The sequence below is a fragment of the Mytilus trossulus genome, unplaced genomic scaffold, assembly GCF_036588685.1.
Source record: "Mytilus trossulus isolate FHL-02 unplaced genomic scaffold, PNRI_Mtr1.1.1.hap1 h1tg000244l__unscaffolded, whole genome shotgun sequence".
NCBI lineage: Eukaryota > Metazoa > Mollusca > Bivalvia > Mytilida > Mytilidae > Mytilus > Mytilus trossulus.
Window position 1 is genome coordinate 3,793,663 of NW_026963317.1, and position 288,358 is coordinate 4,082,020.

The 288,358-nt window shown below is 32.0% G+C and overlaps 4 protein-coding genes and 1 long non-coding RNA gene across 10 annotated transcripts; 1 reads left to right on the forward strand and 4 right to left on the reverse strand.

Moving 5' to 3' along the window:
* Nucleotides 1–447: 447 nt before the first annotated feature.
* Nucleotides 448–27,537, reverse strand: LOC134701524 (monocarboxylate transporter 12-like). The gene is made up of 6 exons (XM_063562673.1): nucleotides 27,163–27,537; nucleotides 26,360–26,503; nucleotides 23,739–24,506; nucleotides 22,654–22,704; nucleotides 1,967–2,036; nucleotides 448–1,150 (listed from the first exon to the last, which is right to left on the reverse strand). The coding sequence occupies exons 1-6, from the start codon at nucleotides 27,347–27,349 to the stop codon at nucleotides 448–450; spliced, it is 1,923 nt and encodes a 640-aa protein (XP_063418743.1). The 5' UTR covers nucleotides 27,350–27,537.
* Nucleotides 27,538–36,796: 9,259 nt separating this feature from the next.
* Nucleotides 36,797–214,970, reverse strand: LOC134701421 (microfibril-associated glycoprotein 4-like). Of its 4 annotated transcripts, XM_063562571.1 has the most exons (9): nucleotides 46,748–46,870; nucleotides 46,300–46,374; nucleotides 45,125–45,196; nucleotides 43,784–43,834; nucleotides 42,222–42,278; nucleotides 41,438–41,538; nucleotides 40,643–40,739; nucleotides 39,942–40,106; nucleotides 36,797–37,063 (listed from the first exon to the last, which is right to left on the reverse strand). In XM_063562571.1, exons 1-9 carry the CDS (start codon nucleotides 46,851–46,853, stop codon nucleotides 36,810–36,812), a joined length of 978 nt encoding a protein of 325 aa, XP_063418641.1. In that variant the 5' UTR covers nucleotides 46,854–46,870; the 3' UTR covers nucleotides 36,797–36,809. The 4 variants fall into 4 exon arrangements, with proteins under 4 accessions (XP_063418641.1, XP_063418638.1, XP_063418640.1 ...); XM_063562568.1 differs by lacking the exons at nucleotides 39,942–40,106; nucleotides 40,643–40,739; nucleotides 41,438–41,538; ... (3 more) ...; nucleotides 46,300–46,374; nucleotides 46,748–46,870 and adding exons at nucleotides 200,071–200,235; nucleotides 200,357–200,453; nucleotides 209,996–210,096; nucleotides 210,817–210,864; nucleotides 214,191–214,964; XM_063562569.1 differs by lacking the exons at nucleotides 36,797–37,063; nucleotides 39,942–40,106; nucleotides 40,643–40,739; ... (4 more) ...; nucleotides 46,300–46,374; nucleotides 46,748–46,870 and adding exons at nucleotides 189,126–190,286; nucleotides 200,071–200,235; nucleotides 200,357–200,453; ... (1 more) ...; nucleotides 210,817–210,864; nucleotides 214,191–214,952.
* Nucleotides 61,781–66,198, forward strand: LOC134701400 (uncharacterized). 2 transcript variants are annotated; one of them, XR_010104108.1, is made up of 5 exons: nucleotides 61,781–62,362; nucleotides 63,112–63,180; nucleotides 63,947–64,111; nucleotides 64,861–64,929; nucleotides 65,696–66,198. It is a non-coding gene; the product is annotated as an uncharacterized LOC134701400 (long non-coding RNA). The 2 variants fall into 2 exon arrangements; XR_010104109.1 differs by lacking the exon at nucleotides 61,781–62,362 and adding an exon at nucleotides 62,535–62,592.
* LOC134701497 (monocarboxylate transporter 12-like) lies at nucleotides 135,685–141,843 on the reverse strand. Its single transcript, XM_063562650.1, has 5 exons — nucleotides 141,220–141,843; nucleotides 140,416–140,559; nucleotides 138,047–138,814; nucleotides 137,227–137,277; nucleotides 135,685–135,827 (listed from the first exon to the last, which is right to left on the reverse strand). The coding sequence occupies exons 1-5, from the start codon at nucleotides 141,404–141,406 to the stop codon at nucleotides 135,685–135,687; spliced, it is 1,293 nt and encodes a 430-aa protein (XP_063418720.1). The 5' UTR covers nucleotides 141,407–141,843.
* On the reverse strand, nucleotides 172,508–180,100 carry LOC134701416 (monocarboxylate transporter 12-like). Of its 2 annotated transcripts, none has more exons than XM_063562564.1 (5): nucleotides 179,453–180,100; nucleotides 178,653–178,796; nucleotides 176,028–176,795; nucleotides 175,219–175,269; nucleotides 172,508–173,046 (listed from the first exon to the last, which is right to left on the reverse strand). In XM_063562564.1, exons 1-5 carry the CDS (start codon nucleotides 179,637–179,639, stop codon nucleotides 172,904–172,906), a joined length of 1,293 nt encoding a protein of 430 aa, XP_063418634.1. In that variant the 5' UTR covers nucleotides 179,640–180,100; the 3' UTR covers nucleotides 172,508–172,903. The 2 variants fall into 2 exon arrangements, 1 of the variants encoding a protein (XP_063418634.1); XR_010104114.1 differs by having other exon boundaries at nucleotides 172,931–173,046; nucleotides 175,118–175,269.
* Nucleotides 214,971–288,358: the final 73,388 nt, after the last annotated feature.

Genomic DNA, 288,358 nt, shown 5'->3' on the forward strand with positions numbered 1-288,358 from the left:
CTGGGGTCACTTTGCATACGGAAAATATGTCGGGGGAATTGCTTGCTGGAAGCAAGCAATTAAAATAAATATGAATAAATTAAAGAATTTTCTTAAGAAAAAAGTAGATGTACATATTAAGTTTTATAATGAAAACTATCCATTGAGTTATAAAAAACATAAGCATTATTTTTTTTAATTTGAGGTTTCTTATGACTTTAAAAAATATATAACTTACAATTTGTACATATTCTTACTTATCGTGTATGTAAACGTGATATACACTATTATATCTTTGTTTCCAATAAGCTCAAATTTTGAAAAAGACAATTCTTTGTTCCAAAGTACTGTTTAAAAAATGCTCTCATACAGCCGTGAAACAAATAATTATTGACATAATGAGGACTAGTTAATATGTTTACAAAAATACTAAACGATGTTGGACTAAATGAATGTTTTGTTGTCAACTCAATTGTTTCTATCTATCACTTGTTTTAGATCTTTTAGTTTCTTAAGTGCAACCTTTTTTTGCGAATTAGCTTGTTGCTTCTCTACTTTTAAATTATCGATTTCTTGTTTGTATTGCAACTTAGCATCTTTTTCATTTTTCAATTCTAACATCATATCTTTGTGTTCTTTCCTCAGTCGTGCCATATCAGCATTTTTTGCTTTCTCCAATTGTGCTATCCTAGCCATTTTTTCTTCATTCAGCTTCATCTCCTTCTCCAAATGTGATATCTTAGCATCTTTATCCTTCGCTAATTGTGCCATTCTCGACTCTTTTTCTTTCTGCAATTGTGCTGTCCTATCATCATTTTCTTCAGTCAATATCTTATCTTTCTCCAATTGTGCAATTTCAGCATCTTTTTCTGTGTTCGACTTTATTTCTTTCTCCAAATCTTCATTTGCTGATATCAACTCTGCTTTCAATTTATTAATTTCGTCATTTAATCTTTTAATTTCACTTTGAAGTTTATCTCTGTCTCCCATATTGCTTGTTATAACCTTTAGTCGATCTTCTAAAATCGCCTTTTGGTGTTGTAATTCCCTGATCTGGTAATTTTTATCGTCGATAATATTTTCCAACTTACTTACTTTCGCATGCATTTCTTTAAGTGCCTCCGAAACACCTACTTTAACTAGTTGCTTAAAAAACGGTTGAAGCTCTGGCCTAAAAATGAAAAGACGACCATATAATTTATATCTTTAATTTTCTATAATATATCTTTACTACTTTTTGAGACATCGATATCTATTTATTTGATAAAAAACAAAAATTAAAATACGACATAATGTTTTATGGCCAAGAAGTTAAAATATTGATGTTTCATTACATAAAATTGAATGAATGGTAACCCCAGCCTTGTTAATTGAAGCTGTCCGTCTCATGATCTGTCTTAAGATCTATCTTAGCAAAAGGTTAGGATCTGTCTCAGCATGTACATCGACATTATCTTAGAACTACCTTAACAAGGACGTCCTTGATTATTTGTTTATAATTGGATAATCAGTACCAATTGTACTACACTAGATGCGTAGGGACCCCTGCTAGTGCACCTATCTCATTGTGGTAGATAAAATACAAATAGGAGCGCATTCCGACAAATAATTTCTGCTTGAGACTCAAAAATATAAAAATAAATGCCTGAAATACAACCTTCGAAGAATCGATAAATCAATTGAAAGCAACAGTAACGTCCAACCGAGCAAGAAATTAGAGCTATACACGAGGAAGATACATTAAATAATTCAAAATTTTAAAACACCAACCTTGATTCAAGAATATCTGAGTTTTTTTACCAGTACCGAACTATTGACTACTTGGCTAATGATAACCTCAGTTGACGATCAACAGTTCAGTACCAAGTGGTAGCGATAGCATTAACAGCATCAATTTCACTACAACAGCCTATAAATGACTCTTAATTGGTGTTCATGGCTAAGAAAAATATAGTATTCAAATTACCTTAACAGAAAATCTACTTACATTTCAAATAGATTTTGAATTTCATTTTGAGGATCAGCAGAATCTTCAAATTCCGAAGCATTTATAGTACCTGTTGGAGAAAAAATTATATTGTTCACATAATGCCGCAGCAGTCAACGAATTAAAGATATCAAACTTAGATATACGTAGGACTTTGCATCAGGAGTTCGGAGACCCTATAGGATCAACATGTTTATCAGTCTTATCTGTCAACTGTTTTATAAAAGCTACATGTATAGGTTGCGATTCTGTAAATACTGCCAATGCATTTTCCCATTACTCCCTTTACGGCTAAAACTTTACAATTTTACTATGAAGTTTTGATAAAATATATATCCTAGAATTGAAAGTTGATATGCACTAGCAATTTTTCAAACGTCAAAATATAGGGCTGGGCTGCATATTTTCAACGTGTATATGTCCCGAACTTCTAAAAGTTTAAACTAACACTAAATTTCTTAACTACCGCCACCTCGACTGTAGGGCTACCGCAGCGTTCAATCTAAACAATATTCACATTCCCAAGTTATGTCTCTATGAGATACATCCTCGAGATCAGAACTTGGACCAGTATGTAAACAAAATTGGTTTTCTCCCGAAAGAAAGCGCGGTTTGAGAAACAGATGTATTTACAATTTAATAACGTTGTGTTGTAAAAGGAATATTAAGCTTTTAAATAATGAAAATTTGAGTTTGTCAAACTGCTATATATCTAGTATTATTTTTCTGACAAAACGGTTGGTTCAAAATTTTTGATTTTTTTATATTTTTATTAAAAATATTTTGACAAATATGTGAAAAACTTATCATAGATACTAGTAATCAAAAGTACCAGGATTCTAAGATTGATCGTATTTTTGCCCCAGATGCGTTTTTTTTTATCTACAAAAGTCTCACCTGTGACGTTCGAATACAATAAAGTTAAAAAGTATGAAGTCCTAATAGTTTCCTATCAAAAAATTCTTGCATGTCATTTAAATGACTTACTTTTTTTCAATTTCGGTCCTTTTGCTGGTAAAAAGATATATTTTTTTACTCTTTTCTGTTTTTTGCTTGAAAGGCTTAATTTCGAACAAAGATGTCCTTTTCACTTTTGTCATGTCATAAAAAAAAAGTTTTACAATTTCACCTACCTGTGTATAAAAAAAGATTTTCTTTTGGAAAATTTATCATATATCATCTTGTAATAATTATTTATCAAAGATACACTAGATACGATATTTTTTTTAAATTGTATTGCTCAATCATTAAGTGAAAAAGGGAAATATTAATTTTTATGTTTCAATTTTGTCATAATCAGATAAGAGACATTGGGTCGTTTGTTTTCTCTAATTTTTTGAGTGTATATTCACATTGCGATAAGACGTGTCACGGTACTTGTCTATCCCAAATTCATGTATTTGGTTTTGATGTTATATATATGTTATATTGTTATTTTCGTGGGATTTCGTCTATGAATGTTACATTTTAGTGTTATGTCGTTGTTCTCCTCTTATATTTAATGCGTTTCCCTCGGTTTTAGTTAGTTACTCCGATTTCCCCCCCCCCCCCCCCATGGATTTATGAGTTTTGAACAGCGGTTTACTACTGTTGCCTTTATTGATAATGAATTATTCACTTGCAAGTCAATCATAATACCTCTTTAAATCCATATTCATGTGGAATTCAATTCAACCCCTTAGTTAGCAGTAGAGATGAATAATGAATATGTTCCGGACCATATGAGTATTTGGACCATACGGGTATGGTCATGACCATATGCGTATACTCGTATGGTCCGACCGTACGCGTATGGTCGGACCATATTAGTATAATACTCCTTTGGTTATTAACGGACCGGACCATATGAGTATTGGGACCATATAGGTATTTTTTTTAAATTACATTATTAAAGTTTTAATAATACAATAGCTTTATCTAAAAATAACAATTATGTTTAGATGAGAATGTATTATTTTTATAATTTAAATACTACGTAAAAATTAAATATTGATACCATAGTTAGTTTTCATCGCTAATTACATTCTAGCATATAGGCTTGGGATGACATTTACTTCCAAACGGTATCATAGCTTTTTTTGCTTTTGCAAGTCTTGGTTGTGCACGATCCTATTCAATACACCTTTTGTTTGCCAGTGGAAAGCTAACCTTTTAATAGCTGCGTACATTGTAACCGAGGTCTAGGGCCATTCCGATATGTCTACGGTGTTTTTTTTAAGAAGCTCTAGATCTCAAATGTCGTAGCATGACTGCAATACACCATACTCACAAGATAACTTAAATAAACTATGTTACTTTCCAGTAACTTCTTGTGTAATAGTTCATTAAGAAATTTTTGGAATTTATTTTTTAATTCTACATATTGCCCTTCACTGTTAATAACAAATCGGTAATGACCATCGGTATAAAATGTGTTTATTATAGTTTTGACAAGTAAGAAAAATTAACTGTGTGAAACTTCTAATTTTAATTTAGCTAATCGTTTTATTATAATATTATAACTAAATTACCTAATAAATATATGATAGCGTCTTTTTAATGAACGAGTTTAGAAGTATTTAAAGTAAACTAACAGAGTGTTCATAGCCCCGACCATACGCGTACGGTCGGACCATACGCATATACTCGTATGGTCCAAATACTCATATGGTCCGGAACAAATACATTGTGCGTATTCGGTTATTTAGCGAAAAGAATGTCAACATTGAAAGTGAAACGAAGATACACAAAATTAATTCTTATAAGGTCAAAACGAGGATAACAATATATTTTTACTCTCTAAAATAAAATTAAACATACATAGAATATCCCTTGAACGCGTTCACTATCTATTTATATTCATACCTATATTTTTATCGGTTAAATGATCATCGGAGGTCTCCAGAAATCAACTCAATAGTTTATTAGTGGCGTCTATACTAAATGCACACGGCACAAACACGGGTAGTAAGGTCATCATATCGAAGAGCGTTTAGCACAGTTTTTTTGTCATAGTTTGGATAAGTTTGACATGACGGTGTTAAGTGTTTTTGAATATAACCAATGCAAAAATGTAAACATTCGGATGTTTCGTAAAAGGAACTTCTGATCAATAATTCAAGCTGGTAAGTACCTTTGTATAAAGTAAATCTGTTAGTACATCACAAGTTATATCATATAGTAAATGATTTAACACAGAACAAAGTTAAGTCAATCTTGCGTATGTCAAAATGTAAAAGTTGCTTAGTAGTTTAATGTGCATAAAAAAAGTTATTATCTTTCAGTCTGTTACATCACATATTTCTTCGTGATATAATACTGCCACCAATTATTCTGAACAATGCCTACTTTTGTACTCAATTCAAAATTACTGATATATCTGTGTAATGTTTAGACTTATTTTAAATTCTAGGACACACCATATAGTACGGTGACCAGACCCACTATTTTTTATATTTAATCGTCAAACATACTATATGGCTATATTATATATCATTGGATTCGAAAAAATTAGTACTTTTATATTATTGATGTCGTCAAAAAGAAATGTGGTAACAGTTTTGCATGAAATAAGGTCAAAGATCAAACTTTGTGTTTTCCTTTTTTTCTTCCATACTTTTAAAATTTGAAGATATATACACCAATTTAGGTTAAATTAAAGAAACAGACATGTTTTCAAATCAATTAACAATGAATTATCTCGAAAATGTAAAAAAAAATGAATTAAGAAATCTATTTATTCTTGTAATTGGCGTTAAACACTTGATCTATTCTAAACAATTTCTGTTAAAGTTACAGTTGTTACCTTGCAGACTGACATTCAACCTCAACAATAAAAGATAAATATTATTATTTTACCGTATTTTGCCTAAGCTCATTCATATAATTCATTTAAACCAAAAAGCACTCAATACCTCGAAAACAGTTACAATTAAAAAATCTAATCAAAGAGATCCACACAACAGAATTATACCAGGATTATCTTCTGGTTCATTTGTCAAGGAACATGATTTGAATTTTCTACATAATGATTTTCCCTTCAATGAAAACACAAGATCCTACAGGAATTCTGCTGACATATGTCCTTTAAAATACACGGGGTGTAGTGAATCATATAACTTTCAAAAACCGTATTGTAAAGTTGACGGAATAGAGGTTTAGCAATGTGTAATAAGGTCCAAATTTTTAGTTTGAAACGAAGTACGTGACACATGCTGTTTCACTGCCGCCTAACAGGGAGGTGATCCGAATAGACTTACATTTTTACTAGTGGCAAGTTTTAAAGAGAGTTTTCTGATCATAAAGCTTTGAAATTATCGTTCATGCCCAAGCAGGGGGTTTATCTTTGTCAATATAACCGAAACTCTAAAAACCACTGAAATAGTCGTGCGTGTCCATCAAAATCTTGTAAACAGTGTGTTTACCTACTCCAAACAGAGACAAAGTTGTGTCTCATCTGGTAACTGGATGTACAGCAGTTGATTATTAACAAATTGTTGGGGAAAACAGACATAGTTAGTGAATAGGTGAAAATCTCCTCCCATTCTTACACAGCTTTTACCCCATCTGCATTCACAACGCAATCACAACTCGCTTGAATGTGTCATATATTTAAAGTTGTGAACACACAGACCTATCACATTTGTATTACAGGTATTATGATTGTTCTTCCGCTCTTTCCCATTTCTATAAACATCGTGTCAAAGTTTAAGGCAGTGAGTATCAACGTAGGTCTCCAATTGAGTGCTAAGCAAGTTACGTCAGCCATTAACAGTGTTAATATAAATGCCTTTGACAATTTCACATCAGGTGGACTCATAGGGGATATTTCAAAGTTTTGCAGTCACGAATACTTCTCCCTTCAATAATCTGACACACTTTGGTGGATATTTAATATCAATACATTGAACCAATGTCATACCATCTCTAATTTAAGTTGAGAGAGATGGTACAAAGGAAGCTTCACTAAAAAGTAAAATCACAAAAATACTGAACTCAGAGGATGCTTCTGAGATAAATGAATTTAATATAATTGATTAATAAAGGTATGAAATATCATATATTTGTTAATTATTTGACATTTTGCGTTAGAAAAAAAAATCACACTTGCATGATTTTCTTATGGTGCCGTCATCTAGAAAGAAAAGGAAATTCGAATGGGACCTAAAGGGTGCGACAGAAAATGTTTTGTGGTAACATCATCTCAACATTTTTCCAAAATCAGTACACGTCCAAATACAAGTTATGGATTAATGTGACCTAAAAGTATTTCCCCCGATTTTTATTTAAGGTATGTTTTTGTGGTCATGTGTTCAAACGTTTTTAGTTTTTACTTTGATATTGGACTATAAAAACTCCTTGACTGGATTCAAAGAAAATGCACTAGTGATACAATGTTGAGACATGTTCAAGCCTTCATCTACAGCTTTGGGAAAAGAAATCGAATATCTCTTGTAGCATGCATTATAGAAGAGATATTAATAAGACATGGAGAAGATATCAAACGGATCAGTCATGGATCATTCAACTAGTTCACAAGGGCAATAACATGTTCTTCATCTCTTTTCATTGCTATAGGTTTTGTTTCCTCTTGTGAATTCGCATTATTTGCAGCAATTCCAGCCTTTTTTTTTAGCGTTACACGACTAAGGGAATCTTAGAAATCTCTAGTAAGGATCAATCTAATAAGCGCGGACTTTTAATTTGTTATACCTACAGTGCCACCTGATCCCCTTGGGCTTTTATAACGGTCTTTAATGTTGCCATGTCGGCCTATGTACCGTTAAAATGTCAAGGAGTCTGTCTTAAAGCAAAGTAGCCATCTATAAAATTCTCAGAAAGTTGAAGGATATTGAGTATGTAAACTGGCATCCATCTTCATTAATTGGTACATTTTGTTACACAAATGATAAGGATACATTTGGGATGACGATCTGAAGGAATTGATCATTTCCTTCTCATTCTGCACTAACATTTGAAAGCAAAATGTCCCCTGCTTCAAGGAAAACATCCTAGTATTTGAATGTAAGTGATACAGCACATCCCCATTGCTTATATGTATCTATAAGAGGCTGCATATACGCTTCAAATAGCTCCGTCATATGAGCATTAGGACTTGTGTCTGGCTTAAATTGCTGAAATAATGCTTCTGAGATAAATGAATTTAATATAATTGATTAATAAAGGTATGAAATATCATATATTTGTTAATTATTTGACATTTTGCGTTAGAAAAAAAAAAAAAAAAAAAAATATACTCTATTAGATGCAAAATATTTACGTTGGTAATCTTTTACATAAACTCTTTAATAACGGATTAATTTTGCTAAACTGATTTGAAATTGATAAAATAAGGTGTAACAACAATGTATATAAAAACAAAAATCATAACACGGATGTTTTTTTACAATGTAGACCTCAAACTTTTCTAAGTCGAATTTTTGTTTAAGTAAACTAACGTACTTCAAAGTCCATTTTACAAAAACTGTACCGTACGATTTTTTGAAGACAAGTCAAAATGTTAACTTTAACCTTCGATCTACCAATACTGTGATGTATAGCCGTATAGTCCGAATGACAATTAAACTCCTTAAATAAGCGACTTTTCCTTACTCGGTCACCGTACTAATACAACATCATTACATGTACATAAAAAGTAAAATATTTGAAAGAATGAAGTGATACTATACACTTTTTACAATATTACTGTCATTGTATATAAATGCAAATCCAGTTTGGTTATTTTTACTGTTATATGCGAGTATGTCTATTGTAGAATAACAGATTACGGGGAAAATGCGTTTGTTTACTTTTTGAAAGTACGAAATAATTGATTTAAATGTATGTTTTAACACAATTAATATATAATCACAAGATAAAAGTCCAAAAAAGTGTAATTGAATAGCAGACTCCATAATATCGTTGACTTGATGCTAATCATTTTAACTATAGTTGCAGTAAACTGAAAGTGAAATCATTTCTGATGTGGAATTTTTGCAGGTGCGAAATTATTGAAACTGAAAATGGTCTTAAATAGTTATCAAAAGTACCAGGATTTTTATTTTATACGCCAGACGCGCGCTTCGTCTACATAAGACTAATCAGTGACGCTCAGATCACAATAGTTAAAAAGCCAAATAAATACAACGTTGAAGAGCATTGAGGACCAAAAATTCCAAAAAGTTGTGCCAAATACGGCTAAGGTTATCTACTCCTGGGGTAAGAAAATCCTTAGTTTTTCGAAAAATTCAAGGTTTTGTGAACAGAAAATTTATAAAATTACCTTCTAATTGATATTCATGTCAACACCGAAGTGCTGACTACTTGGCTGGCGAAACCCTCGGGGACAAAACGTCCACCAGCAGTGGCATCGGCCCAGTGGTGTAAATAGTTATCAAAAGTACCATTAATTAAAAATTAATTTATTAATGATGATATTTAGTTCTGTACCTTTCGTAAGTAAAACGTCGAGAACATAGTTAGGAGAAATTCAAACAAATATCAAGGTGACTCGATGGTAGCTCGAATTTTCTTTACTGTATAAGATGTATAAAAAATGGCTTTACAAAAATTATTTATGCAACCTTCCAGACGTCAAACCCTCCTATTAGGTTCGGATTACAACGTAAAAATGTTTTTGATCGGCCCTGGTCAAAATTACAAGTTACTTTGCCAGTAAACATGAATCGCATCACAAAAAAAATAAAGTGGAATTTGATTCAATATCAGCAAGCTGAAAAACAAATCCTGTATTAAGATATACTTCATTATTTATCATGTTAAAAGGTACATTTTTCTAGTAATGAAACTTGACGGCTACTTTTAAAACTATTGTACGCTATTTTTGTTAACTATTCTTAATATTTGTCTATCTGTGTATCAATTTTACGCCTGGATGGCTGAAGGGTCCGCATCAAATACATGTATCATGAATTTATAAAAACAATACATATTGTATATTATTTCTTATTCTATTCAAAAATCGCGAATTTGTCGTCTGTTTTTTTTATCATTCTACATAAGAAATCCATCACGGATATAGTGAAAAGGGTATTTCAGGATTCGCACATACTATACACTGATTAAAAAAGATATTTTATTGATTCGTAATAATAATTGATAAACTTGAACATTATATCGGCTTAAATCCAAATCGAAATTGGGATCTTTCATATTTTAAATTTCAACTTTGAAAGTGTTTTTAATTATTATTTCACATAAAGTTTTGAAACCAATAAGTTTTAAAGCTGTTGTCCATTCCACTCGTAACGATTCAGTTTCATAAATGGTTGAAGACTTATGACGTCCTCTTAATATCTTTTGGTTAGTTTTGTAGCTTGGTTACTGTATCATGGACCAATAACCCCACATCTCCTTTTATTCATCATAAACTGGTTCAAATTTTAAAATAAAGAAAAACAAACAAATGTAAAAAACAAGAATTATTTTTTGACTAGCTGCCACATTTTTGCAACTTTTAAGTAGAAGTCTTTAGTTATTTGACTAGTGATGCCGCTCACGATATCCTTGGCAGAGTCAAGCATACGGAGAGAGGATTATATGTGAAACTGAAGCAAAGCTTTGTATTGATTTGTATAATTAAATCGAAAGCTAGTTTAAAAGAGAAGTCACTTTCAAAATTATATTGTAGAAAACTTATGAAAAGTAACAAGACACGTTTAATTTACGCTTTGACAATTATATCCACTAAATTTGGTTAAAAATGCTTTTTTTTCTTCTAAGGCAGTTAATATATAGTGTAACTTCTTTCAATAACAGGTGCTATCAAACAAATTTTCAGTATTAAAGTGAAACACATATATATTTATTTCGATCTAAACAATGACAAACTTGACCAAAACCATGACGAATCTCTAGACTCTTAACCGAACCATGACAACCGCTTAACCAAACCATAGCAATTCCAATATCCAAACTATGACAAAATCACTGTAATAAACTGTCCTCTGTATGACGACCTTACTACCCGTGACAAAGCTACATATCATCGATCTGATGCCCTGTACATTTTTTATGTTAGACTTTTGATAATTTTAAATAATGTTTAACATTGTTATTAATCGAATATGAGAATTTTAATGAAATCGGTTAACCTGATTTTGAGAGCTAGTGTCCCTTTAAGATAAATATGATTGTTTTACTGAAATTATAAGAAATTTTAATTCAATAAATAACAAAAAATTCTGTGAGAAACATGGCATGCCTTCACTCAAGTTAAGAGTTATTCAGTACTTCAGAACATTTAGTTTCAAGCTTCATAACACAAATTTTGTAAGAATACAGTAAATTGTTTAAGTCATATGAAACGAGTGATTGGTGAAAAATAACGTTTAATCAATTCTTGAACCAATGCATGTATTTATCATACACTTATTCTTTTGTGCACGATTTAATAATTTTTAACACAAATATATCGTAGAATCGTCAATTTGTTTTCTCTCTGTCAAGTTATGATTTAACAAATATGGAAACTCATTAAATGCCTTGTTTTGACTTCGAAGTTTATCGATTATCACCTTATAGTAAACAATCAACAAAAAGCATCAATATTGAGCACTTGTTTTACATGTACAACCAGATAATTGTTAATTTCAGTGACAGATGTATGCGTATTGCGATCATCGGATTTTAACGAGAAGATTAATTCTAAGGTGACTTTGCATACGGAAATTATATCGGCGAATTGCTTCCTGGAAGTAAGCAATAAAGAAAAGTAAACGTTTTCTAAATGTGTACAAATTAAAGAATTTTCTTCAGAAAAAGTATATGTACATAAGTTTATTATAGACAACTATTCATTTTGTTATAACTATATGCATCATTTGTTTTTAATTTGAGGTTTCAAATGACTTTAATAATAATAAAATGGCAAAGTTACGTAACGCATCATTTGTCCAAAAATTTGAACTGCTCATGTAAGGTATTTAAGGAATGACTGTAACATTTGTTTCTTTCTATGAAGAAATAAACCAAAAAATGTGGTGCACACTGAATAACCCGCGTAGCGAGTTATTTTAAAGTGTGCACCAGTATTTTATGTTATTCGAATTGACAGGAAAAAAAATAACAGTCACTTCTGATGATTCAATTCTAAATTCCATTTTAAACCAAGTAATCCATGAAAAAACGTTGATGCCGTCAGGGTCACATGAAAAAAAATATGTCTACGAGTAGATAAACATAACAACGTCAGCCAATCAGAAGAAGCGTTTTACAAAATTAAATGATATGATTATAATATCATTATGCATGATATGGAAGCTCTAGCTTGAAAAGTGTATGAGGAGTAAACCTGACAAACCATCTACACTAAATATCATGTCTTATATCATAATGAAATATAAAAATTAAATAATCCGTCACATTTGGAGAATGTAGAAAAAATCAAAACAACATTTCAAATTAATTGTTTACGAAACTGTATGACCTTATGTATTAATTTATTTCTACATTAAGAGGGAAATGATAACATAAGATTAAATTTTGGGTTTTATATTCAAATGTTTCTTAATGCATTTTAGACTTTACGTAATTCTTGTGAAATTATATTCAGTTGCTTCGTCGCTGAGAATGTAAAAAAGGAATTACGAAGTATACCAAAGTCAGGTGGTCGGTTATGGCCATTTCACGTTTTCGCGTTTTAACGTTTTTAATCTTCCTATTCCAAAAAGGGCGAAAACGCGACTACTCGAAGACGTAAATAACGCGAAAACGAGAAAAGGCGAAGTTTCACCAAATTCTGGAGAAAGATCCAACTTAGGCTTCGTTTAAAAAATCCAAATTATTCTACAGGGGAAGTCAAGATTTATTCTCTTATTATCTTGTTCTGATAAGAATTATTGCTGGTATACATGAAATTGAACACTGAATGTATTTCATATTGAGTTGTTGCTTATAATAGCATTGTAATTGTACTGTATCAATTTTAAGCTTAATGACCACTTGAATCATAATATAGTTACTCGGGCGTCATGTTTTACCCTTTTGTCTTAATCTTGAAACTTCAATACATGGATAGAAAGTGATAAAGCAATTAGAAGCTTATTGTATTGAATACTATTATGAATACACGAACAATTCAAAGCAAAAGTTATAAACATGATCAACATGAACTTCATACAGGATTTTAACACTTAAACAACAGCACTGTTCTTGCTTGCCTATCCTCATCATTGAATTATTTGTATATGTCATTTCTTAATTATATTTTGTTTCTATTCATTGCAAATTCTTGAAACTATTGATACTATTTGTAATGCTTTTATTGTAATTTAATGTTTATTTATTCAGGTTTGTATCTCTATATACCAGCTTGGTGTGACTATACGTTTATCTTTCTTCGTACTATGAGCATATATATTTGTAAAAAAAAATCCATTTCAACTGTTTACCTTACAACACAATTATTTTGTTTAAGGTTATTATAGCCTTTATTTATTCACCCTTATTTTATTGATTTAAGAGATAACGACGTCAATCGGTAGTTTTACTGCCGCAAATTAGTTGACCTGGCAACGCGTAGCGGGGACAGGTCAACAGGTATTTGTGAAAATAAAACTACCGATGGACGTCCACAAAGCTTCTAACACAACACAGTTATCTCTATTCTAATGCAAAACAAGTTCATAATTAAATTTTAATCATTATTTCAGTGTAAAATCTTCATTAATGAACATTCTGCGCAAAGATGTTATCTTCTTTCGTCCCTACACTGGGTGACGTTAAAGGTATGCTATCAAACATAACCACCAGGCGTTTTCTGGCTTCTGTGCCGCTTCAGAATGTAATAAAATTTGACGAAAAGAAGATTTTTAGTTGAAACATGTGAGTTTTTTGGCTTATTTTTGTAGAAATTACATGTCAATACATTCAGCTATTCAAAATGTCGGCTTCCTAGTTACAGACACGGAGAAAGAGAATTTTACGCTAACTGTCATCCAATCAGAACCATTGATACAAAATACTTGCATTAGATTTTGTATTTTACATTGTATCATTGATAAAATTATTCGTTCAGTATATTTTCACTTGTGTTAATATGTCTTTTGATTGAAGAAAGCCTTTTCATTGATACTTTATGGTGTGTCTTTCTAAGAACACTGTAAAAGTTGTTACACTAGTGTTGCAGATATGAGTAAATGTTTGTACCTATCAAAACTTTTGAACCCTTTGCATTTGTGTGTACCTGTTCTAAGCAGGAATATGATGTTCATAAGTTATATATTGTTGATTAGATATAGATAAGACCGTTGAATTTCCCTTTACACACAAGTCATTTTTTGGGACCCATAACTGTCCGAAAACGTTCTCACAAGAAAACAAACTCTTACTGGGAATTGTCCCTCATTTATAAAAAAAAAGTCTTAGAAGTAAAAATCGGCGTGTTCCTCCAGAAGAGATTGTCAATGATTCTTGATTAGAAAATCGTCTATGTAGAAATAAATTACTACTACTTGGTATAAAGATAAGACACCACAGTCTGAAAAATCCTAGAAAAAACTCAAGAAGCTATAGCAAGACCAAATTTCAAAGCCTTTAAACTATACACCTTGTCTGCCCAAAGAAGTCGTATGAATTAAGGAAACCTAAGAGGCATAGGGATATGAAAATAAGCGTCCATCAAACCATTTTGAAATGTGGAAGCACTTATTGAGAACAGATAGACCGAGAACTGGAATCATTTTCCAGTTGTTCGTCTTGAAAACCAAGAACAGCCGGGAATAAAACCCTGGATTAAATGGGAGATTTAGTTCACCAAACATACCTTTCTTAATAAAATGTTCTCTCTTCGCATAACAACTGATTGATTTGCGAATCCTTTGTTATTGACAGATTGACATTGATTGAAAATAAGAAAGAGGAGACTGTTTCAAACACTGAAGCACAAATCCCCTCCGTTAAATGGAAAGTTCCCACTTATCTGAATTTATTGGTCTAAAAAGTGGAACAGCTTGGCCCCACTTGAGATGAGGAAAAAGAGAAGAATAATTTCCCTCTTTTAAGGGGAATGGATTTATCGGAGATGACAACACATCACCTACCCAACTTCTTACTCATTACATATTTGACTTTCTTCTCACCTGACTTGTTCGGACGATAAATAGCTTATCTCTTCATATGCAATGAACAGCAGAGGAAGAAGTACTAAGCTGATAGGATGCTGGCTTGTTAATCTGAGTAATGAAGGCAAACGTTTTCCTATAAGAGACCATAACATTCATCATGACAACAGGAGAAGCCTTACTCGCTGATCCAATGAAACAGACGAATACAACTTGTCCTTAGACAGAGAAGAACCGAAGGGTGTCTGCTGGAGAGATTTTTTAAGTATCTCCTGTCAAAAGTTAAGTTGGCCACAATGCCAAGAAGAAGGAGTTAAGACATTCCAAGACTCTTGTCTACCTGTAGAAGCATACATTTCAAGGCTGAACATTCCTCTTCTTTGTCTCTCAAAGAGATTCAGTTGCCGACAAAAAGTGCTCTGCTGTCCTTAGAACAAAAGTAATATATCAAATATTTAATATTTAATACAAATTACTATTGAGAAAATATAAATAAAAATATATTTTTTTCTATAAAGAAAAACGTGATTAAGCAAAAAACAAAAGCTGCAACATTCCTGAGTTGGTACAGTAATTTTCTTGTGTACCGGGTAAATGGTGGATTCAACTTCGTTTTACAGCTAGATAAACCTCATACTTGTATTACAGTTGCATCAAATTCGATCAGATTGAATACGATGTGCGAACAAAACCAAAAGGCACTTGATAAAATTGTCAGAACACTGTTGCTTTTGTTCAAATGGATTGAACGAAACCGAAACTATCCTTTACGTGACAGTTCATTCTATCTGAAAACTGTTTTTTTCTAATTTTCACGAACTTTTTCAACTTCCTTTATGGACAGTAACTGAACATTTAGATAAAATTTTTACAATGAAAATCAGAGCCAAAAATTACATTGTTTATGCATCGTATAATATGTATATTTAAATAACAGTTATAACATGACACTGTTCTTCCATTTATAAGCACAGCCTTGATTTAATTATAATAAACCATGGGATACACCTGATGATATCACGTGCACAATGCAACTGCAGCGTCGGATGTGTTTTGAACATTGACAGAGAATCTTTATGACTAAAACATGTTTGCTGATGTTGCTCGCTGTAAAATTAAGCTATAAAATCATTTTGAAGTTTAAAAGAATTTAATTACTTGTTAATGTTGAATGCTTCTTATATGAACCTGTTTCCCTCATGAAACCAAGAAGGATTTTATCAGTTGCAATTATTTAAACAGTTTTGTCGCCTTTGTGTATTAGGAATCGGGCATTAATTTCTATTCAATGTTAATTTTGAATACGTATTTTCATTTGATATGTATATTTATCATATATTTAGTACAAAATACAGCTAGTTTGTATATCTAATAAAGGTTCTTTTTTCCAGTCTGTATCACCTACCCTGTATCGCATACCCCGTATCGCATGGCTAAACCCGTATCGCATACCCCGTATCGCATGGTAAAACCCGTATCGCATACCCTTTTTTTTTTTTTAAGCTTAAGTCAGTTTTTTGGGGGTTTTTTTGCTTAAGAATTTTTTTCTATTAAAAAAAAAAAAAATCAAATATTAAAAAAAAAAAAATAGGTCAATTTTTTAATGACGTCATTGTTTGGTATGTAACGTCACGAACATCAAGTTTTTACAACAATTTTTTTGGCACACTAAATGCAACTATAAAAAATACAAAACACTCAATAATACAATAATAAACAAAATATTTTCAAAACAACAGATTGTAAGGTAACCTAGGTGCTTCGTATAAATAATTGAGCAGTTATTTGAAAGCTTTGAAACAAGACAAAAGCAGAACTGAAGGTAACCCAGTGCTATGGATCAGAAAACAGTTCAATATAATATAAAACTCTTCTGTTGAAATATATGATAAAGCGTATAATACATGGCAAAATCCGTATCACATGCCGTATCACCCTCGACCAATATCATCCCTCGGGCCTAAGGGCCCTCGGGCTGATATTGATGTCTCGGGATGATACGACATATGATACGGATTTTGCCATGTATTATTCTCTATATATCACCACAGATCTATTTTTGAATCTAGATAAATCATAGTATAATTTGATGAGATCTAAGAACGTTCTTAGATTCTATAAAGTTGAGATCTTAAAACGTTCAAACACATGCTTACTAATTTAAGCATCCGTATAAATTAAAATTAAAAATAAAATCTTTTTTTGTTAATTCTCCATATTTGTATGCAATTCGAGAGTATGACAGTATTTTGTACTCGTTATGCCTTTCATAATAAAAGAAAATTGTGGCTAAAATTTAAAAAAAGCACTTGTTTAAGGTCGTCGTATGTGAAATTTCCTAAGATTCCTTTTTATATTAGAAATATGATATTGCTCTGTTACATATGTACATGTATCGACAAAAGATAACATTACAATTTAACTGATTACGAAGAAAGCCTATAATCTTTATATTGATTTAAATTTGTCAATTGTCATAAGTAATACTTCTGTCGCTTTGTAAATGTAAGCAACAGTAGTATACGGCTGTTTGAATCTCATAAATCGATTTAGAGAAAAGATATCTGGGTAACATCTAAAACTGAGGTAAACAAATCAACTATAAGAGGAAAACAAAAAAACAACAGAAACACTGAAGTGCAGCAAAAAATCATCGCCGACAATGCAACACACAAAGAAACGAACTTTAACAATTATGTAGTAATATTTTCAATTCATCAAAACTTCGCACAGCCTCACAGATGAACATATTAAATTTTGGTTACTTACAATTTACCTCTTACAGAAACCCATATGTATTTCATCACCAAGTCAATTTCACTTAGTTAAATATTAAAAGAAGAGTAAATCTTATTCACCAAAGTTTGGCTGCTGATAAAATTGATGTTGATTATTAATAAAGACATTTCTTGGGAGGCAATCAATATAGCGATGTGTTTCATGATACTTATGTAGTTAATGTAGCCAATTTAGGTAGGGAAGATCCAGTTCTTTGTCTTTGGTAACATAGAACTGACATATGATCATTCAGGATTTCCTCTTTGGTAAATTTCTTTGGGAAATAAGTTTCAAGGTGGATTGTCAAGCAGTTTCTGTGATGTGATTCATAAATAATAGCGATTATTGGCTTTAACTGCGGGGCAACACCATAGATGTCATGGCCGCAGGACAGGCATTCAGCAACATATCATGTTTTCATTGACCCATTCTGTTTGAATATTCTAATTTGTATGGATGCCTTTGCCTTTGCGACTTACCTTTCGTGTAGGAAGGTAATTTCGAGTGATGTGATTTATTATGATAAATATTGCTAAAGTCGATAACGCTTCGGCAACGTCTTACGCTAACACTATGGATGAAATCAATTTATAAAAATCGAGGGCAGCTTAAAAAGACCAAATCTAGCGGTTGCATGAATTTTTTCTTAAATAAAATGCATTTTCTTGTTTATTTGAGCATATATTATGCTGCAGAGTTTTTTTTATAATGACTCTAGATACCCCGATTTTGTTTTTTTGTCCATCGATTTACGAGTCTTGAACAGTGGTATACTACTGTTGCCTTAATTTACAAGTAACTAAATAAATGCAACAGTAGTATACCACTGTTCAAATTAATCAATCGATTAAGATACTAAATTATAATCCTGGTACCTATCATGATAACTATTTACACCACTAGGTTGATGCCAATGCTGGTAGGCGCCTCGCTTTGTACTTATTTTGCTTGAAAATATATTTTGATATTAACGTCAATGGTCAGTCTGGTGTAGACGATACACGCGTCTGGCATACTAAATCATAATCCTGATACCTTTGAAAACTGTTTACACCACTTGATCGATGCCACTGTTGGTGGACGTTTCGTCCCCGAGAGTATCACCAGTCCAGTATTTAACACTTCGGTGTGGACATGAATATCAATGGTAATTTTTATAAAATTCATGTTTACAAAACTTTGAATTTTTCGAAAACCAGAGGATTTTCTTATCCCAGTCAGAGATTACCAAGCCGTATTTGGCACAATTGTAAGGAATTTTGGGTCCTCACTGCTCTTCAACTTTGCACATGTTTGGCTTAATAAATATTTTGATATGAGTGTCACTGGTGAGTCTTGTGTAGACTAGACGCGCGTTTGGAGTACTCAATTATAATCCAAGTACCTTTTACAATTCTAAATAATTCGCACATTGCAAGATATAATATATTTATAATAGTATTTGAATAAGGAAAATGCATATAATGGTATTTTTGCACTCGGGTCTTTTTTTTATATTTTTTAAAAATAGTAGTTCACGAACATTAATAATTAATTATATAAATTAACTCTTCATAGATACCAGAATTAACTTTGGTATATACGCCAGACGCGCGTTTCGTCTACAAAAGACTCACCAGTCACGCAAGAATCCCAAAACGTTAAAGGCAACAAAATATGTGAATTTGAAGAGCATTGAGGACCAGAATTCCTAAAAGTTTTGCAAAATACAGCGAAAGTAATCTATTCCTGATGTATAATTTGAACATATTTACAAATGTTAATATAACAAAAAAACAACTCTTACCAGACATCGTTATTCTACTCTCGACTAACGTCGACAGTATTCCTTAATAAAACGAAAGTTCAGTTTTATTTAGAGATATGTCTGAGATCAAAATGACAAAATCTGTATAAAAAGGTCAATTATTGGTAATTTATAACAAGATAACGTGACACACAAGGTGTGACAGTACGAATCTTTAAATATGCACTGCTATGGAGGGGGATTGTCGCCATAATTCCATGATTTTTTTTTTATGTACGTTAACTTTACTTCTTTTATTTTATTCTGTCAGCTTACATTTTCCATAAATGGGGTTACTTTGTATTGTTATTTGCATGAGAGTGGATATTTATGAGTTTGTGTTGTCCAACAAAAGACTATAGTACAAGAATATTATTCTGTTTGCAGTGCATTACTGTTCGAGTTGAGCATCTGTCATATCTGCAGAGGTAAATATGTTAGATATGCCTACTGGAGGTGTGGTGCGATGATTGAAGCTGTTAGTTTTCTCCTTGATAATATTTATGTACGTTTCGGCAACAAAGTTTATGGGCATGTTGTATGCATTCCTATAGGTACAAATTGTGCCCCTTAAATAGCAGACTTTTTTTGTAAATATGTACTGTTATGAATCACAGTTTATGACCAAACTTAGTTAAAACATTTACTAAATCTTCCATAAATATAAAGATTTGGTTTTGAAGTTTGGTTGTTCCTGTAGAAAACTTGTTTCAAACGGAATATCACATCCTCATTTTTACGGAAATGTTGTTCACCGTGGTCAGAAATTTAGAAACTATCTTGGTGAACTTGTCTATCCTTTAAATAAACTTATTCTAAAAGGTTACCAATTCAACAGTGTAAATAGGTCATTGAATTTTATTTTTATTGGTATTAATATTGATTTTGTTATCAATATATTCAATGCAAAATAAATATCATTGTTATATACATTCATGGATCTACAATCTGTCAATACCTGTACCTTAGAATATTGCACAATGTCATGCTTTTCTAATTTTTTATGACATATTAACACTAAATCACTGTGCACTGATTGGTAATTAACTTGAAGTCATAGAGACAAGCATTATTTACTGATGTTAGTGGCTTTGAACTAGCTGTCAGTAACTGCGATAACTCTCAGATCTGTATACTTATTGATTTTCTGTTGTTAGGATGTACAAGTACCCGGCCACGTCTACTCTGTGTAGTGTTTCTACTTGTATCCTTCTGATGAGTTATGCCTTTTTCTACCGATTTTCATAGTCTTTCTTATGTTGTACTGTTACACATCGGTCCCAGGTTAGGGGAGAGTTGGGATCCCACGAACAAGTTAACCCTGCCACATTCTGTATATATGTATGATTGTGTCTGTCCAAATTCAGGAGCCTGTAATTCAGTGGTTGCTGTTTGTTGATGTGTTACATATTTGTGTTTCGTTCATCTTTTGTTCATAAACTGGGCCGTTAATTAACTCGTTTAAAATGTTTTACCGTTGTCATTTATTTATTTTTTATTCCCATTTATCATTTCGGGGCCTATTATCGCTGCCTATGCGGTATAAGATTTGCTCATTGTTGAAGACCATATGGTGATTCATATTTGTTAAAATCTGTGGCATTTGGTCTCTTGGGTAGAGTTGTATCATCGGAAATCATGCCACATCTTTTATGTTTACAGAAGTAAAATCCTCAAACACTTCATATAATCTCTAAAAAAATTTACATAAAGTGTATCCGAAAAAATCTATATAAGATCAGATAATTGTTTTAATTTGTTCAATATTGATGAAGAGTAGCTTGAATGTACGGGAACATGTGATAGTTACTATAGTATATTCATTCTTTACTTAACACTTGCTCTATTTCTGACAAATTTTGCACCCTGCTTTTCTATCGGAAAGTCTCTATGTATAAAAAAAGGCAAAATTTAAAGCTTGTAAATTAAAACGAAAACAACTGTCATATTCCTGACTTGGTATAGTTTTTTTCCGCATGTAGAAAATTGTGGATTACACCTGCTTTTATAGATGGCTATACCTCTCACTTGTATGACAGTCACATACAATTTATTGACAACAAGGTCGGATTAACTCACCCTAATCATTAATATCATACAGGGTATAATACATTAAGAGTGTTTATTTTATGAAGATATTGGTTTTCTTTTAATTTTCTATTCAACTTGCCTGGTTTTTGGCGAGTGTATCACTTATGTTTGACATTCTGAGATAAGACCACGCAGGAAAATGTTTGCATTTGTTGTTTTAATAAAAAAATCAAAGGATACAGGTGACAGTTTTATTCATTTTTTATTTAACATTTGCTCTTTTTCAGTTAGTTCTATATCTATTTCAAAATCTAAATATATATCTTTGTTATCATGGTCCTTGTTTTGACACAGTGAACTTAACAAGCCAATGAAAGCTCCGCATAGTAGAAGTACACCTAAAATATATTGGAAAAATTAAATAATTGTAAAAATAGTACATCGATCCTTGTAATTCAAACTGGTTAATGGTTTTTACTCTTGAAAACTCAATTTAAGAGGGTTTGTATGGGGTTAACAGAATATTAACTGAGGCAATGAAGCAATATTCTGAAGCAATGAGAGCAGAATAAAGCCTACAGATATAAAGGAAAGAGAACAATTGGCAAACAAAAAAAGAATGCAGAATAATGGTTAGCTGAATATATAGAAGAGAGAAAATGAATAGACAGTTAAAGAAAAATCAAGACCCTCATCTAAGAACAGGCACTTTTGATTTTGGTTCATTTATATTATTCGGAGTTAAATGTGACGTCCATTTTCAACGAACAAGTATACTTTACAAATTATTGTTAAGGGACAACTTGAAGCATGCCTCCGGTTGCAGGATTGTTCATGCTGGGTTGGCCTTGGCTGTTTTCTGGTCTTTGGTAAGGATTTTGTTTCTCTTTGAAACATTCCCCGGTTCGTGAGGAAAAACGATTTAATTTTACAGTCAGTTGGGTCTTATACGTGCATTATATTGGTAGAAGTGTATTGTTTCGTAACCTATATATCTGTTTCTTTTACGTCTGATATTATTGTTTACACACCTGCTGCTGTAAAAGAATCATCGTATGTTCCACCAAAGTCAACAATAAATCCTACAATATAATGAATGACTGAACAATTTATTTGTATTTGATTTATTGTGCTAAATAGTAGTCAACTCAAAGGATTGATTTGGAAATATAAATATGGTCTACTCTGGACGTCTCCTGTCCGACTGAAGAATCTTTGTAAAAGTAGAGACCATTTGGCTGTGTGTGATGTATAAATACATAGACACGTCGCTTTCGGCGTGTTTAAAATTATTGCTGAATGAATGTTTTTATTTCAAACTTCTACCCCTTTCCCCATGCCTCCCTTTTTAATTGTAAAAGCAAACTGCCCATCCTTCAATCTGGTTCGACTAGTACCTTGCACACATTATTTTTAACATTATAAAATTTAAATCAATTGTTTATTTGTTCTCGTCCTAAACTAATTGCCACTGCGTTGTCATTAAACAATCAATAATCAATGAATCATAACATGAGATAACATTACATTTTTTCTCACTTTTTGTTAACTTAAAGGGTTAATAAAGATTCATAAAATCACAAAATGAATTAGTTTTATCATTCGATTTCACGATTTATCATATCGGGTCACGCTTTTCGATCTTGATTTTCCAAATGCAATTTTCATTTTAATCGTATTTTCGGTATTTCATCTGTAATGTTTAACAGTGTTAGTTCTTGTCCCTTGTCTTCAGTTGATTTGAATTTGATGTAATAATTTTTCGAAATCATTTTAATATACGGAATGTATCTCCGTCATGAATAGCGGTGATTCTGTGTCCGGGTTTGCATTATCTTTTTCGTCATGTTGTGTTTAATCAGCTCATGTACATGTACTTGTATCTAGTTTCCGCTTTAAAATATTTGGCGTCGTGCATCACTGTAGAAACTGTCCATCATGAAATTTGAAATACTGAGGCGAAAAATATTAAAGGGACATTCAAATTCATAAGTAAAAAAAACTGGCATGAAAAAGAAAGACTGCTCAAAATGAAATTTCAAAAAAAGAAATTTATAGCTTTTTTAATAATTTTCATTATCATGAGATAATTCAAAATAGGAACAATATTACTAACCTGCAAGAGGAGGTCCAAAAAGTGTTCCTAGCCCACAATACAGCATTATGTATCCAATGGCATGAGCAAATCTTTCTCTGCCTATGATGCATATCACTATAGTGTTCAATACAATCCAGCAACAACCGGAATAACAACCAAGAACACTTGCGTATATTACTTTGGCATAGAACTCATAACGGAAGAAAGGAAAAATTATAGTACCAATACCTAAAATCCCGAAGGTTCCGAAAAGCGTAATGGTTTCATCAATATCGTGACTGTTGTTCGCCATGCCAAACAGCAATTTGCCTATAGCACTCCATATACCTGCCAGTGACATGAATAGAGATATTTCTGTTTTTGTTGAATATGTCTGTAAACAGTATTTTGGAAAATGTAAATACAGAAGGAAGACGCTTATATCCGCTAAAAAAAGACATGCGCATATACACGACATTGGTATATTTTTCATAATGGATATATACGGCCTACAAGAATCATGAGTACTTTGTTTTTGAAGAGGTTTGCGTTCTTTTGATCTTTTTTCTATATCTGATTCCCAGAAAGTTGAAGCACATACACAATACTGTAAAGAGAGACCTCCAAGAAGGATAAAATAGCCTGTTCTACCGTAGGTCTCATAAATAAACTGGAAAATAGGAGTCAGCAGAAACGGACCTATACCTGATCCTGATATAGCAAATCCACCTGCTAGGTTCCGTTTTCGTTCAAAGTTGAATCCGAGAACAATGAGTCCAGAGTTATAGCATATTCCTAGACCAGTCCCTTTAAAGAGATGAAAACATAGCTTATGAAATATGTAAGCACTATCTAAAAAAAGGTATCCAAGATACCAGGCTTATCGTGTGGTTTTCTATGTTGTGATGTTATACTATTGTTTCAGAAACAGGGAGAAGGTTTGGTACCATTAAAACGTTTAATCCCACTGCAAATGTTTGCACCTGTCTTAAGTCAGGAATCTGATGTACAGTTCTTGTCGTTTATTTATGAAATTTATACGTGTTTCTCGTTTCTCGTTTTTAGATTGGACCGTTGGTTTTCCCATTTTAATGGTTTTAGACGAATAATTTTGGGGCCCTTTATAGCTTGTTGTTTGGTGTGAGCCAAGGTGCCGTGTTGAAGGCCGTACATTGACCCTTAATGGTTTACTTTTATAGATTGTTATTTGGATGGAGAGTTGTCTCATTGGAACTCATACCATATCTTCCTATATCTATTATCTTTATTCTGAAGTTTTGCTGTTCCACTACTGTCACATGTTAGGGGAGGGTTTGGCGATCGCCGTTACTCCGTTCCATTCTTCATGTGACTGTTCATAGTCAGTAGCCTGTTAACCAGTGGTAGGCGTTGATTGGTGTCTAATTTTTTTTCCTTTTATTTCTTTGTTTTTAATAAGACAATTGGTTTTCTTGTTTGAATTGTTTCACATTTGCTCTTTATGTTGTGGACTTTTAAAGTTTACTCTATGTTCAGCGTTTTACTCATTGTTGAAGACGGACGACTGCTGCCTATTTACCGATACGCATGAATTCTTGCTAAGGCAATATTAATGTTTTGAGATGTATAAAGCATATAAAGAAATATTGTTATACTAGTGTTGAACCTAAATGAATCATAATATAACCAGTGACAAATAATTTAACTTAAGATATGTTTTAAAAAAATTTAATTTTAAAATATACGAGAAAAAACATGCACATTCGACTTTTTTCTACTGTGCAAGTTCATTCAATGCGTACTTTTTTAGTTTAATTTACGGTACCGTGTACGTTACTTTATGCGAAAAAAATGGGGTATACTTTACTGGTCACGGCAATTTTGAGAAATCGGCTATTCTAGAAGAATATTTATGTATACCATAACATGGTAAGAAAGGTGAGAAGATGATAAGTAAATTGGCATGAATAAGATCGTTCAACTTGGTATTTTCCGTTTGAATTGTTTCGCATTTTCCTTTGATGACATGTCCTTTTAAAAAGCTAATAAGGGTATAAAAAGTAGCCAATATGTGATACTGGTACATATGTGTTGTTGGGTTAGTGCCTTTGACGTTGACATTACATTTAGTTTTATTTGCAATGACCAATTATTCATTCAAAAATGTCCTAGTTTATAAATGAGAAGATGTGGTACCATTTAAAATAACTCTTCAAGTTACGTAAATCAACTCCTCTGTTATTGTTCATTAATATATAGTAACATAGATATGGGATTTTTTTTTTATCCAAATTTCTTTATATAGACTAGTATCATAGAAAACTTAATCAATATATTTGGTAATCAGTATTTCATAGATGATTGATTGTTGGTTACTTAACGTTCAGTGGCAAATATTTCATGCATGTTCAGGGCGAGGGTATTTCCATAGAACACCCTTCTCTACGGTTGTGTTTTTTCCTGTAAAGTACGTTTCTTGGTATTTTCAAAAACTGAGTACCTTTAAAAAATAATGACGTCTTGAAAGGCTATATGAAGGTGTCAAAGAAAAAATAATAAAAGAGCCTTTCAACACGTCATACTTAATATTTGGACTAGTCAAAGAACACAAGATTTACAGGTAGACATGTACATATATTAATTTTGACCTTTTTCATGAATTAACTTTTAAAAATATTTACCTGATAAAAGTCCGAATGTAAAAAATGTCCAGTTAAGGTTGGGCACAAACGCTGTTGTAACGAGACCAATGGTAAGCATCAGAGAACCTACTATCATTGATATTCTACAGTTGAATCGGTTAATTAAAACACCGGTCAATGGACCTGTAAGAACAATTATAGTTCACAAAACATATTGATTTTAATGTAAATATTTTAAAATATTAAACGTTATTTGGTGACGGTCTCCAGTGGAAATTATTCTTTTTGGCAATCGTATAAACACTAGATGTGTAATGGATGCCAATGAGACGAATATCCACCATAGTTAAAATGAAGTGGATGTAAGTAGTTATTGGCCACCATACGGCCTTAAAGAAAGAAAAAACCCAATACCGTATACTACGTCTCTGATTTTTATTAAGGCAAACACGTCCGTGCAAATAAAAATTATGATAGTTCTCATTATACTGTGTAATCTGATTGATCATTTAATCGGTTCTTCATGATATTTTTTTTTATTTCAGAAGTTTATTTGTAACCTGGATTTGTTTTCTCTCAATCGATTTGTGACTTTCGAACAGCGGTATACTACTGTTGCCTTTATTTATTCTAATTTTTTTATTCTCACTATTTCTAGTAAAGTTTCGGGATATAAAAAGTACATGAAGTGTATTATAGTTGTCCCCCTTTCCCTATGAAAATGTATAAATGCCGCTGAAAACAGACAGTATTGCTTAAGCTAAATAGCACGTGACGTGATATTACCTACCGATACATATAGCAATAAAAAATAAAAAATAAAAAATCTCATCAATATTCACCTGCTAATGATATCAAGGACAAAAACAAAGCACTGACCCATGACGTTTTTAACAAACTATCATCGAAGGCTTCCAACAGCACTATATGAACCATACCACTAGCCCACTGGAAATATCCACTTATAGAATGTGCAAAAAACGAAGATGTGGCTACCACCCATGCCCAGCCCCGATCTGGCTTTGTCATAGCTGTATATTTAAAGAAACTTCGCTATCCAATCTTAAATCATTTCTGAAATCTATCTTTTATCTACAGAGAAATATATGGTACGAGTCCTCCATTATAACTTCTTGAATAACTAATAGATCAAAGACTATAGGTACACATGTACCTTCGTTACGCATCCTAATAGATTTCACGCACACATACCAGCATATTTGTGTGTTCTTATCATATCAAACTAAATACAATTTTCAATAAGGTTATATCTCATACATAATTATATTGTTCTAATTATCGGAACATTTTGAATAAAGTCCATGAAACTTTACGGATTTATATATTTTCCATCGTCACATATAAATATTGATATACACATTAAAAATTTGATGAAGTGTGACGGTTCTAAACATATCCAGTCATGCAACATGTATCTATGCATTCATTATCCAATAACATGCAGACTTGCGTCACACTGTGTGCTCACATTTCTTCAATAAAACGACAATAAAATACTCCATGATACATTTATATATGCAGTCGTTCAAAGACACAGAAAAGCATTTAACAAAATTAAATGGATTAATTATCATTTCCGGATTCAAAACATATATCTATATGCACAGAAGTTAAAAGAACTATCTATATGTAAAGGATGTACAAAAAACTAAAATGACAGCTCCTGTCAAAATTATGTGTACAGTTTTGTAATGTAGCACTTAATGCTAAAAATACATATTTACTGCATCCACACATTATTTAAATTTATATTGTAAAATAGTTTACGAAAGTGTCTGAAATCTTGTATAGAGAGTAGTGAGTCAAATAAATACAGAGATTAGACAAATGGTGTCAAATTTAAAGGTTACAGAAATGAAGACAAAAGAAGATGGGGTATGATTGCCAATTAAAAATCTCTCCACAAGAGACCACATGACACATAAATTATCAGCTATAGGTCACCGTAGAGCTATCAACAATTAGAAAAGCCCATACCGCATGGTCAGCTATAAAAGGTCATGAAATCATAAATGTAAAACATTTCAAACGAGAAAACAAACGGCTTAATTAATGTACAACAAAATTAACGAAATAAATATGTAACACAAAGCAACAAATTACAACTACTGAGTTACAGGCTCCTGTTATATTCCTATTTTGGGTCTTTTGGTTATCGGGACTGCCTCACACAATTTATCTATTATATCGAAAAAGATAGCTTATGTTTTAGCTAGTATCATTGCGTTAGTTGTCGTCTGCCAATGCAGTAGCATGGTCATCATGTAATAAAAATTGATTTGAAGAAAATGTACAGTTTATTCGTCACTCGTTACTTGTGCATACCATAGTCCACCAGCCAAGTACACGATTCTCCTGACTTAGGACAGACAAATACATACAGAATGTGGCGGCGGGGTTAAACATGTTAGCGGGATCTTAACCCTCCCCTTAATTGTCCGTATTCTAAGACTTCGATCTAACTAGTCTTATTAAATGGACGTTGAAAAGGACAACTGTTCGTGTTTTATCTAAAAATAATGAGATTTTGTATGATTCCCATATGAGACAACTACCCACAACTGTAATGTTCATGTAACCCGACTTTAAATTAAAATTTCTTTTCTCTAATTATTGTGCTTTTTTATATATCTTTATTCTGAAGAAAAAAAAACCCAACATATATATATGAATAGAGAAGACACATTTCTTGATCGAATCTATATTTCTATTCTATTCAATGCAGAAATAATATTTTCTGAAACTACGATTTCATACATTAAAGACATAACATTAAAATGCCCGCGCTTGTTCAATACATGAACAATCTAATTGAACTCTTTTGCAATATCAATTAAAACTTGAATCACAAGGAACGTATACGTAATACAATTAATTTATAAAATATCAATGTAATTATTAAAATCTATAATTAGAATGCGATTTATCTAAAAGAAATATCTTCGATTATTTATGCTATTGAGATTAACCAAAGTCAGAAAAGGGGGCATCTTTCATTCAATTAATTTTCAAATCGGAGCCGTTTTTGTTCTTTTTCCTATATTTGCACGAAAAAACATTCATGTTAGCGCATTTTGCCTATTGAAAAGCTACTATTTTGCTTGGATTATTAAAGTGTCTCTTCACTTACTTCAATTATAGGATTGAGGCTCGAGATATTTGTAATTTTCAAACTAAAGACAAATATTATAAAATAGATGATTGTGGTACATGTATTATACATTTTGTAGTTGCGAATACATGTCGATCTTTTTTGTGCATAAGCATTAATTTCGCCGAAACAAATTCCAAAGAAAGTTTAATATTTGTAAGTATCTTTTTCCTGATTTTTAGGACAAAAATCATAAAAGTGATTATTTCATTGAAACGAGAATGTAGAGTACACCTCTTATATTCAATCATGGTTGAGTTGAGTTTTTCGTCTTAAAATCAAAAGCATACACAGCGAAAATATTTGATACACCTCGTTTTAGATTCTATCATTTTCAAATATTCAGGCTACAGATTGATATAATAACTATAAAATATCACGATACTAAAAGGAAATATGTAAGTCAGCTGAGAGACATTTTTTATAAGTTAGAAGAGCAGATTAGGTGTATAGCGAATTAATGTTTTTCGCTCTATGCGTCCGTCCGTTCGTTCGTCCGTTTGTCCGCCTGTCCCACTTTAGGCTAAAGTTTTTGGTCAAGATAGTTTTTAATCAAGTTGAAGTTTAAAATAACAACTGTCATATTAGAATCGTAATGAAGTTATAAAGTATAAAGTTCCTGTACATGTTATATTCAGTTCTTAATGTAAATTAAAATTCAGTTAAATTACAGTCAAATTCGTGCAAACGTTATTTATACCCGTTGTTCGCACTAACGTAACAACTGTCAAAATCCAGAATTCGGGCAAATATAGGTTGCCCGTTGTTTTGATAATGAAAACTTATGACAATAATGTTGCGATATAATTAGGTGACACAATTTGTTTATAGTTTGGTCTTAAAATTAACATGGAATAACAAATATTACTTCCATGGTCCTAATGATGTACTTATACGTGACTTGACGGTAACTGAAATCGGGTATCTTCCCCATTTCCCATAGACCATGAAATTGAGGGTTGAATTTTTTAACCTCAATATATGTTTGCAAAAACGCATGTTCGGACTCCTTGTTTTTTTTCCTGAGCTTCAGGGTAAAATATTTTGCGGTGTGGACTTTGTTCATTGTTGAAGGCTGTACGGGGACCTATAATTGTTAATTGCTATGTCATTTGGTCTCTTATGGAAAGTTTTTGCATTGGCAATCATACCACATCTTCTTTTTTATATAAAAGACCGAGTCAGCTTTCCCCCGCCATTTTTAAAAACTCAAATATCTCAAAACGGAGCTTCATAACCTATCAATATTTATACCTTATTTTGTTCATAGACGAATGCTCTTCTTACTTATAGTATCAATTTTAATTTCTCGATTTATTTAATTCAACCTTAGTAGTACATCCTTAAATTGTCCTATTACGTCAGGGAGCACATTTTGCTGATGTCTCTCGATAGTCAGGAGCTTGTAATTCAGTGGTTTTTGTTTGTTGCTACATGTATAAATCATTTTGTTTGTCATTTATTGTTTTGTTTTTAAATTTGGTCGTTGGCTCTATGTTCAATAGTTATCAAAGGTACCAGGATTATAATTTAGTACGCCAGACGCGCGTTTCGTCTACATAAGACTCATCACTGACGCTCGTATCAAAATATTTATAAAGCCAAACAAGTACAAAGTTGAAGAGCATTGAGGATTCAAAATTCCTAAAAGTTGTGCCAAATACGGCTAAGGTAATCTATGCCTGGGATAAGAAAATCCAATATGTTTTACATACGCAGTGCGGGTTCTATTTATTGTTGAAGACCGTACACAAAGAAATTTCACTATAGTGAATTTTACGTGAATATCACGTGAATGTCGCGTGAAATTTTTGAGATTTCTACTCAAATGTACGAGCTCGAGGTTATGTGAATATTTATTAAAGTCATTCAAACTACATCTTAATTTTCAAATTAGGAAAAATACAATTTGGTACGTGAATTTTACATGAACATTTTACATTTTAGCTCGTTTTAGGTGAATTTCAAGTATATTTTACATAAAGTTCATGTGAAATTAACATGAGAAAAAAACCTTCTCTGTACGATGACATATAGTCAGTGTATTCTACATCATTTGTTCTCTGATGGAAAGTTTCCTCGTCAGATCAGCTATTATCTGATTTTGATATTAATTGCCCTAGCAAATTTCCCAGAAACCAGTCATAATCGTCTTTAAATCAAAAGATAAACTACAACATTAAGTTTAAAATGCTTTTCAACATATTGAAGTAGTAGTTAACTCCATATAGGTATTGTTTCAGAAAAAGGGAGAAGGTTTGGATCCATTAAAACATTTAATCCCGCTGCAAATGTTTGCACCTGTCCTAAGTCAGGAATCTGATGTACAGTAGTTGTCGTTTGTTTATGTAATATATACGTGTTTCTCGTTTCTCGTTTTGTTTATATAGATTAGACCGTTGGTTTTCCCGTTTGAATGGTTTTACACTAGTAATTTTGGTGCCCTTTATAGCTTGTTGTTCGGTGTGAGCCAAGGCTCCGTGTTGAAGGCTGTACTTTAACCTATAATGGTTTACTTTTTAAATTGTTATTTGGATGGAGAGTTGTCTCATTGGCACTCACACCACATCTTCCTATATCTATATAATGATAAATAAAGATCATTCGTTGGATGACAATTAAACATAATTACCGATAAACAGAATAATAGGTAGTTTCGTTTTCGGTACAGACTATATCATGTGGAATATCTTAACTCGCCCAAACGGGCTCGTCTAGATATTCCACATGATAAAGTCAGTATCAAAAACGAAACTACCTATTGTTCCATATGTCTCAGACATTAATCCTTCCAGATAACTTGAATGATATAGACTATTAGGATACACGGCTTTATTGATTGTCTGTATTTTTCCAGACGTTGTACATAGTACAGTGCACTTTTTAGCACTAGTACCAGAATACAGATTAATAGCGCAAAAAAAGTGATTGCTCCTCTGCTTCAAAATAAGAAGCTTTAGTATAAAAAGAGTGTTATAGATTGCCAGTATAATTATAGTGGACCGTTAAATGTAAAAACAAATGAGAGCTCTCTTCCTTGTTTTTGATTAATTGGTGTTCAACGTCACTTTTAACACTATTGTGATATGTCTTGGCTGCCAGTTTGAATTGGCGAAGGAAGCATGAGTACCCGGAGTGTCTAGTCAATTCAGTTTGGAGCCCAGTGCACCTGTACCGTGCGAAATTTGAATCCACAAACTCAGTGTTGAGAGGTTATAGTTGTTCGACTCATTAGACCATTCGGCCACTAAGACCCCCTCCCTTTTTTTTAATTTATTATAGATATAATCAATTGAAAACTGGCGGGAAATGGTTCTCTAAAGTTTTTTCGTGCATTTAACATTTTAAAACTTTTTGTTTGTTACCTTGAAAAAATAACAAGGGTTTAATAATTGTTTTTTTTTTTAATTATATGTAACAAATTAAAAATTATATAAGAAAATAAGGGGACAGCGGGAAAAATTTACATTGGCAATACACGTAAAACTAGAGGATTCCGAATGCCTGAAAAACCTTTACAAACAAGAGTAGCGTGCATCCTTGATGCAGTTAAATAACAGTGATATGAAAAAAAATTGATGAGTATTTATATTGCTCCAATGTACACATTCTGACTGTCCCTCTAGTATCTTTCGCCCCTCTTTTCGGTTTTACATATTTTTGGGCAGAACAAATGTTTCCTTATTACAACTAAATTAAAAAAAAAAAAAATCTCTTTTTATATCGGAAGTTACTTATGATAGCACAAACGATTAGATGACAGGGTAATGGATAATGCTTTTACAGTGGAAATTATAAAGATTGATTGAATGAATAATTGATTGATGTGCATGTTTAACGCCTCTTTCAAAACTTTTGTGCTATTTCGTAATGGTCAGTAATATTGCTTGAAGCAAGAACGAGTGATTGGATAGGACTATCGACATTCTTAATGAAAACAGTTATTCCTGGTCAATCAATATAGCTGTGGAATGCATCTGCCACGTGCTGGATTTAAACTCCCGAACTTAATATTGACTGGCTAGTGATACATTAGTTCGAATCCTTTTAAAAATAACTCGGCCTCATGGGCCGTTAACCTAATAAGGAATGTGTCTTAACAGCTCATTCGAAAGACTTTCATTGCTAAATTGACAATTTAAGAAAGTGTTAAGTTTTCTGTAAACAATACATCTTTATACAATTAAGGATCGAGTGTGACATTGTTAGGTATATGAAGTAGTATTATCTATATTGGGTAAGAGGAACACTTGTTCCACTTCTCTAAGGCTCTTTTACTTACAAGTGTAATGACGTCATATCAACATTTTACACTGTTTGCATGTATATTAGCATGACCTTGTCCATAAATGATTCGCAAACCATTAGACAATGTCAATGAGTTTCTTCCTTTGGTTTTATTTCAAAAAATTTCATTAGATTGTTTAAATGATTGTTGGTGTTTTAACGCCACCTTTAAACGCCACATTTGGGCTAGTCCAAGACGGTGAACTTTTATCGGCGGAAAAAGCCGGAGTGTTCAAATAAAAACACCCATCGTCTATAGGAAAACTGACAATCCTAGTTAATTGAGTTTGAGTAACATTATCTCATGGATGATAAACGATAAAAGCGACGACTACATGTATACCTGTTCTACCGATTATCTGCGTGGATTCGGATGCAAACTTATTTTTTTCAAGCTTGATTGGTAAGAAGGTTATATAGATGTAAGAAAATTATAAACAATTTTTGCAAATGGTCTCCTGTAGTTTCCACTGCCCGATTGGAAGAAAATTATAGAAGCCAGGTTAATAATTTCTCTTTCAGATATATTGATGATGTTCTTTCCATTAACAAACCGAACTTTTCTGAAAGGGTTCCATTAATTTATCCCCCAGAACTAGAAATTAAAGATTAGAAACAACAGATACGGCTTCTTCTGTCTCATTTTTAGACCTTGAAGTTCATATACACGATCAACTCAGTACCAAAATGTATGAAAAACGAGACGATTTTAAATTAGAAATCATCAATTTCCTCCACCTTAGTAGTAATTTTTCAATCTCACCTGCATATATAATATACATTTCCCAACTTATTCGATATTCAAGAGCTTGCACCTAGGACTCAGATTATGTAAAACTTCACAAGTGTTAGAGTAGAAAGTTGATGAACCAGCGGTATGTTAAAGAAAGCCTCGTCTTTTTTCTTCTAAACAGGTTAATTGGAATGTACAAAGACCTTATTAATTTTACTTTTACTGTTTAGTAAGTATTCGGTGATATCCATTTGGTTTGGCTCGGTACATATACATCCAGTCAATGTGTGTGTATTATCTATCATTTTTGCTGGTGTATTTTGTACATGTGACTTTTTGTGTTTCTTTTCTTTGGTAAATATGACGTGGCTCTGTACTTTTTATGATCCTGCCATAATGTAATTCTTCTATAATTATAAATTTGAAAATACTTTAAACGGCAAAATCATTTTACTCGCGAAGTTGTCATAACAATATGTGGATTCTGAAAAATTGTAAAGAACTTCTTGATAATTTTAAATCTCGGACTTTTTCTAAAATTAGTTCTAACAAAAAGTTTCGGATGCAAACTTAATTTTTTCAACCTTGATTGATATGAAGGTTATATAGATGTAAGAAAATTATAAATAATTTTTGCAAATGGTCTCTGGTAGATATATGAGTTTCCACTGCCCGATTGGAAGAAGATTAAAGAAGCTATGTTATTTATCTCTTTCAGATATATTGATGATTTTCTTTCCATTAACAATCCGAACTTTTCTGAATGGGTTCCATTAATTTATCCCCCAGAACTAGAAATTAAAGATTAGAAACAACAGATACGGCTTCTTCTGTCTCATTTTTAGACCTTGAAGTTCATATACACGATCAACTCAGTACCAAAATGTATGACAAACGATACGATTTTAAATAAGAAATCATCCATTACCTTCACCTCAGTAGCAATATTTCAACTTCACGTGCATGTATGGTATACATTTCTAAACTTATTCGATATTCAAGAACCCGCTCCTAGTACTCAGATTTTGTAAAACGTCACTAGTGTGAGAGCAAAAAGTTGATGAACCAGGGGTACATTTATGTTAAAGAAAGTCTCGTCTTTTTAAAAAAAAAAAAGGTTAATCTGAAGGTACAAAGACCTTATTAATATTATTTTTACTGTTTAGTAAGTTTTCTATGATATCAATTTGGCGTGACTCGGTACATATACATCCCGTCAATGTGTGTGTATTATCTTTCATTTTTGCTGGTTTATTTTGTACATGTGACTTTTTGTGTTTCTTTTCTTTGGTACATATGACGTGGCTCTCTACTTTTAAGGATCCCGCCATTATGTTATTGTTCTATAATTATAAATTTGAAAAAAACTTTCAACGATCATTTTACTCCCGTAGTTGTTATAACAATATGTGGATGCTTAAAATTTTTTAAGAAGTTCTGGATAATTTTTAATCTCGGACTATTTCTGAAATTAGTTCTAACAAACAAAAAAAAGACTATTTTTTTTCAACGACAAAAATATTTTATGTTTCTTCCTGTGTGACGTTTACATTTTCTGACGTCAAACACGCGACTATATATACTAAGAATTGATGTAAATGCAGCCACAGGATTTCAAATATTTCAGTCCTTTATGGGTTGGTTTAAGAAATAATTCATAGCAGCCGTAGGCCAGTTTGTTTCCATTTAACCATAGCTTTGGCATTTATATTCGATTATTTTACCCTGAGCGTTAGCGCCAATGTCAGGAGCAATGTAAAGCTCTAAAAACCATGATTGGCCCTTACATATGTATGTTCTTGTAACATATATGCCCGTTAAAGCCAGACTCCTTCAATCCAGTGTTTGTCGTAGGTTGTAAAGTGTTATAATAAGTTTCGATTTTATTGAAGTTTGATATGGTTGCTGATTGTTTTTTTTTAATTGTTTTGTATTTTTTTTTTAATTTATCCCGGTGTATTTCATTACTATGAGTCCATTTTTTTATAAATAAATATCGTTTATTTAATTCATTATGATTTTTCATTTTTGGTATTTCATCCTGTATGGACATAGTTGTCTAATCGATAATCATTCCACACTTTTATAAATTCATTAAAAAGTGTGTTAACTAAGAGTTCAGGAAAAGATTAAAGGATACCCTAGCTAACTTGTTCTTTATAAGAGAAATCAGCTAAGGGTTGAATTGAACATGATGAATATCTGTTTTTCTGAACATCCGAGGTGTTATTTATGTAATAAACAGTAGTAAGCTTGTGAAAAGAAACCATATATTACACGTAGATTATGATATATGTTTATTTTTTAGTTCTTTTGATCATCATTGAAGACTTTTTCATAGTTTTACTATAGCCTCTCCATGCTGCGTATTTTATTCCTCCTGAAGAAGAGGTATGGGAATATTTTCCATTCAAATTAGACCTCCAACAGGCATTATACCACCATGCGCCTTTCAGGCCACTATAATCTGCACAGTTAGAATTAGTAGCCTTATCGTTATCACGATCGTAGGTGGAGAAAGGCATATTGTTGTGATACGTCATACTATCACCTGAAATAAGAAAAATAGAAGAATTCTAGTAATTTTCATTTATTTTATTAACAGAATGTTAATTCATGTATCAATTTCTTTAGTGTTCCTGGGCGTTAATATAAGAATACTAACTGTAACCTCCTTAGCTAGCTTTCTTCATAAAAGAGGAGATTTGAACTCTTAACTTCCAAGTTCCAAAAAATGTACGTGCCGTTACAATTCCTTGATTCAGTGAGAGGGTATTCTATTGGTAGTTGTTCAGTGTAAGTTTTGAATAATGTGTTTGAGGTTTTTTTTATGTATGGTCTCGACATGTAAATGAGATATGTTTATGAGCTAATCTGGTTTAACAAACACACATTGTGTGCATAAACAGGTACCGTTACAGATAAATAGGTCGTAAATTGTTCGTTGCGATCATTGATTTTGTGGTTTTCTTTTTGCTCGAAGAGTAGGGTATTGGTGATAGATGTTTGTTGGACTGTCAATGTCTATGAGATTTCTAATAGACTTTCTTATAAAGAGTTTAAAAACAATTGATTGTCACGTGGTGTATTTCTTTCATTGTTGAAGGCAATATAAAGGTACTATTCTACACTGGCCTATAGGCATGTTATTTCTGATTGATTTGTGGATCACGATCGTAAGTGGTCATGTTAAAAGGACAATCATAATGTCATGTGACTCTAACATGTCTAACCATATAAACAAAAAGATCCAAATACATTGATATTTCAACAAATGCAAAAAAGATAAACCATGCGTATTTGCATTTCATTTTTATTTTACTCAACGACTACTAACATGTAACTATTATTGATATATATATATACAAATGTATATAACATTTCAGATCTAACATTGTTGGGTTGATGTTTAGACGAGTTGTATATATATATAAATATATACTTTTTTATGTTGTACTGTTATACCACTGTCCCAGGTTAGGGGCAGGGTTGGGATCCCGCTAACATGTTTAACGCCGCCACATCATTGATGTATGTGCCTGTCCCCAGTCAGGAGCCTGTTATTCAGTGGTTGTCGTTTGTTTATATGTTACATATTTGTTTTCGTTCATTTTTTTTTTTACATAAAAAAGGCCGTTAGTTTTCTCGTTTGAATTGTTTTACATTGTCTTTTCGGGGCCTTTTATAGCTGACTATGCGGTATGGGCTTTGTTCATTGTTAAAGGCCGTACGGTGACCTATAGATGTTAATGTTTGTGTCATTTTGGTCTTTTGTGGATAATTGTCTCATTGGCAAATTGAAAACTACGTTTAAACCTATGATTGCGTTGGATAAAAACCGCAATTTGTATACGTGTGCATGTAAAACAAATTTGTTGTAGAAGGGTCTAAAAACCGCACAAACAACATCTTCCTAAACCAAAAAAAGTGAAAAAGTATATTCAAACAAAACACATATGATTAACAGGTGACACAACTGATGTTCTTTAACCCTGCTGACTGCCATTGGCGATTGCCAAATAAAATTGATATATAAGTACGTCTGAGCCAGTGACAACTCTACAACAGATTTATCCATCGGATCACCAGTAGTGATGATGATACATGGCTGTGTACATTATGTATATACAACTCGTCTAAACATCAACTCAACAATGTTAGACCTGTAAATTTGTTTTCGCAATTGTTTTGTTCTTCCCTCACCGGGATTCGAACCCATGCTATATATATATATCATTGCCATTAACTCATCATAGTTAGAGACGTTTTTCATTCGGAAAGAAACATTGCGATTTTGCGTTATTCCCGAAGTGAATTCGTATTCATTAAAGCAACATTCTAAAAATTGGTGGACCAGCGCTCTTTGAGCGTATGATATATATCGAGTTTTCATGCTCGAGTCAATTGGGATTATAATAAAACAGTTACGAGATAACTTGTCTTCAATGAATGAGCACAGTTAAAAGTAGTGGGGAGATGATTAACACAATTAAGTCAATGTACGAAATTAAACAACGGACAAAACCCAAGACACATGTGTATAAAAGAAATTTGGATACCTATATGAAACACTTGAAAAATAAATTGAAGGCCCAAAGTATACAACATGTACAACTGAAACAAAAATAATTATAACAGGTACCAACCAACGACAACTACTCAGTATGGATCACATACAATTAAAGAAGAAAATTGTAGGTTAGACTAAGTTAAAAACAAATTAAACCCCTTAAATGACAGTAAGTTTCTTGAAAAATATTAGGTGAGGATCCCAGACAGTTTTTTCATGTTGGTGCCTTTATAGCCGACTTTACAGTATGTGTTTTCTGTCATTATCAACTGCGGTTTCTCATATCTTACACCAACTTCATTCGAATTTTAGTAGAAAGGTTTTTCATTGGCAAAAGCATCACACATCCATGTCGTCATTAATAATTGGTAAAAGTTACAATATTTGGCTCCACGCAGCACAAACTGTGAAAACAGACATGACAGACCAAGAACTTAAAAAAAAAGACAAACACACACACAAATACATCTGACAAAGATAAAAAGGCTGTTCTGATGACTAACTGCTCCAGCATGTTCTGAAATGTCTGTCACACTTCAGATCAATCTATGAATATATACCAGACTACACAAATGATATGAACATTATACATTGGGTGTACATTATGTTCAAACTATGCTGATAAATGAGGTAATCGATTGAAAAAATGATAAAACTAGGAGCTATCCCTCCAATTGTTCAGATATCAGATTCCTGTTGAGTTTAAATTGTTATCAATCAAGACTATGCCTAATGATCGTGACTGTGTTTAAAATATATACATTTCCTAGTAAATTGCTATAACGTGCAGGCAGGTTGAGAACAAACAAGTGTTTTCCTGCGGTGTATTTATAAACAACATGCTCAAAATATTGATTACCTGCATTTCCTGAATACCCACTTATAGTCAGTGTGTAATTTGTAGATTGATCACCGACTTTAAAACTTTTAAAGAGCGCGTAAGCCTTTCTACCTTCCCAGTCTTCCAGGTCAATCCTCAGTTCATGGTTTCTGCGTGATGTCAGCAAGGCGATATTTTTATTCCCTGAAATTGTGCGATTAAAATCCTTGAAAATTATGTCAATACAGTGACGGCTATTAAAGTTAAGCAAAATTTAAATTACTTTTCAAATGGACTGACACAAGGAAGTTTGTTATAATTCTTTATTAACACCCTGACTATATCTTATATACCCTGTTTAGTTTAAACATATTTATTTATAGTGGATTAGGAAACAAGTTTTGCAACTTATATTAATCCCTTTCCACTTTGCGGGTGCGAGTGCTGCCTTGTAGCGGCATTAGCCTACTCTTTTTCGAAATCTACAAGGGTGTCTTTAACGTGCAAGAGATGTGGCTCTCTCTTAACACGGGCCAGCCATTTATCGTCCCCGTCCGACGGACTATCATCGTTTCCTCAAGACCATACTCGCAAATGGTGTCAAGGGAGAGCCGAAAATTGAGTTCCTGAAATTTTCATCCCAAACGGGAATCGAACCAGGAACCTTTGTGTTAGTGGTCCGATGCACTAACCACTACACCACGGCATATACCCTGTTGAAAGTAGATACACAAGCTTACCTAGCCAAAATTCCTCATTGAGGTCGCCGAATCCATTTTCATAGTCTAGCCAATTTCTATAGAAATCTGTGCTTCCATTGAAACGCTTTTGGATGACCTTTAAGAAATACAAGAATGATAAAATATTAACAGTGGCAAGTTCAGTTTTCCTGAAATGGAGTTATAAAAGTTTAAAACAACTAAAATATAAGAATATCTCTGTTTTTGTTTGAAAGGAAATCATATCAAACGTTTTTAATGCTATCAACGAAACAGCCATCAGCCCCCTTAACACAGAACAAAACATCACAAAATGATAATGGAGGAAGGACTTGCATTTTATTGTCTACCAATTGTCTTGTAATATTTTCATAAAAATATATATAAAATGACTTCTTTACCACAAAAAAAATCTTATTTTCAGTAATTTCAACGTAGCCAGCAACCATACATCAATAAAACTATGATAAGTGAATCTCGTCCCGAATATAGCTTCATAGCAAAATTTACTCCGCATTCCAGTGAAAACTTAAAAATAGTGATTTTTAAACTTTAAAGTTTAAAATGGAAAACAAAATATTGAAATACATCTTAGATTGCTGTCATTTTTCAATACCAGTCAAAATGTGATACAGACCTGTTTATAACACTTCTAAAATCTCGTTTGCATGAACGACCTCACAGAGTACAAAAGTATCTCTGTCTTCTGATTCATATTCATACATAACATGGTTTTTGTCTGTGTGGCTTTCTATGAGTGACCGTTCCTGCCTTAATTCATGGTCAGCATTTTCTAAGGGAACTATAGATACGTACCGTCCAACCTCCTGCTTCACATTTCACTTTAAACGTATGTGAATCGTCGGGTGAGATATTGTAAACACCAACACGCCTGGGCGTATCTGAGCACTCTCGGTCTTTTGATAAAATACAAATAGACCTGTATTAAATGTGTATCAACTAATAGATAGTTAAAGAAGATAGATGGTGAAAATCTAAATTATACAAATTGGTTATATGTTTGTAGGTTATTTTCCTTCAATCGTCACTTTTACGTCATAAAAGATAAATTCCATTTCATTTTGTTTCATTTTTTTTTTCATTTCTCTTTATTTTTTCCATCCTTCATTGGAGATGTGCGATATGAGGACACTGATTTGATAAATTTATTTTCTCTCATATTGAAAAGCATGACACAAGTAACATGCATGGAAAAATAAGTATGCAATCAGACTTTGGATTACTGAAAAGTGTTCATTTTACTCTAAATGGACATTTCATGGAAAACAAGCATTTGATGAAATTAATTAAGATACCATGTTGTCTCTTTTTATACTAACTTATGTTTTATGTACTTTTTATTACGTATTTGATAAAAGTGTAACAATTATACCTTGGTTATCATAATCACAAATTCTATTCCAATTCATGCAAACAAATTGTTGCACTGCTTATATGGAAAAAAGTGTAAAATTAAAAATGCTGAAAACCGAGGAAAATTCAAAACGGAAAGTCCTTAAATGAAATCAGAAAAAAAGCCTAAAAAAATCCATACATGAAGCCATGAAAAAAGTTAATACTGGGTGATATATTTACTTACTATCACCACTAACAATGTCTTGAATTATGTCGAGTTTTTCTTTAATGGCGTCCATATCTGAGAATAAAATTGATTCCTTTTCAATGATACGAAGCGTATCTGTTACAAACTGTTGCTGCGTTAATTTAATAATCATTTGATAAAGACATTTATCATATGTTTAGTAGTAAATACAGTAGTTTTGCATATGTGATAAATAGCCTGCTGTTTAATCCATATCGCGCAACTTTGATGCGCACCCTCTATCGCATACCCTTTATCGCACCCCTACCCTTTATCACACCCCTACTTTTTTTTTTTTTTTTTTTTTTTTTTTACACAAAGTCAGTTTTATTTTTATTTTTATAGTCATAGTTTGGTATGTGACGTCACGAACGTCGTTTTCATATTGTATGTGACGTCACGAACGTCAAGTTTTCATAGTTTTTGGCACACTAAATGCAACTGTAAAAATTACAAAAATAAACAAAATATTTTTAAATCAACAGCACGCAAATTGTAAGGTAACCAAGGTGCTTCGGATTAGTAATTGATCAGTTCTTTTAAGACCTTTGAATCATGACAAAAGTAGAACTAAAGGTAACCCAGTGCTATGGATCAGAAAACAGTTCATATAATACTCTTCTGTTGAAACATATGATAAAGCGTATAATACATGGCAAAATCCGTATCACATGCCGTATCACCCTCGACCAATATCATCCCTCGGGCCTAAAGGCCCTTGGGCTGATATTGATGTCTCGGGATGATACGACATATGATACGTATTTTGCCATGTATTATTCTCTATGCATTATTTGATATAAACATTTGGTCAAGTTTGACGATAAAAGATACACTAAACATGCTAAACGTGGTGCATTTAATCAATGTAGAGACCTAGTTCCATTGAATTATAAAACTAGTTGATAAATATTCAATCATCAAAAATAATCTTTCGAATTAATACCGACATCCATCGATTTTTGCATAGGCATATGTATAAATCAGAAAAAGATAAATATAAAGCGTTTTAAATTGCATGCGATTGAGACGCTTTCCTTGTTAGAATGGGAACAGTTATAAGTGTAAAAAGAGTCTTGGAGAAAACAGAGGGTAGACATATTCTGCAATAAAATGTCCATACATTTATACCAGTGGTGATGTTTTATATTTTTAGTGCTAATAAGGGTGATCGCAGCTCAGTTTCAAAATACATTACTTTCCATAAAAAGAGTATAGATTATTAATTGAGGAATAAAAAAAGCAACAACAAAAAAAATAGCGGTCAATGTGCCTGTTTTTGAGATATTAGCCATTGGAATTTTAGCAGGAAAAAAGATTTATAAAAAGAAAAATGGGGGTTTATGAGCATTTTTTTAAGGTATTCAAATGGATGAAACCAGAGGATTTCGAAAATCTGACAAAAATTCCAAAACATGACAAGCCAACATATTTAATTCCTTCAGATTCAGTTTAAAATAATAAAAAAAAACTGTAATTATATGAAAATTAGATAAGTAATCTCTTATAACTATATATGTAGTCATTTCAAAAAGTTTGATAGTTTTACTTATAATTACCACTAACTGTGTCCTGAATGCTGTTGAGTGTTTCTTTTATCAAGTCCATATCTCATTGTAAAAAATGAATAAAATAATGAATGGGTGTAATGCTATCGGTACATATATTCACAAAAGCGCATTATAACAAAGTCATGTAAATATCTGATAAAAGAAATGTCACTGTGTCTTAAAAGATTTCTTAAATTTCTTTGTTTTTCAGTCTATCCATGCTGGCAACGTGAAATTAATACTTTTTTGGTTTATATGTTCATTTTCAAACAGCCAACAGCGGGTTAGCCGCACCAGTGACGATTATTTAAATTTAAATTGATCATGTGGTGCATTCCGGTTATATCGGCACAGTGAATTATGAAAATTGTAAACATATTGGAAAAATGTAAAATCACAAAAATACTGAACTTAGAGGAAAATCAATTCGGAAAGTCCATAATCACATGGCAAATTCAAATAACAAAACGCATAAAAAACGAATGGACATGAACTGTCATATTTCTGACTGGGCAAAGGCATTTTCAAATATAGAAAATGGTGGATTAAACCTGGTTTTATAGCGCTTATCCTCTCACTTTGATGACAGCCTCATCAATTCTGTTATTTTTACATTGCTTTAACTAAACAGACACAATACATAAAATTCTTAAAATATGGGTACATCAGTCATCATCGTATAACCTTCTTTGAAAAACATTTCTGAATATTAATCCTCTTACAAAATACTAATAATATATCAATATCTTTTGCGTTTTTTATACAGTTAAGATATAAATCAGATAAAAACGAGAATGAGAACAAACATAAAACCTCAAAGAAAAGGATTTCTTGGCGCAACACAGACTTAAAGTAGCCAATGCATGCATCATTCATCACATGGTTCTTTTTATTTATCGAGAAGCACTTGTATGATTAATGAATCGGGAAAATGGCAAAGTCAACGTTGAATACTGATATATAATGATAATTCTAGAACAACTTTGATCTAGAAAATGTCTTAAATGTGACAACGCTTAGAAAAAAGAAAATAAAAGAAATATATTCCTCGATAGGCTTAATGATGACTTTTAGTAATTTTAATTTCATTATAATTTTTTTTTTAAACAAATACCCCTCTACAAAATAGAATATTTTTTTTTATCATAATTAACTACGCTTTGTAAAAAGACAACTCATATACTTGTATTCCTCGATACGGCTTAAGTATGACTTTTTGCAGTTATAACATCATTATTATTATTATTAATTTTTAAACAAATACCCATTTCACAAAATAATCAATATAAAATTTTATTAGCTTAATGAAGCCTAATATGATAACTAAAAGTATAAGACGCATATATTTACCGGTTGTTATGTTCTGAAATTTGTCTTCAATGTTTTGGTTGTTATCTTGGCTTTTCCTATGAGTACACATACCTAGAAAAATAATGGGTTTTAAATTAAAATGATGTAATATTTATACAAAGTAAATACTGATATTAGGAATAAATCCGTCATAGATACCAGGATAGATAGTTTACGCCAGACGACCGTTTCGGCTACAACAGACTCATTGATTCAGAAAAGTTAAATAAACTCAAATAAAGTACGAAGTTAATGAGCATTCAGAACCAATAAAATTGATAAAAAAAGAATATACTTTCTATCTTTCCGTCAGTATTAACAGCTATAGTATCAACTGTTTTTTTTTCAAATCAAAGAAGTAGTAGCGAAAACAGTCAAAATACGATGTTCCTACTCAATACAGAAACATTATTTTATATGCTATGTTGGGTGCTGTCAATTTAATGACGAAACAATTAAGTACAAACTTGAAACTCATATATCTAAATTATTGAGAATTGTTTGTCTTCTTGTTTGTTTTTTTTTAACTTTATGTTGATCTAACGAGCCAAACTTTTTCAAAATGATTTTTTTTGTGGTTTGTTCTGATGTTGTATTGTTAAACCACTTTCTGTGCGTGTCTGTCTAAAGCTTTGCTCTTCTGAAAATCTACTTCACCTAGTAGAAATGTATATGATACTGCCACAAATGCAAGTTTTATAACGTCACACTACACACCATTGAGAAAATATTTAGATTGGAAGCTTGACTAAGGACCATAAACTTGAGTGGCATGACGTCATGGGACATAGGTCTAAGGAAATTTGAGGATGCTCATATATTTGACTTTATATATCTTCTTGCCTTATATATCACGTACTGCAGTACGCCGCTAGATTAAAACTGACGTGGAAAAGTAACACACGGCCAGCGCAAGCTCTATTATTGTAGAGCCCAGGTGATCGTGTGGTCTAGCGGGACGGCTGCAGTGCAGGCGATTTGGTGTCACGATATCACAGTAGCATGGGTTCGAATCCCGGCGAGGGAAGAACCAACAATTTGCAAAAGCAAATTTACAGATCTAACATTGTTGGGTTGATGTTTAGACGAGTTATATATATATATTATATATACAACACAGTTCTGACTGAAAAAAGGTAATTTAAACCAATAAACTTGATTGTAATTATACTCACCATTTAACATATTCTTTATATCTGTAGCCAATTCAACTGTTTTTCTAGAATCCTTTGCAAAATTCTTAATGGTCCCTGAAATTAAAATGAGATATGCTGGCTAAAATATAAAATGAAAAAAGAGTATTATGTACATTTTGTAATTTCTTATTTTACTGTGCTTAATGAGTAACGGAAAATATGTCCATACTATTTCAAATATATTGCAATGCAAGAAACTATACAGACATATGGACAAACATATACACTTTTTGTGATTTGATAATCAATATGAATGGTAACGAGTATTAAACTCATTTGAAATAAAGCTTGACGCGTTTCAAAAATACATTCTACAAAATGATTTAGTTGGAACATTGGTGAAATATATACAGAATGGTCAACTAAAGAGAGAGACATGAAATAAATATTAAATTTGTAAAATGCATGTTTAAACTCATCAACTTACCTGTTGCAGTTATACTGCCTTGAATTTTCATCTTTCCTTCATTGTTACACCAAACTACAGATGACAAGATGGCCCATATAAACCACAAACAAATATTAGGCGTCATTGCACAAGATTGATAGAATATCTCAGTTTCTTCCTTTTTTTATCTGCAATGCCGGGACTTATAGCAAAACGTTTTTATCCATGTGCGTGCAGAAACTTCATTAAGATAATATCATTTACATTTTAATTTGTTGTGGATCTATTTATTGAATTATTTAAGTCTTCAGTTCTTGGAACGCAATTCAATGCTGTTCTTCCCATTCGTTTTAATGAGTTTTGATGGGTCTTTTTAGTTACACTTATAAAGATTAAACTACATTAATTTTTTCCCAAATCCTGGTCTTGTAACTGTCTATCATGAACCATCACAAATTGTGCCTTTGAACCAGATCTGAAATAGAAATGTATAAATAGTTGACTTGAGCGAACATCATTTAGAATACAAGCTATAAATCATCCAGAGACTCTAATTTCTATGTTCGAACGCTTGAAATTTTGTATAGAGCTGTGTATTTATGAAGAACATGCATGTGTTTTTGTATGGTTGGAAAGTAGTTTCCTAAGAATACTCGAATTCTCAAGATTTCCATCGAATCAATTCTACTCTTTGAAAAGCAAAATGCCAGTGTTAATTTATCTCATTTTGTGTTTCATTCTTGGATCTTATTGTTAAAATCGTATCACTTCTTCGTTTAACTCGACATTCCTTAAATGAGCATGTCCAATGAATTCGAAAAGTCGTATATTTTTCATTCCAAGTTTGTAGTTACACAAAGGTTTGACAGTTACGTAAATATATTTTTGGAACAATAAAAGTGGTTTTAACATGACGATGTGAATTAGAAAGGATATTATATTAAACATATATATATATATATATATCATTTAACATTCTAATAGCTCCTATTTATTGCTGCAAATTTACTTCATGGTTTTCACAATGTGTGTATTTATCCTGTTTGAACCCATTGTTTAATGTTACATTTTTTTTATTACATATCACATTATACACACTGAAAAAAGCCAATATTGATATTATAGTTGCACGCATTTTTCCAACTGCAACAGATGTATATATTATGTTTTGTAGTATTGAGCAGTTAAATGGAGGTCGGTAAGATTTTCTTAACATTATTTTTTACCTTTGAAATTATTTTATTTAGAGCCAACATACCAACCTCAAGTTGTTTTAAATGTTTTAAATGAGTGAAACTGGTTAGTCCGTGGTCAATCAGCGTAATCACTTTATTCGGTTTAGTCACGTTTCTCCAATATTTGACAATTATACTTCAACAACAGACGGGATTTGGAGGTCCTCATAAAGACTGGCATCCTAACATATACCTGTAATTAACCAATGTCAGTTCTTAACAATGATATCGCAAAAGGGAATATTGTTAGAAGATATGACATAATTGTTTTTTTGATATAATATCGATCGAGAAAAACAAGCACTGACACGTACAGACATCGGGGCAATTCTTTTGAAAGTAATTAAATGCATTCAATTATAGTAACAAAATCTTCAATCAAATTCCTAATTATATTGAACCTTATTTACCAATATACTTATTTACCAATATACTTAATTACTTTCCAAATTACTTGACAAATGTAATTAATTAAATTTTACTTTTGAAAGGATCATTTAGATAAAAAATTGAATGAAGACATGCATTTATCCTATGATATGAGCAGAATAAGCAACCGTTGATTTATAGTATTAACAAATAATATCTTCAGCAACTATTTTTAAATTCAGTCAAAGATGAGCAAAACTTAGGTATCTTGTTTGATTAAATGCTACAAAAAGCCTCATTAAACACATTAAATGTCGTTGTTATTTCCTATTGAAATTTTATATTTTAATGTATTTCATTGAAAATGATACAAAAAGAGAGCCTCTTTTTTACCTTTTGAAAAGATCTTGTATTTTGATCACAGCTTATTAGAATTATGTTTCCTAAACAAAAATAATTATTTACAGGATTTAGAAAGCCTGTCCCTTTTAAATATACCTTACTTTTAATCACAATTGATTTTAAAAAAACATGTACCCTTGGAATATTTATCTCTCTCTAAGTGTTTTAACATCTGTAAAAAATTCAAACACAGTAAGTTTATAGTTTATAATAGAACAAATAGAAATGGGTTATATTTAATTTATATTAAATTATAATTACATGTATATCAAATTAATGTCTAACAATATCAATCTAGATATACGTGAAGGTAACAAGCTAATTAGGGTATGAGACAGTGCCTTACTAATGGTTTCTTTTATACACAAATTATGGCATGTTATATAATATTTATTTTTTCTTTATATTTTTGTTTTGTTTTTGTTAATTCAATACAAAATAGAAATTCTCCAATGGTTGTGTAATTACATAGAGATTATAATATAAAGTCCTTGCTTTGTCAGCTTTTACTATGGTCATTAGTTTCCTAGAACATTCACGGTTCAATTCTTTTGATTAACAATTAAAATGTAATTGCAATGTGATTGTCAATTACACACAATTTGGACTATGTAATTCATTACTTTCAATTAAATGTACTTGAAATTGAAAAAAATATATTGAATAACACATAATGTGTAATTACTTGAGAAGTTGTTATCAATCGTGGTCAATTACAATTATACATTTCATTTACCACGTATTTGTATCCGGATTTAAATTTCCTTTTTTTGAACTTTATATTTTACCAAAACTAAGGATTTTCTTATCCCAGGAATAGATTACCTTAACCGTATTTGGCACAACATTTTGGAATTTCGGGTCTCTAATGCTCTTCAACTTTGTATTTGTTTAGTTTTATAACTATTTTGATCTGAGCGTCACTGATGAGTCTTATGTCGACGAAACGCGCGTCTGGCGTTTGAAACTATAATCCTGGTATCTTGATACCTATAAATGAGAGAACTAAAATAGATATATCAAGTAATTTAACAAAATTGATAAACAATAAAAAATCAAATAAAACTGAAATTTCTAAGAGGTAATGAGAAAATTATTTCTTAGGGAATTTTATACATGTATCATGCAGGTCTCATATGGAATTGGTGTTGATTGTATATACTTTATATATACTGCAACTGTGCTATTTGCACAGTCAAATAGCATTGACCGTATAATCATTTCCGATGTGCAGTAACTGACCTAATATCTCCTAATTTTGGACTTGTTGCCTATCTGCCATTGTATTTTTTGGAAAAAAAACATGACCAATCGAAATAATCACCAACTGTATATTTTAGAAATTCCTTTTTTTTAACAATTCAATTTAAATCTTGAAAACTCAAGTATATAACGTTTTTATAATCATCTGTATGTCGTCTTAGATCTGTATTTTTGGTAGGTATGTATAAATTCATGTACCCTGCCACGGTCCGGTCTGTGTTTTTGTTAACTGTTTTTCTGCTTTATATCGATCTGATGAATTAAGCTTTTTTTAACTGATTTTATAGTTTATTCTTATGTTGTGGTGTAACACCACTGTCCTACATTAGAGGGAGGGGATTGTGCGGTCGCACATATGTTTAACCCTGCCACATTATTTACGTGCATGTTTTAAGTCGGGAGCCTGTAGTTCAGTAGTTTTGTTGGTTTATGTCATTTTTGCCTCTATGAACATGATGAAATTGATTTGAAATAAATAAGACCGGATTTGTTTTCAATTGTTTCTTATTATTCTGTAGTTAGTCACCACTTCGGTATATGACATGTATATCTATTATATGGTAATTTTTATAAATTTGCTTAAATGCAAAAGTATGAATTATTCTAAATACAAATGAGTTACTTATCCCAGGCAGATAACCTTAGTCATATTTAGAATGTTAGATCTTAAATGCTCTTCATATTTGTTTGGTCTTCTTAACTGTTGTGACCTGAGCGTGACTGGTGAATTTTATGTAAAAGAAACACGCGTCTGGCGTATCAAATTATGAGCATGGTAAAAAGAAAATATAAGTTTGTGTATTTCTCTCTACTGAATATTCTTCCATTTATTTGTATTGTAATCCAGTCATGTAATATTGTCATTTTAGTGTTAAATATACCATTGCCACACAAGCTGGGGTTTTTTCTAGCCGCAAAACCAGGTTCATCCAACTATGTTTTTTTCAAAATGTCCTAGTGTTTTTCAATCGTTTGCTGTGTTTCAGGTTATTATTTTGTCATTTCATTAACGACTTTCTGTTTTGAGTTTTCGTAAGAAAAAGGTATTTTTGTAACTTTACTTTTTAATGCAAATTATAATGGGTTTTAAAATCATAATTTCATTTTATTTCAGGAAATGTCTAACTGCACACTCATTTATCTCCGAAGAATTTGGAACTTAATCATTGATATTTGTCCCTTAAAGTTGTTTGACTAATTAGAAAGACCAGCAAAAGTACATTAAACCACATTTGAAGAGTCTACAAAATCCAGGTGTTGATGTAAATAAGACATGATAGAATAATAAAAGAAACTTAAGCTTGATAGAAAACTTTTAGGTTCATGTACTTATCCCTACATTTTATGTCAAAGCCAAAGCACGAACCTATTGTTCAATAAATGGTGTTGTCGCGTTTCTCGAACGTTTGAAAATAATTAATATACACATTTAAACACCCTAAAGTTCATGACGAGATATGCCTAATTTGTATTTTTCCTGTTTTCGTTAAAAGTAGACGAATATACGACTGACTCTTTTATAACATTAACGGTACCAATTTTCCTGGAACAGATGCGCATGTCTCTTCAGTGATGCTCGTGGTCAAAATATTTAATATCCAAAGCTTATATTAAAGATGAAGATCTATAATCCAAAAGGTCAAAAAGTATGGCCAAATCCGTGAAAGAAATCAGAGCTTTGCATGAGGGAGATACATTCCTTAATTTATAATAATTTGGTAACAGCAAATTTTAATAACACAAAAAAATCCGTATTGTCATGCCAGTACCACAGTACTGGCTTCTGGGCTGGTGATACTCTCGGCGACTTAATGTCTACCAGCAGAGGCATCGACCCAGTGATAGTAATAACATTAACAGTATCAATTTGTTTGCACCAGATGCGCATTTCTACAATACATGTCTCTTCAGTGATGCTCGTGTCCTGCTTAGGTATATATCATGGTTCTTTTTTTTGTTAACTACATAATAATTTTATTCATCAAATATTGCTTGTTACATAAACCATCAAGATTCCAAGCTTCTCTTGACGTACCCTGTTACAATATATCATGGTTCTTCGCACTAGTAACCAACAGTTTCTTCAACCTTCTAGCTCTATCAAATTTTGTTTGTTTTAGATTTGAACCTCTTCAAGAATTGATCAAAAAATTAATTTCTAACAGTGATTATTTCGATTGGTCATGTTTTTTTTCCAGTAAAATACTATGACAGATAGGTAATAAGTCCAAAATTAGGAGATATAAGGTCAGATACTGCACATTAGAAAATGTGTATACGGTCAATTCAATTTGACTGTGCAAATAGCACAGCTGCAGTATATACAAAGTATAAACAATCAACATCCATTCAATATGAGACCTGCATGATACATGTATAAAATTCCCTAAGAAATAATTATCTCATTACTTCTTTGAAATTTCAGTTTTATTTGATTTTTTTTTATTGTTTATTCATTTTGTTAAATTACTTGATATATTTATTTGAGTTATCTCAGTTAAATCTGGATACAAATTCTTACGTTACCAGACATGGGGTAATTGAAATACGTAATTGTAATTGATCGCAATTGATTACGATTTCTTAAGTAATTGCATATAATGTGTAATTTATTATTTTGTTTTCATTTTCAAGTACATCATTTGAACATGTTATTGAAAGTAATGAATTGCGTAGTCAAAATTGTGTGTAATTGACAATCACATTTCAATTTCATTCTAATTGAGGATCAGAAAGATTGAACCGTGAATGTTCTAAAATAAATAAAGAAAAGCATGACCACAGTAAAAGCTAACAAAGCAAAGCCTTTACGTTATCGTCTCTATATATAATTGACCAATGTTCCTCATTACACAACCATTGGAGATTCGTTATTTTGTATTGAATCAATACAAACAAGACAGAATTATAAAGAAAAAATGAATATTATAAAACTTGCCATAATTTGTGTATAAAAGAAACCATTAGTAAGTCACTGTCTTATACCTGAATTAGCTTGTTACCTTCACGTATATTTAGATACTGTGGATTTATTTTTATTCGTGCTTTGCCAATTTTCGTGGGTTTCGTGAGTCATAGCCAACCACGAATTTAAGAATTCAACGAAGAATAATCCCGATAAATGTGAATGGTGTCGGATGTTGATTTCCGGTTATGTTTTGCAGTTCTAGTATAGTGTTGACTAGCGATAAACATTGTAACATAACACGTGGTTTTTTTTATTGAAAGAAGATACAAGTATTTTAATTAAATCAATAATAAATATATCGAATATCAGTGATAATTTACTTTTAAAATTGATTAAAACTGTTCATGGAAAATAACTGCAAGTTGTTAATTACCGTGTCATATTTTGGTGTACTAGTGATTAAAAATCAATAGGATTAAGTACGGGGATATTGCCCGTAGCCGTAGGTAATATTGTTTTATGACAGGAACATTTATTTTCACACCTTTTACTTATATGACTGTTTTGATTGCCTTTATAGAATTCCGACAAGCATTTATAAATTGTAAAACAAACAAATAATTAGTTGTCTTTGTCCAATATTGTAATAGAAGTTTTTAATGAACACTTTAACCTAAAATGACCAAGTGAGGATTTTGAGATCTTTTGACAATTCAAAATTTTTTCAATGAATTCCTTCTTTTTTGTTTGTTTTATTATTTATCAAACCAAGGTGGTTATATGATCTCCTAAATCAAAAAGAAATCCACGAATTACGTATCTGAATTGTTTTTTTGTTGTTTTGTAATCAACGATCCACGAAATTACGTATACCACTAAACGTCTTTATTTCTCTATCCACGAAAATTGATCCCCACGAAAATAAATGAATCCACAGTAGATATTATTATACATTGATTTAATATAATCAATAAGTATAACCTCTGGCTATTTGTTTTATTATGAGCTATAAACTTACTGTTTTACAACAGTTATGTTTGCATTTTAAACAGATGATAAAAAATTTAGAGAGAGACAAATATTCAAAGGGTACATGTTGTTTTTTTAAAATCAATTGCGATTAAAACTAAAGTATATTCAAAAAGTTCAAGCTTTCTAAATCATGTAAATCAAAAAAAAAATTTTATGAAAAATAATTCTAATAAGCTGTGATAAAAAAAAACCTTTTCAAAATGTAAAAAGAAGGGCTCTCTTTTTTGTATCATTTTCAATGAAATACATTAAAATATAAAATTTCAATAGGAAATAACACAACAACATTTAATGTGTTGAATGAGGCTTTTTTGAGCATTTAACAAAAAAGATACCTAAGTTTTGCTCATCTTTGATACTGACTGAATTTAAAAATAGTTGCTGAAGATATTATTTGTTAATACTATAAATCAATGGTTGCTAATTATGTACATATCATAGGATAAATGCATGTCTTCAATATTTTATCTAAATGATCCTTTCAAAAGTAATTAATTACATTTGGAAAGTAATTGGAAAGTAATTAAGTATATTGGTAAACAAGGTTAAATATAATGAGTAATTTAATAAAGATTTTGTAACTTTAATTGAATGTAGTTATTTTCTTTCAAAATTAATTGACCCGATGTCTGTACGTGTCAGTGCTTGTTATTTTTGATCAATATTATATGAAAAACCAATTATGTCATATCTTCTAACAATATTCCCTTTTGCAATCTCATTGTTAAGAACTGATATTGGTAAATTACAGGTATTTATTAGGATGCCAGTCTTTCTGCGGACTTGCAGTGTGTTGTTGAAGTATAATTCTCAAATATTGGAGAAACGTGACTTAACCCAATAAAGTGATTACGCCGATTGAACACGGATTAGCCAGTGTCACTTATTTAAAACAAAATCAAACAACTTGAGGTTGGTCTGTTGGCTCTAAATCAAATAATTTCAAAGGTAAAAAATAATGTTAAGAAAATCTTACCGACCTCCATTTAACTGCTCAATACTACAGAAACATAATATCTACATCTGTTACAGTTAGAAACATGCGTGCAACTATAATATCAATATTGGCTTTTTTCAGTGTGTATAATGTGATGTGTAATAAAAAATGTAGCATTAAACATTAAACAATGGGTTAAAACAGGATAAAGACACATATTGTGAAAACCATGAAGAAAATTTGCAGCAATAAATAGGAACTATTAGAATGTTTAATGATATATGTTTAATAAAATATCCTTTCTAATTCACATCGTCATGTTAAAACCACTTTCATTGTTCCAAAAATATATGTACCTAACTGTAAAACTTTTGTGTGACTACAAACTTGGAATGATAGTATACGACTTTTCGAATTCATTGTACATGCTCATTCAGGGAATGTCGAGAAAATGAAGAAATCTTACGATTTCAACAATAAGATTTAAGACTGAAACACAAAACAAACTGAATTAACACTGGGATTTTGCTGTTGAAGGAGTAGAATTGATTCGATGGAAAGCTTGAGAATTCGAGTATTCTTAGCTATAGGAAACTACTTTCCAACAATACAAAAACTCATAGATTTTCTTCCGAAATACACAGCTCTATAAAATATTTTAAGCGTTCGAACATAGAAATTAGAGTATTTGGATGATTTATAGCTTGTTTTGTAAATGATGTTCGCCCAACACATCTAATTATACATTTCTATTTCAGATCTGGTTCAAAGGCACCATTTGTGATGATTCATGATGAGACAGTTACAAGACCAGGATTTGGGAAAACATTAATTTAGTTTAATAGATATAGGAAGATGTGGTGTGAGTGCCAATGAGACAACTCTCCATCCAAATAACAATTTAAAAATTAAACCATTATAGGTTAAAGTACGGCCTTCAACACGGAGCCTTGGCTCACACCGAACAACAAGCTATAAAGGGCCCCAAAATTACTAGTGTAAAACCATTCAAACGGGAAAACCAACGGTCTAATCTATATAAACAAAACGAGAAACCTTTATAAGTATAACAAAAAAGACCCATACAAAACTCATTAAAACAAATGGGAATAACAGCATTGAAGTGCGTTCCAAGAACTGAAGACTAAAACGATTCAATAAATAGATCCGCAACAAATCAAAATGTAAATGATATTATCTTAATGAATTTTCAGCAAGCACATGGATAAAAACGTTTTGCAGATGAAAAAGGCAGAAGCTGAGATATTCTATCAATCTTGTGCAATGACGCCTAATATTTGTTTGTGGTTTATATGGGCCATCTTGTCATCTGTAGTTTGGTGTAACAATGAATGAAAGATGAAAATTCAAGGCAGTATAACTGCAACAGGTAAGTTGTTGAGTTTAAACATGCATTTTACAAAATTAATATTTATCTCATGTCAATCTCTTTAGTTGACCATTCTGTATATATTTCACCAATGTTCCAACTAGATCATTTTGTAGAATGTATTTCGGAAACGCGTCAAGCTTTATTTCGAATGAGTTTAATACTCGTTACCATTCATATTGATTATCAAATCACAAATAATGTATATGTTTGTCCATATGTCTGTATAGTTTCTTGCATTGCAATATATATACTTGCAATAGTACGGAAATATTTTCCATTACTCATTAAGCACAGTAAAATCAGAAATTATAAAATGTACATCAATCTGTTTTTACATTCTATATTTTAACCAGCATATCTTATTTTAATTTCAGGGACCATTAAGAATTTTGCAAAGGATTCTAGAAAAACAGTTGAATTGGCTACTGATATAAAGAATATGTTAAATGGTGAGTATAATTACAATCAAGTTTATTGGTTATAATTACTTTTTGTAGAACTGTGTTGTATATATACTGAGTGCCAATGAAAACGCAACACTTGGTTTTTCAAAAATAAAATTTATATTAGTAATGATAATCTTTCAAAATAAATTGTTTTTGAAAATTAACTATCCTAACAATAGATCGATATCAAACAAAAATGTTTCATTGTCATCTTTTAGACGCCATAGGTAAACGAAACATTCAATGTCGAATCATCAACTTACAGTCCTAACAAAACAAGTTACAATACCGTTGTGCAGCGCAATCTCGACAGCGCCGTGGAATTAATCATCACGGACGTTTAATGTGATCTCGAGGAATGTTGTTCCACTTGTCCCGCATATCAAACTCAATCTGACTTTAAGATATTGGTGGTGGTTTTCATCGTCTAAACCATGTCCAACCTGATGCGAAATTTGCTCGGTCGGACCAAAATCGGGCGAAATACATGACTTTTGGCCAAGATGGGTGCCAAATGTCTATGTTACCGCCACCGACGGTTTTTGGTACACATTGAATGATTTTTGGTCTACAGAATTTGATATTTACGTCTTACGGCCGTTTAGATGTCACCAAGGAAAGACTTTGGTGCTCTTTAACAATTTCTACGCAAATGGTGCTTTACTGAAATTGCTCGAAAGGATCTACTGTGACCACCATTGAACTCTCGTGACCTTTGTACACCCATCAGCGTCAATATCGAATATGTTTAAGACCAAATTTATCGGTCTGGCTGAGCGTTTCTTGCTTTTTGTACCCGGGATGTCGCTTATCATTAAATGATCCATTTTGGATGAATTTGTGGATGATTTGGGTTATTGTAGAGGCTGCAATTTCAGTCCTCTCGTAATTGTATGCAGTGAAAAACTGCATGTCGCTGATTGTCAGACAGTCCTGGGATTTACTCAGATGTTTATTGCAGTTTCCTTAAAATAAGGGCGGGAAAATTCATGACATTAGCTAAGCTTTAAAAGACAAAATCGTGAAAATGGTGCGTATGTTGAAAAGCGGTGAACTCGGTTTGTGTCCGTTCAAAATAATCCTTACTTCGCATTTGTTCCAAAACTCACTCAACCGTAAAGTTGTCGTCAATTGTCTTAAAAGTCATTTTAAACCAACTGTACAAAGTTCTCATATAAATGAAATTAAAATTATAAGATTCTTTTGAAGAACAAAAATGTTGCGTTTTCATTGGCACTCAGTAATTAATTACATTGTAGTAAGAATAATTATTTTGGTGTTTTTTTTTTTTATAAAACCTTCAGTTTTGCATAATTTCTCTGTCAAAATGCACTTTCAGGCACAAGAAAATTTTATAGAATGCTTTACCAGGGTCTGTGTATTGTAATTAAAGGTTATAATCAGAAGTTTTGTCCTTGATTTGACTAGTGGAGGTAATCTGGAAGAAATTACTTATACATACTCATTGTATTCAAAATAAATGAATATAGTGACGAAAGTGTCATTGCCTTATAGTGCTAAAACAACTTTATTTTTTTTCAGAAATGGACAACAATACAACGATTTATTCAGAATATTATACCGATGAAGATCACATAAAAATATTTGGAAAAATCAGAAGTATGGATTACAAATTAGAAGCTCAATTCCAGAGGTTGTCAGACTGATTTATGGATGATTTCACCTTGTACACCACCCAAAATGATGGTAAGTAGTTTTTTATTTATACCTAGATATTTTAAATTGTTTAAGATAAATGTTATTGATAAAGATCAGCAAAAACTCAAAAAAATTTTCGCTTTTAAAATGCATTACTAGCACGGGGCTGAACACTTGTTTTAGGCACAATAATAAATTTGTTTACTTCCGAGAGATCCGAAAGGAATGTGTTTACTACATTGAAAAGGCAAGAAATAACTTTTAAATATTATTAAATTGTAAGTAAACATGACACAATATAGTCTTTGTTATGTAATATCACTCTGGCCTACAGGAATACCTGATAATCAAGGGAGATAACACACTTCATACGATTAATGTGAGATTCATCATCGCATGTGCCTTTATCCAATGATTTGATCCCTGGTCAGTAGATATCATATGCACAAAAACACAGACAAAAACAGTTACATGTTTTTAGAAAATCATGAATTATTATTGTAATGCACATGAGCAAAACAAAGGATATTGTCTTTTCTCAGTGAAAAAGGGGGAGGGTCAAACCTTCTTGAAAACAATATTTCTGCACCTATTCAACTATTAAGCTACATGTAGTTAGCTACTACCCATGGTTCTAATACAGAAGGTTTAAATGAAGGTGGCTAAGCCACAAGGGAGAAGCATTTGTCTTTCTTTGTGATTAAACTTTCAAGAATAGATTTTTCTCTCTCAATAATACTTATGTATTTAAATCAAATGATAACACAGCCTGAGTATTTTTTTTTGTCTTATTTCAGTTCCAGACATATCATTATTTTTCAACCTGAGATGGCAAACTAGAGGTTTTAAAAAGTCCTGAATAACTGGTAAGCATTTTGTTTTATTAATCAAGCTCTAATTGTTTATTTCTGGTATTTATGCAATTGAAATTACAGTCGGTATGTTAAAAATATGCTAATATGAAAACTGTTGCTATGGTCTTGGTATTAAATGAAAAGGCTTAGTGACAGATCGTTTGGAATCAATATATCCAGTTAAATCTTGCGGCAACTGTTTCTCACGTAACACTGCAAACTATATTTAGCGCTATTTTGATCTGTCGTTATTTAATGACGCCATAATACATGTGATGTCACAATGCTTCGATTAAGACCTCATGTGGATTTCTCACTGATAAAAGGTTTTCACTGAAAAACATATAAAAAACATTTTTTCTCAAATGGAATTATGTGAAAGGACAAGTTTTGAAAATTTGCACTATATTGCAGTCTAATTATATGATACGGATGACTTTCCCAGTAGTTTAGAGCGGTTTCAACAGTATTAAATACAAGATTTCCACTACATTGTAGCAAGAATAATTATTTTGGTTTTTTTTTTTATAAAACCTTCAGTTTTGCATAATTTCTCTGTCAAAATGCACTTTCAGGCACAAGAAAATTTTATAGAATGCTTTATCAGGGTCTGTGTATTGTAATTTAAGGTTATAATCAGAAGTTTTGTCCTTGATTTGACTAGTGGAGGTAATCTGGAAGAAATTACTTATACATACTCATTGTATTCAAAATAAATGAATATAGCTACGAAAGTATCATTGCCTTATAGTGCTAAAACAACTTTATTTTTTTTTCAGAAATGGACAAAAATACAAAAATTTATTCAGAATATTATACCGATGAAGATCACATAAAAATATTTGAAAAAATCAGAAGTATGGATTACAAATTAGAAGCTCAATTCCAGAGGTTTTCAGACTGATTTATGGATGATTTCACCTTGTACACCACCCAAAATGATGGTAAGTATTTTTTTATGTATACCTAGATATTATAAATTGTTTAAGATAAATGTTATTGATAAAGATCAGCAAAAACTCAAGAAAATTTTCGCTTTTAAAATGCATTACTAGCACGGGGCTGAACACTTGTTTTAGGCACAATAATAAATTTGTTTACTTCCGAGAGATCCGAAAGGAATGTGTTTACTACATTGAAAAGGCAAGAAATAACTTTTAAATATTATTAAATTGTAAGTAAACATGACACAATATAGTCTTTGTTATGTAATATCACTCTGGCCTACAGGAATACCTGATAATCAAGGGAGATAACACACTTCATACGAGTAATGTGAGATTCATCATCGCATGTGCCTTTATCCAATGATTTGACCCCTGGTCAGTAGATATCATATGCACAAAAACACAGACAAAAAAAGGTACATGTTTTTAGAAAATCATGAATTATTATTTTAATGCACATGAGCAAAACAAAGGATATTTTCATTTCTCAGTGAAAAAGGGGAGGGTCAAACCTTCTTGAAAACAATATTTCTGCACCTATTCAACTATTAAGATACATGTAGTTAGCTACTACCCATGGTTCTAATACAAAAGGTTTAAATGAAGGTGGCTAAGCCACAAGGGAGAAGCATTTGTCTTTCTTTGTGATTAAACTTTCAAGAATAGATTTTTCTCTCTCAATAATACTTATGTATTTAAATCAAATGATAACACAGCCTGAGTATTTTTTTTGTTGTCTTATTTCAGTTCCAGACATATCATTATTTTTCAACCTATGATGGCAAACTAGAGGTTTTAAAAAGTCATGAATAACTGGTAAGCATTTTGTTTTATTAATCAAGCTCTAATTGTTTATTTCTGGTATTTATGCAATTGAAATTACAGTCGGTATGTTAAAAATATGCTAATATGAAAACTGTTGCTATGGTCTTGGTATTAAATGAAAAGGCTTAGTTACAGATCGTTTGGACTCAATATATCCAGTTAAATCTTGCGGCAACTGTTTCTCACGTAACACTGCAAACTATATTAAGCGCTATTTTGATCTGTCGTTATTTAATGACGCCATAATACATGTGATATCACAATGCTTCCATTAAGACCTCATGTGGATTTCTCACTGATAATAGGTTTTCACTGAAAAACATGTAAAAAACATTTTTTCTCAAATGGAATTATGTGAAAGGACAAGTTTTGAAAATTTGCACTATATTGCACTCTAATTATATGATACGGATGACTTTCCCAGTAGTTTAGAGCGGTTTCAACAGTATTAAATACAAGATTTCCACTACATTGTAGTAAGAATAATTATTTTGGTGTTTTTTTTTTTATAAAACCTTCAGTTTTGCATAATTTCTCTGTCAAAATGCACTTTCTGGCACAAGAAAATTTTATAGAATGCTTTATCAGGGTCTGTGTATTGTAATTAAAGGTAATAATAAGAAGTTTTGTCCTTGATTTGACTAGTGGAGGTAATCTGGAAGAAATTACTTATACATACTCATTGTATTCAAAATAAATGAATATAGCGACGAAAGTGTCATTGCCTTATAGTGCTAAAACAACTTTATTTTTTTTTCAGAAATGGACAAAAATACAAAGATTTATTCAGAATATTATACCGATGAAGATCACATAAAAATATTTGAAAAAATCAGAAGTATGGATTACAATATGGGACAACATCCCTAATGCGCCTTGAAATGAGGAACTCAAAAGTCACGTGTAAAGAAAAAATCTCTGTGTAGTGATATTGGACATGTTTCTATTTTTAGCAAATGACTGAACTTAATTATTTGTGGTGATTAGGAAAGTAGAGGAACATAGAATAAATGTGTAAAAACTATGGAGCTATTGAATGTGTTTAAAGTATTAAATTTTCAAAGAACTTATTGTGTTAAAAAGGGGATATTTTACCACAAGGAGCCGCATCACAACAGGATGTTCGGGGTTTGCTAATTTACGGAAAAAGTAATCTCACTTCGTACCCCGAAAATTTAACCACATATGTGAAAATGTCACAGCTTCGAAACAAGCTATCATACATATCCAAGTTAACGATATGGACTGAGCTACAGGAAAAAACGTTACCATTACCGCCTATGTAAAAACAATTAAAGATTTTGACCCAAATTAGAAGCTCAATTCCAGAGGTTGTCAGACTGATTTATGGATGATTTCACCTTGTACACCACCCAAAATGATGGTAAGTAGTTTTTTATGTATACCTAGATATTATAAATTGTTTAAGATAAATGTTATTGATAACGATCAGCAAAAACTCAAGAAAATTTTCGCTTTTAAAATGCATTACTAGCACGGGGCTGAACACTTGTTTTAGGCACAATAATAAATTTGTTTACTTCCGAGAGATCCGAAAGGAATGTGTTTACTACATTGAAAAGGCAAGAAATAACTTTTAAATATTATTAAATTGTAAGTAAACATGACACAATATAGTCTTTGTTATGTAATATCACTGTGGCCTACAGGAATACCTGATAATCAAGGGAGATAACACACTTCATACGAGTAATGTGAGATTCATCATCGCATGTGCCTTTATCCAATGATTTGACCCCTGGTCAGTAGATATCATATGCACAAAAACACAGACAAAAACAGTTACATGTTTTTAGAAAATCATGAATTATTATTTTAATGCACATGAGCAAAACAAAGGATATTGTCATTTCTCAGTGAAAAAGGGGGAGGGTCAAACCTTCTTGAAAACAATATTTCTGCACCTATTCAACTATTAAGCTACATGTAGTTAGCTACTACCCATGGTTCTAATACAAAAGGTTTAAATGAAGGTGGCTAAGCCACAAGGGAGAAGCATTTGTCTTTCTTTGTGATTAAACTTTCAAGAATAGATTTTTCTCTCTCAATAATACTTATGTATTTAAATCAAATGATAACACAGCCTGAGTATTTTTTTTGGTCTTATTTCAGTTCCAGACATATCATTATTTTTCAACCTGAGATGGCAAACTAGAGGTTTTAAAAAGTCCTGAATAACTGGTAAGCATTTTGTTTTATTAATCAAGCTCTAATTGTTTATTTCTGGTATTTATGCAATTGAAATTACAGTCGGTATGTTAAAAATATGCTAATATGAAAACTGTTGCTATGGTCTTGGTATTAAATGAAAAGGCTTAGTTACAGATCGTTTGGACTCAATATATCCAGTTAAATCTTGCGGCAACTGTTTCTCACGTAACACTGCAAACTATATTTAGCGCTATTTTGATCTGTCGTTATTTAATGACGCCATAATACATGTGATGTCACAATGCTTCGATTAAGACCTCATGTGGATTTCTCACTGATAAAAGGTTTTCACTGAAAAACATATAAAAAACATTTTTTCTCAAATGGAATTATGTGAAAGGACAAGTTTTGAAAATTTGCACTATATTGCACTCTAATTATATGATACGGATGACTTTCCCAGTAGTTTAGAGCGGTTTCAACAGTATTAAATACAAGATTTCCACTACATTGTAGTAAGAATAATTATTTTGGTGGTTTTTTTTTTATAAAACCTTCAGTTTTGCATAATTTCTCTGTCAAAATGCGCTTTCAGGCACAAGAAAATTTTATAGAATGCTTTATCAGGGTCTGTGTATTGTAATTAAAGGTTATAATCAGAAGTTTTGTCCTTGATTTGACTAGTGGAGGTAATCTGGAAGAAATTACTTATACATACTCATTGTATTCAAAATAAATGAATATAGCGACGAAAGTATCATTGCCTTATAGTGCTAAAACAACTTTTTTTTTTCAGAAATGGACAAAAATACAAAGATTTATTCAGAATATTATACCGATGAAGATCACATAAAAATATTTGGAAAAATCAGAAGTATGGATTACAAATTAGAAGCTCAATTCCAGAGGTTGTCAGACTGATTTATGGATGATTTCACCTTGTACACCACCCAAAATGATGGTAAGTAGTTTTTTATGTATACCTAGATATTATAAATTGTTTAAGATAAATGTTATTGATAACGATCAGCAAAAACTCAAGAAAATTTTCGCTTTTAAAATGCATTACTAGCACGGGGCTGAACACTTGTTTTAGGCACAATAATAAATTTGTTTACTTCCGAGAGATCCGAAAGGAATGTGTTTACTACATTGAAAAGGCAAGAAATAACTTTTAAATATTATTAAATTGTAAGTAAACATGACACAATATAGTCTTTGTTATGTAATATCACTCTGGCCTACAGGAATACCTGATAATCAAGGGAGATAACACACTTCATACGAGTAATGTGAGATTCATCATCGCATGTGCCTTTATCCAATGATTTGACCCCTGGTCAGTAGATATCATATGCACAAAAACACAGACAAAAACAGTTACATGTTTTTAGAAAATCATGAATTATTATTTTAATGCACATGAGCAAAACAAAGGATATTGTCATTTCTCAGTGAAAAAGGGGGAGGGTCAAACCTTCTTGAAAACAATATTTCTGCACCTATTCAACTATTAAGCTACATGTAGTAAGCTACTACCCATGGTTCTAATACAAAAGGTTTAAATGAAGGTGGCTAAGCCACAAGGGAGAAGCATTTGTCTTTCTTTGTGATTAAACTTTCAAGAATAGATTTTTCTCTCTCAATAATACTTATGTATTTAAATCAAATGATAACACAGCCTGAGTATTTTTTTTTGTCTTATTTCAGTTCCAGACATATCATTATTTTTCAACCTGAGATGGCAAACTAGAGGTTTTAAAAAGTCCTGAATAACTGGTAAGCATTTTGTTTTATTAATCAAGCTCTAATTGTTTATTTCTGGTATTTATGCAATTGAAATTACAGTCGGTATGTTAAAAATATGCAAATATGAAAACTGTTGCTATGGTCTTGGTATTAAATGAAAAGGCTTAGTTACAGATCGTTTGGACTCTATATATCCAGTTAAATCTTGCGGCAACTGTTTCTCACGTAACACTGCAAACTATATTTAGCGCTATTTTGATCTGTCGTTATTTAATGACGCCATAATACATGTGATATCACAATGCTTCCATTAAGACCTCATGTGGATTTCTCACTGATAATAGGTTTTCACTGAAAAACATGTAAAAAACATTTTTTCTCAAATGGAATTATGTGAAAGGACAAGTTTTGAAAATTTGCACTATATTGCACTCTAATTATATGATACGGATGACTTTCCCAGTAGTTTAGAGCGGTTTCAACAGTATTAAATACAAGATTTCCACTACATTGTAGTAAGAATAATTATTTTGGCGTTTTTTTTTATAAAACCTTCAGTTTTGCATAATTTCTCTGTCAAAATGCACTTTCAGGCACAAGAAAATTTTATAGAATGCTTTATCAGGGTCTGTGTATTGTAATTAAAGGTTATAATAAGAAGTTTTGTCCTTGATTTGACTAGTGGAGGTAATCTGGAAGAAATTACTTATACATACTCATTGTATTCAAAATAAATGAATATAGCGACGAAAGTGTCATTGCCTTATAGTGCTAAAACAACTTTATTTTTTTTCAGAAATGGACAAAAATACAAAGATTTATTCAGAATATTATACCGATGAAGATCACATAAAAATATTTGGAAAAATCAGAAGTATGGATTACAATATGGGACAACATCCCTAATGCGCCTTGAAATGAGGAACTCAAAAGTCACGTGTAAAGAAAAAATCTCTGTGTAGTGATATTGGACATGTTTCTATTTTTAGCAAATGACTGAACTTAATTATTTGTGGTGATTAGGAAAGAAGAGGAACATAGAATAAATGTGTAAAAACTATGGAGCTATTGAATGTGTTTAAAGTATTAAATTTTCAAAGAACTTATTGTGTTAAAAAGGGGATATTTTACCACAAGGAGCCGCATCACAACAGGATGTTCGGGGTTTGCTAATTTACGGAAAAAGTAATCTCACTTCGTACCCCGAAAATTTAACCACATATGTGAAAATGTCACAGCTTCGAAACAAGCTATCAAACATATCCAAGTTAACGATATGGACTGAGCTACAGGAAAAAACGTTACCATTACCGCCTATGTAAAAACAATTAAAGATTTTGACCCATATGATCCCCACCCGGTGACACACCTCCTTATAGCCAGGCAACCTTACCAAATCTTATATTTTGTCGATCGGATCGTTAATTAACCGAAATGATTCACGATGTTAATCAATAAAGCTAAAAGATTTTAAATCTGCATGTCATGTAAAATAAAAAAATCATTTGCAATGAATTCGTAACAATATAATTCTAACTCAATTGACAAACCATGCTGTATTCCGCCTGGCTCTTCTGTCCAGCAGTCAACCATGATCCCAGGTCGGGTTGGTTTCCCTTTGACACATTCCCCATTTCCATTGTCAATTTTAAGGAGGTGACGCGTGTAGTAAAAAATAAACAGTTTCATAGTTTTACGATCATGGTCATTAACAAACTATCCAGAGGGAAAACCTCCTAATATATTTCGATCTAGTACTATGATCATTCTAGATTTGTATCTATATCTGTAGGAAAACGTTGTGGATAAAAAAACCGGCTTTAATACAACGAAAGACAGAGCGCCGTCGATGTATTGACGATGCACGAGAGCAGTTTCTGAACGACTGTCAACGCTCGCGGTTTGCGCACTACAGTTTCTTCAAGGTGGTTCCACTCGAATACTGTTTTTACGAAAAATAAGTTGGAATATTGTGGTATTTTGCTCGTTGAGATCTCAAAACACTTTTTGAAGTTCTTGATATGCAATTTTTTCAATACGTTTCTTGACTGATAATTGTTCAATCGGGCACTTGGCAGCAATTGATTGTCATTTTTTGGACGAGCTTTTTTTTAATTGTCTGGCTCTATAGCACTGAAAAACTTTCTTATCAGGAATCCTAGTGTTTATTTTGACTTCTTGACTACGTTGCATTTTTGGAAATATTGTATAATATAATATAAAGTAACTCATTTAAAAAAACCCATTCAGTTTGTCTTTACAAAAGTTCGACATCTTTTATCTTCATTACTCGGGAGCCAAATAAATAAAGAGTGTTCGTCTATTTGCTTCTTGTATTAAAACATCATTAGAGAATTGCATTCTTTTCTGAAATTTTTATATTGAGTTTATAATATTAGGGAAAAATGAGTGTCAAACCATTTCTCCCATTCATGATACATTAAGTTCAAAATTGGATGCCCAGGACACTAATAGTATAAATTTTCCAGCACCGTCTTATATTTCATGTATTTAGTCTTATTTTGACCCGGTTAAATATTAAGTATAAATTTCCTGCCAAATGACAGTAATATATTTGCGAAGATGATAAGGAGGCCCGTTCGAGGACAGCGACACATCTATGATATCCCATCCGAGGTTTGGTGACCAGTACAGTAAACTCTTGATAAAAGCGAGACCCTGATATACATGCTATATAAAACAAACAATGTATTTATCTATTTGTTTTCTTTTATATAAATGTGCTTTACATAATTGATTTAAATTACATTGGTATATATTCCATATGCCGGTGCTCCTACTTACAGGAGGCTTATACACCGTAGAAGAAACCGAGCGCCATCTGTCGTCATAATGATCGTTAGCATAATACAACGATGACATTTCACACATTGACATTTAACGAATCGACAAGTTACAAATCATCAACATACAAATTGACAATTTACGAATCGACAAGTTACAAAACATTAAGATACAAATAGACAATATACAAATCGACAAGTTACAAAACATCAATATACAAATTGACAATTTACGAATCGACAAGTATATACAAATAGACAATATACAAATAGACATTTAACAAATCGACAAGTTACAAAACAACAATATACAAATTGACAATTAACGAATCGACAAGTTACAAAACATCAATATACAAATAGACAATATACAAATCGACATTTAACAAATCGACAAGTTACAAAACAGCAATATACAAATTGACAAATCACACAGTAACAAGTTACAAATTGACAAGTTACGAAGTAAGAATTTTGACCCCGTTGGCTTTCCATAGTTGGTAGCGCATGTGTTCATCTAGTTTTAGCGAAGTTCGTGTTGCTCAATCTTTAGATTATTTTGTATTGAAAAAATAACTGTTGTTTGTCTTTTCGTTTCCTTTTATTTTTCCCTGGTGTTCACTGTTTTTCTTCGACTTATGGGTTTTGATTGTGCCCTTTGTATCTCTTTTACTTTACCTCCAGGTAAGTTCAGATATTATTCACATTTACTGAAGTGAAGCTAATCAAATCCAACTAATTTCCTAATTTGTTGTCATTGTAGTCATGACATCAGATGTTAGTTGCATTGTTTTAGTACTGTTTATTCTGAATTGGCCAATAAAGATAATAGTATGATACTATCCTGTTATATAGTCCATGTAAGCAGAAACAAGGAAAAAATTATTCCTTTACAGCATGCCAAAGCCACGACTCCACAATTTGATAGTTGTTTGATAAAACATCCAAAAGCAGAGAAAGCTCCAAACACTATCAGGTATATTGGTATATATGGTTCCGATTTGCAGTAATTTCTGTAAATGGCTCCACATGAAAACATAACATATTACTTTATTTACACATTTCACCCAAATAGGACCATGAAAATACAACACATGATTTGATATCCCAATATTACAAAATAAAGGATTACAGCAAACTGCATATCAAACATCTTTGTGTTTTTAAATTGTATTATTCTACAGTTGAGACTGCTTTTTCAAAAATATGATTCTATAATTGAACATTTGATTATTGTTGATTTAATTTCCAGATTGTGAGATAACGAGGAAAGAAATATACAAAAAGATTAACTTACCGATAACGATAGATGTTACTGGCAGGGCTAAACCCAAAGCAATTGTAAATACTATAGCAAATCCTAAAATAAATGATGTCATGTTTAAAAAAAATATTGAATATAAACTTTATAAATTTGGGGTGTCTGAATGTCTGTTATGGATTTGCCTTCAACAAGAATGCTCAGGGTCCTCTCAAAGACTAGAAGAATGTTTTAAATTCCTATTTTAGATATACTCATAATGTCAGAGATTTTTGCAACGCATATGTCACAGACAACATGAAGAGCAGGATCTGTTTACCCTTCAGGAGCACTTGAGACCAGCCCCATTTTTTGGTGGGGTTCGTGTTGCTCAGTCTTTATTAAAGTTTCTATGTTGTTTCTTGTGTACTATTATTTGTCTGTTTATCTTTTTCATTTTTAGCCATGGGGTTGTCAGTTTATTTTCGATTTATCAGTTTGACTGTTCCTCTGGTATCTGCTGTCCCCTTTTATTTGAGACCATGGAATAGAAATAACGGTACCAATTTTCTTGCATCAGATGCGCATTTCGACAATACATGTCTCTTCAGTGATGCTCGTGGCCAAAATATTTGAAATCCAAAGCTTATATAAAAGATGAAGAGCTATAATTCAAACGGTCCAAAGAGTATAGCCAAATCCGTGAAAGGAATCAGAGCTTTGCATGAGGGAGATACATTCCTTAATTTATAATAATTTCTAATATTTTGTAACAGCAAATTTTAATAACACAAAAAAAATCCGTATTTTCATTCCAGTACAGAAGTACTGGCTACTGGGCTGGTAATACCCTCGGGGACTAATAGTCCACCAGCAGAGGCATCGACCCAGAGGTAGTAATAAAATTAACGGTACCAATTTTCTTACATCAGATGCGCATTTCGACAATACATGTCTCATCAGTGATGCTCGTAGCCAAAATATTTGAAATCCAAAGCTTATATAAAAGACGAAGAGCTATAATCCAAAAAGTCCAAAAAGTCTAGCCAAATCCGTGAAAGGAATCAGAGCTTTGCAATTGCATGAGAGAGATACATTCCTTAATTTATAATAATTTCTAATATTTTGTAATTGCAAATTTTAATAACACCAAAAAATCCGTATTTTCATTACTGGGCTGGTAATACCCTCGGGAACTAATAGTCCGCCAGCGGAGGCATCGACCCAGTGGTAGTGGAAATGTTATATTGACAGAAACTCAATCAAACCGACTTCAAACGTTTCAAATACGATGCCGCAAACTCGTAAAGTATTAGTTAATTTACTCAACACCTCATATCGATGCATGGGTTCAATAAAAAATTTGGGACTCCGCCATTGATCGTGATAACGGAATATACCGAAATAACCGGGTGTGGGCTTAATTGTCAAGGAAATTACAAAATAAAAAGTAGCTATAAAGGGATTTGATAGAAAAAGTATCATATGTTGGCATAATGTTATAGCGCATTCGCAATCATACCATATCTCCTTATTCTAATATTGGCTTCAATAACAATAAATAGTTATGAGAGGAAACAATAGTTATACTCTGCGTTTACAATATAGGTTTACAGCTAACTTTGACAAATATTTTGCTCAATCATTAAAGAAATGCAAATAGTGAAATAAGTATTCATGTTTGGCAGCCAGTATGGTTCGATTTTGTCAAAATAAGCTATAAACATTGATTATGAATTATTCCCTTGCAAGTGAATAATTCGACTTCATTGAATCCGTATTCATGTGAACTTAATTTCAGCACTCAGCTTGTTATGGATAACAAGTGAATTGTATATGTAAAGTTATTTAAAGGAAAAGAATGTCAACATTGAAAGTGAAACAAAGGTAAATCATTTGGTTGACTGATTCGATCCACAAAAATCATTCTTATACATGTAAAAACGATGATAAACAATTATTTTTCATCTATAATATGGAATCAAATAGACTTAAAATAATCCAACAGCACGAGTTTGCGTAATCTATTTATATCTATATTTGTTTACATCACTTAAATTGTCATCGGATGACTTTAGAGGTCAACTCGATAATTAATTAGATGTCGCCTAGACTACAATTCACACGAAACGAAGCTATGTATTTCCATGGCCGTGCCCTGTTAATTGTTTATTCTATACTTTTAATAGTTTTACATTGTTTTAAATCAAATATGAGAATTTAATTAATATCAGTGAACATGTATTTGACAGCTAGTGCCCCTTTAAGGTAAACCACGTGCATGTTATTATTCACCTCTTTTAACTTTTGAAACATATTTGATATGTATGGTTAATTATTTTTTTCTACATTGAGACGATAGAGAAAACCATAAATATTCTTGAAGGACTCGTTACAAAATTTACAACCTTTAACTTAAAATTTAAGTTGTCTCACGCCAACCTACAAACTGCACGCGCATCCTATTATTTTCTGCAAAGACTTCATTACAGGTATATGCTATTTTTGATACCTAAGATTTCGAGATTTCCAAGTTCCAATGATTAAAACATAAAATAATCTTGCTTTCTTTCCGAATGCAGTTAATTTTCTTATGTTTTTTCTGTTTAATATGGAACGATTTTTTTTTTTCAATTTTCGCCTTCATTAATTGAAGGTAACAGGTGTCGTCATTTATATGGCGATCAACAAATAACCTCGGGAGGTTTCGTGTTTATTTACATTTGGTAGGTAGATAAGAAATTCATCAACAACTCACATGAGAAGACTTGTTTCAGTAAACAGACCAGTCGAAGGCGGCATCGCAGATATCTAACAAAGGAGTTGTCACATACTTGACAGACTGAGTCGGAAACTTTAAAGGAAATCAGTCGGATAGGAATGCGCTAATTTTTTCATTGGAGTTTCTGCCAATATAATATGTCTTCATGTTAAGACTATGGATACTTTCGATATCAGAAGGTCTTATGAATACCCAGTAGTCAGCACTTCGGTGTTGACATGAATATCAATTATGTGGTCATTTTTAGAAATTTCCTGATAAAAAAACGTTGAATTTTTCGAAAAACTCAGGATTTTCTTGTCCCAGGAATAGATTTTCTAAGCCATATTTAGCACAACTTTTTCGATTTCGGATCCCCAATGCTCTTCAACTTTGTACTTGTTTGGCTTTATAACTATTTTAATATGAGCGTCACTGATGAGTCTTATGTAGACGAAACGCGCGTCTGGCGTACTAAATTATAAACCTTGTACTACTGATAACTATTGAACTAGGTTCAACCCACCATTTTTTCTTAATGTCATGTACCAAGTCAGGAAAATGGCCATTGTTATGATATAGTTCGTTTCTGAGTGTGGTACATTTTAGTGTTGTGTTTCTGTTGTGTCGTAGTTCTCCTCTTATATTTGATGTATCTCCCTCAGATTTAGTTTGTAACACGTATTTGGTTTTTTTCTCAATCGAGTTATGAATTTTGAACAGCGGCATACTATTATTGCCTTTATAAATCATATCAATTCAAACCAAATGTATTTTTATTAACAAATTCTCAATGATAAATTGCTTTTACTTTTATTTTGTAAATGGTAGAGAGAAAAAAAATAAGTAAAGTTTTTAATGTGACTGAAAAATTCAGTAAAACTATTTCGCAGACAATAAAATGAAAAAATATGTTTAAAATCTAAACAAAACCCACCAAACATAAACTTTCGCTCCATTTTATATAGATATATACATAAATATAAAGTAGAGACTCTGGTCTATACATGTACCGATTCCTTCCTTTTTTGAAACACAACCAACTCAAGTCTAATTTAATCTACATCGGACTGCACTTTGGTCAGGTATTTATTTTTAATATTCTATTGCGACATCAGTAAATCTTAACATATTTGTGTCTACTAATTGACCAGGGTCTTGATTTGGTTTACCAAATAAAAAAGTAATGGGACACTACTGCAACAAGGCAAAGAAAACAATAGATGAATAATGGAATGAAAAAATTTAAAAAAAAATATGCAAAAATGACCTTAAGTTTAAAAAAAAAAAGAAGACCAATAATATTAAAATCGCAAAAACAAACACTTCTTTCATAAGAGTATTGCACAACTAACTTATTATCATTTACTCACCAAACTTGCAAACTATTCTAAACGACCAATAGGTCCGAACTTCTACCAGTCCCGGAGGATGGTGTTTGCTGTAATAATTGTAGGATGCAGTGAATCCTGACAGAAAGTTATGGGGTCGACTTCTCTAAAAAAAAAGTATCTAAATCTACAAAAATAAAACAAACACGTCACGGTATTTCATAACAATTTGACAAAAATGGTTGTGATAACAACTCTAAAATTATTCTATGACTACATGAAAACTGTTACAGCTTAAATATTTTTTTAAGGCCTAGCATTTTCTAATACCAGATTCCAACCTATTAATGATTCCTTCATTAAAAGTTAAATAACGAAAAAGTAAACCCACAGGAAAATTCAAAAGAGAAAGTCCTTAACCGGTATCAAATGCCGAAACACATCAAACGAAAGAAAACATACTCCTATTCCTGACTTGCTATAGGCATTTCCTTATTTAGAACCTGGTGGATTAAATTGAAATAGCACATCATATTTTGATTGTGTAAAAGTATGAGAAACAAGGTATTATAACTCATTACGTTACAGAATGCAGATTTTGTTATCAACACCTGTTTTACCATTTGGAATGATCGTGTTATATGCTATACATTCTTATGTTGTACTGTTGTACCATTTTCCCAGGTTAAAGGAGGGTTGTAATCTAGCAAACATGTTTAACCAAGCCATATTACTTATGTATGTGCCTGTCCCAAATCAGGAGCCTGTAATTTACATAAATAAGGCCGTTAGTTTTCTCGTTTGAAATGTTTTACATTGTCTTATCGGGGCCTTTTATAGCTGACTATGCGGTATGGGCTTTGCTCATTGTTGAAGGCCGTACGGTGACCTATAGTTATTAATGTTTGTGTCATTTTGGTCTTTTGTGGATAGTTGTCTCATTGGCAATCATACCACATCTTCTTTTTATGTCAATTTAGTGTGTCGGGTTGAGGATATTTTTTGTTCTTTCTGTTCGATTTATCCCTAAGGATATTTTAGTTTCTGCTTTACAGTACCGCACTAGTAATCATAACAATAACACTATGTATAATATTTAATATCCCAGATAGACATGGGTCGGAGAGTGATCCACATCAGTGTATTTTGTTACTCTAAAATTATTGTAATATTTAGGGACCTGTGGTATTTTACAGTACTTTATTTGTACTAGAAATTTATGTACTGCAGATTTTTGGTTACTACTGTTACATTTTCAGCATTTTGAAAGTTCTTCTATATCAAATCTCTTATTAAAATTATGATTTTCAAACATGGAATATTGTATTATTTCTGTACCAAAATATTTAGTACAAATCAAGTACTGTAAAATACTAGTACCTAAATATTACAATAGTTTTAAAGTAAAGAAAAATTCCTAAATATTAAAAGTAAATTTCCAGTACTGCATTTTTTTAGTACATAAATAGTACCTATGCAAAAGTAGCTGTGTAATCTGCAATATTGATGTGTGTTTGAAAATAAATTAGATGTTGTGTTGTTGGACATTTTGCTCCAATCGCATTGTGTTTTTCTACAATTTTGTTCTTATTCTAATGTTTTATCTCTTCTTGGGTCGATGCCACAGCTGGTGGACGTTTCGTCCCCGACGGTTTCACCAGCCCAGTAGGCTGCACTTTAGTGTTGACATGAATATCAATTATATGGTCATTTTTATAAATTTACTGTTAGCAAAAATATGAATTATTCGAAATACTTATGATTTATTATCCCATACATATATTACCTTAGGCGTAATTGTCACAATTGTTTGGAATTTGGGCACTCAATGCTCTTAAATTTTGGCTTTGTAAATATTTTGATCTGAACGTCGCCGATGAGTCTGATGTAGATGAAAATCGCGGCTGGCGTATAAAATTAAAAGCTTGGTACTTTTGATAATTTTTTACTATAGCTTCACTGATCCGTATCCCCTCATAACCTCCTTCATATTTTTGTTCGGTACATTGGCTTCGTTATCGTTTTGATTTTGTAGATAAAAACAATCAAAATTACTTTCCGTTATTATGGCTTCGTTATCATTTTCATTTTGTAGATTAGAACAATCAAAATTACTTTCCGTTATTCTGAATAAGCTGGGATTAGACATTTACGGAAACTTGGTCTGTACATTGGATTACACTTTAAAGTCATAAGAAACCTCAAATCAAAAAAAAAATTAATGCATGTGTTTTTTATAACTTATTGGATAGTTGTTATTATAAAACTTATGTACATATTCTTTTTTCTGAAGAAAATTCTTTAATTTATTCATATTTAGAAGAAGTTTACTTTATTTTAATTGCTTCCTTCCAGCAAGCAATTCCCCCGACATATTTTCCGTATGCAAGGTGACCTCAGTGTGACCCATCTCGTAAAAATCCGGTGACCACAATACGCATGGATGTCCCTAAAATAAACTGTTATCTGAATTTACATGTTTAACACGTGCTCAATTTCCATGTTTTTTTGTTTATTTTTCGTCAATTGTTGACAAACAGGTGACAATCGTTAAACTTCGGCTTCAAAACACGAACTTTAATTACCTGCCATATTTTCACAACAACACTGACCGATTGAAAAAAAAATTGACGATTATACGAAATTTACACGAAAAAAATGATAAATTCGAGCACAGAAGACTAAGTTTATGATGTTTGTATGCAATGGTTCAAGAATTGGAAGAACATTATTTTTCACCAGTCACTCGTTTCTTATGACTTTAAACTTAAGGTTCCACTAAAGTCAAAATATAGGACACTTCATAAACATCTAAACTTTGCCTGTATTTTTCAACCTATAAGGAATAAAGTCATAAACTATGAGAACATATGTTCATTTAAACAAACTTTACATATACACACTGTATCAATTGTAAATAAACTTGAAAATGTTATGTTGTGGCCAAACCGGTTCTTGGGGTGAACAATAAATTTTCAAAAAAATCTGGAGGCCTGCAAGACGACTTAATTTGCTTAAAATTGGTATGGACGAATACTTGTACATGTAATGCAGGGCAAGCGCATGTTGATTTTTAAAAAAAATGTATTAATTTTCGAATTTCAGTTAATTTCATGTATCTAAGTGAACGAATATCGAAGGTACAATACAGAAATTGGACAAATATGCCATTAAAACATATGTATGTGACAAATCAGCATGCGCTTGCCCTGCATTACATGTAACAGTATTCGTCCATACCAATTTTAAGCAAATTAAGTCGTCTTGCAGGCCTGCCGATTTTTTTGAAAATTGAGTGTGAACATATGTTCTCATAGTTTATGACTTTATTCATTATAGGTTGAAAAATACAGGCAAAGTTTAGATGTTTATGAAGTGTCCTATATTTTGACTTTAGTGGAAGCTTAATACGATTAGTATTACAGGTGACAAAAAAAAGGGGTCATCTCAAAATACAAGAACAAACCAACAATACAGATATAAAATAGCAAATAGTGTCTTCTATAAAAAAAAAAAAAAGAGAAAAAAAGAAGAGAATAAAAAGATGTAAGCAACAGGTTAAAATTTCATGTGTCCAAAGCATTTTTCTAAGATTGACCATCAGGACCGCACGAAGTCGAATATTTGAAGACAAGGATTTATAAGAACCGAACGGGTAGATATATATACATATTACCAACAGGCTCGATAGACTTTCTCCGCGAAACAGAGTACTTTTAATGCAATGGTTAGTATACGAAAACAAGCAAAAATATTGTTCATATGATACTCTACAAACTGTTTCATTTGAAAAAATAGTAATGTTGGTATTGTTTTTGATATGCACGATTACAACTTTGTATCTGCAACTGTTGCCTTGCCGGCTTAAAAAGATTATGATTTTTTGACAATTTCTTCTCGCCTTCTTCACTTTTGCATTAAAAAAAAAACACCAAACAATTCACTATAATTTCTATCAACTAAGAAGTTTTTAGACACCAACTAAATATGTACCGTTCTATCCAAAGTGGAAAGACATAATAACATAAGTATGGCAGAGAAAAAATAGAATATGGACTCAAAAATAAGGAGGCCAACAGAAATAAACCATAGAATATCTAAAAAAAAAAACATATAATGAATTAGCGGCTATCATATCATTATTCACCAATTTTTCAACAATCATAAATACCAGCTTCACACCGTGTGAAAGTATAAAACAGCAGACGTTTGTGCATTTGCGCTAAAATCTCAAACATACATTCTCTTCAAGATGCCCTAACATATATTATGCTCTAACATAAATCGTAACCGGCTAGATAATTATAATATCTTTAGTGCTTTACGTAAATATCGCATTTGCAACTATTTGCTGTCATCAATAATTGCGCTAAAACATCGACAAGGACACATGAACATGCACGTTACAGATATATGTATGTTATATTTTGAAAAAAAACTCTCATAAACTACTAAAATCGAAACTTAATTGTTACAGAAAACTTGGTTGTGTTAACTCATTCCTATGCTTCCCGGAAGCAAAACCCGTGGTAAATTGGACAACACCAACAAGGTACAACAGGCCGTTGATCTGAGGTATCTGAAGGAACGTATCTGGTTCAGGGGTTATTACGTAAATGATATTAATGATATCTTGGCTAATCGGGTGTTTGAAAATTGGCCGGAAGATACATCTATACTATGCGTAGTGTAAAAAAAAGTATCATTTTCGTCATAAAAAAGTACAGAGAAAAATGACTTGTCAGTTGTCCTGACATAGCATCATTTTTTTTTAAACTACCAATATAAATACTAGTAAAACGAACTTTTAAATTACAACATTCCTTTAGTGCGAATGAATAAAAATCAAATCTATGTTTACGAGTGTCGCATGTGAAGCTGGTTCTCTTTACCCTTCAGAAGCAACTGAGATCACCCACAATTTTTGATGGAGGTTCGAGTTGCTCAGCTTCAATTAATATGTTGTGTTTTGCGTTCTATATTTGTCTGATGTCTGTTTGTCTGTTTGTCTTTTTTTCTTTTTAGTAAAAGGCGTTGTCAGTTTATTTTTGACTTGTGAGTTGGAATGACCCGATGGTGTCTCTCACCTATCTTTTAATGTTTTCAACTATATAGTAAAATAGCATACTAAATGTGTGACACTATTTTCAATTGTAATATTTAGTGAATTTATTTTCATTTTATGAAAATGAATTCCTGGTCTTTGAGAATTATTGAATTTTCAAAGAAGACATAAGGCAAGCAGCATGATATTCAAAGCAGTGTGAACAAATTGATTTTGAAACCCCTTCACTAGGACATGACTACGACTTACTTGGTTAAGGCACTGTGCAAATCGTATATCCATGTGCATAAAGGCACATGGATATACTAAAAATATTACACAGTGTACCTCAGTATAGTAATCGAGTGAGATTGTTTTTTTTATAGGGAGGGATTTTTATCAATTTCTACATAAAAAACAAAGGGTATTCAAGTTTCTATTCTAGTCTTTTTCCGTATATAAGAATATGTCCGTCTATTTAAAAATCCTCATTCAAAAACAACCCACAAAGTCCCTATTTATCTAAGTGAATTTGTCGACAAAAATTACGTTTTCTTATTAGAATTACAAAAAAAATGATGACCCCTATTTTTCTCTTATATTCCGTTGTAACCCGATTGAAAGAACTAGTGTGCTAAATTATTTAGAAATTTGGAGATATTCCATTCTAATTCCCGGGTTCCCTTTATCGAGGTGTTGTCTATACATCATTGTCCTTAAAGACATCTTTTTGTGTTTTATTTCCATAATACAAGAAAAGATACAACGCAAATCACCAATGCAGAACAACGCAACAAGATACACCACATCATTAATTTTGATTCATGGCAAGTAAAAAAGAATCAAAGAAAAAACAATGAAAAGTATGTCCTCAAAAGTGTTTTACTTCGCAGCCTATCTATAGAATCGGGGCCAATGCCAAGACTATCCTGAATCGCATGAACGAACAACGCATGAGCATGACCTTATCAAATATATCAAAACATAGTCTCGCCATGTCACGGTACTGCTAATTATTTCAATTCTTTAGGGAGAGGATTGGGATCCCGCTAACATGTTTATTCCCACAACATTCTCTATGTATATGCCTGTCCCAAGTCAGGAGCCTTACATTCAGTGGTTGTCGTTTGTTGATGTGTTACATATTTGTTTTTCTTTCATTTTTGGGCCATAAATTGGGCCGTTAGATATCTCGTATGAATTGTTTCACATTTGTCTTGATTTTCAAATATTGTACAAGTTGAAACCATTTTAAAGCAATATTTTGTATACTACATGTATGAGGTACTTTTGTACATGTTATAACTTATATTTTTGCATTGTACAAATTATAACATGTACAACATTTTTGTACATGTTATAACCTGTACGAAATCGCAACTTGTACTTGACATATATATCAAATTCTAAAAAGTCTTAGATATACAATTCACGATGCATTGGGTCGATAAATGTATCAGCATTTTGTGTGTATTTTAGTCTATACGCAATCTAATTAAAGACCAGCAAGACGACCTCCACTGACTACCATAAGTCATGTAACCAGATATAAATATAAATATAGATAGGTAAAACGTGCAATTTTCTAGGTATGCTTGATTTCACATTATAGATTAAAAATATTTTAATCATCTTTTTACTTATGTATATGTATATTACGAATGAGTTTTGGTGGATCGAACCAGTCTACCAAAATGAGTTTTCTTTGTTTCGCTTTAAATGTTGACATTCTTTTCCTCTTGGTAGCTGAAAACGTCAAATGTATGCGTAACCCATCCATAGCCTAAGGAGTTAAATTGCTTATCACATGATTGTTACAATCAGATCGAATTACTCACTTGAAAGTAAACAATTCATCAGCAATGTTGTTCTTTTGATGTTTTTTGGTGTTTTTTTAAAAAAAAAAATTTTTATCTTAGTTTTATAAAACTGACTGCAAACAGTGAATTATTATTTTACTTTTTGACTTTCATTAATGATGGAACAAGCAAAACAATTTCATGTTTTGATTTTTCGTTTTATCTCATAGCTAATTTCCCTATAAATTGACAAAGGTGGATCTAGGGACCCTGGGGGCCCATCCCCTCGTTAGTGGGAACATTTGGTTGATTGTAAAAGAATAACTGAAGCATGAATGGAGCGCCCCCCCATTCGGTCAGTCAGCGGTGCAGCCCCCCTTATGAAAAGTTCTGGATACGCCACTGATTGACATTCCCAAGCATTAACGCGGAGTTTCTGTCTGGTTGTGAAAAAAAGTAAATCACTAAATCTTAATTGTGTTGGAAACAATTATTTAAAATACTAATAAAAAATCATAATGAAGTAAATATTATTATTTTTATTAATGATTGAAATCTTTTGTTGAAGTTATCCAATGTGCGAATTACATTAATAAGCGGAAATCAATTAATTCCTTATTATATAAATTAATATTTACGATATTAGCATTCTGTTGATATTTCTACAGTTCAGTGATTACTATGATAACTAGTGAACTGATTTTGACATTCATTGTGCAATTTGTTAGATACCCGTATATTTGTTACGTTAAATATTAACAACGACTTTAGGATTGTCACAGTTAGCACCCTTTATTTCATCTCATTTAATATTTTTTGCGCATAGAAAATGTAAGAAATTTCATAGCTAACTGAACATAAAAAAAGGTTTAGAATATTAAAAAAGTGATATGTAAATGAAAACAAAAATAGTTGGTTCTTTATACAGGTATATTTTGCAAATTGCAAAATGTTTAAAGACCGGTGAAGAATGACATTTTCATTGCAATAAAAAGCATTAGTTTTCTTACATAATGTTGTACTCTTACCTAATGAAGGTTAACTGAAGGGACGAGTACCAACCTTTCCCAGACAACGGTAGACAGTGGTGTTCTCCCCAATGGACTGTGGTGTCCACAGCCCTGACGGAGTAGAACTCCTGTACTGTCATAGCCGTTTTGAATGACTGTTATACTGATATTTCTCGTGTGGATGGGAAACAGTCGTATACAGAGTATTCACTGGGAGAGGAATAAGGGTCGTTGTACGGGTGAGGGTCGTGGTACCGGTGAGGGTCGGGGTACCGGTGAGGGCCGTGGTCGTGGTCGTGGTCGTGGTACGGGTGAGGGTCGTGGGTACGGGTGAGGGTCGTGGTTAGGTCGTGGGTACGGGTGAGGGTCGTGGGTACGGTGAGGGTCGTGGGTACGGGTGGTACGGGTGAGGGTCGTGGTACGGGTGAGGGTCGTGGTACGGGTGAGGGTCGTGGGTACGGGTGAGGGTCGTGGGTACGGGTGAGGTACGGGTGAGGGTCGTGGTACGGGTAAGGGTACGGGTAGTGGTAGTGGTACGGGTAGTGGTAGTGGTAGTGGTACGGGTAGTGGGGTAGTGGTACGGGTAGTGGTACATAGGGTACAGATAGGTTTAAGGGTAGGTTAGGTATAGGTTTAAGGGTAGGTTATGTATAGGTTTAAGGGTAGGTATAGGTTTAAGGGTAAGTATAGGTAAAAGGGTAAGTAAAGGTGAGAGTAGTGAGAGTGGAGAGTGAATGAGAGAGATGAGAGATGACAGATGGAAATTGAGGAGTGAGGAGTGTGTGAGAGAGAGAGAAAGAGAGAGTGTGAGAAAGAGAGAGTGAGAGAAAGAACGAGTGTGAGAATGAGAGAGGGAGAGTGTGAGAGAGAGAAATAGTGTGAGAGTAGAGAGTGAGAGAGAAAGAGTGAGAGAGAGAGAAAGAGGGTTGAGAGTAGAGAGAGAGAGGTAGAATGAGTGTGAGAGTAGAGAGAGAGAGAGAGAGGTAGAGGTAGAGAGTGTGAGAGTAGAGAGTGTTAGAGTTGAGAGTAAGTGTGAGAGCAAAGATAAAGTGAAGTTTGAGCGTCAAAGTGTGAGAGTGCGAGAAGAGAGAAAGTGACAGGTGGACATATATTGTGAGAGAAGAGTATGAGTGTGAAATAGAAGAGGGATTGTCAGATAGGAGATAGGAGAGGATGTCAGATACTAGTAGTGGAGAATGAGAAGACTGTGAGAGAAGGGTGCGAGAGAAGATAGATAGAGTGTGATATAGGAGAGACAGTATGAGAGAAGAGAGAGTGTGTGAGAGGAGAAAGAGCGTGAGATAGGATACAGTGTAAGATAGTTTGAGATAGAAGAAAGAGAGTTTGAGAGCGTATGAGAAGTGTGAGAGAAAAGAGAATGTGAGAGGAGAGAGTGAGTGATAAACTTTAAAAAATAAATAACTGCCAAAGAAGCGATTAATACAATAGTTTCAAATGGTAAATATATGTACGTATGCATTTGAAAGTTTCCGGTTGCGATCACGCTTAGGTTGATGTGTCACAGATGACCATAAATATCACATTCATTTCTTCTATATCTCGGTCTTGTTACCAAATTTTTACTTACATTAAGGAAGATATCGGATTCTTCGAGTTTTAGTTTAACCATACTATTTTGATCTGAGCGTTCATGATGAGTCTTATGTAGACGAAACGCGTGTCTGGTGTACTAAGTTATAATAAAAAAAGAAGATGTGGTATGATTTCCAATGAGCCAACTATCCACAAAAGACCAAAATGACACAGACATTTACAACTGTAGGTCACCGTACGGCCTTCAACAATGAGAAAAGTCCAAACATTTGGAATTTTTCCAACCCTAGTTCTTGATAAAAGATGGATTGTACTTGAGCTTGCAAAACTAGTGAACCATATTTCAAAATATTACCCAAAACCATAGTATCCCAAATTTCAGTGGCACATTCAAATAAAGGTGTTTTATAAAAAAAAAAAAAACTGGTTATAATTTATTTTTAGATAAGGTCTACTGAATAAAAATTTCAGTTTCTACACATAATTACACTTAAAAATTATATGATTATAAATATGGACATTATATTTAGCTTTATTGTTAAGTTTAATGTCTAAGTGTTTATGAATATTAGCCTCTAGTATGTTTTTCTATTTAATGTTAAAGTCACTCCAAATACATATATCACTTTCACGGATAGAAATACATATCACTTGCACATCCGAAGCATCTGGGATCGTCAGTGGGTTAGTTATGATCAGTCAATAGTTTTCTATTTAACACACATGTATAATGTGGTCGTTTCGCATTTTACCATACTGTAAGTTTCTCTTCCATTAGTCCTTTGATGTCTTCTACTTTTTAGACTGAAAAACAATGTATGTTCGTTTTTAAAATGCAAAGGAAAGGTGCAAGATGCATGCATTTATACCTAGAATATTGAAATTTATTGTTTATACCGATTCAGATTCAGATTCAATATTTTATTAGTTTCACCACTTGTATAAAATAATACATTCCAATACACATATTAAACATTGCGTTTAACATAAAACATTGGAATACATATAAAAATATTCTATATTAAAAACAAGTGTGGACACAGATGAGTGGGGATAGTATGTTTGGATGTTTGACAGTGTCTTATGACAAAAGGAGTTCTATGTTTTTCCTATAAGGTGTTATTAACTGTGTTGCACGATGACAACCAATCTGAGCATTAGGAGTTCTATTTACTAAATTATTTTTTTTATGTTCAAGATGGGCATGGAGGATACAGTAATTACATTAGTTACCAAAAGATTATGATAGAATATGTTCTACATCTTTGATTTTGGATACATTTTGTAGCTAGGAGAGCAACCCATAACAGGTTCTTTTTTCACGTGTTTTTTTTTTCATGGGCGATGATATCTAGTTTGAGAACATGATATAAGGAGCCTGTAATTCAGCGGTTGCTGTTTGTTTATGTGTTACATATGATTTTTTTTAATGAAAATAAGGCCCTTAGTTTTCACGTTTGAATTGTTTTACATTGTCATTTTGGGACCTTTTATAGCTGATTATGCGGTATTGGCTTTGCTAAATGTCTATGGCCGTACGGTGACCTGTAGTTGTAAATTTCTGTGTCGATTTGGTCTCTTGTGGAGAATTGTCTCATTGGCAATCATACCACCTCTTTTTATATGTATTTGCTTACTATTGGTATGGTTCTATTTATATTACTTTGTGGGGGATCGTTATTATCATTATTTTTTTGGGGGTTAAAATGTCGAATTGTCCCTCAGATTAAAATACATTTATTGGTTTTTAGCAATGACAATGCCTGACATGATGCTCTAGGAAGTAAAGTTCTGTGCTGATTAATATCAATTCTTTAATTATATCTCCTCCAAAGCTGGTCGAAGCAAAGAAAATGTGGACCAATATGAAAATGATTTCACCAGAAGAACCTTTGTGAGCATGCGTCAAAGACTCATAACTGCTCCAAAAGTAATATGATAGAATTTCAAGAATGTCAAGCCAATATTATCAACATCTACTTAATCAGTCTTAAAATGTCTAAATATCATTTATTTTCTCTTGTACTGTTTGTTTGTATCTGTTGATATAGTTGAGCTATAATTTATGATATCTTCGTCATTGTCCTACTCTTGGAGAGAGCTTAAGGGAGCTCCTGGGTATAAATCAATTTTTTTTTCTAATATAGGATTTCGCTATATTTTTCTCTAAATAAATATCCTATACCTAATAGAAAAATAAAATAAAAATATGGGGTCACCGTTCATTTAAGCTAAAAATCTGCAATCGAAAAAAGCATGCATTTTTTTTAGGTACTTTTTTTCTGTTGAACTAATAGGGAAAAAAAGGTAAAATCGAAATAAAAAAAGAACCTAATATAAGAAATTGCTTAAATTTTACAGTTGTTTAGTTCAAGTGCAGCTTATTTGAAAAAAATAATAAAAAATATAGGTCACCGATGAGTTTAAAAAGATATTTCAATTTTAATGCCAAAAAATGTCACCAAAGGGAGATAATTTGGAGCTTTTTCAATGATATCAAAGTTTTAAAAATCATTTGGGGCTAAAATGCCTTAATTCTTTGGGCTGATTTTTGAACCATATCATAATGTTACAACTAAAAGTGTAATGAATTAAATTTATTATGAAAAAAAAAATGTTTAAAAATTTGCTGATTTTTTTTGTACCCACGAGCCTCCTTAATTGTAAAAAAAAATTTTGTATTATTTATTTTTTTCGTTAACTGATTTTATTTCAATCATTTATCGGAAAAGTAAAACCAAAGGCAAATTTAGATAAAAAACGCCAGGTGCCTTGTAATTGTTCAACACTGCCAATTCGGGCCCAATAAGAAAGCACAGAAAGTGGAGCATATTTTCAAAACACAAAATGGTTCTTGCTCATGGATGTCATATTCAAAATATGTAGAATATTTTTGTAATTTTTGTATCAAATGAAAGCAGATAATGACTGTTCATCATCGTCGACTATAATTTTGAATAAAACAAGAAAAAATGCATGAAATTTAATAAAAAGAGAGTATATTTTGACTGTTTTTTTTTAGATCTAAAGTACCTGACCAGGAGCATCTGTTATATTCCGGTAACCAGTTTCCATATCTTATATGTGGATTTTTGCATTACCATAAGATATGGCTTTGACATGCAATGATTGTCACATCATTTGGACTGAAGACACATAGCTGTTCCAGCTTTAAAATTGTGATCTTTACCACAGAAAGCAATTGGGTCATCTGGGTACTTTCTAATCACATGGTAAATTGATTTAACTAAGTATCAAATAATTTATAAACAAACACATGGCACTAGTATAGCCTTTAGCTTAATGAAACAAGATTGGATCTAAGAACATCGAAGCATTATAAAAAGCCCGCACTACAATGTTTCAAATGACAATAAAATGTATCTACAACTATTGAATATTTGCAAGGCAGAATAAAGCAATACATAAAAAGTGTCTTACTTCCGTCAACATTATATATAATCACTTTTATTTTTATTAGTTTAAAATGTGATCTTTGAAATAAATATACTAATCCATAAACATATTATAACTGTAATTTGCAGAAAAGGTCCGTCATCTTGTCACTTTAAAATGATTAATTCATATGGTTCAAGACGGAAAGGTATTTCCTTGATCTAAGTATTAAATAAAATAATTCCTCCAAAAATTTTGAAATTTGAATAACAATCATGCAGATTCTGTGATAATGTCGATGAAAGTTGAAACAAAGTCTGAACTATTTTTTGTCTCAATTTGCATGAACAATGACTCGAAATTATCAAAAAGTATGACTTTTGTCTCAAATTTTCTTGACAATTGCTGATTTATATTAAATCTATATGAAATTTACTCCACAAATTCTCGACATCCTAAATAAGGTCTTAAAATGTCTTCACAATTTTTTCTAATTTGAATATTTTCTTGACATATTCTCAACATTATTTTTTCTCTCTCAGTATAACTGGGTCTTAAATTTACTTGACCTTTAGTTATTAATTTCTGTGTCTTTTTGGTCTCTTGTGGAGAATTGTTTTATTGGTAATCATACCACATCTTCTTTTTTATATTGACAATTCTGAGTTTTACAAATCATGACCAATATAAATGATATATTTTTACCTGTAGTTCCCTTTATAGATATACTGTTATTTTAAATAAGAACCAATATACATAATGTTATCTTCATCTTTATTTCCCTTTTATAGAATTTACTGTTATCTTAATTAGAACCATAATACATGACACATTTGTATCTTTATTTCTCTTTATAGAATAATATACTGTTATTTCAAGTTGAAAACAAAATTTAGGCCTGTAAATATTTTTTTAATTAGAATATAACATGGTGATGCTTTCCTCAGATTGCTTGAGCCTTATTCGAATCGGTTTTGTATCGATTAATACTTATATCTTAGAACATGAATTATCAACTAATTGATATTGGCTTTTATAATTAGTTACTACTTCCGCGCGCGATTAAATGAAGTTTTCAATAAACTCATCATAGATACCAGATTTGAAATTTTGCATTTGCCCCAGACTAAATTGTTTTTAGTGATTAAAATTGTAACACAATGTTGTCTGATGTACCCAAATTTTTGACTTTTTTACCTACTATGTATTGTTTTGTTCACACAAAGTTGTCAATATAAAGAAATTTTATACGACTGTCATATAAGTTAAGTCTATCTAGTTATAAAACCAAGTTTAGCCCATCATTTTCTATATTAGAAAATGCCTGTACCAAGTCTTGAAAATGACCATTCGTTTGGTGTGTTTGAGCTTTTGTTTTTGCCATTTGATTAGAAACTTCGCGTTTTGAATTTTCCTCAGTGTTTATTGGCGTTTGTTTATTTTGCTATTTTAATTTTAACTCAATGAAATCAACTTGATCAAATTTAAAATCATATTATAAAAAGAATCAAAACATACACCGAACTAGTAAATTTGATTGATATAATTTAATTTCTGATACCACATTCTTTTTTTTTGTCTAGAAAGGGCGTCACTAGCTTTTCTTCATTTCATTATAATATGTCAAGGAATATTAAGTTGAAAGAAATCAATTTTGAGTTTCCCGGCTTACACATCTTATAAAGCAAAAAGAAATCGAGCGAGAGGTTTAGTAAGCCTGTAAAAAAGCTGTTTCAAAACTTAATCATATAATTATAACATCATATTGATACACACAAACATGAATACCTAACTAATCGAAAGGGTTAAATGCTCTACGCTTTGACTCCTGGCTCACTGCTAGTGTTGCAAAACATAAATTAGACAAGGATCCATAGTTTTCTTCTGTTTCATTCACGTTTACTCTCGTTAAGAGTAATTTTCTATATCTCGTAGCTATTGTCCCTTCTAACAGGTTTTGTTCAAATTAAAAGAGGTTTATGTTTAATTTGAAATGACTTACAACAGTAAGTTTAGATAATATTAATCCTGATAATTTCATGCTAATAGTTATGCTATAAATAATAGTATTAAAGTATAGAATTATCCTTGCACGTTCGCCTTTCTGACAGTACACAACGATCTCCACCCACATACCCTTTACTACAGAGGAAATTACATTAATTTCAAAGTTTATATGATTTGCATGAATGTAACAACTTTTTTTTTCAACTTATAAAATACTTTATATTTGATGGCTGCGGTCGTTGACAGTAAATTGGACATTATTTTTTAATTTGTAATGAAATAACTTTCTGTGTTGTCTGGGCTAGCTGATTACTTATTAGCGGTGTTGAGTGGTTTTTTTATAAATAATTTATGTTCGATTGAAGATTGAATAAGAACATAATATCAAATAAAATATCAAATCTATCAAAATTGAAAAAAGGTCCAGTTTAACCGTTAGCGTTTTATGTTTTCGATTTTCTGTCCTTCCGTCGGTTGAACGGAAAACCGGTTAATCAATTATTCGTTAACAAAACTAATTAAGTCATGGCTTTTTCAAACCTAGATTTATTCATTCGACTATCAAGCGCGATTGCTCTCAACCTCTAAATACATGTAATCGCACGTAGCGGTTTCCTTCTGATAGAGACTCAAAACTTTTTTTGCCAATGGTTATTATGTGTCCTTTGTAAGTCTGATTCCGTATTGTGCTATGTCTTATCTTTTGTGGTTTGAATTGTATTTTTATTTAATATCTGTATATTGAAGTTAAGATAAATAATCAGCTAGTTCATTTATATTTTTTTAGTTGAAATAATTGTTAACACAGAACTTACTTGTTTTCACACAGATTTAATTTACAAGAATAAACCGACATGATTAAAAATATAAGTAAACAAATCATCTCTTTTATCATAAGTTTTTGTATCAAGCTTTCCGTTAATGATATATACTAGTATATCAAGTTCGAGGGAAAGGCAGTGTTCATTGTTAGTATTACCTTTGTTTTATGCTAGTTCAATTGGATAAATCTATTTAGTGAACATACTAAAGTAGTCAATGTTGATAGTCAATATATCATCCAAATATCTAACAGTCAGGTAGAATGCATAAAATATACATATATAATGTATATATAATATAAAATATCCCAAGGACACCAATTGGTCTTGAGCACATCGGAAAACCCTTCACCCAGAGGCATCATCAGCTGGCCCCTAATTCTTAGTAAAAATATTATTCAGTAAATACAGCAGGGCATCGATTTTTAATTGCTATGAACATACTGATGAATATTTAAAATTGAGAATGGAAATGGGGAATTAGCTTGTTTGTTCTACAGAATTTTTTTTTAGAATACTGACATCAAGAATACGACTTCAGTTGCTGTTGATATTGTTATCATATTTTCGACCAAGACACGTATGATTGGTAGTTTTGAATTTTTTTATTCAAATACTACAAATATTATAAGTAAATGAATTAAATAAATATTGTCATTTCAATAAAAAATCTGTAGGTTTACATTAAATTTGAAGTATATTGGACAAGAAGATGTGTTTGTCCTCAATCACTTGTATCTTAACTTTCAAATGCTTTTCTTGGTAATTCTATTTGTCATTTTTCAACTCCTTCAGTTTATGAAGTGCAACATTTTTGGCAGACCTAGCTTGTTGCGCTACTACTTTTAAATCATTGTTGGTAACTTTCAATTCTTTATTCTCTTTCTTCAATTTTGCCACTTCAACCTCCTTTTCATTCGACAATGTTTTCTCTGTCTGCAATTTTTTGTTTAGGGATACTAAATCCTTTTTCTTACTCTTTATATCATTCTCCAATTCTCTAATTTCCCTTCGAATTTTCTCATTTTCTTCAGTGTTATCTGCAGCAGCATGAAGTCGAATATTTAAAGCCGCCTTATCATTTTCTAATTCACGGATTTGAAAATTTTTTTGTTCGATAAGATGTCTTAAATCCCTTGTTATGATATCATGTTCTTTAAGTGCCTCTGCAGCACTGATCTTCCCTATCTGGTTAAATAGTGGTCGGAGCTCTGGCCTAAAAGAGAGAAAAAAGATATTTGGAAAGATTACCAGTCTTAAAATAAAAAGTGAAATCATAAAAAAACTTAGATTCCCTAATCAATTAGCAAAATCAAAAGCTCAAACACTTCAAGGGAATGGATAACAGCTGTCATATTCCCGAAATGACATAGTCATTCCCTTAAGTAGAAAATGCTAGACCTAACCAAATACATGTTCTATGACCATTTTGTGTTGGGCAATATTTCATTTTACTTTAGGAATTTAAACAACAAAACTTTAATAAAAATGTATAAGTTGTATAGAATTGATAGTTGTGCCCAGTTACTGTACTGTTTAGATTGAAGGACTTAAAGGTAACCAATCAGCAACGGAATTAACGGAATTAAAGGTGATTTAATCTTGAAAACAGATTTGGAAGAAAGTGAGATGATCTCAAGCGTTGACGACTCAGTTTAACCCGAAGTGCAAAATGGTCACAGTGTGAGGGAAAAAAATAAATGATTTTTCTTATTCATATGGAATAACAATAAAGATATGAAAACTTATCAAGTATATTTGAAAGAATAGAAAAGATTAAATTATGAAATAACCGTTGCACAAATGATAACGGATATGTTCCTTACGTCGTAACTACAATCCCCTTTCCTTTCACGAATGTGACCTACCGAATACGACTATTTATCGGATTTTTTATAACAAAGGCAACACGACGGATGCCACACGTGGAACAGGATCTGTTTACCCTTCCGGAGCACCTAAGATCACCCTAGTTTTTATTTGGTTTTGTGTTACTTATTCTTCAGTTTTCTATGTTGTGTCATGTGTACTATTATTTGTCTCTTTGTATTTTTCATTTTTAGCCATGGCGTTATCAGTTTGTTTCCGATTCATAACTTTGACTGTCCCTATGGTTTCTTTGCGTCCCTCTTTTTAAGAGGAAAGAGATAAGTGAGAAGCTTTACGTTGATTGCATTTCAGGTATTATCATTTCTTTATCTGAAAGGGAAGAGGTAGTTCAGCCCATAAATAGTAGAGTTGTGATTGTTGTGGAAAAGATAATGTGCAGCTGTTAAAAATGCTCAGGTTCAAAAAGAAACTCGATCAAATAAGCCAAAAAAAAAACTTTATTTCAAGAGGATAATACCTTTATATAAAACTAATCGTCCCGAGAGTTGTCAAAATAATATAAACATATTTCTAAAGTACAAAATTATAATGATATAGACAATAGACAATACTTATTTGCACAAGCATGGTTATGGCATAAAGTATTGAGACAATAAACTGACAATGACCAAATTAACTATAATTAAATTTGAGATGCAGAAAACAAATAACTATTAATATTTGTATATCCAGCGAAAAGTTTTTAACGATTCGCTTCTTCCATAGACAGATATCGATTGTGTATTGCTATTAATGAAACAGCATATTAAGTTGTATAGTTTATGAAAATTTGTAACATATATTGTTTTAAGTTACAAGTGTATTACTTATTTTTCTTTCTTGTGGTAAACTGTTCCATATTTGAGAACCTAAATATGTAAATGTTTTCTTCAAGTTTTGGGCTTCGGAAGATTCAATAGTTTTTCATTAGCTGAACGTAAATTATAATTTTGATTATCAATTAAAGGAATTTTTTCTTGTAAATAGTTAGGGATCATGTTCTCTAATGATTTGGATATTGATATATAAGTCGTTTTCCCGCAATTAAACAGTTAAAACTATTAAACAATAAATTGGAGGATGTCATTGTGTCAGTTTCTACTGTAGGTTGCACTTTGTAAATACAGCTGTTTCTCAAAACACGCCTCTCTTAGGGAGATCTTGAATATTCATAGAAAATTAATTTTGTTTACATAATGGTTCTCAGTTATGCTCTCTGTGTTCCATCTCACAGAGACATAACTTCGGAATTTTACCCGGAAATAAACATCTGCATATTGTTTACATTGAAATCTATGCTAACCTTTCATTCGAGGTAGGGGTAGTTAAGAAAATTAGTGTTAGTTTAAACTCTGAGTAGTTCAGGGCATATAAACGTAGAAAATATGACGCACAGCCTTACTTGACCTTTGAAAAAAATGTAGTGCATATGAACTTTCAATTCTAGGATAAGATTTTCAAAACTTTATCGTAAAAGTGGTACAGTTTTAGCCGTAAAAGGAGTTCCTATTGGAAATTGCATTGTCAATACAGATATGCAACCTATTTCTATATATTCAGATTTCTTGAACAACTTATTAGGTTTATTTATTCGATTTTCATAACAACTATCCCATATATTGCAACAATAATCAAACAATGATAGAATATTAGCATTTAGACAAATAGTACGTTTATGATATGAAATATTTTCTGATCTTTTGTAATTTTGTCCTGTGACTTTCTGTCCGTTTACCGACTAGAATCTAGTGTACAGCTTGAAACATTATAATTTTGAAGTTTTTCAATAAATTATATGGTTAACCAGATCAAAATCTTTCTTTAAATCTAAAAAACATAACTCAGTAAGTTCTCTATTATCCTGATCTGTTAACCCATTCATCTACTAAATAAGTAAGTGCAGTAATGCACGAATGGTTAGGTCTAACCATGTCACTGTGTATATTTAAGAAGGCCATTACTAAATATTGTCAGCAATATCTCGTTGCATGAGTTTGAACAAACAGGACAAAACTGATATTGGCCTTTTTTTACAAATTGTGCAAACTCTGATGAGTCTTTTGAAGGCGAAACGCGTCTGGCGTATACTAGATTTAAACCCAAATAAAGTACGAATTTGAAGAGCATTGAGGACCAAAAGTTTCTAAAAGTTTTGCCAAATACAGCTAAGGTAATAAATTCCAGAAGTAGAAAAGCCTAAGTTTTTCCAATATTCAAAGTTTTGTTAACAGTTAATTATGATTATAAACATATCAAGGATAATTCAAGTCGACACAGAAGTGGTTAATCCAAAAATTTAAATATTTTTTAATCATTGGTCGGGTTGTTGTCTCTTTGACACAGTACCAATTTCCATTCTCAATTTTATCAGCTGCTTCATCAACATCTCAATGACTATTTGTTACTAATTTTTGATAAACGTATTTTTTATCACTGTCTATGAAAAAGTAAAATCACAAAGTTACTAAACTCCGAGATAAATTTAGAAAAAAGTCATTTATCATATGGAAATAATAAAAGCTCAAAATCATCAAACGAATGGATACATATGAATCAATACAAATTGATACATTAATTCATTTGACAACGAAATTAAGTTTCGGTATTAAAAAATTAAAAATACATTAGCAGAATATCGACATACCTTTCTAATAAACTTTGTATTTGAGCTACTTCCTCAAAATCTGAATCTTCCACAGTCCCTGGTGTAAAAAAAAATAACATAATTGTTCATCAACATAAATTAACAAAATGCGTCAAACATAATTCTCAAATTATAATGAAAATATCCTTAGTTAATATAACCGACTTCTTAGACCAGCTCTTTTAAACTTATAAAAATTCATAATTTTGTTTTACGGGCTTATCTCAGAAAAATGATTCGAGTTCGACAAGCGTTAAATATTAAATATAAGATTTAGGACAAACGCTACTACTCTACTATATAATAGTTATCAAAGGTACTAGGATTATAATTTAATACGTCAGACGCGCGCTTCGTCTACATAAGACGGATCAGTGACGCTCATATCAAACTATTTATAAGCCCAAACTAGTACAAAGTTGAAGAGCATTGAGGATCCGAATTTCCAAAAAGTTTTGCCATTTATTAACATCAATAGTTTGACAAGCAACACAGACAATTACAGTTTGATTTGAAAACCATTGTAGCCGTAGATGTTCAACACAATCTTCAATATTTTATTCAATAGTTTCAAATTTGACATAAATACAATTATTCGATGAATTTGGCATCTTTTTCCAATGACCTACCTCGCACTTTCTCCGATACACAGGTTTCCATATTTTCTTGAAATTGTTTTTGTTTCGCCTATCTCGGTTTCTGGCAAATAGTTTTATTCACTGTTTATAATATCTCTATATCTGCCATACAAGTATAATTTGCCCAACATAAACAAAGGAAAATATTGTCATTTACATGTAGTTACTCCTAAAACAAATGTCAATTTCATTTATTGCAGATCTTGGTGTGCAGATTATTTTTGCTTTTTTAGTTTCTATCTTCTAGCTATATATAGTATCTATTAAAGTTTTTAAAATAATAAAAGGTTAAAACAAGACCAACGATATCAGCAATATCTACTTATTCGGGAAGACCTTTTCAAATGAATTATGTGTTCGTTTACTTAAAAGTTACATGGAGATTTCAGACAAATGTTTAACGTTATCTTGAAACATGAAGAGGGTAACCAACTCGAGTCCTATCAATATCACGTCACGCTACTAGTGTAGTGTTGTTTATTGCTTTATTGCTTATATCATATACCATTATAATGAACCAACTCCGAAATTTTAGTGTAGTTGTTATGTTATTTACATAATGGTAATAGAGTTATGATCGATAATTCGGAACGGTTTTAAATTTGTAATTGGTTCATTACAAATGTATGTGCATTTTTACTGTTTTGTCGTTCTATCGGTAATTTCTCATTCAAAATAACAAAATGCCAACCGGCTTTGATCTTCAAATCTACGCAATGCAAGAATCTGAAGTCATTTTAAGCATTTGAGAAACGATCCGAACTGTGATATGGTTTGGTATGAGTGAAATGAGTTTATTGTTTCCATTGTTGAAAAGTCACTGCAGTTGTCAAACATATTGTTTGTTAAGCCAACACAAAGATTGTTTTAATAAAATCTTGGTTTGAATAAAGGTCATATAAGAGGATCTTTATATTTAAAGGTCATATAAGAGGATCTTTATATTTAAAGGTCATATAAGAGGATCTTTATATTTAAAGGTCATATAAGAGGATGCAGAAAATACAGAGATATGGGGAAATGTGGTATGAGGTCCAATGAGACAACTCTCCATCCAAATAACAATTTATCAAAGTAAACCGTCAAGTTCAAGGTATATCCAAATGTTAGCAAACTAGTAATTTTGGGGCCCTTTATAGCTTGTTGTTCGGTGTGAGCCAAGGCTCCGTGTTGAAGGCCGTACTTTAACCTATAATGGTTTACTTTTTAAATTGTTATTTGGATGGAGAGTTGTCTCATTGGCACTCACACCACATCTTCCTATATCTAAACACAATTATCTCGAATAAAACCCTTTAAACTTGTAGTGAATGGTAAATTTGTTCAATCGTATGTCCAACCATATGACTCTACATCTCGGTGCCCTTGAAATCAAATCTTTTGAAATAGATAAAAATTGCAGAAAAAACCCCTAATACACAAGTTATTCTTTAATTATTACGCTTGTTGCGTTTTTTGACAAAAACTATTAACAAAAAAGTTGTAGAAAAAAAGACAAAACAAAGCTCAAAATTCTAACAGGAGTTTCTACCTTCAATAATATTTGCTACCCCGTCTTGTGTGTTTTAGAAACAATTATTACAGCCTGTCAACATCTAGTCGTTATAATTGTAGATCATGGATTTTGAACGATAACTGAAATAGATTACACAACTTTGATTCTTTTTTGTCGAAAGTACGGTGACATATTACCATGTTTCCAAGTCTGACAAACTTAGTGTGTGCTAGCTTTCTGAGACAAACTGTTTCTACAAAACACGTACCGACACATGAGAGCAATCTGAATAAAATATCAATTACAGTTATCGTCCCTTAATATGAATGAATGCAATTTTCTCAATAATCTATAAAATAAAACATGCTTCGACAATAACATTTGAAAAGTGCATAGAATGATGAAAAATCATCATGCAAATGAAAGCAAAATATCATGAACATCCTTCTGTAAGATAAAACTGCAAGAAGTCAATTGTAAAAATACCAAAGCATACAACATTTTGTTTTAGATTTAAACTTTCATGGAATTTTTTTTATTAAACTTGCTCCTCACCTAATGAAGTTTAACTGAAGGTAAGGGTGCCACCCTTTCCCTGATACTGGTTGACAATGGTGTTCGCTTGGATATACTGAGATTTGTCACAGCGGATTAGTACATAAGCCTTTGCTTCTGCCAGTCATCATAGAAGTAGACTGAGTCCTGTTGGATTATAAGTTGCCTATGAGGATATTTGAGTGAGTGAATGCCTCAAAGAGTAAGTGAATCGGCGAGAGAGAGTGAGTGAATGGGCAAGAGACAGTGAGTGAATGGAAGAGAGAGAGTGAGTGAATGAGCGAGAGAGTGAATCAGTTAGTGAGTGAATCAGTTAGTGAGTGAATGATTTAGACAGTGAGTGAATTAGCGAGAGAGAGGAAGTAAATGAGCGAAAAAGAGGGAGTTAATAGCGAGAGGGAGGGAGTGAATGAAAGGGAGGGAGTGAATGAAAGAGGAATGAAAGAGAGGGAGTGGATGAAAGAGAAGGAGTGAATGATCGAGACAGTGAGTGAATTAGCGAGAGAGAGGAAGTAAATGAGCGAAAAAGAGGGAGTTAATAGCGAGAGGGAGGGAGTGAATGAAAGAGAGGGAGTGAATGAAAGAGGAATGAAAGAGAGGGAGTGGATGAGATGAAAGAGAAGGAGTGAGAGAGAGAGAGAGAGAGAGAGAGAGAGAGAGAGAGAGAGAGAGAGAGAGTAAGAGAGAGAGAGAGAGAGAGAGAGAGAGAGAGAGAGAGAGAGAGAGAGAGAGAATCGGGGTAACAAACTAAAACCGAGGGAAACGCATTAAATATAAGAGAACAACGACACAAACTTAAATGTAACACACACAGAAACGGACCAAGCATCAGACAAAATCCCATGAGAATAACAAATATAACATCAAAACCAAATACATGAATTTGGGATAGACAAGTACCGTGACACGTCTTAATGCAATGTGAATTTTCACTAAAAAATAAGAGAAAACAAACGACGCAACGTTAAAATGAAAAACACAGAAAAACGAACAATAATATAACAATGACCATATTCCTGACTTGGTACATGTACAGGACATTTTTTAAGGAAAAAATTGTGGGTTGAACCTGGTTTTATGGCACGCCAAAACTCCCACTTTAATGGCAATGTTAAATATAACATTCAAATGACAACATACTATTAAAGGTCCATAATACAAATACATAGGAGAACGTAAGGCAAAGAAACGCATGATTAATAGATAACTAAAGCACCAGGTTTAAAATTTAATACGCCAAAAAACGCGCCTCGTCCACACAAGCCTCACTAGTGACGACCAGATATAAAAGATCGAAAGGGAAAAAAGTACAAAGTTGTAGAGCACTGAAGATCAAAAGTTGAAAAGGTTGTGTCAAATACGGCTATGTTTTAATGCTTGGGATAAAAACATCTTTATTATTTAGAACAATTAATGATACTGCAAACAGTAAATTTTATCAAATCAATATAAACTATATACATGAAGAAACTGAAGTATTAACTAATTACAGAAAACAAAAACCGAATAAATAATGCAAAGACCAACACAGAATAGACACACCCGACTCAGCCCAGGCCTCAACGCAATAAATCATAAAAATGACGTCTCATACGAAGTGGTGGAAAGGCACAAAAAATATTCACATATGAAAAACTGTATCTCAAAAGTGAGATAAAATTAGGATTGATTTAAGAATTTAATAGAACTAAATACTGATATTGCATTTACACACAATGCATAGTGCAATACTTATTAATAGCAATTAACTATAAGATGGGGACGGAGTCCCCAATTACGGTAGAAAAATAAAAAAAAAAAAAAAATCGGGAAAATTTCCCGAATTTTTCATTGTACTAATGAACTCAAAATCGTTAACTTTTTTTTATGTCATGTTTTGAAATCCCGGACCGGCGCAGAAATCTACAATAAACTTCCCTTTTCCGGTCTCGTTATGAATCTTTGAGTAAAATATATATTTATCAGTCTAGTATAAAAAGGAGGGAACGCAATATCAATTTCATTTTTTAAAATAATTCTAATTGATATGAAAAAAACGTTACCTGATGAAAGCGTTTCTTTGTTTACATTGCATATGACGTCATAATTTAAATAACGTCACAACTAAAATCCCTAACAACAGAACCAAAATCGGAAACGTTACGGTATTTCCGTTTTATTTTTTTAACAAATATTAAAGTTACAAAAAATAATGCATACAGACTTCGTCCCCATTTACAGGTTATGCCTGCCTCATATTATACTGAGTGCCAATGAAAACGCAACACTTTTGTTTTTCAAAAAAATCTTATAATTTTTATTTTATTGATATTAGAACTTTGTATTGTTGGTTGAAAATGACTTTTAAGACAATTGTCGACACCTTTACGGTTGAGTGATTTTTGGAACAAATGCGAAGTTAGGGTTATTTTGAACGGAAAAAAACCGAGTTCACCGCTTTTCAACATACGCACCATTTTCACGATTTTGTCATTTTAAGCTTGGCTAATGTCATGAATTTTCCCGCCCTTATTGTTAGGAAACTAATAAACATCTGAGTAAATGCCATGACTTTCTGAAAACCAGCGACATGCAGTTTTGGGCATGATCCAATGAAGCCTTTCTCTGCAGACAATTACGAGAAGACTGAAGTTGTAACCTCTACAATAACCCAAATCATCCACAATTTCAACAAAAATGAATCATTTAATGATAAGCCACATCCCGGGGTACAAAAATAAAGAAACGCTCAACAAGACCGATACATTTGGTCTCTAACATATCCGATATCGCCTCTGATGGCTGTCCAAAGGTCATGGGAGTTCAATGATGGTCCCGGTAGAACCTTTGGACCAATTTCAGTAAATTGCCATTTGCGCAGTAATTGTTACAGAGCACCACAGGGTTTCCTTAGTGACATTTAAACGGCCGTCTGGCTTAAACATCGAATTCTGTAGACCAAAAATCATTCATTGTGTACCAAAAACCGTCAATAGTGGTAACATAGGCATTTGGCACCCGCCTTTGCCAAAAGTCATGCGTTTCGCCGGATACTGGTCCGATCGAGCAAATTTTGCATGAGATTTGACATGGTTTAGACGATGAAAAACCACCACCAATATCATAAAGTCAGCTTGAGTTTGCTTTGCGGGACAAGTGGAATAGCATTCCTCGGGATCACATTAAATGTCCGGGATGATGAATTTCACGGCTCTGTCGAGATTGCCCTGCACCACGGGGTGGTAACATTTTTTGTTAGGACTGTGAGTTGATTATTTGACATTGGATGTTTCGTTTACCTATTGCGCCCGAAAGATGACAATGCAACATTTTTGTTTGATATTGATCTATTGTTAGAATTGTTAGTTTTCAAAAACAATTTATCTTTAAAGATTATCATTTTTAATATAAATTATATTTTTGAAAAACTAAGTGTTGCGTTTTCATTGGCACTCAGTATATATATGTCAAGTTTGTTATGAATCCAACTTCAAACGTCAATTATCTTGCAGATTACGTTGAACAAAATCAAATCTAATAAATGAAGGCGGTGATTAATTTTTCTTTCCATAACACATAAATATATTAGAAAAGACGTCAACACATTTGTCAAAATCCGATGAGAATCACAAAATATAACATTAAATATTAGAGAGAGAGTGAGCTAGACATAGTGAGCTAGTAAGTTAGAGACTGGACCGAGTGAGCTAATGAGAGAGAGCGGGTGAGTTAGAGAGAGTGATCACACTTGTTTGAGTGAGTGAGAGATAAAGTGAGTGGGCTAGAGAGAGTTAGCGAGTGCGCTAGATAGAGTGAATGAGCTAGAGCGAGTGAGAGATAGAGTGAGTGAGAGATAGAGTTAGTGAGAGAGAGGAACAATGAGGGATGTCAAAAATCATGTTACATCGTTTATTGTATGTAACAAAAATGCTAGTGACAAATTACAACCTTCAAATTTCTACAATAAGGTAGCTTACCCTTTTTTGGACATTCAGCATGCACACAATTAAGATTTCACCTGAAATTATTATTTTTGCATTATCTTACGCTTAAAGCAAAAAAAACATATGACTAGTTCATAGTATAGTTATTGCTTTTGGTTCAATTATCTAGTGAGTGTGGGTTTCTTAGTAAACTATTCATTTCAAGGAAAATTGGTCTATACTTTTATATAATTTAATAACCATTTTAGCAGTTGATCCATGTTAATACATAAAAAGTAAAAACACAAAAATACTGAGCTCCGAGGAAAATTCAAAAAGGAAAGTCCTAAATCAAATGGAAAAAATCAAAATTCAAAAATTGGGGTTCTCTAAACTTAGGACCAGGGGAAATCACCTTTCGGAGATTTTCATGTTGAAAGAGGGGTTGTAATTATAGGCGATGTGGAACAGTCACATGTCGGAGTTTTTTTTTAGGTATTGTTCATAGTCAAGATCCTGGAATATAAACAAGAAGATGTGGTATGATTTTAAATGAGACAAAAGACCAAAATGACAAAAACATTAACAAAAGCTTGTTTATAGTTAAATATTTTAGGTGCAATGGTTTTGGTTTAACTGTAGGATACGATAGGAACAGACTGAATTTGAAAATAAATAGGAAATTTAGATGTTACCTCCTTGTGATGTAGAATGTTGCAGATATTAATTGCATCAATTGCTCTATTGGCAAAATCAACAGGAAGGAATCTCCTCTTTTCCTTATGGGAAGGTTCCGATCTTATGGGTTTGAAAATACGGGAAAAAGCTACATCACAAATAATACTGACTAGTCTGTATATTGCAGAAAATGTGTTGGTGCCTCACATGCCAAGTGCATAATCTCTCAAACGTTTTAGAAAAATAATTGGCAGTGAAAAGAGAATAGTTCTTATGTAATGTTACCCTAGTGGATGATGAAGATGTAAAAGAAGGTCATCAAAGCTCTCAGAGGGTCATCTAGATTTGAAAGACTTTTTGACATTAGGCCGATGGTAATGTTTTTGCCCATAACTACGTTGTTGTCGTAAGGTAGTATTAAATAAACTCATTACATTAACAATACTGCAGGCAGGACTTGACAAATTACCTACTCCTATAAAAGAGGGACGAAAGATACCAAAGGGACAGTCAAACTCATAAATCCAAAACAAACTGACAACGCCATGGTTAAAAATGAAAAAGACAAACAGAAAAACAATAGTACACATGACACAACATGGAAAACTAAAGAATAAACAACACGAACCCCACCAAAAACTAGGGGTGATCTCAGGTGCTCCGGAAGGGTAAGCAGATCCTGCTCCACATGCGGCACCCGTCGTGTTGCTTATGTGATTACAAATCCGGTAAATAGTCTAATTCGGTAGGTCAAATTCATGAAAGGGAAGGGGATTGTAGTTACGACGTAAGGAACATATCCGATATCATTTGTGAAACGGTTATTCCATAACGGTCAACCAACTCGTGATGGGTCCGTTAAATTTACGAAGGGATGATTTCAACTTCACCATTTGGAACTCTTGATTTAATAGCTTCCTTGTGAGCAGTAACCCTCTATCAAGAAAATCATGATAGAAAATGCAAGCACGGGAATATCGTATCAATTGAGAGATATATACCCCGTATGCAGGTGCTGCTGGAATGTTGCTACTTAGAAATGGAAAGTTCACAATTGGAAAGCTGAAATCATCTCTTTTGTCGTAAAGTTTTGTCTTCAACCGACCCTCATTGTCAATTTCTAGATGTAAGTCAAGATATGAAGCTGACTTAACTGTATCTGTAGTATCCTTTATCTCCAATTTGATGGGATAGGTGCGTTCCACATAGTCACCAAATTTTGAATTGTTTAGTGAAAGAACGTCATCTATATAGCGGAAAGTAGAGTTAAAGGATATTGCTAACTTCTTATCTTTCTTCCTAAGAAGTTCCTGCATGAAGTCAGCCTCATAATAATAAAGAAACAAGTCAGCAAGTAGAGGGGCACAGTTTGTTCCCATTGGTATGCCGACAGTCTGTTGAAAAACACGTCCTCCGAACGTAACAAATATGTTGTCAATCAAGAAATCAAGCATCTTGATAATATCGGTTTCAGAGAATTTTTTGTTTGAATCAGAGTGGTTCTTTACAAAGTAGGATTTATCCCTCCCTAAGACAAGATACTTGTATCTACGTTGGCCATTCTTTTTTATGAAGCAAAGTAATACCAACTCTTTGAATTTGTCTTTAAGTTTGGAATGTGGAATACTTGTGTAAAGAGTAGAGAAGTCAAATGTTTTAATACTGTTACAAGATGAAAAAGAGTTAGATTGTATGTACTCTAAAAGATCTTTGGAATTTTTAAGTATCCACTTGTCATTGCAACCATAGGGCATTGCAGTCCCTAACTCCCTTATCCAGAAATGTTCTCTTTCTTTGTGGAAAGGAGTTCTTAGTACATGGTTATTTGTGTGGTGATAATTTTTCTCAATGATGCGTTCTTTCATAGATAAAAAGGATCATGGTCCGGTTGATTGAAATGGTTATAAAGAACCCTAAATTGAGGATCTTTATTGAACATAGAATAAATGTGTAAAAACTATAGAGCTATTAAATGTGTTAAAAGTATTGAATGTTCAAAGAACTTACTGTGTTAAAAAGGGGATAATTTTCCACAAGGAGCCGTATCACGAAAGGATGTTCGGGTATGCTAATTTACGGAAAAAGTAATCTCACCTCGTACCACGAAAATTTAACCACATATGTGAACATGTCAAAGTTTCGAAACGAGCTATCATACATATCCAAGTTTACCATATGGACTGAGCTACAGGAAAAAACGTAAACATTACCGCCTATGTAAAAACAATTAAAAGAAGGGTTTTCGCCGATTTTATGTGCTTTCTATACAAATGTTCACCCATTTTGTAAGAATTCAATCAGTAATATTTAAAAAAACCCAAATGAATGAGATAAAGGCATTATTTTTTCGATTCTTAGTTGAAGTTCATCAAGCTAGAGTTGTATGCCAAATTTTACTGAAATCTGTGACATAGCCCATTTATTGTAACTTGACCTTAAGAACACAACGTCATTAAAACGTTCTGCTGATTTTACAGAGTTATCTCCCTATAGTGTTTTTCAATGGTGACCGGTTTTCTTGATTGTCATCATTTTTATTGTTATTTTCAAGTTCCTATTAAAATTAAATAGTATTGTTTATGTATCCAAAACAAGCTTTGCTGATTTAGTTGTCGCGTGCATTGTTTTCAGAATACCCGTTTTGCAAAGATCTTGTCCTCTTTGCCTGTTTGTGTAGTCTTGTTTGCATTTTCCTGATTGTGTGTTTTATCCTTCAACTGGTAGGCTTGCTTTTAAGCGGATTTTGAAAAAAAATACTTGTCTTAGAAAGTGAACGATTTTATTCTCAAATTATTGTACGATAGCACCATATTGTCCCTAATGTTGACAGTGGGTTACTTTCCATTAATTTTTATACCCCTCTCAAATTTATTTCTCCCTGTTTAATGCCTCAAATTGCAAGAAAGAAGGGGGTGAAATTACACTGTAAAAAAAATTGAGTTCCAAATTTTAAAGGAAAGTAGTGATTTGGTCCAGCTGAAAAAGGTTAAAAATTAGCACTTCAGAAGCTGTCAAAAGATTTCAAGACGCCCTAAACATACAATTGTCTAAAATTTTGAGTTAGAGCAGATGCAGTTTTCTATAATTTTGATATAATTTGTCCCAAAAGTAGTACAACACACTGTAAAAATTTCATTGAGAAAGCGGAGGTTGAATTTTTAAAATTTTCATTTATGTTCTACAAGAAATGCACTACGAAATAATTGTGGTCTCGGACCTATCTGTGATTTTGATTGATTGTGATTCATACGAAATATGTCGGATTTATTTGTTTATTATAAATAATTTCAGGTTTTAGTAATAATTATATAAACTGTAAACGTCTTTAAGGAACTCCAGTCAATAAACAAGATATTCTTGTTTTACCTATGCAATTATAAAGAATTATTACACCCAATTATTTCTTTAACAGTTAACCTTGATAATTACAACGAATAAACAATGTTTTAACAAATTTTGTGTATCCTTTTAAATGTTCAGCTGTGTTAATTAACTTTCGACTATTATATATTTTTAACACCAAGGTATTGTTACCTCATAATAGCGACTGAATTCTTTAGATCGATTGAAAAATTTGAAATATTGTAATGTAAAATGTATGACTCATGTCTCTGTCAAGGAGGGGGAGTCCAAAGTGCCCTTTTTCAAATCTGAATCCGCCCAATTGAAAAGCGATGGAGGTTTAGGAGTATTTTCAATATTTTAATTTACATAACGTATAACTATGATATGTTAGTAGATTTCTGGCTTACATTAGTTACTATTATATACAACTTAAAAATATATAATCATGTTAAAAATTAAAAAAAAAAAGATGTGGTATAATTGCCAAAGACAAAACTCTCCACCAGTGTTTATTATTACCATATACGGGTACACGACTTAAGGAATAATAGTACTGTAGTTGAAGAGTTGCCACCGTCAATTGTAGATTTGACGGTCGCAAATGCAGTTTTACTGGCGACGCGTAGCGGAGACAGTAAAACAGAGATTTGCGACCGTCAAATCAAAATTGACGGTGGCAACTCTTCAACTACAGTACTGTTATTCCGATTCTAATGCATTTCAAAAAGAACAATACGATAAAACTTGAAAAAATGTCTAAATTTGACGAATACAAAAAAATCCGCGAAACTTCATGAATGATTTTGGCACAAAGACGTCATGGCTAAACGTGACGTCATACAAATGAAAACTTGCAAACTGGAGGTTATAACGTTACTTGTACACTTCAAATTCGGATAAAAATACATTAAAACGGCGAATTCGAGGTAGGTGTTGTTTTATTTTCGATTATATAGTAGTAATCGAACACTTGTTGATTTATTAATTCAAAATGGCGGCTTCGTCCTTAGTTACGCCTGGTCAACTATGGATTTGACGGCAACTTTTAGCCAATGAAAAAATTTGTTACATCCAAATTGCATTAGAATTCATAGTTAACTACTCAAAAACTGCTTTAACCCGACAATTGTCGACGGACGAACGCACATACAAATCATAATGCGGATGAGTTGCTATTATCGTATTCAGGTTATTCAAATGGAAAAGCAGTAGTAATGAATAATTTTAAATATATACATTATTTAGAATTATAAAAAAATCAGTTATCAGCAGCAATGGGTTTAGCAAACCCAAAATAAATAAACAAGACTTCGAAGAAGAAAAATTAAACAATAATTACAAAAATAAAATAAAATGAATAAATAAAATAAACAAATAAACCAAACAAATTTGTATCATAATCTTATAACAATTCTAAATCCAAATATGAGTTAAAAACAACAAACCATTATACATGTATATACAATCTTACCATTGAATATAGGATCTGGTGCTTTCTCTTTTTTCTTTGACATTGGTTCGGATATTTGGTATTATATTCTCGAAGAATACTTATAAATCAATCCTTAACAGTACGAAAGAAACTTCTTTAGTCTAATTTTTGTCAAAGTTGTATTCAGTTGTGTAAGACCCGGATGACAAAATATGTACACATAGGCTGGTTCTCTTCCGTGCAACATACGGGTATCTAAGCCAAACAAGTAGACTGAGGTCGGGGAAACATTACACTGTATAACTAATTCATTTTTTAAAGCAATTATTGGATTTAAATAGAAAAGGTAACAATGCGTGCTTACTTGATAGTCTTAAAATTTAACTATTCAGTACAATTCGAGATGATTACAACACTAAATCAATTCTATACATTTTATTGTGTACTGGTTGTTTGTATATGTTGATATAGTTAAATTATGATTATACTATCTTCGTCATTGTTCTTCTCTCAGAGACCTTTATTGTACACCAAAATTTTGTATTGTGACCTTTTTTAGCTAACTGATTTCATTTCAATTATTCTTCGGCCAACTTTTGTTTTCGTCTTTATGACATTTTAACTTTTATTTATCGTGCGCATTGTTTATCTGCCATATATATTTACCATGCAAATTACGAACAATAAAACGTTAAAGATTCAGAAAACCAAGATGAATGCAAGTAGCAATAAAAATTAGTGTCTTATTATAACATGAAATAAAAGTGAATGTAAAGTAAACGCTGTTTCTATTCTGCAAACATTGTCATAGTCGAAAAGTCTATATAAAACATTTCATCGATGGAACTTGAATCTGCCGAGGTTTAACGAATCCTACAGTACTGATCCAATAAGAAAACGTCACTTTATGACGTCTAATAAGCCAGTAGACTCAATCGTAAGGCTAACAACGCCACATACAAATGTTCTCTCACAGACAAAACATATGATTTAGTTGCAACAACATGGTTTTACATAAATTCGCATCCAATACATATTTCTTTGTTAAATCTCATCAAGTTGATAAACATTTTTCCTATTCTATCTTTAATAATACGTTTACTGCGAACCTTTAATTTGCAATTGTGTTTCAGTGCGAAACCGCCAATAGTGTGGGATGCTTCACCTTCAAGTTCTATTTTTAAGTAAATAATTTGCTAAATGTCAGGTAAATAGTTATCAAAAGTACCAGGATTATAATTATATACGCCAGACGCGCGTTTCGTCTACATAAGACTCATCAGTGACGCTCAGATCAAAATAGTTAAAAAGCCAAACAAATACAAAGTTGAAGAGCATTGAGGACCCAAAATTCCAAAAAGTTGTGCCAAATACGGCTAAGGTAATCTACTCCTGGGGTAAGAAAATCCTTAGTTTTTCGAATAATTCAAAGTTTTGTAAACAGAAAATTTATAAAAATGACCATATAATTGATATTCATGTCAACACCGAAGTGCTAAACATTGATTCAGATGTTCTGCAAATTCGAAAGATTACCAGAAAGATTGTCTTTTAATGCTTTTCTGTAGCCATTTGTATTACGAAATTTTGAAAGTGCAATAATGCAATAATTTTAAAACAGCAAAGATAATGGATAAAAAAGATATGTTAGTATTTACATGTAACAAAAGTGCACCTTGTTCAAAGCAATATTGATAATCGTTTCATGAAATTCAATAAAAAATGGGGATTCATTTTTGTAAATAAAGTCAGTATTTTTGCAGAAAATCCACTGACTTAAATACAGATTTTTGTAACAAAGTTTTAGCATAGTTTACTTACTTGTTTGTTCATGATGTGATTGCGTTTATTGTTTACAAGAAGTTCTAAAAGTTCTGAACAATCTTTTTACATTAAAAACAAATCTTACCGTTGAATCATTAAAGTCGAGAGCACACAAGGAGTTGTAATTAATCGTCTGAAATTTTCATATGCTTAGCATATTAACAACGAAAGGGTACGCATTCCTTATGAATATTTTCTTTAAAGTATGACACAGTTTTTGTTGGTAGGTGCTGTGTTTGTTTGCGTAACGTTGACAATGCTGGTGCAGTATAACTCTGCTATAGATTTTCAATACGTGTTTTTGGAATTAAAGATGATGCTCCATAATTTAACGTTTGATAGAATGACTGAGACTGTTTTGTCATTTTTATAATTGTTCAAACTGTCTAAACTATATGTGAAAATTTGCAAGTGTACTGCAGTCTTTAGTAGGTATACCAATCAGTATTTGGAATGTCTTCAAAAATATCTTCCGAATCTATTGCAGTAAGAATCTGTTTTTAAATAATCTAACGGTTTGTTCCGTATTGAATTGTATTGTATTGTATTGTATTGTATTGTTTTGTATTGTATTTTATTGCTTTGTATTTACAGTAATCTGTATATTCTGTTATATAAAAAATAATATGTAATATTTATTCATTTTAAAGTATTATCATTTAATATCTATACATCCTATCAGTTGTAATTGATATTGAATTAGTAATTATTTTTATTAATTTGACCAAGACAACTCTTGGTTAAAATTACTGAAGAAATTCTCTCGATCAGTTCTATTAAAAATAATCATTAACACAATTAGGAATAATCTACAGGTAAACATTAATCCGAAATTTGATATTTAATTGATATTGAACTAGTAACTTTTTTTTTTTATTAATTTGACCACGAAAACTCTTGGTTAAAATTACTGAAGAAATTTTCTCGATCAGTTCTATTACAAATAATCATTGACACAATTAGGAATAATCTAAAGGTTAATATTAATCCGAAACTATGACAGCCTATACATATGTTTTCATGTCAATTGTCTTGGTTACAACACTATCTATTTTTTTTAAGATCATTTAGTAATTTAACTGCAACGTTTTTTTGTGATAACGCTTGTTGTTTCGCTACTTTTAAATGATTGTTTTCATCTTGCAAATGCGCTTTGGCATCTTTTTCTTTCTTCAATTCTATCATCATAGCATCTTTTTCTTTCTTTAATTGTGCCACCTTAGCATTTTTTTCTTTCTCCATTAGTGCTATTTCATCTTCTTTTTCTCTCTCCAATTGTGCCTTTTCATCGTCTTTTTCTTTCTTTAATTGTGCAATCTTATCATCTTTTTCTTTAATTAACCTTTTCTCTTTATCCAAAAGTTGATTTAGGGATATCAACTCATTTGTCTTTTCCTCAATTTCTTTATTCAATCTATTAATCTCAATTTGCATTTTCTCTTTCTCTTCAGTGGTATTTGTTTTAAGGTTGAGTTGATCTTCTAAAATCGCCTTTTTGAGGTGTAGTTCCCTAATCTGGTAATTTTTGTCCCCAATTGAATTTTCTAATCTTTTTACTCTGGCATCATGTTCTTGAAGTGCCTCCGAGACACCAACCTTCACTAGCTGTTTGAAGAAAGGTTGAAGATCTCTCCTAAAAATAGAGAAAAAAACTAGATTACATATATCAAATAACTTAAATATGCGAAATTCTATCAAAATTGAAGTTTTGAGACATCATTATCTAGTTGTGTCTTCTGTAAAAGTTCAATGTTGAAATACAACATGATATTGTTTTTAGCAAAAAGCTAAAGTATTAAAATAATTACAAATATTGAAGGTATGAGACTTTTTGGTATTATTGGCTGTATTGACAAACTCGGATACAAATTTTTAAACAAAGTAAACGAAGCATCCGCAAAACACCAATAGGGTTGTTTTGGTCGAAGGTATAGATTACACTTAATAGCCCCCTCTCGCTGGTTTTTTTATGATTGCAAGGAGGCATCATTAACTAGTATTTCTTTTGGCATACTTTTAAATACATGGTAATATAAGCCCGACTTTCTAAACAGTAAAGTATAATACAAATACTGAAATCCAAAGCAATTTTAAAAACTGAAAGTTCATAAAAACTGATAAATTTACACGCTACCAATTAACGGAAAATTAAAAAAAATAGTGCCGTATTCATTAGTCGGTATATGCTACATCAGTCTTTGATACACCACAAGTATTAAGTAATAATGATCGAACCACACTGATAGAATAACGCAATCGAATACATATTCGGATTAATTCATTGCAATTTTCGTACCTGAGTGGTTTATAAGCTTAGGAAAAAAACCTTGAATGAAAACAAACTAGACTTGAACATGTACAACAAACGAAAAGTTAAATAATATCCACTACTTGCACTACCGCTGTTTTGCTGGTTTTGTTAAGATATTCAAAGTTTGAAAAAAATTACTCTTAATGTGTCTGTCATCTACTATTGCAACTAAAAGTTTCAATTGCAAACATGTGTTAATTTCCTGTTAAAAAACTTTATAATTTTCGAAAAAACTAAGGATTTTCTTATCCCAGGCATAGATTATTTTAGCCGTATTTAGCACAACTTTTTGGAATTTTGGATCCTCAATGCTTTTCAACTTTGTACTTGTTTGGCTTTTTAAATATTTTGATATGAGCGTCACTGGTGAGTCTTATGTTGACGAAACGCGCGTCTGGCGTTCTAAATCATAATCCTGGTAGCTTTGATAACTATTAAAGGATTTCAATATAAACGACAAGCCAAACCGACTGAACGCACCTGTGCTAGATTCCCATATATGATCCAGCTGACCACGTTACTACTGTGGTCTCAATCCAAAAATTGGAAGAAACACTACTCCAAAACATGAATGAATTAAAAAATTGAGTGGATCTATAAATTCCTGTCTTGTTTCCATGGCAAATATGTTCTTGTCACCACAGATAAAGCCATAAATAACATATTTGTACTATAAATATAAACTTTAAAAAAAAAGAATAGGTATAGACAATTCACTCAAAACATACCCTCACGACACTTACCAAACGAAAAGGTTATCTTGAATAATTATAGGTTTGTTCTATGTTCCTTTGGTATTTCCAACAAATTAAAGATGTTGAATTGTATTTTCCTTCAAAGCATTGGATACATAAATTTTATAAGTATCTTTCAAACAACGTTATATTGCTTGGTCTTTCAATGTTTTAACAAAACCTTTTTTAAAAATAAGCAATAAAAGCCGGGCTTCAATTTTTTGGTGAAACTACATACTTTACAACAAAAAAAAAAACTGTTATCATGGTACATTCACAACGTTTCTTTCCTCTTGCTAAAGTATTTAAGAATTTGATCTGAAAGATGCGGGAATTCTAATTTTGTTCTCTGCGGAGATTACAATGCACGAACAAGATGTAGCACTTATAAAAGCGTACCAGATGATTTTCGATTCCTCTCTTTGTTTAAATTATATCTTTACGGTAAAAATATTAAAGAACATAAAAAATGAGGAATGTATGTGAAAGCAAGAATCGTCTGGTTTATTAAAAAATTCAAACTATATTGTATTGTTTGGTCTTTACAGATAGACATCAATCATTACAATATTTGAATCAGGAATTCAAATTTTATCTGTGAACTTATTTACAATGATAGTTCTTGCTGAAAATGTGACAGTAAAGTAATGTAGTCGGCATACATCAAACATTGCAGTGGTCGGTTTTTCAAATTTATAGCCTCATTTGAATTCAGAAGGAACTTTGGTATATAACTTTCAAAGATAATCATGTTTTCCAAACACGCCAAATATCGGCTTTTGACTTTCGTCGATTCATGAAATTATTTTAAAGATTAAGTAGATATATATGGAAGCATAACTGATAATTTTCTGTGCCGAAGCCAAGAAAACTTTGATTACATTGTCCTTTAATAATAGCTGACTTTTGAGCTAGATTAAAAACTAACTTCGCTTTGTTAGGGTTCAGGATATTTATCAACCAGTAACGCAAAACCAACCTTGTGGGGGAAGGTAGGTACTACTGTGGCACAAACTATTTCAAAAGTACATAATGTAAATATAAACCCGGTGATATGTCTTATTTGGTAGTTCACAATCGTGAAAAAGAAGAACGGGATTGTGATTACGCCGAATGGCCCATTTCCATCGTCATCTGTGAAACAGATATTCCATTTCGTGATGGCGTCAGTACAATTTTCGAAAGGACGCTTGAAAAAGGGGGGGGGGGGGCGAAAGATACCAAAAGAAAAGTAAAATTCATAAATCGAAAATAAACTGACAACGCCATGGGTAAAAATGAAAAGACAAACAGACAAATACCGTAATAGTACACAAGACAAAACATAGAAAACTAAAGACTAAGCAAACATTCGGGGTGATCTCGGATGCTCCGGAAGGGTAAGCAGATCCTGATCCAAATGTAGCACCTGTCGTGATTCTAACTTTATTACAAATCTGGTAAATAGTCTAATTCGGTAGGTCAAATTCGTGAAAAGGGAAGGGAATTGTAGTAACGACATAAGGAACATATCCGATATCATCTGTGAAACGGTTATTCCATAACGGTCAACCAACTCGTGATGGCGTCCGTAAAATATACGAAGGAATGATTTCTATTTCACCATTTGGAACTTTTGGTTTAATATCTTTCTTGTGAGCAGCAACCCTCTATCAAGAAAATCACGATAGGAAATACAAGCCCGGGATTATCGTATCAATTTGGAGATATACTGTTTAAAATTCTACACTGGGAACTATCGATTTCATAGCTTCACAGGCACTCACTTGGAAACGCAAGCTCTGGAAAATGATATCATATGAGAGATATATACTCCATATGCAGGCGGTGCTTGAATGGTGCTACATAAAAATGGAAAGTTCACAATTGGGAAGCTAAAATCATGCTTGGTCGTAAAATGTTGTTTTCAGCCGACCCTCATTAACAATTTATATTTAAGTAAAAAAAATAAAAATATTTTGTCGATAACGAGTATGGTCTCGGCATTCCAATGGAAACAAACTGTGTCTTTCTACTTGTCAACTTATTTCTTTATTATTATGAGGCAAACTTGACACAGGAACTTCTTAGGAAGAAAGATAAGAAGTTAGCAATATCCTTTAACTCTACTTTCCGCTATACAGATGATGTTCTTTAACTAAATAATTTAAAATTTGGTGACTATGTGTAATGCATCTATCCCATTGACCTAGAGATAAAGGATAGAACAGATACGGTTCAGTCAGCTTCATATCTTGACTTACATCTAGAAATTGACAATGAGAGTCGGTTGAAAACAAAACAAAACTTTACGACAAAAGAGATGATTTCAGCTTTCCAATTGTGAAATTTCCATTTCTAAGTAGCCACATTCCAGCAGCACCTGCATACTGGGTATATATCTCCAAATTGATACGATATTCCCGTGCTTGCATTTCCTATCATGATTTTCTTACTGAGTTGCTGCTCACAAGGAAGCTATTAAACCAAGACTTTCAAATGGTGCAGTTGAATTCATCCCTTCGTAAATTTTACGGACGCCATCACAAATGATATCGGATATGTTCCTTACGTCGTAACTACAATATCCTTCCTTTTCATGAATGTGACCTACCGAATTAGACTATTTACCGGATTTGATATCACATTAACAACACGACGGGTGCCACATGTGGAGCAGGATCTGATTACCCTTCCGGAGCACCTGAGATCACTTCTAGTTTTTGGTGGGGTTCGTGTTGTTTATTCTTTGGGTTTCTATGTTGTGTCATGTGTACTATTGTTTGTCTGTTTGTCTTTTTCATTTTTAGTCATGGCGTTGTCAGTTTGTTTTAGATTTATGAGTTTGACTGTCCCTTTTGTATCTCTCGTCCCTCTTTTCTTAAATAGGCAAAAAAAAACTATTTTTTTCTATAGAAATTGTTTTTACAAAGTCATGACCAATATTTCTAAATGTTTTATTGAATTTACATTATAAGATTTAAAGATTATATGAACAGAAAATTGTCATACCTTTAATTTGCAGTGCTATGCATGTGACGTTAAATTCCTTGATTGAATTACAATGGTTTTCGAAATTTTCAAACAGCAAATTACAATAAAACAATATCTGTATTTTATGACAGGAACGAAGTACTGCAAACCAGGCTCTTGATAACCTCGGGAAATCTCAGTCAACCAGTAGAGGTACAAACCGATTGGACATAGTAGCATAATTGGTACCAATCTAATTGCTCCAGATGCATTTCGACTTTTAAAAAAATATTTTTTGACACATTTTTGTATGGGTTTATTACAACTTAAATTTGATAATCATAGTTATACCAGGGACGAATCTTTAGGGGTCCCTGTCAGTGCGCCATTCCGATGTTCCAGGAATATCAGATGTCTCTTCAATGAAGCTCGATGCCACAGTATTTCTAAATCAAAACTTATTATAAACGTTGAAGAGCTGATCAACGAAAAAAAAGATCGAAGGTAAATCCAAAGCCGGACAAGCGACATACATTTCTGAATTGAAAAATAATTCAAAACTTTTGACAGAAAATCCTAGATTAAGCAATATCTGCATGCTCATGCAAGTATCGAAGTATTGGCTATTGGGCTTATGATACGGTTGGGGATTGAAAGTACACTAACAAAAGAATAGATCATGGGGATGTAATATCATTAACGATACCAATTTCACTATACCAGATGCATATTTTGACAACTAATGTTGGTTCAGTGAAGCTCTATACCAGAATATTACAGGATTTAAGATTATCTTAGACGAAAAATTACATACCTTTCAAACAATTTATGATAGTCATTTTGTAGGTCGGCTGGATCCTCATAGTCTGAAGCATCTTCCGTTCCTGTTTTATGAAAAAGAAAATGTTCACATACATGTAATGGTGTATCAAATAATCGTTAAAAAAATTGATTTAAATTCAGGTAGTAACATTCATCGAGTACTGGTAGACATTAGAGGATCACTTTGGTAGTTTGTCTGTCCACAATTTTATAAGCTTAAAACCTAAAACAGTAATGGATAAAACACTGATAAATTTAGAACAGCTGTCATGCATAATGTTTTTGTGAAAATTATCAATAATGATTTGACTAAGTTTTTTTTTTTTACAACATTACAAATTTATTGATTTTTAGGAAAAACTTGTAATATAAAAACTCATACTGTTTGGGTATGATTAAGTAATTTCAACAGTATTAATCAATGTGCCTCATATATTTGAGTGTCAAAGTTTTGCACAATTGTTTTATTGAGTTTTTGTTATAAAAAGTTTTAAAAAACCCACATATTTGCTAACTATATTTTATAAAAATGTTCGTTGAATAAAGGCAACGAAAGTTAACCGCTGTTCAAAGTCATAAATCGATTGAGATAATACAAGTCTGGGTTACAAATCGAGGAAAACACATCAGCTATAACTTTATATAAGCTTTGGATTTAAAATATTTTGGCCACGAGCATCACTGAAGAGACATGTATTGTCGAAATGCGCATCTGGTGCAAGAAAATTGGTACCGTAAATGTTATTACTATAAAAGGAAAGCAACGGAATCACAGAAACACTGAAGTGCAAAAGAAACGAACGCCAACAAACCTAGAAACGGACTATTTGATAATAACTGCCTTATTTCTCACTAGGTACGTGAATTTATAGAAAATGGTTGGTTGAACCTCGTATTATGGCTAGCCATGCCCCCCTCTTAACTGGCAATGTTAGATGACAACACTACGTGCCAGAAATACAGTACAAAAAAAACCCGCCAAAACACTCAGCACAGAGAAATGCAAAAATGAACAATATAAAAGTACATTTCCACATGTAAACCGCAGCATATGATAAAAAGTAAAATCACAAAAATACTGAACTTAGAGGAAAATCAATTCGGAAAGTCCATAATCACATGGCAAAATCAAATAACAAAACGCATCAAAAACAAATGGACAAGAACTGTCATATTCCTGACTTGGTACAGGCATTTTCAAATGTAGAAAATGGTGGGTTAAACCCGGTTCTATAGCGCTAACCCTCTCACTTTAATGACAGTCTCATCAAATTCCGTTATATTTACTTTGATGCGTTAAATAAACAGACACAATAAATAAAATAGTCAATATATGGGTACATCAGTCATCATCGTATAACAATTTCAAAAGGAAAATTTTAACAGAACACAAAAACATCTACTATCTACGCACACATTGATGGATTTGAGTGTCTGACGTCACATAAATTTGTCGTTCAATGGTGCATACAAACAATTTTAAAATTTACATAGGCAATGTTAGAGTACAGGGTTAAAAAATCAAAAGAATGTAAGAATAAAGTTCAGATGTAGACCAAGATTTAAACTATAATTCCTAAAGTTATATATAGAATTTATTAGAATCCAAAAATAGTTAATAAAGGACGTCTTCATTTAACAACAGCACATCACCACACAAACCACAAACAGTGACGTATTTTTGTGACGTATACTTGTATATAATCTTGAAAAATAAACTTTTTTTCTATTATGTATGTTTGTTTTTTTCACACGTTGTTGTCAATATATAATGGAATCTTACAAATGAGAGGTTTTGCTAGCTCTTATACCATGATTAATCCACCATTTGCTACATAAAGAAATGCCTGTACCAAGTTATGAATATTGATTGGTGTGCTTAAGCTTTTGGTTTTGCCATTTGAGAAGGGACCTTCCGCTTTGTATTTTCCTTGGAGTTTGATAGTTTTCGTTGGTTTATTCTTTTTTTTGGGGGGGAAGGGGGGGTATTTACAGGAAAGCTTTTCATGAATTTTAAATATTTTTGCTGTTTTCAAGATCGTTTTAAATGCTAACGTTTGATTTCAAATGTGTTATTCATTTTTGTCAAAACATAGATTAATATCTTCCAGGGTCAACAGCGCCGCAAACCTCGTATATAATTTTTTTTGTCTTGTTATAATGAATTATTGTGATAAATGTAAAAAGCCCTTGTTAAACTGACATTTCAAAGAGTGCTAATCGAAAGGCTGAAAATGAAAAATCATGTAACATTCAACATGAAAAGTGGATTCTATTAACATATTTCGAGAGTGTTGCACGTATTCCTTATGATACAATTTTCCGTTATCTACCTTTTCAAACAACTATGTTTTTGAACAAATCGTTTTCACTGGAGAGTTCAATAGAAAGTTGTGTGTATGTGTGTGTGTTGGTGCGTGTGTGTGTGTGTGTGTGTGTGTGTGTGTGTGAGAGAGAGATTATACAAATTTAAAGAATAATGTGACTGTCTGGCAATGTTAAACAATAAAATAAAATATTTTTACAATAATGATTTTGGGCTGAGATATTAAACTACACATTGTATTTCTTTTTAAGAACAAGTTACCTCATTAAGGTGGTCTCCTCTGTGAATGTTTATGTGAAGAACTGTTTTTTTAATATGCTTTCCGACTCTACTTCAATTACACAGAAATGATGCACCAGTTGTATGCATAAATATAGTTCTGCAAACATTAAGTGCCAGTCTTTGTAAGAATCAGGCAATTGTTATAAAAATCAAAACATGACTGAAAAAAACCCACCTACCCAGCCATCCTTTTTTGAAGCAACACTCCACTCATCATGGGTTCGAAATTGTAGGTCTTAAGTGTCTGCGTGTCTGGTAACTTTAGAAATCTTTAGATAAACTTTGGTTAGAATGATAGCAAATCACAGAGTAAGCTCCCCTTATTTATTAATTTCTAGTGCATTGTAACCAAATTTTATCTCCAATTACCAGATCAGAACAAGGCAACGAATGATATATTTTTGCATCATTATACATTTTGAACATAAACTAATGTCAACTGAGTGGGTTTTTGTTTGTCATTTTTTTACCACTGCCTGATTCTTAGGTAGACTAACACTCAAATATGATTGTTGAAATTCAACCTTAAATGATTGTGTTTGAAAGACGCACTTGGTGCTTCCGCTCAAGTTTTGTTTTATTCCATAATGTAGGACATTTTATTTGACCTTTGCAAGCATCATAAATCAAATTTTGCAAGGTAAACATGAGGTTAAAAAGAATATATGTGTTAATAATACAGAAATGACATGATATTTAAACATATCACTATGTAATTGTTATTTCAATATTTGGTCCATAAGGAGTATTTCTATTCCTTGTATATAGTATTTTTAATAATTTGTACATTTTCACATATTTCAATATAACAAATTATGTACTTACTAGACATGGTTATTCTTCTCTCGACACACGTAGAAAGTATTCCTAAGTAATATGAATTTTTTACTCAAGTGAAGATGTTTGAGACCAGGATCACCCAATCTATACAATAAGTTCATTTGAAGGTAATTATTGATCTGATAATATGACAGTGTGTACCTTTAAGTATGCATTATTACATTGGATGCAATGAAATGCCGTTATTGCCCAGTTAAAGAAACATCGAAATTTTCGCTCCTCTGATGCCATAATTGGTGTTGATGACATTGCATCAAAACGAATTGAGAATGCGCAGAAAAGGAAACAGGTCCTTGTAATTTATACTTTAATTTGAAAAAATACAAACGATTTATGTAATAAAAAAAAGTGACAAAAAAAATCAAATACCATGAAATAATCAACACGTGACCGAAGAAGAGGACGGTAAAGGGGGGTACTGAACACGGAAACACGAGAAATAAAAATCGCAAAAACGATGCACGAGAAATTAAAATCGGGAAAAACGAAGCACGAGAAATAAAATAGTAAATATTAAAGAAAATCAAAAGTTATTACTCAGCCATTCTTGGAGTCCATGCAGCCACTACTAAATGACATGACAACCTTGCGGTCACCTCATTTTAACGTCCGCTACTTGCATCTTATTTGATTTTTTTTAATTATCATTTGTAGTAATTTGACGGACTTCATTTATACCTGATACATAATGCAAAAGTAGATGACAAAAGTTTCAGAAGGTATCAATAACACATTGACTTTTTAATCACTGAAATGTGGGACATGCACGAGAAATTAAGAGCACCGACACGGAACACGGAAAATTAATAAAGGGAAACACGAAGCACGCAAATCGAGCCAAACACGAGAAAACGAGAAATAAAACGTCAAAACACGAAAACACGTGAAATAAAAAGGCCGAAAACGTTGCACGAAAATAACCCTTTACCACCCTCGAAGAACATTGATAATTTAATTAAACTCATGCAAGTATTCGTGACTTAATATATTGCTCGGTCATTCGATGAGTATTCTTCTATATTTTGCAATTGATTCTTTAATTAGCCTTTACATAAGTATTAATGCAAGGGGATAACCGATATATTATATGAATGATAATTCTATTCTAGCTACCTTCTTCTATTTCGTTATTTCGTTATCCCAGCTGACAATTACTTTCGTGTTTTTGACATATTTATCGCAGCAGAAATATTCCTTTAAATATATATTATCTGTATGAACTTTTTTCCAAAGCTGACGAAGTAGACTAAATGGTCACTATATTGAAAAAATCCTCAACATTGCAAGAGAGAGAGCATTCCAACTAAAATAGTAACTTTACATGGCAATGACAAACACTTGTTTAACAGTAATATCAGAAAAGCAATTCGAATAAGGGATAGATTACGAAAAAAATTCAATAAAATCTTTAAAAAAAACGGATATTAATTAATATAAGAAACAGAGGAATAAAGTAAATAATATGAAAAAGAAGCGAAAGAAAATTTTAAGAAAAACTTGGAAAATATCATACAAGATAACGCCTCCGATTCTAAGACTTTTTGGAAAATTATGAAGATGCTGATTAAGCCAAATAGAGGTTCTAATAACATACCCCATTAAAAAAATATTTTTTACTGATGAACGTTTCGAGGAGTTCGCCGATGGAGACGACGAGAAATACGATACTCTTAATAAGTATTTTTGCTTTATTTCCTCGCTAGCAGAAGTTGATGCCCAATTACCCGATTTGGATAAAAAAAAAAACTAACAATTTATTGAATGTAATATAGTAATTAGTACTATTGAATTGTTGATATTATAAAAACTATAAATCCTTAAAAAAAACAAGCGTCAGGCCCGGGTGTCATTAGTCATAATATGCTTAAAAGTTGACCGGAAAAATTTCAATTCCATTATGTTTAATATTTAATAAATCCTTGTAGCAGTGCAAGTATCCATCCAGCTGGAAAATGTTTTAGCCTTATTTAAAAAGGAGGATAGTTCATTACCTTCTAATTATAGACCTATATCACGCATTAGTTACATAAGCTAAGTCATGGCACGTGTTATATATAAATATGATTACAACCACTGTTATATATCTGTATTGTATGGTCGTATGTGTTTTGTAGTTTAGTCGTGAGAGTTGTGTCCCTTTGTGTGATGATGATGCATTTGTCATGTGATGTTATCTGTCTCTTTGAAATAAACGTGCTATGGAAATATATGTGTTTTTATTGCTCTTAAGCAAATATAACTTTAGCGGCATGGGGAGGCAAGTATATGTCCCCCCATGTACGTTATATGGTGGAGGACTTAAAAACGACCCCTTTATATGTGTATTTTATGTGAGCTGTCCCCAAGATGAAGAACAAACTTTTTAAAAAGTCTAAACCACGAGGCTTGCGGCGCCATTATTAAATTTAACCACGTTGAAATCTTGGACTTAAGTTTAGTGGACTAGCAGTACCATTGCATTTGACACTGGAACCCATTTTTGGATGTATTTTTTATTTGGATTTAGATAATATTCAGAAAACACCATTAGATTTTTCGTCAACAAAAGAATACGGTAAACTTCAAGGAACTGTTGTAAACTACGTAACATTGGACATATGCGTATTTATATCAAAAGTATTTCTCAATTGTTTATTGTCATCTGAACTTTAATTTTCATTTTAACTGTTGGACGCGATTGGAATTTCTACACAATCACAAACTTTTGACCACGTTAGAGATGGACATCGAGAAAGACAGCTGTGTATGTTTATGTGTGCAGAAAACTGTAGCATGTGTCATGTGACGTCCCGGCCTTTCATCTCGCAGTACTTCGAAATGATAATTGCTTAGTAATTGGCATTATCTTTAGACAAATCGGCTTGACCTATATATGTGTATTTTATGATTTAGCAGAGGAAATATTTTGCAGTTTTGAACTATTTAAATTATACTACAGACGGTACGTGTGAGATTTATCTCGTCGTACGCTACACAGTTACAAGGAAACACGGACTTTAATAATGAATTAAATTTTGTCAGAAGTATTTTTTTTATTATTATAAATACATATATTTCTGTTATCAGTTGGACTGATTTGATAGCCGATTGTCAGTAGCGGTGAGATAATAGTCATAAATAAAACCTCGGTTGATATTGATATTTCTGGAGCTATTCATTTGTTTCATCTTTACTTTTATTTTGTGAGTGTGATGTATGAGAGATTAGACATGTTAGAGAGGGAGAATTAGCCGTATTTTTTTTGACTGCATATGTAACTTATGAAGTGTTTCATTGATGTAATATTTACTATTTTTAAGAGTTAAAGGTCTCTGATGATTATCTATCAATGTGTTGTATACAGCTACATTTATGACAATTTTCTAGTATTTTCCATTTAGATTGAGTAAATGTATTAAATGCATATTTTTTTTTATGTTGAATGAACGTAATGCGTGCATAAGGTCCTAAGGGGGAGATCGAGATGCCAGACGTTCGGATTTTTTTTTCTGCATTGTTGATACTGGTGTGTATGGATGCTAGATTGAGAACTGGTCAGCCACGAATATTTCAGTGAAAATAAATGTATTAACAAAGATTATTTGGAAAATTGATGCTGATTTGAGTCTTAATATACGGAAGTGATTATATAGTTTGAATTTATTAAAGTGCATTTTTTTCTTCTTCTTGAAATTGTATATGGATAAAACACATACACCATTTTTATAAAATTTGGGAAATTTTCTTTTTGGGGGCGGGATGTTATATATCTGTATTGTATGGTCGTATGTGTTTTGTAGTTTAGTCGTGAGAGTTGTGTCCCTTTGTGTGATGATGATGCATTTGTCATGTGATGTTATCTGTCTCTTTGAAATAAACATGCTATGGAAATAGATGTGTTTTTATTGCTCTTAAGCAAATATAACTTTAGCGGCATGGGGAGGCAAGTATATGTCCCCCCATGTACGTAATATGGTGGAGGACTTAAAAACGACCCCTTTATATGTGTATTTTATGTGAGCTGTCCCCAAGATGAAGAACAAACTTTTTAAAAAGTCTAAACCACGAGGCTTGCGGCGCCATTATTAAAGGAGTAGGTCCGGTAAGAGCCCTTTTTGGCCCCAAAATATAGCAGTTTTACAAAATTCTGAAAATGTAAACTTTTAGTTATTTATTGGATAGTAGAATGGTTCTGCTACATAGATATTGGCTGTTTTTTGGCAATGCAATGCACATATATTGAGAACTAGCACCATTTAGTCATGCTAAATTACTGAAATCATAAAAATTCAAGCATTTTAGTTAAATTTTAGACGGTTTCCGTGTAAAACGAAAGTGGCCGCATTCGTGTTCATCCAAAATATTAAAATGGAAGTTGTATTTGATGATAATACATAACATATATAAAGATTGAGGATGAACACGGATGCGGCCACTTTCATTTTTGACCAAAACCATCTGAAAAGTGACATTTTTTCGCATATTTGGTAGGTTTTTCATTTTTAAGCTTGAATCGGATCATTTTTTATGACTTAATGAGTTAAAATCTTTCACAAAAAATAATTGAATCAAATGAAATAGACACTTAAGTGTTTAAAAAGTGGTCAAAATCTTTCGTCAGATGAAACTGAAATTTGAGGCCAAAATCGGTCCTTACCGGACCTACTCCTTTGACCACGTTGAAATCTTGGACTTAAGTTTAGTGGACTAGCAGTACCATTGCATTTGACACTGGAACCCATTTTTGGATGTATTTTTTATTTGGATTTAGATAATATTCAGAAAACACCATTAGATTTTTCGTCAACAAAAGAATACGGTAAACTTCAAGGAACTGTTGTAAACTACGTAACATTGGACATATGCATATTTATATCAAAAGTATCTCTCAATTGTTTATTCTCATCTGAACTTTAATTTTCATTTTAACTGTTGGACGCGATTGGAATTTCTACACAATCACAAACTTTTGACCACGTTAGAGATGGACATCGAGAAAGACAGCTGTGTATGTTTATGTGTGCAGAAAACTGTAGCATGTGTCATGTGACGTCCCGGCCTTTCATCTTGCAGTACTTCGAAATGATAATTGCTTAGTAATTGGCATTATCTTTAGACAAATCGGCTTGACCTATATATGTGTATTTTATGATTTAGCAGAGGAAATATTTTGCAGTTTTGAACTATTTAAATTATACTACAGACGGTACGTGTGAGATTTATCTCGCCGTACGCTACCCAGTTACAAGGAAACACGGACTTTAATTATGAATTAAATTTTGTCAGAAGTATTTTTTTTATTATTATAAATACATATATTTCTGTTATCAGTTGGACTGATTTGATAGCCGATTGTCAGTAGCGGTGAGATAATAGTCATAAATAAAACCTCGGTTGATATTGATATTTCTGGAGCTATTCATTTGTTTCATCTTTACTTTTATTTTGTGAGTGTGATGTATGAGAGATTAGACATGTTAGAGAGGGAGAATTAGCCGTATTTTTTTTGACTGCATATGTAACTTATGAAGTGTTTCATTGATGTAATATTTACTATCTTTAAGAGTTAAAGGTCTCTGATGATTATCTATCAATGTGTTGTATACAGCTACATTTATGACAATTTTCTAGTATTTTCCATTTAGATTGAGTAAATGTATTAAATGCATATTTTTTTTTATGTTGAATGAACGTAATGCGTGCATAAGGTCCCAAGGGGGAGATCGAGATGCCAGACGTTCGGATTTTTTTTTCTGCATTGTTGATACTGGTGTGTATGGATGCTAGATTGAGAACTGGTCAGCCACGAATATTTCAGTGAATATAAATGTATTAACAAAGATTATTTGGAAAATTGATGCTGATTTGAGTCTTAATATACGGAAGTGATTATATAGTTTGAATTTATTAAAGTGCATTTTTTTCTTCTTCTTGAAATTGTATATGGATAAAACACATACACCATTTTTATAAAATTTGGGAAATTTTGTTTTTGGGGGCGGGATGTTATATATCTGTATTGTATGGTCGTATGTGTTTTGTAGTTTTATCGTGAGAGTTGTGTCCCTTTGTGTGATGATGATGCATTTGTCATGTGATGTTGTCTGTCTCTTTGAAATAAACGTGCTATGGAAATAGATGTGTTTTTATTGCTCTTAAGCAAATATAACTTTAGCGGCATGGGGAGGCAAGTATATGTCCCCCCATGTACGTAATACCACTTCCAAAGAAATAAGTTAATTTATGAGTATCAATCGGGTTTTCTTTCTAAATGTTCAACGGTTCATCAAGAGTTAGAAATATATAATTGCATATTGAACTCACTTGATAAGAAAGAGATAAGTTGTTTTGTTTTTTGCGATTTCTTCAAAGCCTTTAATAAAATTTGGCATGATGGTTTATTACATTAAATGAAGGCTTATAGTATAAATAGAAATCTGTTAAAATGGTTTAGAAGATACCTAAGTGATGGAAAACAAAGAGGGGTTATCAAGCAATCTTCTTCAAAACTTTGCAGTATTTCAGCTGGAGTTCCTCAAGGGTCGGTCCTTGGACCCTTACGTTTCCTAATATATATTAATGATATTGCAGAAAGACTTATTTCTTTGTGTCGACTCTTTGCAGATGACACGATCGTGATGTATTGAAGATAGAAACTGTGCTAAACCATGATCTGGAAAAGCTGAACGAATGGTCCAAAAAGTGGTTAATGTCTTTTAATCTTGACAAACCAGAAATTATGTTATTTTCTTATGTTGAAATCCCAGAAATGAACTTTATATTCAATGATAAAAATACACCTTTTACAAATAGTTATACACATTTAGGGGTTACATTTAGCAATCAATGATGCTGAATGGAATGTCTACGTTGATAATATTATCTTAACCACATCTAAACATATAAATATGTTAAGGAATGTTCAAATATGTATTGAGCAGAATTGTTTTTGTAAAACTCTATTTATTTTTTATAAGACCTTTATTTGAGTATTCCAGTGAAGTTTGTGATAATATTGTTGTAGGTAATATCAATAAACTGGAGCAATGACAGCTTCAAGATACTAGAATAATGACGGGGTTACCTATATTCACAATCTCAAGGGTTATTTATGTAGAACTTGGATCGGAAACATTAGCTGAAAGAAGAGAGAAAAGAAAAATTCAAATGTTTTATAATATTCCAAAAAAAAAATGTTCTAGAATATAAGACATATTTTATTCCCCCAAAAATTCAAAGTATGACGGTCTATCCTCTGCGCAATGGAAATGACATCATTATTCCATTCTGCTGACTGTATACAGCTAGCATTGACCAATGCTTTATTTATTCCATCAATCATACGTCTTTGGAATAAACTTTATGATTCAACTCGTGATGCGGAATCAATAAATAGATTTAAAACTGAACTAAAAGAAATTTACTCTCAAAGTAACATATTTGTACCGAAGCAATATGAGTTTGGAATTAGAAAACTGAATATCATTCTAACCCAACTTTGTTTTTCATCTGACATCCTTAAACTATGATCTACATGTATATAGGGTCAATATTATTTCTGACCCTTCTTGCCGCTGTGGTGTTAATCATGAAGATTCCTATCATTTCTTTTTTAAATGTATATTATATTCAGACATACGAAATAAAATGTTTGAAGGTCTGCGCTGGCTTCCAAAATCAACATAGAACTACTAACCTCGGGTAGGTGTATTCTTTCTATAGAGCAAAACCAAACCATTTTCAAAAATGTCTACGAGTTTATTTAAAGTTAGGGCAGATTTCTAATTGTCTAGATAGCAAACCATGATCGCACACACATCATCATCTAAGTAAAAGTCTTCCTTTTTTTTTCTTGCTTTTTTCTAGCTTTTTGTATTTTTGTATTTTTGTTTGTTTAATTTGTAATTTATTTTTTGTTTTTGTTTTCTAAATATTCATTTATTTATTTTTATAAATATTTCTTTTTCAAATTCTGTATTATTGTTTTTTTTCTTTCTTCACTTTTCTGTTTTTTTGACATAAATCTATATATATATATTAAATAGACATACCATTCTATACATGCGTACTCATAAATATATTTTGTATTATAATGCTATAAATGTTAAATGGATAAGACTGCATAAGTCTGTTTGACTTTGATATTAGCCATTATCTGTACATGTAGTTATCAAAGGTACCAGGATTATAATTTAGAACAACGACGCGCGTTTCGTCTACATAGCATTGAAGATCCAAAATTCCAAAACGTTGTGCCAAATACTGCTAAGGTAATCCATGCCTTGGATAAGAAAAATCAAAGTTAATGTCAAATATGAAAATGCAGAATACTTTAAGTAAATAGAAATGGAAATGTTTAAAACCTTTGAATTTTTCGAAAAACTAAGGATTTTCTTATCCCAGGCATAGATTACCTTAGCCGTATTTGGCACAACTTTTTGGAATTTTGGATCCTCAATGCTCTTCAACTTTGTACTTGTTTGGCTTTATAAATATTTTGATTTGAGCGTCACTGATGAGTCTAATGAAGACGAAACGCGCGTCTGGCGTACTAAATTATAATCCTGGTACCTTTGATAACTATTATAGTCTCATTATCACGACTGATGGCGGTGAATTAACATGCAGGAATTCCTGCTCCCATTTGATAAACCACGGCAGATTCTGATACCTTTTATAAATTATTTGGTGAAAGTTACTTGGATGAGTGCCAACTGCTAAATATTGCTTTATAAGAAAATGTATCGTTTGGAGCGTCTAATCCAGTAACTCTTTATTCGAAAAACGAACCATTTCAAATTCATTTCAATTCCCCTGGTTGAAATACTTACAGGCTTTGTTGCAGTAACGTTGTTTTACCTACATTTTGCATTAAACATTTTTTTATTGTATAACAAGTGTGGACACAGATGAGTGTGGACAGTATGTTTGGATGTTTGACAGTGTCTTATGACAATAAAGTTTTATGTTTTTCCTATATGGTGTTAATAACTGTGTTGCACGGTGACAACCGATCTGAGCATTAAGAGTGTTATTTATTTGATATTTTTTTTATGTTCAATACAGACATGAGGAGACAGTAATTACATTAGTTACCAAATGATTATGATAGAACATGTTCTACATCTTTGGTTTTGGATACATTTTGTAGCTGGGAGAGCAATTGTTAATTTCTGTGTCGATTTGGTCTCTTGTGGAGAATTGTCTCATTGGCAATCATACCTCATCTTTTTTATATGTATTTGCTTACTATTGGTATGGTTCTATTTACATTACTTTGTGGTGGATCGTCAGTATCATTAGTAAATTTTTTTGTTAAAATGTCGAATTTCTTCCTCATATTAGAATACATTTATTGGTTTTAAGTAATGACAATGGCTTATGTCTGACATGATTATTAGGGCTAAATAAGATAGGAAGTAAACCTCTGTGCTGATTTATATCAATTCTTTATATCTCCTCCAAAGCTGGTCGAAGCAAAGACAAATTTTGACCAATATAAAAATGATTTCACCAAAATAACCTTTGTGAGCATGTTTCAAAGACTCATAACTGCTCCAAAAGTAATCTGATTGAATTTGAAGCATGTCAAACAGATATCATCAACATCTACTTAATAAGTCTTAATATGTCTAAATACCTAAAAAGCTATTTAGTACTCAAAAGGTATTGCAAAATTATTCCTTTTCATTTTTTGTTTTGTTATATGGATACAAATATAAGTGATACATGTACCAATACAGTATTTGTTGTGGTATGCAAGTGTAGTAATTAACATTTACTGTAACAATGTTAATTCACACAAATTAAGAAATAACAAATGAATGGAACAGATACTCCGCAGGGTGCTGCTTTATACGACTGCAGAGGTGGAAACCTGAACGGTTGGGGCTAGTATGGACACAACATTCAAGTTGGATACAGCTCTGAATTTGAATTGTGGTTAAATAGTTGACACAACATAGGTTTCTGACACAGATTGAATGTGGTCTATTAAAGAACTTCAACTTAAAAATTTTAAATTGGACATTTACCTATTTTGGTCCAATATCCAAAATCTAAATACATGGTTAAATTCAGAATATCATAGAACCCGAATAATTCAATTTTTGATGAAATCAAATAATGTTTAATTTTTGACCCTTTAGACCTCCATGTGGACCAATTTGATAACAGGGCCCAAATATTAAAAATCTAAATACACGGTTAGATTCGGCATATGGAAGAATCCGATATATTCAATTTTTGTTGAAATGAAACAAAGTTCAATTTTTGACCCTTTGAATCTTAATGTTGACCAATTTGAAAACGGGACAATACTGTGCAATTGAATATTCCTGGCTAATTGGCAATACTGTGCAATTGAAAATTTCTTGCTATTGTGCAATATTGTGCAATTAGATATTTCTTGCTATTGTGCAATACAGTGCAATTAAAAATTTCTTGCTATTGCACAATACTGTGCAATTGGAGATTTCATGCTATTGTGCAATACTGTGCAATTGAACATTTCTTGCTATTGAACAATACTGTGCAATTAAAGATTTCTTGCTATTGCAGAATACTGTGCAATTAAAAATTTCTTGCTATTGCACAATATTTAGTATAATAATTTTTGACCCCGATTGGGACCAACATGAAAACTGGGCCCATAATCAAAAATCTAAGTACATGTTAAGACTCGCCATATTAAAGAACCTCAAAAATTCATTTTTTGTTAAAATCAAGCTTATTTTAATTTTGGACCCTTTTAAATGTAGATCAATTTAAAAACAGGACCAAAAATTAAGAATCTTAACATTGATAGATTTGGCATATCAAAGAAGCACGATAATTCATTTTTGTCGAGCCTTCGACTTTAGTCGAAAAAGCGAGACTAAGCGATCCTACATTCCGTCGTCGTCGGCGGCGGCGTCCACAAATATTCACTCTGTGGTTAAAGTTTTTGAAATTTTAATAACTTTCTTAAACTGTACTGGATTTCTACCAAACTTGGACAGAAGCTTGTTTATGATCATAATATAGTATCCAGAAGTAAATTTTGTAAAAATAAAATTCCATTTTTTCCGTATTTTACTTGTAAATGGACTTAGTTTTTTCTGCGGGGAAACATTACATTCACTCTGTGGTTAAAGTTTTTAGAATTTTAATAACTTTCTTAAACTATCCTTGGTTTGTACCAAACTTGGACAGACGCTTGTTTATGATCATAAGATAGTATCCAGAAGCAAATTTTATGAAAAAATAAATCTATTTTTTCCGTATTTTACTTTTAATTAGACTTAGTTTTTTCTGCAGGGAAACATTACATTCACTCTGTGGTTAAAGTTTTTAGAATTTTAATAACTTTCTTAAACTATACTGGATTTCTACCAAACTTGGACAGTTGCTTGTTTATGATCATAAGATAGTATCCAGAGGCAAAATTTATAAAAATAATAAATCCATTTATTCCGTATTTTACCTTAAAATGGACTTAGTTTTTCTGCAGGGAAACATTACATTCACTCTGTGGTAAAAGTTTTTAAAATTTGAATAACTTTCTTAAACTATCCTGGGTTAATTTGTACCAAACTTAGACAGAAGCTTATTTATGATCATAAGTTAGTAAATTTTGTATAAAGATAACTTCATTTTTTCTGTATTTTACTTTTAAATTGACTAGATTTTCTTCCAGTTAACATTACATACAGTCTGCAGTTATAGTTTTCAACACATTTATTAGATTCATTAACTGTCCTAGATTTTTACCAAACTTGGACAAACCTTCTTACAATCATAGGATAGCATCAAGAGGAATATTTTTATTGATTTTTTGCCTCATTTTTGTTGAGCCTGCGTTTTACAGCAAAAGTAGGCGAGACACTGGTCATAAACCTTTATAGATTTCTATTAACTTATATGCTAAAGGTATTGTTCAAAAAACCAAGAAAAATGCTTATTTGGGACCTGTTTTTGGTTCCTAAATCCTACACTGTTTGGACTAAAACTACCAAAATATATTCCAACCCTCCTTGTGTGGCCATAGACCTTATGTTTAAATATCATAGATTTCTGTTTACTAATACTTGAGTAATAGAGCAAAAACCAAGAACAATGCTAATTTGGACCCTTATTCCTAAACTGTTGAGACCAAAATACCCAAAATCAATCCCAGCCTTCTTTTCATGGTAATAAACCTTGTGTCTAAATTTCATATATTTCTATTGATTTTTACTTAAGTTAGAGTTCGAAAACCAAATGTCTTTGGATGAAGACGATGACGCCAACGTGATACCAATGTACAACCAAAATTTTTTCAACTTTTGTGGTCGTATAAAAAAGATCTCAAATCAAATTTCTAATGAGGTTTGCAACAATAATTATTCAACTACTCATTTTAATAAAACAAAGTATTAAAATATAAATGTCATACAGTCATGGTGATGATGCCCCCTCTAGCATATAACGTTAAAAGGGTACATAAAGTGAAGCTGCCAAAAATTGAACTTAAACTGAGTTTAGAGGTAATAAGCATTATATACACATTTCACTAAATTTAGTTGAGACAAAGTTCGAGAAATTTTTCCATTTGTGAAAGGGCATAACCCTAGAATGATAATCAAAGTGCTTGTAATCACTGAATGGCTATTAAAGACTGCTTAAATTTATCAGTTGGTAGTAAAGTTTATTTTGCATTGTATATTGTATATACATGTATAGCATTATTTTAAGTTGAATCAACTACTATTCTGGACAGAGAAAACTAAACTCCAATTTTTAAAGATTTCATAAAGCATTGGTTTTAGGTAATTCAAAAACAATTCTGAAATGAATATAACTCCAAAATATTGTCTGGAATCTACAAAAATGTTTGTTTATGGCCCTTAATTCCTAGACTGTTTGCCCCATAACCCACAAAATAGACCTCAACCTTCTACTTATGGTATTCAATATTATGGTACAATTTCAGAACAATTGAAATACTTATACACGACTTTTTGTAAAAATTAAAGATTAATGCTTGTTTTGGTCACCTTTGGAACCCTTATTCCTAAACCTTAGGGACTATATATATAACCCCCCCCCCCCCAAAAAAACAATCCCAAGCTTCCTTTTATGATTATAAATATTACTGTGGATTCATTATTATTCTTTGGATACCAATTTTTGTGGCTTTCGTGGGTAGAGTCTAACCACGAAATTAAATGTTCAACGATTAACAAATTTTCTATAGGCTTGTATGCAGACTTCGGCAAAACCACAAAATTAAATATCCACGAAAATGCAAATTTTCTTTAATCCTCGAAAATTGGTACCCACGAAAATAAATGAATCCATTATGAATATGTTATAATTTTAAGGCTTCCTTTTTACTTATACTGAAGTTATTATCTGGAAACCATCCATCTTGAGAAGACGACGACAGGATACCTACATGTATTTGAACTGCAAAAATTTCTGTTGTTGTTTAAAAATTTCAAACATGTACAATGAAATATTGTTTTAGAAATTGATAAGCCTAGATATGCCTTATAATTTTTCCCCGCATAGGTGAAGGACCATTTACACTCAGAACCAAGTCATCAGTAGGCAGCTAGTACAGATGTATTAAAACAACCTAGCATCATATTGCCAGTAGTGGTAGTAGCATTCTCGGGTAAATTTGTTCCTTTTTTTATAATATGTTTGGTTCAAATCAAAATAGAATGCTTTTATCTCCCCAATACTTACATTGTAAATAGAGGTGATACTACTTTCACAAATCCTTGTACGTGAGAGTTTTCTGTCAAATCTTTATTTCACAAAGAATGATTTGCATAACAATGAACTGAGCTCAAAGCAAAGTATTCAATAATACACTTAGACAAAGAGCTAAATTCAGTGATATACTTTGTACTACAGGTCCTTCATTAACATCCATCGACCAAAACCACATCTCAAAAACATTCCATACTACATGGTTGGATTCAGAAGTCCTGAAAAAGACATGATTTTTGTTATCATATTTTTTTTAAGTATAGATACACAGGTTAAAACTTTCTTGTGGTACAATCATTCCGTACCTAGCAACTATCAATTTGCCTCATGCACATATTGATATGTGTTGAGTTTATTACCTCTGTTGGAAATAACAACACACAAACCATCACCTAATTTTAGTCAACGGACAAAAGATTCAAAAATATAAAATATTATCTAAGACTTGTCAGTGTCTATTTACCATTGTCACTGAATATATGTACACATAATTATATACATGCAAGACTAAAATTATAAAGTACATATATAAGACTAAAACTGACATTCAGTCTTTATGATATCTTCATTCCCAAAGTCATTTTCAAATTTGACTTCATGGTAAAATAAGATTCCATATCTACAACCAATGAAAAGGAAATATCCCTCTAATAGACTAGCATTTAAATCACAGTTTTCGAAAATGGAAGCTAGGTCACTGTGGAACCTAGAACTAAAAAAATCGAAACAATATATCTTAAATATTTCAAATGCATGTACATGAAATAATATTAATCTCTAAAATTCACCATATTGTTCCCTTTTTTATCTTCTGTTCGATACTGTATATCCAGTGGCGGATCCAGAAATTTTCTTAAGTGGGGGCCCACTGACTGACTTAAGAGGGGGCTCGATCCAGTCACAATTCAGTGATTCCCTATATAAGCAACCAAATTTTTTATCAAAAAGCAGGCCCCCCCTCCCCTAAATCCGCCTCTGATATCAACCTCTAGATGTCTTTCAATTACATTCAGTTTAGTGTGGGTTGATGTTTGATTGTTGTACATGTTACAATGAGCAAAGCCCATACCGCAGTCAGCTATAAAAGGCCCTGATAAGACAATGTAAAACAATTCAAACGAGAAAACTTACATGTACATGTCTGTTTAAGGTTACATCATCAACATATGTAGGGTAGGTAGGTAGGTCAGTATTTTCTTTTTATTATTTTGTCCATTTTATTTTTTGCGCCATGATTTTGAATTGTGTGGTCCATCTTGCATGGTCCGAGTAATGTCCATGAAGCGAGAGTTTCCCTATTTATAATGATTGGATTATTTCTTACGATGGCTATAAAATGGCTTAGGGTGGGTGCTCAAAATAGGATCGGTCAGGTACCCGTAAACAAACATAATTTTTTGGCCTTACAGAGAGCACCATTGAAATATATACAAATCACGGATGGGATACGCATCAACTATGTAAGACCTAATTTCAACACCCCTAAACAGTGAATTTTTTTTTTTATTGCAAACAGTAGAATTTCATTACATAATCTGAAAGATGAAACCTTGAACTTCACAGGAAAAATACTCCCATTGGTGGGAAAAATCATTTAAAAAAGTATCAGTTCAATATGTAAAGCCATTATTATAGCATTTTTTCAACTATAATAGAATTTTCAGCTAAATGATAGCATCAAAGGCATACACCTTGCTACTTAAAAGTAGCAAAAATGTTTTTGTCTTTTAAATGTACATGTACAAAATAAAAGATATATCATTTAAATCTATTTGTTTTAAGTTTTGAAAAACTACAAAATCCCAATTTGTGACTAAGCCTTGCAAATTGAATTTTCTACTAAAAAAAGTGATTTAAAAATCACTTATTTCAGTAAGTCCCCTGCATGACTGAACATACAAAAAACTTACATATGTGAAGAAACTACAAAAGAGGAAACGTACACAAGTGTTTACAGTGTCATTTGGGACACTTACTAAAGACTATGATAATGTTGTATACCAATTTATCTGTTTCCTTCAACATATATTTAGAAATTATGTACATCGTTTTCATTAAGATAGCAGATACGACTAAACATGTAAACAACCCCTGTTCTACAATGTTATATGGAATCATCCATAATGTAAACCCCAACATACAATGTTGTACGGAATCGTACATAGCAGGCGAAAGACAGAATTCGCGAATACACGGTTTCCGCTGTTAATGCCAGTGTTATTATGACTGACATTAGGGGATGAAATGCATATAGATGTCTATAAACAGCTGATAAAGTCTATTCAATGGTAACTTTTTTGTTCGTTGAAATGTGTACATGTGGGGTTGTGCAGCACGTGTCATCATAACATGTGTCCCTTCGCGGCCTTCAGTTTAGATTATAGACTAGAGAAGAGACTAAATGCGTACAAACCTGATGTAAAATGAAGATATACGGAATTTAAATAACGTTGATCCTTTAAATGTACGAAACACAAACGCATATGACAATTGTTCATATAAAATAATAGAATTTTTTTCCAAATGAACGTCCATTAAAATTAAATCTCTGATGAATATTTCCCGCGTAAATGTCATGGAATAGACCAAAACGAATTGTAGGTGTGTGTTGTCATTAAAACATTCGGGTCAATGAACACAGTTAGATTAAATATATAAATATGTTAACTATATTTATATTGGTTTTTCAGAAAAGTGACTTTACTAGATTTTTTTTTGTGGCAAACAACGGTAAATAGACTATATCATCTTGACATGACACATGAAAACCCCTTAAGCATAATGGTGTGTGTATGGAATAGTCCATGGAATTGTCCAAACCGATACAGGTGAAATACGTAGAATAATATTGCTGTGTCTATTGTGGACACAGCAATAAAATCAGATTTAAGATCCTCATGGGCCCGTAGTAAAGTAAAAAAAACCCTGTAAAAAGCCTTATTTAATAAAATTTGCTCGATTAACCTTGAAGTGAAGACTAATAAAAATTTGCGTGTATAGTGGACCCCCTAAATAAAATAATACTGTGTTCTAGACCACTTCCCCTTTCGGTGGTCTACAGAAATGATTTTTTACTATATAGTATGTTAATCATAAATAATTGATTACCATGACCAAATGAACTTAAATAGGCAATTCCTTTCAATTCAGTTTTTAAATAAAGGCATCGATGCTATTAGCATCTGCAACGTTCTTCATCACAAATATATAACCTCCGCTTTACTTCCAAACGTATAAAAAGCATTGCAAGACTTGGATTTGAAAAAAATACTTAAAAAGGCTTCCGACATATGACTCTTTTAACTCGCCATATATTTACAACCCATCTAACATGTGACTGTTCGCGTTCTCCATATATATACAACCCCTCTGGCCATGTGATTACCGGTCATCTTTTAAAATATAACTCAGCATGAACAGAACATCTCCGGAAGGAAATATCTCAGTCCTAAAGTTAGAGAGCCACTTCATATCAATTGAAGACCAAGTTTTCAAATAAAAATGAATTCCATGTATGTCTGGGTCGTTCACGGAAGTAGAAACAAATATCTTACAAGTGGGATATATAAAACCAGGTTTGAGGTACCATTTTCTCGGAAAATACCTAAAACCAAGTCGGGAATATGAAAGTTATATTTCATTTGTTCTTTTGATTTGATATAGTCGTACATTTGATTTTGTCAGGTTTTTTTTATCGACTTTCCTCTTTTTGAATTTACCTTGGATGTTGGTATCGTTGTTGGATTTTTTTTTATTCTTTCATTCGTTCATTTATACATCCATCCATTCCCTTCCGGAATTTGGGTCAACAGAGCTTTTCAACTTCAGCTTCATTTGGCCTTGTCAATTTTTGTATTGAGTGTGACTGATGAGTCTTGTATCGATTTTGAGTTCATATGACGAGCCTGTGTTCCTGTGAAAGTAGTTATAATTTATTTGGAAAATACCAATTTGGTCTAAATATTCATATAGCCCGGACCGTTAATAACCAAGCGAGTATATGCTAATATAATAGACAGAAAAGTAATAGGGCATTTTGCTAAAATTCGTATAAGAATAGTGTTCTTAGAATTGAACAAGGGCGTCACACTAAAACCCCTGTTCAAGAAAGAATTTGTCCTTTGTGTCTCTTAGAAGTAGAAGATGAATTTCATTTCACTTTAAAATGTACAAAACTAAATATAATTAAAGACCAACTGTTTTCAAAAATTAGGGAAATAGTTCCCTCTTTTTCAGTATGACTTATGAAGCAAGATTTAAATTTTTGTATACGTGTGTTGAGACTGATATACTTATAATTATTGTTAAATTTATAAACGACATGTACATTTCTAGAAATGCTCTATTAAGCACTAAATAACTTTGTGGTACCACCTCCGCATATAATGTTTATAAATTTGGTATGATATATATATGTTTGTATGTTTGTGTATAACAAATTTGTATTGTCTTGGTATCAATCCTGTAATTTTGGATTTTAAACCAATAAAAATTACTTACTTACTTACTTACTTACTTACTTACTTACATATGGTTATGACCATACTCGCATGGTCCAAATACTCATATGGTCCGAAATATAACCACACGGAGGAATGTTTGCATTTGTTTCTAAATACGAAATAAAGGATACAGGTCACATTTATATATTCATTTTATATTTAACATTTGCTCTTTTTCAGTTAGTTCTATATCTATTTCAAAATCTAAATAAATGGCTTTGTTCTGATTGTCTTTGTTCTGACACAGTGAACTCAACAGTCCAATGAAAGCTCCGCATAGTAAAAGTACACCTAAAATATATTGGAAAACATAAATAATTGGAAAAATAGTACATCAATCCTTGAAATTCAAACTTGTTATATATGTTTTTACTCTTCATTAGTCAACGTAAGAGGATGAGGTTTACGGGAAAGACCATATACGACCAATAGTGTAGAATAAAGTCTAAATAATATAAAAAAAGTATTGATAAAAACGGCGGCAAAAAAAATTAATTGAAGAATAGAGAATAATTGAGTGTTGAAATATAAAGAGTTGAGAAAAAGGCATACACAATTGATACAAGAAATAAAGAAAATGGCATAAAAAATTAACGAAAGCAGAAATGGAGGGTCCCCAATTAAAACCTTCATATACGAACAGTTACATTGTGTTTTTCTAGGGAAAGTTCATTATTCCCCTGAAAATGAGGTTATACCTTTAGTTTTTTTTTATGAGAATCTAGCATTTTTTTTTTATATCAAAACATTTTCAATAAAAAAAGTTAGGATTTTTACATTTGTCCTTGTTAAATATTTTAGGAATATTTGCGACTGTCGTACAAGTGATAGGTTAAGCGCTATAAAACCAGGTTCAATCCACCATTTTCTACATTTGAAAATGTCTGTACCAAGTCAGAACTATGACAGTTGTCCATTCGTTTGATGTGTCTTATCATTTGATTTGACATTTGATTAGCGACTTTCCGTTTTAAATTTTCAACGGAGTTCAGTATTTTTTTTATCTTACTTTTTATCTACTAAACTGATTATTGATAGCTGACGCAAGTTATGATTTTGAACATTTTATCTATTTTCGAGATGAAGACAAAGTTGCCAAAATCTATCAATTGTTTGGTGATCATTTTAAATAGATGTCCAGCAACATGACATGAATATAATTATAATATAGGAGGGTAAAGCTGTAAGTTACGTTGGGGATTTGACTAAACGTAAAGAGAGTAAAATAACAAAAAAATAACGAACTCTTTGTAAAATTCAAAACGGGAGTCCTTTATCAAATGGTTAAACCATAAACACAATAATCGAATAGAAAAAAAAACTGTCATATTCATATGACTAAGTACAAGCATTTCTTTTTGAATAAAGTGGTCGAGTAAACCTAGTTTTACAGCTTAGTAAACCTAGTTTTACAGCTTAGTAAACCTCTCACTTTTATAACAGTCACAAATGATTTTATTATATAATTGACAACAACGTGTGAGCAAAAAAAAAAAAAACATCATCGGGTAAAAATGAAAATGAAAAAATTCTAAAAAAAGTGAAATCATATACGATAGTTTGTGATGAAAAACACGATTTAATCTTACAGTCTTTTTAGGTCTCACTTGCACGTCTATATTTGTAGTGGTGTATTGTTTCATAACCTATATGTCTGTTTCTTTTCCGTCTGATATTATTGTATACAAACCTGCTGCTGTAAAAGAATCACCGTATGTTCCACCAAAGTCAACAATAAATCCTACAATATAATGAATGACTGAACAATTTATTTGTATTTGATTTATTGTGCTAATGAGTGGTCAACCCAATCGATTGGTTTATAAATAGAAATATGGTCGGCACTGGACTTATATTGTCCGGCTGATGAATACTTGCAAAAGTAGAGAGACCGTTTAGCTCTGCGAGATGCTTAAATATACAGCCTTTTCGCTGTTATTGCAACAAATTTCTAAATGAATGTTGTTAGTTAAAATTTCCACCCCTTTCCACAAGCCTCCCTTTTGAAGTGTAAAAACAAATTGACCATCCTTCATCCTGGTCAGCTTAAAAATGTACCTTGCACAAATATTTTTTAATATTTTTTAATTTGTATCAAAAGTTTATTTGGGTTAGTCCTGAACTTATTGCCATTGCGTTTTCATTACACAATAACCCCTCCCCCTCCCCAATCAATCATCATATGACATTACATCGCTCTTTTGAGAGTTTATATTTGATTCATGAAATCACAAAATAAGTACATTGTACGCTTTATCATCCGAGTTCACCGTCGCTTTATGATATGGGTTTTTCAGATCTAATACAACCATGAAAATGGAAATGGGGAAAATATCAAAGAGATAACAACCCCACCAAAGACCAGACAAAAGCCGAATGCTTCTTTTAATCGAAATTTCAAAAAAGTAAAATTATGCATTTTAATAGCTTGTTTTGTTCAAAATGGAATGGAAAATGCATTAATTTTCATTATCATTAGATATTTTAAAAATAGGAACATTATTACTTACCTGCAAGAGGAGGTCCAAAAAGTGTTCCTAGCCCACAATAAAGCATTATGTATCCAATGGCATGAGCAAATCTCTCTCTTCCGATGATGCAGATCACTATAGTGTTTAATACAATCCAACAACAACCGGAATAACAGCCAAGAACACTTGCATATATAACTTTAGCATAGAACTCATAACGGAAGAAAGGAAAAATTATGGTACCAATACCTAAAATCCCGAAGGTTCCGAAAAGCGTAATAGTTTCGTCGATATCGTGACTGTTGTTCGCCATGCCAAACAGTAACTTGCCTATAGCACTCCATATACCTGCCAGTGACATGAATAGAGATATCTCTGATTTTGTTGAATTCGTCTGCAAACAGTATTTTGGAAAATGTAAATACAAAAGGAAGACGCTTATATCCGCTAAAAAAAGGCATGAGCATATACACGACATTGGTATATTTTTCATAATGGATAAATACGGTCTACAAGAGTCATGAGTACTTTGGTTTTGAAGAGGTTTGCGTTCTTTTGATCTTTTTTCTATTTCTGATTCCCAGAAAGTTGAAGCACATACACAATACTGTAAAGAGAGACCTCCAAGAAGGATAAAATAGCCTGTTCTACCGTAGGTCTCATAAATAAACTGGAAAATAGGAGTCAGCAGAAACGGACCTATACCTGATCCTGATATAGCAAATCCACATGCTAGGTTTCGTTTTCGTTCAAAGTTGAATCCGAGAACAATGAGTCCAGAGTTATAGCATATTCCTAGACCAGTCCCTTTAAAGAGATGAAAACATAGCTTATGAAATATGTAAGCACTATCTAAAAAAAGGTATCCAAGATATCAGGCTTATCGTGTGGTTTTCTATATTGCGATGTTATACTATTGTTTCAGAAACAGGGAGAAGGTTTGGTACCATTAAAACGTTTAATCCCACTGCAAATGTTTGCACCTGTCTTAAGTCAGGAATCTGATGTACAGTACTTGTCGTTTGTTTATGAAATTTATACGTGTTTCTCGTTTCTCGTTTTTATGTATATAGATTGGACCGTTTTCGCCGTTACTCCGTTCCATTCGTCATGTGACTGTTCATAGTCAGTAGCCTGTTAACCAGTGGTAGGCGTTGATTGGTGTCTATTTTTTTTCCCTTTTATTTCTTTGTTATAAATTGGACAATTGTTTGAATTGTTTCACATTTGCTCTTTATGTTGTGGACTTTTAAAGTTTACTCTATCATGGTCAGCGTTTTGCTCATTGTTGAAGACGGACGACTGCTGCCTATTTACCGATGAGCATGAATTATTGCTAAGGCAATATTAGTGTTTTGAGATTTATAAAGCATATAAAGAAATATTGTTATACTAGTGTTGAACCTAAATGAATCATAATATAACCAGTGACAAATAATTTAACCTTAGATATGTTTTTTAAATTTTTAAATTTTAAAATATACGAGAAAAAACATGCACATTCGACTTTTTTTCTACTGTGCAAGTTCATTCAATGCGTACTTTTTTAGTTTAATTTACGGTACCGTGTACGTTACTTTATGCGAAAAAATGGGGTATACTTTACTGGTCAATTTTGAGAAATCGGCTATTCTAGAAGAATATATGTATACCATAACAATGGTAAGAAAGGTGAGAAGATGATAAGTAAATTGGCATGAATAAGATCGTTCAACTTGGTATTTTCCGTTTGCATTGTTTCGCATTTTCCTTTGATAACATGTCCTTTTAAAAAGCTAATAAGGGTATAAAAAGTAGCCAATATGTGGTAATGGTACATATGTGTTGTTGGGTTAGTGCCTTTGACGTTGACATTACATTTAGTTTTATTTGCAATGACCAATTATTCATTCAAAAATGTCCTAGTTTATAAATGAGAAGATATGGTACCATTAATACCTCTTCAAGTTACGTAAATCAACTCCTCTGTTATTGTTCATTAATATATAGTAACATAGATATGGGATTTTTTTTTTATCCTAATCTCTTTATATAGACTATTATCATAGGAAACTTAATCAATATATTTGGTAATCAGTATTTCATAGATGATTGATTGTTGGTTACTTAACGTTCAGTGGCAAATATTTCATGCAGGTTCAGGGCGAGGGTATTTCCATAGAACACCCGTCTCTACGGTTGTTTTTTTTAATGTAAAGTACGTTTCTTGGTCTTTTCAAAAACTGTGTACCTTTAAAAAATAATAACGTCTTGAAAGGCTATATGAAGGTGTCAAAGAAAAAATAATAAAAAAGCCTGTCAATACGTCATACGTTTTTGGACTATTGTTAGACCACAAGATTTACAGGTAGACATGTACATATATTAATTTTGACCTTTTTCATGAATTAACTTTTAAAAATATTTACCTGATAAAAGTCCGAATGTCAAAAATGTCCAGTTAAGGTTGGGAACAAATGCTGTTGTAACGAGACCAATGGTAAGCATCAGAGATCCTACTATCATTGATATTCTACAGTTGAATCTGTTAATTAAAACACCGGTCAATGGACCTGTAAGAACAATAATAATGCACAAAACTTATTGATTTTAATGTAAATATTTCAAAATATTAAACGTCATTTGGTGACGGTCTCCAGTGGAAATTTGTCTTATTGGCAATCGTATAAATACAAGATGTGGTATCATTGCCAATGAGACGAATATCCACCATAGTTAAAATGAAGTGGATGTAAGCAGTTATTGGCTACATACGGCCTTACAGAAAGAAAAAAAACCAATACCGTATACTACGTCTCTGATTTTTATTAAGGCAAACACGTCCGTGCAAATAAAAATTATGATAGTTCTCAATATACTGTGTAATCTGATTGATCATTTTATCGGTTCTTCATGATATTTTTTTTTTATTTTGGAAGTTTATTTGTAACCTGGATCTGTTTTCTCTCAATCGATTTATGACTTTCGAACAGCGGTATACTACTGTTGCCTTTATTTATTCTATTTTTTTTATTCTCACTATTTTTAGTAAAGTTTCGGGATATAAAAACTACATAAAGTGTATTTTAGTTGTCCCCCTTTCCCTATGAAAATGTATAAATGCCGCTGAAAACAAACAGTATTGCTTAAGCTAAATAGCACGTGACGTGATATTACCTACCGATACATGTAGCAATAAAATAAAATAAAAAAAAAATCTCATCAATATTCACCTGCTAATGATATCAAGGACAAAAACAAAGCACTGACCCATGACGTTTTTAACAAACTATCATCGAAGGCTTCCAACAGCACTATATGAACCATACCACTAGCCCACTGGAAATATCCACTTATAGAATGTGCAAAAAACGAAGATGTGGCTACCACCCATGCCCAGCCCCGATCTGGCTTTGTCATAGCTGTATATTTGAAGAAACTTCGCTATCCAATCTTAAATCATTTCTGAAATCTATCTTTTATCTACAGAGAAATATGGTACGAGTCCTCCATTATAACTTCTTGAATAACTAATAGATCAAAGACTATCGGTACACATGTACACTCGTTACGCATCCTAATAGATTTCACGCAAACATACCAGCGTATGTGTGTGTTCTTATCATATCAAACTAAATACAATTTTCAATAAGGTTATATCTCACACATATATTGTTCTAATTATCGGAACATTTTGAATATAGTCCATGAAACTTTACGGATTTAAATATTTTCCCTCGTCACATATAAATATTGACATACACATTAAAAATTTGATGAAGTGTGACGGTTCTAAACATATCCAGTCATGCAACATGTATCTATGCATTCATTATCCAATAACATGCAGTCTTGCGTCACACTGTGTGCTCACATTTCTTCAATAGAACGACAATAAAATACTCCATAATACATTTATATATGCAGTCGTTCAAAGACACAGAAAAGCATTTAACAATGTTAAATGGATTAATTATCATTTCCGGATTCAAAACATATATCTATATGCACAGAAGTTAAAAGAACTATCTCTATGTAAAGGATGTACAAAAAACTAAAATGACAGCTCCTGTCAAAATTATGTGTACAGTTTTGTAATGTAGCACTTAATGCTATAAATACATATTTACTGTATCCACACATTATTTAAATTTATATTGTAAAATTGTTTACGAAAGAGTCTGAAATCTTGTATAGAGAGTAGTGAGTCAAATAAATACAGAGATTAGACAAATGGCGTCAAATTTAAAGGTTACAGAAATGAAGACAAAAGAAGATGGGGTATGAATGCCAATTAAAAATCTCTCCACAAGAGACCAAATGACACATAAACTATCAGCTATAGGTCACCGTAGAGCTCTCAACAATTACAAAAGCCCATACCGCATGGTCAGCTATAAAAGGTCATGAAATCATAAATGTAAAACAATTCAAACGAGAAAACAAACGGCCTAATTAATGTACAACAAAATTAACGAAATAAATATGTAACACAAAGCAACAAATTACAACTACTGAGTTACAGACTCCTGTTATATTCCTTGTTTGGGTCTTCTGGTTATTGGGACTGCCTCACACAATTTATCTATTATATCGAAAAAGGTAGATTATGTTTTAGCTAGTATCACTGCGTTAGCTGCCGTCTGCCAATGCAGTAGCATGGTCATCATGTAATAAAAATTGATTTGAAGAACATGTACAGTTTATTCGTCACTCGTTACTTGTGCATACCATAGTTCCCCAGCCAAGTACACGATACTCCTGACTTAGGACAGACACATACATACAGAATATGGAGGCGGGGTTAAACATGTTAGCGGGATCTTAACCCTCCCCTTAACTGTCCGTATTCGAAGACTTCGATCTAACTAGTCTTATTAAATGGACGTTAAAAAGGACAACTGTTCGTGTTTTATCTAAAAATAATGAGATTTTGTATGATTCCCATATGAGACAACTACCCACAACTGTCAATTTCCACACTCTCCTAAGAGTAAAATTGTCGTCCCCTTAAAGGTTACCGTACGCCCTTCAACTATAAGCAAAATCCAGGTATATAACACCAATCCGAATCAATCAATCAATTGATCACATGTGGATTTATTTTATTTGATAGAAGCATAATTATATAATCCATATTATTCAGAACTACGATTTCAATATACCTAGAAATATTTTTTTCAAAAGAGTCGAAGGGTGAGAACCTGCCGGGTACTGATGATACATTGTAAAGGGACAGGAAGACGGAGGAATAAATTTGTTTTATCTGATCTTTCACGGTTGTTTTCAATCTCCCATGCAGAGTTATCGCGGTCCTTGTTCTTTTTTAACAGGGCAAGGGCCGATAACTCTGCATGAGAGATTGGGTTACTTTTATAGAGCTTAAGTTTGTAATGTTCATGTAATCCGACTTTAAATTAAAATTTCTATTCTCTAATTGTTGTGCTTTTTTATATATCTTTATTCTGAAAAAAACCCCAACATATATATATATGTATAGAGAAGACACATTTATTGATCGAATCTATATTTCTATTCTATTCAATGCAGAAATAATATTTTCTGAAACTACGATTTCATACATTAAAGACATAACATTAAAATGCACGCACTTGTTCAATACATGAACAATCTAATTGAACTCTTTTGCAATACCAATTAAAACTTGAATCACAAGGAACGTATACGTAATACAATTAATTTATAAAATGTCAATGTAATTATTAAAATCTATAATTAAAATGCGATTTATCTAAAAGAAATATCTTCGATTATTTATGCTATTGAGATTAACCAAAGTCAGAAAAGGGGGCATCTTTCATTCAATTAATTTTCAAATCGGAGCCGTTTTTGTTCTTTTTCCTATATTTGCACGAAAAAACATTCACGTTAGCGCATTTTGCCTATTGAAAAGCTACTATTTTGCTTGGATTATTAAAGTGTCTATTCTCCTACTTCAATTATAGGATTGAGGCTCGAGATATTTGTAATTTTCAAACTAAAGACAAATATTATAAAATAGTAGATTGTGGTACATGTATTATACATTTTGTAGTTGCGAATACATGTCGATCTTTTTTGTGCATAAGCATTAATTTCGCCGAAACAAATTTCAAAGAAAGTTTAATATTTGTAAGTATCTTTTTCCTGATTTTCAGGACAAAAATCATAAAAGTGATTATTTCATTGAAACGAGAATATATAGTACACCTCTAATGTTCAATCATGGTTGAGTTGAGTTTTTCGTCTTAAAATTAAAAGCATACACAGCGAAAATATTTGATACACCTCGTTTTAGATTCTATCATTTTCAAATATTCAGGCTACAGGTTGATATAATAACTATAAAATATAACGATACTAAAAGGAAATATGTAAGTCAGTTGAGAGACATTTTTTATAAGTTAGAAGAGCAGATTAGGTGTATAGGGACTTGATGTTTTTCGCTCTGTGCGTCTGTCCGTTCGTTCGTCCGTTAGTCCGCCTGTCCCACTTTAGGCTAAAGTTTTTGGTCAAGATAGTTTTTAATCAAGTTGAAGTTTAAAATAACAACTGTCATATTAGAATCGTAATGAAGTTATAAAGTATAAAGTTCCTGTACATGTTATATTCATGCAGTTCTTAATGTAAATTAAAATTCAGTTAAATTACAGTCAAATTCGTGCAAACGTTATTTATACCCATTGTTCGCATTAACATAACAACTGTCAAAATCCAGAATTCGGGCAAATATAGGTTGCCCGTTGTTTTGATAATGAAAACTTATGACAATAATGTTGCGATATAATTAGCTGACACAATTTGTTTTATAGTTTGGTTTTAAAATTAACATGGAATAACAAATATTACTTCCATGGTCCTAATGATGTACTTATACGTGACTTGACGGTAACTGAAATCGGGTTTCTTCCCAATAACCCATAGACCATAAAATTGGGGGTTGAATTTTTTAACCTCAATATATGTTTGCAAAAACGCATGTTCGGACTCCTTGTTTTTTTTCCTGAGCTTCAGGGTAAAATATTTTTTCTGTAAGCAATAACTACAAGTATAATTATTTGTACTTTCACATCTTTATACAATTAAGGATCGAGTGTGACATTGTTAAGTACATGAAGTGGTATTTTCTATATCGGGTTCCTGTAAGAGGAACACTTGTTCCACTTCTGTAAGGCTCTTTTACTTACAAGTGTAAATACGTCATATCAACATTTTACACTGTTTGCATTTATATAAGCATGACCTGGTCCATAAATGATTCGCAAAACATTTAATGAATGGCTATTATCTATTTTGAATTTATTGAACCATAAAACGAAGCGGATTATGTAAAATGTGAAGAGTCAAAAATTAGTTTTATGGTTCAATAAAATCAAAATATATTATTGCCATTCATTATAAATAAATTTCTATCAAAAATAAGGCTCAAAGAACTTTTTATATTGTTTATATTAACAATAACAACGTACACACATGTTGGCGTATGAATACACAACGTCAGAGTGGGCGTGTCGCCATCAAAATTGACAACATTGAAAATAAAACTAATAATTTTAACCAATCAGAAGACAGTAAATACACCAAATTTATTTATTAGGCAATGTCAATGAGTTTCTTCCTTTGGTTTTATTTCAACAAATTTCAAATGATTGTTTAAATGCATGTGGGTGTTTGAACGCCACCTTTAAACGCCACATTTGGGCTAGTCCAAGACGGTGAGCTTTTATCGACTGCGAAAGCCGGAGTGTCCAGATAAAACCACCCATCTTCTATAGGAAAACTGACAATCCTAGTCAATTAAGTTTACAACTATAGCGACGACTACATATATATCTGTCCTATCGATTATCTGCGTGGATTCGGATGCAAACTTATTTTTTTCAAGCTTGATTGGTATGTAGGTTATATAGATGTAAGGAAATTATCAATAATTTTTGCAAATAGTCTCCGGTAGTTATATGAGTTTCCACTGCCCGATTGGAAGAAGATTAAAGAAGCCAGGTTATTTAATTTCTCTTTCAGATATATTGATGATGTTCTTTCCATTAACAAACCGAACTTGTCTGAATGGGTTCCAATAATATATCACCCAGAACTAGAAATTTAAGATTAGAAACAACAGATACGGCTTCTTCTGTCTCATTTTTAGACCTTGAAGTTCATATACACGATCAACTCAGTACCAAAATGTATGAAAAACGAGACGATTTTAAATAAGAAATCATCCATTACCTTCACCTTAGTAGCAATATTTCAACTTCACGTGCATGTATGGTATACATTTCTAAACTTATTCGATATTCAAGAACCTGCTCCTAGTACTCAGATTTTGTAAAACGTCACTAGTGTGAGAGCAAAAAGTTGATGAACCAGGGGTACATTTATGTTAAAGAAAGTCTCGTCTTTTAAAAAAAAAAGGTTAATCTGAAGGTACAAAGACCTTATTAATATTATTTTTACTGTTTAGTAAGTTTTCTATGATATCAATTTGGCGTGACTCGGTACATATACATCCCGTCAATGTGTGTGTATTATCTTTCATTTTTGCTGGTGTATTTTGTACATGTGACTTTTTGTGTTTCTTTTCTTTGGTACATATGACGTGGCTCTCTACTTTTAAGGATCCCGCCATTATGTTATTGTTCTATAATTATAAATTTGAAAAAAAACTTTCAACGATCATTTTACTCCCGTAGTTGTTATAACAATATGTGGATGCTTAAAATTTTTTAAGAAGTTCTGGATAATTTTTAATCTCGGACTATTTCTGAAATTAGTTCTAACAAACAAAAAAAAGACTATTTTTTTTCAACGACAAAAATATTTTATGTTTCTTCCTGTGTGACGTTTACATTTTCTGACGTCAAACACGCGACTATATATACTAAGAATTGATGTAAATGCAGCCACAGGATTTCAAATATTTCAGTCCTTTATGGGTTGGTTTAAGAAATAATTCATAGCAGCCGTAGGCCATTTTGTTTTTATTTAACTATAGATTTGGCATTTATATTCGATTATTTTACCCTTAGCGTTAGCTCCAATGTCAGGAGCGATGTTAAGCTCTGATAACCATGATTAACCCATCCATATGTATATTCTTGTTACATATATGCCCGTTAAAGCCAGGCTCCTTCAATCAAGTGGTTGTCGTAGGTTGTTAACATACTATATAGTAAAAAATCATTTCTGTAGATCACCGAAAGGGGAAGTGGTCTAGAACACAGTATTATTTTATTTAGGGGGTTCACTATACACGCAAATTTTTATTAGTCTTCACTTCAAGGTTAATCGAGCAAATTTTATTTAATAAGGCTTTTTACAGTTTTTTTTTACTTTACTACGGGCTCATAAGGATCTTAAATCTGATTTTATTGCTGTGTCCACAATAGACACAGCAATATTATTCTACGTATTTCACCTGTATCGGTTTGGACAATTCCATGGACTATTCCATACACACACCATTATGCTTAAGGGGTTTTCATATGTCATGTCAAGATGATATAGGCTATATACCGTTGTTTGCCACACAAAAAATCTGGTAAAGTCACTTTTCTGAAAAACCAATATAAATATAGTTAACATATTCATATATTTAATCTAACTGTGTTCATTGACCCGAATTTTTTAATGACAACACACACCTAAAATTCGTTTTGGTCTATTCCATGACATTTGCGCGGGAAATATTCATCAGAGACTTTAATAATTTTAATGGACGTTCATTTGGAAAATTTTACTATCTATTTTATGTGAACAATTGTCATATGTTTTTGTTTTTCATACATTTAAAGGATCAACGTTATTTAAATTCCGTATATCTTCATTTGACATCAGGTTTGTACGCATTTAGTCTCTTCTCTAGTCTATAATCTAAACTGAAGGCCGCGAAGGGACACATGTCATGATGACACGTGCTGCACAATCCCACACATTTCACATTATGTAATAAAATTCTACTGTTTGCGATAAAAATATTCACTGTTTAGGGGTGTTGAAATTAGGTCTTACATAGTTGATGCGTATCCGATCCGTGATTTGTTTATATTTCAATGGTGCTCTCGGTAAGGCCCAAAAAATATATGTTTGATTATGGGTACCTGACCGATCCTATTTTGAGCACCCACCCTAAGCCATTTTATTGCCGTCGTAAGAAATAATCTCGCCCCATGGACAACTCGGACCACACAATTCAAAATCATGGCACAAAAAATAAAAGACAAAATAATAAAAAGAAAATCCCCACCTACCTACCTACCCTACATATTTTGATGATGTAACCTTAAACAGACATGTTAGTTTTCTCGTTTGAATTGTTTTACATTGTCTTATCAGGGCCTTTTATAGCTGACTGCAGTATGGGCTTTGCTCATTGTAACATGTACAACATTTACAATCAAACATCAACCCACACTAAACTGAATGTAATTGTAACATGTACAACAATCAAACATCAACCCACATTAAACTGAATGTAATTGAAAGACATCTAGAGGTTGATATCAGAGGTGGATTTAGGGGGGGGGGGCTGCTTTTTGAGAAAAAATTTGGTTGCTTATATAGGGAATCACTGAATCGTGACTGGAGCGAGCCCCCTCTTAGGTCAGTCAGTGGGCTCCCACTTTAGAAAATTTCTGGATTCGCCACTGGATATACAGTATCGAACAGAAGATAAAAAAGGGAACAATATGGTGAATTTTAGAGATTAATATTATTTCATGTACATGCATTTGAAATATTTAAGATATATTGTTTCCCTTTTTTTTGTTCTAGGTTCCACGGTGACCTAGCTTCCATTTTCGAAAACTGATTTAAATGCTAGTCTATTAGAGGGATATTTCCTTTTCATTGGTTGTAGATATGGAATCTTATTTTACCATGAAGTCAGATTTGAAAATGACTTTGGGAATGAAGATATCGTAAAGACTGAATGTCAGTTTTAGTCTTATATATCTATAATACTAAAATTACGAGGTCCAATTTGTCAGCCGTCATCGCTTAAAAACGACGAATCAAAGAATTCGACTTTATATATAACAAATATAGTACAAAGGTGTAGATTAAAAATTACACCACTCCAGGCCCTTTTGTTTTCCACGTAATTAATATTGCCAATAATTAAGAAGATCCGGATCGAGTCCGATACCGATACAAAAAATTAATAGTATATTCACCTGTTACTGATTACCTTATTTGTACGTTCCGCGTCTGACAGGTGCACCACCAAACGGTGTATTCATGATTAATATGCTATATACATGGGTCGTATCCACAGGGTTGAAACTACTAAATGTCAAATTTTAATCAGTTTAGACTTTCTAAGATACATTGTAACAATACAAATACTAAAATCTGGACTAAAAATAAGGCGTATAGGTACAGTTTTCAATTTGTTAGCCGGCATGACGTAAAACAGCGAATCAAAGAATTCAATTTTATTTACAACTAATACATGTATGTATATGGCAATGCTGTTGATTAAAAAAATACTCCATTCCAGGAACTTTTGTTTTTCAAATAATTAATATTACCAATAATTGATAAGTTCCAGTTCGACAGTTTCAATCAGAAAGATTTGAAAGCAGAGAAAACTGTGTATCGTTTAATCAGCATAACTTTATCAGATAAAAATACTAATACTAAAATAAGGCTTGCACATAGTTATATACGTTAACTCAGTCATGGACCTGCGATACCACGTGTCTGTTCTAGTGTACTTTATAATTTTAGTCTTGCATGTACATAATAATTATGTGTACATATATCACTGATTCAGTGGCAATGGTAAATAGACACTGACAAGTCTTAGATAATATTTTATAGTTTTGAATGTTTTGTCCGTTGACTAAAATTAGGTGGAGGTTTGTGTGTTCTTATTTCCAACAGAGGTAAACTCAACACATATCAATATGTGCATGAAGCAAATTGATAGTTGCTAGATACGGAATGATTGTACCACAAGAAAGTTTAAACCTGTGTGTATATACTTAAAATATGATAAAAAAAATCATGTCTTTTTCAGGACTTCTGAATCCAACCATGTAGTATGGAATGTTTTTGAGATGTGGTTTTGGTCGATGGATGTTAATGAAGGACCTGTAGTACAAAGTATATCACTGAATTTAGCTCTTTGTCTAAGTGTATTATTGAATACTTTGCTTTGAGCTCAGTTCATTGTTATGCAAATCATTCTTTGTGAAATAAAGATTTGACAGAAAACTCTCATGTACAAGGATTTGTCAAAGTAGTATCACCTCTATTTACAATGTAAGTATTAGGGAGATAAAAGCATTCTATATTGATTTGAACCAAATATATTATAAAAAAAAAGAACAAATTTACCTGAGAATGCTACTACCACTACTAGCAATATGATGCTAGGTTGTTTTAATACATCTGTACTAGCTGCCTACTGATGACTCGGTTCTGAGTGTAAATGGTCCTTCAACTATGCAGGGAAAAATTATAAGGCATATCTAGGCTTATCAATTTCTAAAACAATATTTCATCGTACATGTTTGAAATTTTTAAACAACCACAGAAATTTTTGCAGTTGAAATACATGTATGTATCCTGTCGTCGTCTTCCCAAGACGGATGGTTTCCAGATAATAACTTCAGTATAAGTAAAAAGGAAGCCTTAAAATTATAACATACTGTGGATTCATTTATTTTCGTGGGTACCAATTTTCGTGGATTAAAGAAAGTTTGCATTTTCGTGGATATTTAATTTCGTGGTTTTGCCGAAGTCTGCATACAAGCCTATAGAAAATTTGTTAATCGTTGAACATTTAATTTCGTGGTGAGACTCTAGCCACAAAAGCCACGAAAATTGGTATCCAAAGAATAATAATGCATCCACAGTAATATTTATAATCATAAAAGGAAGCCTGGGATTGTTTTGGGGGGTTATATATATAGTCCCTAAGGTTTAGGAATAAGGGTTCCAAAGGTGACCAAAACAAGCATTAATCTAGTGTCCATACAAAAAGTTGTGTATAAGTATTTCAATTGTTCTGAAATTGTACCATAATATTGAATACCATAAGTAGAAGGTTGAGGTCTATTTTGTGGGTTATGGGTCAAACAGTCTAGGAATTAAGGGCCAAAAACAAACATTTTTGTAGATTCCAGACAATAAATTTGAGTTATTTCTTTGTCCAGAATGGTTGTTGAATTACCTAAAACCAATGCTTTATGAAATCTTCTTTAAAAATTGGAGTTTAGATTTCTCTGTCCATAATAGTAGTTGAATCAACTTAAAATAATGCTATACATGTATATACACTATACAATGCAAAATTCACTTTACTACCAACTGATAAATTTAAGCGGTCTTTAATAGCCATTCAGTGATTACAAGCACTTTGATTATCATTCTAGGGTTATGCCCTTTCACAAATGGAAAAATTTCTCAAGTTTGTCTCAACTAAATTTAGTGAAATGTGTATATAATGCTTATTACCTCTAAACTCAGTTAAAGTTCAATTTTTGGCAGCTTCAATTTATGTACCTTTTTAATGTTATATTCTAGCGGGGGCATCATCACCATGACTGTATGACATTTATATTTTAATACTTAATGTTTTATTAAAATGAGTAGTTGAATAATTATTGTTGCAAACTCCATTAGAAATTTGATTTGAGATCATTTTTATACCACCACAAAAATTGAAAACTTTTTGGTTGTACATTTGTATCACGTTGGATTCATCGTCTTCATCCAAAGACATTTGGTTTTAGCACTCTAACTTAAGTAAAAGTCAATAGAAATATATGAAATTTAGACACAAGGTTTATGACCATGAAAGGAAGGCTGGGATTGATTTTGGGTATTTTGGTCTCAACAGTTTAGGAAAAAGGGCCCAAATTTAGCATTGTTCTTGGTTTTTGCTCTATAACTCAAGTATTAGTAAACAGAAATCTTTGATATTTTAACATACAGTCTATGGCCACACAAGGGGGGTTGGAATAGATTTTGGTAGTTTTAGTCCCAACAGGGTAGGATTTAGGAACCAAAAACAGGTCCCAAATAAGCATTTTTCTTGGTTTTTTTAACAATACCTTTAGCATAAGTTAATAGAAATCTATAAAGGTTTATGACCACAAAAGGAAGGTTTGGATTATTTTTGGGAGTTTTGGTCCCAAGGAATAAGGGGCCAAAATTAAAATTTGTTTGCTTTCATCAAAAAAATGAATTATTGTGCTTCTTTGATATGCCAAATCTAATCGTGTTAAGATTCTTAATTTTTGGTCCTGTTTTTAAATTGATCTACATTAAGATCCAAAGGGTCCAAATTTAAAACAGCTTGATTTTAACAAAAATTGAATTTTTGGGGTTCTTTGATATGGTGAGTCTTAACATGTACTTAGATTTTTGATTATGGGCCCAGTTTTCAAGTTGGTCCGATCAAAAATTGAATTCTTCGGGTTCTATGATATTCTGAATTTAACCATGTATTTAGATTTTGGATATTGGACTAAAATAGATAAATGTCCAATTTAAAATTTTTAAGTTGAAGTTCTTTATAGACCACATTTAATCTGTGTCAGAAACCTATGTTGTGTCAACTATTTAACCACAATCCAAATTCAGAGCTGTATCTAGCTTGAATGTTGTGTCCATACTAGCCCCAACCGTTCAGGTTTCCACCTCTGCAGTCGTATAAAGCAGCACCCTGCGGAGTATCTGTTCCATTCATTTGTTTTTTCTTAATTTGTGTGAATTAACATTGTTACAGTAAATGCTAATTACTACACTTGCATACCACAACAAATACTGTATTGGTACATGTATCACTTATATTTGTATCCATATAACAAAACAAAAAATGAAAAGGAATAATTTTGCAATACCTTTTGAGTACTAAATAGCTTTTTAGGTATTTAGACATATTTTAAGACTTATTAAGTAGATGTTGATGATATCTGCTTGACATGCTTCAAATTCGATCAGATTACTTTTGGAGCAGTTATGAGTCTTTGAAGCATGCTCACAAAGGTTCTTTTGGTGAAATCATTTTTATTTTGGTCAAAATTTGTCTTTGCCTCGACCAGCTTTGGAGGAGATATAAAGAATTGATATAATTTTTTTTTTTACTAATGATACTGACGATCCACCACAAAGTAATGTAAATAGAACCATACCAATAGTAAGCAAATACATATAAAAAAAGATGAGGTATGATTGCCAATGAGACAATTCTCCACAAGAGACCAAATCGACACAGAAATTAACAATTCCCAGCTACAAAATGTATCCAAAACCAAAGATGTAGAACATGTTCTATCATAATCATTTGGTAACTAATGTAATTACTGTCTCCCCATGTCTGTATTGAACATAAAAAAATATCAAATAAATAACACTCCTAATGCTCAGATCGGTTGTCACCGTGCAACACAGTTATTAACACCATATTGGAAAAACATACAACTTTATTGTCATAAGACACTGTCAAACATCCAAACACACTATCCACACTCATCTGTGTCCACACTTGTAAGCTTTGGAAAAAAACATTTCGAATGCAAACTGGCTAGACTTAAATATGTACAACAAACGAAAAGTTTAATAATGTCCACCACTTGCACTACCGCTGATTTGCTGGTTTATTAAGGTATTCAAAGTTAGAAAAAAATTACTCTTAATGTTAATCAATTGCAAACATGTGTTAATTTCCTGTTAAAAAACTTTATAATTTTCGAAAAAACTAAGGATTTTCTTATCCCAGGCATAGATTATCTTAGCCGTATTTAGCACAATTTTTTGGAATTTTGGATCCTCAATGCTTTTCAACTTTGTACTTGTTTGGCTTTTTAAATATTTTGATATGAGCGTCACTGGTGAGTGTTATGTAGACGAAACGCGCGTCTGGCGTTCTAAATCATAATCCTGGTAGCTTTGATACCTATTAAAGGATTTCAATATAAACGACAAGCCAAACCGACTGAACGCACCTGTGCTAGATTCCCATTCATATATGATCCAGCTGACCACGTTACTACTGTGGTCACAATCCAAAAATTGGAAGAAACACTACTCTAAAACATGAATGAATTAAAAAATTGAGTGGATCTATAAATTCCTGTCTTATTTCCATGGCAAATATATCTTGTCACCACAGATAAAGCCATAAATAACATATCTCATATTTGTACTATAAACATAAACTTTAAAAAAAAAAGAATAGGTATAGACAATTCACTCAAAACATACCCTCACGACACTTACCAAACGAAAAGGTTATCTTGAATAATTATAGGTTTGTTCTATGTTCCTTTGGTATTTCCAACAAATTAAAGATGTTGAATTGCATTTTCCTTCAAAGCATTGGATACATAAATTTTATAAGTATCTTTCAAACAACGTTATATTGCTTGGTCTTTCAATGTTTTAACAAAACCTTTTTTAAATATAAGCAATAAAAGCCGGGCTTCAATTTTTTGGTGAAACTACATACTTTACAACAACAAAAAAACCTGTTATGGTACATTCACAACGTTTCTTTCCTCTTGCTAAAGTATTTAAGAATTTGATCTGAAAGATGCGGGAATTCTAATTTTGTTCTCTGCGGAGATTACAATGCACGAACAAGATGTAGCACTTATTAAAGCGTACCAGATGATTTTCGATTCCTCTCTTTGTTTAAATTATATCTTTACGGTAAAAATATTAAAGAACATAAAAAATGAGGAATGTATGTGAAAGCAAGAATCGTCTGGTTTATTGAAAATTCAAACTATATTGTATTGTTTGGTCTTTACAGATAGACATCAATCATTACAATATTTGAATCAGGAATTCAAATTTTATCTGTGAACTTATTTACAATGATAGTTCTTGCTGAAAATGTGACAGTAAAGTAATGTAGTCGGCATACATCAAACATTGCAGTGGTCGGTTTTTCAAATTTATAGCCTCATCTGAATTCAGAAGGAACTTTGGTATATAACTTTCAAAGATAATCATGTTTTCCAAACACGCCAAATATCGGCTTTTGACTTTCGTCGATGCATGAAATTATTTTAAAGATTAAGTAGATATTTATGGAAGCATAACTGATAATTTTCTGTGCCGAAGCCAAGAAAACTTTGATTACATTGTCCTTTAATAATAGCTGACTTTTGAGCTAGATTAAAAACTAAATTCGCTTTGTTAGGGTTCAGGATATTTATCAACCAGTAACGCAAAACCAACCTTGTGGGGGAAGGTAGGTACTGCTGTGGCACAAACTATTTAAAAAGTACATAATGTAAATACAAACCCGGTGATATGTCTTATTTGGTAGTTCACAATCGTGAAAAAGAAGAACGGGATTGTGATTACGCCGAATGGCACATTTCCATCGTCATCTGTGAAACAGATATTCCATCTCGTGATGGCGTCAGTACAATTTTAGAAAGGACGCTATAAAAGGGGGGGGGGGGGGCGAAAGATACCAAAAGAAAAGTAAAATTCATAAATCGAAAATAAACTGACAACGCCATGGCTAAAAATGAAAAGACAAACAGACAAATAATAGTACACAAGACAAAACATAGAAAACTAAAGACTAAGCAAAAATTCGGGGTGATCTCGGATGCTCCGGAAGGGTAAGCAGATCCTGATCCAAATATAGCACCTGTCGTGATGCTAACTTTATTACAAATCTGGTAAATAGTCTAGTTCGGTAGGTCAAATTCGTGAAAAGGGAAGGGAATTGTAGTAACGACATAAGGAACATATCCGATATCATCTGTGAAACGGTTATTCCATAACGGTCAACCAACTCGTGATGGCGTCCGTAAAATATACGAAGGAATGATTTCTATTTCACCATTTGGAACTTTTGGTTTAATATCTTTCTTGTGAGCAGCAACCCTCGATCAAGAAAATCACGATAGGAAATACAAGCCCGGGATTATCGTATCAATTTGGAGATATACTGTTTAAAATTCTACACTGGGAACTATCGATTTCATAGCTTCACAGGCATTCACTTGGAAACGCAAGCTCTGGAAAATGATATCATATGAGAGATATATACTCCATATGCAGGCGGTGCTTGAATGGTGCTACATAAAAATGGAAAGTTCACAATTGGGAAGCTAAAATCATGTTTGGTCGTAAAATGTTGTTTTCAGCCGACCCTCATTAACAATTTATATTTAAGTAAAAAAAAATAAAAATATTTTGTCGATAACGAGTATGGTCTCGGCATTACAATGGAAACAAACTGTGTCTTTCTACTTGTCGACTTATTTCTTTATCATTATGAGGCAAACTTGACACAGGAACTTCTTAGGAAGAAAGATAAGAAGTTAGCAATATCCTTTAACTCTACTTTCCGCTATATATACAGATGATGTTCTTTAACTAAATAATTTAAAATTTGGTGACTATGTGGAACGCATCTATCCCATTGAACTAGAGATAAAGGATAGTACAGATACGGTTCAGTCAGCTTCATATCTTGACTTACATCTAGAAATTGACAATGAGGGTCGGTTGAAAACAAAACAAAACTTTACGACAAAAGAGATGATTTCAGCTTTCCAATTGTGAAATTTCCATTTCTAAGTAGCAACATTCCAGCAGCACCTGCATACTGGGTATATATCTCCCAATTGATACGATATTCCCGTGCTTGCATTTCCTATCTTGATTTTCTTACTGAGTTGCTGATCACAAGGAAGCTATTAAACCAAGACTTTCAAATGGTGCAGTTGAATTCATCCCTTCGTAAATTTTACGGACGCCATCACAAATGATATCGGATATGTTCCTTACGTCGTAACTACAATATCCTTCCCTTTCATGAATGTGACCTACCGAATTAGACTATTTACCGGATTTGATATCACATTAACAACTCGACGGGTGCCACATGTGGAGCAGGATCTGATTACCCTTCCGGAGCACCTGAGATCACTTCTAGTTTTTGGTGGGGTTCGTGTTGTTTATTCTTTGGGTTTCTATGTTGTGTCATGTGTACTATTGTTTGTCTGTTTGTCTGTTTGTCTTTTTCATTTTTAGTCATGGCGTTGTCAGTTTGTTTTAGATTTATGAGTTTGACTGTCCCTTATGTATCTCTCGTCCCTCTTTTCTTAAATAGGCAAAAAAAACCCTATTTTTTTCTATAGAAATTGTTTTTACAAAGTCATGACCAATATTTCTAAATGTTTTATTGAATTTACATTATAAGATTTAAAGATTATATGAACAGAAAATTGTCATACCTTTAATTTGCAGAGCTATGCATGTGACGTTAAATTCCTTGATTGAATTACAATGGTTTTCGAAATTTTCAAACAGCAAATTACAATAAAACAATATCAGTATTTTATGACAGGAACGAAGTACTGCAAACCAGGCTCTTGATAACCTCGGGAAATCTCAGTCAACCAGTAGAGGTACAGACCGATTGGACATAGTAGCATAATTGGTACCAATCTAATTGCTCCAGATGCATTTCGACTTTTAAAAAAATATTTTTTGACACATTTTAGTATGGGTTTATTACAACTTAAATTTGATAATCATAGTTATACCAGGGACGAATCTTTAGGGGTCCCTTTCAGTGCGCCATTCCGATGTTCCAGGAATATCAGATGTCTCTTCAATGAAGCTCGATGCCACAATATTTCTAAATCAAAACTTATTATAAACGTTGAAGAGCTGATCAACGAAAAAAAGATCGAAGGTAAATCCAAAGCCGGACAAGCGACATACATTTCTGAATTGAAAAATAATTCAAAACTTTTGACAGAAAATCCTAGATTAAGCAATATCTGCATGCTCATGCCAGTATCGAAGTATTGGCTATTGGGCTTATGATACGGTTGGGGATTGAAAGTACACTAACAAAAGAATAGATCATGGGGATGTAATATCATTAACGATACCAATTTCACTATACCAGATGCATATTTTGACAACTAATGTTGGTTCAGTGAAGCTCTATACCAGAATATTACAGGATTTAAGATTATCTTAGACGAAAAATTACATATCTTTCAAACAATTTATGATAGTCATTTTGTAGGTTCGCTGGATCCTCATAGTCTGAAGCATTTTCCGTTCCTGTTTTATGAAAAAGACAATGTTCACATAATGTTGTATCAAATAATCGTAAAAAAAATATTTAAATTCAGTTAGTAACATTCATTAAGTACTGGTAGACAATGGAGGATCACTTTGGTAGTTTGTCTGTCCACGATTGTTAAAGCTTAAAACCTAAAACAGTAATGGCTAAAACGCTGATAAAATTAAGAACATGTTTTTGTGAAAATGAATATTGATTTGACTAAGGTTTTTGTTACAACATTACAAATTTATTGATTTTTAGGAAAAACTTGTAATATAAAAACTCATACTGTTTGGGTATGATTAAGTTACTTCAACATTATCAATCAATGTGCCTCATATATTTTAGTGTCAAAGTTTTGCATAATTGTTTTTTTTTTTAGTTTTTGTTATAAAAAGTTTGAAAAAACATATTTGCTAACTATAGTTTTTGATTTAAAATATTTTGGCCACGGGCATCACTGCAGAGACATGTATTGTCGAAATGTGTCATGGTGCAAGAAAATTGGTACCGTAAATTTTATTACTATAAAAGGAAAGCAACGGAATCACAGAAACACTGAATTGCAAAAGAAACAAACGCCAACAAACCTAGAAACGGACTATTTGATAATAACTGCCTTATTCCTCACTAGGTACAGGAATTTATAGAAAATGGTTGGTTGAACCTCGTTTTATGGCTAACCATGCCCCTCTTAACTGGCAATGTTAGATGACAACACTACTTGCCAGAAATACAGAAAAAAAACAAACACTCAGCACAGAGAAATGCATAAATGAACAATATAAAAGTACATTTCCACATATAAACCGCAGCATATAATAAAAAGTAAAGTCACAAAAATAATGAACTTAGAGGAAAATCAATTCGGAAAGTCCATAATCACATGGCAAAATCAAATAACAAAACGCATAAAAACGAATGGACAAGAACTGTCATATTCCTGACTTGGTACAGGCATTTTCAAATGTAGAAAATGGTGGGTTAAACCTGGTTCTATAGCGCTAATCCTCTCACTTTAACAACAGTCTCGTCAAATTCCGTTATATTTACATTGATGCGTTAAAAAAACATTCACAATAAATAAAATAGTCAAAATATGGGTACATCAGTCATCATCGTATAACAATTTTAAAAGAACAATTTAAAAGAACACTAAAACATCTACTATCTACGCACACATTGATGGATTTGAGTGTCTGACGTCAGAAAATTTATATACGTCACATAAATTTGTCGTTCAATGGTCATACAAACAATTTTAAAATTTACATAGACAATGTTAGAGTACAGCGTTAAAAAATCAAAAGTATGTAAGAATAAAGTTCAGATGTAGACCAAGATTTAAACTATAATTCCTAAAGTTATATATAGAATTTATTAGAATTAAGAAATAATTCTTTCATGCCATGCTCTATACTCATTTTAACATGGGAAGGCATTATATTTGTTAATATCTTAATACCGAGCGTTAGCGAGGTATTAAATGTTTACAAATATAATGCCTACCCATGTTAAAATGAGCATAGAGCATGGCATGATAGAATTATTTCGATTCTAATAGGAATATTATCAATAAAAAAAGAACAAAAACATTTAAACTTACTTTTAGAATGTTTTTATTTAATTTCCTAGCGAGCAACACCATAAAAATGTCCATTTTGATCTCTGGCTTTGTTCAAAATTCATCTGACGTTGCAATTTCAATTGTGACGTCAATCACGTGCAGCCCATGTTCTATTCGAATTAGAACATGGCTTTATATCCAAAGCTAAAGAAGAACGTCATATTAGAATCCAAAAATAGTTAATAGAGGACGTCTTCATTTAACAACAGCACATCACCACACAAACCACAAACAGTGACGTATTTTTGTGACGTATACTGATATATAATCTTGAAAAATCAACTTACTTTTTTGACATTTTTTCCAATTATGTATGTTTGTTTTTTTCACACGTTGTTGTCAATATATAATGGAATCTTACAAGTGAGAGGTTTTGCTAGCTCTTATACCATAATTAATCCACCATTTGCTACATAAAGAAATGCCTGTACCAAGTTATGAATATTGATTGGTGTGCTTAAGCTTTTGATTTTGCCATTTGAGAAGAGACCTTCCACTTTGAATTTTCCTTGGAGTTTGATGGTTTTCGTTGGTTTATTCTTTTTTTGGGGGGGGGAAGGGGGGGGGGGGGTATTTACAGGAAAGTTTTTCATGAATTTTAAATATTTTTGCTGTTTTCAATATCGTTTTAAATGCAAACGTTTGATTTCAAATGTGTTATTCATTTTTGTCAAAACATAAATTAATATCTTTCAGGGTTAACAGCGCCGCAAACCTCGTATATAATTTTTTTTGTCTTGTAATAATGAATTATTGTGATAAGTTTAAAAAGCCCTTGTTAAACTGACAATTCAAAAAGTGATTATCGAAAGGTGAAAATGAAAAATCATGTAAAATTCAATATTTAAAGTTAATTCTATTTACATATTTCGAGAGTGTTGCACGTATTCCTTATGATACAATTTTCCGTTATCTACCTTTTCAAACAACTATGTTTTTGAACAAATCGTTTTAACGGGAGAGTTCAATAGAAAGTTGTGTATGTGTGTGTGTGTGTGTGTGAGAGAGAGATTATACAAATTTAAAGAATACTGTGACTGTCTGGCAATGTTAAACAATAAAATAAAATATTTTTACAATAATGATTTTGGGCTGAGATATTAAACTACACATTGTATTTCTTTTTAAGAACAAGTTACCTCATTAAGGTGGTCTCCTCTGTGAATGTTTATGTGAAGAACTGTTTCTTTGAATATGCTTTCCGACTCTACTTCAATTACACAGAAATGATGCACCAGTTGTATGCATAAATATAGTTCTGCAAACATTAAGTGCCAGTCTTTGTAAGAATCAGGCAATTGTTATAAAAATCAAAACATGGCTGAAAAAAACCACCCACCCAGCCATCCTTTTTTGAAGAAACACTCATCCTGGGTTCGAAATGGTAGGTCTTAAGTGTCTGCGTGTCAGGTAACTTTAGAAATCTTTAGATAAACTTTGGTTAGAATGATAGCAAATCACAGATTAAGCTCCCCTTATTTATTAATTTCTAGTGCATTGTAACCAAATTTTATCTCCAATTACCAGATCAGAACAAGGCAACGAATGATATATTTTTGCATCATTATACATTTTGAACATAAACTAATGTCAACTGAATGGGTTTTTGTTTGTCATGTTTTTACCACTGCCTGATTCTTAGGTAGACTAACACTTAAATATGATTGTTGAAATTCAACCTTAAATGATTGTGTTTGAAAGACGCACTTGGTGCTTCCGCTCAAGTTTTGTTTTATTCCATAATGTAGGACATTTTATTTGACCTTTGCAAGCATCATAAATCAAATTTTGCAAGGTAAACATGAGGTTAAAAAGAATATATGTGTTAATAATGCAGAAATGACATGATATTTAAGGTGGTACCCATCACTTGAACTAAAATTAATTTGGCTCGTTTAATTTTCTTAAAATTTTGACAAAGTATTTACTTTGACCCTTTGACAAAAATATAAAAAAATTAAAAGTTTTGAACCAACCGTTTTATTAGAAAAATTACACTGGTTATATAGCAGTTTGACAAACACTCATTTTAATCATTGAGAAGCTTAATATTCCCTTAACAACACATCGTAATTTTATAAAAAAACGTTTAGTTGATTTTACAGAGTTATCTCCCTGTAGTGTTAGGTACCACATTAAACATATTATTATGTAATTGTTATTTCAATATTTGGTCCATAAGGAGTATTTTTATTCCTTGTATATAGTATTTTTAATAATTTGTACATTTTCACATATGTTAATATAACAAATTATTTACTTACTAGACATGGTTATTCTTCTCTCGACACACGTAGAAAGTATTCCTAAGTAATATGATTTTTTGACTCAAGTGAAGATGTTTGAGACAAGGATCACCCAATCTATACAATAAGTTCATTTGAAGGTAAATATTGATCTGATAATATGACAGTGTGTACCTTTAAGTATGCATTATTACATTGGATGCAATGAAATGCCGTTATTGCCCAGTTAAGGAAACATCGAAATTTTCGCTCCTCTAATGCCATACAACAATTGGTGTTGATGACATTGCATCAAAACGAATTGAGAATGCGCAGAAAAGGAAACAGGTCCTTGTAATTTATACTTTAATTTGAAAAAATACAAACGATTTATATAATAAAAAAACTGAAAAAAAAAATCAAATACCATGAAATAATCAACACGTGACCGAAGAACATTAATAATTTAATTAAACTCATGCATGTATTCGTGACTTAATATATTGCTCGGTCATTCGATGAGTATTATCTATATTTTGCAATTGATTCTTTAATTAGCCTTTACATAAGTATTAATGCAAGGGGATAACCGATATATTTTATGAATGATAATTCTATTCTAGCTACCTTCTTCTATTTCGTAATTTCGTTATCCCAGCTGACAATTACTTTCGTGTTTTTGACATATTTATCGCAGCAGAAATTTCTTTAAATATATATTTTCTGTATGAACTTTTTTCCAAAGCTGACGAAGTAGACAAAATGGTCACTATATTGAAAAAATCCTCAACATTGCAAGAGAGAGAGCATTCCAACTAAAATAGTAACTATACATGGCAATGACAAACACTGGTTTAACAGTAATATCAGAAAAGCAATTCGAATAAGGGATAGATTACGAAAAAAATTCAATAAAATCTTTAAAAAAAACGGATATTAATTAATATAAGAAACAGAGGAATAAAGTGAATAATATGAAAAAGAAGCGAAAGAAAATTTTAAGAAAAACTTGGAAAATATCATACAAGATAACGCTTCCGATTCTAAGACTTTTTGGAAAATTATGAAGATGCTGATTAAGCCAAATAGAGGTTCTAATAACATACCCCCATTAAAAAATATTTTTTACTGATGAAGGAGGAGTTCGCCGATGGAGACGACGAGAAATACGACACTCTTAATAAGTATTTTTGCTTTATTTCCTCGCTAGCAGAAGTTGATGCCCAATTACCCGATTTCGACAAAAAACTAACAATTTATTGAATGTTATTAAATATTATACATAATAGAATTGAAATTCCGTTAGTACTATGGAATTGTTGACATTATAAAAACTATAAATCCTAAAAAAGCATCAGGCCCGGGTGTCATTAGTCATAATATGCTTAAAATTTGTCAGGAAAAAAATCAAATCTATTATGTATAATATTTAATAAATCCTTGCAGCAGTGCAAGTATTCATCCAGCTGGAAAATTGCAAATGATTTAGCCTTATTTAAAAAGGAGGATAGTTCATTACCTTCCAATTATAGACCTATATCACTCATTAGTTGCATAGGCAAAGTCATGGAACGTGTTATATATAAATATGTTTACAACCACTTACAAAGAAATAAGTTAATTTATGAGTACCAATCGAGTTTTCTTCCTAAATGTTCAACGGTTCATCAAGAGTTAGAAATATATAATTGCATATTGAACTCACTTGATAAGAAAGAGATAAGTTGTTTTGATTTTTGCGATTTCTTCAAAGCCTTTAACAGGTCAGGACCACTACCTTATATGGAAATGCTTAAATTAGCATACATATGTTCTCGCACATGTAATTGTTTATTTACGTGTGACGCAATTTATTTTTACCTAGGTTTTTTGACCAATCCACTAAATGAGTCACAATGCATGATGGACTACTACGTGTTTACAATCAACCAAGAACACGTGTTATGTACTGAAATAGAACACATTTTTTCGTGCAATGCGGGATTCACAATTTCGCTTAGATTTTCATTTTGTGTATCCTCATTTATAGTTAGTGATACAAAGTACGCTCAGATTAACGAAGAGTTGTTTCTATTCGAAGAAAAAAAGGTTTGAATTACCCGATATATAGCCATAGACATGTTTGATGACGGCACAGAGATTTCATGTATTTGTCCACTAGAAGCAACGAAACAACAGCGAAAAAACACAATTACCCATGAGACAAACTTACTGGTGTAAAGTAAGTCGTCGATAATGGCCGGTGCTGATATTCACAAGTACAGCAATGTTCGTATAGATAATTAAAGGCAAATTTGTGATCCTTGAATTTTGTGTTCGTAAAAAGGCGAAGAAATATTTACATACATGGCAGTGTTAACAAAATCTATAAATATTTTTTTGGGGGCACAGTTCAGTATATGGGATTTCCAAATTGTTCCCTTTAGCTTTGTTTTGAAGGTAGTGAAGTCAGCAACTGTAGTTTCAGTTTGTTCGTTTTTAACGGGCTCGGACATTTGCCAAGTTGAATAAAATCAATACAGCTGATTTCTTATACCTGCAAAGTAAAACTTTGGTTGGCTAGCTTGCTTTGTTTGTATAGTTGTTTATACGAGCTTTGGAAATAAGATTGACATCTTTAAACAATAATATAGGCATAGTTGAACTTGTATATTTTACATAAAAAAAATGAGCGGAAAACAAATATGTAACACATTAACAAATGGCAACAACTGAAAAACAGCCTCCTATACAATATTTTTTTTTATGGGATAGAATTCTTGTCCTTTGATATATTTAATTTGGCCGTATTTTGGTTTTTTTTTTGTTTGGACTGTTTTACACAAGTAATTTTGGGTCATTAATAACTTTCTTTTCAGCATTGAACCTATGACTGCTTACTTTACTAAATTATGTCTTCGTTGGAAAGATGTCTCATTCGGCACTCATACCTCATCTTCTTATTTCTATATACAAAGCACGTTTTAGAAAAAAAATTAATAAGTAATATGGCACCCACTATGATCCAGAGACTTTTAATATTGGAGATATTTTACATATGTCAATAGGACAGCAGCCGAACGATAAAAAAAACCCTCTGAGGTATAGTTTGTGATAAAATTAGCAATAAACTGATATTATCAATGGATGAAACTATAAAAAAAAAATCTATTTAGCTATATACCGTACCCGCTGCAGTGGCGGATCCAGGGGACAGGGGATGAACCCAATTTTTTAGGACGATCAGGTCATTTTGATGGAACATGTAGTTGGAACTCCCTCCCCTTTTGTCCAGGGTAAGGACGCCCCCTTTTTTTTAAATGGCTGGATCCGCCCCTGCCGCTTTCATAACACTTATTTTAAGCATACTGAATATTATCATGTTCTTAGTATAAGTTAAGGTCCTGATAAAAAAAATACACATTCAGTACAGAAAGAAGTGTTTCAACATGTTCAATAAAAGTTTTTGTGTTTTTCTAGGCAGAAATGATTTTGGAATGACATTATACTACGGGGCGGCGAATGGGACTCTTGTGGTTTTGTACTCAAAATTCAATTTTGTACGGACAAAAGTGACTTTTGTTCAACAAAAATGAGTTCAGTTTAACAAAATTTGTATCATACTACAAATTTGAAATTTTGTCATACAAAATTATCTATCAGCGGACAAAAGTGCTTTTGTCATGACAAAATTCATTTTTGTTACACAGACTTGACTTTTGTTACCTAATTTGAAAATTGAGCGACAAAAGTCAATTTTGTATTTAAATTAGTTTAGTTTGGTTTCTGTGAACTAATTTGCATACAAAATCGACTTTTGTTACACAAAATCGACTTTTGTTACACAAAATTGACTTTTGTTACACAAAATTGACTTTTGTTACACAAAAATTACTTTTGTTACACAAAAATTACTTTTGTTACACAAAAATTACTTTTGTTACACAAAATTGACTTTTGTTACACAAAATTGACTTTTGTTACACAAAATTGACTTTTGTCTCAACAAAATTGACAAAATTGAATTTTGTCTCAACAAAATTGACAAAATTGAATTTTGTCTCAACAAAATTAACAAAATTGAATTTTGTCTCAACAAAATTAACAAAATTGAATTTTGTCTCAACAAAATTGACAAAATTGAATTTTGTCTCATCAAAATTGAATATTGTCTTAACAAAATTAACAAAATTGAATTTTGTCTCAACAAAATTGATTTTTGTCTCACGAAAGTCAATTTTGTCTTATAAAAGTCAATTTTGTTGTTACAAAATTGAATTTTGTCATCACAAAATTGACTTTTGTCTCAACAAAATTGACAAAATTGACTTTTGTCTCAACAAAATTAACAAAATTGACTTTTGTCTCAACAAAATTTACAAAATTGACTTTTGTCTCAACAAAATTAACAAAATTGACTTGTCAACAAAAATGACAAAATTGAATTTTGTCTCAACAAAAATGACAAAATTGAATTTTGTCTCAACAAAAATGACAAAATTGAATTTTGTCTCACAAAAGTCAATTTTGTCTCACAAAAGTCAATTTTGTCTCACAAAAGTTAATTTTGTTTCACATCTTACCGTACACAATTGACTTTTGTGATTTAATTTCCATATCAGGTAACAAAAGTCAATTTTGTATGCAAATATGTTTATATTTGCATACCTTTAAGACAAAATTGACTTTTGTCATGACAAATATGAATTTTGTCTACAAAAATGAATTTTGTCTACACAAATGAATTTTGTCATCACAAAATTGAAGTTCTCACAAAACAAGTCTGTAGCACATAGTTTTGTAAGACAAAAATGATTTTGTTATGACAGAATTGAATTTTGTACAAAACCACAAGAGTCCCATTCGGCAATTTTGTACGGACAAAAGTGACTTTTATTCAACAAAAATGAGTTCAGTTTAACAAAATTTGTATCATACTACAAATTTGAAATTTTGTCATACAAAATTATCTATCAGCGGACAAAAGTCACTTTTGTCATGACAAAATTCATTTTTGTTACACAGACTTGACTTTTGTTACCTAATTTGAAAATTGAGCGACAAAAGTCAATTTTGTATTTAAATTAGTTTAGTTTGGTTTCTGTGAACTAATTTGCATACAAAATCGACTTTTGTTACACAAAATTGACTTTTGTTCCACAAAAATTACTTTTGTTACACAGAATTGAGTTTTGTTACACAAAATTGACTTTTGTGAGACAAAATTGACAAAATTGACTTTTGTCTCAACAAAATTGACAAAATTGAACTTTGTCTCAACAAAATTGACAAAATTGAATTTTGTCTCAACAAAATTAACAAAATTGAATTTTGTCTCAACAAAATTAACAAAATTGAATTTTGTCTCAACAAAATTAACAAAATTGAATTTTGTCTCACGAAAGTCAATTTTGTCTCACGAAAGTCAATTTTGTCTCATAAAAGTCAATTTTGTTGTTACAAAATTGAATTTTGTCATCACAAAAATGAATTTTGTCGTCACAAAATTGACTTTTGTCTCAACAAAATTGACAAAATTAACTTTTGTCTCAACAAAATTAACTTTTGTCTCAACAAAATTGACTTTTGTCTCAACAAAATTGACTTTTGTCTCAACAAAATTTACAAAATTGACTTTTGTCTCAACAAAATTGACAAAATTGACTTTTGTCTCAACAAAATTTACAAAATTGACTTTTGTCTCAACAAAATTAACAAAATTGACTTTTGTCTCAACAAAAATGACAAAAGTCAATTTTGTCTCACAAAAGTCAATTTTGTCTCACAAAAGTTAATTTTGTTTCACAAAAGTCAATTTTGTCTCACAAAATTGAATCTTACCGTACACAATTGACTTTTGTGATTTAATTTCCATATCAGGTAACAAAAGTCAATTTTGTATGCAAATATGTTTATATTTGCATACCTTTAAGACAAAATGGACTTTTGTCATGACAAATATGAATTTTGTCTACAAAAATGAATTTTGTCATGACAAAAATGAATTTTGTCTACACAAATGAATTTTGTCATCACAAAATTGAAGTTCTCACAAAACAAGTCTGTAGCACATAGTTTTGTAAGACAAAAATGATTTTGTTATGACAGAATTGAATTTTGTACAAAACCACAAGAGTCCCATTCGGCGCCCCGTATATACAGGTTTAAAAGAGCGCAAATAATTTTCTTACTGGACAGTGGTTACTTCATTGGATATTTCACTGTGTCATGTCGTGAAATAATGCAGGTTCAATTCATAACAATGCACAAAACCGGTTCAACTACTTTTGCAAGGCGAAAAAGAAAGTCGAATCGTAAAGCCACTAAACAGTATGTTTTTAATCTGCGCATGCAAATTGAAGATTACGTTATATATTTTACATTAAATATATTTGCAGAATAAAAACTTTGGTAATGAGAGTCCCAGACAATATATTAGTTGACTGTTTTCCCACTAATTCCACGTGTTTTAAGTAGTACTGTAGTTTACTCGTAGTAGCCCACAATGCATTGTTACAGTAGTTCATTGAGTCGATTGGTCAGTTTTTCAAGGCCATATTGGCCGTGTGTTTTGGAAATTACTATGCAAATATATTCTGACGTCAGAAAATCTAGAGTTCTCGACCTGTTTAATAAAGTTTGGCATGATGGTTTATTACATTAAATGAAGGCTTATGGTATAAATAGAAATATGTTAAAATGGGTTAGAAGATACCTAAGTGATGGAAAACAAAGAGGGGTTATCAAGCAATCTTCTTCAAAACTTTGCAGTATTTCAGCTGGAGTTCTTCAAGGGTCGGTCCTTGGGCCCTTACGTTTCATAACATATATTAATGATATTGCAGAAAGACTTATTTCTTTGTGTCGACTCTTTGCAGATGACACGTCGTTCAGCTGTTCGGATCGTGATGCATTGAAGATAGAAACTGTGCTAAACCATGATCTGGAAAAGCTGAACGAATGGTCCAAAAAGTGGTTAATGTCTTTTAATCTTGACAAAACAGAAATTATGTTATTTTCCTTTGTTGAAATCCCAGAAATGAACTTTATATTCAATGATAAAAATACACCTTTTACAAATATTTATAAACATTTAGGGATTACATCTAGCAATCAATGATGCTGAATGGAATGTCTACGTTGATAATATTATCTTAAGCACATCTAAACATATAAATATGCCGAGGAAGTTGAAATATGAACTGAGCAGATTTTTTTTTTGTAAAACTCGATTTATTTTTCATAAGACCTTTATTTGAGTATTCCAGTGAAGTTTGTGATAATATTGTTGTAGGTAATATTAATAAACTGGAGCAATGACAGCTTCAATCTACTAGAATAATGACGGGGTTACCTATATTCACAAGCTCAAGGGTTATTTATGAAGAACTTTGATGGGAACCATTAGCTGAAAGAAGCGAGAGAAGAAAAAAATAAATATTTTATAATATTCCAAAAAAAGAAAAATGTTCTAGAATATTTGACAATTTTATTCCCCCAAAAATTCAAAGTATGACGGTCTATCCTCTGCGCAATGGAAATGACATCATTATTCCACTCTGCTGACTATATACAGCTAGCATTGACCAATGCTTTATTTATTCCATCAATCATACGTCTTTGGAATAATCTCTATGATTCAACTCGTGATGCGGAATCAATAAATAAATTTAAAACTGAACTAAAAGAACTTTACTCTCAAAGTAACATATTTGTACCGAAGCAATATGAGTTTGGAATTCGAAAAACTGAATATCATTCTAACCCAACTTTGTTTTTCATCATCCTTAAACTATGATCTACATGTATATAGGGTCAATATTATTTCTGATCCTTCTTGCCGCTGTGGTGTTAATCATGAAGATTCCTATCATTTCTATTTTTAAATGTATATTATATAGACATAAGTAATAAATTGTTTGAAAGTCTGCACTGGCTTCAAAATGATTGTAAAATCAACATAGAACTACTAACCTCGGGTAGGTGTCTTCTTTCTATAGAGCAAAACCAAACTATTTTCAAAAATGTCTACGAGTTTATTAAAAGTTCGGAAAGATTTCTTATTGTCTAGATAGTAAAAGTCTTCCCTTTTTTTTCCTTGCTTTTTTGTATTTTTGTTTGTTTAATTTGTAATTAATTTTTGTTTTTGTTTTCTAAATATTCATTTTTTTTTATATATATATATTTCTTTTTCGAATTCTGTATTATTGTTTTCTTTCTTTCTTCACTTTTCTGTCTTTTTACACAAATCCATATGTATCTTAAATAAATAAACCATTCTATACATGCATGTTCATAAATATATTTTGTATTAAATTACTATAAATGTTAAAAAAGAGGGACGAAAGATACCAAAAAAACAGTCAAACTCATAAATCTAAAACAAACTGACACCGCCATGGCTAGAAATGAAAAAAGACAAACAGAAAAACAATAGTACACATGCCACAACATAGAAAACCAAAGAATAAACAACACGAATCCTACCAAAAACAAGGGGTGATCTCAGGTGCTCCGGAAGGGTAAGCATATCCTGCTACACATGTGGCACCCTTCGTGTTGCTTATGTGATTACAAATCCGGTATACAGGTCTAATTCGGTAGGTCACATTCATAAAAGGGTAGGGGATTGTAGTTACGACGTAAGGAAAATATCCGATATCATTTGTAAAACGGTTATTCCATAACGGTCAACCAACTCGTGATGGCGTCCGTAAAATTTACGAAGGGGAGATTTCAACTTCACCATTTGGAACTTTTGTTTTAATAGCTTCCTTGTAAGCAGCAACCCTCTTTCAAGAAAATCATGATAGGAAATGCAAGCACGGGAATATCGTATCAATTGGGAGATATATACCTCGTATGCAGGTGCTGCTGAAATGTTGCTACTAAGAAATGGAAAGTTCACAATTGGAAAGCTGAAATCATCTCCTTTGTCGTAAAGTTTTGTTTTCAACCGACCATCATGTCAATTTCTAGATGTAAGTCAAGATATGAAGCCGACTTAACTGTATCTGTAGTATCCTTTATCTTAAGTTCGATGGGATAGATGCGTTCTACATGAGTCACCAAATTTTGAATTGTTTAGTGAATTGTTTAAATGGAGAAGACGTCATAAGTCTGTTTGACTTGTGTCTTATCCAATTTGTACTTTACCAAATACAATATGTTTCAACTATAATCTGTTTTACATGCTATTGATAAGGTCCTTAACCAGAGACTGTCTATTCTTGTAAGTGTAGAAAGTTCCTACCAAAACATATGGTTTTTGCTCATTGAAATTATTTTCAACAAATAATAGTTCTTTGATATAAGACATTTAATTTTATCTGTTTAATTAGTTATCAAAGGTACCAGGATTATAATTTTAATAGTAGTCCGACGCGCGTTTCGTCTACATAAGACTCACCAGTGACGCTCAAAACAAATTATGTATAAAGCCAAACAATAACAAAGTTGAAGAGCATTAAGGATCCAAAATTTCAAAAAGTTGTGACAAATACGGCTAAGGTAATCCATGCCTTGGATAAGAAAATCCTTAGTTTTTCGAAAAAATCAAAGTTAATGTCAAATATGAAAATGCAGAATACTTCAAGTAAATAGAAATGGAAATGTTTATAGTCTCATTTTCACGACTGATGGCGGTGAATTAACAGGAATTCCTGCTCCCATTTGATAAACCACGGCAGATTCTGAAACCTTTCATAAATCATTTGGTGAAATTTACTTGGATGAGTGCCAACTGCTAAATATTGCTTTATAAGAAAATGTATCGTTTGGAGCGTCTAATCCAGTAACTCTTTATTCGAAAAACGAACCATTTCAAATTCATTTCAATTCCCCTGGTTGAAATACTTAAAAACTTCGTTACAGTAACGTTGTTTTACCTACATTTTGCATTAAACATCTTTTTTTATTGTATAATCATGAATAGTTGATTACCATGACCAAATGAACTTAAATAGGCAATTCCTTTCAATTCAGTTTTTAAATAAAGGCATCGATGCTATTAGCATCTGCAAAGGTCTCATCACAAATATATAACATCCGCTTTACTTGCAAACGTATAAAAAAGCATTGTAAGACTTTGATTTGAAAAAAATACTTTAATAGGCTTCCGACATATGACTTTTCCCACATGCCATATATTTACAACCCATCTAACATGTGATTACCGGTCATCTGAATATAACTCAGCATGAACATCTGCGGAAGGAAATATCTCAGTCCTAAAGTTAGAGAGCCACATTACATCAATTGAAGACCAAACTTTCAAATGATAATAGATTCCATTCATGCATGGGTCGGGTCGTTCACGGAAGTATAAACAAATATCTTACAATTGGGATATTAAGTTAACTATAAAACCAGGTTTGAGGTACCATTTTCTCGGAAAATACCTAAAACCAAGTCGGGAATTTGATGAGCAGTTGACGTTGCGGCCGTAAACATGTCTTGCAAATGACGTTGCGTATTCAAATTCTGTTGACGTTTCATTGTCACTACACGTTGATCTGTTCATTGATGGCTAGAAACAAATCTGGTCATTTGTTCTTTTGATATGTGATATAGTCGTACAGGTTTTTTTTATCGACTTTTTGAATTTACCTTGGATGTTGGTATTATTGTTGGATTTTTTTATTCTTTCATTCGTTTATTTATACATCCATCCATTCCCTTCCGGAATTTTGGATCCACAGAGCTTTTCAACTTCGGCTTCATTTGGCCTTATTATTTTTATTAATTCGAGTGTGACTGATGAGTCTGGTATCGATTTTGAATTCATAGGAGCCTGTGTTCCTGTGAAAGCAGATAGATTTTATTTGGAAAATACCTATATGGTCTAAATATTCACATAGCCCGGACCGTTAATAACCAAACGAGTATATGCTCATATGGTTATGACCATACGCGCATGGTCCACATACTCATATGGTCCGAAATATAACCACGCGGATGAATGTTTGCATTTGTTTCTAAATACGAAATAAAGGATACAGGTCACAGTTATATATTCATTTTATATTTAACATTTGCTCTTTTTCAGTTAGTTCTATATCTATTTCAAAATCTAAATAAATGTCTTTGTTCTGATTGTCTTTGTTCTGACACAGTGAACTCAACAGTCCAATGAAAGCTCCGCATAGTAGAAGTACACCTAAAATATATTGGAAAAAATAAATAATTGGAAAAATATTACATCAATCCTTGAAAATTCAAACTTGTTACATGTTTTTACTTTTCATTAGTCAATTTAAGAGGGTCCGGATGAGGTTTACGGGAAAGACCATACACAACCAATAGTGTAGAATAAAGTCTAAATAATATAAAAAAAAGTATTGATAAAAAGAGAGGCAAAAAAATAATTAAAGAATAGAAAATAATTGAGTGTTGAAATATAAAGAGTTGAGAAAAAGGCATAAAAAAATTTATACAAGAAATAAAGAAAATGGCATAAAAAATTAACGAAAGCAAAAATGGAGGGTCCCCAATTAAAACCTTCATATAAGAACAGTTACATTGTGTTTTTCTAGGGAAAGTTCATTATTACCCTGAAAATGAGGTTATACCTTTAGGTTTTTTTTTATGAGAAACTAGCATTTTTTATATCAAAACATTTCAAGTAAAAAAGTTTGAATTTTTACATTTGTTCCTTGTAAATATTTTAGGAATATTTTCAACTGTCGTACAAGTCAGAGGTCTAGGTCTATAAAACCAGGTTCAATCCACCATTTTCTACATTTGAAAATGCCTGTTCCAAGTCAGGAATATGACAGTTATCCATTCGTTTGATGTGTTTTATCATTTGATTTTGACATTAATAATAAATTTTTGATTAGCTACTTTCCCTTTTAAATTTTCCTCGGAGTTCAGTATTTTTTTTATTAAGTCATGACTTTGAACATTTTATCTATTGTTTGGTGATCGTATTTAAATAGATGTTCAGCAATATGACATGAATATAATAATAATAATACAGGAGGGTACACGCATAAAGCTGTAAGTTACGTTGGGGATTTGAGTAAATGTAAAGAGTAAAATAACAAAAAAATAACGAACTCTTTGTAAAATTCAAAACGGGAGTCCTTTATCAAATGGCAAAACCATAAACACAATAATCGAATAGAAAAAACTGTCATATTCATATGAATAAAGTGGTCGAGTAAACCTAGTTTTACAGCTTAGTAAACCTCTCACTTGTATAACAGTCACACATGATTTCATTATATAATTGACAACAACGTGTGAGCAGAAAAAAAACAAAAAACATCATCGGGTAAAAATGAAAATGAAAAAATTCTAAAAAAAGTGAAATCATATACTGAACGACTTTAGAAACGCAACACTCGTTTTGTTGATTTTTTTTTACCGAATCTTGTTTGATTCTCTTATAACTTCTGTCCATGCTTATCATACTTCTTTCTCCTTACAAAAAATCAAAATCTGACTTACCTGTGGTTATTGAACATACCGATTTTTTGAAGTCGCACGAATTTCTTAAAGCGAAATTTTGGACCCATGAAAGATTGTTTCAGTTTTTTTTGCTTTGAAAAACAGTTCATCAAATCCTTTGCCTCACTTAATTCAGTTTAAAAATGTTGCATCCCCATTTTGCCAAGACTGAGAATTAAAAAACTGAATAATCCCTTAAGAATACTGCAAACATGAAAACATAAACGTGCTGCAACCATACTTTATGACTTCAGAAACTCGTCTTACTGTCCTTCCGACAACGAAACAAGTAGACCAGATTTGTTTCTAGCCATCAATGAACAGATCAACGTGTAGTGACAATGAAACGTCAACAGAATTTGAATACGCAACGTCATTTGCAAGACATGTTTACGGCCGCAACGTCAACTGCTCATCAAATTGCCGAGTGTCATTGAGTACAGATTCATGCCATAAATGTTTCCCATAAACTGAATTACCAAAGAATCGACTGAAGGAAATCCTTTAAAGCCCTCAAGTTCAAACCGCATAATTTCCAAAAGCAATTAATGGGTCGAACAAATGCAAAATCAGAAGGTGTAAAACAGAACCTAAAACATGTCAGACAGTATTTGTTGACCTTTCTGACAATCATTTTGCCGTTTGTAACAGGCAGTCATCGCTTTTGACGGTGACACATTCATTCAAAAACAACACAAAAATAATCTAGTGTTGCGTTTCTAAAGCCAGTCAGTATATAACGATAGTTTGTGATGAAAAATACGATTTAATCTTACGGTCTTTTTAGGTCTCACTTGCACGTCTATATTTGTAGTGGTGTATTGTTTCATAACCTATATGTCTGTTTCTTTTCCGTCTGATATTATTGTTTACAAACCTGCTGCTGTAAAAGAATCACCATATGTTCCACCAAAGTCAACAATAAATCCTACAATATAATGAATGACTGAACAATTTATTTGTATTTGATTTATTGTGCTAATGAGTGGTCAACCCAAACGATTGGTTTATAAATAGAAATATGGTCGGCACTGGACTTATCTTGTCCGGCTGATGAATACTTGCAAAAGTAGAGAGACCGTTTAGCTCTGCGAGATGCTTAAATATACAGCCTTGTCGCTGTTATTGCAACAAATTTCTAAATGAATGTTGTTAGTTAAAATTTCCACCCCTTTCCACAAGCCTCCCTTTTGAAGTGTAAAAACAAATTGACCATCCTTCATCCTGGTCAGCTTAAAAATGTACCTTGCACAAATAATTTTTAATGTTTTTTAATTTGTATCAAAAGTTTATTTGGTTTAGTCCTGAACTTATTGCCATTGCGTTTTCATTACACAATAACCCCTCCCCTCCCCCAATCAATCATCATATGACATTACATCGCTCTTTTGAGAGTTTATATTTGATTAATGAAATCACAAAATAAGTACGCTTTATCATCCGAGTTCACGCTTTATGATATGGGTATTTGAGATCAAATACAACCATGAAAATGGAAATGGGGAAAATATCAAAGAGATAACAACCCGACCAAAGACCAGACAAAAGCCGAATGCTTCTTTTAATCGAAATTTAAAAAAAGTAAAATTATGCATTTTAATAGCTTGTTTTGTTCAAAATGAAATTGAAAATGCATTAATTTTCATTATCATCAGATATTTTAAAAATAGGAATAATATTACTTACCTGCAAGAGGAGGTCCAAAAAGTGTTCCTATCCCACAATAAAGCATTATGTATCCAATGGCATGAGCAAATCTCTCTCTTCCGATGATGCAGATCACTATAGTGTTTAATACAATCCAACAACAACCGGAATAACAGCCAAGAACACTTGCATATATAACTTTAGCATAGAACTCATAACGGAAGAAAGGAAAAATTATGGTACCAATACCTAAAATCCCGAAGGTTCCGAAAAGCGTAATAGTTTCGTCGATATCGTGACTGTTGTTCGCCATGCCAAACAATAATTTGCCTATAGCACTCCATATACCTGCCAGTGACATGAATAGAGATATTTCTGTTTTTGTTGAATATGTCTGTAAACAGTATTTTGGAAAATGTAAATACAGAAGGAAGACGCTTATATCCGCTAAAAAAAGACATGCGCATATACACGACATTGGTATATTTTTCATAATGGATATATACGGCCTACAAGAATCATGAGTACTTTGTTTTTGAAGAGGTTTGCGTTCTTTTGATCTTTTTTCTATTTCTGATTCCCAGAAAGTTGAAGCACATACACAATACTGTAAAGAGAGACCTCCAAGAAGGATAAAATAGCCTGTTCTACCGTAGGTCTCATAAATAAACTGGAAAATAGGAGTCAGCAGAAACGGACCTATACCTGATCCTGATATAGCAAATCCACATGCTAGGTTTCGTTTTCGTTCAAAGTTGAATCCGAGAACAATGAGTCCAGAGTTATAGCATATTCCTAGACCAGTCCCTTTAAAGAGATGAAAACATATCTTATGAAATATGTAAGCACTATCTAAAAAAAGGTATCCAAGATACCAGGCTTATCGTGTGGTTTTCTATGTTGTGATGTTATACTATTGTTTCAGAAACAGGGAGAAGGTTTGGTACCATTAAAACGTTTAATCCCACTGCAAATGTTTGCACCTGTCTTAAGTCAGAAATCTGATGTACAGTATTTGTCGTTTGTTTATGAAATTTATACGTGTTTCTCGTTTCTCGTTTTTATGTATATAGATTGGACCGTTGGTTTTCCCGTTTTAATGGTTTTAGACGAATAATTTTGGGGCCCTCTATAGCTTGTTGTTTGTTGTGAGCCAAGGCTCCGTGTTGAAGGCCGTACATTGACCCTTAATGGTTTACTTTTATAAATTGTTATTTGGATGGAGAGTTGTCTCATTGGAACTCATACCATATCTTCATATATCTATTATCTTTATTCTGAAGTTTTGCTGTTCCACTACTGTCACATGTTAGGGGAGGGTTTGGCGATCGCTGTTACTCCGTTCCATTCGTCATGTGACTGTTCATAGTCAGTAGCCTGTTAACCAGTGGTAGGCGTTGATTGGTGTCTATTTTTTTTTCCTTTTATTTCTTTGTTATAAATTAGACAATTGGTTTTCTTGTTTGAATTGTTTCACATTTGCTCTTTATGTTGTGGACTTTTAAAGTTTTCTCTATGATCAACGTTTTTGCTGATTGTTGAAGACGGACGACTGCTGCCTATTTACCGATACGCATGAATTCTTGCTAAGGCAATATTAATGTTTTGAGATTTAAAAAAAGCATATAAAGAAATATTGTTATACTAGTGTTGAACCTAAATAAATCATAATATAACCAGTGACAAATAATTTAACCTTAAATATGTTTTTAAAAATTTTTAATTTTAAAATATACGAGAAAAAACATGCACATTCGACTTTTTCTACTGTGCAAGTTCATTCAATGCGTACTTTTTTAGTTTAATTTACGGTACCGTGTACGTTACTTTATGCGAAAAAATGGGGTATACTTTACTGGTCAATTTTGAGAAATCGGCTATTCTAGAAGAATATTTATGTATACCATAACAATGGTAAGAAAGGTGAGAATATGATAAGTAAATTGGCATGAATAAGATCGTTCAACTTGGTATTTTCCGTTTGAATTGTTTCGCATTTTCCGTTGATGACATGTCCTTTTAAAAAGCTAATAAGGGTATAAAAAGTAGCCTATATGTGGTACTGGCACATATGTGTTGTTTGGTTAGTGCCTTTGACCTTGACATTACATTTAGTTTTATTTGCAATGACCAATTATTCATTCAAAAATGTCCTAGTTTATAAATGAGAAGATGTGGTACCATTAATACCTCTTCAAGTTACGTAAATCAACCCCTCTGTTATTGTTCATTAATATATAGTAACATAGATATGGGATTTTTTTTTATCCAAATCTCTTTATATAGACTATTGTCATAGGAAACTTAATCAATATATTTGGTAATCAGTATTTCATAGATGATTGATTGTTGGTTACTTAAAGTTCAGTGGCAAATATTTCATGCATGTTCAGGGCGATGGTATTTCCATAGAACACCCGTCCCTACGGTTGTTTTTTTTTCATGTAAAGTACGTTTCTTGGTATTTTCAAAAACTGTGTACCTTTAAAAAATAATAACGTCTTGAAAGGCTATATGAAGGTGTCAAAGAAAAAATAATAAAAGAGCCTTTCAACACGGCATACTTAATATTTGGACTAGTCAAAGAACACAAGATTTACAGGTAGACATGTACATATATTAATTTTGACCTTTTTCATGAATTAACTTTTAAAAAATATTCACCTGATAAAAGTCCGAATGTCAAAAATGTCCAGTTAAGATTTGGAACAAATGCTGTTGTAACGAGACCAATGGTTAGCATCACAGATCCTACTATCATTGATATTCTACAGTTGAATCGGTAAATTAAAACACCGGTCAATGGACCTGCAAGGACAATGATAGTTCACGAAACATATTGATTTTAAGATATTTTAAAATATTAAACGTCATTTGGTGATAGTCTCCATGCAGTGGAAATTTGTCTTATTGGCAATCGTATAAATACAAGATGTGGTATCATTGCCAATGAGACGAATATCCACCATTGTTAAAATGAAGTGGATGTAAGCAGTTATTGGCCACCATACGGCCTTAAAGAAAGAAAAAACCCAATACCGTATACTACGTCTCTGATTTTTATTAAAGCAAACACGTCCGTGCAAATAAAAATTATGATAGTTCTCATTATACTGTGTAATCTGATTGATCATTTTATCGGTTCTTCATTGTTTTTTTTAATTTCGGAAGTTTATTTGTAACCTGGATTTGTTTTCTTTCAATCGATTTGTGACTTTCGAACAGCGGTATACTACTGTTGCCTTTATTTATTCTAATTTTTTTATTCTCACTATTTCTAGTAAAGTTTCGGGATATAAAAACTACATGAAGTGTATTTTAGTTGTCCCCCTTTCCCTATGAAAATGTATAAATGCCGCTGAAAACAGACAGTATTGCTTAAGCTAAATAGCACGTGACGTGATATTACCTACCGATACATGTAGCAATAAAAAATAAAAAAATAATTTCTCATCAATATTCACCTGCTAATGATATCAAGGACAAAAACAAAGCACTGACCCATGACGTTTTTAACAAACTATCATCGAAGGCTTCCAACAGCACTATATGAACCATACCACTAGCCCACTGGAAATATCCACTTATAGAATGTGCAAAAAACGAAGATGTGGCTACCACCCATGCCCAGCCCCGATCTGGCTTTGACATAGCTGTATATTTGAAGAAACTTCGCTATCCAATCTTAAATCATTTCTGAAATCTATCTTTTATCTACAGAGAAATATGGTACGAGTCCTCCATTATAACTTCTTGAATAACTAATAGATCAAAGACTATCGGTACACATGTACACTCGTTACGCATCCTAATAGATTTCACGCAAACATACCAGCATCATTGATTTGTGTGTTCTTATCATATCAAACTAAATACAATTTTCAATAAGGTTATATCTCACACATATATTGTTCTAATTAGCGGAACATTTTGAATATAGTCCATGAAACTTTACGGATTTATATATTTTCCCTCGTCACATATAAATATTGACATACACATTAAAAATTTGATGAAGTGTGACGGTTCTAAACATATCCAGTCATGCAACATGTATCTATGCATTCATTATCCAATAACATGCAGTCTTGCGTCACACGGTGTGCTCACATTTCTTCAATAAAACGACAATAAAATGCTCCATAATACATTTATATATGCAGTCGTTCAAAGACACAGAAAAGCATTTAACAAAATTAAATGGATTAAATATCATTTCCGGATTCAAAACATATATCTATATGCACATAATTTAAAAGAACTATCTATATGTAAAGGATGTAAAAAAAAACTAAAATGACAGCTCCTGTCAAAATTATGTGTACAGTTTTGTAATGTAGCACTTAATAATGCTAATAAATACATATTTACTGCATCCCGGTAATCATAAAAGTGATTATTTCATTGAAACGAGAATGTAGAGTACACCTCTTATGTTCAATCATGGTTGAGTTGAGTTTTTCGTCTTAAAATTAAAAGCATACACAGCGAAAATATTTGATACACCTCGTTTTAGATTCTATCATTTTCAAATATTCAGGCTACAGGTTGATATAATAACTATAAAATATCACGATACTAAAAGGAAATATGTAAGTCAGTTGAGAGACATTTTTTATAAGTTAGAAGAGCAGATTAGGTGTATAGGGACTTAATGTTTTTCGCTCTATGCGTCTGTCCGTTCGTTCGTCCGTTAGTCCGCCTGTCCCATTTTAGGCTAAAGTTTTGGTCAAGATAGTTTTTAATCAAGTTGAAGTTTAAAATAACAACTGTCATATTAGAATCGTAATGAAGTTATAAAGTATAAAGTTCCTGTACATGTTATATTCAGTTCTTAATGTAAATTAAAATTCAGTTAAATTACAGTCAAATTCGTGCAAACGTTATTTATACCCGTTGTTCCCACTAACGTAACAACTGTCAAAATCCAGAATTCGGGCAAATATAGGTTGCCCGTTGTTTTGATAATGAAAACTTATGACAATAATGTTGCGATATAATTAGCTGACACAATTTATTTATAGTTTGGTCTTAAAATTAACATGGATTAACAAATATTACTTCCGCGGTCCTAATGAGTGACTTGAGGGTAACTGAAATCGGGTATCTTCCCAATTCCCCATAGACCATAAAATTGGGGGTTGAATTTTTTGACCTCAATATATGTTTGCAAAAACGCATGTTCGGACTCCTTGCTTTTTTTCCTGAGCTTCAGGGTAAAATATTTTGCGGTGTGGGCTTTGCTCATTGTTGAAGGCTGTACGGGGACCTATAATGGTTAATTTCTGTGTCATTTGGTCTCTTATGGAAAGTTTTCGCATTGACAATCATACCATATCTTCTTTTGTATATAAAAGACCGAGTCAGCTTTCCCCCGCCATTTTTAAAAACTCAAATATCTCAAAACGGAGCTTCATAACCTATCAATATTTCTACCTTATTTTGTTCATAAACGAATTCTCTTCTTACTTATAGTATCAATTTTAATTTCTCGATTTATTTAATTCAACCTTAGTAGTACATACTTTTAAAAATTGTCCTATTACGTCAGGGAGCACATTTTGCTGATGTCTCTCGATAGTCAGGAGTTTGTAATTCAGTGGTTTTTGTTTGTTGCTACATGTATACAAGTATATCATTTTGTTTGTCATTTATTGTTTTGTTTTTAAATTTGGTCGTTAGCTCTATGTTCAATATGTTTTACATATGCAGTGCGGGTTCTATTTATTGTTGAAGACCGTACACAAAGAAATTTCAATTTAGTAGATATAGGAAGATGTGGTGTGAGTGCCAATGAGACAACTCTCCATCCAAATAACAATTTAAAAATTAAACCATTATAGGTTAAAGTACGGCCTTCAACACGGAGCCTTGGCTCACACCGAACAACAAGCTATAAAGGGCCCCAAAATTACTAGTGTAAAACCATTCAAACGGGAAAACCAACGGTCTAATCTATATAAACAAAACGAGAAACGAGAAACACGTATATATTACATAAACAAACGACAACTACTGTACATCAGATTCCTGACTTAGGACAGGTGCAAACATTTGCAGCGGGATTAAACGTTTTAATGGATCCAAACCTTCTCCCTTTTTCTGAAACACTAGCATAACATCACAACATAGAAAAACATACGATAAAATATCAATTGGCAGACTTAACTCAATCAAAAAACGTATGATTACACAATGAACGAATAAATTTGATCTGCGATATCTGAATACAAATGCACAGTTAATTAAATATTAGAGACCAACATTCATGACCAAAAAGCTAACAAACAAATTCAAACACACTGAGAAATATTTAACCAATCAATGTTCACTCTAGAAAAAAACCGGTTTTTTATTCACTTTAGTGTATTTTACGTGATTATCACGTGAATGTCGCGTGAAATTTTTGTGATTTCAACTCAAATGTACGAGCTCGAGGTTATGAACTACATCTTGATTTTCAAATTAGGAAAAATACAATTTTGTACGTGAAATTTACATGAACATTTTACATTTTAGCTCGTTTTAGGTGAATTTCAAGTATGTTTTACATAGAGTTCATGTGAATTAAATTAACATGAGAAAAAAACGTCTCTGTACGATGACATATAGGCAGTGTATTTTACATCATTTGTTCTCTGGTGGAAAGTTTCCTCGTCAGATCAGCTATTATCTGATTTTGATATTAATTGCCCATGCAAATTTCTTAGAAACCATCGAGTCATAATCTTCTTTAAATCAAAAGATAAACTACAACATTAAGTTTAAATGCTTTTCAACATATTGAAGTAGTAGTTAATTCATGATAAATAAAGATCATTCGTTGGATGACAATTAAACATAATTACCGATAAACAGAATAATAGGTAGTTTCGTTTTCGGTACAGACTATATCATGTGGAATATCTTAACTCGCCCAAACGGGCTCGTCTAGATATTCCACATGATAAAGTCAGTATCAAAAACGAAACTACCTATTGTTCCATATGTCTCAGCCATTAATCCTTCCAGATAACTTGAATGATATAGACTATTAGGATCATGGCTTTATTGATTGTCGAGATTGTCCCAGACGTTGTACATAGTACAGTGCACTTTTTAGCACTAGCACCAGAATACAGATTAATAGCGCAAAAAAAATGATTGCTCCTCTGCTTCAAAATAAGAAACTTTAGTATAAAAAGAGTGTTATAGATTGCCAGTATAATTATAGTGGACCGTTAAAATGTAAAAACAAATGAGAGCTCTCTTCCTTGTTTTTGATTGATTGGTGTTCAACGTCACTTTTAACACTATTGTGCTATTTCCTGGCTGCCAGTTTGAATTGGCGAAGGAAGCATGAGAACCCGGAGTGTCTAGTCAATTAAGTCTGGAGACCAGTGCACCTGTACCGTGCGAAATTTGAATCCACAAACTCAGTGTTGAGAGGTTAGTTGTTGACTCATTAGACCATTCGGCCACTAAGATCCCCCTTTTTTTTAATTATAGATATAATCAAAACTGGCGGGAAATGGTTCTCTCCATTTTTTCGTGCATTTAACATTTTAAAACTTTTTATTTGTTACCTTGAAAAAATAACAAGGATTTAATATTTTGATTTTTTAATTATATGTAACAAATTAAAAATTATATAAGAAAATAAGGGGACAGTGGTCAGAATTTACATTGGCAATACACGTAAAACTAGAGGATTCCGAATACCTGAAAAATCTTTACCCACAAGAGTAACGTGCATCCTTTGATGCAGTTAAATAACAGTGATATGAAAAAAAATTGATGAATATTTATATTGCTCCAATGTACACATTCTGACTGTCCCTCTGCCGTATCTTTCAACATATTTTTTGGCAGAAAAAAATGTTTATCTATACAAGGTTAAATTTTTCCTTATTATAACTAAATTAAAAAAAAAGAAAATTCTCTTTTTATATCGGAAATGAATATTTATGATAGCACAAACGAACAAATGACAGGGAAATGCTTTATGGAAATCATAAAGATTGATTTAATGAATAATTGATTGATGTGCATGTTTAACGCCTCTTTCAAAACTTTTGTTCTATTTCGTAATGGTCAGTAATATTGATTGAAGCAAGCCGAAATGATTGGATAGGACTATCGACATTCTTAATGAAAACCGTTATTCATGGTCAATCAAGTTAGCTGTGGGATGCATCTGTCACGTACTGGATTTAAACTCCTGAACTTAATGTTGACTGGCTAGTGATACATTAGTTCGAATCCGTTTAAAAATAACTCGACCTCATGGGCCGTTAACCTAATAGGGAAGGTGTCTTAACAGCTCCTTAGAATAAACTTTCATTGCTAAATTGACAATTTTAGAAAATGTTAAGTTTTCTGTAAACAATAACTACAAGTATAATTGTTTGTATTTTCACATCTTAATATAATTAAGGATCGAGTGTGACATTGTTAAGTATATGAAGTGGTATTTTCTATATCGGGTAAGAGGATCACTTGTTCCACTTCTCTAAGGCTCTTTTACTTACAAGTGTAAAGATGTCATATCAACATTTTACACTGTTTGCATGCATATTAGCATGACCTGGTCCATAAATGACTCGCAAAACATTAGGCAACGTCAATGAGTTTTTTCCTTTGGTTTTATTTCAACAAATTTTAAATATAAAAAAGAAGATGTGGTATGATTGCCAATGAGACAACTATCCACAAAAGACCAAAGTGACACAATGATTAACAACTATAGGTCACCGTACGGCCTTCAACAATGAACAAAGTCAATACCGCATAGTCAGCTATAAAAGGCCCCGATAAGACAATGTAAAACAGTTCAAACGAGAAAAACTAAGGCCTTATTTATGTAAAAAAAAATAACGAAAAACACATATGTAACACGTAAACAAACGACAACCACTTTTGGGCTACTCCAAATTGCGGTGAGCTTTTATCGGCAGAGAAAGCCGGATAAAACAACCCATCTTTTAACTGGAAAATTGACAATCTAAGTCAATTAAGTTTGGAATAATATTATCTTATGGATGATTGACGATTGAAGCGACGACTACATATATATCTGTCCTACCGATTATCTGTGTGGATTCGGATGCAAACTTAATTTTGTCAAGCTTGATTGGTATGTAGGTTATATAGACAATAATAGTGCATTGACTTGACATATCAACGATATAAGGATGACAGAGGCTTAGAAGCGGGGAAATGCGAGGCTGTGCCGAGCATTTTCCCCGTTTCGGGCCGAATCCTTATATCGTTGATATGTCAAGTCAATGCACCATTATTGTCTTTATACTGCAATCTAAAAAAAACATTTTCAATTGTTGTTTAGTGTGTTAATGTTATTTATCATATATTTAGTACAAATTACAGCTATTTTGTATATCTAATAAAGGTTCTTTTTTCCAGTCTGTATCACCTACCCTGTATCGCATACCCCGTATCGCATGGCTAAACCCGCATCGCATGTTAAAACCCGTATCGCATACCTTTTTTTTTTTTTTTTTTTTTTAACTAAAGTCAGTTTTCTTGGTTTTTTTTTTACTAAAGATTAGTTTTTCTAAAAATAGGCCAATTTTTTGAATGACGTCACGAACATCAAGTTTTCATATTGTATGTGACGTCACGAACATCAAGTTTTTACAACATATTTTTTGGCACACTAAATGCAACTATAAAAAATACAAAACACTCAAATATATACAATAATAAACAAAATATTTTCAAAACAACAGACTGTAAAATAACCTTGGTGCTTCGTATAAATAATTGAGCAGTTTAGGCCCGAAGGATGATATTGGTCGAGGGTGATACGGCATGTGATACGGATTTTGCCATGTATTATACGCTTTATCATATATTTCAACAGAAGAGTATTATATTATATGAACTGTTTTCTGATCCATTGAACTGGGTTACCTTCAGTTTTGCTTTTGTCTTGTTTCAAAGCCTTAAAATAACTGTTCAATTATTTATACGAAGCACCTGGGTTACCTTACAATCTGTTGTTTTAAAAATGTTTTGTTTATTATTTTATTTATTTGAGTATTTTGTATTTTTTATAGTTGTATTTATTGTGCCAAAAAATATGTTGTGAAAACTTGATGTTCGTGACGTCACATACAATATGAAAACTTGACGGTTCGTGAAGTTACATACCAAACAATGACGTCATTCAAAAAAATTGACCTATTTTGGGGAAATTTTTTCTTGAGCAAATTTTTTTTTTAAAAACTGACTTATGTATAAAAAAAAAAAAGGTATGCGATACGGGTTTTACCATGCGATACGGGGTATGCGATACGGGGTATGCGATACGGGTTTAGCCATGCGATACGGGGTATGCGATACAGGGTAGGTGATACAGACTGGAAAAACGAACCTTTATTAGATATACAAAATAGCTGTAATTTGTACTAAATATATGATAAAATGATTTATAGGTTGCAAACAAAAAATATTAATAAGTGAAATATTTTTCCCAAAAATTGTAAAAGAAACAAGTTTGAGTCGTTAAACGCATTGTTGTTTACATTGGAAACAAGAACAGGTTGAAGAGGTCGTATGAATAATTAAATATAATTTCGACAATTTCTATTTAAATACTCATGAGGAAAAAAAGGTTAATTGGAAGATACAAAGACCTTATTAGTATTACTCTTACTGTTTAGTAAGTTTTTTTTGATATCCATTTGGCTTGGCTCGGTACATATACATCCCGTCAATGTGTATTATCTTTCATTTTTGCTGGTGTGTTTTGTACATGTGACTTTTTGTGTTTCAGTTCTTTGGTATATATGACGTGGCTCTGTGCTTTCAAAGATACCGGCATTATGATATTGTTCTCTAATCATAATTTGAAAATACTTTAAACGACAAAATTATTTTATTCGCGTAGTTGTGATAACAATATGTGGATTTTGAAAAATTCTAAAGAACTTATGAATAGTTTTTTTTTCAACCCTATATACCACCGTTCCCCAGGTAAAATTAAAATTTTGAAAATACTTTGAACGACAAAAATATTTTATATTTCTTCCTGTGTGACTTTTACATTTTCTGACGTCTCTTATCACGCGACTCTATATACCAAGAATTGTTGTGGATGGAGCCACAGGACTTCAAATATTTCAACCCTTTATTGGTTGATTTAAGAAATAATTCATGGCAGCTGTATGTTTGTTTACATTTAACCAGGGTTTTGGCATTTATATTCGATCATTTTACCCTGAGCGTTTTGAGCGAGTGTAAAATTCGAATCAGTCCGAGATTACTCTGACGTCCAACGGCTGTTTTACCAGACAAGCTCGTCTCACATCAAAAAGTGGATATTTGCCCACCAAAAATAGATGCGCTGATTCGTCGCTTCTGGCTCCGAATGACGGCTTTGGAATTATATAAATCAGACATCAATCTGTTCATTTTTCATGTATCTCTTCATTTATGTAAGTTTCACCTACCTGCCAACCTTTTTTCCCCATATTTTAACAGTTTTCACAGATTCCCATCGATTTCGACATTTTGACTTTCACTTTCAAATGGACGTCAAGTTACGAGAGAGTTCGTGGTCTCGAGACTCAATATATGCAAATATTTATATTTTATCACCTCCTTTATAGGAGATCGATGTTTAAAATTTATTAGCTAACCACGATTTTTCACCTCCTTTACAGGAGATCGGTATGAAGCATTTAGTTCCGACCACGTTACAACCGGAAGTTCTCGGAAATTTATATAACTTGCATCGTAAATGAACGAGGTGTTACATTAGAGCCATTTACATAAATCATCACTGTTTTCTCATGGTCACGTGATAAATTTTGAAAATGAAAGGCAAAATGACGAAATCAATGGAACTCTGTAAAAACAGTTAAAATATGAAAAAAATAAAGGTTGGTAGGTAGGTGAAACTTACATAAATGAAGAGATAAATGAAAAATGAACAGATTGATGCCTGATTTATATAATTCCAAGGCCGTCAGTCGGAACCAGAAGCGACGAAGCAGCGCATCTATTTTGGGTGGGCAAATATCCACTTTTTGATATGGGACGAGCTTTGTCGTCCCATGGCCCCAGCTTGTCTGGCAAAACAGCCGTTTGACGTTAGAGTAATCTCGAACTAAATTCGAATATAAATGCCCAACCCATTGGTAAGTGAAAACAAGCCGTAAATTTGTTTTTCATTTAACCATGAGTTGGCTATTTATATTCAACTATTTTACCCCGAGCGTAAGTGACAGAAAAAAAGTAAAATTACAAAAATTCTGAACTCCGATGAATTCAAAACGGAAAGTTCTCATCAATGACAGAAAAAAAGTAAAAAGTAAAAAAGTAAAATCACAAAAATACTGAACTCCGAGGAATTCAAAACGGAAATGAGAACTTATTTTGTGATTTTACATTTTTTTCTGTCTTTTAAAAACCAGGAACCAATCTGACTGGTTATATTTGAACCCTTTTCAACTGATTTGTATGGTTTATTGTTACTTGGGCCCATTATTTTTCCTTGGATACCAATTTTCATGGATTTTCGTTTTAACAGAACCACGAATTTAAAATTTCAAAAGAAATGTTTGCAGACTGTGACGAAACAACGAAATTACTATCCACGAAAGTACAAGTTTTCTTCAAACCACGATAATTGGCACCCGCGGTGCATTTCATACATTACTATGAGTCTAGTGTTTTTCATAAATAAATAACGTTCATTTAATTAAATGTGATTATTTTCTTTTTTGATAATTTGTCCTGCATGGACATTGTTGTCTATTCGACAATCATTCCACGCTTTTATAAAGTCGTTAAAAAGTGTCTTGATTAAGAGTTCATGAAAAGATTAAAGAATACGCTAGCTAACTCATTCTTTACAAGAAAAATCAGTTAAGTCTCGGTTATTGTATAGAAAGGTATATACTCTGCCCCAAGCTCTTATTTTCATAGTATATACCATTTTATACAATATCCAATTTAGCACATATTTACAACTTGAGTAATCCTGTAATTAGTCTATTGACATGTTTTGGCTGACTGGATGTAGCTCATTTACGTACTTTTGTAAATCTACTCACTATAATATCATTGTAAAAATGGGATTTCAAAAGGCCCTTGACTTTAGAATGTAAAGAAGATACAAAATGTAGCTGCTGGTGTAAGTATGTTTATTGATATTAAGCGTTGTTTTACTATGCATGTACTTATCTACATGGTAAGATGACAAAATAGATTGACCAAAAGCAGACAATTCTTCAATTGCAGTAAAAGCTTTACATTCTTGAAAACATTTTTTTAATTTCACATAAAACCTTAAACTATCTTGAAAATGCTTTTGAATTAGTACAAACAGTCGGATCCCCCTCCCACACACCTTTAAAAATGGCTGGATCTGCCCCTATTATGTACCCATAGATAGTCTAGTGGATAGTTTATATGCATGAAATATTTGTCACTGGACATTAGCCAACCGATTATCGACCAATTTATGACTAAATATATTAAATTGCTTTATTAATAATTTTCTTTCAAAAGATGCATGGTTGACTCTTTTTGTGTACAAAGTAATTGTATGGAAGATAAAGGATTACAAATTTTAGATTGAGTTGTACTTTAATCAAGGCATAAAGCACCATAACTATTACTCTTTATTTTAATGAAAGAAACTTTTGTAATTGTCAAAACAAAATTTAGATCAAAAGATTGATTAGTCGGATGTTAAAAATCTGTTTGAAATCTAATTACAAACTATTAAGTTAAATTTGGAACACAGAGTTTATTTCAAAATAGCCAGTAGCAATTTTTGTTCTAATATCTTGGTTACAATACAATGAAATCTTACCCTTGTGCTCCTTCATGCGTAGTTACTTAGTACACAGGAAAAGTATGTACTATGAAAATTAGAAGGCAAATTCAAGCAATTTTATTGGACGAGAAGTTGTAAGTATGTGCTAAGAGTTGAATCGAACATGATGTGTATCTGTTTTACTAAACATCCGAGATGTTAATAATTTAATAAAAAGAAGTAAGCCGGTGGAAAAATAAACTAAATTATGATTTATGTTTATTTTCAAGTTCTTTTTATCATCATTGAAGACTTTTTCAGAGTTACATAATAGCCTCTCCATGCATGGTATCTTATTCCTGCTAAAGAATGGCTATTGAAATATTTCCCATTCAAATTAGACCTCCAACAGTTATTATACCACCATGCGCCTTTTATGTCACTATAAGCTGCACAGTTATGAGCAGACTTATCGTTATCACGATCGTAGGTGGAGAAAGGCATGTTGTTATGATACGTCAAACTATCACCTGAAATAAGGAAATAAGAAGAATTTTAGTTATTTTCATTTATAAAACATACAGCTGATATAAATTGAAAATTTCCGTTTCTCTTTGTTCAGTGTTCTTTCGCGTTAGTATCCCGCAAAAAGCTGTAACCCCCATTATTAACTTCCATTATAAAAGAGAAGATTTGAACACTTACTTCCAAGTTACGTGCTGTTACATTTCCTTTATTTAGTGAGAGGGTGGTAGTCGTTCAGTGTACACAGCTACTTTTGCGTAGGTACTATTTCTGTACTTAAAATCTGTAGTACTGGAAATTTACTTTTAATATTTAGTACTATTTCTTTACTTTAAAATTATTGTAATATTTAGGTACTTGTATTTTCCAGTACTTGATTTGTACTCAAAATGCTCAACATATTGGTAAAAAAATAATACCAACAATGATCACAGTATGTCATGTTTGAACATCATAACTTCATGAAATTCAAAAAAAGACAAACGTTCAAAATGCTCAAAATGTAACCGTGCAACTAAAAATCTGTAGTACTTAAATTTCTAGTACAAAATCACAATAATTCGTAAGTAACACAATAGTACTGAATATCAAAAGTAGATTTCCAGTACAACATATTTGTGGAACATAAAAAGTACATAAATAGTACCTATGCAAAAGTAGCTGTGTAGGTTTTGAATACTGTGTTTGAGTTTGTTAATGTATGGACTAGACATGTACATGTGAAATGAGCTAATCTGGTTTTACAAAAAACACATTGTGTGCATAAACAGGTACCGTAACAGATAACTAGGTCGTAAATTGTTCGTTGTGATCATTGCTTTTGTGGTTTTCTTTTTGCTCGAAGGAGTAGGTTATTGGTGATTTATGTTTGTTGTACTGTCAATGTCAACTAGATTTCTAATAGCTTTTATTATAAAGAGTTTAAAAAAAACAAATGATTGTCACGGTGTATTTTTTGCATTGTTGAAGGCGATGTAAAGGTATTATTCTAGACTGGCATATAGACACGTTATCTCTGATTGATTTGTGGATCACGATCTTAAGTGGTCATGTTGAAAGGAAAATAATTATGCTATGTGACTCTAGCCCTATAAACAAAAAGATGCAGATACATTGATATTTCAACAAATGAAAACTTTTTATTTCACTCAACGATTACTAGCATGTAACTATTATTGATATATCATTGCCATTAACTCATCATAATCAGAGATGTTTTTCACTCCGAAAGACACATTTTGATTTTGGGTAATTCTCAATTGTATTCATATCCAAAAGAGCAACTTTCTGAAATTGGTGGACCATCGGTCTTTGAGCGTATGATATATATCTAGTTTTTATGAGCAAGTCAATGGGATTATCATAAAACAGAAACGAGATATTAAAATAAAATAGCACAGTTAAGGTTTATGTACCCTTCTGTAGTCATTTTGTACGAACTTTTCAAACTTCAATTGTATAAAAACTACCGATATAATGAATAATAGAGATATGCCATTTTGTACATTTTCAAATGGGAAACTTGATGCAAAGCATTATTTTTTACTGTTCCATTGCATTTTATAGAAACAGAGGACTTTGTGGCAAATAAATCAAGATTTTTATAGAAAATCCACAGCCTTTATCCTTGTACTATCATATTTGGCAACCTGATGACTGATAGATATAGGATTATTGCATGCAGTGCTAGCATTGATTTCCTTAAAACAAGTGTATAAATGTAGTTATTGGTTTAAACAAATATAAATATGGCCAAAATCATATACACCTTTTAGGGTGCGCTCGACTTTAGTGACTCAGCACGAGGTGTTTTGGAATTTATAGGTTGCTTAGAACTTTTTGTAAAAAATAAACACTAGCACATCATAGAAAATCAAGTGAGTAGCTTATTTTTCAAATTTTATAACACAAATCTCTGTATTGAAGGCTGTGGATTTTCTATAAAAATCTTGATTTATTTGCCACAAAGTCCTCTTTTTCTATCAAATGCAACGAAACAGTGAAAAATAATGCTTTGCATCAAGTTTCCCCTTGAAATATGTACGAAATGGCCTATCTCTATAATTCATTATATCTGTAGTTTTGTTACAATTGAGGTTTGAAAAATTCGTACAAAAATGGCTACAGAAGGGTACATAAACCTTAAAAGGTAGTGGGGAGAGGGATTAACACAATTAGGTCAATATTTAAATTTCTTTTCGTTGAGACTTGGTTTTTTTCCGCTGTGATACTATTTATAAGTTCAAGGTTGGTTAGTAGTTGTATAACAAGTTCTTGTTTTGGTTATAAATATAGATGGGTAAAATATGCTCGTGAAATACTTTGGCAATTTAAAATGTGGGGTCCCGTTATATCATATAAAGAAAATTAGCGGATATCATTTATAGAAAATGCTCGCTCACAGTAACTCCGATCCAGATCTAGATGTGAGAGATCCTACAGAATCCAGTGGTGTTAATACTGATTTGTCGACAGACGGTGCTGTGTCACTCTTCTCTACCGTATTGAGTAATGCGTTAGACCAACAAAAGAACAACATTATTTATTATTTTGGGAGCCGTTTTGCAAACGAAAAGTCGGAGAAAGCTACTGGAGTAGATGCAACAGATTTTAAATTCAAGAAGGAAGGTAACCGCATTCAACACATTTTTAATATTGAACGTTCGGATAAAGTGTCCAAAATTGACAGTTTTGTTAAGTTTAATTCTTTGGATGCCGCATCACGCCTTATTTCAGAAGAGAAAGAGACATTAAGAAAACGCAATAAAATTCTTAAAATTGCCGATAAGCAAAGTTGGGATACTGTTCAAGAGTATTTGGATAGTCCTTTGGCTGATGATAAGGACGATGCCGCCAACTTACGGTCCGCGATCACCAGAGCTAATTAAAGGAGAAGGAATTACAAACCATATGATCGTCCGGTGGAAAAATCAACAAATGGTTAAGGCCGTGCAGACAACAACGGTACAAAATTCAACACCAAAGATTTTTTTCGTGGGCTTAGCCAAATCAACGCCAATGACGGGAACCGTGGTAAACCAAACAGCAATTTCCAATCAGCAGTGCGCTACTACTGCAACCAAACTGGTCACTCCGCAAGAGCCTGTCCATTCAAAGGAGCCCCATCTGCAGCAGTCAGCTCACCAAGAGAACAGTATCCAAAATCAACATGAAGTGAATTCTTCACAGTCATCAGTTATTAATGAAATTGAGTATAGTTTTGATATTATCAACAATTATGAGACAGAATCGGGAAAAACACTTATGAATGTCAAAGGCAATTTAAGAAGAAATGTTGAGTTCTGGAAAAATGTTTTATGCGCAAATGATTTTATTATTAATACTACAACTTTAGGATATAGAATACCTTTTGTTAGTGAACCGAATTTGGCATTTTACGAAATAATATGTCTGCTATTAAATATTCAGATTTGGTCGAAAAATCCATATTCGAGTTACTTGACTCACATTGTATTAAAGAAGTCACATGTCCACCTTTTGTTGTGAACCCTTTAACGGTATCTGTACAAAGTTCAGGTAAAATGAGATAAGTACTCGATTTACGTCATGTTACTCAATATGTTGACAAACAAAAGGTGAAATTTGAGGGTGTTAACGAAGCGTTAAATTATGCAGTTAATGCTGAATATGGGTATAAATTTGATTTTCGGTCGGGATATCACCATATTGATATACATGATGATCACCAAAAATATTTAGGCTTTTCATGGAAATTTGGCAACAAAATCAGATATTATATTTTTTCTGTTTTACCATTTGGCCTATCATCAGCTGGTCATATTTTCACTAAAACAGTTAAGAGTTTTAGTTAAACATTGGAGATCTATGGGTTATCCCATCCTTGTTTATTTAGACGATGGTTTTGGTTAAGCTGTTGATTTTGATACACGTACAAAAATGGCAAATTAGATTCGTGCTGATTGGAAAAGTCTGGTTTTGTTGCTAATGAAATTAAAAGTGTGTGGACACCACAACATAGTATTGAATGGTTGGGATTTATTTTGAATTTATATAATAGTACATTAGAAATACCAAATAGAAAATTTCAGGGTTTGAAATTGTGCATTTCTGCATTATTAGAAGGTACGGTTAGATCAAAATGTAGAAATTTGGCTAAAGTATGTGGTAAAGTTATATCCATGAAACCAGCATTGGGTTCTATTTGTCAAATTATAACTAGACATTTGCATATGATGATTAACACTAGGATATATTGGGATTCTTTTATACATTTGAATGACGACATTTTACAAGAACTCAGATTTTGGTATTTTCAGTGTGAAAAATTACATTTTAAATGTATAACTCCGATGTTTAGATTACCTGAACGAATTATATATTCAGACGCTAGTGAATATGCTGGCGCAAGTTTTACTGTAGGTGATAACCATATTGTATATTTTATGTGGGATAAAGAAGATAGAATTAAGAGTTCTACTTGGAGAGAATTAAAAGCTGTCAAAAATATATTAGAATCATTACAATTACTGTTATGCGGAAAACTTGTAAAACTTTATACAGACAACCATAATGTTGTTAAAATTGTACAGAAAGGTAGCATGAAATTAGATTTACAAGTTATATCATTAGATATTCTTCACATATGTTTAAACAACAATATAGTATTAGAAGTAGAATGGATACCTAGGAATGAAAATACCTGCGCAGATGCGCTTTGTAAAATATTTGATTTCGATGTGTTCGGCACAGGCACTTGTCTCAGAAAAAAAATCCTATATACCTTATTATAACACAAGGTACTTAACTTGCATTTTAGAAAAATGTTAGGTGGTGACGAAGTTCCGTTATATGCCGCTTTATAGGCTGTCAACCCCTCTAAAGCTTGTTATATCGTAAATTTAAATTGATTTATCTATACAATGGTGTATAACATGCCTACATTTGTTGTCCGAATCATCCGTAGCAATCCTACCAAAGCATGTCAATCGTAATAATTTTGCAATCGGCTGAAGAATTGGCAATAAACGGCCGCAGTAAATGATTTATTATAAACATCGTTTTAAAAAAACCTGTTTGTTTTCGTATGAATAGAACTTATCATACAGTTAGTAAAATTGTATGATATACCGTGAAAAAAATCTAACAAGTGTTGTTTGTGGTATGTCTAATAAGTTACAAATTTTCCCATGACGTCAACGCCTTTCAGACTCTCTCTTGACTTTACGTATGAAATGAAACAAGATCAGATAACTCCGAGAATCATTTAGACTTTCCCATAGAATTGACCAATCGGAAACCGAGATATACAAGGAGCATGACGCGTTTATTGCCAATTCTTCAGCGGTTTGCAAAATTATAACGGTGGACATACTTTGGTAGGATTGCTACGGATGATTCCGACAATAAATGTAGGCATGTTAAACACCATTGTAAAGATAAATCAATTTAGATTTACGAGAAAACAAGCTTTAGTGGGATTAACAACCTATAAAGCGGCATATAACGGAACTTCGTCACCACCCAACATTTTTCTAAGATGCAAGTTAAGTACCTTGTGTTATAAAAAAGGTATATAGGAATTTTTTTTTCTGAGACAAGTGCCTGTGGTGTTCGGGGTGTTTCACAAAATATTTTCATTTTTTTTTTAATTCTTTATGGGGTCCATTAACTTGTAATACTTTTGCAGACGACAGAAATAAGAAATTAGCTGCATACTTTTCGAAATTTTTTACTCCAGGTACATCAGGTGTAAACGCATTTGCATATGATTAATCGAAATTTAATAATTGGGTAGTTCCTCCTGTTAATTTAGTTACTCGGGCAATCAATCATATGCAGACGTGCAAAGCCAAAGGTGTTTTAGTAGTACCGAAATGGAAGTCTGCCATTTATTGGCCTAAGTTTATAGATCGTTTTACTGACACTTATCAAAATTTTGTAAAGGATTTTAGAGAATATAAAAATCCCAAAAACTTTTTTTTGGCTGGATCACATGATGAGTTACAGATGAGTGTGAAATTTTATGTATGAACATTATTTGTTAGGTCGATGGGAGCGACGTGATTGGTTGCAAAGTTGCACCATGGAATGTTGTAATGTATGAACATTATTTATTATAATGTATGAACATTATTTATTAGGTAGCTTGGAGCGACGTAATTGGTTGCAAAGTGCACCATGGAATGATGTATAGTTAAATTTATGTATACAGATATCATTCAAAAATTTTGATTTTCATTTATTCTTTTTTCTATTTATAGTGTCAATGGAAACAGTTTGAAGATTATGCCAATAATCCAAGATTAGCCAGTGTGATTGAAGTGTTACCGTCTATTATAGAATCATCTAAAGCCAAGTCTACTAATAATAAATATCGTATTTATTTTGAAAAATTTCGGAAATGGTGTGTCTTGTTCGGACAACAGTATTCACCAGCTACATCTACTGCTATTTCGTTTCATATTGGTGGACTTATTCAGCAAGGAATTAGTGTGTCAGTTTTGGAGTCTAATTATTATTCTATTAAATGGCATCATGATAAGAACTTTAAGGACAATCCTTGTTCAGATGAATGTCTTTCCTTGATTGTCGAGTGTGGTAAAAGAATTTTAAGTAAGCCCATCAATAAAAAAGAACCAGTCACACCAAACATTTTACAGATGATTATTTCTTAATATGGTATAGAGAATGATTTGTCTAGTTTGAGAATATGCGTGTTATGTTTATTAGGTTTTTCAGGTTTCCTAAGATACAGTGAATTAGCTGCTATAAAGGCAAAACATATTACTTTTTTTGTTAGTTATATGTCTATTCTTTTAGAAAAGAGTAAAACCGATATTTATAGGCGTGTAAGTACAGTTATTATTTCTAAAACCGGAGGAAATCTTTGTCCCGTTAAGTGGTTATTAAGATATTTGCAGTTCGCTAACATTGGGTTAGATTCTGATCAGTATATTTTCCGCGCATTGTGTTTTTAAAAAACTCGAGGCATTCATAAGTTATGCAGTAAGAATTCTCCACTTTCTTATACCAGGGCACGAGAGATTTTGCTTGTGGCATTGGAATATATAGGATTAAATAAGAGCAAATATGATTTGCATAGTTTAAGAAGTGGTGGGGCTTCTACTGCAGCTAATTTTGGTATTTCAGAGAGATTAATGAAAGCTCACGGTCGTTGGTCATCCGATAGATCTAAAGAGTGTTACATAAAAGATAATATTCAATCACAAATGGCAGTTTCTTTGAATCTTGGCATTTAATTAATATTTCATTTATTCCTCTGATATGTCGAAGTAACTGCGAGCAACTAAACCTATATCTAGAGTTTTGTTTTATTTATTATACCAAGGAGTTAGTAAAGAAATGTTTTAAATTCGGACGAGCATGTCGAGGGAGAATTTAATTGAATTTCTTTTCGTTGAGACTTCGGGTTTTTCCCCTGTGATACTATTTAGAAGTCCAAGGTTGGTTAGTGAGAGTAGTTGTACAGTATAACAAGTTCTTGTGTTGGTTATAAATATAGATGGGTAAAATATGCTCTTGAAATACTTTGGCGGTTTAAAAGGTGGGATCCCGTTATATTATATAAAGAAAATTTGCGGGTGTCATTATCGAAAGTGCTCGCTCACAGTAATTACGACAGTTTTTGCAGTTTATTGTGTCATAAGAATGTGTACATATATATGATTATGAATTATTTAATTACAGTCCATTTAAATGTATTGGACAAATGTTTGTATTTATAATATGTTGGTTTATAATGTTATTAAACATTGCTTACTAGAAAAGAAAAGTGAAGTTACTGCGAGCAACTAAACCTATATCTAGGGTTTTGTTTTATTTATTATACCAATGAGTTAGTAAAGAAATGTTTTAAATTCGGACGAGCGAGGAAGAATTTAAACGAAATTTAACAATAGACTGAACCCATGATAATATATAGTAACATATGAAAGAAATTTTGATAACATGTATGAAACCCCTAAAAAAAAATGGAAGGCCCAAATTATACAACAAAAACGAAAAATAAGGTATAAACCAGCATCAACTCTCAGTATGGATCACAGACAATTAAAGATGACAATCAAAGGTTAGACTTAGTTAAATACGCATTAAACCTCTTTTATTACAGTTAGTTATATTGAAAAAAACTAGACGTGTCAAAGCGACACGAATGGCCCCGTCCCCAAATAATGAAAAATCTGCAATTTCAATAACACATGTGGACACAAACATGATGGTAGTCACACATTGATATGTTCAAATTATATGTTAACTGTTAACAAAACTCAGCTCAAAATGTGGAGGCCTATAGAAAAATAGTCTGTATAACTGTTAAAAAATCAGCTCAAAATGTGGAAAGCCTATAGAAAAAAAGTCTGTATAACTGTGATTTTCAACAACAATTTTCAAAGTTGTTAACCCGTTATTTCGGCAAGAATAAGCGAAGCGGAACAAAACTTAAACTTGACCTGCATCTCATCATCGTTACCTCACATACCAAAAATCAGCCCAATATTTTAAAGCGTTTAGAGAAAAAGGTCCGTATAACTGTGATTTTCAACAATTTTCAACAATTTTCAAAAGTCCAAAGCCCGTAATTTCAGCTAAAATTGGCGGAGCGGAACGAAACTTAAACTTGATCTGTAACTCATTATGGCTAACTCACAAAGCAAGCATCAGCTCAATATCTTCGAAGAATTTTTTGTTGCGAAATGACGGAATTTCTGAATGACGGAAAGACGGAATTCCGGAATTTCGGAATTTCAGACAAGGGTAAAACAAATGGAACCGACAACTTCGTTGCGGGGCCATACAATTAGGTGAGGATCCCAGACCGATTTTTTTCCATGTTGGTGCCTTTACAGCCGACTTAACAGTTTGTGTTTTCTGTCATTATCAACAGCGGTTTATCATATCTTACATCAACTTCATTCGAATTTTGGTAGAAAGATTTCTCATTGGCAAAAATATCACTACTCTGTATTCGTCATTAATAATTGGTGAACGACGTTACAATATTTGGCTCCACGCAGCACAAACTGTGAAAATAGACATGGCAGACCAAGAACACATCTGACAAAAGGCAAACACACACACAAATAAATCTGACATAGACGCTAATAAAAAAGCTGTGTAATTGATTTTACAAGCAGTATAGTACATAATGAAAAACAAGCACATTAATACACTTTCCCGATTAAGTACACATTAAGAAAATTGAAAACGAGGGTTTTTCAAAATTAAAACAACACTAAAAACTCATTCGTTTGCAGTCCTTGACCAAACCGTATTATGAAACCAAATATCGAGCCATGTCCAGAAAGCATTAATGTGTACGATTTGGAAAAAGGATTTGCTACCAAAGGTATGGTTTGGCCGTTTTCATATTATCATATATTTAGCTATGATATGATGACAAACTGCCCCAGCATGTTCTGAAATGGCTTCACACTTCAGATCAATCTATAAATATATACCAGACTTCACAAATGATATGAACATAATACATTGGATGTACATCATGTTTTAACTATGCTGATAAATAAGGAAAGTGATTGTATTTTGATAAAATTAGGAGCTATCCCTCGTATTTTTCAAATTTCAGATTCCTGTTTAGTTAAAAATGTTATCAGTCAAGACTATGCCTAATGATCGTGGCTGTGTTTTAAATATATACATTTCCTAGTAAATTGCTATTACGTGCAGGCAGGTTGTAAACAAACAAGTGTTTCCCCCCCCCCCCCCAAAAAAAAAAGTGTTTTCCTGCGGTGTATTTATAAACAACATGTTCAAAATATTGATTACCTGCATTTCCTGAATACCCACTAACAGTCAGTTTGTAATTTGTAGATTGATCACCGACTTTAAAACTTATAAAGAGAGCATAAGCCTTTTCACCATTCCAGTCTTCCAGGTCAATCCTTAATTCATGGTTACCTCTTGATGTCAGCAAGGCTATATACTTATTTCCTGAAATTGTGCAATTCAAATCATTAATTATATTTATCAATATAATGACAGCTTTTAAAATTCGGCACTTTTAAAATCATTTATCAAATTGACTGATACTAATGTTTAAAAAGAAGCTTACCTAACCAAAACTCCTCATTAAGGTCACCAAATCCGTTTTCATAGTCTTGCCAGTTTCTGTAGAATTCCGTGACTCCATTGAAACGCTTTTGGATAACCTTTAAGAATTAAATAATGGTGAAATATTAACAGTCGAAAATACAGTAGTCCTCAAAAGGTGTTATAAAGGTAAAATATATCTATTTTCCGATACATCAATCATTCGTTAATTCAGTTTATATATATAAAAAAAAAGAAAAATATAAACCCCGATCAAAAATGGTCATGACGTCAACACTTGTCTATTTAACTATAGTGACTGGTGATAACCATACACCACCTTCAAACGCTGAAAATGATAACTTCATTTCGATTGGAAATATTCATGATACCCTGTGGCAAAAATATTACATTAAAGCAATCAATACTTTAAAAGGCATCCATAAAAACCTTTTTTTATTGACTTCCTGGAATGGCCATGGACCCTGAAGCATTTGCAGTTATTCTGCAGGGAGAGGCGATGCGCGTATATTGGTCATAAGTGGCTGAAATAGAATATGTATGTGTGCTTTTTTTTAAGATAATGACTTAATTGATTATTTGAAATAGAAAATATTTTATTTATATCGAAATTACTACTTTAACATGTTTTAACAGAATTTTTGACTTGCCTGTAGCATTACAGAATACAAGGCATAGGAATTAATAACTGACAATGGCGTCATAAACTATAATTAAAGAAAGGCTGGAATTGTTTTTTTGAGGTTATGGTCCTAACCATACAGAAATAATAAACACAAAACTATTCAAAACACTTGTATACAGTGCATTTTCTTAATTTTCACCAATTTAAATAGGGTTTGATTCAAAGTCTTAAAGTCTTGGGGTTGTTCGGTCACACCTTATCGAATAGCGCGAATAGACACGAGACGGATAACATTTGTCAATCCTTTCATGTTCGTTAGAAAATCGTTCATATCCGTTAGACGTACGTTCATATCCATGTTATGTCCGTTCAAAACCAATACTTTTCTAACACGACATTTTAAATTTCCATTGATATCATTCGTTTTAAATTTGGTAAGTATCCGTTTTATCCGTTATCCTACCGTTTGTGCCCGTTTCAAATCCGTTCAGCTTCCGTTTATCCATTTGACGACCGTTCAAAGTAGTAAGTTTCGATAGTTTAAACATATCTATTTATAGTGGATTGGGAAAAAAGTTTTGAAATTTATATTAATCCTTTTCCACTTTGCGGGTACGAGTGCTGCCTTGTAGCGACATTAGCCTACTCTTTTTCGAAAACTACAAGGGTGTTTTTAACGTGCAAAAAATATGGCTCGGGTCAGCCATTTATCGTCCCCTTCCGACGGACTATCATCGTTTACTCAAGACCATACTCGCAAATGGTGTCGAGGGAGAGCCGTAAATTGCGTTCCTGAAATTTGCATCCCTAACGGGAATCGAACCAGGAACCTTTGTGTTAGTAGTCCGATGCACTAACCACTACACCATGGCTCTCTTTAAACCGTTCAAAGTATTGAACATGCTCAAAATATTCCACCGGACGTATAACGAACGTATAACGGACATATTACGAATAATACGGATGATGAACGGATGTGCAACGGACACAAACGGAAGGATAAAGAATAAAACGTATACATGTACCTACCGAATGTGAAACGAATAAATGCCAATTGAAAATATTGCGTAAGAAAAGTAAGTACAATGCATGTTAGATTTCTCGAAAGTCATGAAGTCTCTCATGATGATTTGTGGAGTAAGAGCACGTCTTCATTATCAAGCACCTCTTATGTAGGCCTTAACTTGAATGTTGCAAATTTAATATAAAAAGAATATGTGGTATGATTGTCAATGAGACAACTCTCCACAAGAGACGACCAAGAGAACACAGAAATTAACATGTATACGTCATCGTACGGCCTTAGACAATGAGCAAAGCCCATACCGGATAGACTAAAAGGCCCCGAAATGACAATGTAAAACAATTTAAACGAGAAAACTTACGGCATAATTTATGTATAAAAAACAAATATGTAACACATAAAAAAACGACAATCCCTGAATAACAGGCACATAAATACAGAATGTTGCGGGATTAAACATGCTAGCGGAATCCCAACCCTCACTTAATCTGGGACAGTGGTATAACAGTACAACATAAGAACGAACTATAAAAATCAGTTGAAAAAGGCTTAACTCTTGAGATGGATAAAGATACAAGTGGACGTGGACGGCGCTTGTTCATCCAACAACAAAAAGACACTAAGTTCACATCATAGAGTACTCGCAGTTATCTGATAAATAGTTCAAAGCCTCTAACAACCAAGTAAAAAGTATGCTTCTAAGACTAAATTTTCAATCCGTACACACCAAACATCCAATGGACCATAACTAAAACCTGTTACATTGAAAGTTTTTAATTATTTTAAGGTCATGTTTATGTGATTTAAATGTAACAACATTGCTGCCTTTAATTTTCTGCTTATGTTGTTCATCCGTTTTATCCAATACGCTTACGTAAGGTGTCCGTATTATGCGTTTCTCGTCCGTTGGATGTAAGTTCTACTTCTGTTTTATCCGTTTTATTTACGTTTCCGTTCTTTACATATCATGTGTGTGTGCGTTAGCCATTCGTCACGAGTACGTTTTATATGGTCAGTACATCAACTGGCCCCAACGGATAAAAATGTCATCAACGGAAAACATTTTGTTCATCCGTTTCTCGTCTGTTCAAGCTTTCCGTTAAGGTATAACCGCAGCTTTAATAAGCGAAATCTTACTGTTAATTTAGATTTTATGCACCGTTTTTAATTGGTCCATCTTGAGATCAAAAGGTCCAAACTGAAACTTTGTTCGATATAATCACATATTGAAGAATTAGGGTTCTTTTAAAAAAAAGGTAAAATAACTAAACACCGAAAATTAAAATTCGATAAATCATTATGAAATAGTAAAGACAAAACTTCAACAATAAAACGAATGAATAACAACTGTCTTGATACATGCGTTTTTACTCATATTGAAAATGGTGGATAATATGCTGTATCTAATTATATATTTAAATTTTTGTTAAGTCTACGACATTTATGCTCGAAAGCGAGTAAAAGCAATCATAAATTTTGTCAACGGAAGAAGCAACATTTAGGATCAATCTATGGTTAAATTATTTTTTATACATCATTGTATTTTTCAAACCTTCATGGCAATTTAGGAAATTTATGAGAAGCTTGTTTATGATCAAAATATATTTCCAGAGCAAAATTTGGAAAATATTTCAATCTTATGTATTTTACAGATGAATAGACCTAAATTTATAACAAAGCACATTAGCAAAAATGAAAGACAAGAAATCCGATGTTTACCATATCATTAAAAAAAAACATATAATTTTAGACACTTATAGATGAATATACGGCATGGGCTCTGCTAATGTTTGAAGGCCATACGATGACCTATAGCTGTCAATGTCTATGTAAGGCGGTTTATAGTGAAGAGTTGTCTCATTGGTAATTAGACCACTACTTACTTTCTGTATATTGACCCAAGCACATAAGCAAAACTGAATGACAAGAATACAAAAATTGTACCACATAACAATAACACCAAACCAGGATGTATAAGTGAAACGTCAAATTGATCAAAGAGATCAAACAGTAAAATTATAACAATAAAGACAATAAAACGAGTTCTATAATATGTTATTAGGATATAAGACAAAGTCAGTATCCATGTTCTATACTTAAAGACCATCGTGTATTATTTCTGAAGTTGATACGGAATATTTATCAACAAGGTTTTGGTACCTTCCGATATTTTTTTTTAAATGAACGAATAGTTCTTTGACATACCCCTGGTTCATCAACTTTCTGCACCAGACATTGGTGACGTTTATACAAAGTCTGAGTAGGAGCTGTTAGCTCTTGAATACCAAATAAGTTGGAAAATGCATATCACATATGCAGGTGAAGTTTGCACATTGCTGCTAAGGAAGGGAAATTGATGATTTCAATATCGTTTCGTTTGTCAAAGATTCTGGTACTGAGAAGACCGCGTCAATTCGAAGTATAAATCTGAGACGAAGGTAGCCGTGTCTGCTGTTTCTTAAATAGTTCTGAGGAAAATAGACCTATACTTATAACCTTGTAAAAAAGAAATGTTTTCCAAAGTCAGAGATGGGTCCGATTACTTTCAATGTAATTGATTAAATTACAATTACTTTGTCATTTGTACGATTAAATTAAATTAATGATTACATCATTTCTGAAAGTGCCTGATTAAATTAATGATTACGTTGGCAAAGTAATCATGATAACATCTGATTACAATGAATTAAAAAAAACCATTTGCATGATGTGAATGAATAAACGTTAAATATATAACTTTATCATTTTTATAAAGTATTGTGTTTGCTATATTATAAAATGAGAACTTCAAACTTTATTTATTAAATAAATCTCAAAAGTTCACTTCATACATACATGAACATTGTGTCATTGGGTACGACCCATTGCACTTTATCATCATTAATCTCTGAATTATGTTGACTTCAATTGAATATAGCTTTATAAAAAGCGTTTGCTGTTTGTCTTCTGACATACTCTAGACTTTAATTTATATTTGTTTCAAGTTGCAGTTTATGGGAGATGAAATATGGATGAAATACAGTTACCAGTTTAATCAAATTGTGAACAAAATACAAGTGCTAAAAATCATTGCACTTTACATGTCCAGTCCAAATACATACAACAATTTGCTTATTTCAAACAAGATATTTGTCCAACTTTTAATTAATTTTGTGCTAATTGGACAAACTATCACATGTCTGATTTATGTTTTACCATATATATTGTCCTACAGCTATACTCAGTTGGTAATTGCAATAAAGTCTTCTGGCTATTCCTACATTTTGTATTTTACTATTCTGGCTATTCCTACATGGGGCATTAGTGGATGAACTATACATGTTGTTATTGCAAAATATGTTGGTTTAGTCATTAGTGTCTAATTTGGTCAAAGGTAAAATTAAAATCATTAATGATATGTAAAAAAATGAGACTTTCTTGTTTGAAAACATGTATAAAGTGACAATTTTAAGTATTCTAATACCATGGAATTTCTGAAAAAGCATTGGAAAAATAAAAATAAAAGGAAAAAAAAAGAAGAAGTAAATTTAAAGCATTTAAAAGCCTGGAAAGTCTGAAAAAAAGCAGTTACAAAAAAAATTAACAGTTACCCACACTTTCAACTTTAGCCTCAAATATAAATAAGGAGAAGTCGTATGATTGCCAATGAGACAACTGTCCACAAGAGACCAAAATCAAACAGACATTTACAACTATCGGTCACCGTACGGCCTTCAATAATGAGCCCATACCGCATAGTCAGCTACAAAAGTACAAAAGGCCCCGATATGACAATGTAAAACAATTCAAACGACAAATCAACGGCTTTATTTATATATACAAAATCAACGAAAAACAAATGTGTAACACATAAACAAACAACAACCACTAAATTTCAGGCTCCTGACTTGGGACAGGCACAAATAATTTATTAATTTCATTTTTTTAACAAATTATGATATTTAAAAATGAATATAATATCAAAAACTTAATTATTATAGATAATAATAGAAAATAAGGTTACAGAATGATGAATTTACTCCAGTCGAGTATGGAGATGCTGCTTTTCATCTCCTGCATATTGATTAAGACTTTGTATATTCTCTTATATGTTGTATTACTATGTGAGTGCTATACATAAATTTAAATATAAATTTAGTATACTTTTGGTGCTTTGTTTAGTGTAACTCAAAATTTATTGCTTTGATTAAAGAATGGTTTAACATTGATATTTCAAATGATATTATTTACTTGTATATATTATTGTAAATAGTTGGAATTACTTGTGCATGCAATTATAGCTATGCATTAATATTGTGCATTTGAATATTATTTACAATAACTGTGCCGTTGAAATTATTCTTTTTCTTCCTTTTCTACAAGAATGACCTGCATTTACCTTGATTCATAAGATCTCATTAGTTTAATGTTGTTACAACATAAACCTACATAATCCCATTGTTTCCAAAAAAAATTCCGGGAACTCCTACAAAAAATTTGATTATTTTACTTATAAATATCAAAATGTAGGAATAGCCAGAATGAACCGAATTTAACAGTTAATATCAAATATATATATTTACATCTTTAAATTGAGAATATATGTACAATATCTTTAACTAAGACCAGAAACATATAATTGTATTATATGACTCTTCTTAGGCTATAGATGACTTTTCAATACTGTAACAGTTTATTTTTTACTGAAGTATACAAACCAATTGTCATTCTTTATAAAAAAAAAAGTAAACCAAACTATCTTAACATGTTTAATATTAATTGAATAAAAATAACAAAATGTTTCCTTTATTGACCATTAACACAGTTTCAGATGTTTTTCATTGTAATCAGAATGTAATCATAAAGTAATCAGGATTACAGGGTATTTTGAAAAGTAATTGAATAATTTAAATTACATGTAATCATATTTTTGGCTGATTAATGATAACAATGATTACTTGAAAAAATTGTAATCAATTACAGCTGATTAACGATTACAATTACAATTACCCCAACTCTGTCCAAAGTTGCTGTAGAAGTTTATTTTAATCAAATAAGATTTAATAAACATAAAATAAGTTTTGTCATACAAGAATCACGTACATTAAGTTTAATTACATTAGTACAAGTAAGATTTACAGGTAAAAAGAAAACCCTATTTTTCTTAAACTTGTGTACTTCTTATCTAGTGAATTCTAGATTTCAGTTGTACAGGATGTTGTAATTTTCAATGGATGTTATTAAAAATTAAGTACTCTTTGATCAGTTGTGATATTTTTAATCAGTTTGCCCCAACCCAGATGTATTTCTTTATTAATTCGGACCAATTCAGACTTGTCGAGTAATAATCAATACAGTCGATTACAGATATAGGCCATTTCAGACTTTTCCTGATTTGTAGTGAGAGTATGCTATCATGTGAAGTTTACCAAATTGTACAACCATTTTGCACAGGGTCATGTTCAGATACGTATTTTGACTTTGACCATTTAATTTAAGAATCATGACTATTACACTTTGTGAAGACAACACTTCTGAGAAATGTCATAACAAGAACTTGATACTGTTGTTTGTTATCATTCAAAGTTAACCATTCAGAAGCTCTATTTTCATTTTCTAATTCTAAATTAGTTATGAGACTTTCCAAATTGTAGGGGTATTACAACTAAAAAACCCATGTGGACACAACTCTCCTCAGACTGTGTTACAGAAACCCTTGATGTTTGGTATGATTTGTTATTTACTTTCATGTGTAGTATACCGTATTAAGGCGTCATTCTGATCCCACCTATTTGGCAGAAGTGTTGGAGCTTTTGACTACACTTTGTCGCAATGTGACAATAACACAACACTTGATTGGAACTCCTCTGAGATCGTATATTTTAAAACTTTTATACGTAGTACTATTGTTTGCCATCATATTGAAACCCATTTTGATTTCATCATTTTCCTGGGGGTTACGTTTCAAATGTTGGAGTATAGTTACACCCTCACTTTATGAAAACAACTCTTCTGAAGTCATTATATTTGCGCCATCTATTGATGAAGTGTTTCACAATAGTTTTTAAAACCTGATGTTTTGGAAGGTATGTTGTGATTTGTTTCGGCATACAAAGAAATAAAACAAAACGTTGTTTGTAGTGCCCCTTTTGAAATTTGTTCTTCCAGTTGAATGAGAGAAAATCAAAGTCTTCCGCTTACATTTTTGTGACACAAACCTACAATTGTTCTGGAATATGTTTATCGAAACTTCATTCGAGTAAACGTTGAGTTAATAGTAATTGTCCATATTTTATTCTTATAAGGCAAATTTTATATGTTTGTTATTTAAAAGCATGAATAAAACATGTTTAATGGAGGTAAACATGCGATTAATTTTAATCTTTCAAGTTATATGATTGTTTATAAAGCTGTTTCATATTTCAAATATTGATTGTATCGACAACCTCACAAAGTATCAATGTTTTTTTTATTTTACATTAACTAACAACTAGAACCCACCCTTCTCCTTTGCTACAATGCATGATGATCTTTTGGTAAAAGTCAAATTAAATCAAAAATTTGCACCGCTTCAAACATGAAATGAATGTAACTGCTTATATATAGACCATTATTAGTCTAATAAAATATGCTTCAAGGACAATCAATCAGCGCTTTTTCTTTTGAGAACCTTATTAACATGCCAATGATAGGATATGAATCTTGTATAAATGATTAAGACCGACTTAGGCTAGGTTGAGGGGTGGTCGAAGGGATCCTGATCCCGAAATCCCCGGCTTAAAAACACGAAATCCCGAGATGCAGAATTTAAAGAAATTCATATCCCGAAATCCTGAAAATAAAAAAAAATAAAATATTCCCGGATCCCGTATGGATCAATTGCAATCTCCAAATCCCGAACTTAAAACACCCGATCCCGACGTCCCGAAAAAGGTCCTGCCTCCCTCTAATCTCTACCCTACATTCATTTCTGCGAAATCACTACTTTCACTTTCAACAATAAGTTTTTATTGCCCATGTATGGCCATTATGTTTTTCTAGTCTGTGCACCCGTTCGTCCGTCCGTCTGTCCTGCTTCAGGTTTAAGTTTTTGGTCGAGGTAGTTTATGATGAAGTTGAAGTCCAATCAACTCGAAAATTAGTAAATATAGTGCCGATGTGACATCCATGTAATATGGACACATTCTTGTTTCAACATGTTTTACTTATTTTTATATATATATGCAACTGTTATGACCCCTAAAATAGTAAACATTTTAAAGAAAACAGTAGACAGAATGCAGAGAGTCTCTATATATAAAAGTAGTATAATCGTAGTTTACATGTAGATAAACGCGAAAAATATTTGTCATCTCTAAGGAGGTATAATAGTTGTGGTTCTTGCGATCTAAACACCGTGATATGGAAAACCCTCTGATTGGCTTATTTATTTTTCATTTTTGCTATCTGTCTTACGATTGGTTGTACTTGTGCATATATACGCAACTGGTATGAGCCCTTAAATAGTAAACATTTCAAAGAAAACAGTAGACAGAATACAGAGAGTCTATATATTAAAGTAGTATAATCGTAGTTTGCATGTAGATAAACGCGAATAATAATTGTCCTCTTTAAGTAGATATTATAGTTGTGGTTCTTGCGATCAAAACACCATGATATGGAGAACGCTCTGATTGGCTTATTTATTTTTCTTTTTTGTTATCTATCATACGATTGGTTGTACTTGTGTGCATGTTTCAAACTGGAAGTCTTATCTATGACTAAAATTCAGAATAAAATAAAAAATCAATATCCGGACTCCTTTTTTGTCGTTTTTCTCCAAAAATAACTCGATCTGAATAATCATAAGAATGGATGACAAATGCGCCTATGCATGTTACCTATAGAACACAGAGGCATGATGATTTATTTATCGTGGAAGGAAAAGAAGCGACACACAAAATGAGGTCTTCTCGTTAAATAGTATAGATATGGCTTTAATTTTCTCTATATTTTGCTTTATTCATACGTACCGTCCAGCCTCCTGCCTCACATCTCACGTTAAACGTATGTGAATCGTCGGGTGAGATACTGTTAACACCAACAAGATTAGGCTTATCTGCGCACTCACGGGCTTTTCGTAAAATAAAAATTGACAAACCAAGTGAGAGTTAATCATATAACAAGTCAGAAAATAAAAATCAAATCTAAATTGATACGACCGATGTAATGTCATGTTAACCTGAATCAGGAACGCTCAAATGAAAAAAAGGACAACCAATGATGTGTAAATATTAAGTAAATCATATAGATAGTATATACGTTTTTTTTGACAAAGTTGCATGATATACACATTCAAAAACAATGAGTTAATGGTAAATCAGTTTCATGAAGCAAGTATACATTAACATGCATAAAGTGTTAATATATCTAAATAAATTCTTACTGAGACACAGACCATAACCCTTCTTTTTCCTTTTGAAGTTAAATGATTGTTCCCTAAATCTACAGGTATCTATTGAATAGAAATTTGTCATTTGAACTCTAGAATGTATTACTTTCCAACGTTTTATTTGGAGTTCGATATTTCTGTTATACTTTTTTTTTTATAGATGCGGTTTTGCTTAATATAATACACTGAATCGATTAATTGTACTGTTTTGATTCAAGTACTAATAATGAGTCTTATATAGACAGAACGCGTCTTGGCTAACCAATTATAAGATTGGTATCTTTGACAATTTTTTTGTAATCCTGGAATTATTTCAATAGCTTTAATTATTTAGTATGATCATATTCATTCTTGCAGTCCAATGAAATAGATAATCTCTTTTTAAGTTTAACTCATAATTACCTGGAAGTATATCACGTATTATCAGTTTTTTTTCTATTCTTTCCATATCTTAAATGAGTTTTAAATGAATGAAATAATTACAGTCATCAAGGGTATTTCTGAATATCAAATACAACAACAATCACAATGTTTTGTTATATATTTATAATAGAAACTATAACAGTTCTTATGACAAGAAACAATAATCTCCTCCTAAAATATTTTTGCAATATTACGAAGCTAAATTGGACTTTGTTTTACATAAAGTAATTAGACAATACAATTTTCCAAAATAGCTATGGTAAAAAGATTTATTTACAGTGGAAACGACCACTTGTTTTTATATACTGTTGATTGTCTTTTATTCCGTTTTTTTGACAAGACATCGTCAGTATAGTTTTGAGTTCAAATGATGATACGCATCAAACTAAAATAGACAATACCGTACCTATAAAGAACAACATACGATACGACACCAATTTTAAAAAAAAATCTTTTTTCCTAACTAAACTTTGGTATATTGATGAGATTAAAAAAAAATCAATTATGGTTAACAATGTAATAAAATATCACAAAACTACAAGGTCAATTGCGCTTTTGCAAAGGTATTTACTAATGGAGAGACCGAAATCATTGAGCCGCATCTCCTCTAAAACCATACACAGACGGAACAATTTGTGATATGATGTATAAATGTAGTGTTGTGTACTTCCTCAATTTGTTTTTGAAACAATATTTTTTTCACTGCAAACACCAATATCTGAGAAAATAACCTAATTCGGAGACCTTTATCGATCTGTGTCTTATACGCTTTCGCATATGCTCAGTCAACGTACTGCCCACAAAAATTGAAAACTTTTTGTTTCAACACTTGCCTAATTGTACCACGAGTTCGTGGGCATCTTCTTGTATCAATATATAAAAAGTACTTAGATGTTTCACGGTATAACAATATACTATAAGTAAATGTATATAGAATGCAATTCAAAACAGTGTGGCTGTGGCCATTGATTGACACATTAGATTCATCCATTGACTGGGACAATTTAGGTGAACGTTTGTATGTAACGACCACTGCTCAGTGCTCACTATGTACTTTTTAAAGACACTTAAACTATGGGGTCACCAAAGGTTCTCAACATCTTAATAAAGTAATTCGAAAAACTAATCAGAAATAACACGATGTTTTGATTTATATTAATTATATAAATCAAAACATAAAGGTTATTCCTGATTAATTTTTTGAATTATTTTATAATTAAAGGCGTTAAGAAACCTTTGGTGACCCCACAGTTGAAATGTCTATCGTAAGTACGTCGTGAACAGTGGTCGTTACAGACAAACGTTCATGTAAATTGTTCCAGTCAATGGATGAATTTAATGTGTCAATCAATGGCCACAGCCACACTGTTTTAAATTTCAATCTATAAAAAAGTAATGTATAGAAATCTGATCAAAATAAAGATCCTGTGTCATAGGTTTGCTATCAAGGATCTGACAAAACTCCATTTTACTTTCTGTTTTTGAAATAAAAGTATCATACAATGAAGTCTCATCGTTCAATTGTTTGACGGTGTGTATCATTCCGACAAAACCATAGGATCCCGAAAGGTCTTTAAAACAGAAAGTAGAACGGTGTATTTGCAGATTATTGTGTGCAACGCATTGCCAGATGATTTTTTAACTTTATTCATATTTATAAATGAATAGAGAAGTAAAAACGTCCACAAACTAAATATATTTATATTCCTGTATAAAATAAGATTTGTATTCTTGGTTTTATTAGCTTTTGAGTTGACAGAATTCGATGTTTCTTGAATATCATCTGTAGAAAATGTTAAACTGCTATCATAGAAAAGCTCACCATTTTCAAAAATTATAGTGAATTATTTACAGGTTCCTAGATAAACATTGAAATTTAACTTTTGATTTATAAGAATGGAGACAAACAGCTTGGTTTTACCTACTTTAAAAAGTATAAGATTCATACAATGAAAATATTTATATAACGCTCGAACTGGTTGTAGGTTTCTTAAATTTTAGCTGGCAGAGGACCTAAATATATGTTCATATTCAATTAATAATAATCACAAATAACATTTTATGATTTTGGTGCACCCCAACCCAATTTAAAGATTAACAGTCACTAGGAATTCTCAACTTTAAAAAAATGTGATATTTAAACAATATATTAATTCAAAAATACGTGAGGATCTATATGGCAGAAAGGGATCTAAAAGAATAAAAAAGCCAGTTAAAGTTACTCTTGCATGAGTTAGTTTGACCATTTGTGTTTTAATTCTAATTAGATGAAAACTTCATAAAGAAATATTTCAAATCAATTTAGGCAACAGTAATTTACCGATGTTCAAAAAAGAGGCTAAATAAACCAAAGGGAAATTCAAACTCATAAGTCTCAAAACAAACAGGCAACGCCGTGACTAAAAAAAGAAAAGGCAAACAACAGAACATGTTGTTCCTATAAAATACCTTGATTATCAAATGATTACACATAACGAAATAACGAATTGATAGTAGAGTCTTATCCTACTTTGGAATATTACCAAATTATAATGTATATGTCATGTAACCCTGAAACTTGACCGAATGTGAAATTTGAAATTGATACGTTTTTCAATACAAAGGATAGACGGGACATGTACCAATATAAACACCACAAACATAGTAAAATCTCATATACAGCCCTTTGATGATGTAAGACCTGAGGGACTAAATAAATAAGATGTACAAGCTAGATGTTTTTAGATAACCACTCGTTAGGTAACGCGTCTACTTTGTTTACTTTATCATTTTCAGATGCCTTTTTGTTTCAGAGTAACATGACATATACATTAGAATTTGGTAATATTCCAGGGTAAGATATGAGTCTACTAATGCTTAGTCGTCCGAAATGCTTTTCAGGCGTATAATTTATGTATAGGCAATAAGCTCAACCTCCATTATGCATCTAAAAGTAAAAACAGATTTGATCTTAGGTTAAGTTTGCATAAGGCAGGTGAAACCTTATTCCCTAAATGAGTCATTAAGGTATTAACAGAAAATTTAAGAAAGTTTTACTTTAAATGTCAACACACTTTTACGCAAATGTCAACATTTGGTCCATACAGTTCAGAAGTAGTAATACTCAAGTGCTAAAAATCATAAAAATAACCTTTCACAATTATAATGCGTCCGAAGCGTGTTTCTGAATTAATTTTCATCTGGAACGCTTAATTAAAAAAAGAACAAATGCTACAAACAGTTAAAAGCAAAATCTGACAAAGATACCACTTAAAATTTGCCTTTGTCTTAAACGAGGTCCTACACGATACTATGTCAATACGTTTAGTTAATTTCGCAATACACATAAATATACATTGCCTTTTAAAACTTACCATACATCATATTGGTTTGAAATTGTGTTAAGTTTTTTGTGACTGCTTTAATGATATCAGCGACTTTATCATTTTCCCACTCTTCCATATCCGTTTTAAGATCAGTAAAGTTTGTAATGGCTTCCTTAGCTATTTGGGATGTCTGATCTCTGTTATTTCTTAGTATTTCAGATACCTGCTTCTCGAATACAGTCTTTGATTTCTGCAACAAATCCCTCTGTTCATTTATTGATTGCATCACAGTATTTTGCCATGCGTGAACATTTTCCATGAACTTGGTAACATTTTCACTTTGGTTCTCTGATAAATCTAAAAATCTGATGTCATACTCAGAATGCATCCCTGATAATTCACGTTCATATTTGGTATGTGATTTTATCAGCTTTGATGAATATTCGTGAAGCATACTGTCTTTCAGTTCGAGCAGTGTTTTGTGAACAATATCTTCCATTTTGTCAGTAAAAGTAGAAACAATATTATCATCAATGTAATCCTTCAATTGTGCGTTTAAAGCAGAAACATCGAGATCAGCAACAAGAGGCGCTTGCAGTGCGTTGGAAACGAGTGGCATCCTAACACTTTTACTCACTGAATTGTTGTACGGTTTAGCGGCAAGTATCAAAGGCGTTGTAAAAACAACAAAAATAAACATAACAAATAAAAGAGAAGGATCTTTCATATTTGAAAGCTGATGAACATATACCATGTCAACTATCCACTAGTTTAAGACATACTTTGTAAAAGATATCGTCCTTGTGTTATATATGTATACATAACGTAAATCATTAAGGAGGCACTTATGATTCAGAGTAAAATTGATAAGGTTCGCATTGCTCCTTATATGTATATATTTTACGAGAAAAAGAGTTGAATTCATGTAAATATTTAATAAAGTCCAAAGTACGATCGTATTTGGCGACTTCGTAGCTAATGCCCCTTTAAATCTACTTGATCCAAATCTAGAAATTGACAAGTGGGATCGTTTGCGAACAACAATTTACGACAAAAGAAACGATTTTGGCTTTCAAAAATGAGAATAACATTATGCATGTAAAAAACATTCAAAACAGTGCTTGTTTTTTTTAAAAAAATATCGCCTATTTAATGTCATATTGGAAGTATTGTGTTTCCTATCAAGATTTTTATTGTGATTGAGGGTTGCTTGTCCTTACAGTATCAGTGTCAAAAGTAGGGCAGAATAAAATTACTTATAGGAGGACCTGACATCATCTGGTGTTCGGTAGGGTTCATGTTACTCAGTCTATAAATGTTTGCGTAACATTTTATAAACTGTTGGATGTCTTTTCGTATTTTTGTTTTCATATTACCTTTTGTATTACTTGTTTCTTTTTCTTTTTGATTTTGCTACAAAAGGGGCTTAAGATATGATGCTTTTGCCTGTTGTTTAATATCATTCGATGACCTTAAGTTGCTAATAATTACGTCCTGTATGTTGTTTTTTGTCTCATTGGCAATTGACACACTCTATTAATGTTAAATCTTGATAATATGACAAAAAATGTATGAAAGAACAATATTCATGAATAGGAAAACAAAACTAAACAAAAAATATAAAAGATAATACATAAGTTTTTCCGAACATGAAATACTTCCTGTTTCATACATTATATATCAAGTACCACCTAACAGAACTTTAATCTTGGTGTACTATTTTTGTTTAAGTAGTTTGTTGGAAAAGTACTAATAAAACATAATGGATAATGAAGAAGTAAACATATTGACAAAAGAGAATTATCATTGATACATTTGTTTATTTGTGAAAGAGGCTAGTTACATTGCGCTTGTTTAAAAATGATTTTGTAGACATGCAAAGAATAATTACAGTTTCAATTGGAAAATTAAAAAAACTATTAAGATATAAATAATTCTGAAAAAAAATCAAAAAAAATCAAATACATATAATTAAAAAAAATATATAAAATAAACAGAAATAACTACATGAAAATCAGCATTGGAGATGAATAAACAAACAAAGAAAACTGTTTCAGAAATGAAAGTTTAAGCAATCACAAATGGACTAACAGATTATTGGTTTTACAACAGAAATCAAACAGATTAATTGATTCAACACAGGTATGCTATTTCGTGGGTTAGTTGGATTGATAGAAGAAGCAAGAATGCTCGGGAAGAACCATCGACATTCTGAACGAAAACCGACATTCCTGGTTTAGTAAGATTGGAGTGGAATGCATCTGCCACGTTCTGGTTTTAAACTCTTCACTTCAATGTTAACTGGTTAGTGCTACATTCGAATTCTTAGACAATTCGACCTCCGAGACCCTCTACCTAGTATTGAAGGTGTCCTTACAGCTCTTTAGAATAAACTTTCATTGCTAAATTGACATGTTTTTGTTTAACTAACGGTAACTATTGGAAGTATTGGATTTTGACTGTTTACTTTTGCTGAGAATTGACTCACTATACAAATCCTTGATTTCACTTATAGAAAGAAAAGATAGGATAATAAGTTTATATCCATGATAAAGAATAAGTACATGCACACCATAAACAACACAAAAAAAAGCAACAAACGAACAGCGTTTTGTTGCTGTTGTTCATCTAAAAATCAAAAATAGACCAGCATTTATTGCATGCTATTGCATTACTAGTTTTTCTCAGTAGAACAGACACAAGTTTGACCAGAGTAAACCCTCAACCATTTTCCAATTTTTAGAGATACAAAAAACGGAAACAAGAATTTTTACAAGAATTATAATATATTAAGGAAATTGTTAAGTATTATGTAAACAATAACCATAATAATTGTTTGTACTGTCACGTCTTAATACGATTAAGTGGTTTGAAATTTTTAAGTTTTTGAAGTGGTTATTTTCTCTATCGTGTACGAGGAATACTTGTTCTACTTCTAGCAGCCTCTTAACACACAAGTGTAAAGACGTCACATCAATATTTCACACTGTTTGCATGTATATTAACATGACCTTGTCCATAAATGATTTGCAAAACATTTCAAGTTAGACATTTCCATTTTGTTTCTTTGGTTTTATTATATACTTCCTGTCAAATTATATTGTTGGTAATCATGGAGTCTGGGGTTTACAGAAAAGAGAATAAAGGGGGGGGGGAAGAACAGAGAGATATAAACAAAAACTTATGAAGAGGGAATAATTTAAAACTAAAATAAAGAATATTAGTTTTAAAATATAAAGTATAAAGAAAATGGACTCAAAATAAAAGAATACTGAAATGACGGAATCCAGCAACACCTTCATGTACTTTACATTAAGCATGTTAAGTTGACATATTAACAATCCAGTCTGCCTATTTGTAAGAGAATTATATTAGATACTGACACATGTAGTAATTTTGATGTCAACAGATATCTCCGCTAACAAATAGATGCAAAGAAAATTATTTTTGAATGTCAGAAATATTTGATCGATTTTATATTTGTATAGATATTGACACTACGTTCATCTGAGGCAAGTTGACATCAATATTGTATTATTAATGTTTTCTGATGAAGATATAATTTTAACTGCAGATTTTATTTTGACATGGATAAAGTTTGTATAACCTATGTGTTGTTTGTTTTCCATCGCCGTACAAATATAAATTGAAACAAGGGAGTTTCACCTGATTTCTTTTATAAAATAATACGAAGGTCAAGGTGGAGTTTACAGAATAGAAAATAACGGCAAATAAATAAAAATAAGTAAGGAAAATGTACATGTCGGCAATTAATTTATCGACAGGTTTTTGGTTTTTATATGAATAATATACTAGATTTCAGTGAATTGAGAAAAGGATAAAACGATTATCTCTAATTTTATATGTTAAACCGATCGTTAACCAATGACATCGTCAGGTAATGTTCTACATCTGTGTAAACAGTTTGTTGTATATCTGACCATACGTGTCTAGCAGGCGTTTTACGTTCTATGCAAATTGTTGGATTCTTAAAATTACTCGATGGCCGAGTGGTTAAAGTAGTTTATATATATTGATTACATGTACTAGCATGTGAGGCTCGTGGCAAGGTGTGTTATACTTCAAATGTCTTATGAATAAGATAAGAGATTACCAGTTTCTCGTCGAACGTCGAAAGTTCTCTCCGGTTACCATTCATTTCCACCATCACAAAAACTTGATGAAGCCAGGTCAGCTGAAAGTTGCGTTAAAATATGACTTAGAAAACAATAAGGTGAGAATGAGGTCAGAATTTAAAAGAGTCTCTACTTGAAAATGCTGTGTTATAATGCCTCCCGAAAAGAAAACTGGGATCAAACAGTCGTCGTTTTTATCGTCAATTCATCCTTCCGTTTAACTGCGTTGATTCGGATGGCAACTTTTTTTTCAAGCTAGATTGGTATAACACTTTTTATAGGTGTAAACAGTGACCGATTAACAAATTTGCATTAGAGGGAGCACGCTGACAGCCGCTAAAGTCATGTTTTGGTGATTCTCTATATAATCATCCCAATGTTTCCCTAAAGAGGGGCGGCCTGCCCCTCCAAAATCCCCCTCTGGTAATTGACCGTAGGAAATTTGAAAAAAAGTTACTTTTTTTGTTTCAATATTTTAAAGTTAAAGTCATCGTTACTAGAATTGTAAATTAATTTGGGAAATGATTTCATGTATTTACAAAAGTTTCCCTTGCTTGATTGGCATGAAATTCATACAGATGGAAGGTAAAGTGTAATGGAAAGATTTTAAACAAGTTTAAATGTACATAAGAATATGTTAATGCATCGTAACCGTTATCGAATTAATCCGTCAGATAAAGCTAGAAAACACATAATGTTACTCATGTGCCAGTCCAGGAACCTTGTTAGTTGTTGTCTAATGTCATATCGTTATGCATTCTTGTGATAAAGAGAATTCTGGGTTGATGGCAAATCTGTCATGTGTCTGTTTAATTATTCAGAACTTTTACATATGTTATTTGTTTGGTTTTTGTTTAGCTTAGTACCGATCTGAATATTAATATTCGAATCCTTTCCAGCTGATTTCTATGGTTTTTAACATAAATGGAAAATTTTCCTTTGATATTCTAGTAGGTTAACTTCATTTATATTTACAGGAGTGCGTAAACTGAATGATTTGTTTAGTAATTTCACTCTCCAATCCCGCCGTTGCATACTTCTCGTTTGAAATATCATATAATGAGAGGAGCTTAAACCAGTGCATTAACTTCGATCTCAAAAGTTGTTAATGCACAGTCTAGTTCCGCCTCCTTGTAGTAGTAATTAGGGATGAACGGGTTATTTTTTTGTCTCTGTCAGAAACTTTTTTTTCGCGCATAGCGCGATCGATTTTATTCAGTTTTTCAACGATTTCAATCAAATTTGTTTTTTCAATATTTAACACTTTCAAGTTGGGGGAAAATCTGGTTTTTCTTTTTCTTTGTCATACGCCTGACCTGAATTTTATTTAAATTCGGGATTACAATATTTTGTTTAGAGAAAAAAATCATACTCCCCTTTTGAAGTTTAATAATAATTTCCTTAAAAGAGGGACGAAAGATACCAAAGGGACAGTCAAACTCGTATATCTAAAACAAACTGACAACGCCATGGCTAAAAATGAAAAAGACAAACAGAAAAACAATAGTACACATGACACAACATAGAAAACTAAAGAATAAACAACACGAACCCCACCAAAAACAAGGGGTGATCTCAGGTGCTCCGGAAGGGTAAGCAGATCCTGCTCCACATGCGGCACCCGTCGTGTTGCTTATGTGATTACAAATCCGGTTAATAGTCTAATTCGGTAGGTCAAATTCATGAAAGGAAAGGGGATTGTAGTTTCGACGTAAGGAACATATCCGATATCATTTGTGAAACGGTTATTCCATAACGGTCAACCAACTCGTGATGGCGTCCGTAAAATTTACGAAGGGATGATTTCAACTTCACCATTTGGAACTCTTGGTTTAATAGCTTCCTTGTGAGCAGTAACCCTCTATCAAGAAAATCATGATAGGAAATGCAAGCACGGATATATCGTATCAATTGGGAGATATATACCCCGTATGCAGGTGCTGCTGGAATGTTGCTACTTAGAAATGGAAAGTTCACAATTGGAAAGCTGAAATCATCTCTTTTGTCGTAAAGTTTTGTCTTCAACCGACCCTCATTGTCAATTTCTAGATGTAAGTCAAGATATGAAGCCGACTTAACTGTATCTGTAGTATCCTTTATCTCCAATTCGATGGGATAGATGCGATCCACATAGTCAGCAAATTTTGAATTGTTTAGTGAAAGAACGTCATCTATATAGCGGAAAGTAGTGTTAAGTTAGTGAAAGATTTAAACACAATAATGTAACGTGTCTTCTGATTGGCTGACGTTATTTTGTTATTAGCCCAAAGACAAAATTAAGTCATGTGACCGTGACGTCATCAAGGTTTTTTCGTGGTTTTCTCCTGTTAAAAATGAAATTTAGAATTAAATTATAAGAAATGACTGATATTTTGTCTGTCTACGTGCATTATTCACTGTGCACCACATTTTAATGAACAGACAGAAAAAATATTAAAGTCATTCCTGAATTAAATTGATATTAAGGTGGTACCTAGCACTACAGGGAGATAACTCTGTAAAATCAGCTAAACGTTTTAATTACGTTGTGTTGTAAAGAGAATATTAAGCTTCTCAATGATTAAAAATGGTGTTTGTCAAACTGCTATATAACCAGTGTAATTTTTCTGACAAAACAGTTGGTTCAATGTTTTTGAAATTTTTATGTTTTTGTTAAAGGGTCAAAGTAAATACATTGTTAAAATTTTATGAAAATTAAACAAGCCAAATCAATTTTAGCAAAAGTGTTGGGTACCACCTTAAGGGGATCGAGGGTATGAACCGATTTTTTTTATAAATATAGGATTTCACTATTTTTCTACAAATAAACTTTATCTTATACTCAATAGAAAAAAAATGGGGTCAGCGTTCATTTAAGCTTCCAATCTAACCGGCAGAAAGCGGCTGTCCGTAACTAACTTTCGTTACGGGCCGCCCAATGTTGCAGATGGCAGTGTCGGTAAGATTTTACATTTCCCAAATAATTTTGATCGAAAGCATTGTCGATAGAGAAAATTAGTAATTGTCTGTTTGATATATAGAACAATACGAATATCAAGTGTTCTGGAGATTAAATAACGATATACTGGTGTTATACATGTACGACTTGCCGCACGTAATTTTGAACGTAGCTATTGATTATGCTTCAAACATTTGTTCCTGGACCTTACACGCCATCGGCACCCAACCATTGCTACCAATTAACCGATCTTTTCCCCAGTTTTCGGGAACGAAAGAAGATTATTTTGAATTGCCTTCATAATGTTAGGTTTTCCTTTTTATCACAACCGTTGCGTTCTTTGAAACTGGACCTTTCTTTTGGATTTGAGGGAAAAAAATATGAAAGAATAAATTTTGCATTAAGCCGCAATCACCTCTTCCTCTTTTTTCTGTCCAAACCATACCACCTTTTTAAAGATTTTTTGGGAAGAAAAAATATTCAATCAAATAAATTGCTATCGAGTATGAATCCCATGGCAACAATTCTTTTGAACGTACATTTATCGGACATACAAATCCAACTGACATCTGCCTCATGCATAAATTTTCTGTAAATCAGATATTGTATCACTCCACTTTTTGATTGGTATATCGAAAACTGCAGTAAAATGTTATTGGTTAGAATTAAACCATTTATATTACAAATCATATATAGACACGCCTAACTCATTAACATATTTAATTCACCCAACGCTACGCTTTTCGTGAATTAATTAAGTTAATTCGTAAAAGATTAGCTATATATACATATAACTTATTGTTAAGCTGTGTTTTTACACTCCCGTCCAAGGTAAGGAGCAATGTTAAGCGCCGATGACGATATTTAACCAATCAACATTCTTGTGATGCCTGTTTAAATCCAGGATCCAGTGGTCCAGTGGTTGTCGCACGTTTTATTGCGTTTTTGTTGAGGTTTAAAATTGGATGTTTATTGTCTTTTTTGAAGTGTTTTGTATTTTATCCCGGTGTGTTTCATAAAACAGTATCCCAAAAGTTTTCTCATTGTTGAATTTCGTACAAACATTGCCTAATTGTAATTTTACACATTTTTGACGAATCTGCGACTTTTGAGAGACATACCGATCCTACATCCCGTTATTGTTGTCTGCGGCGTCAAAAAATATTCACTCTCTGGTTAAAGTTTTAGAAATTTTCTTAAACTATCCTGGATTTCTACCAAATATGGACAGAACCTTGTTTTTATTATTATCAAATAATACTATTCAGAAGTAATTTTTGTAAAAAACAGTTATATTAATCAGTATTCTACTTATAAATATTTCTGCCAGTTAACATTCCATTCACCCTGTGGTTAAAGTTTTTAAGATTTATATAACTTTCTTAACAAATCCTGGAATTTTACCAAATTCGCACATAATCGTATTTATAATTATAAGATAGAAGTAGTATCTAGAATAAAATTTTGTAAAACACTTTTTCTGTTTTTCCGTATTTGACTTTTAAATGGACTACATTTTTTTCTTCCAGTTAATATACAAAATGTAACATACAGTTTTCAGTTAAAGTTTTAAGCACACAACTTGGACTAAAGCTTCTTAAGACCAAAATATAATATCGAGATGAATAGTTTAAATTTTTTTTCACTATTTTTGTTGAGCCTGAAACTTGTGTCGTAAAACGAGACAGTCATTCTAGATTCCGTCGTCGTCACGAAATTACGTTTTTCTTTACATCCAAGGCGTTATTAATGTAACAGTAATATGCCGTTGGAAAGAAACCCTGAAACATATAGATTATGATTGATGTTTATTTAAAACTAAGTCCTTCTGATCATCATTGCAGACTCTTTGAGATTTTGCGATGGTCTCTAACTCGAGTACGTTATTCCTCCAGAAAGATAGTTATTGGAATATTTCCCATTCACACTAGACCTCCAACAGATATTATACCACCATGCGCCTTTCATGGTATAAAGAACTGCACAGTTAAATTCAGATCTACTATCGTTATCACGATCGTAAGTGGAGAAAGGTATATCATTATGATACGTCACACTATCACCTGAAATAAGATAAAAAGAGGAATATCAGGAATTTTCATTTATAAAACAAACAACTTTTGTTTATAGAATAGGGATACGCGTATATGCACGTCAATGTGGTATAACCAAACATATTGTGTGACTAACGTTACGAAGGTTATATATGTTTTGTTGTTGTTCATTTGCTTTTTTGTATTTTTTGCTCGGAGGAGTAGGGTACTCGTGATTGTTGTTTGTTGTATTCTAAATGTCAAGAGAATTTTTCAATAAACTATTTCTGAAAAGAATTACCGTCATGGTGTATCTTGAAATTGGTGAAAGCGAGGTAAAATGTTGAATCACAAAAATACTGAACTCTGATGAAATTCAAAACGGAAAGTTCCTAATCAAATGGCAAAATCAAAAGCACAAACTCATCAAACAAATGGACAATAACTGTCAATGTTTTATTATAGACGGGCCTACTGGCGTATATACTAAATTTAGTCCTGGTATCTATGATAATTTCATCTACTAGTAATAAGCAGGTTATCTTTGATTCATACATGTATCATATGGTTATACAATCGTAAGTTCTCGTGTTGAAGGGACACTCATTATGTTATTTGACTCTTACCCTTGAAATGAAAAGATGCAGATACATTGATATTTCATTGAAGGAAAACTCTAACTTATAGAGTAAAATCAAGCATCTCTCGATTTTTATTTCATTTTACTTAACGATTATGTAACTTTTATAAATACATGTGTATGTCATTGCAATTAAATTCTCGTTATCAGTGACTTAGTCCCACAACGAACAAAACATTGCGATTTTGCGAAATTTCTGTAGTGTTTTTGTAACCAAAGGAACAAATTTGTAAAACTGTGGACCAGCGCTCACATACCGTAGGATACGAATCCTGTTTTATGCGGAGATCAACATGAATAATTTAAAGCAGTTGCGAGATAACTTGTTTTAACTGATTGGGTACAGTTAAAGTGTTATAACGACAAATCATATTACGTCACGTAACGAAAAAGGGTAGAAAAAAATATTCCCATAAATTTTGCAGTTTTATGAAATTTATGTCGCGTATCATTGCTGTTTATTTTTCTATTCTGTGTTTCTAAAGACAATTTTTGAAATTTGAGGTAAATTAAGGCAACAGTAGTATACCGCTGTTCAAAACTCAAATTCATGGCCAAAAAACAAAATTGGGGTAACATACTAAAACCGAAGGGAAACGCATTCGATATAACAGGAGAACAACGACATAACACTAAAATTTAACACACAGAAACGGACCGAGCATCAGACAAAATCCCACGAGAATAACAAATATAACATCAAAACCAAATACTGGATTTTGGGATAGACAAGTACCGTGACACGTCTTATCGCAATGTGAATTTACACTCTATAATAAGAGAAAACAAACGACGCAACGTTTAAGTGTAACACACACAGAAACGAACTATAATATAACAATGGCCATACTCCGGACTTGGTACAGGACATTTTTACAGGAAAAAATGGTGGGTTGAACCTGGTTTTGTGGCATGCCAAACCTCGCACTTTTGTGGCCATGTGAAATATGACATCAAAATGACAACACAACACCACAGGACTACAATATAAATAGATTGGAGAACACAATTGACAAAGAATCACACAAACAACAGCCAACAAAAGGCAACAAGTTCAAAATTTAATACCTCAGAAGTGCATTTTGTCCACACAAGACCCACTGGTGACGCCCAGATACAAAAGTGTAGAAATGTATAAAGATAGAAAAAGGATTTTTTGGCCCAAACATTACTGCAAATTAAAAAATTATCAAACATATTGTTAAATAACTGAAAACTTGGCTTAGGTATAAGGTACAGAGAAAAACAAAACAAATTTGACATCGAACAAGATACCATGTCAACAAATCATGACTTAATTTGCATATTACATGTATGTTAAATTTCGTAATTTCCTTGTTTTTTCATCAAATTTTAAGTATATTTTAGATTAAGAAAGTATGTGCGCACACATAAAAAAAAACAACTTTAAATGTGTTGAGATTATACCAATAGATATTATAAAGCTTTTGTCAAATTATTTTGTTGTTTTCTTGGCTGCGCAGGATGTTTCCACAACGGAAATAAAGATAGAAAACTGCATAAATACTGTATTTTTTCATCGTTTTTGTGAAAAAAGTACATGTTATGACGTAATTGTGACGTCACCAGATAACATTCTTTATGTTTTGCATTCAAAGTTCTTGACTCGATACGTTTCTAAACGTTATATTTTTTTTCTATAGTACTTATTGGACAAGAAAATACTTTACTCATGCCTAGTATTTCTTTATTTAAAACAAAAATAAATTCTGCACATTTTTTTTAAAAGGGCAAATTTAACAAAGTGTGACGTCACCAGTTAACATTCTTTATGTTTTGCATTCATAGTTCTTGACTCGATGCATTTCTAAACATTATGTGCAAATAAGAAATGGTTATCAAACTTTTTATTTTCTTGGGCCAAAACTGGGCCTTAGTGCCCCTACTCCTTTAATTGGGTAACTTCCAGTGATGTTTATTTTCTTGTATATGCAATACAGCATGTGATTTGTTTTCTATAGTACTGGACAAGATAATAATTTACTCATGCCAAATATTTCTTCATTTAAAACAAAAATAAATTCTGCACAATCTTTTGAAAAGGGCAAATTTAACAAAGACAAATAGGGGAAAATCAATGGTAATATAACACCAAGTTCACTTTAGATGGACTCTCATTTGTTACAATTTCATGCGCTTGAAGAAGGGAGATTGACATTTATCAGGACTCCGGGGTCGGGTGTTTTCAAGCTCGGAAATCGGGATTGATCCTTTCGGGATCCGGGAATTCTTACTTCGAATTTTGGGATGTTGGGGTTTAAATTTCTTTATATTCAAGACCTTGGGATATCATGTTTACCCCTCCGACCTCTCTCATTTAAGTGAAATATTCTAAATTGATTGAGTCTAAAAGTTGTAGAGTGAGTGGGAAATGAAGGCACTAGGATAAAATAATATAAAACAATTTAAAATCAGACAATTAAAGGCCCAAATCATGTATCAAAACGAAAAAACAAAAAGAACAGACACCAAACAACGACAACCTTTATATCTGGATCAAAGACAAAATAAGTAGCTTTAAATTGCTTAATTACTACTTTAAAAATGACAGTTTTTGATATCTATTTTTTTTTATTTCATTGGTAAAAATTTCACACATTCGTATTTTTATAATAATTGGTCACAGGGACAATAATTGAAAATTCAGCAACCAAAACTACGATAACAAACATTCATAACTAGGAGCAAATCTGACAAATAGCTATAGTGAAGTACAAATACCAAGGATACACTTTGAATATAATATAAAACGAAGGTTTTTTAGAATGGAAATTATACTTCAAAATGTCGATTATCATTCCAGTCTTCCAGGTCAATCCTTAGTTGATGGTTTCCTCGTGATGTTAGGATGGCGATATACTTATTTCCTGAAATTGTGTGATAAGATTCTTTGAACATATCAATATAATGACAACTATTAAAGTTAAGTACCTTTAACATTTCTTGACAAATTGACCGATACTAGTTTTAAAAAAAGGGTTATCAACCAATGCGGGTTGTTCTAAACCTTTATAAACAGACTGATTATTCATTTTCATCCTTAACTGATGAAAATAAATGAACCAGCTTACCTAACCAAAATTCCCCTTTTAGGTCACCAAACCCATTTTCATAGTCTTGCCAATTTCTGTAGAACTCGATGACTCCATCGAAACTTTTTTGGATTACCTTTATGAATTAAAAACAGTTATGAAATATTAACTGTCACACTTACAGTTTTACCTGAAAGAAGTTATAAAAGTTAAAAAATTACTATTATAAAAACATAGTGGTTGATATTGTGTGGAAGGAATCATATAGGAGTTTGATATAATCGAAACGACAACCATTAAACCAACCCCACAAAATTGGCACCAAAGTAAGTAATCGTAGTTAGTTGTATACTCGACTAGTGATGACCTACATCCTTAAACGCTGAAAATGAGAACTTCATTACGACTTGGACCAATTGGACAAATACACGGTAACCAGTGACACAAATAGTCATGGCAACCGTATTTTTTTTCTTTATAAATGACACTTTCAATAATTTCAATGTAACCAGCAACCAGGCATGTATCAATGAGACCATGATAAGAAACCGTTTCCCGAATTTAGCATTAACAGGGAAATTAATTAAAGTTTACAATTGCACTATCTCTTTTGAAATCAGTTTCAGTTTGCTGTAATTTTTCGATAGTAATTAAGAAAAAACTTTTGATATCGTTAGTATCCTGTTTTCTTAAGACTATAAGTCACGTTGTTCAATTAGAATTTAGAAAACGGGTACCATAATAAGAAAATCTACTGCCAACAATCTGGACTCATTTCCGAAAATACGTTAATTAGGTAACTGGACATAAAATTGGTAACATGAATTTTAAAAGACCGAATTAAATTGATCAAGGTGCCGAGCGTTTTGAAACCGGTATTGATCAAGTTTCTTTAAACTTACCAAGGAGGTTATATTAGAAGGAGAGTGAACACTCTGCTTGATACAAAATTAGCATCATCAGGATAGCAGTTCGATCAGAGAAAAATTATAAAATTATAAAGAAACCGACATGTTTATCACCCACTTGACATGGCCCTCTGATGTACCGGGCTGTTACCGCGAGTAGTTCGGACTATTAGATATATCGCATGTGTCACGTGATTGTTATCAGTGACTGGGTCATTAAAGTTCAGGTGTATTTTTAGTTACAGTGCAGTGCATAGGTGTTTATGATTTGGAAAAAGATTTGACGGGCAATTTCAAAATCAACCGTCTGTCTACGGTGAAAAAAGATAAAGAAATGACAAAGTTATGAGGGTTTAAAGGAAAGTTAGAGAGCGATTTTTATTCAACACTATATTGCTTTAAACAGAGATTTTCGCTTCACCGGTCAATTCCTGCTTATGAGAATTGGCAGGTAATAATCATAGAAAATATACGAATATGCAAAGTACTTTAGTTAAGGAATATTTGCAATTGAAACATGGAGAAATTTATCGGAAACAACGTAAAAGTGACTTTCTGTTATGACTGTTGATATTAACATTGACGGCAATGAGACGGATATTCGTTTTATTTCTATTGGTAATAAGTTTACTTTTAACATAACATTTTAATTTTTAATTACTTAATAAAAAATATCACAAAAAACTGATTAACATTTCAATAATTGTATATCCGGTCAGTTTATGACACCTCGGGTGTTTCCGTTCTTACTCGGGTATGTAATTAGGACAAAATCTCCCTCTGTGACAGAGTCGATCTCAACTAATTAACACCCACTTCGGTAACATTTTATGTGTAATTATCGTCTTTCGTCCTCTCTCCTTCTAATATAACCTCCTTGATCTTACCTACTGGTAATGTAATTAACAATATCTTTGAGTCGCTATATTCTAGAAAAAAATACAAAGGAACTTTGCTGTACTTAAATTTTACGCATGGGAATGTTGCAAACTTTTGATGGTGTAAATGGATGTATAAAATACTATTAATATTTAGTTTTTTACTTGAAACAACGTAAATCTTAAGATATGGCATCCGGATACGGACACAATTGGTAAAAATACATATCATCCGACATTTTTAAAAGATCTGAGAGTGATATAACTTGCATGTTGATTTTTATGCTCTAACTTGTTAGATTCATGTCGTTACTAATGTAACTCTTTAAAAGAAAAAAGGAAATGTTCCAGTTACAAATATGTAACGTTATAAACCAGGAAGTACGGTTAGTCTTATTTTGTACTACTAGTTTAATAGAACGTGAAATGAAAATGAAAAAGTGCGGAAATATTTAACATCCACAAATAACTTTTTCTGCTTTGGAACAACAAGGCATAACTATGAAGTTTTGAACAATTAATAAGATTTTGAAAGAAATTCAATAGAATCGTGACAAAATATTTTCCGTTGCTCATCGTGAAAACAAAAATAATTACTTAAACAACAATAAGGCGTAAATACTTGGATTTATATGACTCGGAGCAAGCCTATACAGGAAAAGCACCATAAAACAATCAAGCTTAGGCAGATTATAGAATAGTATATACAAGACGGTATGATAGATGAAAGATACAATATTACCAACAGTAATAGACAGAGTTAGTCAGACATGAAATATGATATAGCTTCAAAGTGTTATCGAACTTACAATAATACTTGATATCTATGTCATTAGTATCGTACAGCATACGTATCAGTAATACCAGCATATACTGTTTTGAAAAAAAAAAATTAACATGAAATATATATGTACTGAATAGAATATATTTACAATTTATACCTACTGAATATAAATCAAAAGGCCCATAAGCAAACATACTAAGAGTACCTGCAACCCTTGCAAAATTAATAGCTTTTTTGTTATTAATGTATTTCAGAGCAAAAAGGCAGAGAAAGGCACACACACATGTTCATTTTGGGACTTTACTCAGATGCAATAAGGCTACCAGACGAACTTGATTAATAAATCCTTTTATTAAGGTTTTAATATCAGCCAATGCATACGCAAAACTTTGAATTATTCATAGATGTCAATGAGGGTTAAATTATTATTCAGGTAGGGATTTTGATTTATCTCATTTTACAAAAAAAAATATTCAAAATAACCATTACATTTGTCAAGAAAAAATGAAATTGAGGATGAGAATAGGGAATATATCAAAGAGACAACAACCCGATTAAAGAGCAGATAACGACCAAAAGCTTCCAATGGGTATTCAACTCAGTGTGAAAATCTCGCACCCGAAGGCGGGCCTCAGCTGAGTCATACATACAAATGTGTACTAGTTCAGTAAAAATGAACACCATATTAAACATAAAATATATAAATGAACTGAGAAAACTGAGAATAAACATAGCACGCGACTCTTTACTTGGAACAGGCGCAAAACCATCGCGGAGTTCAACATATTTTGTGAGATCTAAACCCTGTCTATATATGTGTAGCTTCACAGCTACTTTTGAAAATGTACTATTTCTGTACTAAAAATCTGTAGTACTGGAAATTGACTTTTAGTATTCAGTACTATTCTGTTACTTTAAAATTATTGTAATATTTAGGTACCTGTATTTTACATTTCCATTTCACAAATACTAAATAATAAAGTATTTTGGTAAGCCCAAGACCAAAATAAATAAATGTATATAATAAAATATTGAAAAAGCATTTTGCAATTAAAATAATCTTTGTATTAAAAATTAAGAAAATAATAATAAAAAAAGGTTTGTCTAAGTCAATGACATCAACAGGTTTTGTAGGAGCTGCAAATGAAATCTTATTAAATATGAATATACATTCCACGATATGATGTTCTGTTAATGTTGTATCGTTGCCTCTCTTTTAACCTCAATGCGAATCTACATGCAGTGCAAATATCAAGTAATGATAGAAATGAATTATGCAAAAAAAGCATTGATACGTGACATTCGAAAAGATATGATATACATATGTTGCCTTTTAGCATCAGGTAACTAATTAAAAATATTGAATTAAGGTCGATAACAAGACCCAACTTCTTTTAAATAATTCATCGAAGTTGTATATTGTAAAAGAGAGGCCGAAGATTCCACAGGAGTATCTAAATTCGGTAGTATAAAAATACACCGACAATGGCATGACAGAAAACAAAAAATGATAAACAGATAAACAACAGTCTAAAACACAACCTTGAGATCTAAGGACAGAGCACCACGAGCCCCCTACACACAGGTGTATTCGGAGAATGCTAATAAATGATGATATACTGAGTCTGTCACCAACGATGTTTAACAGTCCACCTTGTGTAACATAACTCTCTCTGAAAAAAATTCCTTGTTGATTTGTAATCTAACATGTTCGATTCTAGTCGTATCTTTGTCAGAAAACAAACAAATATTCAGTTACAGTTATGTAAGTACAGCTAATCTTATTCTGCACTTTTAAAGGCATTGGTCTGAAAGTGAAAAAGTGTGGAAATACTTTCAATTCGTAAACAGCTTTTTTGGGGGATAACAAAGCATGCCTATAATTAATTTGTACGATTTAGCATAAATTCAATAGAATCTTGGCAAACGTTTGTTTTTTCTCTCCAATAGTTAGACAGCTGGTTAATAAATAGATAATGGAAATATTCCTGGATGTTACCTAAAGCAAAAGTATACACAAAAAGCACAATGTAACGATCACCTTTAAGCCAATTTCAAAATAATAGATACAATTATCAAAGGTACCAGGAAAAACAAGACGGTTTAATAGATAAAAGATTGCCAAGAGTTATAGACAGTTTAAATCAGACATGAAATGTAATAATGTTAAAGTGGTGTCGAACTTGCAATTATGCTATTGATGTAATCATTATCGTGCACAATAATCAACGATTGATTCAGCAGATAGTTAATCTAAAAAGATATATACGCCAGATAAATATGTACAGAATGAAATTGATCAAACTTTAGTCGAAGTAATGCACTTTCATCATTGATTTCGACGTACATTTGTGGCTTTGAGAGAGAGAGAGAGAGAGAGGGAGAGAGAGAGAGAGAGATGTAATTTACTAGTATATGAACAAAATAAGAACGAGTTTTAATCTATCCACAAGTGAATTTATCACAGTTCAAGCATTAGAATTTATGTTTTGAAGGTGTGGCTGGCATATTGTCAAGTCGGACTACATAAAATTGCAAATTTTGAAGAAATAAAATGGTTGTAATTAATATTTCGATAAGAACCAATGTCTTAGCCAAAAAATAATATTTGGATAAGTATGTATAAACTATTTTTTAGGATAAGGATTTGATCATAACCTAATTTTGAAATTATTATAACGTGATAGGGAAAAGCCTAATTATATTTCTTTTCTAACATATCTCTTATCAACACTATTTATTCCTGAAATATTTTGCCCCAGAGAATGTCTTTTTACCGTAAATTTCGAAACGAAAGTGAAGTCCAAAAAGAAAACAAATTATAGCCGTATTAAAGAGTTGCAGCTTCAGATTAGGGAGAATTAGACGTTTTTTTCTAGTGTCATTAGTTGGTCAACTAACTAAATCAAATATTGTTTTGCATTATTAATTTCTAATATTTGACTAAGCAATACAAATTTCAGTTTTAAAACAGTCATTGCAGTAATTCAAAACACTGTAAAATCATTAACTGGGGAGAGGCAATGTATCGCGGATTAAAATTACGGGCGAATTCTAATTTTGAAATAAGTGCAATAGGCTTCTGTGCAGACGTTGGTAACATAATGCCATCATATATCCACGAAAATAAAAAAAAATCTACAAACATTATACAAAACTCAATGATTCCTGACGGCTTGTTAAATAATCTTCTTAATATCTACAACGAACTAACAGAGGAACATTTGCAAAATACAAATATAGAAGGCCACGATTATAGAATAACATACGTTTCGACAATTCTATTTACTCTTTTTGTCGAATGTTTGCAAGCAATTTTGTTTTCAATTAAAGTACTGTTATAAATCAAACCATGTCGATCGATAATCAGGCTCCTCGCACATGTTGTAAGTGGTTTTGTATTGCTTTCGTCTACTACTTTAGCCTCTAATTGATTCATTATTAATTGATGGACTATAGTTGTTATTGTTGTGTGATTGATTGCTAACGTTCTATCGGTACGAAATGAAAAAAGATATATAACGACGAGTGAATTATTTGATAGTCACTGTAAACAAAAGGGTGATTAACATTAAATATTTTGTAGCTTCTGTTTTTATCTAAATGAAAGATCAACAATAATCGTTTAAAGTACGTTTTATAATTTGTTTAATATATGATTTTTGTAAAATTGAATAGTCGAAATTGTGTATAGATACCTTATATACCTATATTGAGTTATTTTCTTGAAGAGAAACAAATTTAAAGTTATTCGTTTTTGAAGAAACTACCTAGACGACATCACTTGTTTTGTCATTAATATCTTTTTTCTGATTAAATTGCTAAACTGCAAATTACTAGCACATTTAATCAGTGTGTTTTTACAAATTTGGTTTTATTGTACAAGTTCATATCTTTCACACTTTTTAAACCACTTTGGTGGACATGATACTTTTCCTGTGTATAAGGTTGAAACAACTACCCTTTGTTGGTTAAAAATGGCAGACAAAATAGAGAGGCATTTTTAACGTGTAAACATGTATCTATATTGATTTGGGAGTTTCATTTTTCGTAAAAAAAACATCGTAGACGAAGGGCGTTGTTTTAACTAAATGTTTAAGACAAAAATAACTACTCAAACTATAAAAGTATACAATAAAAGCATGAAGTTTACAAAACAAATCACTGTATAATCGTATGTCCACATCAAAAGCCATAATTATCCAGTATCTTAACGATCCTGTGTACAAAACTGGTTTACTAGTCTAATTGAGTTTTACGATATTAAAAGGCAAAACAGCTATAATACTATAATAGATTCGTATCAATTTAAAACTTGTCTTATTGTCAATCTATAATTACAAAACTTATTCACTGGTTCTGACGGCGGATAATAACATAGAACTGAATTGTCTTTCAAGTCCATTATTACAATTTTTTTGAAGTGTGCAAACTAGGTTATCTTAAGAGAACTTCAGGAATGTTTGGCGAGCTGACAACATTGCTTTGAATGTTTACCTTCATTATAAACTTCAAATCGAATTTCACGTTCTTGAGGAACGCTTCACTAGACAAGTTTACAAAATAAATAAGGATGAAAGATCAATAAGTGAAAATTTGTCATACATCAATAAAGTATGTTTATTTGAACAGCGGTAAACTACTGTTGCCTTTATTGTTGAGAAAATGTCATTTACTATTTCTAAGAATAAGTTGACTCGATTAAATCATTTTGTGTAAACAGATGCTAATCTGTTTTTTATCCCAAAAGTAGAAGAACTTAATATATTTTGAGTAAAACATATGATATAGTCTCTTCATTATAATTAAAACCTATTTCAAAACTGGCTGAAGCAAGACAACTCTAAATAAATCATAGTTTAACAAATAATAAAAAGTTGTCAATGCAATGTTTCTGACAAGGTATATCACATTTGTATGTGGGGGTTGAACTAGAATAGTAAAGTTCTCATTTTCCCTTTTACAATATCGATCATCATAAAATTTGAAAGTACATATAAAAGCTACACAAAACATCCGCATATTTTTTTTGAAGACATCAACATGTATCTTGCAGGCTTTTTTGTTATTACAAATAATTCTGATAACAAGATTAATTCCTCAATAAATGTAGTAGAAAACTAGTTAAAAAAGATTTTTTTTACCAATTCAGCAACGGAAAGGAAACGAGTGTTTTGTGTTTTTATATAATAGAATTAATGATTGAATATATGAACGTTTGTTATAGTTAATGAAAATGGATGGGTTCCTATTATTTATCTTATTTATTTTATTACAGAATACCTATTAGGTTTATTATCAGGTAGTCAATTTTCAAGTACCGATATGATTATGTTATAAAACACCTTTCAAACAAATTACTGCCTTTTGTCAATCGTAGACTAGAATGATGTAGCTTAATGATAAATTAAATGTTTGGTTGATTCGATTAAAAAAAGATTCATTGGTATGGTTAAAAAGTATGATTAATTATTGACATTTAAAATCCAATTGGAGATGGTCAATATCTACATGATCTATATATCTATTTATTCATATCCATGTTCATATTGGGTTATATGACAGTCGGTAGATTTTGGAGGACATATCGATGTTTAGTAAGTTGACGTCTGGATTAAAATATACACGAAATGTGGATACTTATAAATGACGCCGTGCATTGTTAATTGATAGTATAATATTTTTTAAAACGTAGATACACTGGTATAAGCTTAAGAATGTTATAAATCAGATATGAACATTTGAATCAAACCTGTGAACAAGGATTTGACAGCTAATGCCTCTGTTATCGAAAATCAAATAGTCTACCAGTTGTCGCTATAAACGAATTTCCGTGTTTTTATAGAACAATCATATATATCAAAACTCGTTTTTGTTACACTTCATGTATAGTAATTTGTACAGCTTCATATGCTTTATTGTTACTACTTGTAATTAATGTTATCATTGTGATTCATTTAATTTCTTCAGCAGTTGTAGATGATTGGAAAGAAGAACCGAGTTACAAACAATTAAAAAATATATAAATGTAAAATATACATCAGTAAGTAGAATTATTATGTGTAAAACAGTATCTTCCGATGATCTTTCTTTAAAAGGACAAGACGACCTACTTCATAATAAAAATGAGAATGGAAATGGGGAATGAGCAAAAATCAAACCAACAACAACAACCCGACCACAGAGCAGACAACAGCCGAAGGTCACCAATAGGTCTTCAATGCACTGGTTGACAACTTTTTGCTCAGACATTAATGATCGTTCTTTAAATTCACTGCAATGAAAACTCAAGACTAAAGAAAACAAACCCCATCACACTGAGGTTTTAAGGATCTACAAAAAAACGTTTTGTGCAAGCTTTGACTTTTTGGAGGTCAAACAAGAGCAACTGCCGTTTCCAACAATAATCGAGTTTATATGTCTACTTTATCATTGAAACTACAAAAAAGAAATGAACATGTACACCATCTGTAAGAATTATCTCTTTGTCCGATGGCTAAACAACAGAATTATATATTTATGATGTATCCATTGTGAGCTTTAAAAAAATATGGCTATTTTAGGAATTAGATTATCGACATTGTTTGCAGCTGCTATACAAAACGTTTGATTCTTGGTTTCGTTCATAAAAGTTTCGGTTACAATTATGTTTGCTATTTTATAAACAGTTGATGTCAAAAGTAGGGCAGCTATAATCGACGCAATACGATTTTCAAGATGAAATGTACAGACATAAGTATAATTGTTCATTACATTACCAAATTAAAGTATTTATTATTGATAAAATAGAGCTGACCTTCAGTATGGACTACAAAGACATTGGAATATCGTGTACAACTCAAGTTGATATAGTCATTGTTGATTTAATGTTTTTCATTTAAATATTCATATACTGTAATGGAGTGTCTGTCCCATTTCAGGAACGTGTCAGTTGTTTTTCATTACTTCTACTGGTTAATATACCCTAGCGTTTGATTTCATTAGGTTTCATGAACTTCCCTTTTTCGATTTCAAAGTGTATTTCTGTTCATACTTTTGTACTACCGTTGAGTAAAAAATACCAAGACTTAATGATATAGCCAGGTTTCTCTAACAGTAGCGATCCATCTATTTACATACCGGTTATAACAATATACAGGATTTATGTACTAAGTTGCATTTGGGGTGGGTCATACTATACACTACTTTTAAATTTGAAGTGTTTAAAAATAGACAAAACTAGGAGTATTTGACTGTTCATACCACGCAATGATATTTCTACAAAAGATACACAACAAACTAATATGCATATTTAGTCATATGGAATATGATAATGCTCAAGTGTTATCGACAATTTTATATTTCTAGTTATGCCATTATTATTGTACATTAAAACCACAAGTTATAGCAGTATATAGCAAATTGAAAAAAAAATCATCAACAATTTATTTCAACTAAAAACAAATCAAAAGGGTTAATAGCAAATATTCTTGTTAAAACTTCATCCATTGTAGAAGAAATGGAGTTTTGTTATTCGTTGTTGTCAAGGTCAAGTTCAAGTACAAATTATACAACTCATTGTTTTAAAAGAAAAGTTCATTTTTCAATTGTTAGTTAAAATAATATTTGCAAAATAGCAAAAGGACTGACATACAACGTTTTGGTATGACATATGATTTTTATTAATGCTATTTTTTCTGATAAGGTCATGCTGATAATAGTGTGCAAATTTTTGTCTGCTTTCAAAATGTTTTTGGTTGAACACGTCTTGATTTTTGTACTACAACCAATTGTCGCAGAATTCGAACTGTTTCGCTAATAGATCGATAGTTTCTTCCTGGTATCCTTTATCAAAGGAATTTGACTTTCCACTACCAAGAACACAGCATCGGTTTGAAATTCAAGTATATTCCTAACTGTTTTCAGTTTGTTGCCATGCCATTTCTCTATCAGGGCTGACATCATCCCTTATATTGTATTTTATTGCTCTTGTATTTTGCATTTGTTTTTATATTTTGAGGCTGAGAAAATCAGAGTTAGTAATCGTATGTTTACAGTGTTTGTTATCTTTCTAGTAGTAAGACCCGTCACCACCAGGATGGGATCCTTGTCAGAAATTGCGCTCATCAAATATTTAATGATACAGTGAGTTAAATGGCATCCTTTACCCCGTCACCCATGGTGGTGTTTTGATAAAGGTGATATGCTTAACCATTGAAAACTTCATGTGTCATCCACTTTTTGTATCGGTATCAGATTTGACACACATAATTTGTTAAATGTAAGTAAGGCCGTGTTCACGACAAACGCCGTGTACAGTTAACGTGTTAACATTTTGTTTAATGAAATGTACACTAGTTTCACATTAAATTTGTTCACATCTATACACCTTGCTTATAAGCTACCTGTACATAAGATTTGTTCATACTTGTAAATTATATGTCATTTAAATGTTCATTACGTAGAACTGAAATCAAATTTTCGAACAACTTTTCTAGCAGTTAGGGAAAGACTATTTGACTTAAAAAAGGGTGATGGAAATGACCATAATTGGATTTGTAAAAAATCGGGTCATACAGATGATCAGAATGAACAAATATTCTAAATCTGAAGTTTCCCCATGCATTATAGTGTTAAATAAGGAATTTGGACCATCGAAAAAAAAAACCAACTAAATATAAACATTCGCAGGAGGAAAAATTCAGAACCCTCCCCCCCCCCCCCTCCTTTTTTGAAGTAAAGGGATTGCTCCTTTAAAAAAGTCATTTTAGATTATTTGCAGTTGTTTAAAGATATCTCAACTACGAATTGAAAACGTAGGCTGCATCAGCGTGCTTACAGACGAACAAAAAGAATTGTGATCTTAAGGATCAATACATTTATATCTCTCTTCTGTTAGTTTCAAATGGTATTTTTCTCAAAGGATTATCTGGCAAAGGCAGGGGGTAATGTTTTTTTTTTATTATTTCTAATTGTATTTTAACGTATCTGAGATACTACAAACAAACAATTGACCTCACCCTTTTATAGTAATGCATTTATGAGTGATCGTTGTTTGAGTAAAGACCAGTGACATCTATTTTTGTCAGTGTGTACGTCTAGTTGATTCAGGAGACCTTTTCAAATGAATTATGTGTTCGGTAATGATGATGGATGAGTCGATAAGGGGTTAATAAGGCTACGTAAAGTGTTTTTATAACAAATAAATATATCAAGTTTAGACAATTCTGTAAAGAACTTTATAAATAAGTGTTATAAGTATCAATTTTATATAAAAATCGTTTCTTTTTTTGATATACATGAGAAAATTAAAGTTCTGAATGCTTAGTGTTGTGTTCACTTAACCTACACAAGGCCAACATCGACTGTCGACTGCATGTAGACAAAACATGAATTAAACTAGATGTAAACATTGAGTGTTATCAATGGGAACATAATTATATAGATATATTTCTGCATTTATGTAGATTGCTACGATTTTCTCTTTTAAAATTGGAGCTCTTTATATTAGTAATATAGATAATTTTTTAAATTGTTGATCGCTACGACTATATATTAACGCTAGTGTGTAAAGTTTGTATGCACTTTGGGTTTCAATTTAAGTAATGAAATAAATCAAACCATGTCATGTTGTCAACTAACAACTATTCGATCGATATTCTGAATCATCGTAAGTGGTTGTGTATTGCTTTCTTCTACTACTTTTGTCCTTAATTGAATCTACTGTTAGTTGATGGGCGATCTTTCTTATCGTTTTTTGATTTATTGCAAACCTCGTGTCAATTCGAAATGAAAATAGCTAAATCACGATGAGTGAAATCGGTAATAGTCTTTGTTTACTTGCAATTTCTCTAAACTCGGATAAAGATTTTTTTAGAAGCATGTGTGATACCTGCAGATGTATCTTAGCTTTCGCGTTGTGTTATTATTAAAGTGACGAAGAACACATACGTACTTTTTCTCTTGGAAGAACGATTGGTTAAAATTCACATGTCGACTAATCTGTATATTTTCAATTAGATTGTTTGGGCCTCGATTACGGAGTAGTTTTAATTGTTCTATTACTGCATCATGTAACAGTTAACACTGGAATTGTGATACTGAAACCTACATGTGACAGATGTGTTCGACGCCAAATCTTAGTTGACAAGGATTGCCACTTTTTATGATAAATATAAAAAGAAGATGTGGTATGATTAATTGTCAATGAGACAAATGTCGACAAGAGACCAAAATGACACAGAAATTAACAACTATAGGTCACCAAACGGCCAGCAAATTTACAATGAACAAAGCCCATACAGCAGAGTCAGTTATGAAAGGCCTCGAAATGACAATATGAAACAATTCTTACGGAAAAAAGGCCTTATTTATATAAAACAAATTAACGAAAAAAAAATTAAAAGTTGGGTTCCTCTAGTCAGTACAAACTTACCTCCGAAATTGTCAAAGTGTTGAGAGGGTTTGTTAAAACACCCCACAAAAGTCGAGAAAGTGACAACAACCCGAATATAGAGCAGACAATAGCCGAAGGCCACCAATGGGTCTTCAATGTAGCGAGAAACTCCCGCACTATCAGTAGCCCTTAAAAAATATATATACGAGTACAGTGATAATGGACGTCATCCTTAACTCCAAATTATACACAAGAAACTAAAATTTAAAATTATACAAGACTAACAAAGGCCAGAGGCTCCTGACATGGGACAGGCGCAAATTTGCTTCGGGGTAAAACACGTTTATGAGATCTCACCCCTCCTCCTATACCTCTAGCCAATGCAAAAAAAAGTCAACGCATAACAACACGCAAATTAAAATTCAGTCCAAGAGAAGTCCGAGTTCGATGTAAGAAGATGTAACAAAAGAAATTAATTAAAATGACAATAACATTGTCTTATGCATTCTATTTGCCATATATAATCATAAGCAATTTTCGATAATTGGAGGCACTGGCGTAAATAAAACGTGTTTCTTTCTTCAAGAAGATTTTTCATAGTTTAAACATATTTATTTATAGTGGATTTGGAAACAAGTTTTGCAACTTATATTAATCCCTCTCCACTTTGCGGGTGCGAGTGCTGCCTTGTAGCGGCATTAGCCTACCTTTTTTCGAAATCTACAAGGGTGTCTCTAACGTGCAAGAGATATGGCTCTCTCTTAACACGGGTCAGCCATTTATCGTCCCCGTCCGACGGACTATCATCGTTTCCTCAAGACCATACTCGCAAATGGTGTCAAGGGAGAGCCGAAAATTGAGGTCCTGAAATTTTCATCCCAAACGGGAATCGAACCAGGAACCTTTGTGTTAGTAGTCCGATGCACTAACCACTACACCACGGCTCTCTTCATATTATACACATATTTTTCAGGGTATTTTGTAGTCATTGTGCATCTTCGAAATACGCAATTTCCGACGTCGAATATGCAATCGTTCAAAGACATCGATAAATAATTTGATTTTGGATGGAACGTGTCTTCTGATTGGCTGACGTTGTTTTGTTTTCAGCTCAAAGACATAATTTTTTGACCGTGACGTCATCTGTCTATTCGAAATAACGAAATTACATAAATAAAGAGTGTTGTGAACACTCTGAAATAACCAGTTGTCTATGTTTAAGGTCTCAGACACCAGATCAGTCGTATGATTTATACATTTAACTTTTATCGCCTATTGTGATATTATTACAGGGTGGCACGTCATGACAGGCGGTGAATGGATAACAGTGTATATTTAGAATGGATTAACGACTTAACTTTACACATTGGTAAATTACTGTTTCTTCCTTTATCGTAATTTCAAAAACTCGAGAAATCCAGTCATAGAGTCTCTGTATTCTTTGACCAATTAAACGGTTCGTGTTTATAAATCAAAATTAGATATGACGTCAGTTTAAGGAGAAAAATTTAAAAAAGCTATTCATCTTGAATACTTAAAACCAAACTATTTTGCGGATATTTTATTTCGCGTTTCTGTGTGTGCTACATTTTAATGTTGTGTTTCTGTTGTGTTGTTGTTATCATCTTATATTTAATGCGTTTCTTTCAGATTTAGTTTGTAACCCGGTGATTTTTTCTATTGCTATAAGAGTTTCGAACAGCTGTATATTACTGTTGCCTTTATTTATTCTTTTAATCCCATTCGCGTTGTGTTTCATTTTGTGTTTTTCTTATTGACTTGATGTATTGGACGAGGAAATTACCCAAGTTTTACCCATTAGCGACGATTTTATTTCTACTGGCGAAAATAAATTCGTAAACAGTAAACAGTAAACTGAATCTTTTCTTCGTTTTGTCCAGTTATAGGAACAAGAAAATAATCTATATTCGACATTGTTTATAAATGCTGTAAAACGGCCGTGATTCATTATCATATATGTTACAATTCTGTCTACTAGGTTTATTGCGTTTTACAAAAACGCAAAGTAAAGCATCTATAAAGTCTATGAAAAACAAAACTTAAAACCAATCTGAGATGTGTGTAATTGTCAATCTTCATTACAAAAAAATATTCCCTTGTTCCGACGAACAATAATATAGTTAACTGCAGTGTCTGGTTCGTCTATTTTTACAACTATCAAGCTAGGATTAAAGAATGCAAATTTCGCGATCAAAAGCAGAACGTCGGGAAAGTTCGGCGAGTGTACCGCATTGTTTTTAAGGTTGTCCCGGTTTGTAGATTTCATGGGAACCTTAAAGTTGTTTTAAAGGACTCAATTTTATTATTTGGTGTTTATCTTACTTTAAAAAGTACGAAAATATTTTTGATTTGGTAATTAACAGTGAAATGTTGGTATATTATTTTTATTGTATGTCAAAATTCTAAACGAATGCGGCAGAACAACTGAAAAATATAAAACTAAAATATATATTTTTTTACCATCAATCACAAATTACTTAAAGGAAAAATCAAAACGATAATAGAATATCGCAAGTTACGTGTTGATACTTATAATAAAAAGCTACATTTGTTGCTTCTGATTTAATAGCAGAATGAAAATAAAAAATATTTCTGAATAGATGCCGAGAAGATAAAACACAAATAAAGGATTTGATATTCATTTTAAATGAGTTAGCTATGAAAATAAATTGAATGAATAGTGTTTTAATATATAGAGAGTAATGAATTTAAGAGTAGAACGTATGCACGTTCGCGATTGTAAAAAAAACCCAGGAGATGCACCACTTGATGTGTTGGCTTATTATAAGTGTGTCTGGTTGATTATAAGTATTAAGTTTGAACATACGATCAACGTAATTCTAATTAAATTGTGAAACTGTTCATATTCACAAAAAAAATCACTAACACATCTCAAACACGTAATAAGTTTTTACTGTATCAATCAGACAAACAAAATCCGGTTTTAATCTTGAAGGAAAGGACACATCAATATCAATATATTAAATGTTACGTTGATTTATAATGGAATATATATCTTACTTGAAACAAATGTAAAAACAAACCCTGACTCCTCCTCTTAGTCGACACGAACACAACTCAGCTGTTCTAATATCTTAATTTTTCCCCCGGATTTGCTTTTGTTGTCATTTTGATATGATTTTAAAAATCGGAATCGTCCTTCTCACTGTCAAACACAAAATCTTAAGTTGATAAACCCGACTGTCTTTTCGTGCCATCAAAATGTTGTGTACCGTTGTAAAATGTTCAATAAATAATTTAACAACGTTTAAGGGGACAATGTGTTACACTGACATGGTTTTAATGGCCTAAACTTCCAATATCAAATTACATGACGATACTAGAAGATCATTGAATGTTCATTAATAAGGTTATGGATTTTACAAGTTTGTACTGTAATGTCCTTTCCCACTAGCTTTAACAGCGACGTGTTTCAAATGATTACACATGGGAACATAATTTATTGGTATGTTTTAAGTTGAGTTATTTTTAAAACTTTCATTGGTTTAGTGTTACTACTTGTGTAATTATCGAGATTCGTGTATATTCCTCAGCAGGTGTCGATAATTTGAAATGATACATGTTATAAACAATTAAAATTTTAAATATCAGTTTACTAAACACAGCATACAAGAACTAAAGACTGAAAAACACAACCCATCAAAACACAAAAAAGTTATTACTGGTTATTAAGTGTTGTGTTTGCTTTGAATGTTAATATCGACCAGCATTTTTGTTTTTGTTTTTAAAAATCATCAAGATAATATGTCTATATATTTTATGATTGAAAGTAAAGATATTCATTGATTAGTTAAATGAACTGTATGACCTTTTCCTTTGTCCTATGACTACAAGAACATAATTATCTATCTATGGTGAATTTATTGTTAGCTGACAACACGTGACTGTTATAGAATTAGATTGTCGACAATGTTTGTAGCTACTATACATGACGTCTGATTTTAACCAGGGGTCACAATACTATCGGTTACAATTGTGTCTTCTTGTTCATTTGCGATCTATATGAATAGAAAAAGTAAGGCAGCTATAATCAGCTCAATAAACTCTTCCCTGATCTTTTTTTCCAGACTTTTATAATTGCCTATGATATCACACAAATGTTCAATACCAATAATACAATAGATCTAACCGTCAGCATGGACCACGTAAGATTTGAAGAATAAAGGACTACTACATACTTTGAATTTATTTATTTTCGTGATTTGCTGAGAATAAGCATTTTCGTGGATATTTGATTTCGTGGTTTTGCCAATCTCTGTATACAAAACTTATTAAATATATGCTATTAGTTGAGTATTTGAATTCATGGTTCACCTGTATCCACAAACCCACCTTAATTGGTATCCCACGAAGTATAACAATTCCAAAGTAAAGACAACAGAAGTATAACGATGTTCATCAGTCATTTGATCTGAAACTAATTTAATAAGATTTAATCATTAAGCATTAAATCAATTTAATAAATTAAGATTATCGTCTGCTAAACTAGAGTTATCTTTTCTTTAATTTTGAAGGACTTGAGCGTCTTTTATTTACCTACATAATTTCGTAAGCGGTTTTCCCGCTTTTATTTGGTATAAAATTGCATGCTTTTCGTGATTTGTTCATTGCGTGATTTAAACTGAAGGAACACAAAAGGGATAGGCTGATTCAGACAAAAGATAAGTTCATATGTTTTAGTGATAAATAGATATAGTTGTTGCAGTTGAATTTTCCGAATGATTTTATTTCTGTAATTTTTAAAGAATAATTCTAATTTATTTGAAAGTTGTTCTTGCAAAAAGTTTGATTCTTAATTCAATGTATCGCTTACTTGGATAGCATTTATACTGATTAGACTATTATTTAATAGTTACATTTGTGCACACATATATTAATCTTTGTATAGTTTTAAATTTAAAATGCTTTAATACAGGTGATATATTTGTTTTGATTGTAATGTATGAGCGATATTCTTTAAACAGGTAATTACATGTTTGTAGTGTAAGCCGTTTTAACATTTACATGCCCGCTAATGTTTAATTTGTTACACGTACATCTTTTGTAAGTTTTTTGATTTGCGGATAATTAAATAAGCTTGGTAATTTAACTTATCGTTTATATCGACGTTATATTTGGTTTGAAGGATCATCGCACTTGTTTTAATTGTGTTTTGTTACCAACTTCAGTTGTTTAATGCATTCAAATGTATATTAATTTTATTTAAAACAACGTAGTCGGTTATATGTGGTATTTTATTTATCTAACTTGAATGATAGAATAAGAAGTTGAATTTATATTTTGAAAGATGAATGGGCTTTCAAGACTTGATGTATGTAGCTAATCTGTTTTAATAATTATAATAGTTTATAACAATGCCAAGAGGTAGAGGCAGGCGTCGTCGGCAGGACACGGTTAGAGACTTCGTCTTAGAATGGCTCCCAGGGAACAACTTCAACCACCATTTAGGAATGAGAAAAGGCGTCCCAAAGTTGATGTTGATGAAGATGCCCCTGTAGTAAGACGACGGAGGGTTGATGAACCTCAACTAGTTGCCTTGCAACCAGATGTAGAATTCAAGAGATTGAACCTGAATTAGCTGCCTTAGGTGAGGTTATTGAAGTTTTTGATGAACCTCTATGTTGCCTGGTTTTAATGAGGTTGTTATATTGATAACTCAAAAGCTTAAGGAAAAAAGTTGGCATTGAATATATTGATTTGTCCCTTATGCATCAAAACAATTTCAACAGTCAAACAAAATGAAAACACCATTGGAATTAATGACGGTATGCTGGTTATACAAAACAAAGTTAAGAAAAACCATACTGTTAATTATGTTGAGGATTGGACTGATGGTTGTATTGCTTATGTCCAGGTCCTTATTGAAAGGTATCCGGGAAAAGCAAGTGAACTTTTCTCATATATGTCAATCATAAGCGGTGCAGCGGCTGATCATCCTGTCGAAAAATGGTATTCTTATGACCAATAATTTCGTTTGAGTTGTATCAAGGGATCATACTAAAAAATGGTCATCCATAGATTTTTATTTATTTTTTGTTGCGTATTTTAACTAACAATACTCAAAAACAACAGCAGGCTAATGTTGGATATAAATGCTGTGATTTTAATTTTAAAGGTTTTTCGAATAAACGCAGTTGCCAATACAGGCATGCATGTCTCAAATGTGGTTTTAATCATCCTGCTTTACGCTGTCGTTGCTTTATGGACTATGAATGTAATACTGGTCCATCTAGGTTTAAGAGAAATAACATTTCACGTTTTGTTAACAACTCTGCTAATAGACAAAACCAAAAAGGAGGTTTTAAGCAAAGATAATTTATAATTTTTCAGAACTACATCCAGACCAGTTTAATATTTGGGCCCTATGAACATCTCCGGTTAATGTAAATGAACTCTCTAAGCTTCTGGAACTATATCATGATAAGCAAAGCACTGTTGAACTTTTGAATGGATTTAAATATGGTTTTGAAATTCATTAGGTCTACACGTTCATGTGAATTGTGAATATAGAAATTTGTTGTCTGTTTTGAAAAACCCTTTTGAAGCTCAAAAGAAGTGGAATAATGATATATCATTAGGTCGAATGGCAGGCCCATTCAAACATAAACCTATTTCAAATCTTCGGTGCTCTCCTATTGGTTTAGTTCCTAAGAAAACTGGTGGACTTAGATTGATAACTTATTTGTCTTACTTTCAAATGAAAGTATCAATGATTTTATTGATACTCAGTTTATCAACGTCACTTATTCATCATTTGTCAATGCAGTCAAAATTGTAAAACAAATGGAGAATTCGGCTTTAATGGCAAAAATGAATATTAAATCGGCATTTCCTTTACTTGAATGTTATCCTGGTGATTTTGATTTACTAGGCACCTGAAACTAAATGGTATTTACTATATCCAAAAAATAATGCCCATGGGATGTTTTATTAGTTGTGTTTTTTGAAAAAATTTCAACCTTTTGCATAGGTCAGTTAAAAATAAAACGCATTCTGAAATTTGGATCATTATCTTGATGATTTTATATTTGTTGGAAAAGCTCATAAAGATGACTGTCTCTGTCTTATGACTGCATTTTCAAAAGTTTGCTCAAACTTGGATGTTCCTATATCAAAAGAAAAGTTACTCTGAAAGAAGTGCGTATTTAACAGGTTCATTGGCTTTTTGTGCAAGGGCTCTTCCCTCCAGAAGGGCATTTATGAGGCATCTATATGGCTCTTTTAAAAAATGTTAAAATATCTCATCATTTTATAAGATTGACCAAAGGAATACGAGATGATTTGCATATGTGGCAATATGTTTATAAAGAATTTAATGGCTGACCATATATCCAAGATTTGAATTGGGTTCAAATGCTGATTTACATTTGTATACTGACAGTGCATGTGGTCATTCAATGGTTTGTGCAGCTTATTTAAATGGACCATGGGCAATTTTACAATGGCCATAATTGGGGCAAAGTTTTATTAAGTGACATTACTTAATTGGAAATTACACCTATTGCTTTGGCCATCTTTTTACGGAAAGAAAGGTTTACGAATAAGAATATAATTTTTCATTGTGATAATATGGCTGTTGTTACAATTTTAAAATCAAAATCTTCAAAAAATGACAGGGTTATGTTTTTTGTTAAGAAAAATAGTTTTGTGGACTTTATTATTTAATTTTTAATTTAAAGCGTTGCATATTTTTTCAAAAACAATTTTATTGCTGATGCTTTATCTCGTGGACAGATGAAGAAGTTCAGTGAAGGAACGTGCAATGCCGACCGGACGCCACAAACTATTCAACATGAGTTCTTAGATCTTTTGTTATAGAAGCTTCAAAATTGTTGAATTATTCAATTTCTCAAAGTACCAGAAATGTTTATAAAAATGCATTGCATTCGTTCAATATGTTCAGGATGGAATATTCTATTCCCCTTAGTTGGCCACCAAGTAACAGACAAATTATTGGTTACATTGGTTTTTTGTCACTTTATCATTATTCATCGATACAATTAGATCATATATATCTGGAATAAGTTACAAATTGAAAATTCAAGGGAATGAATATTTAACTAAATCTTTTATCATTCAGAAACTTTTGGGTGGTTGTGATAGACTTTACAATTCTTAAGATCTTCGGGCACCTTTGACTATTGATATTGATTAGATTAAATGTGGCTTTGAGGCACGTGTGCTCTTCTTATTATGAAACAATATTGTTTCAAACAGCATTTAACTTAGCTTGCTGCATTTTTACGTGTGAGTGAATTTGCCATTACAACGAATGTTATGCAAGAGCATGTTTTACATAGGCGGGATGTTTATATTGACCATCTTAAATTAGCTGTTTATTACGATATTTTTTTTCAAAACTGATCAAAAAGGGAGATCCACTACTTTAGTTGTAAAAAATAAATAAAAATGAATCAAATGAGATTTGTCCTCTACAAAGTTTGAAAGCCTTTTTGCAAATAAGACCTGGATATGATGGTCCTCATTTTTGCCATATCAATGGGAAATCATTGACAAGATTTCAGTTTCAGACTGTTTTAAACAAAGGGGGTTAGATCTTACCTACACAAAGTTAGGGGCAAGGCTATTAAACATACTGATTTTGATGATATCCACCCAACTCTTTTCGCTGATCATGGCGAATCTGTAATATATTGGCAGTGACATTTTTATTAATGCTATTCCGTCAGCATTAGAGTAGTTTATTAAGATCCAAACAGATTTTATATCCAAATGAATTTTAACCTATTTAAAGTTGCAAGCCATAGTGCATGGACACATGCAGTTGTATGTCAGTTGAATAATTTATTTCATTTGTTAAACGCATGCATCAGGTTGAACAGCTCTGTTGAATATACAACAGTTTTGTTGTTAGTTGTAAATACAGAGTTTAAAAATCTTATTTTTGTTGTGCACGTTGTTTATATTTGTACTGTTGTATAGTGAAGTTGATTACTTCGTTGATCTTTTGTTAAGTAAAGTTGATAACTTCGTTGATCTTTTGTATAGTAAAGTTTTTAACTTCGTTGATCTGTGGTATAGTATGGTTGATTGCTTCGTTGATCTGTTGTATAGTAAAGTTGATTACTTCGTTGATCTGTTGTATAATAGTTGATAACTTCGTTGATCTGTTGTATAGTTTAGTTGATATTCTTCATTGAACTATTGTATAGTATCGTTGATATTTTTCTTTGATCTGTTGTATAGTAAGTTGATAACTTCGTTGTTCTGTTGTTTAGTAAAGTTGATTACTTCGTTGATCTGTTGTATAGTAAAGTTGATTACTTCGTTGATCTGTTGTATAGTAAAGTTGATTACTTCGTCGATCTGTTGGTTAGTAAAGTTGTTTACTTCGTTGTTCTGTTGTATAGTAAAGTTGATTACTTCGTTGTTCTGTTGTATAGTAAAGTTGATTACTTATGGATCTGTTGTATAGTAAAGTTGATTACTTCGTTGATATGTTGTTTAATAAAGTTGATTACTTCGTTGATCTGTTGTATAGTTTAGTTGATATTCTTCATTGAACTGTTGTATAGTATAGTTGATTACTTTGTTGATCTGTTGTATAGTAAAGTTGATTACTTCGTTGATCTGTTGTATAGTAAAGTTGATTACTTCGTTGATATGTTGTAAAGTAAAGTTGATATTCTTTGTTGAACTGGTGTAAAGTATAGTTGATATACTTCGTTGAACTGTTGTATAGTATAGTTGATATACTTCGTTGAACTGTTGTTTAGTATAGTTGATATACTTCGTTGAACTGTTGTATAGTATAGTTGATATACTTCGTTGAACTGTTGTATAGTATAGTTGATATACTTCGTTGAACTAATGTCTAGTATAGTTGATAGACTTCGATGAACTAATGTTTAGTTGTTAAACTCCGTTCAATTAATATGTTTGTTCAAAACCTAAATTTTTAATTTGTTTTGTGTGTTGAAGTTAATTTTTTGTCATGGATTGATAAATTTTGTTTGGCGATGCTTACAAACAAGTTTGCTAGCATTTGGCTGAATTTATTACAGTTGGCGTCTGGTAGCCCAGTTGCCATTTGGAGAAAACATATGATGGTTGCCCTTCTATGTTTTTATCTTGGACATTAATGAGACATTGTCGATGAATGCAAATTCATAGGCCGGTTGATATATAGTTGAACTGTCCTAATAAATCCATGACAAAAAATTGCCAAACTTCAAACTTGCTATTTGTTGTTTTTTATTATGATTATTATTTAGTTTGTCTTACAATTTATCTTCATTTGTATAACGAAGGTAATCTGGAGTCATTGGAAATATTACGAGTGATTTCAATGGATTTGGGTTATCTTTTATCTGGTATATCGAATTCCTGAATTTATATCTGATGGTTTCTTTCGAATATTTAATAATAAGATTTAATCATTAAGCATTAAATCAATTTAATAAATTAAGATTATCGTCTGCTAAACTAGAGTTATCTTTTCTTTAATTTTGAAGGACTTGAGCGTCTTTTATTTACCTACATAATTTCGTAAGCGGTTTTCCCGCTTTTATTTGGTATAAAATTGCATGCTTTTCGTGATTTGTTCATTGCGTGATTTAAACTGAAGGAACACAAAACCCACCCTATCCCACCCTTGAGAATATGTTCTGCTCTCTGTTGTATATTTTCAGATATCGTTAAAGAAGCGTCATGGATTGGACAGAATATGATCTGAATATATTGATTTACTGAATGGCTGAATTTATTACAGTTGGCGTCTGGTAGCCCAGTTGCCATTTGGAGAAAACATATGATGGTTGCCCTTCTATGTTTTTATCTTGGACATTAATGAGACATTGTCGATGAATGCAAATTCATAGGCCGGTTGATATATAGTTGAACTGTCCTAATAAATCCATGACAAAAAATTGCCAAACTTCAAACTTGCTATTTGTTGTTTTTTATTATGATTATTATTTAGTTTGTCTTACAATTTATCTTCATTTGTATAACGAAGGTAATCTGGAGTCATTGGAAATATTACGAGTGATTTCAATGGATTTGGGTTATCTTTTATCTGTATCGAATTCCTGAATTTATATCTGATGGTTTCTTTCGAATATTTAATAATGCTTCATCGCTCAATATCGTTGATCATACGATTTTAACTGCTCGTGATAAGGTTTGCTCTACTCCAAATTTGATTGAAAAAGTAATGTAGGTTTTCGCTATTTACGTCGGGTTTTCTCTTGGCTGTCGTGTGTCTGTGTTTTTTCTTTTATCATGGTATTGTCTGTTATTTAATAAGGTTAAAAGATATAGTTTTTGTGCTTTATGCAGAACAAGTGTATTTGATAAAAAAAAATGGCTATTCCTTTTTCGTGTTTCAAACCACTTATATAGGTGTCTGAGACTGACAATGTTCTGTTCTACGCTTTTTAAAATATTACCTACAATGATTTGAATAATGTATAAACCATGTAAACGGTGAATTACAAATTTGAAAACGCAAAGTAATTGTGCACTTTGCCATGCGTTTTAAACATGTTAAATGCAGTGTTTCCAGAGCAGATCATTTTAATCATATACTGTAAATTTTCTTATTTCTACCGATGTATTTTTTAATACGGCTATGGTTTACCCGCATTGTTGTTAAATTTGTTGTTATACATCCTTTTATCATGAAAATCTAATTTGTACATATTGCAACAAAATCACGCAATATATTGTTCGCCCGCTATTAAAAACAAAAAAAATATATACACATACTTGTCGACATCTCAAAAGTAGAGCCAAGTCAAATCAAAAACTTAATACCAAAAACAAAAGCAACAGTCTAAAAACAGCTAAGAAAACTGAAGACTTTGCAATTCGTATCAAACCATCTCAAATGGTTATCCAAGGTGTCCCGGAAAGGATAGCACACTTGTTCATATGCTACATCCGTGTTACCCCCTACATAATATTGTCATAATTATATTATATGATTACGCATCACACAACAGCTGATTGGTTCTTGATTCTTATCTTATATATTAAGTAATGAAAATAATCATCTCCAAGGATAATTCACAGCGGAAAAGTCCTCATCGAATGGAAAATTCAAAATTTCAAACACATCTAAAGAATTGATAACTGTTTTGAATTGGTACCGACTTTTTCTTACGTAGAAAATTGCGGAATACACCTGGTGTCATAGCTAATAAAATAAATTATCAACATGATTCGTAAGTGAAAAAAGGGTACAGCAGATTAAATTGTGTTATAATCTTATTCACTACAAAACAAACAAATATGCCAACAAATAACAAATCGTATTTAAACAAAGCACAAAAGCAGAATAAAAAGACAACCATACAATCAAAAAAGTTGATACCCATTGAAATTATCAAAAGCGTAAATTTTAAAATAAAATTGGAACAAAAGTATTCATTTTCAGTATTCAATTATAATTAAACGATTAATTGCTGTAAGTTTATATTTAAGTTTTTCAATATCGAATAGTTAGTGTACAAATTTAGCATATATTCAAACTGTTCTCTCGACAGAAAAAAAAAACGATGGCACACACATCTAAACATGGGGAAAATTTATATTCATGCAATTTAGTTTGGTTTGCAACTTGACATTATCATAACGAAAAAGTAATCGCATCATTAGCGTATTCAGAGATTACAAAAGAAATTATATTTTCTGTGACGTCATTGAACTTTTTTATGAAGTCGCAGACCATATATTTATTTTTTATATTATTTAAACAGAAATTTCTATACCAACACCATATATTTGAAACAAAAATAATCCTCTATATTTCAAAAATCGGAAATTTGACGATTTAAAGAAGTAATTTGGATTTTTTTATTGTCATTTTATTTGTTTTCTACGCAAATGTTGACATATCCTGAAAAAATTTAATCCGTAATATTCAAGAGATAACAGCATTGGTTTTCGATTTTTTTTTATATAATCCAACGAACCAAAGTTGCATGTGGAGCAGGATCTGCTTACCCTTCCGGAGCACCTGAGATCACCCCTAGTTTTTTAGTGGGGTTCATGTTGTGTCATGTGTACTATTGTTTTTCTGTTTGTCTTTTTCAAAGCCATGGCGTTGTCAGTTTGTTTTAGATTTAAGAGTTTGACTGTCCCTTTGGTATCTTTCGTCCCTCTTTTGCAAACTTTTACCAGAATCTGTAACCCATTTACTGTGCATTGGCATTAAGGTGTGATGTTGTAATGCATGATGCTGTGAGTGTCTACTATTTTACTATTTCTTGTAAAATAAAAAAAATAAAATTGTGCCTGTCCCATAACATCTAAAGATTTAATCAACGAAAGAAATTAAGACTTACGGTAAACATTTTGTATTGATAAAATAGTAATGGCTTAACCTCAAATGGCATAAAAATGAAATAAAATCAGGAATGATACTATGGTATTATTATCTTTGTCATAATTTAAACAAACGGTAACGAAACGTTAATTTAGCATGCAACACTCCATAACTAGTTTACGAGTTTCAAAATGAAATATAACAGATGAAGGGGATTTTTTTTAGGAACTTGTAAATTGGTACAATGTAGTTATCTTACCATTTAATCAACGAAACATAAAAAAAATGTCCCGATAGGTGGCTAATTTACAATTATGTGTATAATAAACTATTTGGATAATAAAAGGAATTATCTATATACTCATTTGGTAAATTTGTCTCCTCACTTTTTTCTTTTGTTGAAACCAAACAGGATAAGACGGATAACGTTTGCTAAGATTAGAAAAAAAATTCTGAAATAAAGCTTGATCGTTTTCTAATTGATAGCTAATGTTTAAATTGTTTAAACAAAAACATTATATAATGACTATTGATCTAGAGAACAGTTTGAAAAATAACCATGATTTAAAAATGATATTGTTACGTAACATTTTGAACTATAACGATCACGAGTTTATCTTCAGAAAGATGTAAAATTGGCATCAACAGGTAAAGTTTGATAAGGCTGACTTCTTGTTTGTGAGTTTAACTTCTGGTTTTCTGTTGTGTTTAAAATTAAAAAAATTATTAAGACAACAGCAACCCAGAAACGGCTTTATCAAAAGGTAAGATATTTAATAAAAACATATGATTTATTAAGTTATAAGAATTATTTAGATCGATATAGGAAGATGTGGTTTGACGAAATAAGTCTGTTTTCCATCAGTGTGAACCTTCAACTTTTTAATAGGACATGATTTCTATTTGAATGCCGAATCCAATACCTGATAAATTGCTTGGCATCCTGTGACAATATTTGAAACAAATTCAGTACGTCGTATTTTATGTAAACGAATAAAAAAATCACGCTTTTCCGTCCATAGTGAATTCATGTAAATCTCGTTTAAATTCACAGTCACTTTGAATTGACAATTATGTATAAACTCATGTCTACTGCTGAAGCTGAAGATCTGTTGTTTCTTTGTTGTATCATGAACGTTTGTCTACAATATGTGTTCTCGCAAACAGACACAACTTAATGGTTATGTAATAGCAATGAAAGTGTAATGACATGAATTCATATAATCCTGATTATACCGAATAACTGAGAGTTGATGATATACCTTCTGAGTTAATTTTGTAGTGATTAGAAAGAAGACACAAACATTTCGCAATCATCTTCTCATTATTTTATTTTGTCTGAGACTGTAGCCAGCTCTAAAAGGTTTTGGCACAATTTGTAATAGCAATTGATATTTAAAGGTTATTGAACTTAGATTTGCTATAACATCTCTGATAATAAGGGTTGACTACTGAGTATATTCAATGTTTATTTAATCAAAGATTTTAATCGTTATGGACATTTTAAATTTTCGCAACGTAAAGACGAGTATACAGTTTAATTTTGAATAATAATTTTAAAAGTGCATTTTAGCACTTGAAACATTATACAACCAGCCAGACCTTATTGAAGCCATATCGATATAATTTCCATCAACGTTTACATTGTGTGGTAGCGTCCTTGACCGTCTACCAATAATGGAGTAGATAACACAGCTGTCGTCAATCGAATAATACCCTATTTCATTGGCTTAATGTACGGCTATGTCACGTTTATCATTATCAGTTACATGTGGCATTTCTAATACTTCTCCGTCATGAAAAGCGTGGCGAAAGATTTCAAAGAGACATTCAAACTCATTAATAGGAAATAAACTTGACCCATAACCAACACGACGGGGATAAATTTTACGTCAGACTTGAGTAACCTTGCGGAGCACCTTAGAGTAAACCTTGAGTTTTTTTATGGTTTGTATTAGTTTAAACATATTTATTTAGAGTGGATTGGGAAACAAGTTTTGCAACTTATATTAATCCCTTTCCACTTTGCGGGTGCGAAAGCTGCCTTGTAGCGGCATTAGCCTACTCTTTTTCGAAATCTACAAGGGTGTCTTTAACGTGCAAGAGATATGGCTCTCTCTTAACACGGGTCAGCCATTTATCGTCCCCTTCCGACGGACTATCATCGTTTCCTCAAGACCATACTCGCAAATGGTGTCAAGGGAGAGCCGAAAATTGAGTTCCTGAAATTTTCATCCCAACGGGAATCGAACCAAGAACCTTTGTGTTAGCAGTCCGATGCACTAACCACTACACCACGGCTCTCTATATTTTTTGTATTGGTCAGTTCTGTTATGCAGTGTTTTGTAGACAGTTAATTGTCTTTCTGACGTTTATGCTACGATTAACGTCTGTACGTGTCATTCTTAGACTTATGAGTTTCGATTCTTCTCCGGATGCATGCCTCTCTATAACGAAACAATTGTACTACATCATATGGGCATTTTCACACTACATGTCTCTCCAGTCAAAAATATTTGAAGTCATATATGAAAAACAAAGATATGTTGAAGAGCTTATAAAACAAAAACAATACCTAAAGTATAGCAAAAATCAAAACAAGGCTTGGCATGAGAGATATATTCATAAATAAATATTCTAATCAAACAGCAAAATCAAGTTATGTGCCAGTGCCGAGGTTAAAGAGGGACGAAAGATACAAAAGGGACAGTCAAACTCAAAAATCTAGAACAAAATGACAACGCCATGGCTAAAAATAAAAAAGACAAACAGACAAATAATAGAACACATGACACAACATAGAAAACGGTTTTACTATAAAATACATCATTACTAATGTACAACGCTTTTGCTTATATTTCTTTGTGTTATTGTAAAGAAAAAGAAGATGTGGTATGATTGCCAACGAGACCAAAATGACAAAAAAAAATAACAATTAAAGATCACATTACGGTCTTCAACAATGAACAGAGCCCATTTTGTTAATTTTGTAAATCGTGCTATGAGCTTTTGATTATCGTAAAAATGAGAATGGAAATGAGGAATGTGTCAAAGAGACAACAACCCGACCAAAAAAAAAAACAACGTGCTTTGAATGTTGTTGGTTCCATTTGTTGAGAGGCTTTTGGTTTTAAATTTATCTGGGACTTTTTCTTTAGTTTCCTTACTTTTTTACTATGAAATATGATCAAATGCTGATATTCCGCTTTCTATATCAATATTAAAAGCTATTCGCTTACATTAATTATATCATCTGATGTAAATTGAATAAACACAATTGGGTTTACTAGCTCACAGCTGTATCTTTTATTATAAATTCTGAGAATAATCTGAAAAATGTCATCATCTTATACAGTTACACAAAGAAGGACATTCTCTGACTATTTAATTAAGGTCTTGTATTGTATTTCACAGATCGATGGTTTAGTGAATTGCGATATTGCTTTGGAGTTTTGTTATCAATGTTTGCTTTGGATCGAATGAGAAAGTCCTATTATGCTAGGAGTGAACGTTAGTTAATTAGATAATTTAAGCTAACACAGATATATGTGAATACGAATAGAATCGTTTTTGATAAAAACAAAAACAAAAAAAAACCGACAACAACAAATAATTGACAGTTACAATGGAGATGAAGTCAAGGATGAAAAGATAACTGTGTATCAAGTCGTTGTCATTACAATTTTAAAAGATTGCAACACGTGATACAGTATTATTATCTTAACACTTCATTCACTGCATTTTGGAGTCACAAACTTACATCTTGGGTGTTTAAAAGAACATTTTTGTTTATTTGTTGTTTCTATAGAGTATTTAGGAAACTTTGATTTGGCGTTTTCTTATGAACTTTCCATTTGGAATTTTTCTCAGTGGTCCTTTTCATTTTAGTTTGTTTTACTTTTTAAATGGTTATTAAAGCTTGTAAATTACAGGGAACACAAATGATAAAGGTTTGATAAGTTAAATTTCAGTGATTGTTATTATCTTATATGCAATGAAAGGTAATGTCCAATTTTGTCTGAAGTACTGGACTGGATAAAACTTTACTCATGCAAAGTATTTCTTTATTTAAAACAAAGATGAAAAATTTTCAACATTTTTGTGAAAGTGCAAATTGAACATAACAGATAAAATGATATTTCACCTGCTGGTAAACAACTATTTATAATAAGACAACTCGGCTACCGAGACACTTTAAATTTAGAAAGTGCATGCTTATAAAATGGTCTTAATTATCATATAATAAGCTTATACGTTACATGTATTTTGATCAGTTATATTGAGATTCGGGAGCTCAAATGTCACTAACTAATAGTTATCCTTTGTAAATTCATGTTTATCATTGTCATTTTGCTTAGTTTCTTCTGAAACCTGTTGTGAAATTAGACTCAGACTTCTCAATTGAGTGTTAGTGTACTTATTTTTCTGTATTTCTTTATTCCACCTTGGCTTGAGGTATCAGGGATATGTGCAAATAATTTGTGTTACATTTATATAGGTTTAAAACTATAAATAGTCGCTATAAGAATGGTTAAAGATAATTTCTATATCTATTTTCAAATTTCAGTCATCATGAAACTCCTCTCGTGCTCAATAGATTATAATACTGGAACCTTTGATAAATTATTACTACAATAAACGTCTGTAAATAGAATACTAAGATTTACAGATTAGTTTGTCATTTAATAGCGAATGGTTATCCGTATATGTCAAAAGTCTTTAAATAAATGTCTGATCTGTTTGATTTTACATAAATATTTACTTGTAATCGTTTTTAAATTCATAAACATATATTAATCAAAGGAGACGCGGGGTATACGTGAATGAGACGTCAACCGAACGAAACAGTTCTAGATGACAACTTACAGATTTTACCAAACCACAGGTGTCTTTTCAAAATTCCAATCGAAAATAATTCAGAATCTTGGAAAATTACTCTTGTAAATTGATTGAACAGAGACTAGCAAAACATATATAAATAAACTCATCATAGATACCAGGACTAAATTTAGTATACACCAGACGCGCGTTTCGTCTACAAAAGACTCATCAGTTACGCTCAAATCCAAAGAAGTTAAAAAGGCCAAATAAAATACGAAGTTGAAGAGCATTGGAGACCAAAATTCCTAAAAGTTTTGCCAAATACAGCTAAGGTAATCTATTCCTGAGGTAGAAAAGCCTTAGTATTTCAAAAAATTATAACATTTGTAAACAGTCAATTTATAAATATAACAATATCAATGACAATTCATGTCAGCAAAACAAGTGCTGACTACTGGGCTTGTGATACCCTCGGGGAAATAAATCTCCGCCAGCAGTGGCATCGACCCAGTGGTTGTATATAAACTCATTAAAGAAACCAGGTCTAAATTTAATTACATGAAAATTGGTATATATGTCAGTAAGGCGATAACCCAACGACACACACAACATAGAGGCCACGTGTAGTATATAAACTCGCAACCTCCGTGTAATCATTCGATCCCACTTTAAAAAAAATTCCGATGACAATAAGTAAACATATTTAAACGCAACAGTATCTTATTGAAAACCAATCTTTAATGATTCAAGCTATATACATAATTATTACAAAACTAAAAGTTCACTAAAACTGGTGTATCTACGTCAAATATTCACGTGCCTGTCTTGGGTGAGTGTTTTATTGATATCTTAATGGTTTTGTCAAATTGTGAAATGAATTTTCTAAGCAACTGTTAATGACTTCGGCAGTTTACAGACTGCTATGCTGCATATAAACTTGTTTATTTTTTAAGACAATATTTGCCATTTTGATATCGTTTTGTGTCCTTTATGTCCATCATAATTTGTGTCTTTTATGTCTTCATATTATTTGTGTCCTTAATGGCTTTGAACAGTTTGTGTCCTTCATGCATAATTTGTTTCCTTTGTGTCTTTCGATAATTTGTGTTCATGATGTCTTTGGATAATATGTGTCCTTGATAAGTACCCAATATCTCATTTTATTAACGACAGATCCTGACATGAACTACCTGCGTTAAAAAACAAAGCAGAATATAATTAAGAACCAACGAGCGTACTAAATGATTAATAAAATGAACGGTTTCGAGTAAAAACAACAAGAAAAATTGCATGCAGATAATAAAAATACGATCTTTATGAACCATTTTGTAAATGAAATGATAAAGTGACTTTGGTTCGATAGAAAAAGATTTCTGGCGGTAGAATGACCGACCTTTTGCAAAAGTTTAAACGTTTTATTTTTATATGACTGCTCGTTACTTTTCTTTTTGTCAAAGAAGTTTTCTACTTTTCTTCTTTTTTAAACAATGTTATATATAACTAAAAAAATAAGAAAGGAATGTAATCCCACTATTAAAGAACGCCAATTTCAACTAGAATATTTCGTTGACTGGTGTAAGTGTTTAGTAGTGGAGTAACCGGAATACACAATGAGGAACACAGATCCTAGTAAATTACGATTTGAGACGGGCAAACCTGACACTTGCTAGGTTCAAAATCACAACAACTTGAATTATTCTCCTTATTTTGAAAAAAATCCTTGCCAAAAACTCAATATTTTTGATCGCAGCAATACACTATTGTAAACCAATCTGTTATGATTCAAAATGTATTCATAATAAATATAAACACTAACAGGTCACAAAAACTGGTTTAACCACCTTCCATATTCACGTCCTTGTCTGAAAGTAATTGCTTTATGTTATATTCCAATAGTTTTGTTTTGCCAAAAAAATCTTTGAAATGTCATTTGTTCATGACATCAGCGATTCACAGATTGTCATACTGCGTAGCAATCCAACTATTTTTGAAGATATAAATTGTCATTTTGATATCGTTGATAGTTTTTGTCATTGATGTCGTTTAATAGTATTTCTCCTTGATGTTTTTTGATAGTTTTTGACCTTGTTGTCTTTTGATAGTTTTGTCCTTGGTGTCTTTTGATAGTATTGTCTTTGGTGTCTTTTGATAGTTTTTGACTTTGTTGTCTTTTGATAGTTTTTGACCTTGCTGTCTTTTGATAGTTTTTGTCTTTGGTGTCTTTTGATAGTTTTTGTCCTTGATTTCGTTTGATAGTTTTTTTCATTGATGTCTTTTAATAGTTTGTGACTTTTTTGTCTTTTGATAGTTTTGTCCTTGGTGTCTTTTGAAAGGTTTTGTCTTTGGTGTCTTTTGATAGTATTGCCTTTGGTGTCTTTTGATAGTTTTTGACTTTGTTGTCTTTTGATAGTTTTTGACCTTGTTGTCTTTTGATAGTTTTTGTCTTTGGTGCCTTTTGATAGTTTTTGTCCTTGATTTCGTTTGATAGTATTTTCTCTGATGTCTTTGATAGTTTTTGTCCTTGGTGTCTTTTAATAGTTTTTGTCATTGATGTCTTTTGACAGTTTTTGTCATTGTTGTCCTTTGTTAGTTTTTGTCCTTGTTGTTTTTTAATGGTTTTTGTTCTTGATGTCTTTTGATAGTTTTTTCCTTGGTGTCTTTTAATAGTTTTTGTCCTTGATGTCTTTTGATAGCTTTTGTTCTTGTTGTTTTTTTATAGTTTTTGTCCTTGATGTCTTTTGATAGTTTTTGTCCTTGGTGTCTTTTGATAGTTTTTGTCCTTGGTGTCTTTTGATAGTTTTTGACCTTGTTGTCTTTTGTTAGTTTTTGTCCTTGGTGTCTTTTAATAGTTTTTGTCCTTGATGTCTTTTGATAGCTTTTGTTCTTGTTGTTTTTTTAAAGTTTTTGTCCTTGATGTCTTTTGATAGTTTTTGTCCTTGATGTCTTTTAGTTTTTGTTCTTGTTGTTTTTTATAGTTTTTGTCCTTGATGTCTTTTGATAGTTTTTGTCCTTGGTGTCTTTTGATAGTTTTTGTCCTTGGTGTCTTTTAATAGTTTTTGTCCTTGATGTCTTTTGATAGTTCTTGTCCTTGGTGTCTTTTGATAGTTTTTGTCCTTGGTGTCTTTTGATAGTTTATGACCTTGTTGTCTTTTGATATTTTTTGTCATTGTTGTCCTTTGATAGTTTTGGTCCTTGTTGTCTTTCGATAGTTTTTGTCCTTGGTGTCTTTTGATAGTATTTGTCCTTGGTGTCTTTTGATAGTTTTTGTCCGTGATGTCTTTTGATAGTTTTTGTCCTTGATGTCTTTTGATAGTATTTGTCCTTGGTATCTTTTAGTAATTTTTGTCCTAGGTTTCTTTTGAAAGTTTTATCCTAAGTGTCTTTTGATAGTTTTTTTACTATATATATCCGTGTAATAATGTAAAATTTCAAAGGATCTGACAAAACTGAATCTTGTAAAGACCAACGAGCTATGAAAATAAATTTAATTTGAAAGGTTCGATCGGAGAAATAAACATTAAATAATAATTTACATCTACCTGCAGCTTATATGAAAACAAACATTATGAACTATCTTAAGTGTAATTTCAGAAAGAACATAGTGACCTTGATCAGAAAAAGATCTTTGTAGCAGGCAGCATGGAATTCGAACCAAATGGGTTAAAGGTAACATTTATATACGCGTGTTCCAAGTCAGGACTCTTGTAAGTTTGAATCTGTTTAAAGGAAAATGATTAAAACAATATGTTTTTCTTTAATTCTTTGTTCAAATGGTAAATTACAATTTCTTACTATTGTCTTGTTTTTATATTATGTTTTCATTGAATGTTTTACTGAGGTTAATTAAGAAATTTGAAATTGAGGCCAAGGTTTAAAACCAGGAGACAAAAAAATGTATAAATGAATATTTGAACGTTGTTACAATCTGTGACCTTAACTACTATCTTAGTTACCAATAACAGAGATAGTTTCGATAGTATTAATGAACGCCACATTCAATAAGCCTATTTCTTGGAGGTCAGATGTTTTAAGAATGTTGATGTACTTATAGAGAATGAACGATGTGCAGATAGAAAATTGACATTCCTAGTCAATTAAAATTGGAGTTCGAGGTTCTAACTCATAACCTCAGTGTTTTTAAAAACCAAAACCAAATCTGTTATGGTTCAAATTATGCACGATTATTATCGTCTTGTGAGAAATGATTTCCTTTTATCAACTATTGTTGATTATTTTATGAACAATTGCTTAAATATTTTAATAATACGATAGTGCAACATGAAGTTGAAATCATCCCGTCGTAAATCTTACGGACGCCATCACGAGTTGGTTGACCTGTTACGGAATAACCGTTTCGCTATTAACATCGGATGTGTTCCTTACTTCCTAACTACAATCCCCTTCAGTTTAATGAATGTGACCCACCGGATAAGACTATTCACCGGATTTGTTTTCACATAAGCAACAAGACTGGTTCCACATGTGAAGCAGGATCTTTTTAACCTTCGGGAGCACCTGAGATTACCCCTAGCTTTTGGTGGGGTTCATGTTGTTTATTTTCTTAGCTTTTTATGTTGTTTCATCTGTACTATTGTTTGTCTGTTTGTCTTTTTTTCATTTTTAACTATGGCGTTGTCAGTTTATTTTCGATTGATGAGTTTGACTGTCTCCCTCCTAATTTTCGTCCCTCTTTTATTCATTGAGTAACTAATATTTTCTTGATGATGAGGTTATGGATTATGGATTATGACATTTGACAATCTAATATAAACCTGCTTTTAATACTTTTTAATTTTCATGGAGTGGAGAGATCGTGTCTTTACTATAAAATAGAATCATTTTTATAACAGTGTGGGCAAGAAAATTTCTTTGCGCGCTCAGGTTATCAATTGACTGGATCAGATTATGTAAACATTCGTCGGTAACGCTCACTTGTCATATCGTACGTGTTATAGACATGTAAACTGAGAGATAACCAAAGGTTCAAAACACATAAATTAATTAATACGAATATCTAGAAGAGGACTAAACCTTGTGTGTTGATTTAAATGTTGAATACTTAAACTGTCTTTTTTTTCTCACGCACCTGCATATTCTTGACCCCATTGGAAGGCCTTTGACAAACAGAGTGAGCGTACACTCACTGTTTATCGATAGCCGATAACAAACAACTTACAGGTAAATGGTTCAGTATTGTAACCAACATAAGTATTGTGGTTGTCGACTCTGTTATGAAATTGATTCTATGATAGGATGACATTTTGTACTCATTAGTTCATTCATTGAGTAGAGAACTTGATAAAAACAATCTTTTAAGAAATGTGGACAGAAACATCTCAGTTCAAGATTTGTCTTCTGAAGTTGGGGCGTGTTTGATGCTCAATCAATCAACGCCATCACATGTATATAAATAAGGGTCCTTAATTTAAAAAAAACAACAACTTTAGATTGAGGACATGGGACTCTGGATTATTTACTGTAATAAGATGATGGTATACACAAAGGAAGTATGTGTGTGTGTGTGATAGTTATACGTCCTCAAGTTATGTTTATATATGTGAATTTTCAGTTATATGGTATAATCATTCTGTACTTACAGTGTTTAAAGACTTACAGTTAATATGGCAACCAACGTTCAAATTTAAATTCGACGTTGAATTTCTTTCATGCGATCTGGGTGGTTTTTTTTTACAATATATGCGTTTATGTATTACATGTGCATTGTTTGACTCTAAATTTCAGACAGACAGACGAGTTGTAGTACATAACTAATGATTTAGAGAACAATAATACAAAGACATTTATCAATTCCAACAAATGCATGCAGACAATACGAACTGTCCTTATTTTTTAGTACAATAAGTACAAACAAAACTCGGTGACTACTTACCAAAATTGTTAATAATTTATAAGGCATTTCTGAAGGATAGGTATGAATTGTAAAGAAACACTAGAGCGAAAGCATACGATAGTTGAACAAGGACAGTTAACACTACGACACATTTGTTTTTTCGTATGCAACACAAGTTGATGTAATTTAATATATATATTAATTTTCATGTAATTTTAAAACATAATCATACGTAAATTGCAGACTACAACGTTTAATGAACTTATTCACACTATACAAATACTCAATATGTTTATTTCAAATTTATTTTCAAACAAGTTTGTATATCTCGTTAATGTCACATCATGTCAAAATTGTATATACATTTCCGTTATAGTTATAATTGTACATATTTAAGATTTAATCAAAATTTTTAACAATTATCATTCAATTTTACTAGTTTCCTAATCGGTTTTTCAGTTGAAATTTCATTTTTTTTGCATGAACTTTTTTTTATATATCGTTATATCAATTTAAAATAAAAATCCCGGGCATAAATAGGATTAAATATTCAAAATAAATAAGAATTCCATAGGAGTCTCGTTATTCAAAAAGTTTGAATCAAATTAAACTTTTTGAACGTTTTTCAAGTATAGCATGTATTAGAGTTTTTAAAATACATTGACACAGTTTAATTTTTTTTGTGTGATATTTAGAACAACGGTATTTATTTTAGTGCTTCTATGTCAATTTGACTTTGTTGGAAAGTTATCTGGCTCAATATCTTTAATTGTTTTTCCATAGGCCGTAAAGGTAACGTTTTTTCCTGTAGCTCAGTCCATATCGTAAACTTGGATATGTATGATAGCTCGTTTCGAAGCTGTGACATTTTCACTTATGTGGTTAAATTTTCGGGGTACGAAGTGAGATTACTTTTCCCGTAAATAAGCAAACCCCGAACATCCTTTTGTGATGCGGCTCCTTGTGGTAAATATCCCCTTTTTAACACAATAAGTTCTTTGAAAATTTAATACTTTGAACACATTCAATGGCTCCATGTCCAATATCACTACACAGAGATTTTTTCTTTACACGTGACTTTTGAGTTCCTCATTTCAAGGCGCATTAGGGATGTTGTCCCATCTCATTGAACATCTTTTTGTCCTTATTTTACAAGGATCAATTTAAAACGTGTACTATTTGATAATCGATATTCTACGTTTTTGTTTTAGAATTTAGCTTAGTACCTGTAACAACAACTAAAAAAGGTCCAAATTTGTAAAGTAGAATTTTGTATTGATCTATGCAAAAAACAGAATGACCTACTACCATGCAGGCGTATGTCCTCGTGTTGTAGCACAGCTTTGCTGTCAGCAAGAAAAATAATTTAATACTTATTTTGGATTTGAAACTTGAATACATTTGATGTAACAATATTGATAAGTTAAACCATAATAATACCGAGTTAAAAAGTACTTTAAAAAACCAGAAATGACGTACATTTGTTTGTCCCAAGACTTACGATGTTCCATTCATACAGTGTAGTACTATTAGAACGGTGAACAGAAACAACATTTATAATACATAAACGTCAAACATACTATATATAGATATAGGAAGATGTGGTGTGAGTGCCAATGAGACAACTCTCCATCCAAATAACAATTTAAAAATTAAACCATTATAGGTTAAAGTACGGCCTTCAACACGGAGCCTTGGCTCACACCGAACAACAAGCTATAAAGGGCCCCAAAATTACTAGTGTAAAACCATTCAAACGGGAAAACCAACGGTCTAATCTATATAAACAAAACGAGAAACGAGAAACACGTATATATTACATAAACAAACGACAACTACTGTACATCAGATTCCTGACTTAGGACAGGTGCAAACATGCTATATTATATTATCATTGGAAACTGACTGGCAAACTGAGTACTTTTGAAATATCGATTTTGTCAAAATAGTTGTGGTAACACTTTTGCATGAAATAAGGTCAACGATCAAATACTGTTTTAATTTATTTTTTTTCATGCATAAATGTATGTTAAATTTCAGACACTGAAATTAGTATAAATCAATTAACAATGAGTTATCTCGAAAACATATAAAAAAAAATGATTTTGAAAATTGGAGTCTTTCAAACACTTTTCTATTGTACCAGATCAACACAAAATCCTTTAAAGCTACAGTAAGTACCTTGCAAGCGGACATCAAAAGTCAGCAATAAATATAGTTTTTACTTGAAACCTACTATCCTGAAGGAGTGTTTAGCAAAAGCTCATCCATGTAATTCATTAAAATCAAAAACCACATAATACCTAGAAAAAAACGATTAAAAATCTAACCAAAGAGATCCAAACAACAGAATTCAGCCAGGAGTATCTTCTATTTCATATATCAAGGAACATGAATGGGAATTTGTACATAATTCTGAAAAGAAAGCTATTTTGAAACCTCTGCCAGTTCTTTTAATTTGTTTCCAGTCAACTTTGGTCGGCTGTACTACCTGCATAAACACCAAAATCAAACAACAAATCTCGCAGACCTTCATCTGCCCATAATCTTCTCTAATGAAGTTGTGACATACGAAAGTGTATGAATACCACCAAGTCTTAGAATATGAGATTTAAAAATATTAAGTATTGACAATTTTACATGCGGCACAATCGCTAAGCACTGCTGATCAAATGTTTCAATATCATATGCTTGGCCCGCTTCATTGGACATACCAAGACACTTCTTCATAGCAGTAAATACTGCAAACATAGCAGTGGGTTTAACATCTACTATTGGTGGATATGTGCAACGTTTGTACTATTTCCAGACAACAAACAATGACAAACTGTCCAGAAAGGAACTGTGTGTACTGTTCCTTGTTTTTTTTTTACTAGAAAGTCTATAATATCTCTCAACAGAAGTCTTAAGAACACCCAAATATTATTAACAGTATTGACTTTGCCATAAACTCACGTCTGAATTTGGTCAAATGTGGTTTCAAGTATTTGCCAGAGAGGCAAAAGCCATATTTCAAAATTTTTATGAAATCCTTGTTATTTTTCATGGTTTTTAAGCAAAAAAGGTGCTAATGATAAATGTTAGAACATCTAGAGAGAATTATTTCCCGCCAAATTTTCAATGGCTTATATCTCGAAAACAAGCACACGGAACCCCCATGTTTTCTGCTTTTTAATTTCTTTATTTATATACTATCAATCTATAACAGTCTGTTAAAAAAAAGCTTGTTATTTTTAAACAGAGTAGCGAACATCCTTAATGCCGAACATTTTCTCAAGTTGTCGGTTTGTATATCAGACGAATCGACCCCTTTTTTAAAAGCCTGTTCATTAACGAGCCAGGTGTGAAGCCTAACTTATTGAAGCAGGGCATTGCTCAATGGAAAGTTCAACCTTTTCAATTTCACTACAAAAACAAATACTAGGTAAAATCACCAAAATACTGAACTCGGAAAAATCAAATGGGAAATTCCATAATCACAACGCAAAATCAAATGACAAAACACATCAAACACAAATGGATAACAACTGTTTTATTCCTGACTTGGTTCAGGCATTTTAAAATGTGAAAAAATATGGATTAAACCTGGTTTTAAAGCGCTTTCCCTCTCACTTTTTACAACAGTCTCATCAAATTCCGTTATGTTTACTATGATGCGTGAACAAAACAGACATAATAAATAAAATAAATACAATAGTCAAAATATAGATATAGTAGTCATCACCGTGTTACAATTTTAAAAGAAACAAGAAGCAAATAACTTTGGCAATGGAATGAATAAGTTGCTCTGCTGTTGGCTTCCTTTGTTCTCTGGACCATTTTTATTCAACGATAAGATCAGCAGTTGCTTATTACGCTTTGTAAACAAAGCTGTATTCTAATGAGCACAAAATATGTCTGACATATGCGCACACATTTATGTTTATATCAAAGTTATTTTCATAGTTATCCTATAAAATATTCACATGGAAAAAAGTATTGCAACACCAAATTGAAATTGAAATTAAAAAAACACTCTTAATTTTTTTGGAATATAATTTGGTAAAATAGAACTACTTAAACATTATTGAAGTATCACCCGAGTTTAATCAATAAATATCGACTCGCTAACGCTCAGTGTAAAATATTGACAAATATAATGCCTTCCCATGTTAAAATGGGCATAGAGCATGACATGAAGGAATTATGTCTTAAATTGATTGTGAACTAGTACGTGCACCAGGGACTCTATTTTTCGTCTCTTATGCCAACGCTTCATTATGTTAGCCTTAATACCAATACAGAAACGTTGTGTTAACTTGTATAAGATTTATAGCAACTTAAGTGGTAAACCATATTCAAAAAGTCCACATAAATATCAGCTAACGACACATATTCTTCAACAAATGCTGACAAATTCCATAGTTATAAATGTTCAACTGAATTAAAGAAGATACATTTACTTTTAACAGCAAATGAAGTGACTGAATTATTACTTACTCTGGCAAACTATACACTTTTCTGAATTTTCACACATTTTTGGCATTTTTTAATTAGTATGACCTACTCGTAAACATTTTCCAGATAATTACAGGTCTAAATCCAGATTTGGTTTTTCATTTTTTGAAATATATGTAGAAATAAAAAAAAACCCACTTAACTCTCGTTTATCAAACAAACGAAAATAAGGATTTTTTTTAAAACGTCTAAAACCAAAAAAATTAAGACAAAATGGGAACATGAAAAATCAAAAAAGATAGAATTAAACAAATATTAGCAAATATAAGACGTTATGGATAATGCATATGTTAAGGTTTTTCTTGTCGTAGAACACCTCGAGACACATTGTAAGTAAATTATTGTACCAACTTAGTTTATGGAAAAGAGGGGGGCGGAGGTTTGGTTTCTCTATTTGCAATGCAATGTCTATCGTTGCAAAGTGGTTATTTTTTCAACAATTACAATTGAATCGAATTAAATATTCAGAAAGATTGTCTTTTGAATAGCAATACAATTTTTTAACACATAATTAGAATATATTGAGTGACGTAAATGTTATTTAATAGAATATAAGAATATCTTATTAGTTGATCATTTGATAGAGTAAAAGGTGTACATAACTTTTAAACAGCCAAGAACTGACAAGAAGACGAACATAAATACATGAAGGTCACAGTATTCAGTATGTATCGTCCTGAAATGCATGAAATATTTGCCAATGGACATTTAAATCAAGCATCCAACAATAAATCAATCTTTTCAGTTAACTCAATAAGATTTTCAAAATCTTGCACACTAATATGTTAAATCTGGCTTTATTTTATGAAATTCTACATTAAAACTCATCTCACATATGTGATAATGTTTCTGTATCGTACCGATAAATTAACAAATCTTCACGTTATACTTGTTTCAAAGATTAAAATGCGGGCAATGGCGATTTCTTTTACACCTATCATCGATTGAACTTTTAAAGATAAATTCTCAAATCGGCAACAAGAAACTATCGGACAAATATAATTTTGAAGTACATTATAGATTGCATTTTTATCAAGGAAAATAATGACCTGCCACAGGTCATTATTTTATGCCTTGAAGGATATTTCATTGAAACATGGTATCGTCCGGATTGATTCTGAGAAAGAATGACCTATGGTTCTGAAAGAAAATTACTCCATATAGGTATATAAAAAATGGGAATATGAACAATAAAAAAAGATAGAATTAAACAAATGCTAGCAATGACACATCGTTGTGTGCAGTGCACTTGATATGGAATATCATTTATAGATTATAATAAAAGTATCGGTCCAGCGCATGTCGAGTTTCCGGGGAAAACCTGCATCTTCGATTTTGTATTGTTTATTTTTTTCAATGCACATGTCGAAATAATGCTTCTTATATTAATGAATTTGATTTTGTTGTTTAATTACGGTTTGAAATACCATATACATTTTGATTATTTACTTTTTTCGTTAAAACAAATGATGAAGTTAAAAAGAAACGTACTCTATTAAATGCAAAATATTTGTAGTGCTTAACTTTAATTAAAATTCATTTGAAATCGTCAAAATAAGGTCTCACAACAATGTATATAATAATAGAAAGCGTTTCACGAATATTCTTTTAAAATATAGACCTAAAATGTTTTCAAAGTCATCTTGTTTTTAAATAAGGTAACGTACGTCAAAGCACATTTTACAAAAAATGCAAAGTACAATTTTTTGAACGAAAAGTCAAAATGTAAAGTTTAACATTTGAACTACCAATACTGTGATTAATAACCGTATAGTCCGAATGACAATTAAACTCTGTAAATATGCAACTTTTCCTTTCTTGGTAAGCGTACTATATTATATCTATCTGATACAACAATTGGTTGTGTTACCTGTCAGGTGTAACGAAAGGTTAAACACGTTGTATTACATTTGTACAATCAATGAATGATTTGTTCGACTTCACACTGTAGTTGGTTTTGTTACCTGTCAGGTTAACGAACGGTTAATCACATTGAACTACAACTGTACGATAATTTAAAGATTTGTTTGAATTCACACTAGAATTGGTTGTATTACCTGTCAGGTGTAACGAAAGGTCAATCACGTTGTACTACATTTGTACGATCAGTGAAAGATTTGTTCGACTTCACACTTTAATTGGTTTTGTTACCTGTCAGGTTAACGAATGGTCAATCACGTTGTACTACAATTGTACGATCATTGAAAGATTTGTTAAACTTCACACTGCACTAGATCCAAAACAAATACGTCAAGCTGATTGTTTTCATATTCAATATAAAATGTTGATTTTACATGCGTATCTGGTTTTTTTCATGATTTTTATTGTACTTGTTTCAATTTTTGTTAGATTTATGACTTTTTTTTGAACCGGTTGGGGTCGAGTACCCAATCTCCCGCACTCGACGCAAGCTCGCTTCCACATCAGGACCACCACAACCGTTTTTAAGAGGCTAAACTGTGTGCTGTCTCGTTGTCCCATTGATGTATACATTGTTTTGTCTCGTTGTCCCATTGATGTACGCTTTGTGTTGTCTCGTTGACGTATGTTGTGTGCTGTCTCGTTGACGTATTGTTGGTTTTGTCTCGTTGATGTTTATTGTGTGCTGTCTTGTTGATGTTTGTTGTGTTCTGTCTCGTTGATGTATATCGTGTGCTGTCTTGTTGACGTTTCTTGTGTTCTGTCTCGTTAACGTATATTTTGGAATGTCTCGTTGACGTTTGTTCTGTGCTGTCTCTTTGACGTATGTGTTGTGCTGTATCGCTGACATGTTATGCTCTTTTTCGTTTACGTATATTGTGTGCTTTTTGTTGGCGTATGTTTTGTGTTGTCTAGTTGGAGTATATTGTGTGCTGTTTCGTCAACATAAGTTGTGTTTTTTCTCATTAACGTATGTTGTGTGCTCTCTTGTTGTCGTTTTATTTGTCCTGTTTTGTCAACACATGATGTGTGTTCCTCGTTGAGATATGATGTGAGCTGTCTTGTTGACATTTGTTATGTTCTCTCTGGTTGACATTTGTCGTGTGCTGTATGTTGGCGATATTCTTGTCCTGTCTCGTTGATGTATATGTCGTTTGCTGTCCCTTTGGCGTTTTTTGTTTGCTGGATCGATCACATGTACTGTCTTCTTGACTTACATTGTGTGTTGTCTCGTTGACGTACACTGTGTGTTGCCTCGTTGACGTACATTTGTTTGTACACTGTGTGTTGTCTCGTTGGTATAAATTGTGTGAAAACCGAAAAAAAAAAGCAAAAGCAGCACGAATTCACAAATTTCTATAAGATTAAGGAAATACCTGTATACAGGGTTTCAAATGAGAATGTGAAGGGAATTTACTTCGATTTCCATTTGATGAAAAAATCAACAAGAACCGAAAAATGAAAATTACCGCCTGTGAATTCACGGAGGAATATAAGTAGATATGTGAATTTAGATTACAGGTTACAATCCGTCACATGTTATCAAAAAAAGAAAACTGATGTCAAATATCAACAAATGAAGGCAACAGTAGTATACCGCTGTTCAAAATTCATAAATCCATGGACAAAAAACAAAATCGGTGTAACAAACTAAAACCGACGGAAACGCATTAAATATAAGAGGAGAACAACGACATAACACTAAAATGTAACACACACAGAAACGGACCGAGCATCAGACAAAATCCCTCGAGAATAAGAAATTTAACATCAAAACAAAATACATGCATTTGGGATAGACAAGTACTGTGACACGTCTTATCGCAATGTGAATTTACACTAGAAAATAAGAGAAAACAAACGACGCAACGTTAAAATGAAACACACACAGAAACAAACTATAATATAACAATGGTTATATTCCTAACTTGATATAGGACATTTTTAAAGGAAAATCGGTGGATTGAACCTGGTTTTGTGGCATGCCAAACCAGATGTTATATATGATTTGCTACAAACAATATTATTTGTTACTCTGGTAATGATATGCAGAAATTAAGCTAGAGAAGTATTAAATTTACACATTTCTGATGGATTTCAAACGCTCATCATTTAGGAGCAACAGTGAAAACTAATCAACTCGCATTAAGCCAAAAAGTATGTTAGGGTTGATAATCAATATATTTTTTACTGTACGTTAAGGCATGAAATTATTAAATGCACGTGTATTCCCTTATAGTTGTTTTTAGTGTTTATTATTTTCGACTTTTTTTTTTATCTGCAATCATGTCGGCAGATGAAATTATTAAACGTACAATTCTGAACAATAATCTTTTTTAAATCAATCATTTATTGCAGTTCTTATAAGTCTTTGAGTCTTTGAGTTTTTGTTTACTCCTTGACTTTAAATTGTTATTGTCTTATAAACTATTAGCATTCAAATGTTAGTCTTTTGGTCGTTCATGAGGAAATATAATTCACAAATGCACTTCTGAGTCAGGGTTGATTCAATATCGTAGCTGCTACGTAGTGCTACGTAGATTTTGACGATTGAACATGTAGCTATAGACTAGTTGTTACACACTGAAAATCTAAATTAGTCACGATGACCATTTAGTTAGTCAAATATCATCCGAAAGGTAGTCAAAAGCATATATGACTACCCATCAAGTCATTATGACTACCTGCATGGTCAATTGACTATGTTAGTGGTCAAAGAACCACGTGGTAAAGAGTATCGGTTTTCACGCGCACTCTTTCGCGTTCCCGTTGTTCCAGATTGTGTAGATGTAAACAAACCAGAAGGCACGGAAACTCTTATTTTGTCAAATAAACCAATTGTTTAAAGTAAGTATGATGTATATTTGTATAATTCTAACTTACAAAAATTGAATTTAAGAAAAAGAAGTGTATAAATTAAAGTAATATCGGCACATATTAACGTAACGACAATAATAAAGGGGGGGGGGGGGGGATATGTAAACGGAATATCAATGTTGATACACATACAACGTATTGTCGATTGAAAAGAGTATTTAGCAATATCTTTTTTTTCACCTGAGCAAAAACTATTAAAAATAAACACTGCAATCGATATTCGCAACAATTAATAAAAAACTAAGGGTGTCTGTCAAGATCCTGGTGCTTACCAGGGGCGGATCCAGGATTTAAAGTTAGGGTGGGCGCAAAGTTTTTATATTGGCCGAGCGGAGCGATGCGAAAAATTTTGGAGGTAAAATTATTGAAATATTTTTCTAAAGAGGGTGCAATGTAGATATCTCGAATTATTGTGTGGTAAAACAAGGGAGAAATTAAAGTTTCAAGCTGAAACCGTATAAATCCTCCCCTAACAACAACTTACAATCGCCATATTTAACAAGAAATCTTTTAGGTTCCATTCTTTGAGACTACCCCCATATATTTCCCAGCAAACGGGACTGAAGACAATAAGGATGGAGACAGAACGCAGTCCGGAATACACAAGCCGACCCTCGGCTCTATATAAAAAATATAGCGATGTTATTCCAATGGTTGCTGGGAAACTTGTGTTGCATTCATATTAATCAATCGAATATCTTATGGGGGGGGGACAATAACGATTTTATTAGATTTGTATACGTCCATCCTATTGGTTCCTCCGTACCAAATATCAAGTGACTGACTGCTCCACGAAAAACAATCTCCCAAAACACACTAAGGAATTCATATTGCATATATGAGTTTATTAAGGTACAGTAATAAAGCTGCAGCCCTAAAAACAGAAGCTGAAGATCATGTGAACATTTTGTTTTGATTTTTTGTTCGTATGCAAACCAATCTACAACCAAGACACCAGCACTTGTTGTAAAACTGTCTATATAGCAATATTTGGTAATATCTTAACTAAACCTTGAAAGACAAGGTGCGGGTAGTTGTAACCTACAGAAATACAGAAACACCATAAAAAAACATGTTGTTTTGCACATCGTCAATGTGTCTATATAAGACTCATCAGTGACGCTCAGATCAAAATAGTTATAAAGCCAAACATTATATTTGTCTTTAAACGCAACTCCGCGTTTGACACCTTCAATTGAAGTATACAATATTTATAGAACTTAAATAAATCGTAGGTAAGTTGATTTGTAATCACGCTTATCCTGTCAAACTGACTGTTTTATATACTTTGAATGTTAAAAAGATGGAATGGTCTCGTGTGATACTTTAAAAAGTTGAAGACAACCCATGCTTTGCAAATTTTAGGGGGGGGGGGGGGCGCACGCCCGCCACGCCCCGCCCCTGCTTACATTACAATGGTGTGTTATAAGATGGGTGGCTGTCAAGATCCTGGTGCTTATATTACAATGTTGTGTTATAAGATGGGTGGCTGTCAAGACCCTGGTGCTTATATCACAATGTTGTGGTATAAGATGGGTGGCTGTCAAGATCCTGGTGCTTATATCACAATGTTGTGGTATAAGATGGGTGGCTTTCAAGATCCCGGTGCGTACATTGCAATGTTGTGGTACAAGATGGGTGGCTGGCAAGTTCCATGTGCTTATATAACAATGTTGTGGTATAAGATAGGTGGCTGTCAAAATTCTGGTGCTTACCGAATGATTAAAATGTTGTAGTATAAGATGGGTGGCTGTCAAGATTTTGGGCTTACATTACAAATTAATGATATAAGATGAGTGATTAAATCTCTAGATCAGACAAAGATTTTAAAATTTGTTTTTCTCTTTGAACTTTTAACATGACTGATATACTTGTTCATTGTTATATTTTAGCTTCTAAAATGATATAATTATATTTTTCAGCAAATGAAGACATTGCTATTTGTATGAACACAGCTGAGAGTTTTGACCAGAGAGAATACCACACTGTCACATGCAGAGTTGATACTGAAAAAATATCTGAAATAAACACTTTAAACTAACAATGAGTTTAAAATAAATTTATTTTTAGACTTTGATATATGTCACTGAGTAATGGTTTCACATGGAAACTAAAGATATAGGAAGGTTTTGAACATTTAGCACTTTGTGGTCCTATTCTATTGTCATTGTTAGTATTGCTGCTGTGGAATTTTTAATGATATTATATTCCAGGTGTATTTGTCAATCCTATGGAAGAGAAACCACAAAAAGTAGAATAACAGAAGTAACAAACCACATAAGAACGAAACGAAATGAAAAGCACACACATTAAATGGTAGAACAAAAAACACAACACAAATTGAAATAACAGAATGAAACCAACACAAAATTAAATGGTAGAACAAAAAACACAACACAAATTAAAATAACAGTATAACAGTCGTGACTATTCACAGTAATCATGTTGACTAACCAACATGGTCACTTCCAACTATTTCAATTAGTCATATGGACTGCCATCAATTGTCAAACTGATAAATGTGCATAGTCAATTGAACAATCCAATTCGTCAGAACGAGTATAACATATAGTCATTTTGACTTCCTAACATAGTCATCATGACCACCCTACTCAGTCAAATGTGACTAACCATCTAGTATAACGACTAAGAGCATAGTCAAAATGATTAAAGTGCATTGTCATCTAGAGAACAGTCAAAATGACTAATTAAATTGGTCAAATTGACTAGTTTAGATTTTCAGTGCATAGATATTGATAGCAGCTACATAGGATTTAATTACTTGTTGTCGTTATTTTTTATCGATTACATAACGATTATATATTGCTGTATAGCATTGATCCGCATTGATATTAGTTCTTAGTATTGGTACGGAATGAAAACAGAATCCATGGTGTCGCAATGAACATTGTGTTAACCTCGAAAGTAGGAATATTGTTGATAAATATTTTACACCGCTACATGCACTGAATTTAAAAGTAAAATAAAATACTAGTTTGTAGCCAGGCTTAAGCTTGAAGAAAGGATAATGTTACAAGGAATTAGGTCAAACTAAATGTACTGCGGCAACTATTACATACAAATCCCGGTATGCAGGTTGAAAATCATGTGTAAGGTATATGTTTACATTGTATGAATGGCTACAATCTACTCATGGACTTCGTCATTGGACATTATTGTGCACCTGATTATCAGCTTGATTTCACCAAACAACAATATGACGTCAAAGCATCCAGGCTAAAAATAAAGCGTATGTTCTTTTACTCAGGTACGGACCTAGTGTCGATAACGACCTTCATAACCTATCAATATTTTAAGCTTAGTTTGACTCCTCATTAATGCTCTTTCGACTTAATGTATCATTCTTAAATTGAAGATTAAAAAAAACCTAGTAGGTACATCCTCAAAAAGTTTATGTTTTCAATAGTTGCGAATTCAAAACGGAAAAAAATTGTTAAAACAATTATTTGATACATTTTATGTTTTTTTTTCTAACTAAGAATTGTCATAACCAGAGCTGTGTTTCTTGTCCTAAAATGAATTCTCAACTATATGACTGTTCATTTAATTTTGTATTGTTTCGTTCGATTCGTTCCAATTTTCTTCTTTATAGGTATCCCTCTCTCCATCTAGTTTTTATTATTTGGTGAAAACAACTTCACAAATATATAATATGATATATGATATATTCATATAACAAAAAAAAAACGTTTAGAACTCTTGACTGGTTCGGTTCAAGACATTTGAAAAATTTGAAATTAAAAATTGAACTTTAATCAAAATTCCCCAAAACTAATATTTGAAAACTTTTAAATTTTTTGAATTGATAAGTGTTACACGCATTGAAATTGCTTTATTTTACATTGTATGTAAAAAAATATTTTTTTTTTACAGAAATACATCATATAAATTATTAGTATGTATATAATAAAAGACACGTTTAAAACTCTTGACTTGCTTTATTCGGTCTTATTTAAAACAAAGTTACGACCATCACAAATTAACGTTACGACCATCCTCAATATTATTGTTTTTTAGTTACGACCATCATGCTTGAATTTTTGAATGACTATTTTACGAAAATTGGAATGTTTTAATGCATCAAATTTGGTTTTATTATCCCCGGACTTCCGAATAGTATGTACGAGACAAGCGCATGGTTCAAATGAACCTTTGTAGTGTACGAAAATCGGAAAAGAAAAACTTATCCCTAGAGTTGTCGCCCGTCGCCGGATGGTCGTACCTAAAACGCTTACCACTAGTGCACATTGAAGGCAACAGCATTATTAAACATACTCGAAAAATACAAAATCAGGTTACAAACTACAAAGACCAAGATAAGCGTGCATTTAAAAAGAAGCGAAACCAAGTGCATAGACACGTTAATCGTACGTCTTTCCTGTGCTTCTATCATCACCCGCCATACAATCGTGTACAGATTACTATCCGTTCATGCAAGGACTATTTAGCCAGTTAAGGCCGTTAAAAACTTCCATTTGTACCAATTGTTTTGTCCCATATATATATTCTTTGTAAAAAATAAAGTTAGCAAGATGAGTTAATTTATTGTTCGGTTCACCGACATTGAAATTGAATTTTAAAGCAGTAAGTAGATGACATTTTATAACATTTCTATGTTCATAGCGAGTCTCTCAGGTCATTGAGCTGATTATTTATTAGTACGAGTGCACTTCCTTGTGTAATTATATATCTTGAATATCTCGTTTTGTATAAAGTTATTGTTAGATATATTATTACAACATATAAAACTTAAAAGGAAAACATCTTCCTTTCATGTTAAGACACATCTAAGTCATACTATACAAAATTATAAACCTGGTATCTCTGATGAGTATTTTTACAACCATTGGGTCGATGCCACAGCTGGTGGAGGTTTCCTTCCCGAGTGTATCTTCAGTCCAGCAGAACAAGTCTGTGTTAATATGAGTTTTTTCACAAATGGAAACGTCAGTTGTGTGTATATATGTTTCGCTGTCTGTCTGTATGTTGCTTCTTTTTAATCGGTTTACGAGATATCAACAATAAAAAATCACTAAATTATTGAACTTAGCGGAAAATATAATCGGAAAGTCCATAATCACATGGCAAAATCAAATAACACAACACACAAACAACGAATGTATAAGAACTGTCAAATGCCTGATTTGGTACTGACATTTTCAAATGTAGAAAATGGTTGATTGAACCAGGTTTATGAGCGCTAAACCTCTCACTTGTACGACAGTCGAATCAAATTGAATAATAATGATAATGATGCGTTTACAAAACAATGAGACACAATAGGTAAAAATGCAACAATGCTTAATTACGTAGGTCACATTCATGAAAAGGGAACGGAATTGTAGTTATAAGATAAGGAACATATCCGATATAATCTTCATCACAGATATTCCGTAACGATCAACCAACTCGTGATGGTGTCTACCATCGTCATATTATTCTTTTTAATAATATAATAAAACATTATGCTGTTAGATTTTCTTTTGAATTACCCAACCATCGTCATATCAATGCAACCATGTTAATGTCTGTCTATATATGGTATGGGCTATGCTCATTGTTCAAGGCCGTACAGTTACCATTATACAAAGATGCTTAAATATCCGTCATTTAGACCTTGGTAGATATATGTCTCACTAGCAATGTGTTTCTTTTTAATTGTTTACTTTGCAATCTTACGGTTAAGTTAATTACCTTTATTGACTATAATTGATATGACATCAAATCAACATGTTTTAAGAAATCAAACGACTTTTGAATTAAATCCAAAATATAGTCTTGAACCAACAAGTATCACATGTATTTAAAGATAGATCAAACACAATACTATTGTGGTCAACCAGCAAAACGGTAACAAAATCAATAAATTATCTAATTCCGAAGACGCAGAGTCATCGCGATCATTGTTTTATATTTTTATGTTTACCAGACAATATAATGAGTAATTCGAGTTAGTCATTAAAATTTGAATAATTTGACTTTGTCTTCAATTTATCATTACTTAAACAGGTACATGATTTATCAGAAATATGCCTCTTAAACGTAATATACATATTTTCCCACATTGCATTATATATACAGCATCAGAAAAATAAAAACATGTGGTATGATTGCTTAGGGGACATATATCAATACACTGAAGGACAACAATTAGCTTTTACCGTATGATCTTTAACAATAAGCAAAACCAAAACCGTAGAACAGTCCAATATGTCTATCAGAATGAAACAAAATAACGGCTGGACAAAAGTAAACCAACAAATCATAAGGAAACACTGTATAAATCTATTTCAAAACACTATAAAACTTTTAAACCAGTGCTTAGATTAAAACACAAAATAATAGACACACACTATCAATCTTAGAGTACACACAATTCTGTATAGAAAGTAAATTCAAGACTTATATGATTCATGGGCTGGCTTGTTTTTGATATCTATATATCCTCTATTGTCATCTTTTATTTTGAATATATATATATTAACAGTATATTAATCTAACCCAAAATCCTCGTTAGTCAGCATTTGTCTCGCTTCGAATTTCTCATATATCAATATATGATATGTCGTTTAAACTTGTTGACGAAATTTAAATGAGGTAAGATTTAGACGCATTAAATTCAAGTATTCTGCTTCAGTTGACCCTGTATTAACGGTACTATATTATACGATGGATTTTAGCACACATTAAATATATGTGCAAAAGCAAAAATCGGGAATAAATGTACTCTTCAATTCTTCGAATAGGATGTATATATATATTGTCACATTCGGTCGAAATGGTGATGTTAATTTCCGAAACCTTATGTAAGGAGGTTGCCCACAACGCTCTCTGTCCGTCAAATAACTCTTTCATCAACAATTTGAATGTCAACAGGTTATACAAATGTATGTGACAAAACAGAAATTAACACTCATATATTCTACTGCTTTCCATGCTATCAAATTCAAAACAATATTTAATAGAACTTTACAAAAAGATAATTTAAAAGAGAATAAAAAAGAAATTTATGTATTACTGAAAAATTATTACATCAGGGTTTTCGATATCACAAACTGGTCAAAACATTTACTAAATTTTATCACCGGTATAAGGAAATAATTCGTAAATATAACTCAACATGCAGACATCTTATACGTTCAGGTATTTCACATCCACAATTTTATGGCAATATTCTTTATAAAGCACAAAAATGTCAGTATTCTCCTCAGAAACTAACGAAAACTTTAAACAAACTTATTAAAAGGGGATATAGTTATGATACTGTTGTCAGGTCATTAAAGATTGCATATTTTGGCTTTAACATTGATTCACTGATAGGGTCTTTGCATCGGAACTAAACACATTTATTTCTAAAAAAAGCAGTTGTTGGCATGACACGGGTTATGTTCTTCTCATATATTTTATGATTGTCTGATACTAAACCCCTAATGGGAGGGATTGTACCTGATATTCATATGATGAAGACATAATCTTTCAATCAGTTTAATTGAGGTCTGAAGCTGGCATGTCAGTTAACTGCTAGTAGTCTGTTGTTATTTATGTATTATTGTCATTTTATTTATTTTCTTTTGTTACATCTTTTGACATCGGACTCGGACTTCTCTTGAACTGAATTTTAATGTGCGTATTGTTATTCTTTTACTTTTCTACATTGGCTAGAGGTATAGTGGGAGGGTTGAGATCTCATAAACATGTTTAATCCCGCCGCAATTTTGCGCCTGTCCCAAGTCAGGAGCCTCTGGCCTTTGTTATTCTTGTATGATTTTAAATTTTAGTTTCATGTGTATAATTCGGAGTTTAGTATGACGTCCATTATCACTGTACTATTATGCATATTTTAGGGGCCAGCTGAAAGGACACCTACGAGGGGTACCACATGTAGGATCTGCTTACCCTTCCGGAGCACCTGAGATCACCCACAGGTTTTGGTGGGGTTCTTGTTGCTTCATCTTTAGTGTTCTATGTTGTTTCGTGTGTACTATTATTGGTCTGTGTTTTTTTTCATTTTTAGCCATAGTGTTGTCAATTTTATTTCGGTCAATGAGTTTCTCCCTCTTTTATGTATAGCATATGAATTATGCTGATGTTCAACCACGACATTACATTTCTTTCTAAAATCGAACTGATTCATATGGATAATCAAGAACATATTTAACTGTATTATTTATTTGTTAATTATAGCATGCCATCAACCATGTAAGTTATACATGTTTATTTGTAAAATAAGAAATAATAATAATGTACACAAGACTGATCAAATAAACTTCTCATAAAAACCAAGATTTTTCTATACGCCAGACGCGCGTCTACCAAAGACTCATCAGTGACGCTCGAAACGATTGCAAAGATAAGTCGGAAAAGTGCAAGCTGTTCTTTTTAAAAATTACTTATTTTCCCTCTGAGCTTAAAATATACCAGGGCATATACTTTCTTTCAAAATCATATATAACACAACATGGATAATTTATTATTTAGTTCAAAAAGGTCAAACGTTACAAATTCAAAAGAAAATATCGACAAATTTGCTTCATTTTAAATTAAAATTTCATCACATTTTCTCTCTTTATAATTGATAGTAACAAGGCCGTAGCGCATGTCCATTTAAAGTGAGGCAAAAAAATTTTGGGCCCTTATTTTAGGGGGGTTTGGATGCATTACACGGAAGATGCTTATTTCAGCATAACTATCTATACTAAAAAAACAAAAAATATCACAGAAATGCGGGTTTTTTTATTAGCTAGCCTAATAAGTAACAAAACAAGTTTCAATATTAAAGTTAATCTCTGTTGGTCGACCAAAACTTTCCAATTCTCATGTGACCTGTACTATAAAAAAAACTTCAACACACGTTCTTATGTATATATATATATTTATGCCCAACAGCAAGTTATAAGCTTCTAAAAGACGAGAACATATTATAAGCATCATTAAGGATACATTTATTATACATAATCATTAACCATAAGAATAGGCCGTGACAGAGAAGACTAGACCAACATTGTTACTTAATCAGATGTTTGACGTTCTAATGTCACAAGTTATATGAAAACATTCCGCTGCCGGATGACATGTCAACCTACCTGGACACATTATTCTACAATTTTTTAAGTCATTGGTCTGACCTACCGTTCAGGGTTCGAACCCACGACCTACCGCAATAGAATCAATGGGACACGCTAGCATACAACCAGACAATGCTAATCATAATAAAAAAAAAAAAAGAAACACGAATAAAATAGTTTCAAACATTACCAAAAATATATTTCATACTTTTATGAAAGATAAGGAATTTGATGAAAGATAAGGAATTTGATGCGACTGTCATACAAGTGAGAGGTTTATCTAGCTATAAAACCAGGTTCAATCCACCATTTTCTACATTAGAAAATGCCTGTACCAAGTCAGGAATATGACAGTTGTTATCCATTCGTTTGATGTGTTTGGACTTTTGATTTTGCCTTTTGATTTTTGATTTTCCTTTTTGAATTTTCCTCGGAGTTCAGAATTTTTATGTTTTTACTTTTTATAGATAAAAATCACGAATTGCCTTATACATTAAAGACTTTCATATAAGAGGCGCTTCATGATTTTGTTTAAAATAATAATTATAAATAATCATTATATTTTCAATGGTCAATGAATTATTTTATCGATTTGCATTTGCAGCATGTTTGTTGGTCAGTGTGTAAACACTGGTAGATTCAAAAGTAAACCAAGATAGTAATAAGCCAGCATACTTATTGGGGTGTTTATTCTCATGAGTTTCATTTTTAGTCCTTTTTTTTCTCTTCAATGAACCCGTCTTCAACCAGTTTTGTAACGACATAAATAAGATTTGTTTCAGTTTTTTTTAATTTTGATTTGTAATCGGAATGTTCACTTATTTTTCAAGTTTACCGTCACCGCTAGCCTATATGGTAAAATAATTAAATTCAGAATCGCTGCTGCAGATTGGACACACTGTATGTAGTGTGCCGGTAGATAATTTGTAACTCGAAACTCGCATATTGATAATGTAAAATACATGAAATCAAAAAAGTTTGACACTTTAAAAGTTTGATCGTCGTTTCAAAAGTGAGGCATTTGCCTCATTTGCCTCCATTACGCTACGGCCCTGCAGTAATAGTTAAATGTGCATTGCTAGCAAAATATTCATAAGTCTCATAACTAAGCAGATATTGTAGTGCTATTTTACAGTCAAGAAACCCTGTTCTTTGACAAACACAGCTTGAATACACCCAAAGCGTGAACAGACGGATATCTTGAACAATTGCAAAGCATCAACACATGCAGTCAAAACTCGAAAAGACACAAAACTTTTCGAAAAAGGGGGAATATCATAATTTTTCTTCCAAATGGTCATGAATTGGAATGCGATGATTCGTTTGTCTTTTTCGATAGTTTTTCTTTTCATGTGGACATTATGTGAAATTATAGTTATCAAAAAACAAAAAGACAAAATATATGACTGTCACGTTATAATGGAGGTATCTTTTCCAGTGTGGTCAGTATGTGCACAGCTATGTTCGAGAATGCAAATATGCAAATCGATCAATTTCATAGCATGGAATAAAACTTGTCAGATAAATTATGCTGAACCCGACGGAACTATGGATGAACTTATCAAGAGTGTTGGAAATAGCTTCATTGCGGCGTCAACCTTTCCAATGGTAAATGCTATAAAAATAGTTGTAGAGTGTATTTATAAAAAATTGACCCATTTTGAATATTTATCAGTTCTGTTTGTAATATACACATCACAACTCAAGATTCATTTTAAACTAAGTTGGTCGCTGTTGTTATAAGTTGTGTGGCTGAATTTTTACAAGCTATGGTTGTTCATGCCACAAACACTTCTTTCGGTATACAGGCATTCAGTTCATAACATGATCCTTGAACACCCCTTTCTAGTTCCATGAGAAGCAAATTCTCTGTACCATTTGTAAATACATAATGTGGTCATTATATGAATACAACTAAGGTATAAACTAGGTTGGTATCCATTAGTTTGATGTGTTTGAACATTTGATTTTGCCATATGACAATGTTTGACTAAGGACTTTTCGTTTTGAATTTTCCTCGCAGTTCGATACTGTTAATAATTTACTATTTTTTGTATATTAACCTTCGACGATGATAACTGTCTCATATCAAAGTACGCGTTTTTTTATGGACAAGCTGGAGTGAGCCCCAGGATGTAGGCATTTCTCGCTGTATTGAAGACCCGTTGGTGGCCTTCGGCTGTGTTTCACTCTTTGGTCGGGTGTCTGTGTTGTCTCTTTGACACATTCCTATTTCCATTCTCAGTTTTAGTTATTTAGAATTATGAAAGTGTTAAATATGAGAATTTTAAATATAAGTATTTTGTAATATGACAAAAAAAGTTGCATTTGCTATTATTAAACATGTTTTGACATGAATATCAATAATGGGGGTCATTTTTTTTTTTTAAATTGCCTGTTTACAAAATGTTGAATGTTGGATCCTCAATGCTCTTCAACTTTGTACTTGTTTGGCTTTATAAATATTTTCATATGAGCGTCACTGATGAGTCTTATGTAGACGAAACGCGCATCTGGGGTACTAAATTATGATCCTGGTACCTTCGATAACTATTAATATACCGAAAAAAACGTGGAGTATTAGCAGTGTAACGTTACATTACCAGAAAGGGGACTTTTTTACTGACGTAAGTTATATTGTCATTCATGTGTCAATTACGATTATGTTTCGACCATTTACACTTTACTGTGGCAGTGGTTTTTCATATATTTCTTTCTTTGAAAAAATATAATATAACAGATGCAATAAAAGAAGGATGAAATATACCAGATGGACGTTCAAACTCAGAGAAAAAATATCACCAACATTGAAAACTAAATGATTTCGGGGAAATATAAATTTAAAAAAGCATACATGATATCTTTTTCTTGTTGGTCAGGGGCTAGCTGGTCCATGCAAAGGTCATGACTGCAAGGTCAATGAAGTATGTATTCCACAAAGTCCGAATTGTATATGCGTCCCATTGCTAGAAGCCTTTGCTGGAAGGGGAACACGTAAGTTGATTATAACATCACTGACGTCCTAAGATACATATATCAAATTATGGTATAGACATTCACTGTATTTGCCCTGATTAACATCTGGTAGATCAGTTTTAAATTAAAACATTTTTGTGTTAATTGTTTATCTATATAATGTAATTTTGTTTCATTAAATTGCTGCTTTCTTGTCAGATAAGTTTCATTACACTACCAGTTTTTCTAAAATGTTTCTATTACAATTATTGAGCATGTCTGATTTGAAAAAGGTGTTAGAGATATACAGATTTCTACACTGCAACTAGTGTTTTATGGTATTTTTCCACTTGAGACAGTAAAATTTATTATTTAAAGCGCGAGACTCGGGGAAATATCGTAATACACGAGTTATATTTCTAGTCCAGTCAATCTAGCATAAATTTGACCCTAACCGTGAAGAAATTGCAACAAAAGATTTTTAAGCTTTAATCTTTAGCATATCCCTTATATTCACAGAAGAAAGTCCCACAAAATCTAACATGAGGAAAACTCAAATTTTGCAAAAAATCATGATGTTAAAATCCTAAGGATATTTGCATTGATAACAGAGATACCTATGCACAAAGGACAGAAAAATCAATAAAAATTGATGCAAAAATTATAACTTTACCGCTTCTATTCAACAGAATGTATTGTTTCGTGATAATTTTGTCGTCTTAAGAGTATAACAAACAACTCTAAAGGTGATTTCATAGCTACAACCTAGATTTCATAAATCATGATGATTGTTCAGCAATGTCAAGCTAAAGAATCTCAAATTGAATCAAACTTATTCAGCATATATTCTTCTTTTTGTGGTTTGAAGTTTCTTTAAACAAGGTAAATGTTGAACAAATACAATTTACAGATATAAACACTACCAAATATTCACATTTTTTTTTAAATGTTCACAAAGCAATAAATTAGCAATTTCTTTTAATTTAAAACAAAAATCAAAAAAAATAACCAATAACACTTCGATTTTCTACATTTTATGAGAAGAAGCTTATATACATGTAATATTATAGTCAAATACGAACTTAATCCCTATATATCAAAGTATCATATCTTACATGAATTTAAAGAAAGTCAACCAAAAGCTGACAAAAAAGACTAACTTTTACGGAGTTAACTCCCTTTCCAAAGTAAATTAAAAATGCGAAATTAGTTAGATTTTATGGGACTTTTGTTCTGTGTATATTTTGGGCTTAATGCTATAGATTACGACTTAAACATTTTCTGTTGCAATTAGTTTGCGGTTAAAACTTAGTTTGACTGGACTATTCCTTCTTTGTCAAACATTATCATAAACTTGTGTATTTTATATGTGACTTCAGGCATGGTCGGCTTTTTTTTCATAACGTCACAATAAGAAAATTCAGAATCAAAACGAGAAATTATGATGTCATAAACAAATTTCGACTAATCATTTGCCGATAACAGATATTTCACTAGTGAGGAGAGACTCACACTGCCCAAGAAATGTTAAAATGAAACAAGATTATAAAAGATTTGCCTAAATCATTAGAATTGAGGAAAAAAATGGGGAATGTGTCAAAGAGACAAAAACCCGACCACGGAGAAGAAAAGACTGCAGTCCACTTATACGTCTTAAATAAAGCGAGAAAAAAATCGCATACGGAGACAAACTTCAGCTGGCTCTTACGAAAAAATGTGAACTTGGTCAATGAGAACGATCTCCATCCTAGGCTAGGGGTTGTTATATATGAATCTGTTAAAAACGCGATTTTTTTTATTTTTTGTTTTAGAAAATTCTTTTGGTCTTCTTATCAGGGTTGAAACGACATTCTGTGTTATTTTTCTGTATTGCAATATATAGGATGATACGTTGATTAGTTTTATAGTTTTGAATGACATGTGTTCAATCTAGTTCGATGTCAATATCTTAAACATGTACTCCGACATTTTATTCATTTGTATTACCAATGTTATTTCTACTGATCGAGCGAAGCTTACGTTTTAATTTGCATGAGAACAGTCTATTTGAATATGTGGGTGATTATTGTCGTTATAATTATTATTGAATCCTTCTCACCTATTAGTATGACCAAACGCATATGTGTAGGAACTGAGTGTATGATATGGGAAGAATAACTGGACACTTCATTTATGAGTTTATCCCAAACTCCTGTCAAATAGACGGACTGTTCTAAACTAAGCAAACTTCATAAACCCCGCCTGGTCAAGTGAAATAAATCTAGTAATAAACGCAGTGTAATTTTATGAATTGCATATTGATTTAGGAGAAGGATCTCTTGTATCTCGATACAAAACAACAGGCCAGAGTACGTCCTATAAATGTCAGGCGGATGAGCAATGCGGATCAGGAGCAGGGGTAGACGGAATCAAAGGCCCAAAAAACATGTTTCATACACATACCGAACTGGAACCGTTCTGGTGGGTAAATCTCGGAGAAGTGTATGAGATACAGAAGGTTATAAGTACAAATCGGATGAACTGTTGTGGTGAGTACAAATATCATGACATAATAAGTGTATGAATATTAATATAAGTATTGTTTTCATAATACATATTGCAAATAAAACAAAAATAACATACATTCTACGCATTCAGAGCACTTTTCATGACTTACTTTCAGCAAGAACAATCAAATCGAAAAACGAGAAAAAACGGGAACTTACACGTCTTAGATGTTTGCATGTTTAATGTCATTTATATAAAAAAAAAATGAACGAAAAATAAATATGTAACACATAAACATTCGATAAACACTGAAGAAGCCTGATTGCAAGTATATATAGTATACAATTTTGAATGTTGCAAAACTGGTTGGTGACCTGCCGAATTTGTTCTTTCTGCTTTTTGAACATATCTGACATGCTCTTTCGTTCATTTAAGGAATATTCAGATTAGTATATTGCAACTGTTACGCGTATTTTATTATCTCGATGCATGTAGTTTCGGAGCATTTTAGTGGAGAAGAGAACATTATGGATAAACATTTACAACTTATATCTGAAAATAATGATAATCGACTTTATTGATTGACGGACACAGCACATTTACAAAGTCGTCACATGCTGTAGTCCTTTCTAATGTTTTAAAAT

Coding starts and splice junctions, on each gene's coding strand:
- LOC134701497 (XM_063562650.1), bottom strand. CDS start 141,406: ATGACAAAGCCAGATCGGGGCTGGGCATGGGTGGTAGCCACATCTTCG. Junction 138,815..140,415: donor GACATTCGGACTTTTATCAG/GTAAATATTTTT, acceptor ATCTCTTTAAAG/GGACTGGTCTAGGAATATGC. Junction 137,278..138,046: donor TTTTGGACCTCCTCTTGCAG/GTAAGTAATAAT, acceptor ATTATATTGTAG/GATTTATTGTTGACTTTGGT.
- LOC134701421 (XM_063562568.1), bottom strand. CDS start 214,896: ATGGTATATGTTCATCAGCTTTCAAATATGAAAGATCCTTCTCTTTTA. Junction 210,865..214,190: donor TCAAACCAATATGATGTATG/GTAAGTTTTAAA, acceptor AACTCATTTAAG/ATATGGAAAGAATAGAAAAA. Junction 210,097..210,816: donor AATACGTGATATACTTCCAG/GTAATTATGAGT, acceptor TTTTACGAAAAG/CCCGTGAGTGCGCAGATAAG.
- LOC134701524 (XM_063562673.1), bottom strand. CDS start 27,349: ATGACAAAGCCAGATCGGGGCTGGGCATGGGTGGTAGCCACATCTTCG. Junction 22,705..23,738: donor TTTTGGACCTCCTCTTGCAG/GTTAGTAATATT, acceptor ATTATATTGTAG/GATTTATTGTTGACTTTGGT. Junction 1,151..1,966: donor ATTCAAAATCTATTTGAAAT/GTAAGTAGATTT, acceptor TTTCATTTTTAG/GCCAGAGCTTCAACCGTTTT.
- LOC134701416 (XM_063562564.1), bottom strand. CDS start 179,639: ATGTCAAAGCCAGATCGGGGCTGGGCATGGGTGGTAGCCACATCTTCG. Junction 175,270..176,027: donor TTTTGGACCTCCTCTTGCAG/GTAAGTAATATT, acceptor ATTATATTGTAG/GATTTATTGTTGACTTTGGT. Junction 173,047..175,218: donor TGATTCTTTTACAGCAGCAG/GTTTGTAAACAA, acceptor AATATATTTTAG/GTGTACTTCTACTATGCGGA.